The sequence below is a fragment of the Bolinopsis microptera genome, chromosome 3 (genome assembly GCF_026151205.1).
Source record: "Bolinopsis microptera isolate Bmic1 chromosome 3, MBARI_Bmic_1.0, whole genome shotgun sequence".
Lineage (NCBI taxonomy): Eukaryota > Metazoa > Ctenophora > Tentaculata > Lobata > Bolinopsidae > Bolinopsis > Bolinopsis microptera.
In genome coordinates, this window is record NC_087074.1 from 8,996,538 (window position 1) to 9,284,895 (window position 288,358).

The 288,358-nt window shown below is 38.8% G+C and overlaps 16 protein-coding genes and 3 non-coding genes across 82 annotated transcripts; 14 read left to right on the forward strand and 5 right to left on the reverse strand.

The window, feature by feature from the left end:
• The first annotated feature begins 3,714 nt into the window (after positions 1-3,714).
• On the forward strand, positions 3,715-7,190 carry LOC134812268 (protein HIRA-like). Its single transcript, XM_063819599.1, has 2 exons — positions 3,715-3,783; positions 4,070-7,190. Exon 2 carries the CDS (start codon positions 4,101-4,103, stop codon positions 6,744-6,746), a length of 2,646 nt encoding a protein of 881 aa, XP_063675669.1. The 5' UTR covers positions 3,715-3,783; positions 4,070-4,100; the 3' UTR covers positions 6,747-7,190.
• A 233-nt stretch (positions 7,191-7,423) lies between these two features.
• LOC134812271 (RING finger protein unkempt-like) lies at positions 7,424-28,146 on the forward strand. 10 transcript variants are annotated; one of them, XM_063819602.1, is made up of 14 exons: positions 7,424-7,501; positions 9,379-9,588; positions 9,767-9,953; positions 18,669-18,780; positions 23,148-23,283; positions 23,559-23,676; positions 23,827-23,985; positions 24,131-24,421; positions 24,557-24,610; positions 25,072-25,204; positions 25,374-25,591; positions 25,771-25,923; positions 26,296-26,391; positions 26,594-28,146. In XM_063819602.1, exons 1-14 carry the CDS (start codon positions 7,446-7,448, stop codon positions 26,666-26,668), a joined length of 1,998 nt encoding a protein of 665 aa, XP_063675672.1. In that variant the 5' UTR covers positions 7,424-7,445; the 3' UTR covers positions 26,669-28,146. The 10 variants fall into 10 exon arrangements, with proteins under 10 accessions (XP_063675672.1, XP_063675674.1, XP_063675673.1 ...); XM_063819604.1 differs by having other exon boundaries at positions 7,436-7,501; positions 25,464-25,591; XM_063819603.1 differs by lacking the exon at positions 24,557-24,610 and having other exon boundaries at positions 7,436-7,501.
• A 7,598-nt stretch (positions 28,147-35,744) lies between these two features.
• LOC134812262 (adenylate kinase 9-like) lies at positions 35,745-93,727 on the forward strand. The gene is given in 30 exon segments (XM_063819545.1): positions 35,745-35,766; positions 42,578-42,688; positions 42,818-42,881; positions 43,144-43,293; positions 43,463-43,764; positions 43,934-44,269; positions 44,421-44,664; positions 48,412-48,603; positions 53,377-53,591; positions 53,756-54,082; positions 54,239-54,349; positions 54,547-54,807; positions 55,012-55,206; positions 73,339-73,473; positions 73,619-73,745; positions 73,989-74,167; positions 74,312-74,412; positions 74,743-74,771; positions 74,774-74,961; positions 75,076-75,259; positions 75,412-75,545; positions 75,695-75,913; positions 76,052-76,265; positions 77,367-77,568; positions 91,505-91,651; positions 91,784-92,001; positions 92,254-92,614; positions 92,761-92,949; positions 93,069-93,196; positions 93,364-93,727. Coding segments are annotated over 29 exon segments (5,448 nt in total). The 5' UTR covers positions 35,745-35,766; positions 42,578-42,595; the 3' UTR covers positions 93,567-93,727.
• On the reverse strand, positions 37,424-39,051 carry LOC134813158 (uncharacterized). The gene is made up of 2 exons (XM_063820845.1): positions 37,613-39,051; positions 37,424-37,481 (listed from the first exon to the last, which is right to left on the reverse strand). The coding sequence occupies exons 1-2, from the start codon at positions 39,049-39,051 to the stop codon at positions 37,424-37,426; spliced, it is 1,497 nt and encodes a 498-aa protein (XP_063676915.1).
• Positions 93,728-94,450: 723 nt separating the features above from the next.
• On the reverse strand, positions 94,451-101,621 carry LOC134812273 (lysophospholipid acyltransferase 5-like). Its single transcript, XM_063819613.1, has 14 exons — positions 101,498-101,621; positions 101,315-101,373; positions 101,174-101,222; positions 100,879-100,985; positions 100,416-100,512; positions 99,799-99,836; positions 98,199-98,380; positions 97,833-97,941; positions 96,090-96,176; positions 95,741-95,898; positions 95,485-95,629; positions 95,136-95,291; positions 94,834-94,931; positions 94,451-94,571 (listed from the first exon to the last, which is right to left on the reverse strand). The coding sequence occupies exons 1-14, from the start codon at positions 101,616-101,618 to the stop codon at positions 94,451-94,453; spliced, it is 1,527 nt and encodes a 508-aa protein (XP_063675683.1). The 5' UTR covers positions 101,619-101,621.
• On the forward strand, positions 100,578-109,471 carry LOC134812280 (small ribosomal subunit protein uS13-like). 2 transcript variants are annotated; one of them, XM_063819624.1, is made up of 2 exons: positions 100,578-100,617; positions 108,977-109,471. In XM_063819624.1, exon 2 carries the CDS (start codon positions 108,981-108,983, stop codon positions 109,437-109,439), a length of 459 nt encoding a protein of 152 aa, XP_063675694.1. In that variant the 5' UTR covers positions 100,578-100,617; positions 108,977-108,980; the 3' UTR covers positions 109,440-109,471. The 2 variants fall into 2 exon arrangements, with proteins under 2 accessions (XP_063675694.1, XP_063675693.1); XM_063819623.1 differs by lacking the exon at positions 100,578-100,617 and adding an exon at positions 106,640-106,648 and having other exon boundaries at positions 108,971-109,471.
• A 1,892-nt stretch (positions 109,472-111,363) lies between these two features.
• LOC134812263 (CAP-Gly domain-containing linker protein 1-like) lies at positions 111,364-125,626 on the forward strand. Of its 46 annotated transcripts, none has more exons than XM_063819547.1 (19): positions 111,364-114,136; positions 114,382-114,638; positions 114,753-114,982; positions 115,125-115,347; positions 115,498-115,620; positions 115,792-116,577; positions 116,990-117,070; positions 117,219-117,311; positions 117,470-118,537; positions 118,759-119,223; positions 119,947-120,075; positions 120,437-120,580; positions 121,191-121,280; positions 121,860-121,996; positions 122,158-122,417; positions 122,568-122,609; positions 123,565-123,642; positions 124,611-124,658; positions 124,977-125,626. In XM_063819547.1, the coding sequence occupies exons 1-19, from the start codon at positions 113,911-113,913 to the stop codon at positions 125,021-125,023; spliced, it is 4,527 nt and encodes a 1,508-aa protein (XP_063675617.1). In that variant the 5' UTR covers positions 111,364-113,910; the 3' UTR covers positions 125,024-125,626. The 46 variants fall into 46 exon arrangements, with proteins under 46 accessions (XP_063675617.1, XP_063675620.1, XP_063675635.1 ...); XM_063819546.1 differs by having other exon boundaries at positions 113,899-114,136; positions 114,741-114,982; XM_063819550.1 differs by lacking the exon at positions 124,611-124,658.
• A 16,922-nt stretch (positions 125,627-142,548) lies between these two features.
• Positions 142,549-175,043, forward strand: LOC134812261 (myosin heavy chain, striated muscle-like). 8 transcript variants are annotated; one of them, XM_063819537.1, is made up of 33 exons: positions 142,549-142,648; positions 154,020-154,183; positions 154,925-155,068; positions 156,697-156,788; positions 157,121-157,254; positions 157,728-157,950; positions 158,542-158,654; positions 158,908-159,042; positions 160,217-160,326; positions 160,625-160,744; positions 160,937-161,086; positions 161,217-161,387; positions 161,685-161,814; positions 161,939-162,057; positions 162,433-162,608; positions 163,093-163,242; positions 163,429-163,549; positions 163,666-163,910; positions 166,499-166,856; positions 166,988-167,195; positions 167,328-167,442; positions 167,555-167,711; positions 167,940-168,050; positions 168,674-168,840; positions 168,983-169,171; positions 169,350-170,670; positions 170,878-171,102; positions 171,227-171,358; positions 171,494-171,634; positions 171,750-171,896; positions 172,015-172,053; positions 172,921-172,973; positions 174,325-175,043. In XM_063819537.1, coding segments are annotated over exons 1-33 (5,901 nt in total). In that variant the 5' UTR covers positions 142,549-142,608; the 3' UTR covers positions 174,326-175,043. The 8 variants fall into 8 exon arrangements, with proteins under 8 accessions (XP_063675607.1, XP_063675610.1, XP_063675609.1 ...); XM_063819540.1 differs by lacking the exons at positions 157,728-157,950; positions 172,015-172,053 and adding an exon at positions 157,476-157,668; XM_063819539.1 differs by lacking the exon at positions 172,015-172,053.
• A 10,450-nt stretch (positions 175,044-185,493) lies between these two features.
• Positions 185,494-186,174, forward strand: LOC134812658 (uncharacterized). The gene has a single exon (XM_063820153.1). It carries the CDS (start codon positions 185,494-185,496, stop codon positions 186,172-186,174), a length of 681 nt encoding a protein of 226 aa, XP_063676223.1.
• Positions 186,175-187,426: 1,252 nt separating this feature from the next.
• Positions 187,427-188,263, forward strand: LOC134812656 (deubiquitinase OTUD6B-like). The gene has a single exon (XM_063820152.1). It carries the CDS (start codon positions 187,427-187,429, stop codon positions 188,261-188,263), a length of 837 nt encoding a protein of 278 aa, XP_063676222.1.
• A 6,663-nt stretch (positions 188,264-194,926) lies between these two features.
• LOC134812590 (N-acetylglucosamine-6-phosphate deacetylase-like) lies at positions 194,927-196,291 on the forward strand. Its single transcript, XM_063820077.1, has one exon. The coding sequence runs from the start codon at positions 194,927-194,929 to the stop codon at positions 196,136-196,138; it is 1,212 nt and encodes a 403-aa protein (XP_063676147.1). The 3' UTR covers positions 196,139-196,291.
• Positions 196,292-209,473: 13,182 nt separating this feature from the next.
• Positions 209,474-228,320, reverse strand: LOC134812267 (TBC1 domain family member 31-like). Its single transcript, XM_063819598.1, is given in 24 exon segments — positions 209,474-210,755; positions 211,263-211,371; positions 211,758-211,952; positions 212,100-212,229; positions 212,523-212,638; positions 212,763-212,886; positions 213,069-213,221; positions 213,378-213,487; positions 213,622-213,744; positions 215,875-215,957; positions 216,126-216,222; positions 216,567-216,700; positions 216,825-216,958; positions 217,179-217,297; positions 217,511-217,609; positions 217,768-217,920; positions 218,082-218,243; positions 219,272-219,401; positions 219,576-219,754; positions 227,150-227,196; positions 227,199-227,327; positions 227,475-227,584; positions 227,826-227,966; positions 228,152-228,320. Coding segments are annotated over 24 exon segments (3,051 nt in total). The 5' UTR covers positions 228,229-228,320; the 3' UTR covers positions 209,474-210,558.
• Positions 222,122-227,028, forward strand: LOC134812275 (uncharacterized). Of its 2 annotated transcripts, XM_063819616.1 has the most exons (8): positions 222,122-222,298; positions 222,565-222,752; positions 222,951-223,081; positions 223,247-223,353; positions 223,502-223,642; positions 225,887-225,998; positions 226,122-226,274; positions 226,472-227,028. In XM_063819616.1, the coding sequence occupies exons 1-8, from the start codon at positions 222,131-222,133 to the stop codon at positions 226,603-226,605; spliced, it is 1,134 nt and encodes a 377-aa protein (XP_063675686.1). In that variant the 5' UTR covers positions 222,122-222,130; the 3' UTR covers positions 226,606-227,028. The 2 variants fall into 2 exon arrangements, with proteins under 2 accessions (XP_063675686.1, XP_063675687.1); XM_063819617.1 differs by lacking the exon at positions 223,502-223,642 and having other exon boundaries at positions 226,472-226,634.
• A 7,951-nt stretch (positions 228,321-236,271) lies between the features above and the next one.
• LOC134812266 (polyamine-transporting ATPase 13A3-like) lies at positions 236,272-260,706 on the forward strand. The gene is made up of 20 exons (XM_063819597.1): positions 236,272-236,322; positions 239,431-239,522; positions 244,459-244,558; positions 244,683-244,879; positions 245,130-245,270; positions 245,404-245,513; positions 245,651-245,810; positions 246,916-246,978; positions 247,144-247,247; positions 247,706-247,808; positions 247,977-248,201; positions 248,349-248,502; positions 248,939-249,128; positions 249,326-249,510; positions 252,536-252,622; positions 252,732-252,899; positions 257,772-257,923; positions 258,044-258,207; positions 258,337-258,470; positions 258,645-260,706. The coding sequence occupies exons 1-20, from the start codon at positions 236,283-236,285 to the stop codon at positions 259,523-259,525; spliced, it is 3,450 nt and encodes a 1,149-aa protein (XP_063675667.1). The 5' UTR covers positions 236,272-236,282; the 3' UTR covers positions 259,526-260,706.
• On the forward strand, positions 246,114-246,187 carry Trnam-cau (transfer RNA methionine (anticodon CAU)). Its single transcript has one exon. It is a non-coding gene; the product is annotated as a tRNA-Met (tRNA).
• On the forward strand, positions 246,605-246,678 carry Trnam-cau (transfer RNA methionine (anticodon CAU)). Its single transcript has one exon. It is a non-coding gene; the product is annotated as a tRNA-Met (tRNA).
• On the forward strand, positions 248,610-248,681 carry Trnad-guc (transfer RNA aspartic acid (anticodon GUC)). The gene has a single exon. It is a non-coding gene; the product is annotated as a tRNA-Asp (tRNA).
• A 159-nt stretch (positions 260,707-260,865) lies between the features above and the next one.
• LOC134812270 (uncharacterized) lies at positions 260,866-267,034 on the reverse strand. Its single transcript, XM_063819601.1, has 14 exons — positions 266,918-267,034; positions 266,598-266,745; positions 266,262-266,424; positions 265,977-266,124; positions 265,600-265,860; positions 265,247-265,432; positions 264,812-264,965; positions 264,327-264,513; positions 264,027-264,159; positions 263,685-263,827; positions 263,174-263,351; positions 262,859-263,001; positions 261,749-261,861; positions 260,866-261,590 (listed from the first exon to the last, which is right to left on the reverse strand). Exons 1-14 carry the CDS (start codon positions 266,970-266,972, stop codon positions 261,470-261,472), a joined length of 2,133 nt encoding a protein of 710 aa, XP_063675671.1. The 5' UTR covers positions 266,973-267,034; the 3' UTR covers positions 260,866-261,469.
• A 9,898-nt stretch (positions 267,035-276,932) lies between these two features.
• LOC134812278 (semaphorin-5B-like) lies at positions 276,933-286,813 on the reverse strand. The gene is made up of 4 exons (XM_063819620.1): positions 286,658-286,813; positions 286,316-286,492; positions 280,397-280,489; positions 276,933-277,187 (listed from the first exon to the last, which is right to left on the reverse strand). The coding sequence occupies exons 1-4, from the start codon at positions 286,806-286,808 to the stop codon at positions 277,021-277,023; spliced, it is 588 nt and encodes a 195-aa protein (XP_063675690.1). The 5' UTR covers positions 286,809-286,813; the 3' UTR covers positions 276,933-277,020.
• Positions 286,814-288,358: the final 1,545 nt, after the last annotated feature.

Sequence of the window (288,358 nt, forward strand, 5' to 3'; positions counted from 1 at the left end):
ATGGCCCACAGTACGGGACATTATGAGCTCCAAGACTATAATAATCCCAAGTTAAACGTATCGACTCACCATTGTCAGCCATCTAAAATTTGTATGTTAAACTCTAAATATAACATATAATTAAGTTTTTAATTGGCTGACTTTTAATTCGAATAAGCGATGGATGACGACAGAAACATAGTGAGAGAGGATTGTTATGTGGAAGGACACAAACATATTTATAAGACACTTCTTTGCCACCAGCCACATATGGATGAAACCAAAGATAATTGTTATGTTTCCCTTTATTACTGACGAAACTCGATCAATTCTTACTAAAACTTCATTAGAAACATTTTTAAAAAGCAATCATTTGCCATATACTTTTAGAAATCATATCTTTCTTAAATCCTTCTAATTTAATTTAAAAGCCTAAAACTGTTACAAAGTTCTTGACCAGTGATCAACCGGGATCCCGGCCCCGGCCCCGGATACGGCCGGGATTTGTGTTTTTTCCCCGGCCCCGGCAAAACAATTTTCAAAATCCCGGCCAGAGGCCCCCAATCCCGGCCCGGCTTTTTGTCAATTTTTGCCGGGATTTTGCCGGGATTTCTCGTATTTTCTGCCTCAATTTAAACCAATAGATTATCAGAATTTATCTTGATTTTTAGACTTAAATTAAACACAAAATTTTCGGTAACATGAGATCGAGTGAAAAATATAAATACGCGGACTTGAAATCATTCCAGTTTGATATTCAGAAAATTTCAACTTTGAATTTACAAAGAATGTAAAATATTAATGTTGATTAAAAAAGTTAGAGGTTGATTAAAAAGTTCGAGTAAAGTCATGTGTTCGTGTACCGTTTTCTTTCATATAACTAGTACAAACGTCAAACAATTTAGTTCAGGAGCAAAAAACAGTAGAGAGTGAGGCCAACTCGATGCAGATGATGATGATAGTCATCAGATCACAGATGACTACTCGTTTCCGGTGTCAGCTTCAGTGTCCGAAATATCTATGTCCGGCTACAAGAAAGCCTTTCTGAGTTACATTTAACTATTAAAAAGAAATAATCGTTCCTCATCCTTTAAAAATTGTGTAGCTGCCTTCTAGGTTGACCTTGAAGCTAGCTCACATTGATACGAGTTTCCGGAAACTTTCAAAAATTTTCAAAATTAGATTAAAAAATCCCGGCCCCGGCCCCGGCATATTTAAGCCAATCCCTGCCCCAGCCCCGGCCTTGGCATAATTTCAAAATCCCGGTTAATCCCGGCCCTGGCTGATTCAACTTGGTCCCGGCCCCGGCTAAATTTCGTCCCCGGTCGATCCCTGTTCTTGACGTCCGGAGGGAGTTTGTTCCAATATGAAATAACTGGCTCTGGGAGAAAAAACTTCTGGATATTCTTGATTTTAGTTAAACTTCTACTACATCTGTTGCTTGAAACAAGATTAGGACCGGACCTGCTAATTCTAAATTAGTATGTGTGCAAAGGTCTATACAGTTGTTCAAAATCTGTACAAGAATTGACTGCAATTTGGCACCACAAAACTTAACAATTACGCATCACATGAATGTGTTTCACAACATGATGTGGATTACAAATGATGCATTCAGTGATTAATTGACGACGTCAATGCAAAGCAGAGCAACGATCTGGTTGAAGCAGTTTGTGCAGCGTGTCGAACCGGCTAAGTCCCCCATATCCAGTGATTGAGCTGTTGGTGGTATCGATTAATATTTATATGTTTTCAGATGTTGACTTCATGTTGTTTCTTTAATTCTTTTGTTGTATTCCTGTATATTATTAACAGTAGCATCCTTACAGTCTTATGCCTATTGGCTATATGGCTCCTACTAATCGTAAGAAGACAACCCTGAGACCCTTCCAGTGTAATCTCTGCGACTATGCAACATCCATAAGCAGCAGCTTGAAAAAGCACAAACGTACTCACACCGGAGAAAGACCTTTTCCTTGTGAAATATGCAATTTTTCTGGAGTAACAAAGAGCTCTTTAGTAAGGCACATACGCACACACACCAAGGAAAAACCATTTAAATGTAAACTGTGTGACTATTCAGGTGCTCAAAGCAGTTCCTTGAAACTTCATCAACGTACTCACACTGGAGAGAAACCTTACTCTTGTGACAAATGTGATTATTCTGCGTCAACTAGCAGTTCTATAGATAAACACAAGCTTATCCACACGGGGGAAAGACCCTATATTTGTGATATGTGTGATTATTCAGCAGTCCAGAGCAGTGCGTTGACAGTTCACAAACGTACACACACAGGAGAGAAACCTTTTCATTGTGACATATGCAACCATTCCACTGCAACTAGCAGTGGATTAGCAGTTCACAAACGTACTCATGCCAAGGAACGTCCTTATCAGTGTGATGAATGTGATTTTAAGACAAAGACACAAAATAGCCTGAAAAAACATAAAAATTCTCATAGCAGAGCTCGACCATATGAGTGCAATCAGTGTGAACACCGTTCAAAGGATAAGATTCAATTGAAAATCCACATGCTGTTTCATAGCGGTGATAGGCCCTGGGTTTGTGATAAATGTGATTATGGATCAAAAACTAAACGTCAGCTGACTCTTCATTATCGTACTCATACTGGTGAAAAACCTTTTGTTTGTGATATGTGTGACTACAGAGCTGCTCTAAATGAAAACCTGGCAAGGCACATTGAAATACATCATTCTGATCGCCAAAGGCTGTTCAAATGTAATGACTGTGATTACAGTGCCTTTTCAAAACCAACATTATTAACCCATATTCAATATATTCACTCAAATGAACGACCATTTGAATGTGACAAATGTGAATATAAAGCAAAAACGAAAACAAGTTTAGCAAATCACAAACGAACTCACACTGGATTACTCCCCCACCAATGTCCTACTTGTGATCACCGTTTTGCAACTAGACAAACTCTAAAGATCCACTTGGAGACACATTCTGACGAAAGACCATTCACATGTGAATACTGTGACTATAGCTCACGCCTGAAGAGAGATCTAAAATCACACATTAAAAGAGTGCACACTCACCCAGGTCCACGTCCATACAAATGTACTTTATGTGATTTCCGAGCAGCAAAAAATGCCTACTTGCAATACCATATGGTAAAGCACTCTGACGAAAGACCCTTCAAATGTGATTTCTGTAACCATCGAACACGTCGAAAAGTCAATCTTAATGTTCATATTAGAGTTAAGCATACTCATGCAGGATTACGTCCCTTTCAGTGCTCAAAATGTGATTTCCAGGCAGCAAGAAAGGGCCACCTCACACAGCATTTACTTACCCATTCTGAGGAAAAACCATTTGCTTGTGATCTTTGTGACTTCCGAACACGCTGGAAAAGTGAAGTACCATTACATCGTAAAAGGATTCATGCAGAATAGAATTCTATGAATTATAAGACCAAAGTACTAATAAACAGACTCTTAAACCTTATTATTGTTGACTAATTATTGTTGACTACCATAGTGCCATAAAGAATAATTTTAAACATTTCCTAATTTTATTTATTTCTTAGTATGCTCATAACATGTGTGTAATATTACAATCAGTAAAATGCAAGGGAAGCTTTGAGTTGTTATTTCTACATTATGTATTTGAGTCTTCATAATAATATTTATAGACATATCGCAATCTTTTATATAGGGGTTCATATTATGTATATCAATTATTTAATATGTAACTTAGTTTATTCCTTTTAGTGTCATATCTGATGTTGAAAAGAATGGGCAAAATTTTGTATACCTGTACCGTACCAGTATTAGGTAAGATGCCATTATCGTCTAATGACCAGGGACACTATATTATGACCATATTATATTAAGTTGAAAAGATTGTTATGTTTTCACTACTGTAGTGTAATATCTGATGTTGATCATTGAAATTTATTCCCATTTGTTTTGTATACTCTTGGATATATTACAAATTCAACAATATTTTCAGAATTAGCATGGTACCGAACTAATGTAATATCTGATGTTGATCATTGAAACTTATTCCCATTTGTTTTGTATACTCTTGGATATATTACAAATTCAACAATATTTTCAGAATGGTACCGAACATAAAATATCAGAGGTGAATGAGGATAGTTAAACCCTCGTGGGTTCGATCAAAAGAGCCGCTCTTTTCGTGTGATGTTCACCCTGATGGTAAAAAATTTGCTACAGGAGGACAAGGAGAGGGCAATGGTCGCATCACCATCTGGCATGTAGCACCTGTAGCTCGACAGAAAGCTGAGAAGTCTGCCTTCAAGAAGAGTATTGCCACACTTGAGCACCACCAAGGATGTGTCAACTGTGTTAGGTGGTCCAGCAGTGGTCAATTTCTAGGAAGTGCTAGTGATGATAAAGTAGTGATGATTTGGGGGGCTGTGAGGTATGAGGGTTCTGAGTCAGAATCTTATAAGTGTCTTCATATCTTGCGTGGACATGACGGTGATGTGCTGGACTTGGCTTGGTCTCCTGATGATTCCTACTTAGCATCCTCAAGTATTGATAACAGTGTTATCGTGTGGAATTGTCGGAATTTTCCTGAAAAGCTGACTACATTAAAAGGTCACGATGGTATGGTGAAAGGTGTAGTTTGGGATCCTATCGGCAGATATCTGGCCACTCAGTCAACGGATAGAACTTTGCGAGTTTGGCGTCTGTCTGACTGGCAGGAGGAAGCTAAGATAAGCGACCCATTTTCAAAATGTGGAGGAACTACAACCGTTCTCAGGATCGGTTGGTCGCCTGATGGTCAGTACATCGTGTCCTCTCACGCAATGAACAACGAGGGCCCTGTCGCAAAGATTATTGAAAGAGAGGATTGGAAAGCTAGGATGGACTTTGTTGGCCACCGTCGTGCAATAGAGAGTGTCAGATTCAACCCTCATCTATTCTACTACAACAAAAGACCAGTATCATGTGTAGCTATTGCTGGTAGAGACAGCAGCATATCTGTCTGGTTAACTGCTCTGAAACGGCCCCTGTTTGTTCTGCATGATGTCTTCACCAGCTCAGTGCTGGACATGTCCTGGACTCCTGATGGATACGGACTTTTTATCTGTTCTCTTGATGGGAGTTTAGCTTATATTGAGCTGAGCAGTGCTGAAATTGGTAAGACTTTGTCCCCTCAGCAGACAGCAAGCTTGAGAAGTAGTTTGTACGGTTCATTTAAACCGGAGAAACTCACTATCATAGAAAATCCTGATCTTCTTGAGGATGAAGAAGACCAAAATGGTGATGAGGAATCTTTGAGCAGCGATTCAGAGGAACCAATGGATGTAGACACAACAGATGAGCTCAGTACAGAAGCTAGTTCCAAGTCAAGGGAGGGTAGTCTGCAGCCGGAACCTCGTCACCAACATAACGGTTTCTCCACTTCAAACAACGGGGGATTCGCAAATGCCTTCTCTAATTCAAATGGTAATGGTAAAAACGATAAAATTCTCAGCTCTGTCCCCGACAAACTGTCCTTACGTTTTGAAAAGCCCTCATCCTCCTCAGTTTCCTCCAAACCTTCCTCCTCAGTATCCTCACCTGTATCCTCTAATGTATTTAATAAGCAAGTAGAGACCACTACTAAAGACGGCAGAAGGAGAATCATGCCCATTACACTGAAAGAAGTTCCTGTAGCGTCTCAGAAGCCTACTCAAGCAACCAAACGGGTGCTGTTAACCCCAGTATCTAACTCTAAAGCTTCTGAAGTGCTTCCCTTAGAGACTAAAAGTAGTGCTATTAGTCTCGGTGACATTCCAGTTAAATTGTCAAACCGTTTACAACCAGTTAGGAAAACTCCTGTTTTAAAAACACAACAGAAATTAGAATCTAAAGACAAACTTTTTGCCTTGATTTCTGGTTGCAGAGTAGAGGTTGATAACATTCAGAACATGGTGAGTTTCACTCTGGGACCCAAGTCTTGGAAGACAGTTATATACAGCAAGGCTACATCACTCTCTGCGGGAGATAGTTACCTGGTGTTGGGATGTCAAGATGGCACACTTCATGTTTATAACAAACAGGGGGTTTTAGCATTTCCTGTTCTCAATGTGGGGTGCTCTATTGTAAAGTCTGCTGTTAATGGGAATTATGTTGTGGTGATCACTAGTGCTCCTGCTTTGGCAATTTGGAACGTTGCTGAGAAGAAGAACGTTCTCAAAGATGAATCTCTTGCGTCATTCATGACTGAAAACCAGTCCATCTGCAGCCTGGAGATCACAAAAGAAGGAAATGTAACAATTGGACTGAGCAACAAAACCAGCTACTGTTACAGTTACAGTCTATCAGCATGGATGTTGATCGGCCACCACCAACTAGACTCGACCTGGTACAAAGAACTCCAAACCAACAAACAACAAACCACACCCTCTCAAATCCTGTGCCCCATCCTCCAGACCCACGTCTCCACCCCCGACACCAGCTCCACCAACAGAGACAAGCTCCACCTCAACACTGTCCTCATGTTAGAGCAACAGATCCTGGTAGCGGAGAACCTGAGTTCTTTCTCCGAGTGCAGGCTGTGGTTATCCTCCCTGGTCCGGTATCTGACCATGCAGCAAGAGGAGGACAGGCTACACTCACTTCTCCAGCGCCTCATTTCCTCACCTCTACCCACTCTCTTCAACGAGGACAAACTGAGTGTCCTGAAAGAGCTGTTGAAGATAGTTGCTACTAATGTTAATTGTCAGAGAGTTTATTCCGATTTTAAGCAACAAGTTGAGTGGGCTGAAACTAAGAGGTGACAGGATTGTACTGTAGAATTCTTTAGAATTCTTTAGGTTAAATCATTTTTATGGTTTTTGGCACTGAAATCAGTTTTTGTTTTCGAAACGGAAATTTTTGTCAATCTTGTCCAGAAGGTTAAGTTATTTTGTAATTACAGGATTGTACTGTAGAATTCTTTAGGTTAAATCATTTTAATGGTTTTTAGCACTGGAAATCAGCTTTGGTTTCGGAACGGAAATTTGTGTCATTCTTGTCCAGAAGGTTTAGTTATTTTGTAATTTGTTAACTCTTTGAATTTAAGTAGGGCTACTGATTTGTTTCTTATAAAATAGGACAATGTCTCGCTTTTGAAGTTTTAACTGGTTTATTTATTCATAATAATTTAAATATACGCAACAGGACTGCATTAGCAATGTTATTTTTTATTGTATTTGTAACATGAAATAAAGAACATTTCTTCACTCCTATGGTTTTATTGCTGTTTTAATTGGCGCTTTGTATTAAAATTGGCACAAGATCAGCTAAGGCGCTTTAATTTTATAAAATGAACTGGCTATTGAACCTATTGCTTATTTCTCTTGCTTGTGCCAGTTGCTATCCACATGGGCGGTATTCACTGTACTCTATACAAACACATTATTTCATCTAGTTCTGTTGTCTTTGTGTTTTCTTAGGTGAAATAATTGTAACCTTTTATTAGGAAGAACGATAGAGAAATGATGGCAAAATCAGCAGAACTCTGGAGCAACCAGGAGACTCAGTTCCACAAGAGGTTTGTACGTTTTTTATTGAGTTATTCTTACGATAAAAGCTCAAAATAACAATAGAACTACACTAAAAAGTAAAAACTCGAAATTTAGAGCCAGTTTTTAGCGGCCGTGGTACAGCACTAATTAGTGAACAGTTTAATGTATACTGTGTTAACTACACTTTTTTACTTTTTTTGTTAACTGCCCTCAACCGACTGTGAACTTATGTTACATGATGTAATACATCCATCATGAAATCATGTATACATCAATGAGCAATATGTATTCTTTAATGCAAATGTTCTAAGAGTAAGTCATTGACTAGCCATCGACTACTAATCTCTTTATGGTTTTTAGGATTACTTCTCACTTTAGTCCTTACTGCTAAGTCTGCTTCAAAATTATTTCTATTTGCAATCGAGAACCGCTTTGAATATGATAATTTTCTTTGCTTCAAACTAATATGAGGGAAATTCAATGGATATCTACTGTCAGTCGTGTGGCCTAAAATATCTTACTGTCCGACGTTCCATCTCTTATCCCCTGACCATAAAAAGATAAAACTAACCCTAACTCAAACCCTGAGCCAAGCCTATATCCTTGCAAAACCCCAACACACTAACACTTTCCAATTAAAGTCTTGCTAAAGAACATCTGGTCTTCAGATCTCTTACACGTATTGTTGGGTCTTATCAGGTGACCTGATAAAACCAAACGATACGTGTAAGAGATCTGGTTCAGGTCATTTAAGAGCTTAATAAACATTTAATCCTCCGACATTTTATGTGACGATGTTTTGCCACCAATAATACCTGACCCGATCCTTACTCTATTCCCAGTTTTGACCATAACCGTAACTCTAACCCTTACTCAATCCCTTAACCCTAATTCTATCCCACAGCCCTCAGCCCAACCCAAAAACTTAGTTTTTATACAGCAGAGGTGAAATACCGAGAAATAATGTTAGCTCCTTTGAAACACAGTAATTTGAGTAGCAGTTCATGATCCTGTCTATTTCCTTTAAACTAGACGGTGCATCACGCGGTTTGGTACGTGATCTACTAAGTGCCGTGCGTCTAGTTAGGGGCTATATAGAATTCAGAAGTCACGCACTCCAAGGCTTATAATAGATCTATTTTGGGAAGCTAAGTTTAATATTCTACTGCAGTCGGCTTGCCGCCAATTCAGGATTTCCGGGCTAATATATTATACAATAGAACACATTTGATAAGTATTATCTCTCTATAAAAATGGAGCACTTTTGAATGTGGTGAAGAATAAAATCAAAATTTGAATATAATGGTTAATTTTGGATCAATATGTTAGCGATGAAGAACCATCTCGGAGGTCTCAGAATATAATATCTGCGTCTTTAGGAAAAGGTTTTCCACCATGGCACCCATTGTCTTCACAATTTGTGACGGAAAAAACTGGTGAGTAAGAAAACTTACAAATGAAAATCGTTATCAGCGCATGTACTCAAATATTTGTTTTACACACTATTGTAGGTAATTAGGACTTCAGTGCCTGAATTGGCAGTTATCAGAACTTATGATATGCGCGGAGGTGACAAGATTATTTATAAGGTCAGATTACGTGCCTTTCTGTACCGGAACAATTCGGTTGTATTTTGCGTTTGCCTGCCAAAATTTTCAATAGCTCGAATCCCGTGACTTGTTCTTTTGGCGCCATTTAAAAACTCGTGCGCGCGGCTTTTGTTGTGCCTTAAATGCTTGAATTGTGTGCTTTTCTCGGGAGCCTTAGATGAAAAGTTTCCACTGGTAACATTTACATCGCCAGAAATCGCGCGCAATGCGCGTTAAAGTTCCCCTTTTTACTCGTCAAAAATAATGTATTTATTCTAGAAAGATCTAAGACAATGACATGTCAAAATATTCAGGTATTTGGAACATTTTAGAGTGGAACAGTGCTCTATGTTCCTTCAACACAAGTGTTCACACCATCGCCCATTTACCTGCTTTTACTGGCATTTCAAGAACCAACGTCGCCGGCGGCCCGCTCTTGATAGCGATGGAGAATTCACGTACAGTCCATTTACATACTGTACAGAGTATGACGAAACAACTGGGGTCTGTCCAAATGAGGATAAGTAAGTTCGACTTTCGAGGGAACTGTATTTGCTGATACCATTAGGCACTCACCGTTAATTGTGTAGCGCAATTCCCTGCCACAGGACACAGCTAGCTATTTTGCTGATTCTATTTGACTGTTTTGTCCGGCATCCTCCTGGGAATCCATACTATATTTGACACATTTTAACCTACCAGGTGCTTATTGTTACACAAGAATGCTGGGGACACCGAAAGGAAATACCATTTGAGGCATTACAAGACAGTCATATGCCCGAACGAGACAGACAATTCGGGTCACTGTTTGAAGAATGGTGCCCATTGCCCTTTCTCCCATACCAAATCTGATGTCAGACAGCCCATCTACGGGAGAGAAGAAGTAAAGGTCAGCTATTTACTCCTCACATTGTCAGCATTCTGTTTTGTACATTCGCTCTAGGTTAGCTGATGTCACGTGATACTCGCGTGACCTGCGCGCGCGACATTATGCGATTTGCTGCATTATGGTTTGAGTGTTGGAGTTGGTTTGTAGTTCGTGTGTACATCTACCTTTGTAGTTCCCTCGCGTCAACCTTGGAGATGTACCAGAGTATGGGCTCTTCCGGAAACATGATACTATACATTATGCTTACACATTCATCTATGTTTAACGCAGACAAATTTACTCAACAGTGAGCCAATTATTCCATATTTGGGGATAGGCTTATTATCTGCACTGTGTGCACTGTGAAACTAACATCGTGTGTAATTAACTTGTGTCTCCGTCGCTGCATAGCTCGGTATACATGTTTGATTAACTTCCGCTTTTTCCTCGATTTGTTATGCAGTGTTTTCCGGTCGATTATTAGCCTCCAGTTTTACTGGATGTGCTGTACAGTACTATTTAAGAATACTCTGCGTGTTCTCTTTCACTACAGCAGTTTGGCAAGCAATGCATTAGCCACAGGAGCCATTCGACTGGTTTAACGTTGTTGTAAATGTTGTTCTGTTTGCTCATCCGCATGGATGGTTATTTCCTGGCTTCCAAAACGGGAAGCACTAAGCAGTGAACAAATAGATCACTCCTGGATGACATTCCTTGGTTTGTTATGATTTAATTCGTTAATTGACCCGTACGTGCGTCAACTTGTCAACTTACTGTTGAGTGTGCTATTTGCTTTTGTCGAGCTTCTCCAGAAGATTTAGCTTAGCGGTCACTTGCATACAAAAATAATTGGAAACTAGACTTCCCAATCAGAACAATTACTACCGGTTCGGGTTTACGCATTTAACATTTCCATCAATCGTTGACAATGACACGATTTTTCAATATGTGTCATATGTTCGGTATGCTGAGTTTCTAAACTGTCATATTGTTGTTATTGTGACATAGTAAATTAGTGATTTAACCCTTCCAACTTGTCAATAAAAGGTCTCTTCATGACCTCATCAATGGCCGATGCCAGCACCTAGTCCTTCTATCAACTAATAACACACAAGACCCATTTTGCCATTTACGTCAGACCTAGATCCAATATGTGCAATATTCGGCTATATCCGTCAGCTCCGGGACTCTTAGCGGCTCTTATATTAGCAACTGTAGTTTTTAGACTTGCCGTGACAAGTTACTTACACTGAATGTAAACCTACCTGTCAGCTATACGCTTAGCAGTTGTAGCTTAAAATATATACATATAAGCTGCTGTAGTCAAGGAATATTATCGGATCATGTTACCGAGGAGGCCGTCTGTTTTCATGCTCAACACCTAACAACGCTCTCTCTCCCTCCTTCTAGATCTATAAAGCGGTACTGGCTGACTGGCTCATTTACTGGAACATTTTTGTAGTTTCCTGCTCCTTTTCTCAATTATAAGAATACAAACTAATGCGAGATCTTTAGTAACGGAACTTGAGGAACGATAATTGTTGAATGTTCATCAGTTCGGAGCTCCATTTAACAGAAGCCTTATTAGCAATGTGGGTTGTGTGTATCGTTGTCGCGTAATTTATGTGTTTTGTCGCATTCTAAAGCGTTTCTTTTGTCATTCGGACGAATTTCGACAAGGTAAACTGCATGCTGCAATCTGCTTTGATTACTGCCGTTCTTGTGGCGGCCTCTGTACCCTGATTTGACTCTTTTACTAATCACTAAGTAGCCCATATCCAAAAACCCGCATTCTCGCATTCTAAGAATGTAGGAAATTTTTAAAAGTAGGAAATTTTTGACAAAAAGTAGGAAATTCGAGAGCCAACTCTGAGAATTTTCGATAATATTTCAGTAGGAATTTAAGTGAAAGAGCAGACTAAAAGTTGCTGGACCGTTATTTAAATGTCCTCAGTCAGGGATCCACTGATCCAGTCTATCAAATTTCGTTTCACAGACCAAAGTTTGTTGCTATTAGCTACAAAATCTGTGCATCAAGTAACCACTAACCAGATGCTAATTATTGGGGCATTTTCGCGTACACGACATAAATAGTTGTCATTATTACTTTATTAACATTTTACTATCTACTTATCTAGTCTATGAAACGGGCTTGAAAGCAGAAAGTGATAGTAGTAGATGAGAAAACATTTTTGCCAAAATTATAAACTCTTTTTTTTTTTTTTTTTTTTTTTTATTTTTTTCTTTTTTGTTTTTTATTTTTTTTCTTTTTTTTTTATTTTTTTTATTTTTTTATTTTTTTCTTTTTTGTTTTTTTATTATAAATTTATAAATTATAAACTCTTGATACTTCATGCTGTCTCCTATTTCGTGCTTTAGTTAAGCCAAGTGTTTAGGGATTCTAGAATCCAGACAATTTATCCCAATAAAAATTGAAATCAGAAAATAGTATGCTAAAATCGTTCTCCATTGTCAGATTCGTTCCAGGAGGCCAAATCTAGTTTAAATTTCCAAAATTTTCGGGGGCTTCGCCCCCAAAAGTAACCTAGGATTATCTATTAAAAAGCATTCCGGGCCAGGCACGTAGACAGGGGGGGGAGGGGGGGCTAGGGGGGCGGCAGCCCCCCCGGAAAAAATCGAACCCCAGAAAAAAGATAAGCCCCCTAGTCCCCATGGTCGCCTGGTAACTGGGCTGTGTTTATGACTGCAGTCAGTCAAAGATTTGAACTGTGGATTAGTAAATATCTGTCATTAAATCCTAGCAAACATTCTAGAAGACTTCTATAAATAGTCAATAGTGTCCCCTAGACCGTAGGAAATGTAAAAATCTTAAGACGATGAGGCCTGAGTAAGTCGTAAATTCTGATTGGAGAATGCAGATTGCTGTTGTGAAGTTACCAAATTTACGTGAGTACTTGATTCTTTTCAATCCCAGTTTATTGCTGTCCTACAAATTTCTTTAATGCCAAATGTCGTCTAAAACACCCTGTTTCGCAAAAATTTTCCGGGGGGGCTGCGCCCCCCTAGCCCCCGCCAAGGGGCTCCGCCCCTGGACCCCGCTGGGGCCTGCGCCCCCAGACCCCTGCCACAGCTATTCACTATAAATAGTCAATAGTGTCCCCTAGACCGTAGGAAATGTAAAAATCTTAAGACGATGAGGCCTGAGTAAGTCGTAAATTCTGATTGGAGAATGCAGATTGCTGTTGTGAAGTTACCAAATTTACGTGAGTACTTGATTCTTTTCAATCCCAGTTTATTGCTGTCCTACAAATTTCTTTAATGCCAAATGTCGTCTAAAACACCCTGTTTCGCAAAAATTTTCCGGGGGGGCTGCGCCCCCCTAGCCCCCGCCAAGGGGCTCCGCCCCTGGACCCCGCTGGGGCCTGCGCCCCCAGACCCCTGCCACAGCTTGCTCGCTTCGCTCGCTGCGCAGCTGGATTGGACGCGTCGGCTCGCTTCGCTCGCCAACAGCCCCCCCAAAGAAAAATCCTGGCTACGTCCCTGTTCCGGGCTCTAAAAAAGTAAAATTGAGAATCTGGAATCCGCCATGAAAAATCTTTGAACCGCGCGAATACAAAGACTTTTTATGTGAGCGAAGCGAGTGGGCCACAGAAAACGAAAAAATTGAGAATGTAGGAAATTAAAATTTTTTTGGATATGGGCTAAGTAGTAGTGAATGGTGCTTCTTAATTCTTAAAATACCATTAGTAAGTAGTACAATTTGTGGCAGTCTTAATTGGGCTTGGGGACTGATAATAAGAGTTCTTAGGCACGATGGCATGTAATCCAATCACCTTCAGTCAGGAACCATTACGGTAATTAAAAGGGAGGATTCTTAATCAAAATGTCTTATCTTCATGAGAGTTTGCTGCCAAGTATCGATTGCAATCCGTGGTGTTTGGAAAGGTTACACCTTGGTCACCACCACTGCAGAATATTGATCTTTGAGTGTACGTGTCACGATCTGGTTAAATTGTTATTATAATGAAACTTTCATTTGAAACCAGAATTTGTCTGCTGAGAAGTGGCGTGATTCCGCAGGATCAGCTGTGCCCGCTGAAGGATTTAGATTTGTACATTGTTATAATTTCTTATTAATGCTTCGCCAAACACTCCGTTGTTGCCGCTTCCATTTCCTTCATCTACCTGTCAATCCGGAGTCAGGAAATTCCTTAGTTTCCTTTTGTTTCCTTCAAGGAGGCGTTCCTTCAGAAACTTTTGATTTAAGTTAGCATGACTTAATCTGGTATTGTTTAGAGATAGTTAGTCAGGATAGTTTATTGAATGTTGGTGTAGCCGACCTGGTCTGACTGGTGCCTTTTTTGTATGCCTATGATTTGGCATTTTGACAAACTAATAACATAGGGCAACTTAAGATTATGAACTCATCAAATTTGTTCCGTGGCGGCAGTAATTTTGTATTGTCTGTCTTGAGGTTTGTTTTGGAAGAGAAGAATTAATTCAATAGTGATTTTTGTTTCCGGTACTAAGCCATTTCCGGGCGGATGGTGATGCGTGATTGATGGTGATCTGCGGTGGCTGGCTGGTCAATGCACCATCTTCAGAACAAGGGACCCGCCCTCACCACACTCAACTTACTATGTACAACTAAAGTATTTAATGGACCTTGTATCTGATTTGATATATAGAATAAAGCTCGCACTCACCGCTCACGCACTGCTGTAGTCATAAATAATGTATAGAATGTAGATACATTTGGACACATGTGTGCTAAGAAGTTGGTGTAGCGAGTGGCTGGTACTGTTAGTTTCAGCACAAAAACACCATAGCTTATGATCTGAAGTGGTTCTTTACAACGATTAGTTTTTCCGTGGACTACCTCCATCATATGGTCACTTAAACTGATATTCAATCTCCTAATGTGGTCGGCTTTTCATCATAGTAACGTGCTAAGAAAAATCATGAAACTGATGTCAATCGTTGTTGCACCATTCTTTGAAGATTGTGCCATTCATAGAGAAAGGGTTCCTCGTGATTTGTCCAGTGCTGTTTTGGGAAAAAATCATTGAATTCTGAGGAACTCTTTCAAGTGGTCGGCTTTTCATTGTGATTTTATAGTACCTTTTAAATTGTTATTTCTTTTGTTAACCGTTTTTGTACCATTCTTTGAAGATTGTGTCATTCATGAAATTTAGCAAACTTTTCCTCGTGATCTGTTTAATATTGTGTTGAGGGAGGAAACATCTAATTAGAGGAAAAACGCTTTTTAGTTTAAGTGGGCGACTTTTCGTCATTGTAATTTTTGAACGCACCATTTTATTTGTAATTTCTATTATTAATCTTCTTAATGTTCTTGTAAAATGACGCGTTATTTTTCAGATTCTTTGGAAAGCTTTTCTTGTGATCGGTTATTTGTCGGGTGAACATTCAATTATTTAAAACTCAGATTTAATTACATAAAAAGTAATTAATCATATAACTTTGTCTCCTAGTTCAAATTTGCATCCCCTTGACACATTGAATTGGACATCCCTTATTGTTACCCTTTGCTTAAAATTGACCAAAAATCAGCCGATATATTTGTGATTTGACAACATGACAAATTGTAAATCTAAATCGACATATTCTTCATACTGTTTCAAGTTTGAATAAGTGAAAACCTTTTTGATAAGTGACTTTTATTTATAACCATTACTGTTTTCTGCAACTTGTAAAATGTTGTTCCCTGCCCAATTGCTTTGTTGGCTACGAACCCTGGGGTGGGCCCCTGGCCCCCCTCCCCCTGGGGTATTGTGACACACTTGAATATTTCTTATGAATATCTGGATTCAAGAACCGGTATCACTGAGCACTGTTGGTTAAACATGCACACTCAAACCGATTTAACTGCGAGTTGAAAGTCTAGGAAGACAATTCGAAGGTCCTCTTGAGCCACAACTTTCCAGCGGATTCTCCTACATAATATAATTGCAGATCAAGTAGTACCCCGGTATTTCATAGTCCTTGGAATAAAATTAAATTTTAAATGCAAAAATATAAATATACGGCGCATCTAAAGAATCATAACTATGACAGCACTGCACACTCTTGCAGAGTGACAAAAAACTGAGGTTTCGGAAAAATTTAATTTGGACATGTAGCCTGATAATAGTGAGCAAGGTGAATTTAAAATCCAACAATTACATAATATGGATTCTGCTGAAAGTGGCACTTCATCCGTTTCCGGTCCCATAGCCACAAAGTCTGCTAAAAGTGCTAAAAGTGCCACGTATTAACCTTCCCCCGACAATAGTCTGGCCTGTGGGAAAGTACACGTTTCCACAGAAAATGATGACATCTCTAATTCATGTGCTGATTTTCTTGTTAGCCCTGGCCTGACGTAATGCCTTAATTTTGCCAAAGCAACATCCTTGTTGCCATGGCAACGATTGCTACTTGATGTTCTCTTCATTCACTTAATTGGTCCAATTATCTCGCTTTTAAATTGAAGATAGGATGCAGAGAGACAATACTTGCTCTACCGAACACGTACACGTTTTTGAGTTTAAAACTTTTAAACTATTACATTCACGATATTGATTTATGTACATTTGAATTAGTCGCAGCTACACTTACATGGCTGCTATATGTATATCGGATTGCACCAGGTAATTAACATTTCGTTTTACGTTTCTTACAACATGACGATACACACGGAAATAAATTTTAATCAATTTACCGTTAATCGAATCAAAGTTTTAAGTTTCTCATTAACTGGACCCTCATTATTTCATATCAAAATTTAACGGCCAGGCTCTTCGACATAACATATTTACAGCCTTTTTAAGTCGATCATTGTTACTTTAGGTAGCTACTAGCTATCCATTGTGCCGGGACCGGGTCGTGAGCCAAATTCTGCGGATATTTTTAGTTTTCTTTGTGTTGCCAACGTGGCCATCTGTCCTTGCATTATCCAAATCATCATCACGTGATACTTAAAAATAGAAATTACGTTGTTATATTTTGATTTTGTGGTCCCCTGCGACTCCGTTAAATTTGCTGACATCACGGCCTGTTAAACGTGGCAACCTAGTTGGGAAACGGACAACCTTAACATGTTACAAAGTTTTTAACATTTTCCATGTAGATTCGGGTTTAGTTAGGCAATATTTTTACCGATATGAGTTATTCGCGGTATGTGACGCTGACTCCTGAAAAGTTTTCCTATTTCTTTGTCAGCAAAAAGTATAATAAATTTATGTAATTTCTTGCTTGAAATTTAATGATAGTTTCTGCACATCCCTATCAGATTATCAGCACATTGTACACTCTTATTAAATGATCAATCATCTGTCAATCATCTCTACTACACTTTACTACAACTCACATAATGATCTACCATCATCTGTAGGTCACACTTTATATAAAACTCCAATAATTTGTATATTGCACGTTACATTACAACACAATGATTAACCTGGCAATCATTGTGATAACAGCTGGATGCCATGTTTTGAGAAGAGAGGCCGCTAAACCACCGGGCAAACACCCAGACAACAGTGCGGGTGTACACACACACACACAAGTCCCCAGTCTCTCTCTCTCTCTCCCCTACTACAAACGCCTCGTACACTCGCGAGGATCTCTTAAGAAGGTGTTATCACGTACCATCATCAAGTGTGAAATATGAACAGCAAGTGGTATGTCAGCTGGCTGGATGTCCTGGAACAGAGAGAATGGTTGTTCTGATGAAACCCTTTTTTCAGCAGTTTCAAGTACGTAGGTATTTTGGGGAGATGTAATTGAGTTATGACTTATGTGCGCCATAATAAAATGATGAAATAATGAAATTGTTCAATTTTGTAATATTCAACATTTTATTTGTTGTGTCATAATCGATATTCATGTATATAGGCTGGTAAATGCTAGTGAATATTTAGCTCTCAGCATTATTCTTCTTATTATGTGCATCTTAAATTATGCGATTGTAATATTCCTGTGAGGAGAAGTCAGGAAATAGTATTATATTCACAACTTAGAAAAATGCATATTTTCTCAGTAATTTGACTCCCAAGTCCCATCTTACATCTAAGATTACTTTCTGCAGATTTAAAAAATGGCTCGGAAATGAGAGTGAAAGGGGCCGTTCCTAAATCAGTTTACCGAATTCCGTTTGTATTTTACCGAAAAATACAAATAAAAGGGAATTTAAAACAATCATTTTGGGGAGATTGTTATCATTCGCCATTAATATCTGTAATTCTCAATTGTCGTATTTTAATCATTCAGTCTATTGAATGATTAGTCTATTAGGTGGGACATATATGAAATATTTTAGTTTTGTCATTTTTTCCATTGACCTCCACCCACCAACTTTGCGTTAAAAACTTACTAAATTGTTGGTGGTGTTTTAGACAAGAGCATGGGAGATGCAATCTCAGAAAACTAATTTGATATGTCGAGATAGCAGTTATTGTTAACCTTAGGCTCTCGCTCTGAGTAGGCCACTCCCTAGCTTGTTTACCATTGCTATCTCGAAATTAAGTTAATCCAATTACACCCACTTCGCAGATTTTGTCTCAAATAATTAAATTGGGTTAATAGTTTGTGCCAGACAACTTTCAGCACAATTCGATCAGAAATTTATGTTAAGTATCGTTTAAAAATTTCAACGCGGTAAAATTAAAAGATAAATGCTTCCTCTCAGCCCCGCAAGATGCCCCCGCAACCCTTAATCAAGAATTAAATATTAACTCCAACCCGAAAACTTGGCGCTTACAATTATTACAATTTCAGAACATAGAGGAGGGAAACACGATAGGCAAGGAGGAGATATACAACACTCTGGTGAACAGTCAGGGGGCCATGGAGGCCCAGAAGAAGATGCAGGAGGACATTCGGTGGGCAGGTACGTGTCTCCCTTATCTCTTGTGGCACTTTTACTGCTACTTTTATGTGTTTTATCATCACTTAGAACCGCATTAATCGACACCTCCTGTTTGCCGATTCATCGACAATTTCCGGCCTTACTTAATTTTTGTCATCACATTCAATATAGAGGTATAGGTCTTCAATTGTTCGTTTTTAAAACTGTTGTATTATATATAATTGTAAGTTAAATTCTTTGCTTTCCGCTCTTGCTCAACGTGCTATTAGCAACTTGATTCTGCCTAGTAACAGAAATCAGGTGCCAAGTTCCGGGAAATTTTTTGTCCAGTTCGATCACAACCTCGATCATCGCCTAAGATTACAGGTCATTTCCAAAAATTGGTTTTGGAAACGGAAATGGAACAAAAACGGAACCACAAAATCACGGGAATATATACGTGGCGCTATATTATATGAAAACAAAGTGAAAGCCGGCCTTAACTCACAATATACACGTCTCACGTCTGATAATTGAAAACGAAGATAACGATTTGAGAGAGAGAGAGAGAGAGAGAGAGAGAGAGAGTGAGAGAGAGAGAGAGTGCGTGACCTACTTTATATCACTGCTAACACAAATATAAAACAGAGCCACGTACTTTTCAACCCTTATCTCTCGTCTTGTCTTTCTTTTCCTGATTCAACTCTGACAATTACACGTTCACTTGTACACAATACACATGTCAGGATTCTGTTATCGACACTATAAGTGCCCATTGATTCTGGCACTGGTGATTACTTCTACCCGACACCCGTATCCGGCCCGGAAGCGTGAGGCCAGAGCAAAGAGTGCTGTCCGCCAGGGAGGGGAGAAAGAGAGGGGCTGGCTGGCTGCTAACTGCACGACGTAGTTGCTAGTGTGGTGTGATATATGAGGTCTCCGCTTGTCATTTGATACGAGATGATAAGACAGTCTCACTAGGCGATATATTTCTGATAAAGCAGTCTTTATGTGACCCCTGCTGTTGTTTTCTCTCTTTAACTGCAGTGGAAGCCACAAGCAACCCCCTTTCCGTAGAACTTGTTGCTATTGTCGATTAGTTTTTGAAGCGTTATTTAAACCCGTACAGTTTAGTTACATTGTTACTCTTTGTTTTTTGATAGCTCGTCCTCGTTAACCCAATATATGGTGCTCGATTTCCTAGAAAGGTTAACTTTCGATTGAATAATATAATATTAAGTTACTCGTTGTTTTGGCAGCTGCTAAAGAAATGGTCCCCACATTCCGTCATTCCTCGATACCTCTCGAAACGTCTCGCTTTCCAGCTCTCGCTTTCTGCTTTTTAGTCACGAGCACTTTCTAGAATTATTGCCCAGCAACCACACTTGAGCTGCTGCCCGGCCGACACTCGAGAACAGTGTTCCCCAGAACTTTGTTACGACACATATTTTCACCGGCTGATTTCATTAGTCACTACCGTAGTGGGTTTGAGTGACTCCCCACTGTAGTCCTCCGTCAAGAACGCTCGGTATTTATTCCGTGTAAGGATAACTCACTAAAGCATAAGCGATGACGAAATTAACTGCTTGTAAAACCTTGCCAAAAACAGGCACCACAACAGGAGCAGTCAAACGCAATATGGCATAGCAGCACACGCACCGTGCTACTAATACTATATAGGGTGTGGTGGCTGACCAGTATACTGCTCTGTTGACGTCATCTTGGAGTTGATGACGTGTTGAGATTGAGACACACTCTAATTCCCCGGTGAGAGAGTTGATGACCTAGGTCCTTATTAGGCGTACACCTCGTGTCCAGGACTCCCTTCTCCTGCTATTTAGATCATCGGCTGCACAGTTCCTGATACACTTTGCTGGCGTGTCCTTGATTCTCTTTCTTCTCGTGTTGTGTGCTACTGCTCCTGTTTTCTACGTTGTCGTCGTTTGGAGTTGGTGTTGCGCATTGTTACATGTACTCGACTACATGTAGTGTTACCTTGATGCTCCGCTGCAGATTTGTATTGTGTATAGTGAGACTATTAATTACCGATGCTAGCTGTAGTAGTAGTATTAGTAGTATATAATATGTAAAATGATTTGTAGTAAGCAACATTATCTACAAGGAGATGGATAGCGAGGGGAGTAACAGCCCACCTGGTTCGTTGTCCGGCCAACAACAACAGACCACGCCCCTAACAAGCTCTACACCTGCTCCCGTCTACACACAGTACACAACACAGAACACAACACAGAACTCACAGTACCCCCCACAGAACAACTCACAGAACTACACACCACAGAACAACAACTCACAACAACAACAACAGCCCTCTGTGTACTCCTCCAACTACTACAGCACGGTAGCTCCCTACTACACCAGCCCCCGGCTCTCCCCGGTCTCCAGCAGGAAGACGTCCCTGGAGTCCGCTCCACCAGTCCTCTGTCAGACCCCCACCATCGTCCTGTCCTCGGTGGGGTGTAGAGAGGAAACCACCACTCCCCCCAACAAACAGGCACAACCTGGAACTGGAGCTGGCAGTGTGTGGAAAGGTAATTTGAGATAGAACTTGTGTGTGCTCGCTCCTCGCCCCGTCAAGCAGCTGTTTTCTTGATTGATTAGCCGCTGTTTGATGATATATGAGTGGGAGGTTATCTCTGAGGCAGTAAACCGTTTGCAATTTGTAACTGTCGGCTTTTATTTTAACTGGGAACTTGAACCGAGAACTTAAAGGGAAACTTTAAACCGGGAACTGCACGTACCGGTATTCAATTACTTCTCTCGGCTTTTTAATTCGTTCGTTCAGGTGTTGATTCGCTTTATGTTTATGTTTGCCACATACTTTTCATCTCAACTCTTCGTGCGGGTCCTGACTTAGACCGCCCAGCTCTCGACCTAGACCACTCGGTACCGACAGGTTCATCAATCACCAAGACCAATCTCCGAGACGACTCTTCAATCCGAGCCCGCTATTTTCCGTCGTCTAACTAGCTCTTACAGAGCACATTAATTGTTACGACTCAGCAGACTAAAACTGTTAAAATTAGTACATCGCACGAGATGTTGTCATTACCATTTTGGAGTGGTCTAAGTCTGGACGGCCGTAGCTAGCCCAGACAGTCAATGATCGCAGACAAAACCATGACCTAAGGTGGTCACAGACAAAACATGACCTCAGGAAGATGGAGGATGTTGCAGGTTGCTGGTCATATAGCCCTGTTATTTTGGTTCCGGGATTGTAACCAACCCCCGGTAATAGCCCCTGGCAGGTCCCTGTGTTATCCACACCGTTCATTAACTTGCCCTACATTTCTCTGAGTAGGGTGACATTATGATCTCTGAACAAGGATTAACACACGACACAATCGGTGTTATTCATATCCAGCACTTACCTGGTAGACGTCATATGTTAACTTAGTTAAGGTAATGATTAGGTTACATCCTACACAAACACGTACTCTCTCTCTCTCTCCCTCCCTCTCTCTCTCTCTCTCTCCGAACCCTCATTTACCCTCACTCTTTCCAACTTCTGTTCTCCACAATATGTTGGATTACATGTTGTCACCTAGCGTAGCAGCAAACATTGCATCACCGTGCCATTTCAGCCAATCGACAAGTTACATCACGCCCCTACACACATAAGATCAGAGCTATTTATACGCTGTTGCTGGACGGGCGCTGTTGCTGCTAGGCTGAACATGCTCGTGCAGCGAGGTAGCGGTACTAGTACTTCCTCAGTTTCAGCTGCCGTCCGGCACACTCTCAAAGCTGTGTGTGACTGTAGTGTTACACATTCAGGTAGAGGGGAGAGGGACCAGAGCGGTACTAGCACTTCCCGGCCTTCAGCTGGCCGGCCCACTCTAAATAGACTCATCTGCTTACTGTTGTAGTGTGTGTGCAGGCCCGGGCATGCTCCACTGTTAAAATAGATCTCCAGTTTGACATGCAAGCGGGTATATACATCTCGTGTGTGTGTGTGGTAAATTTTCGAATGTATAATGGGTGAACAGTAGCGAGGTACACAGGCTCAGCACTTGCCTACTGTCTACACAAACCCCCATTATCGTGTCAGTAGTATCCAAACTGTACGTGATTCTCCTGTTTTCTTCTCCTACCCACACAAGAGCGTACTAATAAAATAATTATCCCTGGTTCATTGTGTGTACATAATGCGGTGTAAGGAAACATTACATTATATAAGTAGAGTAATGTTGTTAAGTTACGGAAAACCACTTAATCATGCACAGCATATTGGTTACCGGAAATTTCTAGGCTTGCGTAATGAAAACATGCACATGTGACTCAACTAATTTTATTGTTTTATTTAAAGTTAGCTCTGTGTCTCATCCTATCAACTCGTGAGTATAACAAATATTTCATAGTAGTACACTCCTAATGACTATGTTTTTCAGATTCAATGTTCGTGTTGGTGGCATACAAAACAGAGCCGTGTAAGCGGGCTGCCCGTCTGTGTCGCCAGGGATACGCTTGTCCTAACTACCACAATAACAAGGACAGAAGGAGGTCCCCCAAGATCTGGAAATATAGGTAGCCACCTCCCCAACTCTGGTTACAATTCCCGCCGTTATTCTATTGTTGCAACAATCTGCACATGTTACGTAACTTCGTCAACCCACCCTCACGAGATCTTTGAATTACGTACATATCCCGTGGTCTGGACACTGGGGATTATTACAGCACACGCCCCGTTTTACAGGACTATCCCCATTAACATAGTAGTATTGTCAGTTTTCAATGTTACACAATATAACACGGTTTAACTCTAGAATAACGCAACTGTGTAACAAGGTAATGATTAACAGGTCGACACCCTGTCCCTTGGTCAAGTCAAATGACGAGTGGGGAGATCCCTCAGTTTGTGAACACCAGGACAGTTGTGGTTACTGTCACACTCGTACCGAGCAGCAGTTTCACCCTGAGGTATTACATCGCTACAAATATGAAATATTTGTGTTAAAATCGTTTAAATGTACGCACTCAAAATACTATTTGACACCGGAAAGTCTGCTGTTATTTAAAAACAAAATAGTATTTTGATACAGGTAAATTTAACCAAACGCCCTTTCTCAGATCTACAAGAGCACCAGATGTAAGGACATGCAGCAGTACTTGTTCTGTCCTCGTGGTCCTTTCTGCGCGTTCGCGCACGATGACGACGAGGCCCAGATCGTGTACGATATTTCAGATACTCAATACCCCGATACCACATCTCCCCCAACCTCAGTCAGCGTGAGTTATATTTCACAGTGCCAGACGGCCAGTGACTGTTCTAATTCTTATCGTTCTTTCTTAAAAATAAGTAGAATTCCTGTTTATAATTCCTGTTTATAATACTTGTTGTGAAATCTAGTACGATAACATAACTTCATGGCAGGGAATAATAGGAGACAAGCGGAGCAGGTCCTACACGCACACCGGTCTTGCGCTGGAGGCGCGCGCACGCTCCGGCAGTAACGACAGCAGAATACGATCCCTCTCCCTGATAGACTCCCTCCAGAACATGTCTGTATCAGGCCAGCACCCTGTTCCTGTACACAATGCTGCAGCACACGCTGTGGCTCACCCCAGTCCTGCCCTGCCTGATAGCAGAATGAGGTCTCAGAGCCAGGGATCCGGAGAGAATTCCAATGGTAACCTCCTTCCAGACCCCAGAGAGTCCTCTCCTGTAAGTATACTTGTTATTTAAATGATTTCAAATGGAATATTATTTATCACTCAAAGCAGAACCCACCAAAGATACCGTCTTTGTTAAGCTCACAACGAAATCATTCAATTTTCTCACCACCTTTTCACTTTCCAGTCGAAAACCACAATTATCTCACCGGAAACATTACAACAGGCTCTTAAAACAAAGGTTACAATAATGTCATAGATATTTACATCTTTTAACTTAAAGTTATTTAAAACTATTTCTTCAGTTAGAACTTCTCAAGTAATCTTGGCCATACAGCAGTCTCAATTTTTAACAATATTTTGCTATGCAATTGCTTTACAAATCAGATAATCACATGAAACAATCTCCTCATCACCATTACGATTCCTTCCCTTACCGATCAGCTTTAGCTACAGTGCATATTCATAAGCATCATTATCATAAGTCATAACTTTGTTGGCAAGTTTTAATTTATTCTATTAATAAACTCTCATCAGGATTAGCTTATAAGATATTAATATAATTCAAAGTGCTACTCTGGGCCAATATCCTTCTCGCTTATAATTTTGGCAAGTTAAGTCACTATTTATACCTTATAAAACTGACATTATGATTTCATTGAATTTGATTTTTGTGATTATGGTAATCCTTCTATCATTCAGCGAGTGGCGGCACAAGTGTTGACTGAAGCGACCAAGGCAGTAACATTGGCTGCTGTCCAGCATCAACAACTAGCTGGCTTCGACTCTGAACACAACAATTTCTACGGAAATACCTCTCTACCGAGTGAGATCAGTGAGTCATACACCCTGATTTAATATTACTATTAATATTCATACCCTGACCTAATAATACTATTTTAGTCAAATACCCTGACCTAATTCCCCAATCCCCATGAACTTAAACTAACTCATAAGACGTGTTGCAAATTACCAAACGAAGCTAACAGCTGATTCCCTGTCAGGCGGAGTGAACGGACATTTCCCCGGTCATATCTCCGCCGGGCCCCAACACCCTGAGTACAACGCCTCTCACGCTAACTTCCCCGCTTCAGCAGAGCCACACAACACTGCTGAGTACAGCATGATGCTCAACGGTCTCATCAACTCCTCCTCAGTTACTGATCAGAGGAGGATGAAGGCTGAACAAGCCGTCCTTATCCAGCAGCACCAGCAACAAGAGGTGAGAATTTGTCAGGGACGTTGTGGTGATCTAATTTTGAACCTGAATGGGTTGATAATTTTGGTATCTGCCTTGCTATCCCATGTTTCAGTGACTGTGTGATGAATGAGAAATAGTGTAGTATTTTAGACAGGATGATCCAATTTATTAATTGGATTATAACCATCCCCTTGTTTCAGCAACAAAGAGTCCTTGTGAACGAGTCACTGGAGACATTAAAAGCAATAAACAAGCTCACAACATCCCTGGTATTCAACGCTTCCAAGTTGCCACTTAACGTACTTGTCCACATTAGACAGCAATACACTCGCACCTTGGAGGAGATCAACTCTGTTAGTATTTAATTAATTACTTGTGTACTTAATTACTAATTAGTTGTGAGGTGAATTACTTTGTTTCATATCCTTCTGCTTTAACACGCTGTGAGTGTGGGTAGCGTAACGTTTGACTTACTTTGTATGATTTCTATTTTACCATGTATTGATTCAGTACAATACATCGATACAGCGCCTACTTGGCTATGAATAATTCGAAGTTAGCCCACTTCAAATTGGTAAAATAAAGTCAAGAAGCATAGATAGTATGACATAATGGAGGGGGCCTCTTGAAACAGGAGAGTTAGTAATTACATAAACCCTGCAATATCCTGAATATATGCACAATGTTTCCCTGAACCCTGAGTGACGTAATGATACTCTCTGCAGATGTTGGCGGTACGGAAACAGATGGCCTGTATAGTGTGTGTAGACAGGCCTAGAGACGCCCTGATCCATCCCTGCTCACACTACGTCTCCTGCCAGGTACAGACCCTTTAATTACACTTTTATTGTGTATTTTACTTTCTTATCTTTATCTTACTCTTATCTCTTTATCTCTCTTTTCTAACTGCTTTGTTAACTAGTAGATTATCTCCCCCTAATTGTACACAATCAAAGGAATGATGATAAACTAAAATTCACTTATACACAAATTTTAGTAACACATTAATTCCCCTGTTCCCAGGAGTGTTTAAAGACTCACAAGTATTGTCCAGCTTGTAACGAACTGATCCAGCGAATTTACAATGTTTGTATCTAGCACGGCCCAGTTCCCCTTGATCTCTCAGATCCTCTGATCAAGTTTCGGTGTTCGGACGTGTGACGTCATCGCAACTCGTGACGTCATCTCGCACTCAAAACGTGTCGTCATACAGCTCAACGCGTGAATATAGCACAAGAAAAGTCGTTTTATGAAACAAACTTTATATTACTGTTAAATGTTTGGAAAATTCAAGAGTGACGATTTTAAAAGAGATCGTATCGATGAAAACTGTGAGATTAAAACTTTCGAGTTTTTGGATTATTTATTGTTTTTCTATCGCAGAAAAGTTTTGATAGCTTCTTTATGCGCGGAGATATTTTTTGTATATTTAATTTTGGTAGATTTTTAGCTTTAAAGTTTAAACATTAAGAACTGTTAATAATAAGGAGCTATGTCAGTGACCAGGATTGTGCTTGCAGCTTCTAGCTAGTAGCTTTATGTGTTGTTATACTGTTGAGGGATCTATGTTACTCGTAGCAAACAAATTTAACTCCCCGCCCGTTATTATTGATATCTGGATATAGTTAGGCATATTGTACACTTAGAGATCCAGGTATAAAATTAATACATCTTGTAGTTGTTATTATTTGGATAACGAGTTCCAGTCGGCCCTGGCGGTTGTGAAATCGAGATGAATTATGATAAATTAGATTTAGTCGTATTACTGCAACTGATTTAGTATTATTTTAGATCACTCAATATACCCGTTTAAACTTTTGAGTAGGTCATTTTGATTCTCGTTATCAACTTATTGACGTTTATTGTTTAAGATCATGTTTTTACCTATATGTGTTCCTTTTAGTTTTGTAAGCGTATAAATAATAATGCGGCATGATTCCTGATAAGGTTTTTTTGTGGAAGAAAATAAAAGATAACGACTAAAAGTGATTTGAGGGTTATAAGATTACTGCTGTTACGTGTTAGTAAGACCAATAACTCTTTGGAGAGAGAGTTAGTTGATGTGTGTTCCTTCAATAAACCAAATCTATGTAACTGAAGAAGTCTGGTTCTGTTGATGATTCAGAGAACTGATTTACTGCGCTTTTCTGAAATTAGCATCAGATACCCTGATCTTAAAGCAAGAGTTCTTTCAACTACAGCCGATATTTTGCCAAGTACTGATGTACGTTGTACGTGTGGACTGAGCCACTTACCGCCTGGAAACTCGCTGTACCTCACCGAATATTCTACTTTAATCATCTACAACTTTACAAACTACTGATATATACAGGGAATATTGCCTTCTGCTATTTTCTTTATATTGCATATTGTGATTATATTCGGAGTAGCCTGAAAATTCATACTTCATGGACTTACAGTACATACTTTATGAGATGTATCTATCACAGAGACAGTGATTAAAAATATTGATATTGCTATCTCTTTTCATCTTGAATAGGGTGAATGTGTCGCTTTTTATTGGAAATTATGTTGATCATACTTTAACTTAAGTTGTTTAGAAAAGTAGTATCAAAGTCTCGAGTTTGACTTGTTCGATAGAAAAAATTGATGTTAAACTTTTTATTTCCAGATACACTGTAAGTGTTATGTGCACATCACTATCAGGCGCAAGTTTGAATTAATGGAGTGCGTTAAACGTGCTATTATGCGCGGCATATCTAACTAGCTTTGCCCGAAACTCACCAACAACCAATACAACTCCGCGGCCAATTGCATGCTGGCGCTTGGTCTTAATCGAATCCGAAATCAGACTTAGGGGTCGTTCACATATTATGTAATCAGCCGAGGGGGTGGGGGTTTTCAAATACTTACGGTTGATTACGGGGGGGGGTTTGGTCGTTGATTACGTAATCAAAATTTTAATTTTTTACCGATTTTCGAAATACCAATTGGACAATTTTCGTTAATTATTAATACTTTAATTTGTATAAACCATTTGAGATATTACAAAAATCTTCTCAAGTCTCAGACAGCAATGAATAATGTGTATTTCTTGTATCTCTACATCAAAATTTAACTCAAAAATGGGGGGGTCAAACCTTGATTACGTAATATAGGAGGGGGGTTGGGTCTTGATTACGGGGGGGGGGGGGGGGGGTCAAACCTTGATTACGTAATACTAATATATATATATATTTCATGGCTGGACTTCTACACAATAAAAGAAAGCGGTTTCTACACAATAAAAGAAAGCGGTATATATATATATATATATCAGATTTATTATATGTATATATATATATATATCAGATTTTCCCACTGCTTTTAGTTTGTATTTATTCTCAATTGTATATGATTCGTATTTGTTGTAGTTACTTTAATGATATAATTTCTCAGAATTGATGTAAATAAACGATGCAAAGACTTTCGAAGATCTAATCACAACCGCTTTCTTTTATTGTGTAGAAGTCCAGCCATGAAATATATATATATATATACAATATATATAGGGGGGTTTTGACATACGTTGCATGCCAATTTTCGGTCTTGATTACGGTTGATTACGCGGAGGGGGGGGGGGGTAAAAATTCTCAAAAAAATGATTACGTAATATGTGAACGACCCCTTATCACTTATCCTCTCTGATCATTTCGACCATCTTACTATATATAAAGCGAGACGATAGTTTTCCGTGCCATTTTATTTTACTGACACCACGGCATCAACTTTTACGCGAATTTCCGCAAAAACCGTAAAAGATATACAACTGAAACTTTTTTGACTGGGTCAAATGTTTTAAATTTAATGGCCTCCAAATCAGCATGAAAAAATAAAAAATTGGCCAAGGAATAGTGATTTTAGAGCCCAAAATTTGGACCCCTAGCTAAGTCATAAGTGGTGCCAAAAACGCGAATTAAATAGGTAATAATTATTTTAGTCTCTTGAGTCTTGACACCGTTTAGGGTTATATTATACGGGTTCCTGCTAGTAGTAGCATAATTTGACCATTGTTAATGGTCTGGCCCGGCGCGCGCTACTTCGTAGCACGTGCCAACATTTCGAGAAGAAAGCGGCGCGCGCTACTGTACTGCGAAGAAATTTAGACGAGTAACATCCGTCAACAAAAATGCATCATCCGACAAAGTAATGACGGATGTTACTCGTCTAAATTTCTTCGAAGTAGCGCGCGCCGCTTTCTTCTCAAAATGTTATGGCCCGATGGCACGTGCTACGAAGTAGCGCGCGCCGGGCCAAATTGCAAATCATTAACAATCAACAATGGTCAACATTTTTGGCGATCGGCGGCCGGCGCGTACGAAATTGACCATTGCAATTGACTTCATACATGTTACGTATCACAAATATCAGCGCGAAAAGTGGCATGCAACGTTGAACGTATGTCAACAATTGACGCACGTTACAAACCCTCTTCCCGCGCGGCAGCCGGCCGCAAAACCCTCTTTCCGGCCGGCCGGAGTGCACGAGAGAAGTAAACAACGTGAAGAAAATACTATACTAAGCTATACTTTGTCATACGTTGTATGACCCGCCGCGCACAAAGTGCGCGGCTCCCCCTGTATCGTCAGAACGATAGTGAAACACCCACATAGTGAAACGACCGTGGGGGTCGCAACGTGATACAAGCTATACTAATTCAGAAAGCTGAAAACGGTGTCATGTTATTGTATGTTCAAGATTTAATATACCCTACCAAGACGGGCCCCGAGTTAGACTCGTCGACACTCGACGCCCGGTCTAATCACTAATATTTGGAACAAATATTTCACAAGTATCATTTGTCAGTCATCATAATTGCTATCATGTCATGGAGCCTGAACGAATTTTTTACAATGACCATTCCACATTCGCGAAATCTATTAAAGGTAATTAAATTTATACCATTCTCGAGACTTAGGCGCGTGTCAAGTTGTTCCTTATTAACTGTTAACTGTTAACAGGTGATACTCGTTAAATATTTGTTCCAAGACCGTCGACGAGTCCAACTCGGCGCACGTCTTGGTAAGTTATAAACTTACAAATTGTTCCTTGGTAATGGATTAATTGACGATGTTGGATGTCAATTCATCGCAGCTCGGCCGCGCGGCACAGTAGCGTATCTCGCCGATCTAGCTGCGAGAAGCCTCATTGAGTCCGCAGCGTTAACGGTTGACCGTTGTTAATGATCTGGCCCAGCGTGCGCTACTTCGAAGAAATTTAGACGAGTAACATCCGTCTTGTATCACGTTGCGACCCCCACGGTCGTTTCACTATGTGGGTGTCAAGTAATTTGCGAGCCGCACGAGAAATCTCAGGTGCAACTGTACGAGAAGAACTCGCGTGCGCGAAGCGATAATCTCAGTGCTAAATAGTTACTGCGTGCACTGTAAAGTCACATTTAGAAAGTTCCAGACTATTTGATGTTGTGTGTTAACTTTTTTGATGATGTGATCGCTATGTTGACAAAAAGCTTTTGTTTCTGGGCTCTGGCTTTTTAAATTTTTGACTTGCAGCACTTTCTTAATCAATTGTTCTTACTTGCTTACATGGGGACCCTGGGGTTTACTGTATAAATACTTAAGTCTTAATATTGAGACTATTAAATCAGTTAAAGCCATAATTTTAGTCACAATATTTACAGAATGGAGAATAATACATAAGATTTAACAGAACTAAAATTCATCTGTATAATAAACTAACAGTAACAATATTACATACGTCAGTGCTTCAAAGAACTATGTTTTTGAAGAAGTTTCAAAGTTAATATTTGGGTCCATATCGGGTAAAACTATTAAAGGGCATGATAACAGGAAAATAGACTGATATCATACTGTTTCCGGTCCAGTAGCCAAATCTCTAGACGGGTACTCTGTTACTTGTCGTTTGTGATAACATAAAGAGGTGGTATATGGTAGATATTTATATAGCATACTCTACAATCTAGATCTTTAAAACGAAGTAAGAGTTGTCACGCCTATATTAGTCGTTTATCTCTCCGTTAAATCTACAATTCTAACATCATTGGGTAGCATGAGACAAGCGGAAAAAAGACATACGAATAGATTTCAAGCTCATAAAGGATTGTTGTTGGAGACCAGAGATTTTAAACTAAAGTTTGATAGTCGATGTTCTTCTGTAGAATTTGAGTCCAGGTAGAGCACTTTCGTTCGACAAAGTCCAACCTTAGGGTTTGTCGAACTACAGTTGTACGTGTCGAACTTGAGTATGTGTACCGAATTTACCGTGGTAAAAAACATCTTCACATCGTTCTGACGATACAGGGGGAGCCGCGCACTTCGTGCGCGGCGGGTCATACAACGTATGACAACATCCGTCAACGTTAACGGGTGATACTCGTAAAATATCTGTTCCATATATTGGACCGTCGACGAGTCCAACTCGGCGCGCGTCCTGGTAGGTTGTAAACCTACAACCGCGGCGCGGCACAGTAACGCATCGAACTATAATTTAATGGACTGTACTGATCCTGCGCGCGCTAATATTTCGAGAAGAAATTATTAGAAAGTGATGCGCGCTACATTAAAAAATTACACGAGTATCATTTGTTTGTAATATAAGTTATTCCGCATTTCATCTACGAGTTTATTTTGAAAGGTTTGGTCCAGATTATCAGGCTCACCAATCATGAATTGTGAATCTTTATACGAGGTGCTCTTAACGAGCTTAAATGTTCACATAGCTATGCCATATGCGTATACGCGTACTGCGTGATGCGCTTGTTTCACAAGTAGAATATATCCTTCGCCGGTCGCGCGCTACTGCAAGCGAGAGGGCTCTGGTTAGAGCAAGCTTACTTGCTTTCATGTGATCAGGTAGGGAACCGAGCAAGAGACAAAAAATTTAGGTAATGGTTCAATAAGTGCGCGCCAATTTCTTGTTTCTTTTCGAAATATGGCCCGAGGCAAGTTTGCTACAACGTTGCGCGCGCTGGCCGGGCCAGTCCATAAAATAAATAAGTTCAGTTTTTACTTGTTCATAGTTTGTAGTTGATGGACTGACCCTGGACTCTGTGCGCGCTACTTCGTAAAAAAGATTTTACTTAATGAAGGATTTATTCCTTGTACTGTCCCTTTTGTAAACACTTTTGCAACCTTTAGCGGAGGATTTTAATTTTGTGCTATAGTATCCAATTTTATTGGTCTTTGGTTCGCATCTTTTAAATTTCTTGCTACACGTTATATAAGGCCGGCAGCGCGCGCTTCGCGCGCCATCAAAAGGGGTTACAGCTTGACCATTGTTAATGATCTGGCTTGGTGCGCGCTACTTTGTAGCACGTACCATCATAAAATTTTGAGAAGAAAGCGGCGCGCGCTACTTCGAAGAATTTTAGACGAGTAGCATCCGTCAAGGTTACAGCGTGTGTCGACAAATTTCAATGCGCAATTAAAATGAAAATAATTGTCATACGTTGTATGATCCGCCGCGCACGAAGTGCGCGGCTCTCGGCCCCTGTATCGTCAGGACGATATAGTGAAACGACCGTGGGGGTCGCAACATGATACAAGAAAATAATGCGCACAAAGCAAAAAAATAAAAGTTCATTGGTTAAGGTCGATGGTGCGCGTCAGTCAAAGTAAAAACTAGTTACAGTTAAAATATTAAAACTTGATGACAGCTGGCGGTATTTTGTGTGGTACGCCATCGTATACATCATATCCGTGTGCATTTGTTTCAGTTATATCTTCCAGTTTGACGGATGATTATTAGATAAAAGTTATAAACAACAAACAAGGATTCTTAAAATACAACAAATTTCAGCTTAAATATATGAGGAAGGGGAGCCTTCGAAATCTTGCCAGACACTATACGACCCATCATCTCATCGTAAATGGTAAAGATGAAAGAGCATGATGCAGATGGAGGGTTGCACACGAAGTTGTACAGTTTAAATCTGTATCATTGAAATCTAGACTGCATGGAAAACATCCAATATTATAATCAATAATCTTATCTCTCTATTATCACCACAGACAACAACAACACTACACTAGATGAAAGATCATTCAAGCTTCCCGATTATTGCACCGTTTATCAAACAGAACTCACTGCCATCATCGAAGCTTGCAAATATCTATCAACTTATACAAACACACACATCATCATATGGTCAGACAGTCTCTCCTCTATTCAAGCCATATCCTCACCTTCAACGAGGAGTAGGACTACTAGAGACTGTTACGACACCCTCAATACACTCGGATCCACTAACACCTTAGAGATCAGATGGATAGCTGCACACATCGGATTGTGGGGTAATGAAAAAGCAGACGAGCTGGCCAAAAATGGTACAACCAGTGAATCCACTTTGAATTGCCCAATTCCACAATCTTACATCAAACGCCTGATCAACGACAAAGTCACAAAACTTAATCAAGAATCATGGATTACTAATGGTCCCAGACACACTAAACTGACACTTGGACATAAAAACATCAACATCATCAAAAATCTCAACACTACACTCAGTAACAACAGACAAAATTATAGAACTGCAGTGCACCTCATCACGGGACATTGTGGCCTCAACAAACACCTACACACCATTCGCAAATCAGACACAAGTGCTTGTCCTAAATGCGGCGACGAAGAGGAGACTGTCTCACACTTTCTCGGACAGTGCCCGGCTATTGCCCAAATAAGAGGTCAATATTTCCGGGACTACTACCTCTCTGTCAATGACATATTCGACAACCAACACATCTCCACCATTGTCAACTTTACAAACCACACTAAACGCTTAGTGGTGCCAGAGGAGTTGGACCAGACTGGTGTAACATAGCGACTACTTTAACGCCGTCTTATTTCGCCTCTCTCTTCCACACTCAACCACCACTTAAGCGTTTATCTATGACACACCCCACAACACTTACCATCATCCTTGATTACACATCTTGATTCCACTGGCATCCTCCCACAGGACTGCCATACCCCAGAGGTAGGCAAAGCATTCATATGCTATCCTCTCGTGGGCCAACCAGGCCCAGCCTCTCTAAAAAAAAAAAAAAAAAAAAAAAAAAAAAATCTTATCTCTGGAAATATGGTATTCGAGAGGAACGGATGAACGGCTCTCAGATTAATCTGAGGAGCGAGGACCAAGATTGATATCTATGAAGCATGTATCATGTCATGATTTACAACTGTAATAGCTGGAATGCTCTCCTGTCTCCTTTTCAGATTGCTGTTGAGTCCCGTAACTTAATGAAGCGGTGTATATAATAATACATCTATCAATGAAATCTATTAAAATTAGCAGGTGTACGGTAGCGAGTGCGGTTGTTACGACACTGGCATTGGCTAGTCAACATTAGAGTAACGACCCGAAATAGTGTGAGCTTTAGAGCCCACTGCAGTTTCATACAAGACTTATTTGATAATAATTATAATAATTTAAACTTTTATATTATAGTTTAAAAGGGGCTTGAGAATACCGAACAGCACCCAGCTCTATAGACTTAATATAAGTCTTGGCATGGTAGTCTTGTGTGCGTTCGTTAAATCGTAGGAAGACAGACATCAGGCCTTAGAAAGGGCCGTAAAAAGATCATGCATTCTGTAGGGGCATCCTTTAGTACAAATTTCCACAATCTCTAATTTAGAGATTGTGGAAGTTTTTCCTAGCAAAAAATTCGAAATTACCTTCAAATAAGGAGGCGGTATTTTGTTGCCATGGGGGTGTCATGTAGGGGGTCTTCATCAAAATTATCTCGAAATTGACTTTATAGTTGTTTCTGATAGAGGGGTGTGATATCTACCAGCTGCTTTTGGTCCCATAAAAAATATCAGCACTTATGTGTATTAATCGTAATGCGCAAGCAATTTTGAATCGCAAGTTCTGAAAATCGACTCTAAAAATCTATCTTCTCCTACATGTTTTGAGCAATCACCCTCAAACTTTCAGGATATGTTCTAAGCACCATTTAGAAGAGATCGCTCAGAAAAGATTTTGAGATCCAAGATTTTCAAAATTTCCCGAAAGGGAGTTTAAAATGATCATTTTTAATTGAGGTTATACAGGTAAAGGCACTGAATAAATAATCATAGTGCTGACATATGATTGGCCTTGGTTAAGAGCTAGTCAAACCATGAAGTAACGCACAGTGGGTCTGAGAAGAAGTTCTTAAATTGTGTCTCAGTTTTAAACTAATTACAACACTACAAATCTATTACATTTATTGAGTTCAGGGATGGAAGAAAAGAATGTACCCGAGAGGGCGCCGACGCTAAAGAAGAAACGAGAAGTAAAGATAAGCCCCTCAAAAGCTAAGTCAACAGCTGAGGATGTTTCTGCGCCTGCTGCAGAAGAAAAATACTGCCCATGTGAAATCTTTATGGCTGATGAGTTATCTGTGGAATGTGAAGCCTGTAAGTTGTTCTGGCATTCAAGTTGTGTTGGCCTGTCTGGGTTGACAGATGATATGTTAGGGCATCTGACTAACTGGAAGTGTCCCATTTGCTTTGTGGCACCCCACACAGTTAAGGACACTGATGACCAGAGAGCTGTCAGGGCTATTGTCAAAGAAGAGCTCCAGAAGTTCACACCAGCTTTGGCGAACTCCTTAAAAACAGTTCTAAACAACAGCACGGACAAAAGTGTGAAAAAAGCTGTTAGTCTCTATTCAGATATTACAGCTAAGTCTCAACAAACTGTTCTGAAAAATCTAAGAAGTTCAGAAACAACCAAAGAAGTTGTCCAGCAGGTACAACGTAACATTGATGCAGATAGGGTGGAGAGAGAAAGAAAGAAGAAAAATGTCTGCATCCTGAAGGTACCGGAAAGCACCAATAACAGTGTCAAAGATCGTGAAAAAGAAGACATCGACTTTTGCATCAACTCACTTGAGATGGAAAAGGGAGACATTGTGTCCTGCTTTAGAGCTGGCAGAGTCAATAAAGACATACCAGAGTACTGCAGGCCCCTTATTGTCAAACTCTATGACGTAGAAGACGTAAAGTACTACACGAATGGAGGGAGAGGAATCCGGTCAAAGAGTGGTCATTGGATAAATGAAGATTTGTGCAGAGCTGACCGTAAGGCAAATTTTCAAGCACGGGAGGAAGCAGAGAAGAGGAAAAAGCAGAAGAACGCAGAGAAGAGTCAGAAGATCGAAGAGAAGGAAGCTACAGTTGCAAAGGAATAAGCATATTGTATACTAATGCTAGTGGATTCTTTAACAAAATAGATGAAGTAAAATGTTTATTGATGCTAAACAAGAACATTGATATTATATGTGTCACAGAGACACATTTTGATAATGATATTTTAGATGCTGAAGTTCAAATTGACGGTTACACAATTTTTAGAAAAGACCGTGACTTTAAAATTGAATCTTCTAAAAAGGATATTAGTTCTGGAGGAGGGTCCATCATTTATGTTATTAAATCAAAGTTCTAAACAAGGGATAGTTAAAAAACAACGCCCGAGTCTAATCTTTCCCTAAAACAAAAACTAAAAATTAAAAACTTCATTGCAATTTCCGCCAATATCTCTTGTCATAACTCAAATTACGGAGATAATGCAGGTCAAAGATATTATTCAAATAAAGATTTCTTTTACATAAATCATGCACAATCAGCGAGAAAAGATTGCTTTGGGGTCTTCCTCTTCTCCCTGGTAAGTCCAGTGTATTGATGGCAAAAATGAGGGAAGAAAACGCTGGTCCGTCAATAGGACCCTGCAAAACATGTCCTAACATTCTCCACCGACTACAGGCCACTTTTTCTGACAATGGTTCAGCATTGCAGCGTTTATACAAGTTTTTGTTGGAGATGACTCCTGGGTACTTTATATTCAAAATAGTGCGAAGATGTCTGCGGTGAACAACATCTAGTTTTTCAAGGAATATTTTGGGGACGGCCCAACAGGATGAGTTGTACATAAGAACCGATACGACTAAAGCATTATACAGTATTAGACGTTTGTTTAGGGGCAGTTTATCACTCCAGGCCTTCTTGTAATTGTTAAAGGCAGCATATCCCAGGTTTATGCGACGCTGAATATCAGCTTTGCTACACAAGACGGACCCTAGAGTGATACTTTTCCTCCATGCTTCATTCCCCGACACTAATTTTCCATCACTGTCGACTTCACCCGTACTAGCTAAATAAACATGAGTGAAGTCCGTTTTGTCTTCATTGACAAAGAGGTTCCATTTCTCGAGTATAGCTGTTGCCTGGGGCAAAATAGCTCTCAAGTTGTCTTCCTCTTCATCATTGAAGTCAACATCATCAGCATATTCAGTGTCAAGTGGAAGGCCAGCAATAGTAATCGGGGGGATCGGCCTATCTAAACTGATTGTTATAGTCCATCTAAGTTCATTCAAAGCACCAGCCAAGACAAGGGTGAACAGACAGCCGGATAGACAGTCACCTTGGAAAGCTCCAAGGAGACTTAAAAACTCAGCTGAAAGAACTCCATTTACCTTCACCCGTAACTTTGTGTTGGACAACAACAACCGGACAATCCTCAGCTCATCGTCAGTACAGCCACACAGTTTCAGGAGTTCAAGAATCGTAGTGCGTTTGATCGTGTCAAACGCACTAGACATATCAATGCCCATGCGATGATACTCCCATTTCTTCCTTTGGACAACTGACAGTAGAACTCGCTGACACCAAACAATATCAGCACAAGAACGAGCGCGTTTATATGCACACTGCCATGGACCAGTGAAGGCGTTCACTTTTTCTTCTATCCTTTTAAGAGTAGCCATAGACAGAATTTTTCTGGCTGCATTGGACAAGGTGAGTGGACGTAAATTCTTCAGAGGACCAATAGGTTTTTTTGGCTTCTGTAAGGGTGTTATAGTAGCCTCTCCAATGGAAATGGGGAAAGTATGTGTCTCGAAACAACTGTTGATGATTCCAGCATAATGTTCATGGACTGTACTATTAGAGTACTTAATTAGCTCGTTGGGTATTCCATCAGGACCATTTGCCCTCCCATTTTTCAAGCTAGAGGTGGCTGCATGTATTTCAACTCCAGTAAAAGGGACATTGAGAGCACGTGGTAGACCCTCAAAAGGCTCGAGAGGTTGCTCATTGCGAGTCAGCTGTTTTTCGAGATAGTCTCTAACAACAGAAGCTTTCATGTCGTCAGATGCAATCAAACAGCCATTTTCATCATGAACACCAATCGAGTTATTAGGTGGTTTACTTTTCTGAAGATGTCTTACTGCTTCAAACATTTTCCTTGAATCGTTTGTGTTAGTAATATCACTATAGGTCTGATCAGCTTGAGCAGACCTCACTTCAACTAATCTTTTCTGGATACTATTAGTGAGGTGGTTGATGGATGACCTCAATGTAGTTCGATCAAGAGATTGATTATTGTTAAGTAGCTGTCGGAGATCGTGACGCTTTTCAACAAGCTCTTTGAGAGTGTCATCACTGCTGTGATGTTTCAAGCGAGCTTTAGGTTTTGGGCCGATGAAAACATTGGCAGCATCACGAATATGAGACATAAGATTTTGAAGGTCGGCATTTGGATCGTTGCTGGTCGCAAAATTTGAGAACTTGCCTTCAAGGGCCAAGTGATATTTATGTTGCATATCTTTGTTGCTTACAAGTTCTGATATATTATAAGAAGGAACACGACGTTGTTTAGGTTTGAAACAAAGATGAATGTTGCTGAAATTGATGCGAGCAATGACAAGTCTATGATCTGAAAATGTTTTAGTACCAGCATAAGTTCTTGATTGAGTCAAAAGACACTTAGATCTATTTCGGCATAGTATGTAATCTATTTGAGAGTATACAGGCAGTGTCTTCTTACTGTACCGACCAGCCGACCAATCCTTCCGCCAACCAGTAAATGATGTAACACGTCTGCTAGGTTGTATAAAACTAGTGTTAAGAATTATATTAATTCATCATTAGTAAAAGAAAGTTGTAATGCACTTGATTCTTTAGCTGTATTAATAGATACTGCAAGTGGTAAACTTTGTATTGGATGTATTTATAGATCACCATCTTTAAATTCTGGCCAAAATTTAAAATTAATTTCTTTTCTTAAAAATATTTGTAATGTTAATAATGATTTTGAAACACTCCTGGTAGGAGACTTTAATTTACCAGATGTCTCTTGGGAGACTGGTTGTGTAAATGGAGGTTTGGTCAGCACTAATAAGTCATTCTTGAATCAAGAAATCTATATTGATATGTTTAACGAAGCAGGGTTGTCCTGGTATTTTAATACTGAAATAACTAGGCGGCGGGTTGTAAAGGATAGACTCCAAGAGAGTCTGCTGGATCAAGTACTTTCCACCAATGATGCGCTTATTAATAAATGCACAGTGCTGTCCCCGATTGGCAAAAGTGATCATGTCAGTGTGGTAGTCGATCTAAGTGTTTCTGTAGATTCAATTAAATGTAAAGAGAAGATTCTGAAACCATCATGGGGTAAAATAACTAATGATGATATTTTAAAGTTTAGTATTGAAAATATTAACTGGGATTTTAGTTGCTCTAATGATGTTCAGCTTATGTGGGATGAGTTACATGGCAAACTTACGACTGTTGCTGGGATAGTACCGACTAATTCGGTCTATAAAAACAACAGACCTGTGAAGCTGCCATGGGACACATCCTCATTGAAGCGCATGAGAAAGAACAAAGATAAAGCATGGACTGCATTTGATATTGAACCTTCTAGTGTTAATCTTAGTCATGCAAGTAGTAAACAGCTCATCTATGAGAATGAGGAAGTGAAAGCAAAGATAAGATATGAGAAGAAGATAACTTCCAATTTAAAGATCAATTGTAAATCATTCTATTCTTATTTGAGAAATAAGAGAAAGGTTAAAGCTTCGGTACCAAGTTTAGATAAGGAAGACGGTACAAGGACAACTAGTGCAGGGGAGTCTGCAGAGGTACTTGCAAGTGCCTTTAGTTCTGTGTTTGTTAATGAGCCACTCGGCCCATTACCTAGAAGTTATAGTAAGAATACTAATAGTATATCTGATATTGTTATTACCTTTGATAATGTTAAAAAGGAACTATTAAAGCTTAATATTTTTAAAAGCACCGGCCCAGATGGGCATCATCCAAAGATGCTTAAGTCCCTAGCTGGAGATGCTAGTTTTGTAACAGCTCTTACTAAATTATTTAGTGCCTGTAGTGATACTGGAAATCTTCCGGAGGTATGGAAGTCGGCATCTGTAGTTGCACTTTTTAAAAAGGGCTCTAAGTCTGACCCTCTTAACTATAGACCAGTTTCTCTTACTTGTATTCTTTGTAAAGTTTATGAACAGTTTGTTAGATCCCATGTGTTAGAATTTTTAGAAGACCGTATTTCAAAGGACCAGCATGGGTTTGTTAAAGGAAAATCTTGTTTGTCAAATCTTTTGGAGACTTTCGACACTATACTTAATTTAATAGATGAAGGTGCTCCTGTGGACTTATTTTATTTTGATTTTAGTAAAGCTTTCGATTCTGTTCCCCATTATCGCTTGATTAACAAGCTAGAGAGTCTAGGGATAACTGGTAAAGTTTTAGATGTAATTACAGATTTTATCTCAAATAGAACTATGAGAGTGTGTGTAGAAGGTGAAACTTCAGAGTGGAAGATTGTATGGTCAGGAGTTCCCCAGGGATCAGTCCTTGGACCATTACTATTTGTGTTATTTATTAATGATTTACCAGATAACATTAAAAGTAAAGTTAAAATATTTGCTGATGATCTTAAGCTTATAGCTAATGCCTCCGAGCATGAAACTATAGCTAATGATCTGAACGAACTAGAGATGTGGGAGAGTAAATGGCTTTTAAAGTTTAATCCTACTAAGTGTTCAGTAATGCATTTAGATGTTAACGATAACCCAAGATCAAGTTATTCTCTTAATGGAGTTACATTGGCAGAATCTGTACAGGAAAAAGACTTGGGAGTTATAACCCATAACTCTCTGCTTTGGAATGAACAGATTAAGGCTTCAATATCTAAAGCCAACAGAATGATATGTTGGATTGTTAGAAATCTGATTATCAGGGAAAAATCTGTGATGATATCCATTTACAAAGCTTTAATAAGACCCCATTTAGAGTATTGTGTTCAATTGTGGAGTCCAGTTGCGGCTCATGGAAGTTGGGGGATCATCTTGGAGCTGGAGAGCGTCCAGAGGCGGTTTACCCGTCTGATTGACGAGGTGGGTACTCTTCCATACAGTCGTCGACTGGAAATCCTCAATTTAACAACGCTGGCAGAGCGGCGAATACGTGGGGACCTCATTGAATCTTTTAAAATGATAAGTGGTTTGGCCAATTACGGAGCTGATTTGTTCAGTATGAGCAGATCTGGTTTTAATGTGGTATCAAACAGTAGATGCAGTAAAAGTAGCGGTAAAATGAAGAAAGTCCACAGTTCTTTTCTTCCGGAGAGGGTGAGACCTTATTGGAACAAACTCCCCTCATTTTTGGTATGTTTCGGACAAAGTATTAGGAAAAATTGAGGGATTAAATTATGCTACTAATAAAGAGAAGCACTATGAATATCTTGTGTGTAATCCTCATGTTGCTAAGAAACGCTTTATTAACTTATATAGTAGTGGAAAGTATGTAAATTAGATTAATTTTATCTTGGTTGTTTAGGCCAATAGATTTAAGATATTTTTAAAACTTTAGTAGATATATTTTTGATGATGTGTGATGATGTTTGTGTCATTATATTTTGATTTGATTTGATTTTATCAGTGCCACTTGCAAGAGACAATCTAATAAGATACTAACTGGAAGGAATGTATTGACTTAAATTTCTTCTCAGGGCAATTGCTTCTTAATTCTCTGCTCGCAAACAATCATGTTACAGATTAAATTTAAAGCTATCCATGAATCACCAACACCAGCTTACAAAGTATTAAAATTTATACCCAAAGCTGTTTCTTTAGGTTATATTTCAATATCTGTGCTTTGATGATAAATTGACTCTCTTTGTTCTAGTTAGAGTAAGATCACACGACTGTAGGTTTATTAGAAATCATAATGTCTGACCACAATAGGCATGTGGGAGTAAAGATGTCTACTCCACATAGAAGTTTTGATGAGGACAAGGCTGAGTTCCAAAAACTTCATGAGACACCAACATGTTTTGTGATTATTGGAAAGCCGGTAATGAACCATACTTTGTAGATACCGTACACCTTTTACTTTTATTTGAATTGGAATGATACATGATTGATTCCACTGTTCGACTGTTAATTGAATTATGCGTTATTTTGTTTAAAATATCCATTGCAGGGATCAGGGAAATCAACATTGGCCAGAAATCTTGCTCATAACTGGAAATGTAAACTGGTTACACGTAAGTTTTTACTTAAACATTTCTCATATTGTATCAATTCAATATTCATTCTGATTTAATCTTACTTTTCTTCATAACAATCAAAACCCAATTTACCAGAATTCTTGGGAGAACAATAGTTTTCCTGCTAAATCAAAATACAAAACACTGGTAAATCTTGCTTTGGTTTACTCAGTAAATGAGAACCATAACTTACATTGAAAGAAGTATTCTATGAAATCTCAGATAATTAATACAGATTTAAAAATGTGAACTGTTTCAGCCGAGTCAGCTATAGAATGGGTTATCAAACAGGAGTCAGATTTAGGGAGTGAAGTGTCAGATAGATTAAATCATGGACAGGCTATCCAAGAATCACTTGCACTGAAGATTGTCAGCCAAAGAATAGCTGCTCTTGATATCAAGCATCATGGTAATTTTAATCTCATTTATATCTACTTTTATTAACACGATCTCATCGTGTAGTTTTACTGTTCTGGTTTGGTTGGGATTGCCAATTATAGATACAAACCTCTGTTACTATGTTAAAATCCTGTTACTTCTATTCCTGGGAAATTCCATTTAATCTTGTATATCTACAGGTTATGTTTTGGATGGATTGCCCACTCTGGACTCCGAGTTTATGTCGACGGAGGAGCAAGTATCTGTAATAAAAAACTTCGAACTAACTCCAGAGTTTATTGTCAACATAAAGATAAGTGATACAGATTTGATCGAACGAAGATCGAAGCAGTTGCTTTACCCTGAAAACAATGAACTTTACTCTCCCGATCTCATCCAACCTGCTGCAGCTGTTGATGAAGATGAGGGAGAAGAAGAAGAGGAGGAAGAAGAAGAGGAAGAAATGGATGATGATCAAGATCCTGATGCTATTCCTGAGCAGGTATTTTCCTCCCTGATATTACATGTAAACTGTAAAGTTGAGTATCAAGTACTCATATCATGTGTAAAAAGCGAGCTTGCATGCGATATTGTAGATGGTCAATGGTCAATGGTCATCATTCAGTCGTTTTCTAAAATTGACTCAACACATTACACAACTAAATTATCAGGTTAACGATCTGATAGATCCGCCAGCACCTGCTGGAGCCCTGGACTTGATGATAAGACGGCCCCAGGATGAACCAGAGATGGTACAGAAGGAAATAGAAACTTACTTCAACAACGTTCTACCTAGTCTTGAAGATTTGATCATCTCTCATGATCGTCAGAAAGTTATTGAGCTGAACGGCCTGTTGAACAGGAAGGACCTCCTGGATACTCTGATGAACAAATTGGCAACTTACTGTGCCTATTGTGCCATTCAACCAATTCCTCTGTTCCCTGAAGATGAGGAACAGGATCCTGATCTGGAAGCAGATGATCTCCTGAAAATGCTTGTCAAACGGGTACATGCTTAACACAATATCTCTCTCGAGCGGCTAGATTCTCTTTCTGTTGTATCGTTAGATATCAACTTGCCCCTGAAAATACCGCACTTTTTTTTAAACAAGCATACACCTTAATCATTAATCATGTTATATTTATATATCATAATAGGACACAGTGGGAGCCAGGTTCCCTTGGAGAAAGTCACGCTGGGAAGCAAGTGATCCGGTAGCGTTACAACAAGGTTCAATCCAACAAGGAAAGTTCCAATTTTCTGTGGCCTACCTGGGTAAGATATACTGCATGTCAAGCGAGGAAAACATAAAGAAGTTCATGGAGAACCCCCGACCATATCTACTGCCTCCACAACCCCGAGTTCCAGGAAAGATATGTATCATCGGGCCTCCTTCCTCTGGTATGTGCATTTTCATTTTAAAATTACTAGTTTCGGTCTCGATTCTTGTAATACCATGGCATGATTGCAGGCTGTCCATACCCTTCTATGTACTTCCTAATTTTCAGCAATTCTTCCTACTTTTTGACAATTTCTCCTATTCTCCTACTTTTTAACTATTTTTTATTCTTTTCTCCCACTTTTTAAACCAAATTTCAGAGTTTTTTAATGCTGTAATTTAATGATTTTTCTGAATAGTCAAATTTAATATTTAGAGATCTGGCTCCAAAACTCACAAAAACATATTTAGATGTCAGTTTTTGCTTCAAATTCAAGTTTATTCGATTTTGGGCAGCCTCTAGAACCCAACAAGTTGTATTTTGTTTATAATGAGTGAGTTGTCAGCCAAAGAATCTACTGACAAGAGAAAATAATAGACTGCAAAAGCTACTGGTATTCTGGTCCATTGAAGTTTAATTTTAAGCTTTGTGAAGTACAGGGGGGGGGGGGGGGGGGGGGGGGGGGGGGGGGGGGGGGGGGGGGGGGTCTGGCCATGATTTGTAAAACTTGTATTTGTCATTTGATTCGTTTTTTGTTAAGACCATTTTTATTAAAACACATATTATAATAATATATACTTACTTATATATATACTCATAAGAATAAAATCAAACTATAAAATCAAATCCATAGCGAAATGTAAATATCGGCTCTCCCAAACTCTAAATCTAACAGTCTAAACCTAAAAATGATATCAGAAGTAAGTTTTCACTAATATAATAATTACATATTGTACGAGTATTTAAATACTTCTTACATATTGTACGAGTATTTAAATACTTCTTACATATTGTACGAGTATTTAAATACTTCTTACATATTGTAAGAGTATAATATCTTTGACGATCCCGAATACTGTCCGGAGACTCCGGACTCCAGTTCTTGCTTCGAACAGTTCTTTAAGTTTTAATCTGAGCGTCTTCTCCGGAAGAGCTTAGTTCGGAAGATGTTTCTCTTGTCTGTCTTGATGAGACACTCCTACCGTACCTAATTAATTAATCAATTGATTAATTTGTTAATAACTTATTATAATATGATGATATACTAGGTACCTTACTATCTTACTATTATATAATATAATTTATTCAATTATATATTCAAGATAATATATGATATTTGAGCAGTAGTTTTTACCAATTTTATATTTAATAATCTCCTTACCTGGATGGGGTTCTTCTCCTGCCACTGTTAGCAAAAGCTTCAGATAATCCGTTATCAGTGTAGAGTAGAATCACTGACATCATCAATAGTATAACTACCAGGCATCCTGATTTATTCATCCTGAACTATATAGAGGGATTGATAGTATTAGGGGATAATGAGGCTTACTTGTATTATGGCTTACATAAGGCCCATATGCAGCCAGGCATACGGCCATGTCATACACTCTACACAAATAGCAAAATATTGCCAACAATTTGCTCACGCACAAATTGGGTTACAATTTGAATGCCTCATAGTAACGGTGTTGGAACTGAATGTTTTATCTGCAAAACAAAATCCACATGAAGTAGCGTCGCAACCGGCTTACGATCAAACTTACAGAGTTATTATTGTTGATTGTATTGCAAATTTAATGTGTAATGTTTAGTAGCCCGAGCATCACGGGCTCTCGATAGACAAAGTGGGACAAGGCAAATGATTGAAAATAATGGACGTATCGACACTCATTGGCCTTTTACTTAGATAACACTAAAACTTTTGCAACCCTACACTCAGCCTTACGAGATAGTGAAATGATGCGAACAAGCAGCACGTGTATTGAGATATTGTCTCACTATTGTCATGATCTCAATTCTTCTATCTCCTGAGGGGAATTGCGGTACCTAGACAATGAGACACGATAGAGTTCCACCTATTTGATGTGGAACAGTTATGGTTAAGCTTATTGTATCTACTGGATTAATCCTGGTAACAATGAACTGTGTAACTTGACTATAATTATTGTAAGCGCTGTGAGCGAACAAAATGTCTGCTAAGAGTTAATAAACTGAGATGGACCATGTTAGCCGTTAGGTCATGTGTTACGATCAGATGAATGTACCCCTTCTCTCATTGTTAAAATGTGCCTTGACTGGTGAGTTTAAGAGTGGAAAAGGTCAACATCGGAGTAATTTATTTAACTTATTAGTATCTTACCTTAATTCTAGAGATTGAAGCTTAAGAAATGTCGAAGAATTCTTTTAACTTTTTAAATGTTGAATATCAGAAAAAAAAGCTGAAAAAGAGGGCCCAAAAGAGAACTTAGCGAAAAAAACTGAGCGGTCCAAAGAAAACAAAAATCCCCTACTAAATTTCCACCGTTCCTACTTTTTCTTACCTTTTATTTGTCAAATTTCTACTCTCATACTTTTTATTGCCTCCTACTTACTGGACAGTGGACAATCTGCATGAAATATTGCCAACATATGGCTAACAAACGGCCAACATAAATAGTATTAGCTAGTTTATATAATTAACTATCCGGACACTTGTGGGAATACCTATTTGCAAACATTAGTATCTCTATTATTCTAATCAGAAGTGTCTTTCTGGTTTTTTTATATGAACGCCCGTTCACGTACAAATTGGGTTACATTTTGAATGTCGCATAGTCACGGTGTTGGAACTGAATGTTTCATCTGCAAAACAAAATAATAAATAATAAACTGACCAATTGATGAAAGGAATAACAGTATGAGGGGGGGGGGGGGGTCCACATGAAGTAGCGTCGCAACCGGCTTACGATCAAACTTACAGAGTTATTATTGTTGATTGTATTGCAAATTTAATGTGTAGTGTTTAGAAGCCCGAGCATCACGGCTCTCGACAGACAAAGTGGAACAAGGCAAATGATTGGTGAAAACAAAATGAAAATAATGGACGTATCGACACTCATTGGCCTTTTACTTATATAACACTAAAATTTTGCAAACCTACACTCAGCCTTACGAGATGAAATGAAAGAGTGAAATGATGCGAACAAGCAGCACGTGTATTGAGATATTGTCTCACTATTGTTATGGTCTCAATTCTTCTATCTGCTGAGGGGAATTGCGGTACCTAGACAATGAGTTCCAACTATTTGATGCGGAACAATTATCGTTAAGCTTATTGTATCTACTTTCTAAAAAATCTCAACACTTATTTAACTTCGGACATTCCAACGGCCTCATTGTTACGCAAGTGTAACCCCCCAGTTCCATAGCGGATATTATTAGACGGAGGTCCATTTCTACGGTGATGATTCTCCGGCTCCGTCTACTGTATTAGACGGAGATGAAGCTCTCCGGGAATTTCTCGGAGATTGTAGCAGTTTGTGGCAGTTTCTTTGCACTTTGCTACATCTGTGAGAATCAACAAAATTACCGTAGATGGTCTCCGGATAAGGTTATGGAACTGCAAACCGGAGAAATATCCGAAGAAATATTAGTTGACGATCTTCGTCTAATAATTTGGCATAATATCCGCTATGGAACTGGGGGATAACCAGCCCCTACTAAATTTCCACCGTTCCTACTTTTTCTTACCTTTTATTTGTCAAATTCCTACTTACTGGACACCCTGCATCATTGCTAAGATTTTTGATACGAACTGGTAAATTCTTTATATTGTCAGAAGTTACTAATTACTAATTACTAATTACTAATTACCAATTACTAATTACTAATTACTAATTACTAATTACTAATTACTAATTACTAATTACTAATGATCAGCTTATTCCAGGTAAGAGCTCTCTTTCTAAGATGTTGTGCGAACAGTACAGCGCAGCTCTGCTGGACATGAACGTGCTGGCAGCAGATGTGAGAGAGACAGAGCAACAAAAGCATGTGGATCAAGTTAAAGACGATGCCAAAGTGACATTCCTAAACCAGATTAGAGAACAGATACAGAGTGCTGCTCAACTCGTTATTGAAAGTAAGTCTGAAATTGAGCTTACAATTAGTTACTTTCAGTTGCTATCGTCACAAGTATAACTACCCTGGGGGGGGGGGGTGTCAACCTCATTTTACCTCACGCAGTAATCGACCGGGATTCCCGGCGCCGTGAAATCCCGGCACCGGGGGAGCTATTTCTTCCCGGCCCCGGCCCCGGCCGATTTTCAATTTTTGCCGGGAATTTGGCCGGGAATTTTTGATCGAAATCGGCCTAAAACTTTCATATAAATCTTAAAATGGATTTTCAATTTTGAATGGATGATGTCCAGAGTGCCAACTTTCAAGAGCAGTCCTTTGTTTTTGTAACCTCTGATAGTTTTTGTCCTGAAAAGTTCTAACTTGGCCGTGGATTTATTAAATTCACGGCCCCGGCCCCGGCCAAATTCCAGAACGGCCAATTCCCGGCCCCGGCAAAATTTGGACATTCCCGGCCAAATCCTACCCCCGGTCGTTTACTGACCTCACGAGGCCAGCCAAAAAAGGCAAAATTGGGATGAGGTAAAATGAGGTAAAATGAGGTAAAATGAGGTAAATAAATCTAGTTTTCTAAGCCTTTTTTTAGAGACAAAAAAGGTTTATTCGAAGTCATTATACTATAATTCGAGGCTGTGCATAGTCTCCCATGATATTTAATGGTTTATTAGGGGTGATGTGGTCCCTGGGAAGGGGCATTCCCAGTTTAACCTACTTACTCTCCAAACTTGGGGTAAATAAAACTTCGCATTATAATTATTATTTATGAAAAGAAAATTGGACATTTCAATTTCCATGATCCATTAGGATATTGTAAATAGCACTTGCTAAGTTTTGTAAAGGAATTAGCAATAACTTTAGTGTCACTTTGGCATTGCCAATTTATGGGGATATTTCCGCATTGCATGACATGGACCATTTAAATAATATCTTAATTTGATATTGTGATTATCGAGTCACTCTGAAACAAATTGTGTCTAACTAGACCAAATGAAAACAACAGTTGTGCATGGAACTGAATTGGATATCTACATGAATTTAGTCGAAATTGCATAGTGAAAGGTAATTTTATAATAAATTACTCATATATAAACTCATACTTCATACAATTCTAAGTTCTTATGTACATGTTCAATGTTCATGATTCGCTGTAGAATAAAGGGCGGTTCAGAAAACCACATTTCGTTTAAATAATTAGATATCACCTCTAATTAGTTGCTCTATAGGGTCGGGAACAACCAAAAAAAAATGTTTGTCTCTACGGTTTCGTATAATACTGACTTGGGCCACGCCCATATTTTTCACTAATTTTTAACAGGTAAAATTCTATAAATCGTCAATTTAGTCACGAAGGAGTATGGAAGGAGTTCTAAATGTGTGCTCCTCTAATATAAACAGTAGGAAATAGTTAACTTTAGTCGAGGTTTCAGGTCTCTACAATGTCGGGAAGTTCCTGCAGGAATTTGCGCATTGCGCTTGAAGCGCAAGATTCACAGCGCCAAAAGCGAAGGTGGTAGAGACATGAGACCTTGACTAAAGTTAACCATTTCATACCATTGCTATTAGAGTATGCCACTTTCAGAGTCCTGAACACACTCCTACAGCTCTTAATCGTCAATTACATGTATATGAATTTTACCTGTTAAAATATATCATCTTTAACTGATATCAATTTAGTTTAACACTGTTAATTTTTGTTTTTAACATAATACTTCACACTTATTAGACTTAGAGGACTTCGACGCGCCGCGCAAACTAGCATTCTTGTTTCGAGCTGGTTGCTTCGAGATGGTTGCAAAGCCAAAAGCAACGATCTGGAAGGTTTGACATCATCAATTCAAAATGTTTTAGTGCCATGTCATGGTATTGGGTATTTTCCTTATATAATTTTTTCTACCTCTCTCGCTTGCAGTAGCGCGCGAACGCGCGTCACGCAGTACGCTTAGACTCATGGCTATTATACTAGGTGAACCATATATTACATTTTATAGAAAATAATAATTTGATTATGCTACGACCAAAAATTATTGTGACACGGAACCACATATTGTTATTATTTTACATTCACAAAAATATTTGTTTCAAATCGTCGACGAGCCCAACTCGGCGTGTGTTTTGGTAAATTATAACCTACAACAAGTTAAATTACACCGTAGTATTATATGAAAATCGAGCGCTGAAGCAAATATTACTTGGCCGCGACGATTTGAAACAAATATAATCTACTGACAACAATGACATTGCATTTCAACATAGCTGACATTACTGAACCAACGTCAACAATCTTAAGAGTATAATGCTGGACACGAAGGGAAACACAGGTTTGAAATCTTCGTAAAACTACATCATTAGAGCCTGTAAAAACATTTAACTTTAAGATAAGCAGGAAGACTGGGGCAGGAATTTGAGCCAAATTGACGATCAACATGAATGCATTGCTACAACAATGACATTGCATTTCAACATAGCTGACATTGCTGTACCAACGTGCTCCTACTAAATCGCTCATCTAAATTTTAAGAAAATTATTGTGAAAAGGCCCTGAAGGTATAAAAGTAATCTTTTTCGGTGTATTTTTGGAGGCTGATTCCGAATCACCCCCATATGACGTAGGCCTAGGCGGTCAAATTAATGCTTCCCTGGAGAGTTATGGGCAACAAAACTGTTTTGGTCACGTACATGACAGGCTAGTAAAACAAGAATTTGATTGTTTAGGGCCTAACATGCAAATTATTTGTTTGATTAGGCAACAACATGGTCTCGCACTTGCTATTATTGTACCCTGAAATCCGAAATATCAGATTACGATTATGACTATCAGATAACGATTAATCTTCATTGTATCAATCATACTATGTTTCCAGAACCTTTCTTTAACGGTTTCTTTATTCTGAGAATTAAGATCGCGAAAATAGTGTTGACAAATATTGTCGTGACCCCAATATTTCTAAGAATGAAGACACCAAATGGTTATGAGTTTTACATGAACATGACAAAACAAATGAAAAGGAAGCCCTCCTGCAAACTTCTTTGTTGAATTTCTTTGTTCAGGTGAGAAGTTGCGCAAAAGAGCAAAATAATAAAAACTTAAGATGTTCGTGTGTCGAACTTGGTACAGAGTAGCAGGATATTGATTTACCTGAAGATTACACCCGCCGCGCCCCTTCTTTTATGTTTACAAACATATAAAAAGTAGGGACGGTGACAACACTATAGCCTGCACAAAAGAGATCATTGACGACTATTGTTATTAAAAGTAGCACATCTTATCGAGCTCACGTTATATAAAATCTCTGACAGTTAAACTCAGCATCACTACGAAATGACCATGTTGAGTTCCGCACTCCTCTTCATCTCTAGCCAGCTACCCACACTGGTCTAAACAATTCAAATGGAGTTCGGCTGGCACTTTGCCGGGGTACAGCTGTATCTCCGTGTCAGAACCAGGACCACAAGACTGGAACGAAAACAAGTTGTGTCAGCTATGTTGGAATGCAGTATTGTAACAATAGTTAATAGCTAATATAATATACGTTGCCCCCTTCCTGGGGCAGGAATTTGAGCCAAATTGACGATCAACAATACATTGTTACAACAATAACATTGCATTTCAGCATAGCTGACATTGCTGAACCAACGTCAATAATCTTAAGAGTGACCGGTGACGGTAAGTGACCCGATAAGCCCCACTTCTTGTCAAATTATTTTTTGGATTACGACCCAATCATGAAGTAAAAAGTATAAGCTGCAGTTTAACGGCAAAATAAAGCTAATTTTAGTTCATAAACGTCATACTCATAGGTGTGGAGGATCAATACGGCTACTTTTAATTCTTTAAACTTAAAGTTTTAAGTTCAAAGTTTGAACTTGATACATGTTCAATGTTAACTTTAAGTATCACAAATATCGCGCGCGAAAAGTGGTATGCAACGTATATGTCAAGTTTGAACCAAAATACCCTTTTCTGCGTCAGCTGCATGCCATTACATGCTCAAAAACGCTACTGACGTATTCTCCATAAAAAGCACTTAATAGCGTAAGAGGTGATTTTAAACGATTCCCCGTCCAACTCGGCGTGCGTCTTGGTACATGTTAGGTTATAAACCTACAATGCATAATCAAAAAAGCTATAAACATATATTTTATAAGTATCAAATAAGATGTGCTTTTGTCAAAAATATAATTTACTACATGTAAAATTCATATACATGTAATTGACGATTAAGAGATATGGGAGTGTGTTCAGGACTCTGAAAGTGGCATACTCTTATAGCAATGGTATGAAATGGTTAACTTTAGTCAAGGTCTCATGTCTCTACGACCTTCGCTTTTGGCACTGTGAATCTTGCGCTTCAAGCGCAATGCGCAAATTCCTGCAGGAACTTCCCGACATTGTAGAGACCTGAGACCTCGACTAAAGTTAACCATTTCTTCACATTTAGAACTCCTTCCATACTCCTTCGTGACTAAATTGACGATTTAGAGAATTTTACCTGTTAAAATTTTTGCCGAGATTTACCTCATTTTACCTCACGAGGCCAGCCAAAAAAGGCAACATTGGGATGAGGTAAAATGAGGTAAAATGAGGTAAAATGAGGTTGACCCCCCCCCCCCACCCTGTAATTGAAATATGAACACTTTTATAAAATGTATCTGTAGCATTTTCCACACTGTTAGGTTCCAGTGCTCACAATATTGGGGTAACACCAACATGCTATCACGTGGTTTCCATTATTAATAACGTGTATCTGTACACGAAACTACCGTCTCTCTTGTTTAGGCCGTACACGACGAGCAATGCTAGCAGCTGAAATGGCCGAGGATGGAGAGTTGGAAGGAGGAGCTGCTCCTACCGTCGAGGAGGGAGTAGAATCAGAGGAGTCCAACTTACAGGAGAAGATTATCCAGGAGAAGGAGGAACTGGAGCGAGAGAATGATATGATCAAGAAGTTCGGCTTCACTTTCGATGAGGAGGGTCAGATTATTCTTCCCGAGGTGAGTGCTCTCGTGGAACAAATTAAGTTGTTACAGAAATCTGATGTTTTCAATTCTTCGATTTGCGTTGAAGTCTTCACATTCATATCTAGTATTAAGAATAGGGACGGTATGTATTCTTGATTAATCTCTACTAGATCACTGTTTAATATTACCCTTTCCAGATCTCAGAAGAACACCCGCTGGTACGAGAACAAGTAGAACGTGTCACAGTTGAAGCTCGTAACCACGAAGTGGAGATATCACCTGAGATGTACTGCTCGGTGCTTGAAGAAGCTATTCGGGCGGTTATCACCGGACATCAAACTAAAGGGGATCCTGAGTACGGCGGCTGGATCCTGGACAACTTCCCTCTTACTCGAGACCAGTGGACCATGATGACTGAGAGAGCTGATAAGCTGCTTACTCCTGATTCGTTTATTATCCTGAACGATCCTGACCCTGAGAATGGGGAACTGCTGAAGAGATGGGCCGCTATTCAGAGACCCCCGGTTAGAATGTTACCGGCTTCTATACAAAGTTCATTCTTAAGAAAACAAATTACCGTACATTTCCACAGCTATGTAACAATAAAAAAAAACAAACTTTCGTATCGATTTTAAGTCTGGTAACTGGTAAGACCTTGACCTTAAGATTTAATTTTTCAGATATCGCTCACAGCAGCACAGATAAAAGCAGTGGAGAAAAAGAAGGCTAAACCAGCTGGTGAGAAAACCGGAGACGGACTTGCTCCTTTGGATGAGTCAGAAGAACAAGAGGTATTAAGATTTAAATTTTTCGGATAATTATTATTATTAGTTAATAGTTATGGTATTTGTCAGGTTTGTATCAAGGATATAGATCTAACGAATACGGGGATGCGAGTTAAACACTTTGTTAGGTATTAATTTTATATTTGAAGTTTGAACACTGAAACTTGAAATCACCCTGATGCCTAATTCTTGACTCATTTCAGAATGCCCAAGACAAAGTTCCGGCCTCAGTTGAACAACGCGTACTGAACCGCAAGGCATTTGACCGCGAGAAACCACAGCTGGAGGCAATAATAAAACAAAGTGACGTGGAGCTGTTAACTATTGAGTGTAATGTGGCCCTTGAAGCTATGAGGTCGAATGCTGTGGGCAAACTGGACTCCGTATTCAGATACAAATCAGTTGATTACTTCTCGTATGAGGAAGAGGAGCAGGAAGAGGAGGAGGAGGAAGAGGAAGAGGAGGTTAGAAATTATCACCAATTATACTTAGATTAACAAGACACGTTTAACTTCCACGTAGCCGTTACGCTTAAAACGCACTGAAATTTTCCAAAGATTTTATTTTTAATCGTTTATTAACGATAATCAACATAAGATAGTATAGTCAGAAATAAAACACACATATTTTTCATCACTAAAAAACTTTTTTTAAAACAAATTGCGCAGGTTGACAAGAGGAATCTGGGAGAGACGAGACATTACTGCCCCGTTACCCTGCTCGAGAAGAATGTCCTCTGGCCGGGAGATCACGAGATTGGAGCCAGGTTCCGGGAGAAGATTTACCTGTTCAGCAGTCCGGAATGTAAGATTAAATTCCTGGAGAGTCCGGAAAAGTACGCTCCTAGTGGTGCTCCTCTTGTGGTAAGACTTACAATTTTCAAGCACTTTTAGATCAAATATATTTGGGATAAGGTCAATATTTTTTGATAAGTTCGAGAGAAATTACTTATGAAATTTCCAGCAGTGACCTGAGTTCAAATCTGTAAGTGGCGGCCGCGTTTCGAAACAAATATATATAATAATGTATATGGATATTGGATAACCTTCCAATATTTAAATGCATTGCCATTAACTATTAAAAAACCTTTAATACGGATCTTCCTGGATAGATATCTTGGTTAAGTGAAACTTCTTCAAACTTTTGGCTCGTTATATTTTGAAGTTTAAATTGCTCTGCGCCGCCATTTGTCGTTTCGATGAATAATACTCACCTAACTCTCCACAAGTTGGAGTTGTATCACTAGAAAAGGTGGTGCCCTCAGTACAGGTGATAGTGTTGCTGCCTCTCCGTAGGAACCCCTCTTCACATGACACTGTCAGCACTGTTCCTGCTTCTACAGGAAATGTTGCTTCTGTTTTCAGCTGACTCCAGGCTGGTTTCAGACCCATACATAGATCTGTGGGATGTGTTGTGTTTAGTTTATTAATATTGAAATGGGAATAATAGTGTAACATCTTCAACGTGAACTTGGCCTCAAACATATATTCGTAAAAATGAGGTCACCTCGATTTCTTATACAGTTATACACTATAAATGACATATTATGATTAGATGCCAATCACTTGTTACTGTAGCAGATAATTGGGATGAATTACCAAGTTCATATCTGTAGTGTGTGGAGACTTTATCGTATTTACTAGATGATGAGGCGTGAAATCTCAATCCTGTCATCTTGTTCCTCATTGCACACTTGTTATCTTCATATATCCACGTGACCTCCAGAACATCATCAAACCAGACTTGCAACTGAGTGGTAGTCTTCAGGAAGGTCAGAACACCAGCTCGCTTGAGGAATCCTTCTGTTCCTTTTAGAGTGTAGCCACCATTGCATTTGGAAGCCCCTATGGTATTCGTATCGAATGTGAACCAGCCTACTCCTCCCATCGTCCATCTGATGTCGTTACCATTAGTTATCTTCTTATCAGTCTGCATCTGGAACTTCTTACTCTCCACTATTTCATTTACAAATGTGCTTTTGTCCCCGGGAACTGGGAACCACTCACTGTACTGGGTACCTAAGATGTAAATGAGTAAATACCATCGGTTTCTATGAATAGTTCATATTATATTTCTACAATATAAGCTATTATATAAAATAATTTAATGAAAATAACAATTATTTAAATGGCATTGATTCTATCAAAAAGCAAGTAAAGTTCAAATAATTCTGCTTTCTTTGCCGCAAAATTATCAGCCAAGTGTTCATTAGAAAAATAACGTATTATTCGGTTTCTCAAGTTAAGGGGGCAGGGGGGGGTCTTCATGGAAATTTTCTCAAAATCGACTTTTTAGTTGTTTCTGATAGATGGGAGTGATATCTATCAGATGCTTTTAATCCGATAGAAAAATATTGCTCCTATCAGAAATTATCGCCTGTAGAAGGTCAGCGCTTGTGTGTAATTGTATTGCGCGAGCGATTTTTGATGGCGTGCCCTGAAAATCGAGTCTAAAAATCTATCTCCTCCTACATTATTTGAGCAATCACCCTCAAACTTTCAGGATATGTTTTAGGGATCATTTAGAAGAGATTGTCCGGGCAAAATTTTGAGATAGGCCTTTAAACATTTTTTATTCGATTTTGAAAATCTTGGACCTGGTTTTTTGACGATTTTTCGAGGTCCAAAATTTTAAAAATCGAATAAAAAATGTTTAAAGGCCTATCTCAAAATTTTGCCCGGACAATCTCTTCTAAATGATCCCTAGAACATATCCTGAAAGTTTGAGGGTGATTGCTCAAATAATGTAGGAGGAGATAGATTTTTAGACTCGATTTTCAGGGCACGCCATCAAAAATCGCTCGTGCAATACAATTACACACAAGCGCTGACCTTTTACCGGCGATAATTTCGGCTAGGAACAATATTTTTCTATCGGATTAAAAGCATCTGATAGATATCACTCCCCTCTATCAGAAACAACTAAAAAGTCGATTTTGAGAAAATTTCCATGAAGACCCCGGCCCCCCCTGCCCCCTTAATTAATACATACCTTCTACACTGGGCGAGAGTCCGATAAGAACTGTAGCTATCAGTAGACTGACTAGTATTGTACTCATATCTCACTATAATAGATTATAAAATATAATTATATAATCGACTTGAATCCCACAGTTTCAATTGTATTCAACGTCTAAAAAGGAAAATAAATCAGATTTCAAATATAATAGAATAAGAGGGGATTGGGGAGGAGCTTCTAGAAGGTGTGACATAATGAGATTAAATGGATTAAGAACTTGACTTGTGAACTATTTAATGATTTTAATCTTAGCAGGGTAGCCAGCTATTAAAATCTTTATCGCGCTCTTAGTTCTTATTCAAATCTTAATTTAATGTGGTTTCTCAGGATCTTAAAGAAGTAAATTTGATGCACCCAAATGCAAAGTATAAACTCTCTTTAAAATTTTGACGCAAACGAATAAATAATGTAAACAACAACACTGTACTGAGAGGACACGAAAGAAAGCTCAAGCGCCTCAACTGATACAAAGATTAGCAACCTGCTAGTTATAAGAGCGCCCACTTAACCGTGAGAAAGGGTGGAGTACGGGGACGTCATAACTCAACAGCAAAATATTATCTAATTAAAACAGCAACTATTGGACAGAATTATCTAATTATTGTAAGCTTCAGGCAACACATGTTTATTGACGTGGGTAATGGTAAACTTTTCCCTGGGCTCATGAGCCATTATCAGGGTGAGGCGTAAAGTAGGGGCTCCTGTTGCTCTGTTGACGTTAATTATATTGCTAGTTTTAGAAGGCAGGTGGTTATAATACTATAATAACAAATAAATTATGTCTGTCGTGCCAGCACATGCTGATCTTATGATGGGAGCTATAAACCTAACTGTGCACTATATACAGATTATAAGAGCGCTCACGTGGCCACTCGAGAACACGTGCGCTGTTGCTAATCATGGCCCGTGTCATCCATAAGAATTTATAATTAAAATATGATATTATTAAGGATGCTGTAAAACGCCAACAGGAACCCCTACTATGAGTTACAACGAATAGAATATGTCTTTCGCACTAGCACATGATACTGATCTCATGGTGCAGTGGGAGCTAATAACCTAACTATCCTAAAAAATTATCTGGTCGAGGCCTACCGACAGTTGCGCTCATTTCCCACACACTAACAGGTCCATTAACGGGTTCCTAAAATTTGCCATGTAATAATATCAAAACCGTTATATCGGCCATGTAACCCGAAAAATGTGTTGCTGTTAAAAGATAAGCAGCGTTATCACTCACAAATCAACCCAGTTATAATAACAAAATTAGACGGCCGGAGTATAGATGGCCGGACCATGACCATAATGAATTACACTCACGACAGTTACAGAGTGGGTTAAGCTAATTGGGTCATAATTAGGATAAAGAGAGGTAGACAAATTATCTGTTGATAAGGAATCTAAAACAGTCCGTATGACAATAAGTAAGATCTGGATTAATGAGGTAGTACAGGTCGGAGGAGCGTTACCCAGAGTCAAATCACAAACAGTCAAGGAGGTGGTCCGCAGATTGCGTGATGACCGCGAAGATGCCCACTTCTAATCCTCTCAATAGGTTCAATAGATAGGTAGGTTAATAATGAGCTGTAACAATGGATTAGCTGTAACAATTATATTGATTATTATAATAATTATTGTATTAACCTATAGAATTACCCTCATCTAGGAGGTTTTACAATAAGGTTGGCAGGATAGCTGGGGCTATAGTTGAGCTGGTGATTAGCCAAATTGAAGTAGAGTATTCAATATTATAATTTTATAACTTTACATTATAAGAATTAAGATCCCAAAACATTGTGTACCTAAAGAACGACAAATTAAGTCTATAAATTTAGTCAAACTTTTGACTAAAATTGTTGTAAACCAAATTTCATGAGACTAATTTTAAAGGAAACCAAAATTTCAGTAGAGCATATATGACATGAATATCGAATATTATTAAGCCTACATTGTTTATAGGGCTTTATAATTAATATAATGACATCACCGTTCCTACTGCACAAAACTGTACCAAAGTCCTATTGAGCTATTGCACTTAAAGGGTTAGAGCTCCTCTTGGACATGACATTTTTAATCGATCCATCCCAATGCATGCTCTGTTGAAACGGCTGAAGGATCATATCGACATAAACTACGTCGTAAATAAATAATTAATGTGCAAGAGTGTTCTTAAAATTAAAATTTAAAAAAATCATTAAAATTTAACTTCGTCACATCTTTATCGAAAGAGAAACAAGTGCGAATATATTAATTTAACTCCCAATTTCCCAAATTCCCATGAACATGTTCCATAATGATATGATATGATGATATGAATTAGTAACCGAATAACAACAGTTCAGTGTCATAATAAAATGAAGTTCAACTTAGCCGTCACGTATCCGCAGAGGAGTTCTGTTGAGGTGTAGCACTAGCGGGACTTTACAGCTGGCCTTCAGTTGATCCTTCTTAGTGACTTCCTTCTTCGGGAAACGCATGTTGTTTGCTCTCACCAGGAACCTCGCTGTCTCTCTTATGAAGCTAGCATCTCTGAATAGCCTCTCCACGTTAGCGAAAGACAGGTTTTGGCTTTTTGGGGAAATTAGGCGATTAGGTTTGGCCTCTATACGGCCACTATACGGCCTCTATATATGGTCGGGGGGGGGGGGGGGGGGGGGGGGGGGTACCAATGGCATAATGGAGAATTGGCCAATAAAAATTTCCATTTATGCCATAAAACGTATGCCATTTATGCCATTTTTGATATAATACATTTCTATTTTCTTTATTTGTCATATGAATCTTTAACGATCATTCCAAGCGTTATAAAGCATGAAACATGTCTCTTATTCAAGTACTAATAATAATTTGCGAATTTAAAGTCAAATATGAAGACCTAAATTCATGGCATAAATGGAGAATTGGCCAATACAAATTTCCATTTATGCCATAAAACGTATGCCATTTATGCCATTTTATGCCATTGGTACCCCCCCCCCCCCCCATATGGTCTTTATACGGCCTCTATACGGCCACTATATGGCCCCTACACGGCCACTATACGGCCTTTATACGGCCTCTATATAGCCTCTATACGACCTTTATACGGCCTAACCCTAACCCTAACCCTAACCCTAACCCTAGCCCTAACCGTATTAAGGCCGTATAGAGGCCGTTTGGAGGCCATAGATTAGATGTTTTGTGTGGCCGTTTAGAGGCCGTATGAAGGCCATGTTATATATCTTTTAAGTGGCCGTATAGTAGCCGTATAAAAGCCGTATGGAGGCCGTATAGAAGCCGTATAAAGGCCGTATAGAGGCCGTATAAAGGCCGTGTAGGGGCCATATAGTGGCCGTATAGAGGCCGTATAGTGGCCGTATAGTTGCCGTATAGTGGCCGAATAGAGGCCAAACCTTATCGCCCAATTTCCCGTTTTCGGGAACTGGGAACCACATGCTTTACTGGATTCCTGAAAATATCAAAAAAGTTAAAAAAATTAAAAATGGTACCTAAGATGCAGATAAGGAAAGACCTTCTAAATTGAATTTAGAAGAACTGAAAACTCACGTTACTCTTCACAAATTAAGTTCTAGTTGTTTTATCTTCTCCAGGAACAGCTAAGTGATTAGTGATCACTTCAAAGAGCACCTGATAAAGACAATTTTGTATATGAAATAGTATACTTGACATTAAATTGTTGTATTCAAATATAACTTGGTGAATTAAGAGTTAGAGTTAGAAAGGGGGGGGGGGGGGGGGCAATGGCATAAATGGAGAAAATGGAGAATTACTCATAGGTTTTTCCATTTTCTCCATAGAAATAGTCTCCATTTTATGCCATTTTATGCCATTTTATGCCATTGAAAACCTGAAAAATTTAGAATTTCGAGAAAAATTATTTAAAAAAAAGATATTTTCGGCCAATAATGAACAGGGTATCATGAAACATGGATAAAAGTGGTTTTCAGAAAACCTTTTCAGAAAAATGTTGACTTAGAAAATTTTCGGCCCGAGTCATTCTCGATACGTACCTCTCGTATCGAGAGCTCCCGATTCCGAGCTCGTGTTGCAAAGGGGAGGCCTGCCTTCCGAGATCGCATTACCAGGGGGAAGCCTCGAGTCCAAAATTGTGTACCGAGGGGTAATTTTCTAAGTCAAAATTTTTCAAAGTTTTTAATAAGTCAAAATTTGTCAAAGTTTTTCTAAAAACCACTTTTTTCCACGTTTCATGCTAGCCTCTTCATTATTAGACGAAAATATTTTTTTGGTTTTTCGGTTTATCGAAGTCTGCACCTACCCGGCCCCTCGCTACACAAATTTGGACTCGAGGCTTCCCCCTGGTAATTCGATCTCGGAAGGCAGGCCTCCCCTTTGCAGTGCGAGCTTGTTTCGACATTCGAGGATGTAGGTCTCACTTCTCAGTGCCTATTACTCTCCCCTATTACTCACTCCTGCTGTAGCCTGTAGAAATAACTTTACACTAGGCTTGAGTAATTATGAGTTTGCCTGAAGTGTGCCTCTACTAACCTAGTATAAGCATCTAGTAGCCTACTATGAGCTTTCATAAGCTTGTTACGCCCCTAGTAAGCGTAAATAAACATGTTAGGATGTCCAATTTAGGTGTTAAATGGTGTTAAAGATGAAATTTCGAAGACAAAATTCATGGCATAAAATGGAGAAAATGGAGAATTACTCATGGGTTTTTCCATTTTCTCCATAGAAAAAGTCTCCATTTTATGCCATTTTATGCCATTTTATGCCATTTTATGCCATTGGCCCCCCCCCCCCCCCCCCCCCCCCCGTTAGAAATTCATCAGAACAGATACAATAACTTTACAGGTAAATACTTATATTTATTTTCTCTCTTTTCGACCAAAAGTCGAAGAATATCTGTTATCTGCTGTCATCAATACAACTTGATAAAGAAGCGCTCACTGCAGAGTCTTGTTAAGTTGCTGTGGTTGAAGTATATCCCTCTAGATCAGGGACAAAAGGAAATCGCGGCATGTACGGAATCGCGATTTTTCCCATTATTTGCGACAAATTTTATGTATAGTTTAATGTATAATCTGTTAAGGGGGGGGGGGGGGGGGGGGGGGGGTTCACCCTGATTTTTTTGTGAAACTTGGTTTCGAGATAGCAGTTGACCAACAAACTAGGACCAGTGACCGAACTTTTGAGGGGGTCCCGGACCCCAACCGCCAAACAGTGCCCGCGGGGCAGCCACGCCCATATTTGGTCCAAATTAGGCCCAATTTAGCCAAATACCCTGAACATGCCCAAAATCCAAATTTTAGGTGCTCTACTTGTAGCTAGTGGTCCCCTGAACTCGTATATGAATTTCCATCAAGATTGGACAGAAATGACTGAGTTATGAGCAAAAAACCATATGACCATATTTGGGCATACGCACCAAATTCTGAATTTCGCATTGCGAATTTTGGAATTTGGCCGCCAAATTTTTTTAAAGGCCTAACTCAAAATTCTGTCCCAAAACTTAAGGTCGAAATGCGATTCTACGTTGATTCTGAAAATGTCATGCAAAAATATTGAAACCCTATTGAGTTCTATTGTTTTGAGCGAAATCAGTTTTGCAAATATCGCAAACTGAGATATGGGCAATTTTGTTCATTTTTTGCGATTATTTGAACACAGAATCCACAGTTAGGTAGATACTGAGCTGATAATCATAGACTCATAGAGAATGTGTAGTATAGGCTTACCTTCCATATAAAGTTGGTTTTATTCAAAAATATTGATATTTGACCAATATATGGGCCAAAATCGATCAAATTTGGTGCGTATGCCCAAATATGGTCATATGGTTTTTTGCTCATAACTCAGTCATTTTTTGTCCAATCTTGATGAAATTCATATACGAGTTCAGGGGACCACTAGCTACAAGTAGAGCACCTAAAATCTGGATTTTGGGCATGTTCAGGGTATTTGGCTAAATTGGGCCTAATTTGGACCAAATATGGGCGTGGCTGCCCCGCGGGCACTGTTTGGCGGTTGGGGTCCGGGACCCCCTCAAAAGTTTGGTCACTGGTCCTAGTTTGTTGTTCAACTGCTATCTCGAAACCAAGTTTCACAAAAAAATCAGGGTGAACCCCCCCCCCCCCCCCCCCCCCCCCCCCCCCCCCCCCCCCCCCCCCCCCCCCCCCCCCCCCCCCCCCCCCCCCCCCCCCCCCCTTAATAATCGCGGTATCGCGATTTTTGGCCAAAATAATCACGAAATCCTGTTGTCCCTGCTCTAGATTTATTGTTATTGTGTGGTTGGTGTTAGAACTAATATTTTAATAAAAGCTGTTAAAACTTACACCCTCGTCAGTAACACCTGTCCGGTATTTTAACTAGATCTGTTAAATTTAGGGTACATCAGGTTATTAAACGGTTAATGAATAATTATGCGGTGTGAATCTATATGTTATTTCATAAATCAATCTACCTAACATCAATATATTGGCCCCACCAATGTATTGATGAAATTATTTATTATTAACAATTTATTGTCATAAATTGTTAATAATAGATAAACTCAAATACAACATAAGAATAATCAATATAAGTACTGACAAACTGATAACATTGCGTCATCTTACCGTATCTCTTGCACTGAGGCTGGGAGGACCATGTCCCGTTATCTTGGCACGTCACATTCTTTTCTCCTACAACTACAAACCCCGTTACGCATTGTATCTTGAGACTTGTCCCTACTTGTTGATCGTCTTGTTGCAGTAAAGAGTTAGTAACGTTCAGTGGCTTGCAAATGTTTCCTGATAAAATTTTCGTGAGATGACCTGTACAATTTTAAAATACATTTTAACATGATTGCAGCCATAACCGAAATTGTTGCCAAAACAGAAATTTTACAATTTTGCAATTATGTTATCCTAGAGTTAGAATAACAAATTTTATACTTTACAGGTCTCTGCAGTGAGTCGTGAAATGGCATCTATATTAAATTTGCAAGACGTTTTTAGACACTGACAAATAATAAGTTACCTAATTCATATTTGTAGTGTGTGCAGACTTTATCGATCTTAATTGGTGATCGAAATCTCAATCCTGTCATCTTGTTCCTCATTGCACACATGCTACCGTCACTGTGATCCTCATATACCCACGTGACCTCCATAACATCATCAAACCAGACTTGCAACTGAGTAGTTGTCTTCAGGAAGGTCAGAACACCAGCTCGTTGGAGGAATCCTTCTGTTCCTTTCAGAGTGTAAGCACATTTATAGGCCCCTATAGATCCTGTTGTAAATAAAAAACCAGCTTATTCCTCCCATCGTCCATCTGATATCGTTAGATCCATCTATCTTCCTATCAATCTGCATCTGGAACTTCTTACCCTCAACTAGTTCGTATACATATGTGCTTTTGTCCTCGGGAACTGGGAACCACATGCTGTACTGGGTACCTAAGATGTAGATGAGTAAATACCATCGGTTTCTATAACTAGTACATATTATATTTCTACAATATAATAAGCTATTACATAAAATAATTTAATGAAAATAACAATTATTTAAATGGCATTGATTCTATCAAAAAGCAAATAAAGTTCAAATAATTCTGCTTTCTTTGCCGCAAAATTATCAGCCAAGTGTTCATTAGAAAAATAACATATTATGAACTGTTTCTCAAGTTAATACATACCTTCTACACTGGGCGGGAGTCCGATAAGAACTGTAGCTATCAGTAGACTGACTAGTATTGTACTCATATCTCACTATAATAGAGTATAAAATATAATTATATAATCGACTTGAATCCCACAGTTTCAGTGGTATTCAACGTCTAAAAAGGAAAATAAACCAGATTTTGAATAATAGAATAAGAGGGGATTGGGAAGGAGCTTCTAGAAGGTGTGACATAATGAGATTAAATCGAGCAAGAACTTGACTTGTGAACTATTTAATGATTTCAATCTTAGCAGGGTCGCCAGCTATTAAAATCTTTATCGCGCTCTTAGTTCTTATTCAAATCTTCGTTAAATTTAATGTGGTTTCTCAGGATCTTAAAGAAGTAAATTTGATGCAGCCAAAGTATAAACTCTCTTTAAAATTTTGACGCAAACGAATAAACAATGTAAACAACAACACCGAGAGGACACGAAAGAAAGCTGAAGCGCCTCAACTGATACAAAGATTAGCAACCTGCTAGTTAAGAGCGCCTACCTAACCGTGAGAAAGGGTGGAGTACGGGACGTCATAACTCAACAGCAAAATATTATCTAATTAAAACAGCTCATGAGCCATTATCAGGGCGAGGCGTAAAGTAGGGGTTCCTGTTAAGTTGACGTTAATTATATTGCTAGTTTTAGAAGGCCAAGGGAGATGGTTATAAAAACGAATAGATTATGTCTTTAGCACTAGCACATGATACTGATCTCATGGTGGGAGCTAATAACCTAACTATCCTAACAAATGATCTGGTCGAGGCCTACCGACAGTTGCGCTCATTTCCCGCACATTAACAGGCCATTAATGGGTTTCCAATCAGTGACGTGATCTGATTCGTCACACTGCCAAACTGCCTACTTATATAGCAAATATGTTATGAGAGGAGAGAGAGCGAGAGAACGTGAGACAATTTAGTATCACATTTGGGTCACAAAATGATCAATTAAACCGCTTACCAGACTTACCCACGACCGATTAAAAAACCTTAATCATTTGGCTTCGTCAGAGTTTTGTCGGCACTATACCGAAAAAACCAGTACCATATCTCTTACCGTTTTCTTGATTTAACCATTCGTAAATTACAAACAGACGCACAGACATATTTATTGAGATTATTAGTATAGATAACATTAACACAGAATAATATTCTACCAGTATAATTTTTATTTGCTTTAAGTATTTGCTTTAAGTCTATATCTCTATATGTCTATATATATTATATTTCAAGATTGACTGGGCTCAACTGTCGTATCTGATCAAGCAGTTTTGATTCGTCATCTTCCCATGGTAGCTTGACCTAGATTGGGCGCAACTGTCCGGCAGCCGAAAATCTCGGATTTAATTAGTTACAAATTTAAATGGCTTTTCATAACAGTCTAGTTTGAACATACCTTCATCACTGACTGAGAATCCGATCACTACTACTGACATTATTAGGGTAACATCATGTATTTTTCTCATCCTTTTCTGCAGATTATTTTGTTAAGTTCGATGTATCGTTCCAAAATTGATTTATAGCATTGTTTCATACCACCCTTCACGTAATGCATCGTCAAATCATTCTAATACTCTTAATCTTTTAACCATTAGATAAGTTATGTCCATTGACCATTCGAAAGTATAAATAAATGTTTGATCTCGACGTTGGAAGGCTCTGAATTCTGATCGGCAGGGCCTACTAAATGTTCGCGCCTTATACTACTTTTGTCCATGTCTTTGGAATAAAAGAAATTTTTGGGCCGATTTTGAGCAATCTTGTAGTCCAAAAATAGGAGGCTGATCCCAGGAAAAGTTGTTTTTTTAGAGGTTTAATCAATTTTAAAGCTCTTCTATGAACTGTAAACGAAGGACAGCTATCTTAGGAACTCAAATCTTTTTGAATTATGAAAAAATATTGATCAGAACAAAAGTTGTGCCCATTTATATGACCAAAATTTTCTGAAACACCAAAATTGTTCCTGTTATTTTCAAAAATTTCGTTTAAAATCACGATTTTTTGGATTTTTATCAATTTTAACTATAATAATTGTGATATTTTGATTTTTCATCCATATGCATCTGGTCTAGGATGCAAAAAATGCCACAAACATGGAGAATAACTAAAATATGTCAATTTAATAGCAAAATTGAGCTCATAAATTATCTAAAAATGCAGCAAATTTTACCCAATTTTTGAGTTTCTTAATTTTGTAAACAGAGTTCCCCCAAAAGTGCCCAAAGTGATTCTTATTGCATCTGATAGGGAATTGTCTAAGCTTTCTGATGATACCATGCATTATACCGAACTATTGCAAACCAACAACGATTTCTGTCGTTAAATACCCCAAAAATTGCCTAAAATACACGCCATAAAAAAGGCGCGGTCAAAAATCAGGTGAAAATGTTAAAGTCACACAGTTTTTTTTAGATGGCTGAGTATTCTTAAGTACTATACTATATTTCAATTATTAAAAACTGCCTTGATCAGGCATTTTAGCCCAAAATAATAAATATTAGGCAATTTTTGGCTAAAAAAGGCAAAATTTCTTGACAGTGAAAAATGCTATTTTTTCACGCGACGCCATTTTGGCATCTTGCAAAGTTTTTAATTACGGTTTCTTGCATGAAATCGGGCTAGCGTTTTACAATAAGGAAAGCTTATTTTAAAGAAATTTAAGAAAGTCGATTTTAGGCCTATGCTAGCATGGTAGCCCACTGTGATCTATCATAATATTATTATGAACACAGCTGTCGTAGCACATGCTGAACTTAGTTGAGCTAATAAACCAACTATCTCACATGGTCTTGCCGAGTGATGTGCCGTTATAGTTACAAGGCCACTTTAAAAATTAGATGCAATCCTACAAGGGCCTAGTAAGAATCGGTAATCGAGTTTGAATGGTGTTATCGGCCCCGCTCCGAAGTTCAATTTGCTGTTATCAATATTTACAATTGAAACAGTCGCATTTAGTGGACAAACGAGTCATTGTAAAATATAGAAGCAATAAAATCATCGGTGCCAAATAAAAATATTCAAAATTCAATAAAGTATCTATTACTCCCTCATCCCTCATCACTCATTAAATATATAAAGTCTCTGATTATAATTTATGGACAGAATCTTCAAAATAATAAGATCGATAAATTATTATATTATTATTAAGTAAAACCAGTTCTTAATGTTTATAATTGTGCCTATCCAAATTTGATTAAGTCTCTGTGATAATATGATATTTAAAGTTTGTTCACTGCTTTGGTCTTTAGGTATTAGGTAAGAGAAAAGGGGAGGAGAGTTCTTCAAAGAGATCCATGAAGTTGATATCATGATCCATTTTAAGAGTGATCGTTTGGTCGGGGAATTAAGATAACAATTGAAGCAATCAGAATTAGTGAGCAAACTGTCGTTTCGTGACATAGATAGTAGATACCGACACGTATAATTTGGCAGTGACAAATTAGCACCGATCATTGGGATAGTTTTATCTATATCATGAATCGAGTTGTTTGCTTACTAATCTCAATTGTTTCAATCATTTTATGGTCCTGCTTCACTGCTTGTCAGTTAGGCACTTTCTGGGAATTTAAATCAATAACTTGTTAGTAATTATCAAAAACTTCGCCATGTACAATTTAAAGGCATTTACACAACAGATGCTTCACATATCAGGTACTATCTCGAAGAGTCTTCCACGCTGACAAAGTTTGCTAAACGGTTAAAAAGATCTTCAATTTACTTTTCAATAGTCTTGTTTTATAGATATCTATGTTAAGTGAAACTTAAAGTTTGAATAGCCCAGCCCTGATAAGCTCCTGCGAACTTATATTTTTCATGCTCTAGCCATCACATCAGCGCTCAGCTTCATATTGGTTGATATTTTAATTTAATATAGTATTAATTTAGCTTTTAAAGATCTGAAACTCACCTAACTTTACACATGTTGGAGTTGTGACACTGGAGAAGGTTGTACCCTCAGTACAAGTGATAGTGTTGCTGCCTCTCAGTAGGAACCCCTCTTCACATGACACTGTCAGCACTGTTCCTGCTTCTACCGGGAATGTTGCTTCTGTTGTGAGCTGACTCCAGGCTGGATCCAAACCAGTACATTGTTCCTTATCTGGAGAGTTAAAACGAATAGTTTATATTTACATGAGAACTTATTGAACGTCATCAACGTGAATATGGTTTCAAAACAAATATTCCCAAATCATCACTTTTTATTGTAAAGGATAATTGGGATGAATTACCAAGTTCATATTTGTAGTGTGTGGAGACTTTATCGATCTTATTTGATGCCTTAAATCTCAATCCTGTCATCTTGTTCTTCATTGCACACGTGGCACTTTCACTGTTATCCTCATATACCCACGTGACCTCCAGAACATCATCAAACCAGACTTGCAACTGAGTGGTAGTCTTCAGGAAGGTCAGAACACCAGCTCGTTGAAGGAATCCCTCTGTTCCTGTTAGAGTGTAAGCAACACATTTAGCAGCCCCAATAGTTGCTGTTGTAAATGTGAACCAGCCTACTCCTCTCATATACCATCTGATATCGTTAGATCCATCTATCTTCTTATCAGTCTGTATCTGGAACCTCTTACCCTCAACTATTTCATTTACAAATGTGCTCTTATCCTCAGGAACTGGGATCCACTCACTGTACTGGGTTTCTAAAAAGTAATGATGTGAAAAAAATATGTAGAATGAATAAAAACATTCGAGACAACATGTTTACTTTATACCATCGTGAGTTGTTATTAACTGATCATCTATGAACTATTTGGTCACAGAAAATAGCCAATTTGCTCACAGAAAATGTCCAATTTTGAGATTTTAAGTTTGATAAACATTAAACATACCTTCAGTACTTGCCATTGAGAGTATGATTATCAGTAGAGTGACTTGTATTCTAATCATTCTTATAAACTGCAGAGTAGCTTATTACGTATTCAATAATTGTAACAGGCCAGAATGACGGTTATTATAATGTTCTCAGCTGCTTTATTTGAAACTTAACAAGAATTATTATTCTTGTAAGAGGTATTAGTGACTAGTTAGCCGATATAGAATGTTTGGATTATACGAAGCTCATTTATTAGACAATTACACACACTTATTCGATAATAACATCTGACCGCAACGTTGCAACAAAACTCATCTTAGAAACGAAGGTGAAGGATAGAAACATTATATGGGAGGCACTCCAAATGATACAATCAGATTCACTATACTGATCATGATTATAAGAGCGCTCACGTGAACACGCGAGAATACGTGCGCTGTTGGTAAGTAAATCACAGGGTGTCATCTGTGACAGATTATATAATTAAAGTATGACACAAAGTATACTGTACGAAGCTTCTGAGTTCTGATGGCGATCACTAACAAAATATAAAACACACACCAGTCCTACTATCACATACTGAACTAGAGCTAGAACGTTGAAGCTAATAACCAAGAACCATCCCAAACCTGGTCGAGTGACGTTGCATGGTAATTACAATGCCCCTCTAAAAAGAGGAAATTAAATATGATCCTACTTCTGTGGTGAAGAAACTATTGTTAATTAAGTTTGACTGGTGGCCCTGCCACTCTACCACTTTGCCGCTGAAGAGCAGTTTGCTCTTATCTATCTATTTATGAAGCCAGTACGTGGGGAATGAGAAAACTAATAAACTTAAGTTTTAAAGTTTTGCCACGTGCTAATTATAACATTAGCTCCTGCGGCCCTGTTCAGACGTCAAGTTGATTAAGTTGAGCTTGTAATAAGATGGTAAATAAAGAATTAATGTCCTTACTGTTAGTCTTCAGACGTTGTCTAGCGCTGATGTCTAATTTCTGACTAACTTTATTGCACCTGCCTTATCAATTATATTAACTATATCAAACTCAGCTGTTCTCGAAATGAAACGGAGTAAGATCATGAAAAAAAAACTGAGAATTTATTTATTAAAACATATAATTAAAGTTGTCTTATGAAATAAATCAATAAAGTAAAATAAAATTACCAAGCCTCCCCAAATAAAGAATCCTCTTTAAATAAATGTCGTGTATATTTTTTCGAATACATACATCATACATGTATTTTCAGGGCTTATACTGCTTATTTACTGCTTATTTAAAAATGTAATCTCAATCATCTCAATCATCTTAAGTTTCACGTGCAACTGTCTATTTCCTATGGTATACTGAGCTGGGTGCTGTCTATAGCAATCCACTACAGCTCTTGCTGCTCGTGGGTCTGTATAGTTCACAAAAGCATAGTTTGAACGTCCACGACCTCGACCCTTTCTGAATGACACATTTCTTATTTGTCCGATGGGGCTGGCAAAAAGATGTGTGATCTCTCCGCTGTTAGCAAATTGAGGAAGATTTCCTACAAATATTGTGTCAGGCATGTTTGCTAGCTCACTGGAACTAGGTTCCTGGCCATCTTCTTTTTGCCAATTACTTGGACCGGGAAGTGACTTATCTTCTTCAAGTGTCCAGTCCAAATGTCCTGAACTCACTGGCAGATCGTCGTGCAGCGGATCTGTTTCCTGGTATTTCCCTGACTCTTCAGATTCAAGAACAGCCTTTTGAGCAGCTTCGTGCAAGATTATTGTTTTCATAAAGTCTTCATCTAGCAGGGTTGAAATAATCATTTTGTAATTTCAGCAAGATTTTATAATTCTCGGCTGAAAGATCGTCTGCTCCTGATAAGGTGTTGATAAATCCGGAAAATTCTTTCTCGTCCAGAAAAATTGAGTTAAAACGGAAAAAAACATGGTTTTCCAGGACAAATTTTATATTACAAGATGAAAGTGATATCCACTTTTTAAAACATCTTTTGAATTGTTTGGGGCACTGCTCTAACATCATCACCCAATCGTCTCCAGTCAGAGTTTCTATACCTGAGTCGACTTCTATCCCTGAATCTATAACATTAGTGGATTGCCCAATAATAGAAAGTACTGTTTGTTTCAGCCCATCCAACTCCTCAGTGTCAAGACAATTTGATAGCTTGAGCCAATGCAAAACTTCTGTTATATCAATAAGAACATCATATTCTTCATGGTCCTCTTTCAACCACTGCAACGCCTTCTCTGTTAATTCCTTGATCTTATACCAACTTGCAAACTTGAATATAACATCAATGTTGGCGGATGAAAACACTAAAGTCGCTCCATGAAGGAACATGAGACACTCAACGAGAACCCTCTCACTGTTCTCAACATCTAGAAACTCATCGAGCATTAAAACACCACCATCTTCTCTGATTTTTCTTTCGAGTACTTCGCTCTGTTGGCATAGCAAGACCCCGGAACAGAAGATACGTTCGGTTCCAAAACATGCTGTCACTTTGTAGGGAAATGTAGGATCGTTGAAGAATCTGCTGTAATCTTTGTTCGCCATGTCTTCGTAACACTTAACTAAAGAAAAGATTTTCATTAAAAAATAAGTCTATCGTAAAGATTTTAGAATATTTTATAAGAGTTTAAACTCGAAATCGGGTCTTATTGACTAGGTGAAAAATAGCAAACAAACTTCGTGCAAATAGCATGTCAAGTAAAAGTGCCAGCACACCTCTTTGTGAGGTGGAGTGAGGTGGAGTGGGCGATTTACGGGTCAAGTTACAAACTGTAACTGCAGGTCAAGTTACAACTGTTAAATGGGACCACTTACTGCATGACAATGTAACATTCATTTGGTAAACGTCATTTGGTAACGTAAAATTAACTTACAAATACAAAATTTGTTCAGTAAATGCACGAAAGACGAAACTGATGTGTGGAACATTTTTTCCAACTCCTTTAAATTTTGAAAACATCGAATCAGAAGTGGAAGGGGCTGGAGTTTTACAATACAATTTCTGAATTAGATTGTACAGTTGTTGTTGACAACTTGTTGATGTTGATTCGGGCAGTTGTGTGACCAGGTTCACAACAATATAATAATACCATAATAATATAAAAAGTATAGTAAATCAAATCCTAAGAAATACACTTTAAAAAAATTCTTATTGGTAAACAATACTCGTACTAGACGAATCCTAGTACGTTTATAAACGGGCAGAAATTGTCGCCGAATAGCACACAAAACGTAAACATGATAAACTCGCAGTGTGAACAGATTAGGCCTCTAGTACATTATACATATTTCAACAAGTTTCTAAAATATTCAAATTAGTAATCGATGATAGGTCATTCAAAATCCCATAATGTGAATAATTTGATACTGTCAGACTTTCCCGCTGATATTAAAAATGAAATCGCTAAATCGGGCTTGACTCTTTCATTGTATGAAAATATAAAATAGCTAACAACAATCTAACCAGCTTATGTTTTCAGCCACCACCAATACGCCTCTGCATTCTTGGACCTAAATCATGTGGCAAAACTGAACAAGGACGATCTCTAGCTCGAAAGCTAGGACTCTTCCATATTTCATTCCACAAATTCTTGGAGGAGATGATCATTCCAAAGGTATGTTCCAGAAATTAAGGATATTACGATGTAGATATTGTTACAATTATAATACTTTTGGTATCAACTAGGTTATACCTCTAAAGTCAAGTGAAGATGAGAGCTATTATTTATCAACTGGTAATACTCCCTGGTCCTTATTCAGGTCAAGGTGAGAGCGTGGGAAAGTGATCATGAGGAAGAGCCCCCTGCATCACCTGATGAGGGTGATGACGATGATGAAGACGACGAGGAGACTAAAGAAAGGAAACTTGCGCTCGAGATTGCCAAAAGTGAGTTTAAACATTTTTCTGTCGAACATCCTGCTCAATATCTATGCCATCAGTTGACCTAACCGTTTGCATTTCAACTAGTCTTTCTATAAGGTGTGTGTCTAAATTTTAAGGAAGTTAAAATAATCGCTTGACTATCAGACTACAAAACAAACATGTTACAAATTTTGCCCTATTTCGGTATACACCTTCAACAAACATTCTCCAATGTAACGAGTAGCAAACTTTCTACCCACATTTCAGACACTAAAGCAGTGGATCTAGATGACAGTGTGCTCCAAACACCCTCTGGTAAAGATTACCTTGTGGCTGAGTTCACTGAAAACACAGTCGCTCAGTTTGAGAAGGCTCTCCAAGTTAGACGTGCTCTGATTGCTAAGAGAACCGGGAAAGAGGCGGACGCAGAAGAGGCCTTGAGCGAGGTAAGATAAATTTATATAATTTTATGGATTCTTGGTTACGCTCATGACTCCAACAAAATATTCATTAATCTTTTCGATTTGAATGATTGAATAATGACTTCAAGTTCGCTATCACTAGTGTCATAACAAGTTTAATTGTCTAAGCTGGAGGAAGCGGTACATAGCAGTTTAGTTGAGGGAGAAGCGTTACCTCCTGAGATTCTTGACCAGATCGTTGTATCGTGGTGGACTGAAAACCCCTTCAAGTAAGTTCAACATTTGTTCAACATAACAAGGTAACAACCATTCAAAATTATTTCGAATCTTATCATATCCATGTCGTGGCATTTGTAATCGCTGTTTTTACTCATTTTGAGCTCTCTTATCTCTGATCGTAAATTGAGATAATGCAGCGTATGAGTTATAGTGCTGTTGAGTATAATTTTGTTAAAGAGATCAGTCTGTATTGGGTTTTCAACAAAGACCCAAGTTTGTACGATTTAAATGACACTGTATAATGCTACAAATTATTTTCTTAATCTAAAAATATATCCAATTACGTCGATATAAACTTTACAACAAACTTCCCCTTTCAGAGAAACTGGATTTATTCTAGAAGGATTCCCCCGACCCCTCAAGAAGCAACCTTTATGACAGACACAGGATTGTTCCCTGATGCTTGTATCATACTGGAGGTGGAAGATGAGCAAGCTGGTGACAGACAACTTCCGGGTAAACTGCAGAAGTGGAAGAATAAGATGGCTAAGAAACTGGCTAGAAGACAAAGGCATATGGAGAGAAGGAGGATAAAGAAGGTGGGTCAATCACCGGTTGAAATGATTAATTTGTTGAATACTCTATGTTTTTATTAATTTTAGAAAGCTAAGATATATTAATTGAGACTTTCTAACATGCTTCCCATCGTCAAGGAAAAAGAAAGAAAGAAGAAGATCCAAGAGAAATTTGGGGAGCTAAAAGCGGAACGTGAGGTGAGACTTGAAGAAAGGAGAAAAGAGAAGGAGGAAGCTGCTAAATTTGGCGAAGTGCCAGAAAGTGACGGTGAAGAAAGTGAAGAAGAACCGGAGATTGGGCTTAAAGACGTCGTTCTGTCAGGTAGTTTACTTTTTCACGCTTAAATGATAAAATTTTGGTCGGAAATTCTATTTCGGGCTAGTTGGATCGTAAGAGGGCACAATTCCACCGCCATATTTTATTAACTTCTAGTTTATTTTAAACTTCGCTAATTGAATACCATAACCATGTAGACGAGGAAGATGAAGACGATGAGGACGATATGGGAGAGGAAGATGACGAGACTGAAGAGGAAGCAGTTGATAGGATCAGGGGAGAAATATCTGACAGATACGATACCGACATGCAAGTTATATCTCAACTACAGGTTCGTCGCAAAGCTATTTTTTTGTTCTTTTCATAATCTTCTGTCGACTTATGATTCTTGGAGTTTCCCTCTACAAACAAACTATGCTTTCTGCAAAATTTGTATGAGAAATAGGATAAGGTCTTAACTCCTGATTATTTATTTTTCAGAACACACTGGAGGATTTGAATATTCCACGTATGTTGATAGACGCATCTCGTAAACCCAAAGTTGTGTTTTACTCCCTCTGTCAACAACTCCGGTCTATAACTGATTTCAGAGAGAGCCTCTTCTCGCAATGTTTAGCTGTCAGGGCTAGGCAAGCTAACGAAATGCTCGCTAGAGGGTATAAACAGAGTAGCAGATTTGGCAGATGGGATCCTGTAGAGGTAACTGTTTCTTTCTCTGAATTAACCACATTTATGTAATGATTCTGTGATATTGATAATTGTATTTTAACATTTAAGGCAACGCTAAATAATCTGGAAGAGGTGACTGAGATTTAAATACCTTACTCCTTATTTCAGTTGGAATCGGGCTGTGCGATACAGCCCTATCAAGCTCCTGGAAGACTGACCTATCCCGTGGTGTTCAGAGCTCACACTTACTTTATGTCCAGTCTTGAAAACCGACAGAAGTTCATGGACAATCCGCTACACTATTTGAAACTGGACTCACCACCTCCCGTAGTTCCGGTCAAATTAGCACTGGTCGGACCTCCAAAATCTGGAAAAACGATGTGTAAGTTTGTTTTCTCTTTCTTTGGTATTACTAATAAATTTCGATTGATTATTTTGACATTGCAGGTCTAACTTCTCTAGGAAGAATGCACCTTTATGTTTATACTTACAGGGTGAGTTGAAAATAGTGTGTGGAAAGTAAATGGCTCTAATTTTTTTGACAAATGAAATTTCCACTTAATTTTTGCATATTTAGGTAATGAAAATATATACTTTTTATAATAATACAATTAAAATACTTAATAATTAATAATTTGCTCAACCCATCGTCCTTTATTAGTTAGGACATATTGATAACGTGTAAGACAATTGTCTATAGCCGACTTGACTGTATTATGGGGGCAGGGGGGTCTTCATGGAAATTGTCTCAAAGTCGACTTTTTAGTTAGTTGTTTCTGATAGAGGGGAGTAATATCTGTCAGATGCTTTTGATGCCGTGGAAAAATATCGTTCCTAGCCGAAATTATTGCCGGTCAAAGGTCAGCGCGTGTGTGGTAATTGTATTGCGCGAGCGATTTTTGATCGCGTGCCCTGAAAATCGAGTCTAAAAATCTATTTTCTCCTACATTTTTTGAGCAATCACCCTGAAACTTTCAGTATATGTTTTAAGGATCATTTAAAAGAGATGAGCCAGACAGAATTTTGAGATAGGCCTTTTAAAAAAATTTATTCGATTTTGAAAATCTTGGACCTCGTTTTTTGATGATTTTTTGAGGTCGACGATTTTCAAAATCGAATAAAATTTTTTAAAAGGCCTTTCTCAAAATTTTGTCTGGCTCATCTCTTTTAAATGATCCCTAGAACATATCCTGAAAGTTTCAGGGTGATTGCTTTAAAAATGTAGGAGAATATAGATTTTTAGACTCGATTTTCAGGGCACACAATTTGAGAACCCCATTAGGACGAATTTAAGATTTTTTGGAAAACTGCCAAAAATCAACCAAATTATGAGTTAGAATCAAATGAGAGGCAAGAATGAAATATGTAAAGTTTATAAACTGATAGCAATTCACCTTTCAAAATTTGCTCCTTCATAAAAAAAATTATCGATTTTTACTTTCCACACACTATTTTCAACTCACCCTGTAAATTGTAATTTCAGTGGCAAGAAGACTGGAAAGAGATCATGGTATCGTGTGTTTATCAGCGGGTGAAGCCGTAAGGCAGTTCGTGACAGAATTCCCCACCAGTAGTCTCACAAGAGAAATGGAGACACATCTAAAGGCTGGCGTTACTTTACCAGATGCTCTCGTCGTGCAGGCTTTGGAGTCGATTATGTTGAGCCAGCGATGTCAAACCAGAGGGTAACTTCAGTTTTCACATTGCATCCCGATTAATTTGATATATTTTGCGAGTTGGACTTTCTGTTCCATTTGTTCCGCGGAACAATATTTGACGAAAGTCGATTATCTTGAGATCCTACTGATAAATTTTCTTTAAACTTTCCACATAGTTGTATGGCTATGAGACGGATATTCTGTGCGATTTTGTGCGAATTTCTATGTGCCAAACCTGATATATGACTTCAAACACAAGAAAATATCTCAAAATGGCGGTTTGTAGCGGAACGCAGGCACATATTTCGAGATCCTACTGATAAATTTTCTTTAAACTTTCCAGATAGTTGTATGGCTGTGAGACGGATATTCTGTGCGATTTTGGGCGAATTTCTATGTGCCAAACCTGAGATATGACTTCAAACACAAGAAAATATCTCAAATTGGCGCGTTCTAGCGGAACGCAGGCACATATTTCGAGATCCTACTGATAAATATTCTTTAAACTTTCCAGATAGTTGTATAGCTATGAGACAGATATTCTGTGCGACTTTTGGTGAATTTCTATGTGCCAAACCTGAGATATGACTTCAAACACAAGAAAATATCTCAAAATGGGGGTTTCTAGCGGAACGCAGGCACATATTTCGAGATCCTACTGATAAATGTTTTTAAAACTTTCCAGATAGTTGTATCGCTGTGAGACGGATATTCTGTGCGATTTTGGGCGAATTTCTATGTGCCAAACCTGAGATATGACTTCAAACACAAGAAAATATCTCAAATTGGCGCGTTCTAGCGGAACGCAGGCACATATTTCGAAATCCTACTGATAAATTTTCTTTAAACTTTCCAGATAGTTGTATGGCTATGAGACGGATATTCTGTGCGATTTTGGGCGAATTTCTATGTGCCAAACCTGAGATATGACTTCAAACACAAGAAAATATCTCAAATTGGCGCGTTCTAGCGGAACGCAGGCACATATTTCGAGATCCTACTGATAAATTTTCTTTAAACTTTCCAGATAGTTGTATGGCTATGAGACGGATATTCTGTGCGATTTTGGGCGAATTTCTATGTGCCAAACCTGAGATATGACTTCAAACACAAGAAAATATCTCAAATTGGCGCGTTCTAGCGGAACGCAGGCACATATTTCGAGATCCTACTGATAAATATTCTTTAAATTTTCCAGATAGTTGTATGGCTATGAGACAGATAATCTGAGCAAGTTTGGGCGAATTTCTATGTGCCAAACTTGAGATATGACTTCAAACTCATGAAAACATCTCAAATTGGCGGTTTCGGAAAGATATTTGACGAAAGTCGATTATTTTGAGATCCTACTGATAAATTTTCTTTAAACTTTCCAGATAGTTGTATGGCTATGAGACGGATATTCTGTGCGATTTTGGGCGAATTTCTATGAGCCAAACCTGAGATATGACTTCAAACACAAGAAAATATCTCAAAATGGCGGTTTCTAGCGGAACGCAGGCACATATTTCGAGATCCTACTGATAAATTTTCTTTAAACTTTCCAGATAGTTGTATGGCTGTGAGACGGATATTCTGTGCGATTTTGGGCGAATTTCTATGTGCCAAACCTGAGATATGACTTCAAACACAAGAAAATATCTCAAATTGGCGCGTTCTAGCGGAACGCAGGCACATATTTCGAGATCCTACTGATAAATTTTCTTTAAATTTTCCAGATAGTTGTATGGCTATGAGACAGATAATCTGAGCAAGTTTGGGCGAATTTCTATGTGCCAAACTTGAGATATGACTTCAAACTCATGAAAACATCTCAAATTGGCGGTTTCGGAACGATATTTGACGAAAGTCGATTATTTTGAGATCCTACTGATAAATTTTCTTTAAACTTTCCAGATAGTTGTATGGCTATGAGACGGATATTCTGTGCGATTTTGGGCGAATTTCTATGTGCCAAACCTGAGATATGACTTCAAACACAAGAAAATATCTCAAAATGGCGGTTTCTAGCGGAACGCAGGCACATATTTCGAGATCCTACTGATAAATTTTCTTTAAACTTTCCAGATAGTTGTATGGCTGTAAGACGGATATTCTGTGCGATTTTGGGCGAATTTCTATGTGCCAAACCTGAGATATGACTTCAAACTCATGAAAACATCTCAAATTGGCGGTTTCGGAACGATATTTGACGAAAGTCGATTATTTTGAGATCCTACTGATAAATTTTCTTTAAACTTTCCAGATAGTTGTATAGCTATGAGACGGATATTCTGTGCGACTTTTGGTGAATTTCTATGTGCCAAACCTGAGATATGACTTCAAACACAAGAAAATATCTCAAAATGGGGGTTTCTAGCGGAACGCAGGCACATATTTCGAGATCCTACTGATAAATGTTTTTAAAACTTTCCAGATAGTTGTATCGCTGTGAGACGGATATTCTGTGCGATTTTGGGCGAATTTCTATGTGCCAAACCTGAGATATGACTTCAAACACAAGAAAATATCTCAAATTGGCGCGTTCTAGCGGAACGCAGGCACATATTTCGAAATCCTACTGATAAATTTTCTTTAAACTTTCCAGATAGTTGTATGGCTATGAGACGGATAATCTGTGTGATTTTGGGCGAATTTCTATGTGCCAAACCTGAGATATGACTTCAAACACAAGAAAATATCTCAAATTGGCGCGTTCTAGCGGAACGCAGGCACATATTTCGAGATCCTACTGATAAATATTCTTTAAATTTTCCAGATAGTTGTATGGCTATGAGACAGATAATCTGAGCAAGTTTGGGCGAATTTTTATGTGCCAAACTTGAGATATGACTTTAAACTCATGAAAACATCTCAAATTGGCGGTTTCGGAACGATATTTGACGAAAGTCAATTATTTTGAGATCCTACTGATAAATTTTCTTTAAACTTTCCAGATAGTTGTATGGCTATGAGACGGATATTCTGTGCGATTTTTGGCGAATTTCTATGAGCCAAACCTGAGATATGACTTCAAACACAAGAAAATATCTCAAAATGGCGGTTTCTAGCGGAACGCAGGCACATATTTCGAGATCCTACTGATAAATATTCTTTAAATTTTCCAGATAGTTGTATGGCTATGAGACAGATAATCTGAGCAAGTTTGGGCGAATTTCTATGTGCCAAACCTGAGATATGACTTCAAACACAAGAAAATATCTCAAATTGGCGCGTTCTAGCAGAATAGCAGAACGCAGGCACATATTTCGAAATCCTACTGATAAATTTTCTTTAAACTTTCCAGATAGTTGTATGGCTATGAGACAGATAATCTGAGCAAGTTTGGGCGAATTTCTATGTGCCAAACTTGAGATATGACTTCAAACTCATGAAAACATCTCAAATTGGCGGTTTCGGAACGATATTTGACAAAAGTCGATTATTTTGAGATCCTACTGATAAATTTTCTTTAAACTTTCCAGATAGTTGTATGGCTATGTGATGGATAATCTGAGCAAGTTTGGGCGAATTTCTATGTACAAAACTTGAGATATGACTTCAAACACAAGAAAATATCTCAAAATGGCGGTTTCTAGCGGAACGCAGGCACATATTTCGAGATCCTACTGATAAATTTTCTTTAAACTTTCCAGATAGTTGTATAGCTATGAGACGAATATTCTGTGTGATTTTGGGCGAATTTCTATTTGCCAAACCTGAGATATGACTTCAAACACAAGAAAATATCTCAAAATGGCGGTTTCTAGCGGAACGCAGGCACATATTTCGAGATCCTACTGATAAATTTTCTTTAAACTTTCCAGATAGTTGTATGGCTGTGAGACGGATATTCTGTGCGATTTTGGGCGAATTTCTATGTGCCAAACCTGAGATATGACTTCAAACACAAGAAAATATCTCAAAATGGGGGTTTCTAGCGGAACGCAGGCACATATTTCGAGATCCTACTGATAAATGTTTTTAAAACTTTCCAGATAGTTGTATCGCTGTGAGACGGATATTCTGTGCGATTTTGGGCGAATTTCTATGTGCCAAACCTGAGATATGACTTCAAACACAAGAAAATATCTCAAATTGGCGCGTTCTAGCGGAACGCAGGCACATATTTCGAAATCCTACTGATAAATTTTCTTTAAACTTTCCAGATAGTTGTATGGCTATGAGACGGATAATCTGTGTGATTTTGGGCGAATTTCTATGTGCCAAACCTGAGATATGACTTCAAACACAAGAAAATATCTCAAATTGGCGCGTTCTAGCGGAACGCAGGCACATATTTCGAGATCCTACTGATAAATATTCTTTAAATTTTCCAGATAGTTGTATGGCTATGAGACAGATAATCTGAGCAAGTTTGGGCGAATTTTTATGTGCCAAACTTGAGATATGACTTTAAACTCATGAAAACATCTCAAATTGGCGGTTTCGGAACGATATTTGACGAAAGTCAATTATTTTGAGATCCTACTGATAAATTTTCTTTAAACTTTCCAGATAGTTGTATGGCTATGAGACGGATATTCTGTGCGATTTTTGGCGAATTTCTATGAGCCAAACCTGAGATATGACTTCAAACACAAGAAAATATCTCAAAATGGCGGTTTCTAGCGGAACGCAGGCACATATTTCGAGATCCTACTGATAAATATTCTTTAAATTTTCCAGATAGTTGTATGGCTATGAGACAGATAATCTGAGCAAGTTTGGGCGAATTTCTATGTGCCAAACCTGAGATATGACTTCAAACACAAGAAAATATCTCAAATTGGCGCGTTCTAGCAGAATAGCAGAACGCAGGCACATATTTCGAAATCCTACTGATAAATTTTCTTTAAACTTTCCAGATAGTTGTATGGCTATGAGACAGATAATCTGAGCAAGTTTGGGCGAATTTCTATGTGCCAAACTTGAGATATGACTTCAAACTCATGAAAACATCTCAAATTGGCGGTTTCGGAACGATATTTGACAAAAGTCGATTATTTTGAGATCCTACTGATAAATTTTCTTTAAACTTTCCAGATAGTTGTATGGCTATGTGATGGATAATCTGAGCAAGTTTGGGCGAATTTCTATGTACAAAACTTGAGATATGACTTCAAACACAAGAAAATATCTCAAAATGGCGGTTTCTAGCGGAACGCAGGCACATATTTCGAGATCCTACTGATAAATTTTCTTTAAACTTTCCAGATAGTTGTATAGCTATGAGACGAATATTCTGTGTGATTTTGGGCGAATTTCTATTTGCCAAACCTGAGATATGACTTCAAACACAAGAAAATATCTCAAAATGGCGGTTTCTAGCGGAACGCAGGCACATATTTCGAGATCCTACTGATAAATTTTCTTTAAACTTTCCAGATAGTTGTATGGCTGTGAGACGGATATTCTGTGCGATTTTGGGCGAATTTCTATGTGTCAAACCTGAGATATGACTTCAAACACAAGAAAATATCTCAAATTGGCGCGTTCTAGCAGAACGCAGGCACATATTTCGAAATCCTACTGATAAATTTTCTTTAAACTTTCCAGATAGTTGTATGGCTATGAGACAGATAATCTGAGCAAGTTTGGGCGAATTTCTATGTGCCAAACTTGAGATATGACTTCAAACTCATGAAAACATCTCAAATTGGCGGTTTCGGAACGATATTTGACAAAAGTCGATTATTTTGAGATCCTACTGATAAATTTTCTTTAAACTTTCCAGATAGTTGTATGGCTATGTGATGGATAATCTGAGCAAGTTTGGGCGAATTTCTATGATTCACATTTTACACATTTGTTTGGTTGTATTTTTAAGTGCTCCCTTATCAGTTATTTGTTGCTAAATCGCGATAAGCGAACGCGTGCTATTGTACATTTATTGTACATTGCTTGTATAAAACTCAAATAGTGTGTGTAACTGACATTTAAAGGTTCAATATGCAAGACAAGGAAAACCTGAAATCAGTAAGCGATGATGCTAAGAAACGTGTACTTGGAAGCCTACTTAACAAAGCTGATGCCCCCAGCAAGAAGGTTCTCAGTGTGTATAGTTTCAGTGCAAGTTATAAGACCAATCTGAAAGATATGAAATCACTCACCGCAGTTCAACTAGAACCCTGTGCAATATTTCTAGGTTTTAATGTCAGAGATGGTGTGAAGAAACTGTACACGAATAAACAGACTCTATGTGATAGAATGATTCTCAAGATCGAGTCCTTGTTCGACATAGAATGCGAGGACTGTAACGATGTGTACTGTAATGAACTGGGAAAAGAACCGCTCTTAAGATGCCGGCTATGCTTACAGGGCTCCCACGATTGTGAAGCCATGGCCGAAAAAGCCAAGACCTTCAACGACCTCATTCAGAAAGGACTGCTTCCTTTAGGAGGATCTTGGCTCTGCTACGAATGTTCAAAAAAGAACGAAACACGCTCACTTCAACCTCCCCATAAACCTACCAAGAAAAGGAACACAGATAGTATAACAGATCTATCCACTATTAAAGAGGTTGAATCTGAGGCAGAGGGCGAGGGAAACGACGATGAAGATGAAGATGAGGATGAGGATGAAGACAGGGAAAGCCCTAGAAGAGGTAGACATAATGATACCGAAAATAACCCCCAGATTTGCCGGGAATACACTATGAGGAAGTGTCCCCACGGCCTCACTGGCAAACGTCTCATTGGTGGTAAGAAATGCTCATACCAGCACCCCATCAGGTGCCGCTTTTACTCCAATTTCGGAGACGACAAACGCAGAGGATGCAGGAATGGGAAGAAATGCACTTTTTTCCACCCTAAACTGTGCCGTAATTCAGTTGCGAATCACGTATGTTTAAACAGCGACTGTGGCTTCCATCATCTTAAAGGAACGGCCAGAAAGACTGTTGGAAACGTGAATCTCACTGACAGAAATCGCCTGCCTCAGCAGCAGCAGCCCAAAGATACGAGAAGAATAGAATTCAACACGAACAGAAGTTCCTGGCCGCCTCCTGGTGGTTATGATGTGGACAGAATGGGTAGTCTAAACTCCCTCAACACCCCCTACCCACCCACTGTTGAATATCAGAAACCCCTCAGGCAACGTAAAGACAGTACATCTGAGAGGGATAGTGCTTTTTTAGAGAAGCTCATGGAAAACATGAAAAACGGAATTATAACCCAGATGAACTCCAAAATGGAGGAACTTCGAGGGCAAATTCCAGCCCTTGTCCAAGAGACACAACGGAGCCAGCTGGACCCGAGATCACGCCAAACATCCTCTCAGCAAATCTCGACACAGTTCCCACCACCAGCACAGTTCTCAGCCCAAGTGCCACTCCCAAACCAGCCAATGCGGATGCCGATGCCACTAAACTTCATTCCCAACTATCAAGGATCTTGCTACTGAATGCTCGGTCCATCTCCCCAGCCGCAACCAGCACTGTAAAATGGAAGATTCCATTCATCCAAGACCACATACTTGACGACCTAGGAAGACCCCCGGTCCCTATTCTCGCTATCACTGAATCATGGTTGAAGCCATATATCAGTGATGCTCAAATAGCTATAGATGGGTACAACAGTCTTAGAGCAGACCGTCATAGTCGAAAAGGTGGTGGTTGTGTGCTTTACGTTGAAAACTCGCTGCTAGTATCAGATACTGTAAATTTTAGTGACAAACACTGCAGTATGCTGCATTGTTTCATAGACTCTATGAACGCCCTTGTCTCCGTGATATACCGCCCACCAGATGCTCCTCCCGGATCCTTCAAAGCAGTCCTGGACCAGGTGCAGGAGAAACTAAATAACTTGACATCGAACGATAGATCACCTGACATCTACATTATGGGGGATTTCAACCTCCCAAATATAGATTGGGACTCTTGCCAAGCTTTACCTGGTCAACCGCTTTGTGACCAGCAAGCTTGTTCCGAACTAATTGATTTCATGGAGAGAAATTTCTTGACACAAATGATCTGTAAGCCCACGAGAAATAACAACACCATCGATCTCGTCCTCACAAATAAACCACAGGACACAGTTGAGACAAATATCTCCGAATGCCAACTATCTGACCACAGGCTAGTCGAGCTCGTTCTCGGACATAACCCGCTCTGCCCAAAAGAACATACTCCTATATCTTTCGACAGAAACTCTTTTCGGGCGACTGATTTTCATAGAGCAGATTTTGAAGCAATGAACGATCGTTTAGAAGCTGTTAACTGGATCTCTTTGAGAGAACTCTGTTATGAAGATGAAGATGGAAGTGCCTTTCTGGAGCTGATACGCCTAACTGTCCTCCAGATAACCCTCCTAAACTCGCCTTCTAAAGACCCTACTGGATCTGGCCCTTCCCGCCCCCGTAGAAGTCGCCAAGTCCGTGAAAAATACACAATGAAGAGGAAAAGAAGAAAACTCAATGCCCAAATAAGTGCACTTACTCAAAACAACCCAACTTCGAGAAAAATCGAAAAGCTGAAAACCAAAGTGAATCTTCTGACCTTCGAAATAAGTGAACTTGTGATCAAGCAACTTAACGAAAAAGAAGTTAAAGCTGTAAGTACAATAAAGACGAACCCAAGATTCTTTTATTCTTACGCTAAACGATTTGCAAAGGTAAAATCATCCGTCGCCCCAATTAGAGATAAAAACGGAACTCTGAAAATGGACCCAGCGGAAAAAGCAGAAATTCTCCAGACTCAATATGTCACAGTCTTCAGCAACCCAAATTCTGCAAATGTTGAAGAATGCCTCGCCGGATTAGATCCTCATCCAAAAGAAGATCTCAACACATTCACCTTCACAGCAGACGACATATCAGATGCCATAAAGGAACTGGACCCGTATGCCTCCACCCCTGATGGTGACATCCCGGCCAAGATCCTAACTAAATGTCGAAGGACAATCGCTGAACCAATTTATCTACTCTGGAAACGCTCATTTGATAACGGAGTCATACCATCTGGCATGAAGACACAGTACATCACGCCTGTGTTCAAGAAAGGAGACCGAACATCTGCCGCTAACTATCGCCCTGTCTCGATAACCTCTCACATTATTAAGATATTTGAGAGAGTGGTCAGAAATCATCTTGTGGAACATATGGAGTCAAACAGCTTTCTCTCACCCCATCAGCATGGATTCCGCAAGAAAAGAAGCTGCTTAACTCAACTAATAGACCACGTAGATAACATCCTGAAAACTCTCAACGACGGCAACGAGGTTGATGTTATATACCTTGATTATGCCAAAGCGTTCGATAAGGTAGATCATCAAATATTACTTGCAAAGGCAAAACGCTATGGAATAAAAGGAAAGACTCTGCAATGGCTGACTGAATTCCTGAAGGATCGCCTGCAAACTGTGGTCGTGGAAGGAACAAAATCATCCTTTCAGCTAGTAATCAGTGGGGTACCCCAAGGAACAGTATTGGGACCCATTCTTTTCATTCTATACATTGACGACCAACTTGATACATTGGTTACCGCTCTGGGAAAGGTGTTTGCTGACGACACCAAGCTCATTGGAAAAATCATGGACTTAGCTACCAAAAGCCTACTTCAAGACGACCTCCTAAATGTAATCGCTTGGGCCCTGAAGAACAACATGCAACTAAATGAGGCCAAATTCGAAATATTGAATTACAGCTTGAACAATTCATTACTGTTAAGAGAATTGCCCTTCACCAGTCAATATTCCTGTTACAATTTAACAAATGGAAGAACTATTGACCCAGCCAAAACTGTGAGGGACCTAGGGGTTCTCCTGTCAAATGACTGCTCCTGGTCTTCTCACATACAGCAGATGGCTAAAACAGCAAGGACGATGACGTCATGGGTCCTTAGTGTATTCAGAGATAGGTCACGCTTCCTCATGCTCACACTCTACAAAACCATGGTGAGAAGCAAACTCGAATACTGCTGCCCGGTGTGGAACCCTGACAAGATCAGCGATATAGAAGCTATTGAAAGCATCCAACGACACTACACTCGTCGAATCAGTGGCTGCCAGAACCTTGATTACTGGGAACGCCTGCAGAACCTGAATCTTCTCTCATTACAGAGACGCAGAGAACGATACATCATAATCCATACATGGAAGATGATGAATGGATTAGCTCCGAACGACATCAACATGCAGTTCAAGGAAAGCTCACGACACGGTGTAAAGGCCACTGTGCCTGCATTTAACAAAAAGGCACAATGCTCAATCTCGACCCATTATGAAAACTCTTTTGGAGTAAAAGCAGCCAAACTATGGAACCTGCTCCCCAAGGAAGTTAACACAATCCAAGTCTTGGAAACTTTCAAATCCTCCCTTGCTAAATTCCTGAAAGGCTTCCCGGACACCCCGCCCACAAAAGGGTATACCGCCATCACAAATAATTCTCTTCTGGAATGGACTCTACAAAAAGATCTAAGCCAGGAGTGATTGGAGGACGTACTTGATACTGTTGTCCAGAAGCGATCCCTGCCGAACCTACCTAAAGTAACCTAAAGTAAGTAACAAAACTTGAGATATGACTTCAAACACAAGAAAATATCTCAAAATGGCGGTTTCTAGCGGAACGCAGGCACATATTTCGAGATCCTACTGATAAATTTTCTTTAAACTTTCCAGATAGTTGTATAGCTATGAGACGAATATTCTGTGTGATTTTGGGCGAATTTCTATTTGCCAAACCTGAGATATGACTTCAAACACAAGAAAATATCTCAAAATGGCGGTTTCTAGCGGAACGCAGGCACATATTTCGAGATCCTACAGATAAATTTTCTTTACATTTTCCAGATAGTTGTATGGCTATGAGACAGATAATCTGAGCAAGTTTGGGCGAATTTCTATGTGCCAAACTTGAGATATGACTTCAAACTCATGAAAACATCTCAAATTGGCGGTTTCGGAACGATATTTGACAAAAGTCGATTATTTTGAGATCCTACTGATAAATTTTCTTTAAACTTTCCAGATAGTTGTATGGCTATGTGATGGATAATCTGAGCAAGTTTGGGTGAATTTCTATGTACAAAACTTGAGATATGACTTCAAACACAAGAAAATATCTCAAAATGGCGGTTTCTAGCGGAACGCAGGCACATAATTCGAGATCCTACTGATAAATTTTCTTTAAACTTTCCAGATAGTTGTATAGCTATGAGACGAATATTCTGTGTGATTTTGGGCGAATTTCTATTTGCCAAACCTGAGATATGACTTCAAACACAAGAAAATATCTCAAATTAGCGCGTTTTAGTGGAACGCAGACACATATTTCGAGATCCTATGCTGATACATTTTCTTTAAACTTTCCAGATATTTGTATGGCTATAACAGTCCTCCATTCCTCTTCATCCTTCTCCTCCTCAGTCCTCCTCCTCCTTCTCCTCCTCAGTCTTCCTCTTCCTTCTCCTCCTCAGTCCTACTCCTCCTCCTCCTCCTCCTCCTCATTCTCCTCTTCAGTCCTCCTCATCCTCCTCTTCCTCTTGATTATCTGTCTAATAGCCCTCCTCTTCAGTCCTCCTCCTCCTCCTCTTCCTCCTCCTTCTCAGTCCTCCTCCTCAGTCTTCCTCCTCCTCAGTCATCATCCTCCTCCTCCTCCTCGGTCCTCCTCCTCCTCGTCAGTCCTTCTTCTCCTCCTCATCAGTCTTCCTCCTTCTCTTTCTCCTCCTCCTCAGTCCTCCTCAGTCCTCCTTCTCCTCCTCCTCCTCTTCCTTCTCCTCCTCCTGTGTCCTCATCCTCCCCCTCCTTCTGAGTCTTCCTCCTGAGTCCTCCTGAGTCCTCCTCCATCTGAGTCCTCCTGATTCCTCCTCCTCCTGAGTCCACACCCTCCTGAGTCCTATTCCTCCTCCACCTCCTCCACTTCCTCGTCCTCTTCAGTCCTCCTCCTCCTTCTGAGTCTACCTTCTCCTACACTTCCTCCTCCTCCTCAGTCTTCCTCAGTCCTCCTCCTCCTCCTCCTCAGTCCTCCTCCTCCTCAGTCATCATCCTCCTCCTCCTCAGTACGCCTCCTCCTCATCAGTCATTATCCTCCTCCTCCTCATCCTCCTCCTCCTCCTCCTCCTCTTTCTCCTCCACCTCAGTCCTCAGTCCTCCTCCTCTTCCTCCTTCTCCTCCTCAGTCCTCCTCCTCCTCCTTCCCCTCCTCATCAGTACTCCTCCTAAGTCTTTCTCCTCATCCTCTGTCCTATTCCTCCTCCTCCTCCTCCTCCTCCTCCTCCTCCTCCACCTCAGTCCTCAGTCCTCAGTCCTCTTCCTCCTTCTCCTCCTCAGTCCTCCATCTCCTTCTCCTCCTCATCAGTACTCCTCCTAAGTCTTTCTCCTCATCCTCTGTCCTATTCCTCATCAGTCCTCCTCCTCCTCAGTCCTCCTCCTCAGTCCTCTTCCTCCTCATTCTCCTCTTCAGTCCTCCTCATCCTCATGCTCCTCTTCCTCTTGATTATCTGTCTCATAGCCATACAACTATCTGGAAAGGGGGATCATGTGTATTTTCAAAGTCTTCCTCCTCCTCAGTCATCATCCTCCTCCTCCTCAGTCCTCCTCCTCCTCGTCAATCCTTCTCCTCCTCCTCATCAGTCCTCCTCCTCCTCCTTCTCTTCTTCCTCCTCGTCAGTCCTCCTCAGTCTTCCTTCTCCTCCTCCTCCTCTTCCTCCTCCTCCTCCTCAGTCCTCCTCCTCATCGTCAGTCCTTCTCCTCCTCATCAGTCCTCCTCGTCAGTCCTCCTCCTCCTCCTCCTCCTCCTCCTCAGTCCTCCTCATTCTCCTCGTCCTCCTCCTCTTCTTCAGTCCTCCTCTTCCTCCTCCTTCCCCTCCTCAGTCCTCCTCTTCCAGTTCTCCTCCTTCTCTCTCCCCTCCTTCTCATCAATCCTCCTCCTCAGTCCTCCTCAGTCCTACTCCTCTTCCTCCTCCCTCCTCAGTCCTCCTCAGTCCTCCTCCTCAGTCTTCCTCATCCTCATCCTCCTCTTCCTCCTCAGTCCTCCTACTCCTGAGTCCCCCTGAGTCCTCCTCCTCTTCATCCTCATCCTCCTCCTCCTCCTGTGTTCTCATCCTCTTCCTCCTTCTGAGTCCTCCTCCTGATCCTCCTGAGTCCTCCCGAGTCCATCTCCTCCACATCCTCCACTTCCTCGTCCTCTTCAGTCCTCCTCCTCCTCCTTCTGAGTCCACCTCCTCCTACACCTCCTCCTCCTCCTCAGTCTTCCTCCTCCTCCTCCTCCTCCTATAGCCATGTAACTATCTGGAAAGTTTTAAAAAATTCTATCATTTAAATCTCCAAATATATGCCTTTGTTCCGCTAAAAACCGCCAATTCGGAGATATTTTCTTGTGTTTGAAGTCATATCTCAAGTTCGGCACATAGAAATTCGCCCAAAATCACACAGATTATCCTTCTCATAGCCATACAACTATCTGGAAAGTTTAAAGAAAATGTATCAGTAGGATCTCGAAATATGTGCCTGCATTCCGCTAGAAACCGCTAATTTGGAGATATTTTCTTGTGTTTGAAGTCATATCTCAGGTTTGGCACATATAAGGTTGCCCAAAATCGCACAGATCATTCGTCTTATAGTCATACAACTATCTGGAAAGTTTAAAGAAAATTTATCAGTAGGATCTCGAAATATGTGCCTGCATTCCGCTAGAAACCGCTAATTTGGAGATATTTTCTTGTGTTTGAAGTCATATCTCAAGTTTAACATATAAAAATTCTCCCAAACTCTCACACATTATCCGTCATATAGCCATGTAACTATCTGGAAAGTTTAAAGAAAATCTATTTGTCAGATCTGGAGAAAATCAAAAATATATTCTAAGTTATTCACTAAAACACTCGATTTTCGAACTTTTTATTTGGAACAGATTTGTCGAAAGTCCTTCTGTATTTTGCGCGCAGCATTGAGTTTTTTGTAGCGCGCTCTGCAAAGGGCTTGACCAAAGTCTACTGTTTCAACATTTCGAAAAGTGTGTTGCCATGGTTACAATGTGTTGTTTTCCAGGTATGTCCTGGATGGATACCCCAATACGATTGAGCAGGTGAAACTGATGACTGAGCTTTGTATCATTCCAGTTCAAATCATCGAGCTCACTTTATCTGCTAAAGAGGTTCATTGGCGAGGTACTGCTGACCGCCACAGTCCAGAAAGGTAGATACTAAAAACTAGATTCTATGAATTTTAAGTCAACGTCTCTCTCATCGATAAATCATCAATTTTGGAACACCAAAATTTATTTCAATCAAGATTGTCTTAAATTTTTAATTCTAAAATTTATCGCAGAACCCTCCCCTTACACGACTCAGCGCCAATCCTAGACGTGAGGCTAAGCAGCTACAAACGAAACATAGATGTGGTTCGATCTCATTATCAGAAAGAACACAGAAACTGGTATATTCTTGAAGGAAATAGGTCGAAATGGTGGCTAAATGACAGATGTGCTCAGCTCATGAACGAGCAGTTGACAACAGCTCAACATTACCTGGAGAAGCGAACCGTTGGTGAGTCCGTATTTCTGCTGATTACCACCTATCAGTGCATTTTAATTTACTTAATCATCATTAAAGAAATTTTAAAAACTAGTAAAAGATGTAGAGATCAATTATTACACACATATTCCGGATATCTCCAAAGGAAAGAGATCTTTTCTAGGATTTCAGTAACAGATTATGGTACATAGTCCCAGGCTTACGACTGGAATTGCAGGGTTAATCTCTAAAATAATCTCTCTTTAATATTTGTGAACTTAACAGGTGAAGCAGCATCAATATTTGGACTATGCGTGTCTCCAGACGAATGTAAAAACAGACTGGGAGAATTCTCTCACTACTGTCCCGTGAGCCTTGCCACTAAACACGAGCTTGTGGACTGCAGCTATGAAACGACCATGAAATACACGGCAGAGTACAGGGCCCGATATTACAAACTGACCGGACAGAAAGAGTTGGATATGTTTTTGGCCGAGGCCCACAACTACGTGTCACCCACAGCACCTCACATGCTGCCTGATTCTCTGCCCAGATACGTTACTAAAGCCGAAGTCAAACAGATGTTCCCCAAAGAGCTGGCGTTCAGGGGATACTGTCCTGTTACATATGTGCTCGGTAACAAACGGTAAGTGCCAAACACATTTAATAATCTTTTCTATCATATTTCAAGTACAAGAAATTAATCTCAACTTTATTTTTTCTCCTCATAAAGCGGTTATTCTCGTCTTGGCTCTCAGTGAACCGCAAGGAAACTGATACATTTTTCTGCAGATATGAAGCCCTGACGCCAGGCAGCAGAGATCACGTCGTCCTGTACGACGACGAATTGTTCAGCATGCTGGACGATCAGACGATGGAAATGTTCCTCCGACAACCTTGGGACTACAACCGAACTCCTTTGCCTGCCAAACTTCCTCCGGCTAGAGTAGCTCAAGATGTCACTTCCCTCCCCATGCTCGGGTAAATTATTTGGAATCATATGGGCAGACAACATTAAATTCTTGTTATGATCTGTTTGTATCGTCTACCCTCATCAAGGGACAAGATTGACAGTTATGTAAATAATCTGTAAATTTTAGGTACATGGAGCAAACAGTAGCTAAAGCAATCATTGCTTCGATGACATCCTGCTCAGACTTCAAACCCAAGTACCCATACGTCAACGCCCACAAATCAGCTTTACTCTATGTTGGATATCACCTGAAAGGTCAGTTAACCGTTTATAATTTAAGGCCCTTTAAAAAATCATGCCATTTTGTGAAGTGCCGAATCGGCACTGTGCCGATGGCGATTGTGCACAGATTTAATAATACAACTCATCTCTGGATCATCTCCTTCAATTTTATAATACAACTGACAGCTTACCTCCCACAGCACACAACCCAAAGGCTACAGAGTACTCTCGTGAGAAGTACCGCAAGAAGCTAGAAAAGTTCAAAGAGCACTGCGACCTCATCAAGTATCTAGGCAACAACATGAACCGGAAGTACAGACCTGAACCTGAACGTCCGATTGACTTCAACTACAAAATGGGTGAATTCCTGGCTCTTAAAAGTTACCCTCTTCCGATCAACTGAGGGTGGATGTTGATGGAGAATGGTGTGAATAAATTTGTATATTTATGAGAGCGAATGTAGATGATTAGAACAGTGCAGTTTTGTGTTTATAGCAACGGACAGTAGCAACTTAAGCGTTTTTTCATGAAATTTCTTTGTAAGGCAAGTGTGGATGATGAGACGATTTTTTATTTTTGCTCATCTATTAATAATGTTTTCACCACGTTGTACATAGTATCGTGTATAGATGACTTTAAAAAGAAAGTGTTTTACTTTTAACTTCACTCAGATTATATCTGCTCGGATTTGATCTAATTTGTAGTCACATCTATCACGTCTCTTCCAAGCTATTGACGAAGAAGATACACATTATGTAGAATATGTTAATATGTGGCAATCACATTATCAACTAATATAAATATCGGTAATCTTTCTCCGCTCTTATGAGTGGGTCGATCATATAGTTTGATAGTTGGTGACGAAGTGAGAGTATCCACTCGACAACTAATTGTTTTGAAACACTGAGTGGAGACTCTCACTTCGTCACCAACTATCAAACTATAATATAAATTCTAACAAATCTTAAAAACGATCACCCAAAAATTTTAACAAAAAGTAAGAATCTAAAATATCAATAAAATATCGACAGCTCAAATTACGAAAATTGTGTATCAAACTGAAATGTATTAACTTTTGTAAGGTGTACAAATCAATGAAACCAATAATTGTCTAACTTGGTCACCAAATGAAACTTTGTAATGTACTCAAACTATCTGGCAAGTATTATGAAACTAGTTGGCGATTAAAATGTTTTGGAGAGACTTAGCCTTTCTGGGGAAACGTAAATGATTTACATATAACGTATTAAGTGTAAACCCCAGATTCCAGAATAAATCAATTCAGAACTACATAGCTTTCATTTTATTCGCGAGTGTAGGAACGTCACTGTTTATCAGTTTATCATGTTTTTGCTTCTTTGTGACGTCATCATCACCCTTCTCCTCTACTTTCTCTTTTTTTTGATATCTGCGATGTTCAGATTCATGTCTGATCAAAATAAGCCGGTAAAATACATTCTCTTATCTATTAGTTACCAACACGTATGTGGTCATTAACTCGCTAATAAAATAATGTAGTTCCATGATATTCTTATCGGTATCATTATCACTTTGGTACGAGTACAACATTTCATAAAAAGTTACATTTAAAGTTAACATTCAATTGGTTGTCAGCAGATTTCTAAAATATAAATATCTGTTAAATGTGTATTTTGATAACCTATCTTTACCTGAGCGGTGGAGGAAGCTTTTGCTCGAAGTAAAAGGAAAAGAGTGTTAACCAAACAGCTAAAATAAGATGCAGTCCCCAGTATAATCCGTTATACACCTGGATAAGTTCAATGTCAAAATCTCAAGTAAATTATTTATCCGAATGGTTATCAACTTTATTCAAAAAATTCGGTTTTAATAACTTACTATTTGGGAGTAAAAGCCTTCGTAAAGCCGGCCAGGTTCAGCTCTGAATTTTGATCTGGTCCGGTTTATTTAAAAACCCAATCAGTATTTAATGTACGATATGGTATCTACTCACATGGGAAGTGTCTTGCCACGTTAACAGGATGAACGGTTGAATACCGTACCCCAGTGTAAGAAACCTTGCAAACCTTGCAGCCGTTAAGGTAACTGTCTGGGTTACAGGACTCCAACTTTCAAACCTTCCAAAGTAGTGGAGTATCACTCTTGCTAGCTTAGAGGGATGTATGGTGTAAGTCATGTGACTGCTTCATTTCAAATTGACAAACTTGTTATTTATGGATTCTAAATTAACAGGAAGAAGCTCTTTAACAAGCTGTTCAATTTTTCCAGAGCTAGAGGTCATAATAGTAGGAATGTAATATTAAATATGTACACCGGCAAGCCTATAAATAAAGTATAATTACCTTCTTTTCTGCATCAATCACAGGTATTTCAAATAGGAATGTGAGCCAGTACCCAGGTAAAACACCATGCCACAAGATAATAAAAATGTAAGTGTACAGCATACTTCTCCACTTGCCCCACTCTCTTGTCCTCTTAAACAGGTACCTGCAGTAGGAAAGAGTCTAGCTGAGGGTTGCTGCAATTTTAGGTTATAAAACTAAAAGTATATGAGGTTTTTGTAAAGTGTAGGTTGGTTTCCAGTATTACAAGAACTACCTGATGAACCAGTATTTGGTGGTTAGATTGAAGCTGTCAATGAACCCCTTGTTACTGTGCCCCAGAAAGAGCCCCCTAATATCAACCCCCCGTAGAGCGCCCCACTTGTCGGGGAGGGAGGCGTCGTACGATATTCCCAACAACATGCAGCCCCCTTCCTGTGAATTTAGTCAGAATCTGTATAGACAATAGAGATGGTCTCCGGGCCTATAACCAAAATCATTAAAGGGAACATCTTAATTAAGATGTACAAAAGTGGAATTGGCTACAACACTTAATTGATGGTAGTACGTCTGATCATGTTTGGTGATTCATCTGATGACCGAGCAACGTCTAATTCTAAACCTACCATAACAGTCCAACAGCCGATGTACTTTATCAACGCTAACTGCCCGTAACAAGATATGTACAACAGTCTGTATAACAAGTTGTGGTCCTGAAATTTGCAAGTATTAACGATTCTGACAACCATGTCGATAAATTAATGGAATTAGACTATCGTGTCTGTTAATATTATTATTAGCATAAGTTAAACGGTCCCTGGATCTTTCACCTATTACTTCGTCAACTTTTTGGCCATATGCCATTAGATCACGTGTTCTGGATAATCTATAATGAATAAGTCGAGTTGCTCCGGTGTAGTTCAAACATTGATGGTTATTTTTACTTTTATCCTGTATATCCAATATACATCCATTGACGACCTGATACTCAACCAGGGATTATGTCCCAATACCAGGAGCTGCACTACGGTATTCCTCGTCAGAGTTACGCACAGTGGAAGAAACTGGTTTATTGCACTCATTATCTGGTAATTTTCCTGTGGAGTAGCTGCTATTTTCTGTAAATTATTTTGCCATTTAAAGTATCAGCTTTTTATGGGCTATATGTTGCTTCGGGGTATTGTTCAACATTCTACCTTCCAGAAGATGACTCATTGATTTGTCCGATATTTTATATTAAACGGATGCAGTGTTGCGTGAATTGAATGATTTAACCTGATCATGATATTGGTAAAGCTCAATTTCGATTGAATTATTTTCTAAATCACCACATGTTTTAGGATTTCGTTATGGATTAGAGCTTCTACGTAAAATTGACCCAAGGCAAAGAGCTGCAACGTAGTGCGCTCCGGGTCAGTCCATGATTGATGCAGGAGGATTACTTCAACCAAGCTTTGCAACTCAGACATGACCGGAACTTTACCCTATATGACCTATCTCATTCTATACTCGGAGAAGAAAATGTTAAGTCACCAGGGGATGCTAATTCGGAAACCACCTTATTAAAGTGGTTTCTCTATAATTGGATCACCGCACTGAAATTCTTCTTGTCATGTTCATAGTAATTCACAACAGCATAATAGTTGGATTTTACTATTTACATGGAACTGGCATCACTCAACGGCTTTTTTTGTGGATTGGAATAGCCGATATATTCGCTGCCATCGGAAAGATCGTGTTTTCTATTTCCGTGACTTTGTTTTACAGTGGAATCACCAATCAGTTGCCCTGTCAAAGAGGAATAATTATTTTCCTTCTTTTCTTTCCTGTAGCGTTAGCTTGAATGTCATTGTGACGATGATAAAGACCATCAATATCGCGAGTATAGCCCGAAGAGGGATTTCAGTTCAGATTAGTAATACTGCAGTTTTCGTTGTATCCTTTGCTACTTTTCTTATTTTGTTAACTCTTAACACTTCTGATTTGATTTGTTTCTGGACTAATCTTGTCCCTAAACACAGGGAGAACGATTATGCTTTAAGTTTAGAAAGCATTCTAATTTATTCATCTCTAGTGGGCGAGCATATAATATTTGAAATAATTGTTCATATCGCGTGGAGATATGATTATTCCAATTTCGATAAACCTACCATCAGGACAATATTGTTTGATGTCTCTGTTTTGGAGGGCATTATTCACTTTGCAATACCTTCTCTAATTTCATTCATAAGTATGGTTATACAAGCACACTCCATCAAAACATCTCTCCGGTATGATTCCAATTCAAACCAACCTTCAGCATCTCACATCAACATGACCATCTTCTTGCAATTAAACACTGATTAAACATTACTTCTCCGGTTACTCACGTGAAAAGTAGGACTAACGACAACTTCTCTGCTGAACAAACTCCCCCCAAAGAGATATGCTGCCAGAAATATGCTACCCGCAAACATCCTACTGAAGGCAGCATCTACACTGAAATATTGGAATAAAGGTATTATTAATCTTGTATTTTGATCAAATTTAAATTACATGTCAACTGGTTTGCTATCGGTCGAGAAACTTTGCCGTCGAAATGTTGTCGAAAGTGAATTCGCATTTTCAATTGCACACACAATATATAGGGCCGGGAGGAAATGGAAATGCTCATTGATTTGGTTACAACTTACAATTATTACTTATTAAATTAATAAATGATTGCAGAACTCTGCACCACTAACTAACTAACTAACCTACTAGGTCTACCATTCTCATCCGTTTCAAACTTCATCCTCCCTTCACAGAAAGCCCTAAACCTCGTAAATGACATTTGTGGCCCTGTCAGACCTCCAGTATAAGTAAAACAAAACGATAGCATTTCCAGCAGTCCGAAATCTTTTATGGCGTGCTTTTTCTGATCCTCCGTCAATTCCTCCTGAGCGATAATTTGCATCACTAATTTACATTACAATGCTTATTATCAACTTTATGTGCGAGTGAAAGTTTATATATATATTTATTAGGCACAAAACTCTTGGTAAAAATTAAGCCGATCAGAGGACAGCGCACGGTTGTGGGCTGTCACTGTCCTGTAACTGTTGGTAACCCACATTTGCAATAATGAATAGCTCAACAGCGATGTAATCCAACTTAATCATTAACAATTTCCGTATTACAGTTCAAACGTATTTACTTTTTTTTTTCGCAAATATGAAATATTTTCAGTTTCTTCAGGAAATATTAAAACAGAAGACTACACAATACAAACATCCAAACATGATTGTTAAATGATGTAGCAGCAAGTTAAAGTTATGTTCACTGCATTGTACGTACTTGAGTTATAATAAACAAGTGAATTTGAAGCGAGCTTCTTCTTATGGATAGGGAATCCTCAATCCTGGCCGGTAGTGAACGGATTTGAGCCGCGCAAAACATTAACGTGGATATGTTAGATGTCTGTTGTGACATCAAATTATAATTCGCGCGTTCCGTATTTCATACTCAGAAGACCCTTCAGTGGAACCTTTGAGCTGTGAACCTTAATCGATCCGAATAAATTAAAAAGTAAACCCATATAAGTATATATAATAGGATATGACAAACAAGGATTGGTCTTACATTACTGATACAAATAAGGGTCGACCGATAAGCGGATACAGGGATAAGTAGCGAGTGAGTGATATTTCATTTGTACATGTTTGTAAAGGCTATTCTTACAGTTAAATGTTATATGTTAGGTAACACACGTATCATAGATAGTCAGAGTTCCTGTTACTGTATAACATACATATTATGTAGTTTTCATTAAATGGGAAACTTGTCCGCGTTATAAAAGTCCCTTGGCAAGGTTATCTTATCCAACAAGGTTTGAAATTTTAACACGTGTTTCTATCTTGTATAGACACGTGACTGCAATCAACCAACGAGTTTAAAGTAAACTCAATTGAAAGCAATGGAGTCACTGAAGGTGGTCACTGGTCGTTATGCGATTCTTCCGCTATAATCTTTCTCTTTTTTTTTCAAGCAGAATACTATTATTTATAATTTTGTCGGAAATGTTTTTGACAGGGACTAAATAGACCAAGTTCCCAGATAACAGATAAGTTGGATGAATCTGCTTGACTTAATTCACGACATGTGACAGGACAAAAGTTGTATGTAACATAGTGCAAACATGACAGCCAAATGTGTACATTCAAATATCTGTTAACATGACACTTATCACATGAAGAGTTTGGCACGAGCAGCTGTTTGAACACAACTGAACAACCCATACAATGAGCTCGACTATTACATGCTCTTAAGGTACGCTAACAATATGAAACATTCAGTAAAGCCAGCGGGGCAACTTACTGGATCAGTGTTTCCGTCTTTGTAGTCGAATATTAGACCTGAAATTATAATTATCGTTAAATACTTGACTTTGAGATGAGCCAAGCGAATTGATGTGATATTGAGTGGGATTAATTGGATGATCAGGTGATTATTCATCAGCCACATGGACAAGTTGCTTTCAAGCTTTACATTTTTTCTAAGCTTGATTCCTGATTGAATGGAACAGGTTATTACAATGAAATGAAAATATCTGATATTAATTTCATTATAAACAGTTTCGTTCGTTCAGAAATCAAGCCACGAAGAATGCTAAAACTTGAAATTACATATTGATCAAACTTAATACACTTGTGAAACAATCCAGTGAGTATTTCCTGTTAGCAGAGCGACCGATTTCAATTTATACAAGCTCTGTAACACATACCAGGAGTGCTAATGGATTTCTGATGACAAGTTTGAGATTATTGACGTGATTTGTCTGAGATAATCGGCATGTTCACCAATCCATATTATGGATTTATGTCGACAACAATGTGTACAAAATATGCTGAGCATGTCTTATTATCTGCAATATTGAACTCATTTTAGACCAAATCATTTGTCTTGGTCAAACGGCTAGAAGAAGGTAAACATACCGATAAGTTTCATGGTATGAATGCTGTGAGGCATAGTCCACATTACGTCGTATACCTCAGCTGATGTGGTTGTTATGTACCCTATTACCAGGTAAATCTGAAAAGGTATGTTTTAAAAGAAATTAAACTATAAGTTAACTATCTAGTTCATATCTCTTTAATACTTTCAACACTACTATATAACAAATAATTTGAGTGCTATGTAACCAGGCGGCAAATTTGAAATGGGTTATGATGGGGTCCGTAGTCCCCACACATAGTATCATGTCCTTGTTTTACTGACTACTTCAATGAAGAACGTACATACATGAGCTAATACTGCATTGGTATCTTGATGAAAATGCCACGTTTCCTAACAAGATGTTTCCTTCCAAACAATATTGGCACTTATCTTATCAAATGTATTGAAGCTCATTAAATATAATCGTATCTAGATATACATCTAACTTTATAATCTACATACCATAGTAAGAGCAGCAGTAAGGATAACTGAAGTTTTGGACGGACCAAATACTAACTTGATGACCCATACTATCAGTACATTAATAAAACAATGTACAATTCCCATCCCTGGAAATGTACTATATTAGTGAATTATAAGCTCCAAACTGTCTATATATGATAATACCTGTAAAAACACCGTGGGATCTGAAGCCAATTTTAAATTCTAGCTTCAATAAAAATCAAATTACGAACTCATTTTCATCTCATTTTTATATAGATAATATGAACATAAATTCGAAGAGGGCTAAACATACCAAGAACATAATAGATGACAGCCACGCCACTGACGAGAAAGTAAAGCAGCTGAAATTTAAAGTAAGTAAAAAATAAATTATTTAACGTTTGGAACTTTGACACAAATTTGTTATAAAATGCAAACTTCTTTGACTAAAAACCTGGTAAATCTTAGCTTTCCCGTGTACCAGTTCGCGGTGAATGTAGGAGAGTGGATACACTGAAATTAAGGTTGATATAAACCATAAAATATTCAATTATATTCATCTCGTCACTTAAAATTTCACTAAATAAATAATTTCATATAACCCCGTAATAGCAGAAGTGACTGAGAGAGCACCTACCGATAAAAAGAGAGATAACAAGTCTGCAGATGCCCGGTGTTACAGCTGGGAAGTACACTGGAACTATGAGGGCAGGATCGTAGGTGTTCATACTGGTGATAGTCCCAGCCACACTCCACATAGTGCTAAAGAGGGGGAAACGGTGTGAAATAATAGGGCCAAAATTATTTGGATAATCTTAAATCCTATTTGTTTAACTGTCAACCTAAGATATGAAAACTTTCCTTTGATACTGACATTTTCGCTTTGAACAAATTGGTCACAAGAACCGAATAATTTAATAGAAGTTATAAATTATTCGGTGCTTTACATCTTACACAGGATCGTGAAATTAAAGCAACATGCAAAATATCGCGTGAATGTGATTCGCGTACAGTTCGTGTTAGCCTTGTATAATTTAGTCAATAATCATTGCAGTGCGAATAATATATATATTTATACAGACTACGAAGCTGTGCTTTGGTGCAAAATAATTAACAGTAATATCTGATTCCGCAAAACTATTCATAACAGAAGCCTAACTCAAGAACTTAATGCAAATTAAGATTTAAGTTTCCAGAAATTTAAGAAACTTATAATAATAATAATTGACAAATGAAAGACGTGAGTCGCCAAATTAACTTCATGGAAACTGAAAAAAGGGAATTCAAAGCACACGTCATACAACAAACTAACAAACTAAACGTACAAACAAACTAAACGTACAAAACGCCTTTTATGGAAGAGTGTATACAATATTTCCTAGACACGTGTAAATAGGGCTTAATACAACATATATATTATAGAACTGTTACTACCTAATATACGATAGTCTCCAGCATGACTCAAGTATTGCAAATACCAAGTTGCACTTATAATGCACCCATTTAAAAAAACATTAAACACGGCGCTTATTTGTGCTTATACTTTGCCCATCCCATATTCCAGATTGCATTAGGAGTGTAAGCGTTATACGAGTGCACTGACTGCTGTAGAATGCAGATACTAGTAACAGCATTGAGAACCATAATGGACTCCAGTTAGGCAAAATCTGGGAGCAATTTTTTGATCAAAAAGTGGACCTCCAGTGAAGTGTAGGAACTGTGGTGTTCACTCCCTGGGAAATGATACCGTACCATTAGAAATGAAAGCACATGTTTTACATTCAGAGCTTACCTCAGTGATCTATCAAGAATCAAGATAGAATTAGAGTTGATGCGTAATCTTTATCAATAAACTGTCCATTCTTTATTTGTTCCACTTACTTGTACTTATTTGTTCCAAGGATTATAGAGAAAAGACAATTTTTGAGAAAAGACAATTTTATTATTTATCACCAATTTATTACACAATCAATTAATAAATATACATCCGAATAAATAATATCCAACTAAATATTGGCGCTAGATGGTAACATCATACATACTACAGAGGAGGGGGGGCAAAAGTCAGTACCCATACGTTGGCCTTAATAGCTCAGTCAGTCAGTCACTGAGTGCCCAATTGAAATTTTTCTTTCTGGTATGACTTACTACCACCACTGGTTCGAGGAATTCGTGTTCATGTTTTTTCAAATGAAGGTTCATTTTCGCATTTATTTGATAGTTTGGATAGTCAGATCGAGCCAACTTTTATTGAATTTTGTTCGGCCATTCGAATTACGTTTGTTTTGAAAAATGAGAGTTGTAGCTTTTCAGATGACCGAGATACGAAGCATAACGAATTTATTCATTACGTGTGATCAGGTGATTGGCTAACCTAATCAAGTGATAAGGTGACCCCGTTAAACACCCCGTTAAACATTATGGGAATCGTTAAGGCTGTCCGATTAAGGTGTTGCATCACGGTGTCACATAATCACCCAGTCAATTTTGTTAACGAGATACACAAAATGCTTGATGACTTCATTTCTAATCCGTTTTGCCACATTTTTTCAGACCAGATGCAACATTTAATAATCTACTGTCTCTGAAAAAATTAGGCGCTCAGCATGTTCAAAGAAAAAAATCCAATAGTAATACTAAATAGGCAATCTTGAGGCTCCTGGCTCTAGTCTATAACTGCCAAATTACTTAATTATATACCAGCTGTAATTTGGGGAGCTGTAAATGGGGAGAGAGAAAGAGAGAGTGTGTGGGAGAGGGAAAAAAGGTGAGATACTTTAGTACCACATTTGGGGTACAAAATCATCAATTAAACCACTTACCACCGGCTGATTTAAAAAAACTTTGCTTCTTCAGAGTTTTGTCGAAACTATACCAAAAAAACTAGTCCCATAACTCTAACTGTTTTCTTAATTAAGCCACTCGGATATTACACACGGTGAAATCAGAGTGACTGGTGGAGGATGGTGTAAAGAATGACATGAGTCAAAATGATACGTTTAAGTGCCAGCTGGGTTTGGAAAAGCAAAAAGAGACGAGACAGCAAAAGAGCTAGCACTCTAAGTCACCCCGGTCTGATCCAGCTCTTCCGGCACAATTAAAGCGTTTGGTGCGGTTTGCGAAATTGGGGCTATTAAAGATATGGGCTATTAAACTCATTCAATGACAGAAATCTCTGTGCAGAAAAGTGTACATGCAACACAACATGACACTTGTCTGTTACTAGAGTAGTGGTCGTTGAAGAGCTAAAATATCTGAACAAAACAGGAATCTGTATACTCTCTTAAAGTAATAAGCATGATCTAGAATCTCACTAATATATATATAATATATATAATATAATGAGCTTACTCATTGTATTGCGTAGCCTAGAAAACTTAAACATTGAATGTGTTGTGAATTCATTTGACTCCATTTGTGGTAGGAGGAAAATTAGATTGTGATCATCATCACTGGAAAGTATCTGATGAGGCCGTGATAAGTAAAATTGAAGGAGATAATTATTTAGAGAATAAAATAATACATGTTATACATGGTTTCAGGTTTCAATCCTATTTATGATTTATCAAACAACATGTTCATACGTTTATTGGTTTCGGGACCTAAAATTTTGATTATAATAAAATTAGCTGTACAAAATTATAATTTAAATTATCAAAATATTTTTATGGATATTTTTAAGTTTAATGATTTAAGTCTATTTGTAGTGCAATGCACTTTCACATAGCCATGTGTCTACGCGTACTGCGTGACGCGCTACTGCAAGCGAGATCAGGGCTTTGGTTAGAGCAATATCAATGCACTACTGGGCTGCGCCGCGCATCAAATAATGTTCTCGCAACCGTGGTTAACCACCTCGGTAGATTTGCAAAATGCACCACTCATAGGCCTTGCCGAGCTGCGAAGGATTGATATCGTGAATGAAGTATTTTTAATAATAGTATTTCTTGCTAGCAAAAATACATGCGCTGGATCAATGATGTCATCGACAATTTTCATAAAAATATTTTACATTTTCATTTTAACTGTTAATTGACGATGTCAATTCTTTGCAGCTTGGCAAGGCCCATACCAGCTAGTAGCGCATTTCGCTACAAATTTTCAAAAATTGTTTAATCAATTAATTTTCTTATACTTGATCGAATACAAAATCAACAATTTAGATTTTAGAAGTAATAACAATCAAAATATTAATTGATGAGTTGTTGTATCGCGATGCGTTACTGGGTCGCGCCGCGCATCCAATATAATTGCTTTTCGCAACTAATCTTCGTTAGATCGGCAAATTGCGCCTATACTCGGGCTGGCCGAGCTGCGAAAAATTGACACCGTCAATTAAATGAGTTGTTTCGATAACTGTCAGTACCAAACATCGTTTAAAAAATTACAGCAGTTGCCTTTTCACTTTTGATTAGAAGTGTAGCTAGCTGTATAAGTGCTTACCCACATACCTAGCTTGTCAGTTTATCGCTTTGTTCCCTTTGTTCCCCCCACTGTGCAAGAAGCTCGAAAAGAACGCCGTGCATAGGGAATCGAGCGCCTGGTAATATAATTCGAAACGTGTGTCAATTGAATCACAGTTTTTATACTATATCTATTTTATGAATTTCGTGTTCTTCCTAGCAGCCAACGTTTCAATTACATTTTGTTTTACATACTCAGTTAGACTCGACCGAAGGATAGACTTGACAGAATGATTTCGCAATTTTGTGACTGGAAATTAATTTTGGAGTTGCAAAAGATGTGTCAAAAGATGTGTTATCTTGCAAGTTCACTCCTCAATGCACATTACAATGTATTTTAAGATCGGGACACCTGTTGTAAGCCCCTCAAGGCGACCACAGAACCAAACCAAATATTGGACTGTTGATTTCAGGGCCCTCCTCACACATACCCAATCATGGGTTTCCACAGAGTCGACTGCAGTAGCTTGTTTAAACCTAAGTGAGTCTTCAGCCGGGATTGATAGTAGATCCTATTGATAGCTCACGATTGCAAAGTATCGAAATCACCTCACCAGACCCAAGTTTTCATACTGAAAGCGCTTGGTTGTCTCAGAGGATGCACTAAAGAGTTTAACTCAATCGACTCAATCGAATGATATGGATTGAGCATTAAATAAGTAGGGGCCTGCGAAAAGATAGATTGAGAATCTTTTCGGACACCATTTAGTGGCTCACTGTTCACCCTAATACTCGTGATGTACAAGCCCTTCCAAGATATACGACTGAGATTTACGATTCACGGTTAACTTACTTTAATATCATTGGACAGACATAAGCAATTTCATTTGTCTGATCATAGAAAACGAGATTTATTATAGCATTATATCGGGCACAAAGAAGCATTACTAGCAATTGTGCCCTTTACCCTCCTACATAATTTGAACATTTTTGTGGCTAAGTCATTGAACAACATCTGAATTAATATGTATTTAGTATTAAAAGATTCAGTAAATTATCTTTTCATGTACGCTGTACACTGTAGTTAGTAAATGCAAACCAAACTTTTTCGACCAGCGGCGCGCCGAACCAGTGTTGCACTAGGTAAAAATTGTGTATATTTTGTACATTTTTGAGTGCAAATTAATTTATTAATTTATCACAAAGTATTTTATTATAGTAAAATCACTTATGTGAAATGGTTATTTTGACTGTAAATATTTGAACTAAATATGAATTGATTGTGGGGGGTATAAAATAAAATTTGTTTTACTACTTTGTTTTACTTAAATATTTTGCTAATTATGCTACTTAAAGTACAAGTATGAACGAACAAACACATTGAGGTGTAGTAACGTGATATTGAACTATGTTTACTTGACAAGAAACATCTTTGATTCAGATATTGTCGTAATAGCAGGGGAATAGTTTTTCGATATGATCTCTTTAGTTCACAGAAAAGCATTTATGAAGTGTTTAGAACTTACATTTTGAAGTAGTTTCTTTCAGTAATCATTGAGAACCAGTGTCCTGTTGTAATTGCATTTCCACCTTAGTTTCATTTTGTAAAGCCAAGAAACTGGTGTAGTCAAATATTTTTGTATGCTTTAGCATCACTTGACTATTTAAAAAAAATTGTTTGTTCAGGCCATGACCTTATAGTCAGCCAATTGGCCATTGCTATATTATGTGTATATTGTTTGAATATTCTTTTCTTATTTCCGTTACCTCTGTATTGTGCTCTGCCAATTGCAACACTTGAATTACTTTATTGTAATATTTTTGTATGAACATTTTTAATAGTATTTTGAAGTGTAGTATTGTTTAGATCTTAAATTTTATACGAAACTATTAATGTTTTTAATAGAAATTAAAGTTTTTGATCTCTACTATTTATTGTTAATGAAATACTTAGTGTAGCCAGTTATTTTAATAATCATCATGTGTCTGATCATTGGAATCTTGAATCGTTTCTGATCACATCTTCTACGCAGCATACTTTGTTGAGATTCTAAGTGCCTCAAATCAAATTGATTTGATTTGATTTGAAAGCTTAAGATTTGACAGTGAGAATTTGTTGTGATCTCTTGAGTAGAGATGAAAACTTTGGCATTTGAGTAAAAGTGTTATGTCACCAGGGATAATAGTGTACGCACTACGCATGCTCATGTCCAGAACTTGCCATTCCTTTGCCACCCCTAGCCTAGCAGAAAAGCTCTAATTTTGCCACACCACTCCCGATGTTTCCGACATAAGATGCTATTGGCTGTGGTTTATGCCAATAGTATTCAATATTCTGTTATAACTTTTAACATATGCTTACAGTTCTTAATAAGGATCCTGTGCAACAAATATGACTATTAATCCATACTTTGTGAAATTCATCGTGAAACTAACATATTTCAAAACAGTTAAACTACACACAGATGACAATTCCGATTAACCATGAATGGACTTGATGCGTATTACAGAACCAATGTTACGTTCAAGATGTAAAAGTAAAGTAAAGTAAAGTAAAAATTATGACATAACATCATCACTAATGTCTACAAAGTATCATCGCACTACACTAAAATAACTATTTCTCCATCAAATTTCAAAGTAATAATTTATCAAATATTAATCATGAATAAAAACAACATTACAAAATTTAATTTATTCATACTTCCCAGTGGAGTAAAGATTTATAAAACGTTTCTTTGCTACATAAGGATGAAACCACAGATAATCATTGTGTTTTTCCTGTTATTGTAACTTAATCAATGATTGTGATGTTGTTGTATCTTAATTACTGACAATTTCAGTGTCAACTTAAATGTAAAATATATTGATGCTAATTGTTAAATTTGGTGTTAGTACGATTAAACTTATGTTAATTTGATGTTATTAACTATGTTTCCAAATAAAAAAGATGTTAAAGTTTCGGTTTATGATATTGAGGTTTAGTTTTTGGAACTTATTATCATCTTTGAAGAAAGGTAAATAGGAGGCACATGTGATCAGAATTTAGAATAGATTGTATCGCCATTTCCACAATTAAATGTAAGAATTAATCAGTGAAACATTTCCACTGTTTGCCTTATACATCTCATTACAAGTTTGCTGCCAAAATTGCATCACTCTAACTGAACTGTATGTAAAATCCGGATTGGAGTATTATTTATGAGTCGCATTGTTGTAATGTATTCTGTGTAAAATTATCTTTATCCCGGTTGTTGCGACAAGTAAAAATGCTCTTATTAGGGAAAGGAGATTACTCGACGTTTCAATGTAACTACATCGTATTCATGATCTCAATAAATGTATTTAATTGTAGTTGTGAAAATAGTTCAAAAACTTTTTTAAAAAACTATTTTCACAACTACAATTAAATACATTTATTGAGATCATGAATACGATGTAGTTACATTGAAACGTCGAGTAATCTCCTTTCCCTAATAAGAGCATTTTTACTTGTCGCAACAACCGGGATAAAGATAATTTTACACAGAATACATCTAACTGAACTGACGAACATAAATTTTAGGACTCAAGACCGATCTTGTGTTGGGCCAGCAGCACACACAATCTAACAAATTACGAAGGGAAAATTATTTCTGGATCTCATTATTTTGACAGGCAATGTCTTTCGAACTTACGCATTTCCGATCTAATAAAAATTATTACAGGTGTAGTAAAATGTCTATTTTAATAGCTCCAGATTTCCAGCACATTCTTCGTGTTCTGAACACCAACATCGATGGAAAGGAAAAGATAATGTATGCCCTGACTTCCATCAAGGGAGTAGGACGACGATACAGTAACATTGTGTTGAAGAAGGCAGATATCGACCAGACCAAACGTGCTGGTGAAATCACAGAGCCCGAACTGGAGAGGATAATGGAGATCATGCAGAATCCCCGTGACTACAAAATCCCAGATTATTTCCTTAACAGAAAGAAGGACATCAAGGACGGTAAATTCTCACAGGTCCTCAGTAACCAGCTCGACAACAAACTTCGAGAGGATTTAGAGAGACTGAAGAAAATCCGATCCCACAGAGGTCTGCGACATTATTGGGGACTCCGAGTCAGAGGGCAACATACCAAGACTACTGGACGAAAGGGAAGAACTGTTGGTGTAGCCAAGAAGAAGTAAATCTTTTTAGTGTATTTTTATTTATCTGAAAACCTGTGTTTTATTCTAAGTAGGTAACATTTCGCTCTTTATTTAAACACTATAGCTAATACTATAACATCAAACTTAAATTTAAAACTGGAATTTACTGTAGAGTAGTGCTCACAGAGGATTCTCCAAAATAAGCAATAGAACTGCTTGACTTGCAATTTGCAAATTATCACACTTTATTTGGCATTCTAACTAGCGTCAGTTTCATTGGTATTGCACATAATATTCACGTGAATATTCGCTACCCGCATAATTAGTCTGGTGAAATCACTCCTCCAGATCGGTAATCACTTTAGTTACACCAGAAATCACAGCCGATCTGAGTGACACGGAGTGTTACATTATCATTCTCCCACTGAGGAGAAACCTTTCTCGATTACAGTACGTTATCTAACAGTATTACTCACGGTTAGAGGTCTTATACACGTTAGATAGGTTTACTTGTTGGTATGTGTCGCTAACACGATTTGTCACGTATTAAAGTAGATTTGTCACGTATTAAAGTAGATTTCTGTAGATTAAAGTAGATTACTGCCACTGTTAACTCCACATTTTCTGCTGCCTTCCCAGCAAGTGTGATTTTGTTTGTATGGCCACTTGGGACACATTCTATCGACTAGGAGTTACTTAGCTGGCTAAATAACTCTAGGTATCTAATCTAATAGACCTGCTCGACCTGCAGTTCCAAACCGTATCACTGGGACTAGTTGCTGTTAGTTAATGGGGGAATATTGCCAGTTTTACCTTCAGTTCGGAGTGTAGAATTTCAATTGGTCATGGTGGAGGAAATCGTTAAGGTAATACACCCTGTCCCGGCGTTGACGTGGCAACTAATCACCTCTAAAATACGTGAGCTTCTCTTCTCCCCGCCTTTTGTTTCCTCTCCCATGTGTAACTGTTTTTATTGTTTAACTTCGTGACTCTTACAAGTTACATGCAAATAATTTATCGCGCTGTTCGACTATTTCAAGCCTTCGCACTATGTCTTGTTTATTTCGGGTTATACATTCCATGATACGTTGGTCGATACGTTTAATCTAATTCTGTTTCCTTTCAATTTCGCAATCATTCTCATTCTCACCCGATCATGGGTGGTTCTAATCAGCTAATAGGCGCTTGTTTTAATCACCCAATTGGCTGCTCAGTGATCACTTACATTCTAGAATAAGCTGATTATCTGGTCGTAACTAGCTCAACGTGTTATTAATTAAACATCGCTGCTGCTCATGTGCTGTGTATTTATTTATATACCAGTCGTGGCGCTACATGACGCTTGTGGCATGTTTACTAATTAGCAATCAGCAGTTAGGCTAATTAGACAAATCGCCTGGCTCTGCTCACTTTTCCTCGAAATAGCACCGTTGCAGCTGATTTTTTCCATGTTTTTTCCATGTTTCTGCGCAGTCGTTCTGGGCCACAATCGTTCTGGCTCGAGTTTAATGGTGATTTTGCTAGATGTCGCTAACACTAGAAACTTCTAAAACCGTTATCGAATGCTTCGAATCTTTTTATCCATCTTTCAACAAGTGTCATGCGCTTTAAGATATCTGATTTATTAACATGTGATAATTTCTGTCCTATTATTTCTACTTTAAATAATTGTATGTTGCTGTTTCGTTCCTTATTTTACATATTATTTACCGTATCGTGAACCGTACCGGGGCAAATCAATTTAACGTGCCCATAATTAATAAATTCCGGCATAACCACGGCCCGGCTGACGTAACACAAACATCACAGATGATCATACGCACGGATACAGATAACAGATTAGCATCTGCACGATACCTGTGATTACTGTTAGTTAACTAAAATGCTAGTACTTTATCTCCAATTAAGGTATTGAGCTCTTTTAACCCATAGTCGTCGTAGGACTTGATTCGTTTACATATTGGAATGTCGTGAAGACTGAAGCCTCATAATAAGGAGAGATTATATGTAGATTTACGGACTACTTAAAAGGATAATAACATATATATTACATATATAGGTGGTCTGTGTGCAGTGTAGGAGTGAGTTATATCGTTCCCCGTCAAATTGCCCCGGCTTTGTGTTTGTGAAGCCTATAATTTGGTGGTCTCTGATAAATGTCGTTGTGCTCTGACCTTAGTGTGTATCGTGTTGCAATAACGGCCTGCGCAGTTATACACGTTGCGATGATGTTATTTCTCTTGTTGTATGTTTAAACTGTTGTTCTGCTCGTTCTTTGATCAGACTCTTGTTTTAATTTCGAATTTAGATAATATGTACATGCTTTATTTATTTATTTTGGTCGATTAGACTGTAAAGAGACAATAGCATTTGATCACTATGATGTAATGCACATAAAACTCCACTATAATTTGTACCACTAACCTACGCGAGTTCTAGAAAAACATAAAATGTAATAATAGTGAAGTATGAGGAGCTAAGTGGTAATAAATATAACCCCGAAGTAAGTCCGCCACAGATAACGGCTTTATATAATAAAGTCTAGTAAAACATGTGAAGTTGATTAACAATTCCCACGTGACGTCCCTAGATAGCGAATTTCTCGTCTCTCTCTCTCTCTCCTTGAAGAGAGCTCCGTCCGTGTGATATAATGTGCATGTCAGAAGTGAGGACTTCACGGCTGAGGGAGACGTTAATATAGCACGTATATTACAACACGTTGTACAGTAGTCGTAGTGAGCGACACAAGCTTTTAGACTCTGTCAGTTGTATGTTGGACCGTGGTGAAGTTATGTGTTTGTTACGTTGTATTTCAAGTGTGTAGATCTACTTCCTGCGATATCTTAACTCAACAAGTCAACCTCTCTCTCTCTTCTTCCGCCTAAAGGTATGTACATAGTTTTGTCTCTACTTACGACCTGTCGTAAGTTCATTAGCGACCAGCTATAAGTTGTTTAGTTATTAGTAGCAACCTGCTATCTCTTTCTCTGATCACCCTGATATCGTATCTAAAATATGCCGCTCAACAAAGTAAACCGTACAATCACCAGACGCAATAGAAACAGATTAATTGCAAACTTGCCCGGGTCCGTTGAGATGCCGCGCACCGAAACTAAGTAATTAGCCTCGCTAATAATACACATGAGTGTAGGTTACAGCAATTTGGTTAATGAAATATGTCGCATGTGATATCTCCACATTTTAGCCCTGTTTGGTTATGACAATTTTAAATGGTGAGCCTGTGAGAGGTTATAAATATAAGCGTGAATCATGGAATAACGATAGTAAGGCGGGGTATTGTACAAGGCAGTACTTTATGTAAGCTTCATGTTCACTTCCTGACGACTGCTCCCTGCTCAGCAGCCGTTTTTACGAACGTAACAGATCGGAAATGATTTTAACATTCATGTGACATCATGTCGTGTAGTTTTATTTTAGTCGCAGAACTAACCTGTAAATCAATTATACCATTTCTCATAACACTTATCAAATCGATGATTAGATTATTGTTTTTACATTGATAGGCGTTTATTACGTCTGAAAATAAAATGTGTGCCGATGTTAGTTGAGCGTCTTGGTACTGTAATAGTTATGCGTATCTATAATATGCATTCCTTAGTTCTTAACACGATATGGACGTTCACACTTTATTTTAGAACCTTGTCAGCTTTTAGGTCTGATAAACTTTGACCGTGTATTTATACATTGTTTTGTGGGTGCTATGTTGTTGTGGGGTCAGAATACGTTTTGGTAAATCTGTGAATTTCGACCGTGATGATCGATTTAAAGTACGTGATTTTCACTCAAGAGTTCATTTTTCACACGTAATAATTGTGACAGAATCTGGTTAATTAGCGCCGTGTGGTACGGTATGTATAGTATGTCTTCACTGCATTCCTTCTACAGTTGTGCTTTTAACAAGTGTGCTTCTTCAACTAGAGTGCTGTCTGTTCTCTCTTGTACTGTTCTTGCTTGATAATTAAACTTGTTTTATATTGTACGACAAATCGTTTTGTAACCAAACTTCGTTGTTTCTCGTAAGTCGGCGAATCTTTTATAAGATAAAGAAGCCATTGTCGGCATCACAGATTAAAGTGAACACGGCTCTATGAAGAAAACAAGGCTTGAAAGAAGGAGCTAGAATGTCCTATGTTCTTTGTAGTGGCTTTGTTAGTGATTTTGTTTTGGATTGTGACGAACCGTTTTATCACTCAACTCTTTCGGTGCTTACTTTGGGGCTAAGCTTCTAGATTGGGTGTAAACTCTAGACGCTATTTTAGATAACTTGGATTTATGTGAACACTACTCTAATAAAAACCAGGCTTTTTAGACATAAAATCAACAAATTAAACCAGCAAAAGTAACCATACTGCATGATCAATATCCTAATTTAAATTAGAATCCGGAAGAATATCCAAATGAATTAAATGACAGTGTATTGAAACTAAAAAATGAACTGCAATCATTGTAGCTTCACCTCAAACTTCACACCAGAAATAGATGTAGCAAAATGTCTACAGGGCTGAAAGCCCCGTCCGCCAGGGGTCTGGCCAGACCTGCTCCCGTCAAGAAAAGTGGACTCGCCAGGCCGACCACTGGCCTAACCAAGACTCCGTCTGCTAACAAGGTGTCAGGTAAATTGGCAGGGAGTCGGGAGTCTATAACTAGCGGTCCAATCAGATCAGCTTCACGAAGTGCTCTCAAATCTTCTGCTTCCAGTCAGTCTATTAATTCTGGTAAGTTTCTGTAAGTGAGAACGTGTCAAATTAGACTTCTGAAAAGAAATATTCTAAACTAGCAAAGAAGTGCCAGTTTGTGGTTGAAAGGACATGGTGTCAAAGGGTCTACATAAGATAATAATGGAACGCGCGAATGAAATCCATACACTATTAACCCGCTCCTGTAGGCATCGTATCGCTATCGTTCGCGCGCACATACCGTCTTAATGCAGCTCCGTAGAATTCACTGACCTGATTTTCAGGATTATCGAGGTCCGGCAGCAGTGCATCAGTTAATGATATGAATCCTCTGAAAGTAGGAACCAGGGTAAAAACGAAGGACACTAAATTAGAGGGTACTGTGAGGTTCTGCGGAGAGCCACAGTTTGCGAGTGGAATCTGGGTGGGGGTAGAGTTAGATACGGAGAATGGGAAGAACGATGGTGAGGTCAAGGGAGTACGATACTTCCAATGCGAACCGCAGCATGGTCTATTCTGTAAACCTGATAAACTCAACAGGGTTAGTTTATTGATTTTACACTGTTACATATAATACACGTACGCCAAATTTGGTAGACTTCTCACTTCATCCAAATTCTATCCGCTTACTGATCATTCACAGAAATATCGCCAGATTAAGGAGCCAGCCATGAGGCCTATCCGGACCCCATCTAACGTTAATGTCTCAAAAGTTAACTACGAAGCCAAGTTCGGTCTCAGAATTGGAGGGAGATGCATTGTGAACGAAACTAAGGAGGGCACGCTGTTATTTGTGGGTCTCACTCAATTTGCTAAAGGAGTGTGGGCCGGTGTGGCGTTGGACACAGACGATGGAAAGAATGACGGGTCTGTCAAAGGCGAAAGGTTGGTAAACCCTAAAAAAGGTTCTCACTAAAATTTTGTCTCTGTAGAAATAAAACAATATCCAAAAGTCATCGCATCGTACATAATAGATTACCTCAAAGAATTCCTTTTACAGCATACAATATCACATACTAAACTTCAGGTACTTTACATGCGATCCAGGCTTTGGCTTGTTTTCCCAAGCTGCCAAGATTAAAATGATAGATAGTCCCCTTTCTTCCACTACTTCTCTCTCATCATTCGATACTCCTCGTAAAGCCTCCGTTAACAATAACGGCGAGGAAGTCATGAAACCTGACTTCATCAACCGTACTCCAGCTTCCACTCCTGGTATCAAATCCTCCCTGTCGGGTCTCTTGAGCAAGGTATGTTGCACTGGAATTTTCCTATCTTCAATTTGCTGCCATATTTTTGCTGATTCCTGGTGATTGCATCTCTTTGTTTTATCTCGGGATTGAGATTTCTATAGCATTATGTGTCTGTGTTTTTTGGGTTTAGTTTATTTCTAATCACAGAGCCGAGATGAGAATAATAAGAACCGAGATATCGAATCGATGCAGAAAAACATCGGCGACCTTCAACAAAGATTGAGTGAAGTTACAAGCCCGACCACGAAAAATGGTCCAGCCATTCCCTCAGTAAGTTTAAAGTTGATGACGGTGAAGAGTGAAATGTCTGAGATATAATAGGTTCGAGCTGAATAGTGGACAGAGAAAGTGAGTGGTGAGGTGTGTGATGTGAGAAAAAAAAAGAAGAGAAGAGAAGCTTGTAATGACTTTTAGAAAAATTCCCTGTTAACGCCTGTGTAGCTATTACGTAGGGAGAGCTCTAATGAAGCGACAGAGGACCAGAGATGTCCCTCCTCCTCCAGCTCAGACCTGGATCAAACTCTGACGGACGACTTGACCAGATCTGACGACTCCCAAGGTAGCAGAGTCCTCCTCAACATGGATACTCCAGACTTGTTCGAGGACCCACTATCTTTATCTGAGTACTGCAGATCACCGTCTCCTGCTCCCAGCACAACTTCCTCCGTCAGAAGCTACCGAAGGAAGTTATCCCAGAATACCCCTAGCATGATACCGGACTTTAATAATCGCAGAGAAGATCAGACGATCTCCGAGGTGATATCAAGTAAATTCAAAAAGAAGACTCCGAAAATAAAGGTGACGAAATCAAAAGCATCACCGGATACCCGGTTTATCAGACAGAACATCCAGAAGTGGAACATAGATATCAGAACACGGAGGGACTCAGAAGGATCCTCCCCCTCCTCCAACAACCCCTGTCCTCAACACTCTCCCTCTCCACAAACCAGGACTCGCAACATTCCTGTTCGAGTAAGAAGCTACTCCTCGAGTAGACAGGAGCCTGAAGATCCAGTTTTCAGGGATACCAAGACTGGTAGTTTGAACAGGGGCCTTTCCGTGGGAGATCTCCAGAAACTAGACCAGATCTCTCATCTATTCGATGCTTTCAAATGCCCTATAGATGTTGCAGCTGGACGAAGATCTGATGTTTTAAAACGCATCAAGGACAAAAGTTTAGAATCTGTGCCGTTGTGTCGGCTTATGGACGGGGTAGATCAAGAAGAGGTTTAGGATTCGTGTAAATGTTTCCTAATTCTGTAGTCTTATCCAGTGATGCACCTTGTGCCCTCTTGTACTTACAGTCACGACGTACACCTTCAATGTAACTTTCGAACTTCCTTCTTTGTATTACGTGAAATTTTCTTGAAAATCAGATAGCTTATTGAAACGTGTACTTTATGTTGTCCCTTTATCAACTTTAACAAAAATGTGAGCCCGTATTGTGCGAAATCTATGTTGGTTTCATGTTGTAGAATTTATATGCTGATTAGTGTTGATTGTAGCACTTCTTTAACTTTATCTATCAAGTTCTTAGATTTGTTGGATTTTTTTCTTCAAAATCTCAATTTACGTCCACTACTCCACTGATTAATAAAGTACAATTGCCGGTACGAGCTAACCTACCACTAATTTTCAGACTCCCTCAACCAGACTTAACAGCACTAGCAGCAACCATAGTCCCGACCAATACGAACAGCTCAAGCAACTCCATGAAGAGGTTTACCCTCAATTCTCCTGAGTTTAGATTTATTTACAATCAACTACGATGAGTACAGATTTATTAATGAATTTTTAAAAACTCAAGTTTTTGGATATATTGCATTATCGAAACAGTTTTCAACGCTTTTTAAATTTGTACATATCAGAGCGAGAAAGCTAGAAACGATCTGGCCGAGAAAGTTAAAGCCTCAGAAAACGAAAAGTTGACATTCGAAGCTAGACTTGCTGAAGTGGCTGAGGTATGTATTTTGTGTCGGCTGACATATCTTATATGAAAGGGACTGATAATCTGCTTTAATTTCTATATAGCAATAAGTATTATTCATAGTATTATGAATTTTCAATTATTTGCATTTATACGACCCTTGTGAATGTGGATTTAACTTTATCTCTTCAGGCCGCAGATAAGGAGAAGTCCGGTCTCAACTTCAAACTAGAACAGCAGAACAAGGAGATAGTCGTATTAAAGTCAAACAACTCTTCTCAAATATCCAAACTACAGGACGAAATTAACAACCTGGAGACGGAACTCGCCATTTCACTCGATAAGATCGGGGACTACGAGAGCTCTGCCTTACAAAACGATAACTCTGGTGAAATTGCCATGAACCAGGAACAAATAGCCGAACTTCAGGCTGAACTCAAAAAGATAAATCACGCTATAGATCAGGATCAAAGCAAGATTGCTCATCTAGAGTCAGAACTTTCAGATGCACTTTTGTTATCAGAAACTCTACAAAGCGATATAAATCAGATGACAGCATCTCAAGACGGTGCTGCAGGACAATTTTCAACTGCTCAAAGCAGAATCAAAGAGTTGGAGGCTCAGCTTGCTGATGCTACTAGTTCACTCTCAGACTATAAATCGAATAGTGATAGTTGTACCGCAGATTTCGTAGCTGAACGTGAAATTAACAAGGAACTCAGCGAAGAGTTAGAATCGTTCAAACAGCAATCATCGGACCTTGATAACGAGATTTTTTCAATGCGAAGTGCGCACGAGTCTTACGTTCAGTCCAGCGACAATAAACTTTCAAAATTGGAGGATCAGCTTCAAGAAGAAGGGCAGACACTTGCAAAGCTGCGGTCTGAGTTGTCAGAACTATCCAGCTCCTCCTCCTCAGACAAGATCCATCTCGAGCAGAAACTCCAAGACTCCCTGAACAGTATCTCCAGACTTCAGGAGCAAGCTGCACGTGATGCTGCGCGCATCTCCGACCTCGACAACATGTTGTCCTCCGCAGAGAGCGACGGTAGCTCCGAGCTGATCGTCGCGCACAAAAAGATATCGGAACTGGAGAATGTTTTGAAGGAGCGCAAGACTGCCAGTGACGTGGAGCTGAGGGAGGTTAATGATACCGTCACGGAGCTGAGAGTAGAGCTGAGCAGAGAGAAGCAGTTGGCTAGCGAGCAGTTAGAGATTGGCAACAAGAAATGTAAAGATCTCCAAGTCTCTTACGATCAGGTTAGAGTGCCTTATTAGCTCGCCGGATTCATCGTGGTACGTCCTATTACAGCTTATAACTACCTTTTGTGTCTCTATAATGCATGTGATTATCATTGTCTACTAAATAATCCCAACCAGGCATTTATGAGATATGTTTTGAATTTTGAGTTTTAAATAGAGTTATCATTCTGACCGCGACCGGTATATTTACTGGAGTATTCACATTTATACATTTTCAGATACAAATGGAGAGGTCCATGGAACAGATCCAGACCGAGAAAGAGATAGGAGAACTACAACTGCAACTAGCTGAAACAGACAAGCTGCGTTCAGACAACTCTAGACTCAACAACAACATCAACACTCTCCAAACTCAACTATCAACGCTCCAGACAAAATGTGACAACCTCCAAGACTCCAACAAGGGAATATCTCGTCTTCAAGACCAAATGGAGTCGGAGCGAACGGAACACGCCAACTTGGTTGCCAGCCTGGAAAACAACATAGACGAACTAGAAACCAGACTAGCAATTGCTAACAACGACAAAGCAGCTCAGAGTGAGATGAGCGCTAAGAACGAAGCTGTGATGCAGGCCCAGATCACATCGTTAGAGAGGGAGACCGAGCGACTGAGGGAGCAGTTGGTCGAGCAGGAGGTCAAGGCCGAGGAGAGGATCACCAAGTTAGAGGCTCAGTTAGGAGAGGTTAGGAAATGCATGTTATCACGTGGTGTTATCACGTGGTGTAGCCATGTCACGTGGTCTCACCATGTTTTCTGTATGTGTTCCGTGTTACTTTTTTAAAGCTTTCGTTTTTGAGCCCCCTAGCCGCATAGAATCCCAGCATACTCGTCAGTTCTCACAGCATAAAAATGTTATCAAATCTAGGGTTGATTTTGATTTCCGTTTTAGATTGACTCTGTTCTGTGCAAATGGGAACCGAAAATTTTTGATTCGGATGCAGAGTCCTAGAATAATGACTGCATCTAATCAAGAAGTTTTCTTGTGTTTGGAAAGGTAGAACATGTCTTGGCGTCCGGATAAATTTGCATGTGATGACGGTAATATGGAACTATTCAACAAAATGATTCGATCCAGCCGTAATTTCCGTGGGCTGAATGCATGTTGTAATAGTGGTGATTTCAAGCATTTTGTTTGGAGTTTGTGTCATGTTGTGGTATTCTATGATCAGATCCACATTCTAGAGATTTTATCACTTTGCGATTAGAACGGGCCGCCTTAGCTTAGGCCTCAAAAACAAGAAATACGTGTTACTGAGTGAACCGGAAAATATCAAATGAAAAGCTAAGTTTACAAATACCATAAGTTCGAGAAAGACAATTCATTATTAGGTAAAGAGTACTGCATTACATTACCACAACATTTCGCTGTTCTTCATTTAACGAAGTTTAAAAGATAAACCGTCAGATCGCCACGATTTCAACCGAGAAAACGGCAGAGATTGCAGAATTACGGGAAGAATTAGATGGTTGCAAAGATCAACTCAACGACTCTGAACTCCAGCTCAGAGACCTAGCTGAGGAATACGATTCCAAGGTTCGGCAGTTGAGCAATTTTCTGAAAATACCGTCTGTAAACAAGAATATCTTCCTCCAAAGTGTGTTTTTGTGAATTTGTCTGCCTGTCCGACGGTAATTGATTAAAAAACACCATAAAACGTGCGAAATGTGAGCCTCTTTAGTTTTATCCACATGTAATGTTCTCATTGAACCAGAATCTTTCACGCTAGACAATTATTTATAATTTGTTTACTAGGAATTTACCTTGGATCATCCATTCATTCAACCCCTTATTATCATAATATTTAGTTGTGTAAATATCACACATTGTGTTACCCATACTCACAGTCACAGCGTATCACACACTGTTATCATACAACATTGTATATCACGTTCAGAGAGTTGAGCTAGAAGGAAGCCAAGCTACTGTGACCGAACTAGAGAGTCACATGAAACATTTGACCGACGAAAAGAGAGTGTTGTCAAGTGAGCTGCTGACAATTACTAAAGAACTGGGCGAACTGAAAATAAAAACCAATAGGGTGGGTTTTGCTACTCTGCTATTTTTCCTATGCTGTGAGTCGTTTTGTGGGCTGTCTGTTTCACAATTCGTATCATTTCCTGCATCATTTCACTCAAATCTTGCACCCATTTTTCCCAGTGCTAATGCTATGTGTTCTCTTTAAGTGTGCTGCTACAGCTTTATTTTATGTGCAGATTTCTTCTTTTCTTTATCACATTTAATCTCTTACTAAAACACATGAATGTTTCTTGTTGATTTGTCTTTCGCCTTTCACGAGATTTGTGGTTTTTCTAAATGTTAGGGCGCGTCATAGCCAATCGCCTAATTTTTCGCATTTTCTGATATTCAAAATACATTGTGCACACAGAATCTCCGAAATGTCAACGGCGAAAGATGATTACACCCTTATATTTCCTTTGTGTTTTACTTAAATCACACGATGTTCTCCAAGACTGTAAAAGTTATGATCTTCCTACAGCACTTTTATTTTGGTATTCTTCCCAGCTGCTATTCGTCTTATATCTCGATTACTTCTCTTCTTTTTTTCTTCAAAGAAAAACTGTCAATTCCTAACTAGCCTTAATTATAATAAATTTTAATTAGAGTAATTGTAATTGCAATATTTTCAGCAATCAGACGAGGAAATAGAAAACTTGCACAAACAAATCAACAATCTGACGGAAGAAAATGATATGCTGAAACTTGATTTTCAAGAAAAGGTACTTAACTATTATGTTGGATTATTTAGATTTTTAAATCTTGAATTTATAATTATGTAGATATTAGATATACCAGTTTTCACACTTCTAAAAATCACACAGACTAGTCAGAGAGACTCATTTTACGTAAGCAAAATTATAAATTTTCAACGGAAATCGATTTTACTGAATATTTTCATGATCAAATTTGGAAAGAATAACACGATTGGAATCATTTTTTATAAAATTTGAACTTTATCAATTCCTTGTTCCTTTATTTCCGTCTGAAAGCGCCCTGAAATATAGCGTGTTACTGATGATATTAATAATTAATTAATTAATCAGATAATGACAGATGATAACCATATTATAGACATTGACAGACAAACACGACTGGTAATTTACTCAGTGTGAACTGTGAAACTGAAGCATATTTAGTTATAGCTGAATATTATCTTAGACAACCAGATGAACAAATACCTCACACCTTCAATTACACGTTCACTTAGTCTTTACACTGTTTGACTGTTATACACTATAGATAGGAAAAGCCTCCTTGTATCAGCAAAATTCGATGTAAGTTGACAAAGTTTTCTGCAGAACGCCGAGTTTGACGACTTGACGATGGAAGTGACCAATTTAAGGGAAATCAGCGAAACTGCCTTCACTGAGATCAAGAAGAACGAATTACAGTTCACTACGTCCGTCAAGAAACTCAAGACCACCGAAATACAGCTGTAAGTAATTTCTAATTCCGTATTTTAAATTGAAAACAAATTCTAGATGCAGATGGTTGAATCTGTCTTAAAGCACAAAAGGCGAAAATATTTTTTTCATTTTAAACTTTAAGTTTGAACCCCTCACTCCTCCACATCTCTGAACCCTCCTTCTCTTACAGTGACGAAGCACTGGGTAGAATGAGAGATCTACAATGCAAGATAAACGACCTAGAAGAGGAGGTGGTGCGAGAACGTTCCAGAACCCACGAGTTAGAACAGCGCCTCAACTCTCCCCCCGTTATGAGCTTCGAGAACATAGACAATCTGAGTAACATCTCCAGTTCTCCTCCTATCACAGCACCTGGCTTTATTCCTAATAGGGTGTTCTGTGATAACTGTGATGTGTTTGATGAGCATGACACTGAGAACTGCCCTGTTGGTGAGTTAGTCTGTTTGTTTTTTGTTTGTGGGTTTGTTCATTGGTTTCAGGTTATTTATTGTAAATTGGCCAAAAATTCAGTGTTTTTAACTTAGAAAACTTGGTCACATGATCTGGTGAGTTTAAAGAAGTGAATTTACAAAACTTTAGAGTTTGATGATTACTCGTTGGAGGTTGAAGATGAGGTTGATAGTAAGTTGAGCATGTGTTAGTGACACGTGACAGTGGTCACGCGACAGATTTCAGTAGATTCATTTAAACCTCCTAACTTGTAGTTTTGATTTCTTATGATAACCGCTGATCTGTTCTTTAACTTATGTTGCTGTATTAAAACTGCTACTGTATTACACACTTTTACACTTAAAAGTAAGTAACAATGTGAAAGTTGCTTTCATCTGGACCTGGAAGTTTAGTTTTGTTAATCTCAGTAACGGTCGCACGCTCTTTGTGGCAGTGCTACTCCTTGTTTGACTTTTAGTTGCTATCGCTAAACTTGAACTACCATTTATTGTATAATGTATACATTATACAATAAATATACATATATTTTATAATGTATGTATTGTATATAATATATATATTAAAAATATATGTAGGTATGTTGCCTCTTTTTCAAGGCTCCGCTCGTGAGACCCCGAATTCTAAGTAGTGAGTACGTCACGCTGAAATAACAACCAACGTTTTATTATTCTTATTATTAAGTTCAAGGTAGATCATTAAGTTCAAGGTAGATTTCCGTTAATCCATCCCGGAGTCACTCTTTACCTCTCTGCAAGTTCAAGTATCAAAAATACAACAGCTGTGAGCTGTTGCACTCTAACACTCTGCAGTCATTGTTCTTTTTGTTGGATGTCAATCCCAGTAGTCGTCTGTACATTGTAATCTATAAATAGCCCACTCCAGAAACTACTCCTTGTGGTCGTAGTGGTAAGAACCTGGACACACAAAGTATTTATTCAACCGAGAATGTTGGCCTACCCAAGCGCATTCCCTCGCTCTACTTAATTTATCTTTTGCACACGATTCACAAGATTTTGAACTATTGCACCATTCTATCTATTAACCCCGCATCTTATCTTAGTGATCTAGTAATTAACCATCTATCTATATATATATATTATCTGTATATAACTCTGACCTCTCTCAGGAGGAGTAAGTCCGGGTGGTATCAGACACGGCGGTCTCAGAGGACTGTCAGGACGACCTTACTGTACTGTCTGTGAAAGTAAGTGTTTACATTAGTTTATTAACTGGTTGTAACTTACGTTTAGTTCTCTGCTTTTATTAGTTATTAGCGACTGAGTTGGGACATGGGCCCATGAAATAGTGCCACTTATTGATCCGAAAATACAGATATGAAGTGATCAAACGGAAGTTATTTATTTCTTGAGTTAGAGTTTTGAACGGCTGCGAAGCTTCCATCAGTTGATCAGCTGAAGGTGTATTTAAGGGGTTATAACACTTAGATAAGATAACTCACCCGCTACCGGATATCCGGAAATTGTAAGCCCGGACTTAAGCTTATTACGCAGTTTTGTTCGTTATTAGTACTGTTTGGAAACGAAAATTATCTAACCTCAATAAATATCCAATTTATATAATATTGTGATAAAGTATTGTAAATTTACATTGTGAATTATCTCACTATTAGAAGTTCTCGACAATACCCATCTTGTAGGTATGAATGGAATGTATACAATTATAATTCGCACCTCTTGTCCAAACATGTTTATCTTTCCAAATATCGTTTTAAAAAAATTACTATGGAATTTATTCCATATTGTTCATAAATTTGTAAGCGACTGGGAGTTGAAACAGCTATTAAGGTCTTATCTTTTTCTGTGATCGACCGAATCCTCGGCCTCTATTTGGCCGAGGAAGGACTTTAAAAAAGTTTTGGGTAGTTCGCGATTTTGCTTAAATGATGTTAATTGAAACTATTCTTACAAAGAATTTGTTAGGTTCTACGCCTATTGTATATCATTTATTATCGAAGGTTCCTCTGGAAAAAATGCACTCCTCGGCTAGTTGTTTTCAATCACTGAACTTTTTACTATACAGGGTTTACACTTAATGAGTTCCGCCTCAAATTGGAGGGGCAAAGTCCATCCATTTATTGAAATTAGTTAATGGACTGGGGAAATTAAGGCTAAAATGTAGCGTATAAAAAGGAACTAAACAGTATCCATCTAGCGGAGGCAGATGATGATTGCGATCATCCACAATGTGATGTCTGTTTAAGTGAGTAGAGTGACTCGGTATCTCAGTTTTATTTTTATCTTGTGTGGCACTATTATTATTCACTTCTGGTCATATCAAAACGACACAATAGACTTGAGATTTTGAGATTTTGGTGGTGTGGAGTTTACAACGGAGCCAGTTTCGATGAGTGGAGTTTACAGCACATCTAGAGTGAAGCATTATCGTGAATCATGTTCATTATATCGACCAGTTATCAGCACTTACAGTGCACACTTAATTAACCCACATTAATTGCACCCTTACAATCGGACACAGCCCTTCTCAGCCCTCATGATCTCTAATTTAATACTGTTTCAGTGTTCGGACACACAGCTGCAGAGTGTGAAGATGACATGACCTTCTGAAGAAACCCCCACCAACGTGTATATAATAAGTTGAGGGTCAGACTGCGGGTTATAATAACGGTTGAAATGATTTTACGTTTCGATTTATTGTGAATATTAACGGGTTTAACGATCGGTATTATAAACGCCACTCAACCTAATAAGGGTAATAAAGACTGGGGCTCGTTGTTGTAAGATACTGTGTTTGTTTTAAACGCATGCCTATTTACCCCACTAACTGGACAGTGGACACTGTCGTTGGAGATAAACTTGGCAAGTTTTGGGAGTCACTTTGTGAAAGAGGGCATCACTTTAGTGAAAAAATGTAAACTAGTGAACTTGAAAATTTATAGAATTGAAGAATGATGACAAGCTTCCCCTCAGATTTTTATAATGCATTAAAATTATTTTAAACTTTGTTTTGAGTGTTATGAACCTTCACCTGTGGTTGAGATAGGTTACTAGGGCGATTCTGGTTTCAGAATTTACTTTTTGTATAAAGCGTGTAATCAAATTAATTGATCGTAAAAGTTGGTAAATGTAAAAAGAGAATGGATGTAATATTTGATATGATTTTTGTAAATATCCTAGAAATTTTAGGTTAATTTCACCTTTAAGTTTAAATCTAGTATTTAATCGTGTCTTATAAAATAAAAAATATACAAATTTATGGAAAAATATTTTGTATTTGGGCCGGGTATAAGAGGTCGTTCACACTACATAATCATGCACTTTTTAGCCCATTTTTTGACACCCCCCCCCCCCCCCCCCTATCCGTAATCAGTTTTACATGGCTATTGTGTTGAAATTACACTAGCGTAATCATTCAGAAACCCCTCCCTCCCCCCAGTGATTACGTAAGGGGCCATTACTTAGGACGTCCGCCAAAATCGCAGATTTTCAGACCCCCCTCCCCCTGTCTGGGTGTGTCCGAATTTTCAAAACCACCCCCTCCCCCGGACGTCCGAATTTCCAGCTACTTTTAAGAGAACAAATAAAACCAACTCAAATTCATTGTTAATAAAATTCAAAGAGTAGAAATAAAATTCAAAAAGTTGAAATAAATGGGACTTTTTCGTTAATTCTCCCCCTGTCCGGATTTGTCCGAAATTCCAAAACCGGCCCCTCCCTATTTGCCGGACGTCATAAGTAGATGGCCCCTAATATGTGAACAACCCCTGATTGTATATGGGGAGCATCTGCGTAAGCTGGCTGGGTAACAGTTACCCACTTGCTAGTCTGTAGTCTATTGCTCGCTATTCTCACGAGAAGCTCTGAAAGAACGCGCCGCGCATTGTGATTGGCGTGCTAAGTAAGGCCAGAGGTAACGGTAACACTACCCCAGGCCCAAGTAGGCAGCATTACTTGAAGTTGACGCAGTCCTGATCCTGACAGCCTTAGTCACAGGTCTTCTGACACATCTATGATCTATAAAATGTTCTCTAGATGGCCAGCTGAAAGACAATTCAAATTTCAACACCCTACTCTTTGCTCTTACTTGCTACGCCTAAATACTAAAAAGTACACGTTGCTTACCTGGGGACCTCAGGCTATCATGTTCATAAACATAATAGAACAGATATTAGGCGGAATGACAGGCTGAGTTGTATCACGTGGTGACCCCCACTGTCGCTTCACCCCTGTCGAGTTTCGACGATACAGGGGGAGCCGCGCACTCAGCACTCGTGCGCGGCGGGTCATAGTCATACAACGTATGACAAAGGCTGATCGGCGCAGCCCACAGCCCAGTAAACTAAACCGGCAAGTGTGCGCCAAAATGAAAATGACGTACCGACACGGACATCTGATTCGATCTTATAACCCAATCCTTACACCTTGTTAACCGAAGCTTATGCTAGGACCCTATAAACTACTATACTTATATTACTAATACCTGGCATGCTTGATTCACGATATCAATCCTTCGCAACTCGACGTGGCCCAGCGGTACTGGTGCATCTCGCCGAACTACCGCCCAGTGGCAGACGGCAGTATGCAGTAGTGGGATGATGATTAATCTCTCTACTGTCTACACTCGACTGTCACGTGACTTTTTCAACCCGTTCTCTAGCTGGCCCTAAGGCTAAACGTCAAACGACTATTTAATTCGAATCCCTAACCCTCTTATCTGATCATATATATGATATAACCCTAACCCTAACTTGACGGATGTTACTCGTCTAAATTTCTTCGAAGTAGCGCGCGCCGCTTTCTTCTCGAAAGGTGCAAGTGCTTCCAGCTTCGAAGTAGCGCGCGTCGGGCTAGACTAGTCCATTAACAATGGACAAACCCTAACTCAATCATGATTTTACATACGTTGCATGCCACTTTTCACTGATGTTTGTGATACGTAACATGCATTGATGATTGAATCATGATCAAGTCGTCATCTCCTCAGTATGTTTGGTAAAGCCTAATGGACCTCATTAATACACGCTAACGCCTTACTCTTGATCATATTGAGTGACGAGATCACTGATTGAGTCGAGAGATCACTCACACTGACTGAGTGCTCGGATCACGTATCCAATGGATTTTGAAATGGTCATAACTCAGCCAAATTTTGAACAATGAACTTGAAACTATGGGAAGGGTTTTAAATTATCAAGCCAAATGTGTGCAAAAAAATGTTGATTTCTTAGCTTAAAGTTAAAGTTAAAGCGTTCTCATTTTATGAAGACAATAGTGAAAAAGAAAGAGTGTCACGCCACGCCCACTGTAATTTAATTGAGCGTGGCTTACGAAACTTTCAGGAAATCTAAGTTTGACCCATATCTATAATCTCTGCTTTGAAATTTTGGTGCAATTTGGAGACGAATTACGTGAGTTATTAAAAGGTTGCATGTGCAATGTGGGTAGTCACTTTTGGGCCACCCTGTACTACTAGTACTACTATTATAGTAATAGAATAGAACGGTGCAGCCCCTCAGGGCACGAGTAAACGAACATCGCGCCCATTACTACAAACTCATTTCGGACAATACGTTTGTCCCTGAAGAAAATGACGACGGATTCAACTTGGGTAAACACCTTGTAAAAGTTCATAATATGAAACAACGTGACAATTTCAACCAGGCTTATAAAGTGTCAATTCTCAGTAATAGTAGCCCAAGAACTCTAGAAGTGGATGAACACCGTTATATTCAGAAACTAAGAACTATACGTCCATTGGGGCTCAATGCCATGGACCCGTTTGGGATTCCATTATTGGATTTATCTTAAAAGTTTTTCTATTGCATTTGCATTGGGGCACAAGAGTTATGTTTTTTATATTCATATCGTTTTTAGTTGTGTCATTTCATTTCCAATGTTACACTTTGTAGGAACTGATATTAACCGAGTTTCTGATTCAGGATGTTACTGAAGATAGTAATAAAAATGTTTTAACACCTCAGTACTGTGTATTACTACAGCTCAACCTGCTCAGTCTGATTAATTGGGAATTTAAACTCTTGGTTAGTAATAGTATAGGGTTCCAGCACACAAATCCCCGTACGCGGCGCTCTTTTCAAGCTTCATCATCATGAACAGGAAACAATTGAGATACTCGATCGAGTTCGCAGCTTGAATTCAGAATTGCTAGTACGTCTATTGCTCGCTTCTAGCTTCTCTCACTATGCACTACACCCTTTGATTTTGAACAATGAACATCCTCGATTTACTATTATTGAATTTGAATCTCAAAAATGGTGAGCTGGAGGCCAGTTTTACAAGTTCTAATCCGACGTATCAGAGCTACTTCAACTGAGTTGCTAGTGCATACTCATAGTGCGTTACTGGGCCGCGCTCAGCCTGTCATTCCACCAAATCTTTATGTTTATGAACATAATAGCCTGGGGTCCCCAGGTAAATAGTGCGTTGTGACCAATTTAAGGTTAAGACTGGATCGCTGGAGGAGTCTTTTTAAGGCCTACGAAATATTTTCCGCCGTAAGACGCCGTAAAAGTTTAAGACATTTCCTAAAAGTGAAGATATCTGAACTCCTTTCCTTAATAAGGCTGTCCATGCAAGGAAGCCGAAATCTCCATCAAAGACCTGTGGCCCTTCAACGGCAGAGACCATATCCATTATCCAAGACAAAGACCCAATCCAAGGCAAGATCCTCCAGAAGTACAAAGTGGTGATGATATCCTAACTCCGTCTGCAGAACTACAAGGATCGCACTTATATTACACGAGGTTGAGATACAACAAAACTTCCCAGATATTGTGGATACGCCTGTTTAATGAGACAGTTTCTTAGTATTTTATACATGAAAATGAAACTGCATTACTGATTACATAAATTATGTATCATAGTATTAGTGTTCCATTAATTGTACTGTTTTTTCAATGTGGTCTTTGATTTTTGAATCTTTACGGTGTCTCTATCTTATGATTTACAATTGTGTTTTAACTTTTTTAAATTGAAAATGTTTCAGTATTACCAACATTTCATTTTTTCATAATTGTTCTTATATTAAGTTTTTGATAACTAATTGTTTTGTATCGATAAATGTGAATGTGTTTGCTTTTATCCTAGAATGGTGATTAGATCAAGTTAAATTAATCTTGTGCGATAATGTTGACGAAAAATTTGATTTACTTTCAGTTTCATTGAAAATTAATTTGAAATCTTTCTAAAGTGAAAAAATGTGCCTTTTATTTTTTAAATTGGTCAAAAAGTGATTACGTAATATGTGAACGACCTTTTATGTGGTCGCTACAGCTGGGCGGCGGGCGCGAGATACACACTCTCGTTCATTTCTGTGGTATGTTTCGTGAATTTTATAGTCTTTTTGTATTGTTGTTAATGTTAATGTCTACAAAAAACTCTTCAATTAGTATATTTATATAAACTCTATGTATCAGAAATGTTCATAATCATCAGAAACATCACAACAATGCGACTCATAAATAATGTTTCTATCGGAGATAGGCTCCAGCCAGTAAGGATTCCTGAGAATGCTACTTTACATGGGACCGTCATTTGAGACCAGGATTTTGACTTTTGATTTTTTTACTTCATAGTCATACTTGCAATTATAAATTACATGATCATAAAATCCCATAACACCTTTGGCATAATTAAATGATTTATGAATGATCCAATTTATGATGCTCATCGAATTATCTTAAACATAAAATGGACGACATGACTTGGTACACATTTTTTCTAGGAAAAGAATAATTCATTTTCCTGCATTTACTGTTTAATTTGTCTTTATTCGTTATCGAAAATGACGGGGCTAATACTGCAAATTGTGCTCGTAGGTTTGTTCTCGAATGTTCTCTGTGCCCAGTCTGACTCGGCTCCAGAACCAGCAAGTAGTCTGAACAGTGAGGTGTCGGACCTGAAAGAGCAAATGAGAGAAGATTCCCTCAACATAAAAGAAGAGATGTACTCCCATTTCGCGGATATCCAATCAAGTCTTCTCTTGCTACATCTGATCGACCTTATCAAGGAGGTAAAAGAAATGCAGGGGCTTGCTCGGGTGCAAGGTGAGGAAATAAAAGAAATGGAGTCGACCATGGCGGAGAAATTTGATGGTATGGAGTCGAAGCTGTTTGAAGAATTAAAAAAATTGGAAACGAAGCAAGAATTGAGAAGTGAAAAGACTGAGTCAAAGCTGGTTAATGCTATTGAGGAAATGAAGTCAATGATAGTTGAAGATATTAAAGATGCGGAGTCAAATCTAATTGGAAGCATGGAAGAAGTGGGGTCAAAGGTTTCAAAGGTTGATAACAAGATAGAAGTTACGAGATCTGAAGTAAGGTTAATTTCCCAACAAAAACTGACCTGGCAAAACAGCACCTATGGCGAAAAACTCTTCTCAGAGTATGCTGTGGACGGTGTTTATACCGCTAGTGGAGATATTTGGGGTCTAAATCCAATCCAACACATGGGGGGAAATGCGAGGAACTTCATGCTCATCGTCGATCTTGGTGGTTTCTTCAAAATTCATACAGTCAAAGTTTGGAACCGAGTTGATTGCTGCCAGAGCCAAAGTTTGGGCGTTTTAGTTTACGCGGATGATGAGCTTCTTGGAGGGATCAACGAAGAAAAGCTTATTTTCAACTTCAAAGCAAACGACGGGGTTTACGCTCGGAAGATATACCTGAAACAGTCCATACCCAACTGGATGAATCTCAGAGAAGTTCAAGTCTTTGGGACAGGTCCGTACGACGAAGATGAAATAGAAAACTAACGTGTCGTGAGGAACTGCCGATTTGATTTTGAGCTTAATATAACTATTCGTACGAATTTTTCGGTTAAAGTTAAACATTTGATTTAATATATTAGTTGACAAAATTGTATATTATTCGAGTTAACACAAAAGAGCGAGCGTGCTAAATCACTCTACAGTCGATCTTCGAGATTATTCTAAAAGGGCCCCCGACAGTTGAAACCAGCTTGAATCGATGTATTTTCGGCCGCTGATTCCGAATCACCCCCCATGACATAGGGTTAAAATGCTCCCCTGCCGAGATATTTGCGAAAAACTGTCTTGATCACGTGATATGACCGTATAAGGAAGTTGGTCGAATTTCTCGTTAGGGTTAGGGTTTCAGCATATGCTTTTGTTAGGGATTGGGTTAGGGTTAAGGTTGGCATCAGATTAGAGGGCTATGATTTCGAATAGTCATTCAGGGCCACCAAGAGAACGTGTTTAAAAAGTCACGTGGCAGTCGAGTGTAGAGTGATTAATCATCATCCATAAAAGAGTTGTATATTGTTAGTGCCGTTTTTTACTTTAAGCTCGATAAAAATCGATTGATGTAAAATTGACAAATGTCGCAAAGTTTTCAGGTTTGCCTAAACCAGTTAAATTAATCTACTACATAATACTAAGTCAAAGCGGCGCTAACCATTTCAGTCTTCAGGAAAATAGAAAAAAAAGCATTGCGACTTCATCAATTCTTATTATGACGTATAACTATAAGTTCAGACTGGAAGTGAATTGTCAATTGTGAAGACTAAAATATTAAGTAATATCAGCTCATGTAGAATAATAATGATAACGTTGTTCGCAGTGAGGAAATTCGAACTTAACAGTCTGTCTGTCTTTGTAGCGCTTTTAATCATTAATCTCGGGTGGACTGGTCAAATATTAAAGTTATTTGAGTTAGTAGCATAATGTACATAATTTTATATAATATATTGGGGAGCAGGACTATTGAGCGGTGGACTGTAGGTCGGTGAAGGTCGGAAGTAGGACTGTAGAGCGGTGTCAAATCGCCAGGCTAGGACTCTAGAGCGGCCGCCCTTATAGATCTCACAACATGAGGACTTTAGAGCGGTACGATCCTAAAATGAGGACTGTAGAGCGGTGGACTGTTGAGCGGTTGACTGTAGGCCGGTGAAGGTCGGAAGTGGGACTGTAGAGCGGCCCTCCCTTATAGATCCCATAACATGAGGACTCTAGAGCGGTACCCTCCTATAACATGAGGACTCTAGAGCGGTACCCTCCTATAACATGAGGACTCTATAGCGGTTGAAAATTTGAAGATTGAACACTCAACGAAGCTAAGTTATACATTGTAACTCGTGATTGATTATGGTCATGACATTCTAGGATGATAACTTTATTAAAGAGCCATGGAGTTAATGAAAATTTTCATTATAAATATTTCATTACTAATATTATAGTGTATCTTTATTTAAGATTATTGGTCGGTCTCAACGTCTTCCAAAAAATTTGAATATTGAATAAAATTATGTTTTTAAAACTCGTAATCAATAACACATGTGATATTAGGATGATAAAATCGATAAAACTTATTAATATTACAAACAATTACGAAAAATCAATACTATAGTTAACAAATATCAAAATAACATTTCACTCCTCAGCTAATAATTTTCACAAGCAGTCAACCAAATACTGATCAAGCTACAACCTTTGTCCTGTCAATAACAATAAAAATAACAAGATTAGGAACGAATCTTTGTAGTGTCTCACGAGATAGACGGTACTACCCAACTACCACCGTCAGATATGTCACGTCTTTATTTAAAATAACACATTACGGATTATAAAAAGAAGAAGATGAACAGAATGTAAATTTATGAGGTAAGGTCAAGGAGCAGCACGAACACAATTAATGAAAAAATGTCACTGTCAGTAGTTACAGTTTTTCATTATTCAATAAGTTCACAATGAATTGTTCCATATCTATTAGCCAAGTCAGGTATAATTACTTTAGGTTAGCCAACTCAGGAATCAGATTCGTGACTGAATAATGATTCATTCGTGACTGAATAATGAGTAGAGCTGTGCAGGAAAAATCCAATTAAGATAAGAAAACAACGATTTAGCCTCCGGATGAAGAAATTTAAAACTCGATTTTCCTGCATTTAATGTTTAATCTGTTTTTATTCGTTATCGATAATGATGGGGCTAATACTCCAGATTGTGCTGCTAGGTTTGCTCTCGAATGTTCTATGTGCCCACTCTGACTCCGCTCCAGAACCAGCAAGTAGTGTGAGAAGTGAGTTGGTGGCCCTGAAAGAAAGAATGAGAGAAGATTCCCTTAACATAAGAAAAGAGATGTACTCCCTCTTTGGGGACAGCCATTCTAGTGTTCTACTGCTACAGGTGATCGAGCTTATCAAGGAGGTAAAAGGGATGCAGGGGCTCTTGCAGGCACAAGGTGAGAAAATTGAGGATATGGAGTCAAAGTTGGCGGAGAAAATGGCAGAGATGGGGAAAGGAATGGAATCGATGGTTACGAAGGTTGACAGAAAAATCGAAGTTATGAGATCAGAGGTAAGACTTATTTCACAACAAAAACTGACCTGGCAAAACAGCACCTATGATGACAAACTCTTCTCAGAGTACACTGTTGACGGCGTTTACTCACTAAGTGGAGATTTGTGGGGTCTAAATCCAATCCAACATTCTGGAAGAGGACACAATCAAAGAAACTTTATGCTGATTATTGATCTGGGTGGGCTCTTCAAAATTCATACAGTCAAACTTTGGAACAGAATTGACTGCTGCCAGGAAAACGGTCTTGGTGTTTTCATTTACGCGGACGAGGAGCTTCTCGGAGGCATCGCTGAATCAAAGCCTCTCTACAACTTCCAAGCAAACGACCACGTCTACGCACGAAAGATCTACGTGAAGCAGTCCCTTGCCATAAACATGAACTTCAGAGAAGTCCAGGTATTTGGCAGCGGTCCGTTTGACGAAAGCGAGTTTTAAAAACTTACAATTAACGATATGGAGTGCCACATTTCAAAAACGACTTTGAATATATGAACTGATTTTTAATGCTTTTTCATGACATATCCAGTCCAGTATGTAACGGTGCCTGATGGAAAAAAATATTTTTCCAATCATCCAAAATATCCAGTTAAATGTGATCAATTTTTATATACGTATACTATTTTCGGGTCAAGGTGAAGACTTAAAGAAATAAACAGTGATTACTTATTTATATTTTATCCCGTTTTTAATTTTTAACATTATGCTCGCCATGGATCATCCATGATGGTTGTAGGTTTACAACCTACCAGGACGCGCGCCGAGTTGGACTCGTCGACGGTCCTAATAATTGGAACAAATATTTTTTCGAGTATCACCCGTTAACCATGATGGATGAGGAAATGAGTGAGTGGGTTCAAAGCAATCTGTTCTGAAATCTGAAATACTTTGAGTTTGTAGTGGCATATTTTTAATATCACTCATTCGCAACCATTCCTGTCTTTAAATAAACAACCTGAAAAGTTCCTAGTATTCGCCCTAGCCCCTAGTATAACTATAACTATATACTTATAGTCTCGTTGCAAAACTTCTTAATGGTCCAATTTTTCCTACAATAAATTATCAATCGAAATTGCGCAATCCTTTTCCAAATGGTCGGAACACTGGGTGAAGTAACGTCAACAAACACATTGAGGAACGTTTAATATACTCCTCAAACTCGGGCCGTTCACATATTACGTGATATGTGAACGGCCCCTTGTTAAGTTTTAGTTACTTGTTATTTAAAATTAAGGTGACGGTAACTCTCACTTGTTGCTACCCACGCAGCTTCGTTTGATAAACTTTTCTTTCTGTGGCACTTGCAGCAACTCGCAACTTTAAAGTTCTTCCACACTTGTATAGTTGCTTATATGCTAGTTAACTGTGGTATCCAATAACTTCTAACTATTTGACGTTGAATTAATATTAATAAGTGAAAGTACCCAACCCATCTATAAAATACCATATTAGGCAAGTGAACCCTATTTACTTTCAACGTAAGTTGCAGTACATCCGGTACATCCCACCGTTGGAATTTTCTGTCCTTTGGAGAGACTAACCCCGGCTCCGAAAATTTATTCAAATGCACTGATTTAAAAAGTTTAAAATTTATCCGAACGATTCACTTCGATACTTTTAGTTTTCTGTCTCTGTTCGTTTGAGGTACATGATTAATACTTTACTGTTTTATTACTATTATTATTATTTTTATCCGTCGTATCACTATCATCGCACAATTTTAGGAATTCAAATACGAACCAAGTTCTAGAAATAAAATAAACGTCCTATAGCTGAAGCTCTATCTTTGCAATAATAATGGTAATTTTTGGTCTCCAATAGTTCTACAGACATAGCTGTACAGACAAGTGCGAAATAGAAAACTTGATAGTGCGGCTACTCGACAATTGTGCAAGGTATAAAACATTGCTGTAACTTTTTAATTAGTCTCTAAATTATGTTTCCTTTTGCACTGCAGCTGATCCTTGCCATTTTAATTAGCCACGAGAAGCACACCAACAACCACTCCATTCCACCTACCTTCATAATTTTCTCTTTCCACTCTCGGTTACGTTAGTTACTCCACGCTGGTTAAACCTTAACAACTTAATCAACTCCTGTTCAATCAAATCCTACGTTTAGACCCGGAATCGCCCGACAGGTCCGTTTTCACATGTTATGACCGGGGCTACTACTACTAGAGCGACACTAATTACTCATTCTAGTGGAAGTGCTGCTGCAGTATTGTGCATTCCTCGGGCATAATTTCTAGATTGGAAATTCGATATTCTAATTTCTATCTAATTCTGTTTACTTCTTTATTTTCACATTCTATTTTGTCTCTTTCATGTTTGGAGCGTTCCTGTTCTGTGTTCTAATTTTGTTTAGTTCAACTAAATCTAAACGAATCAATGATAAACTTTGTATTTTATCATTTATGTTATAGTTGCTGAGAAAATATGCTGTGAGGGAAAAGATTTAAAATTAACCAGTGATTTCCGGCTAAACATTAGATCATTCTGCATTTTTGATGGTGCCATTAAATCTTGTTTTACCTAGAATTACTTATATTCGCTCTGAATAACGACATCTCTAAGATACAATTTGCAGGGTTTATCCTTAACATTTACCATATTTGTCATCATTTATTCTTCAGTTATTAGTTACATATCGACTATCGTTAAAGGCCAAGCCCAATATGTGCCTAAACGTCAACGGTCAAGCTCTTAGGCTTAGCAGATATCTCTCTTGTTTCTCTTATATTTATTTATTTTTATTTGTCAGTACTCGTGATGTTAAATTTTTTAATATCGGTCACCTCTTTTTCTGAAAAGTTTAAACGAATTTCACACCTCGCGTGGCGCCTTATTAAATTTTTTTGTTTTCAAATTTGGATGGTTTAATTCTATTATCTTTCATGCTGTTAGTGTTAACTTTATTCTTTCGTGCATTCTATTTAATTTATATTTCGCACTACTTCTTCTAACTTTATGAGTGAGCGCCATGATGATGATGATAAATTAATATAAACGCGAACGGATTAAACGATTAAACGGATTAAACGATTAAATTCAAAAGTCAAATTACAATGGTATTGGTAATGCAGACTGACCCAATATAAAAAGTAAGTTTACCCAAAAGTCAAAAAGTATATGGACACGTTCATTTGAGTTTGAGGATATTGGTAAATATAAGTGACCCTATTAAAAGGCACAGTGTAGTTGACTTTATCACACTATGAAATTACACAAACCCTTGATGGTTAGGATAATCGTCTCATCCTCTAGGCTAACTTTGTCACATAACGATATCTTAATCAGGTGATAAGATATCGCTTACCTTATCGGACCTTATTTGGACGGACATTACTTGAACGCTGGAGGCCCTAGCGTTCATCTTAATGTCCGTTCAAATAAAGTCCGTTCAATTAATGTCCGTCCAAGTTAAAGTCCGTTGAAATTTTTTCAAAAATTGTTCCATTTCGAACTTTTTGTCCAGAATATGACTATGAGAACTTTATTGTGTGCCGTAAGTTAACGACGGAAAGGTTCTCAACAACATAGTTCATGAGCTAGTCCCCGCCAACATGACAAACTTGTTCCAGCCTCTGGATATTACGGTAAATCGTGTTGCCAAGGACATTGTCCGACGTTGTTATAGTTCATATTACTGAGGGGAGGTAATGAAACAGTGCGAGGAAAGCTCCACGTGATGTTAAGGTTAACCTAAAGTTGTCTAAGATAAAACCACTTCACGCCGAATGGCTTGTAAAAGTTAACACTGAAATGCAGGACCGGGATAGTTTAATAAAAAAGGTTTCCATAAAGCTAGAAATCACTGATGCTTGTTTAAGCATGGACTATTTCATGCACGAAAACCCATTTGATGAAGATGATATGTGATATTAGACACTGATCATGTACACATATTTTAACATTTTTACTGCTTAATGACTGCTTTTCTTACTTCCTGTATAAAAATGGATTTAAAAATCATTTGCTGAAATTAAAAAAATTCGGATTTTTGATGGTTTTGAATGCCTTCGAGCGTTCATATTAATGTCCGTTCATAATTATGTCCGTTCATGTAATGTCCGTCCAAATAAGGTCCGATAAGGTATATACGGCCGGCACGGAAATGGTTACATTGTCACACTATAAACATGTGACAGAGTAAATATGGACCCCTTGCTGCCGTTTTTGACCAAAATTTTGAGTGTCCAGTTGATTGGATGGGCACATATGACCATTACCTACATATTTGACGACTTTTTTCGTTAGATGGTGCACTCAGATTTACTGTGTCACACATTTAAGAAAATATGTGAAGAATGTTTAGGGAACCCTGATAAGCAATGCTGAGTAGTGTAGGTTTATTTGATGGCCTGAAAGTGCTGAGAATTGTTATTATATCATATAGTCGTAAGGAATTAAAACACAGAAGGCACAAACAAGTTTACTTTGTCACATAATCTTGATGATATCTGAACATGTGTGAAATTGAACAAATAATGATATACCAGCTTAAACCCTTTGTATTACGTACTATGGATCAAACAACACTGCTAATACCATGCACCAGTCACATAAATCATTATCGGGTGGTAATATGTTAACAGTGTCACAATTAAACTACCGCAACATGGTCAAAAATAGGGTAATTTCGTCACAAAAAAATTATTATAACTCTGTCAGCTCCTTGCTGGCAAAATAACTAGTTTATCGAAATTTTTTTGATGATAAAGTTACATAGTATTCTAATAGAGGTATAGTTCTTCAAAATAGGGGCAAGACATGTTTACTTTGTCACATCAGTTATTATAAGAGTTAGGTAATCGTCATCAGATTAACCGGTCTTTTTCGTAGTATGGATCGATTAATATAGGCAATAAAGCATCCTAATTCCTATGCCAATTTTTACACACTATCTTGATATTGTTGGGGCAGGAAAAGTTAATTTTGTCACATTTTTAGTGACTTAGACAAATTTAACCTAAAATTGCTAAACTTGAGCTCTGATGTTCTGGACAATATTCTACCAATCGTGTCTGAAAGAGTATTGAATTCTTATAGAGTTATAGATCTTCAAAATAGGGGCAAGACATGTTCACTTTGTCACATCAGTTATTATTACAGTTAGGTAATCGTCATCACATTAACATATATTTTTTTTAGTTCGGATTGATTTAGGTAATAAGGCAGCATATGCTAATTTTTACACACTATCTTGAAATTTTTGGGCAGGAAAAGTTAATTTTGTCACATTTTTAGTGACTTTGACAAATTTAACCTAAAATTGTTAAACTTGAGCTCTGATGTTCTGGACTATATTCTACCAATTTTTTCTGAAAGAATGTTGAATTCTAATAAAGTTATAGAATATATAGATCTTCAAAATAGGGGCAAGACATGTTTACTTTGTCACATAAGTTATTATAATCTAGTTATTATAAGAGACTATTTCATTCTATAATCATTGTTTTTAATGTGACAATGTAAACATCAACTGATCTTAACTTGCATCAACTACATTGTCATCATAAAAAGTTTTCCCGCCATTCAAACCAAAATCAGATATAAATAGTTCGCCCAAAATTTAAAATTCCATATATTGTGACAGAATTAACCTCATTTCCCAAGAACCAAGTGCCTGTATTAGCTAACTATTCAAAACAAAATATTTTAGGGCTATGATTGGTAGATCAACCATCAAATAATGAGTTAAAAGGGTTTTGAGGACACATCACAGTAGAATAGAGGTATGGTATTCTGAGTGTGACAAAGTTACCTAAATATTGCCTTGTAACCGTTCAATCCGTGCCCTTTAACCAATGTTGTATCATAATTGTTAGATTGACCTAATCTACTATGTTTCAGGCCAAGGAATGGTAATTAGACAACTGCAGTTAATTAAGTCACACAAAATGTGACATTTGATACATTTTAGTGCCTAACAACAATAGATTTTCTTTCTGAGCAGTGCATATGGGAGTATGGGTTATGTGGCTAATGTTCAGAACTTCTGAACGTGCTAGGTTAATAGATGTCAAAATTAAGCCACTATCGTCAAAAACGCTATTATTTTTATTTACCAATATCCTCAAACTCAAATGAACGTGTCCATATATACAAGAGAATGAGAATAAAATTGCAACCACTATAATAAACAACGAAATAATCCCCGCAAATCTCCAGAATGAGATTTAATTTTCTAATAATTTGAATGAACTCTTATAATTATAAAAGTGTTCCGATTCTTACATTAGGCAATATTGTTTTTGTTAGGAATTTGTTTAGAGGATGCTTATTTAGGGAATCTTCGTTCATGAGCTTTGGTAAGACTAAGGAACCTTCCTAGGTCTCCGATGGTTGTATATAATTATATATATATATTATATAATTTTTAGTAAATGAACCCAGTGACGTTGTTATTCTCATCACTATGGGGAAGAGTGTATTACCAATAATTTAATTATCATGTTATTTATTTCCCTACAATCTGTGAAGAATTGGTATTTGTCGCAACTGACAGTGGGGGAAGTGTTATCTTTATGATACCCATTAATACTGACGGAGATCTGTGTTTTGCTATCACCGGTGGAATATATGCTGGTGACAGTGTTACTTGATGACCTACAATTTTGGTGACCACACTCTCATCTCACATTACCTCCATGACATTGTGCCGTGAAAATAATATTTTAACAGGAAACCTTTTTTAACGAAATATACCGAAAAATAGCACTGGATCACTAAAGAGACGGAACTGTAAGAATTCAATTTCAATTTAACTTTGAATCTAAATAGTTGCCGACTCCGCTGGTCTGAAGATCTTCATGTTATGAAAATAAAGTCAAAAACTCGCAACCATTGGTATGGGTGACAATAACTTGTAGGTTTATAACCTACCAAGACGCGCGCCGAGTTGGACTCGTCGACGGTCTTTGAAATTGAATAGTCGAAACAAATATTTTACGAGCATCACCCGTTAAACAATAACTCAATGTTAAATGTAATGGACGACCATTGAATTTTGTATCCAATGAACAATGTTACCGGTGTTCATTGGGTTCAAATGAACAAAAGCTGTTCATTCAATTCTCACATTGGAATATTTAATAGTTCTTGTTCATCGGATATGGCTGTCCATTGGTAACCGAAGACCTCAGGTTTCCCTGTTACAAACTATTGCAGAACAATAGAAGATAAGGCGGAGAGAAAGTCTGACGTCACTAGGTAATATAGTGGACGTATTGCAATGTTTGCTTGGACATTGAATTTTCATTGGGAACGGCCTACCGACAGTTGCGCCCGTTTCCCACACCTTAACAGGCCATTAACAGGTTCCCAATCAGTTTTTTCTGATCAAACAGTTTTTAATTGGTTTTGATTCGTCATCTTCCCATGGTAGCTTAATCTAGATTGGGTGCAACCGTCCAGCAGCCTTGAAAACAAATAACAATGAACACTATCGCTAAATTAAAATGATAATTAATAGTAACAAATTCATTACTGGTACCCTAAATGCATACTCCTCAATCTAATAATGTCCATATTTGGTATTAACGCCAGTAATAAATTGTCGAAGTTTTAATGCAACAACTTATTTGACGTCAATAAGTGTTGCGTAGAAAGAGAACGTTGTACAAACCTCCTCTATGTCCTCTCACCTACTCTCTGAACAGGCATGTACTAAATTTAAAATTTACTCAACGTTTTCACCAGATTCTTGGGACAGCCCGGAAGCTAAAAAAGCAACCACGTGTAACTGTATATTTATTAGAGTGTCAATACCATTACTCATTAAAACACCTTGTTACAGTTGCATGGTAGTGGTTGGGTCGCTTTGTCCATTGTTAACACAAGTGTAGACCAACATATTGAATATATTCTTTTTCATCTGTTGCTGATGTCAGACACCTAGAGTGTTTCGCGAACATCATGGCTCATATTACAAGGCGTTAGCAATTCGTTCTAATAATACTTATACATGAGCTGCCTGACAAGAGAGCACTTATACAGCCTCCCTGCTGCTACCAATATCTACCAGTAAAACCCATGTGTCAAGTCACGTGGGCAGGTCACGCGCTAAATTGTCACATGCTGAGGTGAAACAGTTGCCCGGATCAGGACTCTATAAGCAGTTCAGCACAGGACAAATTACCAAGGTGAAAAGCAAGGAAAAAGGGGTGAGCAGATGGAGCTAGGACTGGAACCGGAGACCAGCCGGAAGAGGAGGAGAAGTAACATGTGACGGCCTGGCATTTAATATAGCGGCCTCAACTACAAGCTGTCAACCCTTTCTCAGTGTGTCCACTAGATTTTACGCTGGGCAAACCGGCAGTTCTCATACGTTTTGTATCGTTTCAACTACCAATTGTTTTCAACCGGTACCCAGTAGTGTACGGCTAGTTAGCGATGGCATCTAATTCAATGTTCCGGGCTTGTTCAGAAGAGAAATAAATGCATATTTCCGTTAATGAGCAGGATAAGCTATAACACAAAAATCCGAGTGTAGTCGTCCGAGCTTTTAACTCCTCAACTCTTTCCCTTGTGCAGCTGTTCGGCATTGCATATACGTCCTGCATTTCTAACGAGTTTGTGCTTGGGTTTCTGGGGGCTTCACCAACTCTTTACCCTTCCATAATTCGATATTTTATTATATGCATCCCGAACCCTCGATGCTATAGAGTTACGGTTGCTACGAAATTTGTGCATCACTAACAGTAACACATATCAAGCTCTCATTTTTCTCAACTTTCTGAATAGTACGTCACGTTTTAGTTGCATTGTTTAAAATAAAATTTTAGTACGTAGTTTTAAATATTTCTGTTGAAAACAGTGTTGCATTGGAGCTGTGATATCACCCTGAGGAGAAGATGCCGAGAGACGCTCTAAACCGTGATATGGAGGAGGGAGGTAAGTTAACTCCCATTCTTTTACCATAACAATATATTACAATATATTCAATCTAGTAAGACAATTTACCATGGGTTCTCTTTCTCTATGGTGTCTAGGCTGTAAATTCTTTCCTTAAACTTCCATCAATACTTTAGCATATCCGGGAAACTTTCGTGGATTAAAATTCATTTCATGGGAAGAAGTATGTAGTTGTTGACTCCAATCAGCAGAAGTGACAACAGCTTTAGCTGACTTTAAGTACTAAACAAAGGGTGATTACACACTGTATCCAAACTCTAGCAATCACTTCAAGTGCAGAGCTTTCTAGCTTACCATTTTTTTTCTCCAGCTCTAAGCCTTCTCGCTTGACAATGATAATTACAAGAAGCCTAGTTTAGCGAACATGCTCTGTCTAGATTATATTCAAGAACATGAGAAAAAAAAGAGGATACACTTTTGGTAAACTTCCCATACACCCCATTCTTAGTGAGTAATAAATCTAACTAGCATTAGTTACAATCACTAACTCTGTATAACTCACTAAATTGGATCATATGGTTGCTGTAACTTTTTAAGTTATTTCTGAAAATTTCTCTGACGATTGCCACCAACATGCAGTACAAAGCCTACAGCTTGCTGGTTTCATGACGCATAATTAAATCCGCTCAGACCGAACAGAACGGGACGTGATGATTGGCAGAATTATCGCTCACCCTCGAATTTTACCTGTAATTATGTGTCACAAGACTGCTGTCCTGCTGCTCTTTCTTGCCGAGTTTTTCCTTTTGTACTTGAGCTCTCGGATGTCAGTAGCGGAGAGTCTTTGTCCAATCTGGGATGGTTGTTAGCGGAACTTAGGTAGCGGTCGCCGGTCACGTGTCGTGTTTCAGTGGTATAGCAGCTACAGTCACTGTAGCTGCACTAGTGGTTAAACTTTATTTACCCTTCATTTATGAAGTTAATTGTTGGTGACTGATGGTGTTTTTATATGACTGATGGCGGTGTTATACCATACTCAGGAGTCAAGAGTTAAGTTTAGTTAAGAGTTAAGAGTTAGTTTAGAACATTATGATATTTACATAATAATACTTAACCTTTATCAGCTCTGACTTTATCCTCCTCACCATAACCCGTTATGTTATAAACTTAGCCCATTATGTAGTCTTCATATTGTTATATTTGTCATTCACACCTTCGCCCAAGATACAGATTTAAAATGTCAGTTCTATAATTATCAGCGTAAAGGCGTTGTCAATAATTCTAAACAAACACTCAGAAAAACAGAAAACCACTTTTGTCATGTTGCACGTGTTGTTACTTACTACACGTTAGTCAACCGTTTCTTGTTCATAATGCACGTGTGGGGAGGATGAAGGTTGTCAGGCTTTTGTAATTAGTTATAGAGCTGTAGTAGTCACCACCTTTCTATACTATTTATCACTTATATGCTCAAGTTTTCAAGTTCAGCTTTAATCCCGGTGGAAGTCTGTCTAAACCGTTGTCGTTACATCCAGAGCCGAAATAGGGTTGGTGTTGTAAAATTTTAAAGCCACAAATTTGGATCCTTAGGGCGGAAATCTGAAACCACAAGGTATTAGCAAAATGAAACAAAGTTGACAGACATTTGGTGGTATTTAAACATTACGTTGGTATTTATTACCAACAAAAGTTTAATATTCGTTGTAAATTTATAGGCGTCGTGCGAGCATGTAATAATTATATTGTTAACTAGCCTGAAATCTGAATATGCTGAGTGGTAAAAATATTCTTCAGTATAGTTAACAGTGTCTGCTCAATATTCAGTTACTCAAAAATTGGCGCAATTATTATTACAGCCCCCAAATAATGTGAATATCACTAATAATTCATACTATGTAGAGGACGTGGTTTTGTTTTAACAACTCTGAAATTTGACACCCCTTTTAACGACCACCTGAAAACTACTGAAAACAACAATTGACAGTGCTGCTGCCCACATCTAGCTCTAGCCGCCGTTATGTCCAGTCTATCATAACGTGTTTTTATTATTAAAGGACACTTTTCCATGTGCTAGCTACTGAACATTACTCAGCTGTTGAACGGGTGTTTTGTAAAGTTTACTTGAGTATTATTTCGGGTCGAGTAATATTGTAAGAAGCTGCTTATAGTTGGTAGTGTTTCTAATCACGGATGAAATCGTGAATTTAGACTTTTGGAAGTTTTCGTCAGTCAGAACTTAAAATATTTATAGAATTGTGGCAAATTGAAATCGTCGTTTACTTAAAACCTACCATTTCATCACTGTCATAAATCCCAGCAAATTTGTTGCCAAAATTGGAGTTGGAATTCAGTTTTTCGAAACTTGTCAACGCTGCACAGTCTACCTGTCGGACAACATTGCTGTTTAACGTTGGTTAACTTGGGTCTGTGCTCAAGTAGTATTAATACAGTTAATTATACACACTGATACATACTGTTCCGTGGAGCTGACTTCTTAGCTAAATTCTAGCTTCACCCCACTCCAACCTCCCTCTTGTAATATTAACACACACAAATTGACCCACAAATTTTATTTGACCCACAATTTCTCAAACGTCCTCAGTAATGTGGTGTAATGAAGTTTGGTATTTAGGCCAGAGCAGCTGGCTCCTTCATTAAACATCTCATCAGTTTTAGTAGCACTCACTTCACTGCACCATGTGGTATACTGAAGAATGTTTTATGCGCTTTTACTCTTGGAACGTTTACAGTATCTTGTTACCGGCTAATTTTACTCTCCCTGGACTTTAAGAAATTACCGGGTTTTATGTGATTATGTGAATGCATGACTCACATATATTGAGATCCAAACTCTCCAATTTCTACCTGGGGAATAAGGTGGTGAGCTGCCGGTAACTTCACAAAATGCAAAGTCTTACAACCTGCCTTCTTGTCTAACACTTGTTGACAATGCCACGGCCAATGAAAAGTAGTTAAGCATGCACACGGGTATAACTCCATCAAGGTGTTATTTGGTGTTATTTGGTCACCAAATAGAGAGTGAGACTCTGTAGAGTGTTGGGTCCACCCTGTTATGTCCTGAGTGATGATTTGACTAGAGGAAACTTACTGCCTGCATCAACAGGATGTGTTCCTCGATTGGGTTGTTAATTTTCACCATGAAACTTGTTTTTTGTGCTCAAAGGTGATGATATTTACCTAAAACGGTTCACACTCACAGAAGTCTATATGCTTGATTGGTTGCACCAATGAACCTCGATCGGATCAAGGCTGTCACGTGTCAAAACATATCGCTTCCTCCAAAACAGTTACTATAAATACTTTTAATAACGATCTGCAACATTTTGTCGGAAAACATTCTTGGATTGTAGCAGATCATTGCTAGACATTTCGTATAAATTTGCATGTTTTGCAGCAAACGACAAATGATTAGTTGTAACCAAATAGAATGCAGTGCAATAATTTTGAACGTTCTCGGCCGATCAGTTTACCCACACCACGAGTGTAACCAATCATGATCGACTAAATCAGTAACGCACCAATGAGGAGCAAGTTGAAGTAACGCGCTGCTGGCGCGTGTACCTCTACACTTACTTCCACATAAACATACCCATAAAACATGATCTACTCTCCCCGGCACTCCACATTCATTTCCCTTTATCAATGAAACAATGTTTACTCTGTGTGTGTGTGTAACTCCTTCATTAGTTTATATTATTACAGTCCGTTGATCGGTTGATCTCTGTTGTCTTTATTTCATTTACCTTGTTACGCTGACTTCCGTACTGTCCTGTACGCGTTGGTTGTTTATTACACTGACTTCCGTGTTACACTCATTTCCGTGTCCTAGCGTCGATCGTTTGTTCATTACTTCCGTCCTGGTATCATCATTGAACTTCATTAAATGTTGTTGCACCTACAAAGGGCATGTATTCTGTTAGTACGCACTGAATAGTAAATAGCACAATAAAACACTATCTATGAAGAACCATACTACATTAAATTTACTTATTGTACATTGAATTTACTTAACAATACCTTTACGGCCGACCAATAATCACACAATATCGTGAATATTGAATGTGCTATTACCCACACTCTGACACTCTGTTCATTCCTCTGTGAGATACAATAATTATCTCTGCTGCTTTAAGTCCAACAATCGAATAACGATGTAATGTGTCTCATCAGATAGAAGCATTCTCTTTGTATCATTTTTGTGATGTTTCCTAATTCCTTTTATCTGGAACTCTCTCCCGATACACTCGATCCGTTCCGTTGTCATTCCTTTACACTGAGAAGCCAAGTTTCTATTGAAATTGTTTTGAAGGCTTTTCAGTTCTCAACACAAATTGTTTCAGCGTAGCCAGGTTTCTGTAAAACTTATCTTCGCGGCTTTTCATTCTTTTGCACAATTGTAACAGTTCGTAGCCAAGCTTCTGTGCAAATTATCAACAAGACTTTTCTATGGAATCTTTTGTAGAGCTTACAGTTCATTGATAAAGTGCGACTGTTGTCTAAACCCCTCTGATATATTAATGTAGGCGGTGATAAACTATAAACAAAGACTTGAAGGAGTACTTTTTGTCGTTACAAATTACACTGTCTCGAGTTTTCGGAGAGTCTCTCTCTCTCTCTCTCTTGTCAGAGAGGCTCACTTACTCTGAAACATTTCTCTCGGGGTTTTAGGGCTGGTTAGTTTGTTACGTTTCAAAAGTAACTTTTTCTGCATTGTAACTTTCCCGGCTTGTAACTGGCGCAGTTGGCACCATGTTGCGTGAAATAGTTGCTGCTGCAGTCAATGTTACTTGATATGCTGCGTAATTTCATTAAATCACTACAATCTCCCCCTGTCAACCAGAGCGATCCCTCTCCTCCCATTGGTGGAGGTAGATCATGTGACAGGAGTGTAGCCCTCTGATTGGCCGATCCAAACAAGATAACAGTTGGGATTCACTACCATGTATCCACAAAGAGTAATGTAAGGTGGTGTACGTGGCTTTATAGCCTATAATAGCCTGTACATTTTATCTAAAAGATGGACCTCTTATCATATGTTAGATAGTAAGTTTATCAGGTGGCATCTCACAAGTACTGTTACATACTGTTACCATTTTATAACGACATTTTACCCTAATATAATTACATCATTTGTGTAAATCATTGCTCAATTTCAGATTAAATCTGTCCTTCCTTTCCGGGAGGAATCCTTTTGCTTCCTATTCCTAGATAGTCACAAATTCTTCTTTAATTGCCAAGAATGCCACAATATTTCCCTCTCAGGACACAATATATATCACTCCCTCGTATATCAGTAATCAGATATATATCTCTACCTCTAATTTTATTATGTGCTACCCGATGTTGACATAGCGTGAAAATTATTGATACCCGGTTGTTTTGGTGAGTGCTCTCTTCCAATATCGTTCACACACTCACGTCTGTCGTCAATTCATTGGGGCTTGTCATTGTGCAACTTTGTGTAATAGTTTCCTAAGTTTGTGTAATAGTTTCCTAGCACTATGTGTCGTTCGCCGGGTAGCCGGAGCCTCTATAGTCTATAGAGTACAGTCTATAGTCTGTAGTCTCGTATATATATTGGTTGTTAGAAGCAACGCTGCCTCGTGGCTCGTATCTCCCTTTTCTCATGGTAACGGCTGTATGTGACTTATTCCTTGCTAATATTACGCACTATCAGGGATCTTTATGTAGGAGTAGTCAGTTGATCTGTGTTTGAGCAGGGAATATTCTCACTTCCTTCACATTACATCTAAACAACCTCAATATTGCCTTTATAATATTGCCATTTGTACTCCTATATATTGTAGTTTTGACTCACCAACACATAACATGATCTGAACAACTAATTAGGTTAACTAAGGACATGAACCTGTGCAACAGTAAACATTGTATTAAATTCACTAATATTATTAGTCAAACAGTTCAAAGCACACAATAACACAGCGTATAACACCATGTCTCATGATGACCATGTTACTACTCTACAGTTTATATTGGAGGTGTAACAGTTGCCCGCCAAGTAAGGTATGCTAGCTTCCATGTGCTGCAACTTTAGTCCACGTAGCCAGCCATCACCCGACACTACATCTACAAATTAACCGTATTTACTTTGGTTATCCGTTCTAACAATGGGACAATGAACGCTGCTGCACTGGCAAATTATCCCTTCTCCCCCTCTCCTCCTCTCTCCCTCTCTCTCCTCCTCTCTCCCCCTCTGCTTTATGATTAACTCTTGTTCGTTTGGTCGGTGGTATAACTACAATTAGGTCCCATACAAATACCCCTTCTCAAATATCCTTGTTAACTAATATGAGGGTATATGTTTTATATTGGTAGGAGTGTATACATATTGTATTACCCCCCCCCAATGTACAATAGGTCTGTAGTGGTGACTAGTCAGTGCTGTGCTGTGGGGGCTCCTTTTGTACCGTTTAGAGTTTTATAGTGCACTATCACCATCTCTACTAAATGTTTTAATTCTTTCATGGTTTCCGTGTTACTTTCCTGATTATTCAACATTTTTAACAATTGTACTAGTTTTACCTCTGTCATGGTTTCCGTGCTATTGCCCTGATTATTTATTAATATTTCACTTTGCAGTCATTACATTGGTTAGTTTCCGTGTTCCCTCATTATTCATTATTCAACACATTATCTAAGTATCCGCCCTACTTTTATCATCATTTCGAGTACACTGATCTCATCACGTACAAACATTTAAAATACTTGATGAACATTACATATTTAGGTTTCTCCGGATAATTAAATCACCATATTCTATAACCTGTAACCTGTAAATATGCCGTATTTGATAAAGGGTTTACCACTTGAAAGGTTCTGGAAACCTGATAGCCGTGAGTTTCCAGAGTAACGCGTTAAGGGCAGGCGGTGGGATGATGTCAGATGATGTCAGCACACATAGCGGAAATAATATTCAGCCGTTCGGACTGGGAAAGCAACTCGATTTGCTGCCTTCATTCGATCTAGATCTACACATTACTCCTGCTGTCTCTCTGTGTTGTGGCAGTGTAAAGTTTAGCAGTGTTGTTATCTTGTTTCACGCGTGTTAGCGCCTTGTTACCCTAACTTTACACCCTGTGTTACAGGCTTGTTGTTTCAGGTTGTAACTGCAAGTTTTAACATTGTAACCTAATTTCGTAATGAAGTGAGACCCATACTTGTAGCCTAACAGCTGTTATGGTTTTACACGGCTGTTTTAACATAGTATTATCTGGGTGACTGATGGTGATGATGTTAAAGTTGTAACCTAATTTGTTAATATGGTTTCCCATAAATCCGGGACACAGACAGTTCATAACACGCAATTCGAGGGGGGGGGGGGGGTCGAGGAATGCTTGTGTTAAAACTGCCACCTTGCTTGTTACACTGACCTGATAAGTCTCCTAATCGATGTGGTCCATTGTTTTAACCTTCTTTGTGATAACAAGAAAAAAAACCTTGCAAAGCCGCATTCGGTCTGTTGTGCACTAGGCATGTCAGGTACTTAACAGCAACTACTCGGTTCTTTTTAAATTTACATAATTGTAGCCGAATAGAATGCAGTTCAATATTGTTACCATGGCTTCTTCCTGTCTGGAACCATTTCAATTTTCAAGGTAACTAACAGAATTCCTCCATGTTAACTTGCTGGGCAAGTATTTAAGTAGTTTTGATAAGCATTAAATACACTTCGCTCTCCCAAAGTAATGTGTGTATTGAGTGGTCTCTATCTAATTAGTGCAAGTACACAAATGTATATCCAGCTGTACACATTAATGCTTTTAACAGAGCTAATTTCAACTAAAATGACTAAGGAAACACCCCAGCTGTGTTCTAGAACATACTTCCAGGCTTTCTGCCACACTCCCTTGTAGGTTACAATTCCGTGATAATCTGGCAAATACCGAAATATTTGAGATGTTTATAAGAAACATTAGATGAGCACCGTGAATTGCAACCAGGCGCACGTTTATAACACATTTTCAAGACATTATTATGCTAAGTTACCGCAGGAACCTACCCACTGCTAGCTTAGCTTCTAATTTTCTGCTAATTTCCTCCAATTAGCCGAACTGAATTTGCTACGTGTTAACTTAGCAATCTTCCTCGTAAAAATACCGTACAGGGCAGCTTCTCTCTTGGTTAAACGTAACATAACGATACATTCAGATCCTCTTAGACTCAGTTCATGACACCCTGGTCAACCAATAGTACTGCAACCAGCGCCGCGCAACTCTTTTGCTGCATCTCTGCAAGATAGGGGGTCGGGTACGAGCTTAATTAAGCTGTTAGCAGTATTCAGTCCGGAGTGTATCAAGTAATCTCAGGGTAACTTACACAGAGCGCCCAGCTTCATTTGCTTCATCGTCTCAAATGTGATCATATTTTAATCTCACCTACGCAATAAAATGTTACATAACCGGCCACTATGGTTCCTCAAAGTATGCATATTGATTCCTTCATGATTCTTAAAATAATGTGAATTCCATTAGTTGATATTCGTCATTACGTCAATAAGACGTGATAATTCCATCCTAAATATCCGAACTTCGTTACAATCCCCTACCAGTCTCTAACGGCCGACATAAAGCAAATTACTCGGGACTCCTAATTTCTGTCGTGTTGGATCGTGGATAGCTACTTCCTTAATTCGAGGTCACATTTCTATTTCCTCTCTCTCTCTTTCCTCTGTGTTTGTCATGGATCTAATTTGAGCGTGTCCCCTGTTGAGTGTAGAATGTTGCGTGTTGCCCGTAATTACATCCAGTAATATACGTGAGTGTGTCCGGGCAGAGCTGCACCGTGTTGGTTGGAATTCGAGTTATTTATTTATTGAGGTATTTGTATGGCTCTCTCCGCTCTAAATGCTCGGATTGTCTCCCATTGACACTGATTCTTCCAGAGCATCCCTCACTCCTACACCCACACTCGGCCTCGTACGTTAGTTCGTCTGTGTGTCAGCTACTGTGTCAGTTACTTCGTAGCACTACTGTAGCACATTGCACTCACTTAGTATCACGACTGTAGCACATTGCACTCAACACAAATTATCACCAGCTCCCCCACGTACATAGAGACTGAGTTTCCTCCAAGTTTCCTCCTACGCCGAGAAGCAGAGAGTTTCCTCTCCTATTCCTTTCCTCCTTTTCACCTATTCCGGGTTCCCCTCTAGCTCTACTATCCAGCAGGCTATGTGGCTACTGTGTGGTTACTATGTAGCTACTATTAGGTTACTATGAGGTTACTATGTGGTTACTATGTAGCTACTATTAGGTTACTATGTGGCTACTATGTGACTACTATTAGGTTACTATGTGGATACTATGTGGCTACTATGTGGCTACTATGTGGATACTATGTGGTTACTTTGTGGCTACTATGTGGCTACTATGTGGATACTATGTGGCTACTATGTGGCTACTATGTGGATACTATGTGGCTACTATGTGGCTACTATGTGGCTACTATGTGGCTACTATTAGGTTACTATTAGGTTACTATTAGGTTACTATTAGGTTACTATTAGGTTACTATTAGGTTACTATTAGGTTACTATGTGGCTACTATGTGACTACTATTAGGTTACTACGTGGCTACTATGTGGATACTATGTGGCTACTATGTGGCTACTATGTGGTTACTTTGTGGCTACTATGTGGCTACTATGTAGCTACTATGTGGCTACTATGTGGCTACTATGTGGCTACTATGAGGTTACTATGACGTTACTTAGACGTTACTATGAGGTTACTTTGACGTTACTATGAGGTTACTATGAGGTTACTATGAGGCTACTATGTGGTTACTTTGTGGCTACTTTGTGGCTACTATGTGGTTACTTTGTGGCTACTATGTGGATACTTTGTGGCTACTATGTGGCTACTATGTGGCTCCTGTCCGATGTGTCAATAATGTACTAGTCATTGTTGTCCGGCTTGCTACATTAATGAATATCACTTTACAAGGCAACAATTCTATTATACGTTTAGCTAATTGTAGAGACTAATAAATGAGATGTAGTTATCATGGGGCCTGGTTACAGAAAAAATAAAGCGAACCTGTTGGTCCACATCGCGGTTTCACATTAGTTAGGATAGAATAAAACGGCCGGAATAGAAAAAGTTTCTAAGTAGTTCACTATTCTGTCCCCCGTGTGTTTGTAACTTGTTATAACTGTAACTGTGACTTCTTTTATTTAGGAATTACAGTCTGACCCAGCTGTCTGTAGCTTTGTTAACAATTAACTTAACGAAAACATATATTACACTGCTTACTGCTTCTTTACTCCTCTTTTTATATTTTTGCGCTTATCCTACTACACCAGTTATTTTTTAAAAGTCTTATTTTCTTGACCCAAATTTAATCAGACGCCCAAGATAATATTAAAAAGATTTACAGTAAATTCCAGTTTGTTTTGCTCAGCTCTATTTTACAGAGCTGCGGACCCAGCTGCACACTTGCTACTCACAACATGTTAAAACCACACGATAAATTCGGTCGCAAACAACCGTGTTTAACATTCCAACACAATTTTGCACCTTTTACGAACCTTCTGACTTCTCGCTAGGGAAAAGAAACGCCGCCAGTGTTAAAAACTACCTGCATTTTCCCCGGTACTTAGTAGAATAAAACGTACGTTGCTTGGTGACCGTGGTATTTATCTTCACTGTTAGTTACCCTGACTTCACCGTTTGAAAGTAATTCCTATGCTGAGTAGCGCTGTGAGTAGAAGAGAGAGAGAGAAACAGTGACCACATGTTTTTGTATGTTTTTGATATTTGATCTCCGCACTTGCGCACCTCTCGTATTTCTTGTTGTTTGTACTGAGCTCTCTCCACAGCCTTTATTACAGCCGGGGGGCAGCTGGGGCAGCGGTTAACATCGCTGTGTGAACTTAATATTATGTTTAGCTCTCAATATTATATGTTCTTTTTTAAGTTTTATCTATACATTACTTCTTTCTGTTTAAACTTACCGACACCACGTAGATTAGTGTTTATAATTTACGATGATGGCTCGTTTTTAAATTCAAATTTTTGGTTTTTATGTCTCACGTTGGGTAATTACTACAGAGTCTTGTGGGAAGGATCTTCTGCCCTTCTTTACATATTTGTTTACATTCTTTTGTGTGGTTAACTTTGTTTATAACGGGTTATTGTAACCCGTTACCCTGGTTATAATCAAATTGCGATGTAGCCATCAACATGCTACAATGTGGTCTTACATTCGTCTCTAATCTAAAAATGACTTAATCCAGTCGGTTTATTATTATAACTATTAAAGCCCCTTGCTGGGATCATGGACTGAATGACATATTCTCCACTAGATCATTTCTATTGTTCCTCGTGTTTATTTCATGATCAAAATAATCAAATAAAACTTCTCCCAGTGGAAAGGATGGAGTTCCTCCGCGCGGAACAACAGCAGGCAGCGGAGCAGTTCAGCGACAAGAAACAAGTCTGGATCAATGACAAGGATCATGGCTTCGCCAAGGCTTCCATCATTAAGGACGATGGGGAAAATGTTCTCGTTCAAAATACCGTAACAATGCAGGTGAGATCAATTTTTGATTCGGGTTTTCTCAGTATGAATTTATAAGAAAGAAAGATACAAAGTCTCCTGCCGTTATTGAGACGTCTTTAAATTCCGGTACTGATTCAACACTTCACACGAGTGCTCGATGCAATATTGCAATAAAATCTAAATTCCCATTAATCGCCAACAATCTGCACTAAGTTATTATATAAAACAAACACCGTCAATAGAAGACGTAGAAGCAACACAACATTAATAATTATCAATTAGCTAGTTGAGTGACCTGCATCTGGTCGTTAGCAGTATCCAGCGTTGCTGGTGAGGGGTGTGGTGTACGTCAGACGCCTTTACCAATTGTTACGAACATATCCTCAATCCTTTATCTAATTATCACACTAATTTATCTGGCTTGCTTTCCGCGACTCCGCATATTTTAGAGCTCTGATATAGGCACTGAGTGTTGAGATACATAATGTTTTTTAGAAGCGTTGTGTTGGACAAATCAAGCGATAAATAACTGGATATGATCTGAGCTTAATAGGCTGTTTATTGTTTCAACATGAAAATAAAACTGTCTAGACCTTCAATTAGAATTTCCGTATTCCTTTCCGAACTAATCAATTCTGGATACTTCTACGGAACTTTCGAGATTCGATTGCTCCGGAGTCCTGGACTTTACACAAAACTGAATTCCATACCTTCAAAACATTAGCTTCGTCTCCACACGAGGAACAGCCAATAAATGTGTGTTTGTTTCAGGAAATAACAGTAAAGAAGGAGGATATCCAGCAGATAAACCCCCCTAAGTTCGAGAAACTGGAGGATATGGCTAACCTGACATACCTGAACGAGGCTAGTGTCCTTCACAACCTCCGACAGAGATACTTCTCATCCATGATCTACGTAAGTGAACTTGGAACAGGTCATCATAATAACCTGATATTTAACTATTCCATTAGTTGTATATATAATATTACATTAAGAATAAATTGTTTTAAGTCTGTTGATGACTATAAACTTTGACATTGATACCGATCATGCTTAAGCATTTTGATCTCACTCGTGATATAATTGCAGCTGTAATAATATATATTGTAATGTCTAGTGTGACCAATGTCAAACACCTACTACAGTGTTGAGTGTTTGTATCAAGTGCTTTAACTGTGATTAAGGAGTCTGAACATTTGTTAGTTAACAGCTTTTAGACAAGCCTGCTCTAAATTCTAAATCATTGTTGTAAATACAGTACATTTTTTTCCATCTCTAACTCCCAGTATTTCAACCCACGGATTACGGGAAAGTGTAAAATTTTGCCGACATATCTTGCAGAGAAAAATGCTGCATCAGGGATGTGATATATAATATACCGTGTTAAGTTAGATTTTAATATTTACGGAGGTGGGCGTGTCCTCTACAGTAAAATACCGGTGAGCCCGTACGACAGGGAAAAGCGCGCAGGGCTCGCCGCTCAAGATACCGAAGTGCACTAATGACTCAGAATAGTCTAACTGACCCCAGAATAGCACACCTTCCCCGAAAGTATAACCTCTTATGAAATCGAAACCTACAATTTGTAAAACATGGCGCACGTCAAAAGTTCCCTATTTTGTGGGCTACACCCGTTTAATGTAATGTCGAGTGTGTTCGGTTTAACGTAATTAGATCCGCAAACTCTCTCTGAGTTTTACACCCGCACACTTGTACAATGACGTATTGTTGGAGAAAACTTGTGTGTTCAGTGTCAGAATATAAGGGTGTGGAGTCTTGTTTCCGTTTAAACTTGTCATCGTGGAGTCACATATAAGGATTACGTTATTATGGCTGACGGAAGCTCAAAAATTACAAAGTTGTTGCCACCGAACGTCGAACTTTGAACCAATAATTGGACCCTGTTTTATCCTTCCCATAGACTCCAGGTCTCTGTGTAGAATGAATCCTGGACTCAGAGACTGACCGCCGTATTTGATTATACCGACCATATGGTGTCTGGTATGATGTGGTGGCGAGAAGTTTTAAGATGCTTAATTCCGGTGAAAGATGACACTGTACTTTGTAGAATTATCTGGGAATGAATGGATTGTGCCTTGTGCTGATTTAGCACATTCCATTGTGTGATTTCATGTTTTCCACTTACATATAACTAACAGGCCCATAAAAGGTAAACTAAGATTTAACGCTAATTATATAATGACCAGTCTTCACCCCCCCCCCCCCCAAATATATATCTTCAAAATGTTTGAAACCTACAAAACCCCCGAAGTGGTAACTTTGAAAGGGTGTCTGACGTAGATTGGATCAACTCTGTATGTAAACAGGATCTCAGGGGATGTTCCAGTCGTTAAAATGTCTGTGCTACACTCTACTCCACCCGTAGAATTGTTAAATATCAACGCATAACTTAATAGGAGGCTTCCGTTGTTATATCGTGATAGGATCTCTATTGTCCTGAGTGTTGCCACTCGTCAAGGATAAATAGCCGATGATGTTTAACGGCATCTCTGGGATTTTATTAACCCCTCTTATTTCTTCAGACCTACTCTGGCATCTTCTGTGTGGCTGTCAACCCTTACGCTAGACTGCCCATATACACTAAAGAAGTGATCAACTCTTACCGTGGAAAGAGGTACCGCCACACTTTCATCTTAACTTCTAATGCTTCGACCCTCCTCGGGAACTGCTGACCTGCTTAATTTTAAAATCAGTTAAACATTAAGTAATATGTCTGGAATGTGATTTAACTTCATGACACAGCCTACTTGTTATTTTGAGACTCCTACTAAAATGCAGTCACTGAAAAGTAAGGCTGACAAAATTTGACGTTGTAATTGAAGAATACAGAAGCGTCTCATAATATAATTTTCTCTGCACCTGACAGGAAGTAGCATTGTTGCGCAACTGCAGCCAAAATAATTTTGTGCACAATTCCATAATTACTAAACCAACATCCTAAATCAGGCGTACGGAGATGCCCCCTCATATCTACACCGTTGCTGACGAATCTTACCAAACCATGATCCAACAGAGGGAGAATCAGTCTATCCTTATTACCGGAGAATCCGGTGCTGGAAAAACAGAAAATACCAAAAAAGGTATCATTCAATATTTTCTGTTTGACACGAAGTATAGTTAATGAGAAAGTTTGTTCATGCATTATCCCAGATAAACTCTTGATAATGTAATGTTATGTTTTTTGATAAAATGATATTTTTAAGGTAACAATTTCATTTTTTAATATAAAAAACGCATGAAATGTAAAAAAGGAGTAAAATAATGGCTGTGTAAACATCACTTGACCCTCTGCCTTGCCCAGTTATCCAATACTTTGCCTCAATTTGCGGGGTTGAGAGTAAAAGTACCGATGGTAGCAATCTGGATGAACAGCTTGTCCGATGTAATCCTGTCCTTGAGGCTTTCGGAAACGCCAAGACTATCAAGAACGACAACTCTTCCAGATTCGGAAAATTCATCCGTATTCATTTCGGAACCCAGGGCAAAATCCATAGGTAAATTAATGATTTATTATGCATGCAGTTTAGTTTTGTACTTAACACTACATCTTCAGTTGTATCCTACTTCGCATCAGTCTGTGGAGTGGGTGATCAGGTTGGCCAAAGCAACAGTGACCCTGAGTCCCCGGAAGGAAAAACCACACTTGACCAGGCCCTTGTCCGATGTAATCCTGTCCTTGAGGCGTTCGGAAACGCCAAAACCCTGAAAAACGACAACTCCTCGCGATTTGGAAAGTTTATAAGGATACATTTTGGTGGTACCGGGAAGATTCATAGGTAACACGAGTTGCTGATCGCTGAAGTGCGATAGTGTGTCATCCCGTTTTGTGAAGCTGTCTTTCCTAATGAACTCTATAGCTAAAGTTTGATTTTACTGCTGTTTGAATTCTTCAATCAATGACTGAGTGAAGAACGCGGTATTTTGACAGAGTGATTTTGTTTCGCGAGAGGGAAAAAGGTCAATTCAAAGGAACCGGCTTACTTTGAAATGAATACATTTTTTGCTTTTTGTGTGCGAGGTTTGCAGTGTGAAGTTGTGTGAAGTTCAGAAGTTGTGTGAATTGTGTGAAGCCGAACCAGCTACATATACCGCTATTCTTAAATTCTTGCTAAAGATAATCGCTAACAGGAATCGCTAAAGGGAATCGCTAAAGGGAATCGCTAAAGGGAATCGCTGATTATTGCGTTGCTGTTACTCGATTCTAATACTTATCATTAAACCAACTCTCTTATCATTAAATCAATCATTAAATTCCTTTAAATGTGGTTCAAACTAGTGATGTGATGAACTATTTTCAATTATGAACTGGACTTGTTTCCATTTAAAAAGACTCTTAAAAACTATCTTACCCAATAATTTCCACCCAGTGCTGACATAGAGAGGTATCTTCTGGAGAAGGCAAGAGTAACTTATCAGAACCCTGATGAGAGATCTTTCCATATCTTCTATCAGATGCTCAAGGGAATGAACGCTGACGAGCGTGAGTATTCGGAGAATCTTGGTGTTTCTTTATAAATCATAAACCGCCCGACTTGTTTTTCCTGTCTAATATAGGAATTTGATGGTGATATAAGCGGGATATAGATGGGAATGTAATCAATGTTTTTTAATTATTTTAAAACCTACCAATCTTCCTAACCCATGGATCATATCTTAGTTAACATGGATAATATCTTAGTCAACACTATTCAACACACTTGTCTAATAAGACATGAACAGATCTTGTTTTACAGTAAAGGACTGCCTGTTGACCAACAGTCCCAACAATTACGCGGTGCTCAGTAACGGAGATGTCATCGTTGACAGTCTGGCAGATCCAGATCTCTTCCTGGAGACCCAACAGTGCATGGGTGTCCTCAACTTCTCCAGTTAGTACTTCTTCACCCCAAATTCTTTCTTTAAATTTTTTCCATTTCACCCTTTTGTAAAAAGGCAATAGTGAAAGGTTACGAATGGAGGTTTTTGCAGAAAAACGTGGATTTTGGAGATTGCGGTAGGTGGGTCAAATATATGTCGTGTTCCTTGCTTACTTCCGTTCGTTACCAAGCAACGAAAAAGTTGCGCGCGTGCGAGAATTGCTTGCGGAGATGTGATGTATAGATAGCCTGTGATCTATGAATGCGCGGCGCGACTGTGTTTTAATGTATATGATGCATGTAATTTGTATAATATTACTATTAGGTAATACACCCAATTTGTACGTGGCACGTGTAGTGTATTGATGTGTATACTCGAGTATAGTTTACCTTTGCTGATAATTTCTTGAATTACAGATACAAGTTAAGTTCTACGGCAATTGAACTGAATTTCAAGTGTTTCCCGTATTTGATGCATAATTTATCAATATTATTATCATGAAGATTGAAGTGAGCTGATCGGAGCTTATACTTAAATTTATAGTAAATGTGGAATGGAAATCTAGCGTCCGCCAAAACGAAACAACGGGCGCAATTCTTGTTAAATTCTTAAATTCAACTTTAACTGTGAACGTTGTACAATGTACGTTTTAGACGGTTTTTCACTTAGGTATTCGTAGCAACTACCAAATTTCCGACCTGGCTTCGTCCAATTACACCAATTATCTTTGCCCGAAGTTGACTATTAGTACTATAAGTACTAATTGTAAATAGTCAATCAATACTAGCCTTTGACACGAACCTGATTACCATTGTTCTTGTTAGTTATCCTAACGGAATGCTATATAATATTGCTATACGTTAGTCGGCATTCGTCACAATGAAAATGTCATATTCGTATCATAACTTTTGATACGTTAACTCTGACCAATTCTTATATTTGACACATTATAAAGTATACAGTTAAAACGTGGTACGAAACTGAGTTTTTTATGAACGGAATAACAGATACCTCATTACCAAATTATGTTATAATTATTTCACGATCTATCACACTATATGCTAACTGTTACCCATCACTAACGGTTACCCCTCACTTATCGTTACCCCTCACTAATCGTTACCCCTCACTAATCGTTGCCCCTCACTAATCGTTACCCCTCACTAACCGCTACCAAACTTTCAGAGGAACTACAGAGGAAGATATTCAGGTTCGCTGCTGGAGTACTACATCTTGGTAACACCCAGCTGAAGTCCAACAAGAGAGATGAGGGTTGTACCATTGATGACGCTCAGGTACGATTTGGGAGAGAGTTGATTTTTAGGTGTTTTTAGGGTTTAAAATTTATTCGGTATTATCATTAACTTAATGACTGATGATTTGGTTCTTTATAAAGATTAAAATAGATGGTCGATGTGACTTTTAGTGTGTTCGGTATTATTGTAAAGTTAATGGCTGATGACTTTGATTTGATATCATGTCCTAAGTCTTCAATTGGTGTGCATTCCATACACCGCAAAAGGTTTTCTGCCCGCTAATATAGTAATATAGTAATATATTAGCAGTATTGAATATTTACTAAATACTTCACAGTGGATCGACAAAGCTTGCCACATGTTTGGTGTAAACGCTGTCGAGATGACCAAAGCTCTGATCAAACCTAGGATCAAAGTAGGAAACGAGTACGTCCACAAGGGTCAGAACGCAGAACAGGTTAGTCGGTCGTGGTCACCAGCTTCAATACCGTCTCTTAATAGTAAGCTTAGTCAGTCGTGGTCACCAGCTTCAATACCGTCTCTTAATAGTAAGCTTTAAGTCCCAACTTCTACAATGCCAAATAGTGGACAAAATAGGTTGGTATGAGATGGCTCTAATTTCTAGATTACGACAGTTACCCTACTTCAGGTAAAATACAGTATCAATGCCCTTTGTAAGAGTGTGTTCGAGAAGCTGTTTAAACTTGTTCTGGACATGTGTAACGAGACACTCGAGACCAAACTCAGGAAGAACTTCTTCATTGGTGTTCTTGATATTGCTGGATTCGAAATCTTCGAGGTAAGTTGGTTTCTCTAACCTGTATGAATAAATAAACAGTGATATCCCCAGTTTCCTGTTCTCCTCGTTGTATCGTTTTCATGATTTTGTTTCTAATGTGATCACGTGGTTAAACACAGTTCTTTCTCAGTTCAACTCGTTCGAGCAGCTGTGTATTAACCTTACAAACGAGAAGATCCAGCAGTTCTTCAATCACCACATGTTCACATTAGAGCAGGAAGAATACAGGAAGGAAGGTATCAAGTGGGACTTCATCGACTTCGGGCTGGATCTGGAGCCAACGATTGAGCTCATTGAGAAGGTTTGTCCAAACTTAATTTGTACAAACAAACTTTTAATTTGTACAATAACTTAATTTTGTAAAGTGTGACTCCTACCGTCTCTTGGGTTACTCAGTTTCTGGCAGTTTGGTGCCTGCCAAATATCGAAACTTATCGGGCAGAGCTTTGGCATGTAAGTGTCAAATTGGAACTTGAGAATATTTAATTGAGGATAATAATAATAATATGTTAAGGAAACCACATTACGGGTATTATGCTCGCGAGTTAGTTACAATAAATGTAAAGTGTTGAAATGTTGTAAATACCCTTTATCTCAGAATATGGGAGTGTTTGCGGTCATGGACGAGGAATGTATCATGCCAAAAGCTTCCGACCAGACCTTCCTCTCAAAACTTACCCTCTGTCACAACAACAAACATCCTAAATTCCTTAAACCATCCGCTAAGAGTGAGTTATCTAAATTTTCAGTTAAAATTGTCAAAAACAGATCTGTGAGAGCATGTTAAAATCCTTCCTTAGGATTTTATCGTTTTTATTACGATTCCTGTTAAGTTAACCATGGCTTTTTCAGGCTCGATGGGTATAAACCCAGTGCACTTCCAAGTAATCCATTACGCCGGAGTTGTTGGCTATAACGTCGACGGTTGGTTAGACAAGAACAAGGATCCTCTGAACGAAAATGTTGTCGAGGTTTGTGTACAATTTTTCTCAAGAATTGTGAGCGTTGAATATTCAAATTATAACCTGAATATCCTACGCTTCCCAAAATGTCTGGTTTCAAATTGAGTAGTCTGGTTTTGGATGTAAAATAAATTTAGACACGAAAACCTGCAACCGGTTCTGAGGATACTCAGGATCTTTTCGTTCCGGGTGTGGAGTCCAGTGTCTACTAAAATGTCTACGAAAATGTCTTCGAACTGTAGCCTGCTCTGCTATTTGTGCTGTTGAAAGAGATAATATTCCCTCTTTGAACAGCACACATAATAAAATAACGATGATAAAACGAAAATATCCATGAGAATTGTTCCAACTTTTACAATTATTTTACACAATTATCCATCACAGCTGTTCGTTAAGAGTAAGGACCCCGTATTCAGCAAGCTCTTCGAAGCTCCAGAGGTAGCTCACACTGGCCGAGGACGTAAGAAGGGAGGATCCTTCCAGACGGTGGCCATGATCCACAAACAGGCTGTGGAGCACCTCCTCAACACCCTCCAACAGACCACACCTCACTTCATCAGGTTACTTTATTTCCTTGTAAGGTCAACAACACAGCCTGCAGCAACATTTTGTCACATTCTGGGGAGTTTTTGTAGCTGTTTTTTTGGTGTCTCGATGTCTTTCCAAATTGCTGAGATATTATCCCCTGCACACGTTGCTGTCTGATGATGCATCATCCCAGCAGCAGCAGACGTACTAAAACAAGTTATCTAGCAAATATTTCTGGAGAATTGTTGACCAAAAAGGAGTCCCGACATATGATCTATCATAAAAATTTATTAAACTCAGTCAAACAGACGAAGCCAAACCAAAGTTTAAAATTCTGCCAAAGCTCAACCAATCAGATAAAAACTGAATCCTAACTAAATTTTGACGCGTGCCTGTCTCAAAATGTTCGTCGAAAACTGATAGTGATAGCTAGACGCGATGCTTTTAGAGTTTTACAAATATGTAGCACTTGCTAGTGGCGATAAAATCAGTTAAACTTTAACTATAAATCTCCAGGTGTATCCTGCCCAACATGAAAAAGAAGAGCGGTATTATTGAGGCTAAACTTGTTCTCGAACAGCTCAGGTGCAATGGTGTACTTGAAGGTATCCGTATTGTCAGAAAGGGATTCCCTAACCGTCTCCTTTATCAAGAGTTCGTCCAAAGGTTGGTACATTTAATCTAATATAGCAAATCTCTCGCCTTCCACCAATATACATTATACATGATACACACATTACATAGTACATACATACAAAAAATTAATGTTACTTTTGCTTTTGTTACTTTTGTTATGTTGTGTGTTCACATTTTCACAACATTAGGTGGAGTTTATAATGATCTTATTTTCAGGTATACAATTCTTGCCCCCAAGGCTATACCAGCTGGCTTTGTTGATGGAATGAAGGCCACTGAGAAACTTGTTGAGGCCCTGAATCTAGAGGAGAATGAATTCCGAATGGGTTACAGCAAGGTAATTATCACTTTCAATTTATACACAAATTTGCTCGCGCAAAACAGCGATATACACAAATCGAAATCACACGATGAAATTTTAAATAGCTTGGATTGTAAACTTTCATTATTCAGATCTTCCTTCGAGCCGGTGTGATCGGATCTCTAGAAGATAAGCGTGATGAGAGAGTAAAGGAGGTTCTGATCGGATTCCAGACCCTTGCAAGAGGCTGGCTGGCCAGGAAGAGGTTCAGGAAGCTTCTAGACCTGAGAGTAGGAGTGCTCGTTGCTCAGAGGAACACAAGACAGTACTTCATTCTGAGGAAATGGCAGTGGTGGAGACTGTTCACCAAGGTCAAACCACTCCTCTCCGTCACCAGGTGTGTAGAGAAAATATTACTTACTTGTACTTGAAAAGGTCTCCTCCTAGTCGTTGGAGTGGCCTGCACCACATAGTAACTCCTTTCTCCGATGTATTAGGCCTCTCCAATGTACCCTGTTTGTTGCTTGTTGTTCTGCATCTTCTATCGTGATGTTATCGACACCTGTGAAGATTGCTGCATCCTCCCGGACACATGACAGCCAATTTTTCCGAGGTCTACCTCTTGATCTTTTACCATGCTTTGGGATCCAGTGCAGAAGATAGTTGGGTATTCTTTCTTCTGGCATCCTCACCACATGGCCAAACCATCGGAGCCTAGCTGCTCGTACGAAAGTATCAACAGGGGCGATGTTGGCCCGCTTACGTACGTCAGCATTAGATACGTGATAAAACCATTTGATTTTCAGGATTCTTCTCAGACATCTGTGATGGAACACCTCAAATCTTTTCATCTGCGTCTGTGTGGTATTCCATACCTCACTTCCATAAAGCAGTATAGTGAGGACAGCCGCTTTGTAGATCCTGATTTTAGTCGGTGTCTTGATGTTGCGACTGTACCATATACTGCTAAGCTGATAGAATGCCCCAGAGGCCTTCTGAATTCGAGCTGATAGTTCTTTGTCGATTGTTCCATCCGCACTGATGATAGCACCCAAGTAAGTGAAGCTGCTGACCTGCTGTATTGGGAGACCTTCCACATTGATGTCCATAGTGTCGTCTTTAGAAAACGGCCTCTGCGATGCACTTTTACTGACAGCCATGCTCTGTGTTTTGCCAGCATTAATCTTCAGACCCGCATAGGCACTGTATTTGCAGAGAAGGTCAGTGGTTTCCTGCAGCCCCTCTTTTGAGTTATCTAACATGGCCATGTCATCAGCGTAATCAGTGTCCAAGAGATGTTTCTCTTCTACCCCGGGGGCTGGCAGCTGTAATAGAGCCCCCTTACTAATGACGGTTCTTCAATAAATCTTTTGTCTTCTGAGATTGGTGCCTGTCCTTCTTTTTTCGAGGTCTTTGCCCAAGGATTTCCATGGAGACTTGTTGGACAGTTGTCTTGAAGTTGTCCCACATTGATTCCAGGTCAACCTCAGGTTCCAAACAGTCAAATTTGTTTCTCAGAACAATATTGTATTCGGAAACAAGTGAATGATCACGCAGATGCTCAATAGCAGGAATCTCAAGCTTACGATCCTGCTTCTTTTTCACTGACATAAGCTTCATTCTCAGTCGTGCTCTTACCAAATAGTGATCAGACCCAATGTCAGCCCCCCTACAAACTTTTACATTTAGCAAAGAGCCTCCAAACTTCTTACTGATACAGATATGGTCTATTTGGTTTACAGTACGACCATTAGGTGATCTCCACGTACCTTTATGTATATCCTTTTGCTGAAACATAGTGCCACCGATGGTAAGTTGGTGGGCAATGCAAAAGTCCAACAATCGGGTACCATTGTCATTTGATGAGCTGTGAAGCGAGTGTCCACCAATGACACCTGACATAGAACTGCAGTCCGATGTGACCTTAGCATTAAGATCACCGAGCAGTAATTTTAAATCATGTCGGGGTAGCTCATCGAATGCACTTGACAACTGCTGGTAGAATTCATCCTTATCATTATCTGAAGCCCCCTCAGTTGGCGCATATGCCACAACAACAGAGATGTTCAGGTGTTGACTATGCAGCCTTGCACTCAACAAACGGTCAGATATTGGTAGATAGGAAATTAATGAATTTTTAATCCTCTTTGAAAGGGTAAGACCGACACCTCGCCTTCTTATACCGTCCGTCCTCCCTGAATAAACAAGTAAGGAGCCATTATCCAGTAGCTCTGATCCAGTACCAGGCATATGGGTCTCAGTTATACCCAGCAAGTCCAACTTATACTCAGAGATATTCTGTGATAGCTGGAACAACTGACTTGAACTACTTGTCAGAGATAATACATTCCATGTCCCAAATGTAAGACCTGTTTTAGAATAATTCGCTGGCTGTTTCTTATTAGAGTCGGAGTCCACATGGGTGATCTGTGGAGAAATAAATCTGCTACAATGACGTGTTCTCCCAACACTCATCTGGCCACGGGGGTCCCTTAGGCTTTGCCCCGCCACCTTCATACTGGTATCATCCGTCCTTGCAGAGGGAGCCACACACCGTTTCTTGTTGTTACTTTGTGATGTTTCTGCAGCAAAATTTTTAGAGAGGAGAAGTTGCCAGCATCTCGCACCCGGTTTTTTATCGACCTTTGCCTGTCTAGATCCATAGTGTTTAGTTGCATGTCATCTGTTTATACTGGAGTCACCCAGGACAGATTACAATGCTTAATAGTAGCACCTCGAAAAGGATGTGATTCTTCATCACGCACTATGGTCATTGGAATAGGAGAGGTGATTGGTTACACGATCACTATTCCCTGAGATTAAAAATAATCTCTTGCCACCAAGAGAAAATATTAGGATAGAATAATATTTAGGATAGAATATTAGGATAGAATAATATTTTACAGTGGTCATGTCTGCTTTTTCAGAAGCTGTTTTGTTTTTAGGATCGGATTTAATTGTAGTTCATACATAAATTCTCCGTAGGCAAGAGGAAGAGTTCAAAGAGAAAGAAAAAGAGATCGAAAGAGCGAGAATACAAGCGGAAGAGTTCAAGGTTCATACTGATGATCTCCAGGCGAGACTGGACGCCGCCCTGACTGAGAACGGGAAAGTGAAGGACACCCTCACTAAAGAACAACAAGCTGCTATTGAAGCCGAAGAGCAGTGTACCAAACTTGAATCTATGAAATCCAAATTAGAAGATGAAGTGTCGGGCTTGATGGATCAGATAGATGAAGAGCAAGATAACAACTTCAAGATAAGCGCCCAGAAGAGAGCTCTGGAGGCTGAACTCTCGGATGTGAAATCTAACATAGAAATTTTAGAATCGAGTATCAAGACGGTTAGTGTGTGAATATTATTTTCTGTCCTTCTGGTTTTAATATCAGAAGTCAATTCTCCAAACTGCACTGATCTTACCTCATTATATTTCCCACTTTTATGAACAAAATTATTGAACCAGTGCTTTTCCAGAAAGACGCAGATCTGCATAGGAAGGACGAGGCTTTAACTGCTAAAGAGGGGGAATGTGCGAAGAAAGACGAAGAGATGAGAAGATTGGCTGATAAACAGAAGAGTCTGGAAGCTGCCATAACCGATCTTGAAGTGAGCCTTGCGTCCGCTTCCGAGAAAGCAGCCAGTTTGGATAGAGCCAAGAAGAAGGCAGATACTGAAGTCAAACGTAGGTGTTATTATACTTGGCATTGTTTGCTATTTGAAGCACTTTACCGTTAAATGTTCACGATAGATTGAACTGACCTAATTCCCTATGGAATTTCACTATTTCTCATGTCGTTACTTTTGTACTACTCAGGTTTGACCGAGGAGCTGGATAACGAAAGGCTCAACAAAGCTACTTTGGACAAGAACCTGAGGACCAAAGAAACCGAACTCAAAGACACAGTCGCCAAGCTTGAGGATATTTCCAAGTAATGACCATTCTTGTGGCAAATTCTCCTTGTAACATCCCTATAGTTAGCATTTCGTACAAATTCTTATGTTTAATTTAAAATTTGTGATAATAACACGATATTATCTCAGCGCCAAAGCACTTTGCGAGGCAGAGCTGAAGAAGCGCGAAGCTGAGTTGGCTCAATCGAACCAGCTGCTGGAAGAGGAACAAGAGGCCGGTCAGAAGAAAGATAGAAATGCTAAAGATCTGAACAACAAGATCCACGATCTTGAGGAAGAACTTGAGGTAGGATAACAGTTTTTAGGTTCATGCGAATGCAGTGATTTAGATTACAGTGTTTGTACATTTCACCTAGCGGATGAAAATACATGTTGGGTTATTGTTGGCGTAGTGTATCGCAATTTTAAACATAACTATACAGTATACAGTATACAGTATACACCTCGATGTTTAAATTTTATGTCTGTGTACCAAACTGGTACTGACAAGTCCTTCATAAACGCTTTATTTCAGGGCGAAAAAGCCGCCAAAGCCCGAGTAGAAAGACAGTGTAAAGAGCTGGATCGTGAATTACAGGATCTTAATGAGAGGTTGGAAGAAGCTGGAGGTGCTACTGCTGCTCAGGTTAATCCAGTTAAATCTTACTGTTCTGGTTTTACATATGGGCTATCATGATAGTTTAAAGTTTTTACCTAAATTCAGATAGTTTATGTTATCGAAATCAGGCATATAGCGATAAAATGAAAGCGTTTGCAATTGAAATCCGTGAATGACCCATCCATAAGTGACCATCCCGGCCCGTCAGCTGATGTTACTATAGTGTACAAATTTGAAGGAGTGTTACCAGGCAAACCACTCGGCTGTACAGACTCCTGCACAGAGACTATTATTAAGTTTGTAATGAGTTTACCTCTGTCAAACATCATTACATCAGCTATGGCAGGTTCCTGATTGATCTCGAATCTCGGGACACTGACATAAGTTGTTGAAAGTTAACCCGACATTTTCGTTTCGTTATCTTGTATCGTTCTAATGTAGCCTTTCTAGTATTTACACACAACCATGTCGGTGTTAGATTTATCCTATTCCTACAAAGTAATATGAATAACTGGTATTAATTGTCGTCTTTCCCTGGACTGATTCACTTAGTCTTTATTTACTCTTCATGATTTCTCTTGAATTACATGATCGATTTCGTTCATTAATAACTCGATTGATAGATTAATTGACGCTCCAACTTTCTTTAGATCGACGTGAACCGACGAAGGGAGGAGGAGATACAGAATTTGAAGAATGAACTCGAGAACTCCGAAAGGGAACATGGTGAGGCAGTTGATGGTCTCAAGAAGAAGCTTAATGAGACTCAACTTATGTTGGAAGAATCACAGGAGCTCGCCAAGAAGACTAAATTGAAGTGGGTATTCGTTTAAAATACTTTCTAGATTTACCATTCCACTAGATGATACTATTCTAGTGTCGAGTATAATACCTTCTCACAGAATGATTTGAATTAATCCCTTGAAAATAACTTTATTTCTCACGTATCATATCTCCAGGAACGACAAAGACCGAGCCGCTGCTAAGGGTGAGTTTGATGCTCTAAGCGAAGCCCACGACAACCTCCAAAAACAGAAATCAGCGCTGGAGAAAACAGCCAGAACGTTGGACGAACAGTTGGGAGACTCTAATAGTCGTTGTGCTACCATGGAAACAAATCTGAGGGACCTAGCTGATAAATACAACAAGTAAGATATTTTCTAAAGTTACAGTCGATGTTTAGAGGTTTTTCTATTAATAATATAGTAATATACTCGAGTAAATAATGTATATATATATATTTGAATTTTTAATTTAGCGCCATCAATGGTTGATATGAATAGGATGAGGCTTTTTAATTTATTGTCACTAAAACGAAATTTTCAGATTGGTTAAGGAGAACAACGAATTGTGTGCTCGTATCGAGGATATGGAAGTTAAAGAAGTTAACTTGAACCGAAGCAAAAAGGGCCTGCAAAACCAGATCGATGAGCTTAACAGCCAGATCGAAGTCGTTACTTCTGAGAAGAACGGTCTCGCAAATCAGCTGAAACAGGCTGCCTCCGAGATTGACAATCTACAGGAAGAGCTGGAGATGTCTATCAGCGAACGGGAGGACAAGGAGAGAATGCTTGGCCTCGCACAAAACGAGCTGATTGCTGTTAAGGGTGTTTGTGAAAGCGAACATGTACCCAGGATCGAAGAACTTGAAACTGAGAACAGGAAACTCCAGCTGAAGATTGCAGAATTGGAGGATACTGTTGATGAAGTTCAAACGAAGGCCAACCAAGCTGACAAGACGAGACAGCGTCTCACACTAGAGTTGGAGGATACAACTATTGAGCTTGATCGTGTGAAGAACGATCTGGGATCTATGGAGAAGAAACAGAGGAAGGTGGATCAACTGGTGAGCGAATGGAAGGCAAAATACGACCAGGAGACGACAAAGAACGAGGGTCTTGTCAGAGAGATCCAGAAGATCAACACTGATTCTATGAACATGAAGAACTCCAACACAGAGCTTCAAGATGAACTTGATAATGTGAAGCGACAAATGAAGTCACTCCAGGGTGAAAATGCTGATCTTATTGAACAGCTGGAGGGAGGCGGCAAAGCCACTCACGAGATTGAGAAACTGAGGAGAAAGTTGGAGGCAGAGAATGAAGAGCTAAGGAACCAGCTAGAGGAAGCTGAAACTCTTCTGACAATGGAGGAGAACAAGACCTCTAAGCTAACTCTAGAGCTTAGCCAGCTGAAAATGGAAATGGAGAAGAGGCTCGGAGAGAAGGACGAGGAGACCGACAAGGACAGAAAGAATCTGCTGAGACAGATCGACTCTCTGCATCAATCTATCGAGGATGAAACCAAGATTAAGAACGACCTGATGAAAGCCAGGAAGATGGCTGATACTGAGGTCGCTGGACTCCACGATGACCTTGACAATGCCGAGAAAACAATAGGAACTCTAAACAGTAACCTAGGCAAGCAGCAGAAGGCAATCAACGAGCTCCAAACAGCGCTCGAGGACTCTAACAAGAATGGAGAGAACCTCAAAACAGCGCTTATTAAGAGTGACAAGAAGGCCTCTACTCTTGCTAACGAGAAGAGCGATCTCGAAGCGGCAGTTGAGAGAGTCGAGAGACTCCTTAAGAGCATGGAGAACGAGAAAGCAGAGCTCACCGGTCAAGTCGCCAACCTCGAAACTCAGGTTTGTTTTATACAGAGAGTCCAGTGGTTAAAATACTAAATCATATAATTTTGCGATCTGGTGTAATTTTGTTGTTTTATGTTCACAATAACACTCTCACTACATTTCACTTTAGATAACTCTATGTTATATACGGTTTTTACGGTGTAACCGCTTTATATTGATTACATATTTTTGGCAATAATAATAACGATGTACACCCTGCAGCGTAATTCTGTGGAGAGCTCTCGTAAGAAGCTGGATGCAGAATGCCACCAGTTGCGTGACTCAATCGAGGATCTTGAGGAGGAAAAGAGGACTGCTGATACGATGACTCAACGAGCTAACGAGGCCCTTCACCGCACTCAGAGCGAACTAGCTGTAGAACAGGAAGCTAAGAGCAACCAAGAGAGAGCTTGCCAGACTCTTACCAGGAGAATTGTCGAACTTGAGGTAAAGATATATGAGGGCCGAGGGGTTGTCAGGTGTAGTTAATGTTATATATTATTACATTTGAAGATTTGTCACACTTAAGCTTTTGTCTGTGGTACATATTTGCATAATCAGTTCCTTTCAGAGCCAACTCGAGGACTTGGAACAGCAAGCAAGAAACGCTGGCAAGTCCAAGATAGCCGCCCTGCAGAACAAGGTCCGACAGTCTGAAGCTGATCTCGACAACGAGTCTAAGAGGCGCATGGACGCGGAGAAGGTAAGCTTTAAAAAACATCAAAACATCATTAGAAAACTAGATATACATTCATTCTCAATCGAGTTGTTTCTTTAAACATCAACTCAATATTCTACCATGCATAGTTTCGAGATTGTAAGTTATTCTCTCTATCAGGCTGTTAAGAAACTGGAGCGAGTGATCAAGGAGAACGCGTTCAACGCAGAGGAAGATCATAAGACGATCCAAAGACAGCAAGCAACTCTCGACATGAACAACACCAAAATCAAGACACTCAAGCGAAACATGGATGACTCTGTAAGGCTCACAATATAAGCAAAAATTCCGAAATTTCAAATTCTCAGTTTTCCTAGTTTTTTTCCATGTGTATGAGCTGAAACTGTTAACTGATAGACTCTTCTTTCCTCTTCAGGAGACTCAAGTGTCTCAGCTGCAATCCAAGCTGAGGAAGGCTCAAGCTGAGTTAGCAGAGGCCGAGGAGCGGGCGGATCTGGCTGAGAGCTCTCTAAGCAGAGCTGCTGGCAGGAACAGAGCGGCTGCTGGTCGAGTAGCTAGGACGGTAAGTAAAGAACTTGGTTAACAGCTACCGAAGTTAACTTCGGTATCCGCGCTGCTGATCAGTTTTAAGCGCTTTTACTGTCATCTACCTTGGCTAGATTTTTAATTATTTTATCCAGGAGCTCTTTGATTTGGTTAGCCCGACCAAACCTGGATCTGTAAGTGGACTGCTTACTGTGAATTTGAAGCACGTATCCCACGAGCATTTTGCAGCATACACAATTAATGAGGCCCAAATAATGAATGCTTTTATGTTCATATTCATAAAAAAGTACAACAATCAATTTACCGAGAGCATAAGCTTGAACGTTTTTGCATTACTATAACAGCTATGATTGAATCACTTTGGAGGTTTTCAGCATAAAAAAGGCAACATGCAAAGCAACGAAGCATTTTATGTTGTTGAAATTGTAAGAATCAAATGTCTCTATGTTCTCTGTACATTCATAGGCTGTTTTGCTTATCTTTCAAAAGTTTTTTTACCCGGTACTGCAAGCCAAATTGTCTCTGCTAGAGTGGATCCCGTATTTTCTCGAGCCTGCTCGAGCGGATCCCGATTGTTTTTCTAGCACACCGAGCGTACCCACTTTTGAAAGGTAATCAGAGTATTTTTATCATCTTCAGAATTCCCCACTAAGTATGGCCTGTCTTATAGTATATATATATAGTATATAGCGCTGAACATTCCCAATATTTAGGTCCCTGGTGTACGCCACCATTTGTGCAAATTTGTTTTATATATATATTAGGCAATTCCCGTAGTTAATTTGTCGAAGTGAATCTTTTGAGTGGTTTCTCGGTCGTTTAAGTTGAGCCAATATGCACCTGTTGTTTGTTGTTGCACTGCTAGTGCTATTATATGCTCTTTAGTCTTCAAGCTTTACCACAAACGGCACCTTTGCCTTTTTTCAGCCATCATTTCACGCGACAAATCACACATCACATAATGGCACATTTGTCACAAGACATCGTCATAGCAACGTGACATGACATTTGTCACGTGTTACATTTGTCACGTGTTACAGGAGTACGTTCCAAGAAACTCTCGAAATAAGCAGGAAGATGAAGAAGAGGAATAGTAAGTGTGCTGCATGTGTGTGTGTGTGTGTTTCACTAGTTACCATGGTCTTTCAGCATGTGTTATCATGGTAACTGCATGTTTTTTTGTGTGGTAACTGCATGTTTTTTGTGGTCACTGCATGTTTTTTGTGGTAACTACATGGTTTATGTTTATGGTCATTGCATGTTTTTTGTGTCTACGTTCACGGCATCTTTTCTGAGTTTTCAACTCAAGATATTTTATTATTAAGGGACACATTTTACATGGTTTGCTGGGCTGCAATCCAACAAAATTAGGTTAAATACTTGTAGTGGGAGCTTTCTAGTTGTTAATCGCTAAAAGTAAAATATTAGTTTGGTTCGAGTTCAATAGAATATCTAACACAGGTGCCTTGTCAAATAAGTTGATTTAACACAGAGTTCAAGATTTTGACATAAGATTCTCTGACTACTCGTGTTTTCAGTTATAAATTTTCGAAGCACTTTTGTGATTAACTCTTCATTCATAAAAAAAGATATTACGTCTTGAAAATTAAGCTTTTAAACTTATTGTTGTGCATGTCTGTTCAGAAGTGGCAATACCACCTCGCACTAACCTCCCTCCTCCCAGAATACCACCCCACACTAACCTCCCTCCTCCCAGAATACCACCTCGCACTAACCTCCCTCCTCCCAGAATAACACCTCACACTAACCTCCCTCCTCCCAGAATACCACCTCACACTAACCTCCCTCCTCCCAGAATACCACCTCACACTAACTTCCCTCCTCCCAGAATACCACCTCACACTAACATCCCTCCTCCCAGAATACCACCTCGCACTAACCTCCCTCCTCCCAGAATACCAGCCCACACTAACCTCCCTCCTCCCAGAATAACACCTCACACTAACCTCCCTCCTCCCAGAATACTACCTCACACTAACCTCCCTCCACCCTGCCACCCAGAATACCACCTCACACTAACCTCCCTACTCCTAGAATACCACTTCACACTAACATCCCTCCTCCCAGAATACCACTTCACACTAACCTCCCTCCTCCCAGAATACCACCTCACACTAACCTCCCTCCCAGAATACCACCTCACACTAACTTCCCTTCTCCCAGAATACCACCTCACACTAACCTCCCTCCACCCAGAATACCACCTCACACTAACCTCCCTCCTCCCAGAATACCACCTCACACTAACCTCCCTCCTCCCAGAATACCACCTCACGCTAACCTCCCTCCTCCCAGAATACCACCTCACACTAACCTCCCTCCTCCCAGAATACCAACTCACACTAACCTCCCTCCTCCCAGAATACCACCTCACACTACCTCCCTCCTCCCCCAATACCACCTCACACTAACCTTCTTCACAGAACAGCAGCAGTGGTGGGTCGTACAGTGGGAAACTCCAGAGAATGGGCAGCACCAGCTCTACCTCGGGCACTCCTCCCCTAACTCGCACCAGCTCTAACTCGAGCACTAAAGGATAAACTACTGCATGAGGAGCTCTGAATCCTACTTATATATCTACTTTATCACTCGCTACATGCTCCACGAATACCATTGATTTGGACGTATGCTTTTCTCGGAAAAAGTGTATTTTTTATAGTTTATTACTAACTATTGCTTTGTTGAAAAAGATTCAATTAAATATGTAGCTACAATTTTGAAGAGAAATGTTATGAATATGAATTGCTATGATGTACTTTGTTATTTTCTGATATGCCAGTAATGCCGAATGCTTATGTATCAATAAAATTTTAAATATTAAAATATGGAATGGAGGTTCACTTCTTTTCATGTCACTCTAATTAGCGTTTTGAATTTAAACCAGTTTTGTTAAGTTGTAAATCGTCGAATATGGAATTTCTTAAATCTTTTGTTTAAAGTGAGGTATGGACTTTTATGCGACCAACTATTTTAAGAGAATAAGTTTGGCTTTGTTTCAAGACAATGACTACATGTTAATTTCTACACCTTTTTAATTTCAAGCATCGTGGGATTTAGGCCCAAGATCCATTAATTATGGACTTTTATATACATGTTGATTTTGGAATTTATAATTTTATTAAATTCACTCTTATTTAGAAAATTTGAAAGAATTTTTTAATTGAAAATCAGTCCTATTGTCCGATCAAATTTCCATTGTTATAATACATAGTATCAAATATAGAATAGTGACCAAAGCCTATAACATATAAAAAAGGGTTCGCGTCTGGAAAAGTAGTCATAGTCTATCTAATAAGCGTCATAATTTGGCACAATATTTTGTCTCCGATTTTGATAAATTTGGTTACAAAAGTTGCCTCTAAGTATGAATAATACAAATTCACCGTGCAGAACGATAGCGTCGAGCTGTATGTTATGTGGGCATCCTGTGTATTGCAAGTGAGTAAAAAGGACGAAAAGTTGATAATTTTCCCCTTAAAATACCTAACTTCTAAAAGTAAAATATCAAATATTTAATTGTAATAAACTTGGCCAGATAAGACGCAACTTAACTTGTAGTATCAATGTTAATCATAATATTTGAAGGACCAAATAAAATTAAAAACTCACACAACACAAGTGTTCAGGTTCAACAATTTTAAAGATGATGTCCCTTTAAATCTTAAAATATTAGTATCAAAAGTTTCGTCTCGCTGAGCTGATTATTAACGGGTGATACTTTGACACGCTGTAACCCCTTTTGATCGCGCGCGCGGCCGGCTGGCGTGAGGCCAGGTATACAACGTGTAGCAAGTGATACTCCTAAAATATGGACCGTCGACGAATCCAACTCGGCGCGCGTCCTGGTAGGTAAGTAGGTTATAAACCTACAAAGCTGATTATTGATTGACGATGTCAACCCATCGAGATCGTTGCTCTGCGAATGGCGAAGCAGAGCAACGACGAACGAAGCAAGAATGCTAGTTTGCGCGGCGCATCGAAGCGGCGAAGTCCTCCAAAGCTGATTATACGACTTTATATTAATTAACAATTATTTAAAAATAATTGAAACTGTGGACGTTGTATAGGCTAAAATAAAAACTACGAGAATTGCAAAATGTGTGTAAAAAAAGCGCGCGCGGCGACCAAGCGCCGCGAAGCATTTTTAGCAAAAATTGCTGCACGGTGGAATTAGTTTATTTACAAAATTTTACTCACAAAATTGTATTCTCAAAATTTTACTCACAAAATTGTATTCTCAAAATTTAATTCACAAAATTTATCAAAATCGGAGAAAACGTTTGTGCCAACTCATGAACTCATGTGTCATGGCGCTTATTAATATTACAATTGGACTATCAGCTAGTTAGTGTTACACTTGTAGCGCGATGCACTACTGGGTCGCGCGCGCATCAAATAATGCTTCTCGCAACCTTCGGTAGATCGGCGAGATGCACCACTGTGCCTCACCGAGCTGCAAAGGATTGACATCGTGAATCAAGTGTTACACTATCAGCTAGTTAAGTGTACATTTCACCTATACTATGTACTAGCCATGAGTTTATGCGTACTGCGTGACTGGTGACGTTGTTGGAGGACTTCGCCGCTTCGACGCGCCGCGCGAACTAGCATTCTTGCTTCGCATCGTCGTCGATCGTTGCTCTGCTTCGCCAGACCATTAACAATCACAATGGTCAACGCGTATACACATGGCTATGTGAACTGGTGAAGCACATGTTTCGGCGGTCGCGCACTACTGTAAGCGGGAAGGCTCTGTGCAGTTGCGCGCGTGTCTTTACTGCGCAATGCACGCCGCGCGCAACTGCTACAAACTGCTAATAAAGCTGCTACAAACTGCCACTAACTGCCACTAACTGCCATGCCACAAACTGCTACTAACTGCTGCAAACGGCGTGCGAATGCGTGGGCGCGATTGCAGCAGTTAGTAGCAATTTGTGGCATGGCAGTTACTGGCAGTTTGTAGCAGTTAGTAGCAGTTTGTAGCAGTTTGTGGCAGTTTCTTTGCACTTTGCGTGTCATGTGAGGTGAGTTAACGGACGCGGAAGAAACCAACAATCAATAATGTTTGCCTCATGTATTGGAACCGTCAAACTTGAAGAATTGAAAACAGCAAAGCAGCTAATTGGAGCGCGCGCGCGCGCGTCCGTAGGTTTAGTTTGAGGTTGTGACCGTACATGCATAATACAACTTACAACTTAGGGCCTTAATAAGTTGATATTTTACGAGAATCACCCGTTAAAACTATCCAACTTCATCAATAGACGCGCGGTGCCAACTCTTTCGTATATATCATATATATCGTAGCTCTGCAACGACATACACCGCGCCGCAGCAATTGGCAATGCAACTTGCTTCGGAAGCAAGCATGGCATCAAGCTTGTAGTGCGATGCGTTACGCGCCACACACTCAATTATACAACAACAACAACAATGGCGAACCTAGTAAGCTAGGATCGAGTTGTCATACGTTGTATGACCCGCCGCGCACGAGTGCGCGGCTCCCCTGTATCGTAGAAACTCTACAGTGGTAGTGAAGCGACTGTGGGGGTCATCACGTGATACAAGGATCGAGGGGCCGATCTCCTTTTCTTTTGCGGTGCGGCCACGGTCCTTTTGTAGGTTTACAACATACCAGGACGCGCGCCGAGTTGGACTCGTCGACGGTCCAATATATGGAACAGATATTTTACGAGTATCACCCGTTAACGGTCCTTTCGGTACAGATTTCCTTGCAGCATAGTCGGGACTTGACCATTGTTAATGATCTGGCCCGGCGCGCGCTACTTCGTAGCCCGTGCTTTTGAGAAGAAAGCGGCACGCGCTACTTCGAAGAAATTTAGACGAGTATCATCCGTCAAAGTCGGGACGCAACCCCAGGCATATGCACTCAATTATCAATTATGCTTCTCGCTAGATCGTCGAAATGCGCTACCGTGCCTTGCCGAGCTGCGATGAATTGACATCGTCAATTAATATATATTAATATATATAACATCAGGCATGATGTTCTAAATCATAAATACGTGTTAGGGATCGATAAACCAGTATCAATTATAGCCTTGCGCGCGTTCGAAAGATTTGTCAGATCAGATCAGCTAGATTGCAGCCAGATCTCTAATTGCTTTATGGTTAAAATTGATTAGCTAGTCTGAAGTCAGGGTTTGAACTATTTGTCAGAGTTCTTTTATTTTTTATAAAAGGGTCGGGTAATACTTTCACCTAGCCACTAGTCTAGTCTACGCGTACTGCGTGACGCGCTTGTTTCAAGCGACAGGGTTGTAACGCGATGCACTACAAGCTGGGCCGGCAGCGCCGAGCATCAAATAATTCTTCTCGCAACCACAAATTGACTTCGGTAGATCGGCGAAATGCACCAGGCCACTGGGCCTCACCGAGCTGCGAAGGATTGACATCGTGAATCAAGCGAGAGGGCTCTGGATAGAGCAAGGTAATATTTGTAAAATCATTTGTTTGTATTTGTAAATAAATATTATTGACTGATCGAGTGCATACAGTCCGACAGCTGCAACATCAAGATGGGCTTCATCCTGTGTGTTGGTCTTCCATGAGAATGAGCTTGGTTGGACTGGCAGGAGTGCTAGTTCTATCCTTACGTCTTTACACTTTCAACTTTGCTTCTCGGAGGAAGAAAGCAGCAGTGTATCTTATGGCATTGTGGCGCATGGAAAAGTATCCACCTAGTTTGTGGCTCTTGAACCAGTAACTGTTTGTATACACGTTGATAGTATAACTTATTGATTCACGTTGTGAATTATTTTTCACAGAAAAGAGGTACACAACATGTAAATTTTTTTTTTTATTTTTTTTTTTAAGTAACTTTCAAACTACAAGTTTCCATCATATAGTCTTTATCAAAAAGCGTTGTCAGCTTTTGGATTGCTACACGTTGTATACCTCTTATCTTAGAAAGGACAGTCCTGCTTCGCGTGCGAAAAGGGGTTTGCAACGTGTATCAACTTTTGGAACAAGTTGCAATTTTTTATTATTTATGATGAATTGTCGATTTGTTTTAGTACTTGTTTTCTTCAATTCATTATGACGACAATTTCACAGACTAAGCTGTGGAAAATACAGGAATGTAATATAGTTAAACCTTAGCCAAGAAAAAATTGTGAACATTTAAATTTATGTTTATCATATTATTTTTAATAACATTTAAATCTAATTGTATACGATATTCAAACTTCGACATCATCAAATTAACAAACTATCTTTAGCCAGGAATCAAGAAATATCATCAGGTGATGCTAAAAAGACTTATTCCATCGTTAATAAGTTGCTCAATAAAGAAAAAGTTAGTACTACTACACCTTCTTGCTCTTCAAATCTTGAGAGTGCTAACAACTTTGCACAGTTCTTTAAATCAAAGGTCGACAACATATACAACAACATTTATTTAGAACAACAATCCCAAGATTCTCCTAACTCAGATGAATTTGTTCCTCTTTCTAATAGCCCAAAGATAGTACAATTCCGTCATGTGTCTGATGAAGAACTAGTAAGCATCATAAAGAATATGTCTAACAAATTCTGTGATCTTGACCCCATACCTACAAAGATTCTCATCAAGTGTCTCCCAGAACTCCTTCCTCTGATCTCATTTATAGTCAATGAATCATTAGTTAAAGGTGAGTTTCCTATAAAACTTAAGGAGGCTCTCATTCGTCCAAGTTTGAAGAAACGTGGCCTTGACGGTGAATCTCTATCTAACTATAGGCCTATTAGCAATCTCTCATTCTTGTCAAAAATCATTGAGAAGTGTGTATCTATACAGCTCACCAGTTATCTTGAGGATAACAACCCCAGTGGCAAATAGTCAGGCGTCCAGGAATTTAACACCTAGTCAAAATTTGTTGATAACCGGTAAAAAAAGATTCTTGTGGAAAAAATATTCACATTAATTTAAAATTAAATCAAAATTGGTCGCTCTCAGGGCTAACGCGATGTTACATCATTTTATCGACTCGAAGTTCGAATCGAGCGCATTCCTAGATTCCATGACTATTTCTTACCTATAAGATTGCTTGACTATTTTTTGCGCATTCAGACACCAAAAAACGCGCAGAAAACGCGAGCTATCCATTCCTCCTTCCTCAACATCCCGGAATATGAAAAAAATAGTCATGTAAAATAGTCATTTGAAATAGTCATGCAAAATTTCAGCTCTGATACGCTAAAATATCAAGTTAATCTTAAACAATCGACAATCTAATATGAATCCTCCCAATCCTCCCAGCCATATTAACTGGTGAACGGTGTAAATATAGAGCGGTATTTTAAAATGTAGCATTCAAAATTTTATGGATTCAAGTTGGCTCCTTTAGTCTAGATTCATTTAGAAAATTCTCGAAGTTCGAGTAATACAGTATTCTCAGGGTTTGGCGCTTAAGGAAGCTTCACATCCGAGACCGATTTCCACGAATCAATTTAATATTGTAGCTACAAGTCAACAACAGTGCAAGTGGGAAAGAAGTGAATCTAGCCATTGCTACTATATCAGGGGAACTCGTGTGTTCTAGGCTTAAGCAAGCTTCACATCCTAGATCATCTAGAGTACAGTGCAGACAACCCCCTCCATTATACATCCCTATCCCGCTTTAAGTCCGAAGTTTATCATTGTTTATTGTCCAATATTGTATCTAACCTGGCAGAAGCAAGCTTCAGATCCTAAGTCAGGCCATAAATATCGACACAAGGTCGATGCCACTTTCAGAGTAGCGAATCGTTCATCATGCTGATGAGAGTCTAATCTTTGAACCTCGATCCACCGATTATGTATGAAGAATAGTAAGGAGATTTCTGTGGGCTAGGCTCTATACTTCTTTTAAAAAATATTTCCTTGCGTTTCAAATAAATTAAAGAATTCTCAGAAATTTTTTATTTAATTTCAAAATTTGCAATTGCATATTCATCCGGTAATTATTCTAATGGATACGCTAAGCATTTCAAACTAATCTTGACCTGGGAGAAGAGCTGACCAGTGACAAGTCGGCCGCAAAGCGGCCGAAAAATATATAGCCTTTTTTTCTTCCCAAAATGGATTCCTAGTCATATTTAAAATTTATTCCACTGGGATAACAACTTGCTTTCTAAAGTTCAGTCCGGCTATAGGAAGTTTCATAGCTGTGAAACTGCAACAACCAGAATCCATAACGACATCTTGATAACTATTGACAAGAAAACTAAAGTTGTTCTTTTACTTCTAGATTTGAGTGCTGCCTTTGATACTGTCAATCACCCAAGATTAATCAAGAAGCTAAGATCTGCTTATGGCATTACAGGCATTGCTCTTACATGGATCAGGTCCTACTTGGCTAACCGTTCATTTTGTGTCAAAGTCAAGGATTCGTCTTCCTCAGCAACTGTTCTTGAGATAGGTGTGCCACAAGGTTCAATCCTTGGCCCCCTGCTATTCATATTGTACACCAAAGATCTTGAGAACATTGCAAGTATGCATGGGTGCTGTATTCATTTGTATGCTGATGACACCCAGCTGTATTTCACTCTTGATTCTGATGACCCATCACAGCTAGAGCACAATATGGAACACTGTATGTCTGATATCAAGAAATGGATGACAAACAATTTCCTTCAACTGAATTCTTCTAAGACTGAAGTCATCGTTATATCCTCTAAATTTGACTCAACAAATATTCCAGCCTCTCTACAGATTGTTAAGGATCAAGAGCCACATGTTGTTAGTGGAACTGTGAAGAGTCTTGGGCTGTATTTGGACAGTTATCTTTCAATGAGTGATCAGATTACGTCAGTGGTTCAAGCATGTAATATTCAGATCAGAAATTTGTGGTTTATTGCATCAAAACTGTCTTTTAACCTTAAGATTCAGCTTGTTCATGCTCTAGTACTCTCTAGAATTGATTATTGCAATAGCGTATATTTTGGACTGAGCTCTTATGATTTAAGTCGTTTACAGAAGGTGCAAAATTCTGCTGTAAGATTTATTTTCGGGAGAGGAAGAAAGGCACACACTACTCCACTACTTAAGAAAGTTCATTTTCTACCAGTTAGATTTAGAATAGATTTTAAGATTGCCCTACTTGCCTACAAGTGTTTAAATAATATAGCTCCTCCTTACTTAAAAGAGTTGATATTTCCTAGGCAGCAAAGTTTTAAAAATGTACGTCTTGATAATGATTATTTTTACCTTAGTTTTCCGCCCTCTCCTAACTATGTAAACACAGAGAAAGCTTTTAGTCACTGTGCAGTTACAGTATTTAATTCCTTGCCATACGACATAAGATCAGCTGAGTCAGTTACATCTTTCAAGACCAAACTTAAAACATACTTCTTTTCTCTAGCATTTGATTGATTTTGCATTTACATAGGTAAAATGAACTTGTCATGTCTAATTTTCAATTAAACTAAGCTCAGTTAATGTAAGAGCCGCTTTAGAAAGCACTGGAGTTTATCTCCAGGATTAAATTATATCGAGTTATATGATTCAGCTATAAGGCGGTTTATAAATGTTGTATTTATTTATTATTATTATTATGTTACTTAAAGTGAGTGTCCCGATGGATTTTGGAAGGCACCTGATAGGATCCCCGACTCACAGCAACCTAAAACTAAACACAAGTGAAGGAGGTGAGGTACGAGCCAGTTCAGTGATCCTATCCTTCAACAGCCCCGTCATTGATCACATGACAACCATCCTTCACATGACCAGTGTGGACATGTTGGAGTTCAGTAAAGCTGCTGTTCAGCTGCTTGTTGATGCTGCTTACTCTGGAACTGCAGAGGGGATAACCAAGGAACTCTTCAGGGATATCAATAAGATAGCAAATGTGTTTGAATTGTCTTGGTTAGCTGAAAAGTGTGCTGAATATTTCACTGAAGTAGCTGACTCGGTTAAAACACCGTCTTATACAGAACTGCTTTATTTATTTGAAGAGGCAGGTTTTGTTTATGAGAAGCTGAAGATAAAAGATTATCTAAATCTTACCATCAAAAAGATTGAAATAATGAAGTGGAAAAAGGAGTTTATAGACAGGTATCTTGAGAATGCAGACAAGTTATCTACACAGAAACTAGACATGGTGATAGAGCTAGCTGGTTCTGAAGTTAACTGTGTTGTACAAACTCTAACTAATCAGTTATCAGAACAGTTAAAAGTTCAGGGTTCAAGTCTTTCTGTTTCTTGTCAGTATTTTCTGGAAAATTCTAATTTGTTTCTCTGTAAAAAGTCTGATGAAGTTTTGTTTGACCACTTATTTGATATTCTTGGGGAGCTTCCAGACGAAAGAATAAGATGGACTTTTGAGCTTCATCGCAAAAGTTGTAAAAATAGAACTGAGTTGGCTCATAGTTCTGATGAATTAAGAGGATCCAGCTCAACAACAGTATCTAGATGTAACATTATACCGAACTTGTACCATGATATGGATATGAACATGTCATTTAATCTGTTGCTTGACTGGCTGTCTGTGTCTGAGGATGTTACCAGTTTGATGATGGCTATAGAAGCTGTGTACACATGGAACAGATACCGGTACTATTATTGTAGAAAGATCAATAAGAAGAGTTGCAATGTTGACTTTTCTGCTTTGTCTGCTAGACTAACAGACCTAGTAGAAAGGCGAGGCTGGTCTCTTTTACCGTCCTACTTCACGTATTATGAGTATGATTTAGGTCTAAAGAATAACGAAGGTGAACAGGGGAGGTATAGTTTAAAACAATTCTGTACAGCTAATAAACAGGATACCTCATACGTTACCGTAATTCCCTGTATTAAATGGTGTACAAACCCACTGAGTTCAATACACTGTAGAGACTCCAAGATGATCTTCCACTTCCAACACCCGTCAGTAACATCTTGTAGTTTAACTGGTAAATGTGGGTTTATTCTAAAAACAGTCCCCAGTGAAGCCGCATTGTGGACCTTGAGACTGTGTACTGATAAAGAAGATTACCTGGGTGAAACTGTGCACTTTCATGATGAGATAAGAGCAGAGAAAATGCATGTTTTTATTAGTGACATTAATAACGAACTATTGCCAATAACGTGGTTAGGTTGCCTTCATGTTAAAGATGCTCATAAAGATATATACGTCTGGGAGAGAAACTATCTTAAAATTGATTTTGAATCAAACAACTTTCAAGTTATGTATAATAGTAAATTTGATTGATTTTGCATTTACATAGGTAAAATGAACTTGTCATGTCTAATTTTCAATTAAACTAAGCTCAGTTAATGTAAGAGCCGCTTTAGAAAGCACTGGAGTTTATCTCCAGGATTAAATTATATCGAGTTATATGATTTAGCTATAAGGCGGTTTATAAATGTTGTATTTATTATATTTCAACGGCTTAGTGGCTCAGTTGGTTAATCCGGGCCTGGTATTGCTTGAGGTACCAGGTTCGATTCCCGACTCTGCCACTAGCCGTGGGGTGAGCGTCGTCGACGCTCAGCTAAGGATCCTGAGTGGTCTATGCAGCCCCCCGGTCCACTCAGCCAAATACTCGAGAAATCGGGTGTGAGGGTTAAATGAGGAGCTGCCCATTGCAGCAAAGTCTCGGGCGAAGAAAGTATGGTACACACTACCTTAACCGTCACTGGCCTAATGTATAATTGAATCCTTCGGCTTCCTGTAATTGGCTGGTTACACACTTGTGTAACAATGTGGCTGTTGGAATGTCCGAAGTAAAATAAGAGTTGAGATTATAAGTGATAGTTAATGCTTGTGATCTCATTGTTGGTTTGTAGACAAGACAAGTTTTGTTCTAGAAAACTAGAAGTGTACTTGTTTACCAAGTTGAGGTTCCTCCAGTAACAAAGAGGACTGTAATTATCAGCTGCAGAATTAATATTCTGTTCCTGATCTCATGATAACTTATTTTTCCAACCTTCTTGTTATGTTAATGTTTGTAAGCTCTACCAGCTGTACACCACTACATTACACCTTATAATCTAGAATATTGATATGAGTCTTTATCTGATTGAGTAGACTTCATGTTAGCATGGGAGCAAATGTTAAAAAATTGTAACATTACTTTTGGAATTGGATTGATTTTTGTACCTACAAAATTTATACTTGATTACAGTTGATTACGGAGGGGGGTAAAAATTGCTAAAATATTGATTACGTAATGTGTGAAGGACCCCTGGCCCTTACTAACATTTTTGATGATCTTATGTACCATCATGTTTTGATTCGATTTGATAGATGTGGTCAACAAACTTTCATATTCTTCATGGTAGAAGGGACACCAAGCTTTGCTTGTATAGTGTAGAGCAGTAATAATCCACTCATATGAATATTTTCATGAAGTCTTTCTTCCTTTGATCACTTATACTATGTTTCATTCTGTTTTTTGTACCACCCACATGCCACTTTTAAGTTATAGTTAGGAAATTGCCCAGTACAGGAATACCCCAAATTAAGTGCGTGATTTTTAATCAATTGTAACCTCAGTTGGGATGGATATTTTGATGCGATTGAAACTGGCTATCAAAGTATTACTATTAGCTGTATCTAATATGATACTCCCTGTGACCACACGCTCTAAAGTGTAATATAAATTTAATGTGATATTTGTTCAGGAAGGTAAAGATGAGTGAGTACGAAGGACCACCCAGTGTCAGTTTGTCTGCCCCTTCCTTGGCTGACCTCCAGTCTGTACCCACACCTGGACCTTCCTACTATGGTCTCAACTCTCCCGCAGCTTTCACTCCCTCCACACCTATGGACCACGGTATAGAACCCACCATTCAGAACATTGTCTCTACAGTCAACTTGGGCTGTAGACTTGATCTCAAGCAGATTGCGCTGCATGCAAGGAATGCTGAGTACAATCCAAAACGATTTGCAGCAGTGATAATGAGGATAAGAGAGCCGCGGACCACTGCGTTATTGTTCAATAGTGGCAAGATGGTCTGTACAGGGGCCAAGAGTGAAGACGAATCCAGACTTGCTGCCCGAAAATATGCGAGGGTTGTTCAGAAATTAGGTTTCCCTGCCAAATTCACCGAGTTTAAAATTCAGAATATGGTAGGCAGTTGTGATGTTAAATTTCCAATTAGACTTGAAGGGCTATATGCACAACATGGACAGTTTTCTCATTATGAGCCTGAGTTATTTCCTGGGCTTATTTACAGAATGTTGAGACCAAAGATTGTTCTCCTGATATTCGTGTCGGGAAAAGTTGTACTAACGGGAGCAAAAGACAGACAAGATATAAATGCTGCATTTGAATGTATTTATCCCATCTTGAAGAATTTCCGGAAAAAATAATCTCATCAGAGAAGTTTACCTGGATTTTCTGATGATCTGTACAAAACATTTTTTTGTTTACAATATCATGTAAAGCTCAGATAACAAACAAGAAAGGGATAAATCTGAAGCAATCACATTTTCAAATGGATAAATTTTAATTGAACTGAGGGTGATTAAATCATATAAAATAAATAGTTCTTTTATTTATTTACGAGACAAACGTATTTCCTGTTTCAGCTTAATCATTCCCCTGTAATTTAATCTAGGTTCTTCCATTCGATGAAAATGGTTTAATTGTTGTTTTTGAGTACCAGTCCAAAATTAGCACAAGTGCTCCTAGTAGCTACAACTTATATTGCACAATGCATGTATTGTGTATGGTTAACAGTTTTATTTGATTTCTATTGATCTGCAGACGATAGATCAAAGTTTTAAAGTTTTTGCTGACCAATAGAAATTATTGTTATATTGCAGTAAAGATTTTTAATGCTGAGTAATGGTTATTCTGCATTGCTCTTTATGGAAAAATTGACATTTGAACTTCGTATCTACGCATTTTGGGGATTCTTATATTTTGTTTGTGTTGATATGAAGATTGAAGAATGATGGATCGATAGTTAACAATAGATATTCAAATATTCTGGATTAATGAGCTTCAGTTCCTGTGGCATACAATGCCAAGTCCATAAAGGCATCTGTCCAGTAGTTGTGTATAAACTGAAGATGTGCAACAATGTTGTTTCCTCTTGTCCTTGATACATATTTTGCATAATTTTAGTTCATCCATCATCATTCTCCTAACATTAACATAACATTAACATAATGTAGCTATGATAGCTATTTTATAAAATGAGGTCTGATTGGTTTGCTAGCGGATGTTCTAAGCATTAGTCCTTATATATAGTCTGTCTTCTTAATTCGACTATTAGAACCCATTAGTCCTCATGTAAGTAGACACCAATAAGTTTTTTATAGTAGACGAATTCTATAATATGATCCCCAAAGTGCAAATTGGAAGTTTGAAGTTATATCCATTAAAAGCGTATTCAATTATGTCAATTTGTTTTATTTTTATTTATTAGTCTGATGTTTCCCAAAATTGACTTTAAAAAGTAAATAGATGATTTTGAAATTTGAATGTACAACTTAAGACGCAGTGAACATATCATACTGAATGAGTAAGTTTAAACCAAAGCTTTGGAAATAATGTAACTGCTACACCTACGATCCAGTAGTCAGTAAATGATAAGTAATATTCCAGGTGTATTAAATGAATGAGGGGGGACTAAAGGACAGACATCGGAGAGAGTTAAAAGAGCTACAAGCAAAGATCCAAGCTGTTAAAAAGTCAGTTCCAAAAGGAGACAAGAAAGCAAAGAAAAAATCAGTCGAAGAAATCGCGTTACTGCAGAAAGAGCTATCTGATAGACATGAGCGGGAGCTGAAAGAACTTGAATCTTTGTCAAATGAAGTTGAACATATAAATTTAGAAGAAGGCCACAAAGCTGGTGTTGTGGGAGAACAACACGATGAGTCTGTAAAGAAGATGAGTAAATCAGAGAAAAGAAGAGAAGCTAAAGCTGCAGCAACCCAAAAGAAACTAGAGCAGATCTCTGAACTGAGCTCTGAAGTAACCAAGCGCTCCACCGAACACCTCAAGATCACAGAGCACCTCAAATCTTATAATTTATCAGTGTACGAGATAGCAGCAGACGGTAACTGTATGTTCTACGCGCTACAGCACCAGCTACAAGACCGGGGGTTACCACAAAGTGTGAACGATCTACGCGAGACTGCTGCCAACTACATGACCCAACACCAGGACGACTTTTTACCCTACTTAGTGCACCCTAAAACGGGAGACATGTTGAGTTTGGAGGAGTTTGCTACTTACTGTCGGGAGATTAAAACTGATGGGGTGTGGGGTGGGATGCACGAGGCTCACGCTATCAGCTCATCACTTAAAGTACCCATCAAAATACTTCAGGCGGATGTACCTCCTATTGTTTTTGGTGAGGGGTACGTGCAGGAGCCAGTTATCCTGCTTTATTATAAACATAAGTACGGTTTGGGAGAACATTATGATTCGATAACGCCGTGCAGGTAGCACAACTCACTCATTTCTATTATAGATTGGCATGTCCTGTTTTGTTTTCAGCTTTATAGTTATGCTTTCGCTTTTCAATTATAGTCATATTTTTGGTGGAGAATTTGTATATGGGTCATAGATGTGAATATTGGGAAAAAAACGAGCTAAGCACTGATTCTACTATTACCATTTTGCTTTGTATTTGAATAGGTTTTAGGATATTTGAATAAGGTGGTTAGATATCTTAGTTTAATTATACTCTGAGGAACTCTTTAATGTTAACTCTTTAATGCAGTTAAAGTTGATTGAAACCACAATAGAAATACAATTTCATCGTTTTATTTTACTGTGCTCGTCAACGAAATTAGTCGAATTATGGTCAGGAAGCATCGAGTAAGTTCAACCAAAAAATATAGAAACTGGAAAGTTGGGGGGGGGGGGGGGGGGGGGGGTCCAACCCGATGTCCGATATGAGGGTTGATGAGGCCAAAATCGGAATCGGAAAAATCGGAAAAATCGGAAAATTGAGAAATTTACTGAATCAATCTCTAAAAGCTCTCAGAAGTGATATAATTTAACCAGAACCCCTACATATGCTATGTATGCTATATGAAAACGAACCAATTGGACATTCCAATAGTATGTTTTATGTGTATTTCCACTGCAGGGGCGCTAGTATGCTCACTACTAGTTGGAGTTATCATGCAATGTACTCCCAGACCCGAGTGCTTTGGTCTCTTGTGAGATCGATTGTTTCTGCTCATTGATTCTATCCATGTTACTTGTTATTATCATGTATTAGTACAACACTAGGTACCGGGTTATATTTTTTGGTCCAGTCTTAAAACATACCATAATATCACTAGTACACTGCACCTTAAATGTATAGTCAAGTACATTTGTATCGTAACACATGCTTGGCTGGGGGATCATGTTTTGTGTCCGTTCGGTATATTTTCAAAACGGACAAAAAGTAGGGCGGACAAAAACAGACAGAACATTTAGATGTCCTCCTCCTCCCTAGTCTTCCTCCTCCTTCTTATCAGTCCTCCTCCTCCTCCTAAGTCTTCCTCCTCCTCCTGAGACTTTCTCCTCCTCAGTCCTCTTCAGTCCTCTTCCTGACTCCTCGTCCTCCTCCTTCTCCTTAGATCTCCTCACCCTCCTCACCCTCCTCCTCAGTTCCCTTCTCCTCCTCCTCCTCCTCCTCATCCTCCTCCTCCTCCTCACTTCTCCTCCTCATCCTCCTCCTCCTCAGTCCTCCTCTTAGTCGTCCTCCTCCTCCTGAGTCCTCCTCCTCATCCTCCTCCACCTCCTGAGTCCTCCTCCTGAGTCCCCCTCCTCAACCTCCTCCTCAGTCATCCTCCTCTTCCTCCTCAGTCCTCCCCAGTCCTCCTCCTCCTCCTTCTCCTCCTCATCAGTCCTCATCCTCTGTCCTCCTCATAATCGTCCTTATCCTCGTCCTTATCCTCCTCCTCAGTCCTCTCCCAGTCCTCCTCCTCATCCTCCTTCTCCTTCTCCTTCTCCTCTTTCTTTTCCTCCTAATCGGTCCTCCTCGTCCTTAGTCCTCGTCCTTTTCTCGTCCTCCTCAGTCTTCCTCCTCAGTCCTCCTCAGTCCTCCTCCTTATCATCCTCCTCATCATCCTCCTCATCATCCTCCTCCTCAACAGTCCTCCTCCTCCTCCTCAGTCTCCTCATCCTCCTCCCCAGTCCTCCTCAGTCCTCCACCTCCTTCTCCTACTCCTAAGTCCTCCTTCATCAGTCCTCATCCTCAGTCCTCCACTAGTTGTCCTCGTCCTTAGTCCTCCTCCTTTTCCTCCTCCTGAGTCCTCCTGAGTCCTCCTCCTCCTCCTCCTCCTCATCAGTCCTCCTCCTCCTCTTCAGTCCTCCTCCTGAGTCCACCTCCTCATCCTCATCCACCTCCTGAGTCCTTCTGAGTCATCCTCCTCTTCCTCCTCCTCCTCCTCCTCAATATCCTCCTTATCCTACTCCTTCTCAGTCCTCCTCCTTCTCCTCATTCTCCTCCTTATCCTCCTCCTCCTCAGTCCTCCTCCTTCTCCTCCTCCTTCTCCTTTTCCTTCTCCTCCTAATCAGTCCTCTTCCTTAGCCCTCGTTATCATCCTCCTAGTCCTCGTCCTTAGTCCTCGTCCTCATCCTCCTCAGTCCTCCTCCTCCTTATCATCCTCCTCATCATCCTCCTCATCATCCTCCTCCTCAACAGTCCTCCTCCTCCTCCTCAGTCTCCTCATCCTCCTCCCCAGTCCTCCTCAGTCCTCCACCTCCTTCTCCTACTCCTAAGTCCTCCTTCATCAGTCCTCATCCTCAGTCCTCCACTAGTTGTCCTCGTCCTTAGTCCTCCTCCTTTTCCTCCTCCTGAGTCCTCCTGAGTCCTCCTCCTCCTCCTCCTCCTCATCAGTCCTCCTCCTCCTCTTCAGTCCTCCTCCTGAGTCCACCTCCTCATCCTCATCCACCTCCTGAGTCCTTCTGAGTCATCCTCCTCTTCCTCCTCCTCCTCCTCCTCAATATCCTCCTTATCCTACTCCTTCTCAGTCCTCCTCCTTCTCCTCATTCTCCTCCTTATCCTCCTCCTCCTCAGTCCTCCTCCTTCTCCTCCTCCTTCTCCTTTTCCTTCTCCTCCTAATCAGTCCTCTTCCTTAGCCCTCGTTATCATCCTCCTAGTCCTCGTCCTTAGTCCTCGTCCTCATCCTCCTCAGTCCTCCTCCTCCTTCTCCTCCTCCTTCTCCTCGTCCTCATCCTCGTCCTCCTCATTCTCGTCCTCCTTCTCCTCCTCTTTTTTCTCCTCCTAATCAGTCCTCCTCAGTCTTCCTCCTCAGTCCTCCTCAGTCCTCCTCCTCGTCATCCTCCTCCTCAACAGTCCTCCTCCTCAACAGTCCTCCCCCTCCTCCTCAGTCTCCTCCTCTTCAGTCCTCCTTAGTTCTCCTCCTCCTCCTTATCCTACTCCTAAGTCCTCCTCCTACTCCTCCTCATCAGTCCTCATCATCAGTCCTCCACTAGTTGTCCTCGTCCTCGTCCTTAGTCCTCCTCCTCCTCTTCCTCCTCCTGAGTCCTCCTCCTCTGCAGTCCTCCTCCTCCTCTGCAGTCCTCCTCCTGAGTCCACCTCCTCATCCTCCTCCACCTCCTGAGTCCTCCTCCTGAGTCCTCCTCCTCCTCCTCAATCTCCTCCTTATCCTCCTCCTCAGTCCTCCTCCTCCTCCTCATTCTCCTCCTTATCTACCTCCTCCTCAGTCCTTCTCCTCCCTCTCCTCCTCCTTCTCCTTTTCCTTTTCCTAATCAGTCCTCTTCCTTCTAGCCCTCGATATCATCCTCCTAGTCCTCGTCCTTAGTCCTCGTCCTCATCCTCCTCAGTCTTCCTCCTTAGTCCTCCCCCTCCTCAGTCCTGCTCCTCAGTCCTCCTCCTCCTCCTCATCCTCCTCAGTCCTCTTCCTCAGTCCTCATCCTCTTCCTCCTCAGTCCTCCTCCTCCTTAGCCCCCGTCCTCCTCCTACTCGTCAGTCCTCCTTCTCCTCCTTCTCATCCTCAGTCCTCCTCATCATCCTCCTCAGTCCTCCCCCAGTCCTCCTCCTCCTCAGTCCTCCCTAAGTCCTCCTCTTCCTCAGTCCTCCCCCAGTTCTCTTTCTCCTTCTCCTCCTGCTCAGTCCTCCTGCTCAGTCCTCCTCCTCCTCCTCCTTCTTATCAGTCCTCCTCCTCAGTCCTCCTCCTCAACAGTCCTCCTCCTCCTCCTCAGTCTCCTCATCCTCCTCCCCAGTCCTCCTCAGTCCTCCACCTCCTTCTCCTACTCCTAAGTCCTCCTTCATCAGTCCTCATCCTCAGTCCTCCACTAGTTGTCCTCGTCCTTAGTCCTCCTCCTTTTCCTCCTCCTGAGTCCTCCTGAGTCCTCCTCCTCCTCCTCCTCCTCATCAGTCCTCCTCCTCCTCTTCAGTCCTCCTCCTGAGTCCACCTCCTCATCCTCATCCACCTCCTGAGTCCTTCTGAGTCATCCTCCTCTTCCTCCTCCTCCTCCTCCTCAATATCCTCCTTATCCTACTCCTTCTCAGTCCTCCTCCTTCTCCTCATTCTCCTCCTTATCCTCCTCCTCCTCAGTCCTCCTCCTTCTCCTCCTCCTTCTCCTTTTCCTTCTCCTCCTAATCAGTCCTCTTCCTTAGCCCTCGTTATCATCCTCCTAGTCCTCGTCCTTAGTCCTCGTCTTCATCCTCCTCAGTCCTCCTCCTCCTTCTCCTCCTCCTTCTCCTCGTCCTCATCCTCGTCCTCCTCATTCTCGTCCTCCTTCTCCTCCTCTTTTTTCTCCTCCTAATCAGTCCTCCTCAGTCTTCCTCCTCAGTCCTCCTCAGTCCTCCTCCTCGTCATCCTCCTCCTCAACAGTCCTCCTCCTCAACAGTCCTCCCCCTCCTCCTCAGTCTCCTCCTCTTCAGTCCTCCTTAGTTCTCCTCCTCCTCCTTATCCTACTCCTAAGTCCTCCTCCTACTCCTCCTCATCAGTCCTCATCATCAGTCCTCCACTAGTTGTCCTCGTCCTCGTCCTTAGTCCTCCTCCTCCTCTTCCTCCTCCTGAGTCCTCCTCCTCTGCAGTCCTCCTCCTCCTCTGCAGTCCTCCTCCTGAGTCCACCTCCTCATCCTCCTCCACCTCCTGAGTCCTCCTCCTGAGTCCTCCTCCTCCTCCTCAATCTCCTCCTTATCCTCCTCCTCAGTCCTCCTCCTCCTCCTCATTCTCCTCCTTATCTACCTCCTCCTCAGTCCTTCTCCTCCCTCTCCTCCTCCTTCTCCTTTTCCTTTTCCTAATCAGTCCTCTTCCTTCTAGCCCTCGATATCATCCTCCTAGTCCTCGTCCTTAGTCCTCGTCCTCATCCTCCTCAGTCTTCCTCCTTAGTCCTCCCCCTCCTCAGTCCTGCTCCTCAGTCCTCCTCCTCCTCCTCATCCTCCTCAGTCCTCTTCCTCAGTCCTCATCCTCTTCCTCCTCAGTCCTCCTCCTCCTTAGCCCCCGTCCTCCTCCTACTCGTCAGTCCTCCTTCTCCTCCTTCTCATCCTCAGTCCTCCTCATCATCCTCCTCAGTCCTCCCCCAGTCCTCCTCCTCCTCAGTCCTCCCTAAGTCCTCCTCTTCCTCAGTCCTCCCCCAGTTCTCTTTCTCCTTCTCCTCCTGCTCAGTCCTCCTGCTCAGTCCTCCTCCTCCTCCTCCTTCTTATCAGTCCTCCTCCTCAGTCCTCCTCCTCGATCTCGCACTCGTCCTCCTGGAGTCCTCCTCCTCCTCATCAGTCCTCCTACTCCTCTTCAGTCCTCCCCCTGAGTCCTCCTCCTCAATCCTCATCCTCCTCCACCTCCTGAGTCGTCCTCCTGAGTCATCCACCTCCTCCTCCTCCTCATTCTTATCCTTATCCTCCTCCACCTCAGTCCTCCTCATCCTCATTCTCCTCCTTATCCTCCTCCTCCTCATCCTCCTCCTCCTCCTTCTCCTCTTCCTTCTCCTCCTAATCAGTCTTCCTCCTCAGTCGTCCTCCTCCTTTTCCTTAGCCCTTGTCCTCATCCTCCTAGTCCTTAGTCCTCCTCCTCATCCTCCTCAGTCTTCCTCCTCATCATCCTCAGTCTTCCTCCTCAGTCCTCCTCTTCCTCCTCATCAGTCTTCTCCTCTTCATCCGCCTCCTTAGTTCTCCTCCTCCTCCTCAGTCCTACTCCTCAGTCCTCCTCATTCTCCTCCTTCTCCCTTTCCTTCTCCTAATCAGTCCTCTTCCTTAGCCCTCGTTATCATCCTCCTAGTCCTCGTCCTTAGTCCTCGTCCTCATCCTCCTCAGTCTTCCTCCTCAGTCCTCCTCCTCCTTCTCCTCCTCATCAGTCCTCCTCCTCCTCAGCCTCCTCCTCCTCAGTCCTCCTCTTCTTCAGTCCTCCTCCTCCTCCTCATCAGTTTACACAATGTATTGTTACTAAAATGTTTTTAAACGCATTTGAGTCTGTAACATATTGACATGTTACTGTTACTGACTCAAAATGTGCTCGAGAATTTTTTTTGATAAATAAAGATTTTGATAAATAAAGTGATTTTCATCCCTTTTAATGTTATTAAAAATTGTGTAGACTATTCTTTGTATCTAACTGAGGATTAGAAGTTTGAGAAAGGACCATGGTCATTAACCGTGCTACCCATTTCTGCAGATAGCCTGTTACAAATTGTGGAGACAATTTAAATCAAAAGTTACTAAAGCGTTCGCTATTTGTTACGATTGTTATTACCAACTGTACCTCTTTCAATTCTGGACCGGGGTGGATGTTTCTGTCGAACAAGAGTTGATACGACAGTGTGTTATTTTTCGGACGAAACGATTCTTGTTTGGAACAAGAAACAATTTTGGGGTTCTGGGACCACCACCAATCGATTTCTTGTCATATTTAAGTACAGAAATAGCTACTTATATCGCCTAGAAAGCTCAGAGGGAAAATTTAAATTTTCCCGATTTTTCCGATATGAGGGTTGATGAGGCCAAAATCGGAATCGGAATGATCGGAAACGTCGGGTTGGACCCCCCCCCAAAGTTCTAGAAATATTTCACTGCACAAATTTATGCTACAGATGGCTTTGAAATAAAATTTGCACAAATCACCTCATCCTATAGGATCAGATGTAATAAAACCCTTTGTTACAAGTAGCTCATTATATAAAACATGATTCCCCCCGTGCAGTATGTCCATGGTTACGCGCTACACAAATTGCCGTGTTCTCCGAGATGACTCCCTCCTTGACGACGACCTGTGGGTAGCTGATGGGCACATCATTAACCCTAAAAACTATTTCTGGAACTCCAGGAAGATCCCTGACAGGACTTTCGACTGCCAGGGTAAGATCATAGTACCAGGGTTCATTGAATCTCAGATTAATGGTGGGTTTGGTGTGGATTTCTCGTCTAACGTAGACTCTTTAAAGGAGGGTTTAGCGTCGTTCAGGAAGGAGATAACACAGTTCGGTATCACAGGATTCTGTCCAACTATGATCACGTCTCCATGTGAAGTCTACAAAAAAGCACTGCCACTGCTGAGGAAACAGCGAGGTAACCTGGTACAAGGTGCTGCGGTGCTGGGGGCCCACGTGGAGGGTCCTTTTATTAACAAAGACAAAAACGGGGCTCACCCAACTGAGTTCATTCAGTCACAATGTCTGTCCTCAAAAGATGAGATTATCGACTTCTTCGGGTCTATAAACAATATTACCATCATGACAATAGCACCTGAGCTTCCTAAGGCCCTGGAAATGATAGAGTGTCTTGTAAAGAACAATGTGATATGCTCTATAGGCCACTCCACTGCAAATATAGATGAAGCAGAGGGTGGTGTAAACACTGGTGCTACTTTCATTACTCATCTGTTCAACGCAATGCAGCCCTTCCACCACAGGGACCCCGGCATTGTGGGCATATTATCTAGTGTAAAGTTAAACAGGAAGTGTTATTACGGGATTATAGCTGATGGTCTGCACACTCACCCTGCTGCACTGAGAATAGCACACAGAACTAATGCACCGTGCGCTGTGCTGGTCACTGATGCCATGGCTGCTATGGGGTTAGGCGATGGGTCACATTGTATTGGCTCTCAGTCTGTGACTGTGACGGGAAAGAAAGCTGTGATATCGGGGACTGAGACACTGGCAGGAAGTGTGGCCACTATGAACTCTTGTGTTGAAAACTTTATGAGGAACTCTGGTTGTACTTTGGTTGAGGCGGTTAATTGTGCTACAAAACACCCGGCACAGTTGCTGAAATGTGTGGATTTGTACGGAACACTGGACTTTGGGACGGTCGCTGATTTTGTTATTATTGATACTGATGTTAACGTTTTAGCTACTTTTATTGGAGGTGATTGCGTTTACAAGTCTGACAATATTGTTGGGTTTTTTGATTGAAATGTTTATTTTGAAAATACTATTTTTTGAAAAAAGAAATATATATATTTCTTTTTTAAGTTTTTTATTCTTAGATATTGATTGTTTATACATTTTTTGACATTCAGAAATATGTAGATTAGTGATATTTTATAAGATTGGGCCCTTACTTAACATTAATGGGTATCAATTCGAAACGTTGTCAAAATTGTTGGCGCAGAAACTGTCGCACAGCGATTAAAGGGTCTTCTCTAAATTGAGATGTAAGGCGCGTTCCTATTTAAGTAAACTGACCATCTCCATTATTGCGCAGCTAGCTAATTTAAGCAGCTATACTAGCTAGCTAGCTAAGCTGTATATATAATACTAATTTAATCATATATCGAATTGAAATTAAATTAAATTAAATTATTGCTTGATATGATCTAAGCATATGCTAACTAGCTGAGCTGACACTCTTCCTTTACATGATGCAGTGTCAAGTGTATAATAGTGTAGTATGTCGTATAATATGAACATATGCAATGGAGCGTTACTAGGGGCTAGGGCCCTCTGATATACTAAATTGATTACCTCCGCTGCACGTGCTCAGGTAGCCGTTCGAATTTGTTTTCCGACCCGATAAGAAATGTAAATATTACTTATTCCATCGGCTCCTAATACTGATCTGGAGTTGACAAGATAAAGAAAGGAGCAGTACCGGCATCTGGCTACCGTATACGTTACTGCTGCATGCTGCCTTGAAAATAGCGTCTCGTTTTGGACAGCCGACAGCTGTATATGATTATGAATAGCAAACGTTGCGTTTAAATAGATAGTAACTGAAATTTCTCTAACAATGTTATATTTGTCGTGCTATGTGTGTAAGATACTGCACTCACAGCCATCAGCCAGCTGGCATTTGATAAATCGCTGATTAAAGTTAAGTTGAATATCTTTAAGGCTTAAGCTAAGAAGTTCTTGCATCACCAGATTCTGTTATCGTATCACGCTGACGAACGTCATAATTCTTATCTCTATCTATGAGCTACCGTTGCCTGCAACTTCAGATTTCCTAGAAACTGTCCTCCTATGTCGTTAAGAAATCAAATTATGACGATGTCGATCGGAAATAAGCTGGTGGGAAGAAAACATTGTTATCTAATTTAGATAAGCGTGACCGACAGCCGACTTTCGATTCAGAAAATCCGGTTAACTTTCGTGATAAAGGGGTTGAACAATAAAAAGAGACATGTCACTCAAGGGTGCGAATCAATTTAACGTGTACATAAAATATCACAAAATTTAAAAGCAAGTATCTCGCTAACGCAGAAATTAATTGCTCGAGATCTTCCAGTCCCATGTGCTAACAATCGCAATAATAACCAATTCAAATAAAGGTTTGCAAAGTATTGAGCTCTATCCAGTTCGCTTTGGAATCTACTCACATATCATATCACAATTGCTAAATAAGAAGGATCCTTCAACGTTGAACGTGTTAAATCGAACAATCTTTGCGTAAAAATGTATGTGGTAATATGTGAGTGATTTTCAATCTGTCATAGTAAAATAATTTAACCTATCAGAGCACCAAAATAAAGCAATATAATTAAAATTTAAAATGAGCCAATCTAATATTTCAATCTAGTACATAATATCAAATCTTTCATGCAGTTAAACCTATACTATAATAATACAAATAAGGCTTTATCGATCATACCGATCGTTTTTCAAATTCACCTTCTCCACTGCATCTTCTTCGCTTTGGATATTTATTGCATAATCATCTAAACTCACTCACACACTCCACAAGGATACAATATCACAAATAACATCGACATACCCGATCAAATCAGTGACCGGGGACTAGTTTTTATCACGTGTTAAGAACTAAATCGCAGCACTTAACTGTGATGATACCGTTATGCCGTTTGATCCCAACGATAACCCGATAAGTGCTGTTCGCGAAGTGTTTGTTTGTGTAACACATATATTTTGTGTCATCACGGTCATCGTGATCGTAGTACTCACACTCAATTAATTTCAACTGTGGTGAGATTTCTGCAACTTCAGATGTCTCAGCCTTTTTGTTTTTCTTATTCTTATTTTTGTCTTTCTTAGTCTTACTTTTTCTCGCCCTGTCCGTTCTCCTCCGAGGAGTTTCTGCTTCTGAAATCACTCACCATGAGATGAAGGAAAACAACAAATTTCAATTACATACATATTCAACATCAACTTTGAAACTGATGCGTTAGTATGAGCACAGTACGATAGCTGAAAATTATTTCCATAAAATTACCACTTTTTACCTGGAGAAGAATCGTCAGACTCTAAGTCGGAAGCACTCGTAGGCTCGATGCTGGAACTAGTCGGAAACGATGCTAATGTACTGGATTGTTCAATGAAATCTGTTGCTTCAGGGATGCTCGGCGGGGCTCCTTCAGATGTATACTGTTTTTTCTCTGGAGAGGGTTTCTGAATAACATAGTCGGCTACTGCATCATTTTCTGTTGCATCGGGGGGATAGGATGTCGAGCAAGGGGCGTTGTTAACCCCAATGAAAATGTGGTATATCACCGCAGATATGATGACAATTAGGATCGCCAAAGAGTTGACCATGGTTAGGAGAAGTGCTTTCCTACAGGTGGGGCAGCATTGTGGATGAGTTCTTGGGAGATCACTCGAGTCACTTCTCGTGTAGCCTTGGTGCGACATCTATTCTGAGTTTGCGATTCTTTCCTACGATGAACGAACGGTTTAACGAATCAGATATTTACTAAATTGAAAGTTGTTCTATAATTATTGACATTAAAAATGATCTTAAAAATGATAATATTAATAAAGCAAATAACCAACGCTGAATTTTTATCATGAACTCATATGTATGAATCATGTCCTTACAGTTACGCTACAAAAAGTCGAATCAAGAAATGGTTGAGTGACCACTGCACCATAGTCCTACTCCAAATCATGACTAGTTGGTGGATTCATTAAGTCGTTTACAACGTAACGTAATATGCAAAAGTGAAAACTGATACGACTTTTAAATATCATGCATCATGGCCACGAAGAGTTAAAATCGCAATTGGATTTAAAATGTTATTAAACAATAAAACTACAAAATATTTACGATCGGGAGGTTCTGTTGGCAACCAGGAGGTTGGCATCAGGAGGTTGGCAACCGGGAGGTTGGCACCAGGAGGTTGACAACCGGGAGGTTGGCACCAGGAGGTTGGCACCAGGAGGTTGACAACCGGGAGGTTGACAACCAGGAGGTTGGCACCAGGAGGTTGACAACCAGGAGGTTGACAACCAGGAGGTTCAAATGGTGATTGATCTATTTTAGCTTAGAACATTTGCCGCCCTTACAGCTTTTTGCCGCCACGTGAAAGCATGTTGTACCTCCAAATATTTTGTTCACGTCGAGCGCGAGCGAACGTTCAAGTGGACGGGATAATCAGAAATCGAAAATTTAAAGAAACAGATCTAAAATTTGGGAAAATTCCTCCCCCTTAGATTCAAATGAAATTAATAAAGTGTAGTTCCTAATTCTACTATGAAACACGAAACTTTCAATTTCGCGACCTAATCAAACTTCAAAGAGGTAGGTTCACAAATACTGTCTGAGTCCGTTCTTAAGTTCTTAGGAAGTTCAATCAATACTCTGTAGTGAACACAGAATAACACGTTAGTTAAAAACAGGGACAAGTATTTTCTATCCTTACAGTTACACTGGGCCACCAACATGTTGTGATTTGCTGTCTGCTCACAGGTGATATCACTTATTTGGGATTAGTGATAAGAAAGATGATCTTTGTTGAGACCTGAATTGAGCTGTTTTAATTTTTGTTCTATCTTAAGAGATCAACAAAACCTTGGGGGCACGTGTCCCCTCCCCCCCCCCGGAATAATGTCCTGTAAATTCACAAGACAGCAAAGAATCGATAACCACAAAATAGCTGCACCAAGGGAAATGCAAAACTCTTCCTGTGCGCAAAGACACCACGGAGGCAACGTATATCTTATACCAGCAAGTCACAGCTCCTTTTATACCCAACTGGTGATGCAGAAAATAAGATAAAAGATGACGTCCTGGCAAGACCCCATAGAGAGATGCAGTAGTCAGGTCAGCTTAATCATATCTGAGAGGAGAGAATATTATCATGCTTGAAGATTCCGAATTTTTGAAAGGTGTCGACTTGTACAGTGCAAGATGCAGTAAGTAATTGTTTTATCAAATTGAAATGATAATTTCTGTAAGACTACAAGGTGTTTATCTTAACGTCCGCCGGCTTAGATTTAATTAAAATTCCTCACAGCGATGCAATGACATCATATGTAAGAGTTTAGATTCATGATAGATTCACGGTCTGTTTGAACTGTGGATGAAATAAGGTAGTGATAAATGTCGTGTACTGGGAAATGCCAAGTGGAGCGTGCCAAACAAAACCAAAACTGGACACGTGCCGACCTGGAATGATAAAGGCAGGGAAATGATATTTTATATAGGGCAAGGACAGGTTGACTAAAAAATCAGGCCTGTCAGAAAATTCGTAACTGTTTCTACACATGGAGTTGCTGTTAATTGTACAGAGAAACATTCAAAAACGTAGCTAGGAAGTATGATGGATTTTAAAGGGCGTAATTAAGTGGAACTTTTATTTCTCAACTGGGAAAGGTTAAAACAAGTATTTTAACAAGATCTGTCTTTGTAATAATCGTTATATTATATCTAAATCTAATATGAATTTTGTAATCTTTCATTTAACAAAGTTAGGCCCAGCTTGACCACACTTGGGTAGAACTAGAAGCGTTCATGCAGAAATTTTAATCCATTTACAGAATGAGTCAATCAACATAACAACAAGAAGCGTACTAATAATAACCAAAAAATATTCCAACACAATATTCATTATGTATTAGCAATTTAATTATCTTCTCAGTATGGATCACCGATCAGCTCACGAATTCAAAAGCAAAAGTGGCCCATGGCCGGTTTTGGTATTATTAGTATTACTTCTTTTAAAATGTTGGCTTATCAAAAACTCGATTCAAGTTGAATTTTAAAAGTTACCGTGTAGTAACAAATTTTCTTTTGCACTAAAACAGAGCGATAAGAAATTTATCCACAAATATGAACCGGGGTGAATTAATTGTCAACGCCAAGTGTTGGTTTGTGCCCAAAGATAAGTTATAATATCCAAAATCACGTCATGTCATATTTAGGGGTCGTTCACATAATCATATTGTGTTATCACTGAGGGCGAGGAAAGGGGTTCCTAAATAATTACGCTAGTGTAATTTTAACACAATAGCTATGTGTCAAACTGATTACGGAGGGTGGGGAAGGGGGTTATAAATTTGCCAAAAAGTGAGTACGTAATATGTGAACGACCCCTTACAAGAACATGAGGGAAGCTCCTGAAAATTCCTTAGTTGCTCTAATTTTGATATGTTATTTGCATATAAATAAAAATTTATAAAGATAGCGGCACTGAAGAAACTATTTTGGCTGCAGTGCCAGTGGCAGTACCAGTGGCTTCATAGAAATAAATAATAGTGCCTTTAAAATTAAAGGCCTTACAAAAAACATACCGCCGATGACACTAAACATAAGAAAGGTGGCACTCAGACTTTGGTATCCGGCTATTGGGACCGGGGTCGTTCTTAAGTCGTTAATCGTATTACAAATGTTTATAGTTCATGCCTTAATCAAATTTTAAACTTAATGAATGGATTTTCGATTTAATTTTTGATGATACAGATTTTTAAAAGAATCTACTAAAACTTGTTCTTGATTGTATGCTATCACTATCAGTTGTATCGACTTTATAATTTTCACTTCGAGATGGCAGGGCCTACTCTCATGCTGTCTATATGTGACGATTAACTCTGAAAAACCAGGGGACAACTGGGTAAATGCGAATATCTAATCTAATAACTATATAATTTTCGTATCGGCGATAATCGTTATTTAACGGTGCACAGAAGTGATGATAACATGAAATCATAAATACCGATGAAATCGCCACGCCCGCCACGGTCGTTACAGGATAATTGGTGGGTTTTGTTGGACGATCATAATATAGTTATAACATTGGTCCACACCAATTTGCAATTAAAGCAAAAGATGACACATCTTTGATTTTAAACAAAGATTTGGTTTGGTTTGGTTTGGTTTCAAGAGCTTATACTTGCCACGTATGTCCAGGTTCATTATAATAATGCAGGACTTCTAGGCAATGAGCTTGGTTGTGGGACACACTCAACTAGGGAAGTTGAGAGGCCTCAATCAAGTCTCATTAAAGAGATATCAACAGAGTGTGAACCACTGCCAGACTTACCTTTGATTAGAGTTTGCCAGGCTCTATAAGTGTGGCAGACAGTGTCTTCTTTGTCCTATCCTTTGTCCGTGATGCTGGTAACAAACTCTTGTTGCAGGTGATGGTGACATAAACTCATTTGCATGATTGGGTCTAGAGATGGGTCGATTGTGAAGTGTGCTATAAATAAGTAGTTGTGATAAATAGTACTGCTCAGTACCGTAATTATAAAACCATTATCTGAGAACTTGTCTCAACATAGAAGATCTAAATGACATGAGGTCTAAACTGGGTCGATTAAAAGTGAGCTACAGATTAGCGGCTGGGAAAAACAAAGAGATGGAGATTAGTGATTAATACAGGTAATCAGTACAGGTGCTGAGTGAACGTATGACGGACCGTAAAATCGGAAGATTAACTGTTAATGACTAAAACACCCTAGAATTAAGTGCCACAACCATGAGGTTATAAAGTAAAGAGGGTCTATATAGACTACCAGAAGATAATAAGTGGGCTGAAGCTAATAACTGGTTAACTTGTCGCAATAGAGAATGAAACATATCACAACAAAGAGGGACAAATTGTCGAGAAAAATTAAAGTATCCGGTAAATATCACTACGCTGGGTAACTCGTGATGTAGCCACGTGTTAAGAATTCCTCGTGTAGGAGGAGGTAGAATAAATAAAGTAGTGCAGGTAATTATCACGATGCTGGGTAAACGGACAGTGAAAACAAGGCCAGGAGAGAAGGGTTACTAATGGCTTAAACACTAAATGCAGACTAATGAGAGTGAAGTGCTAGGCACAGAGTAAGGGGAAATTAAACTACTGAAGATAATAAGTGGGCTGAAGATATAAACTTGAAACATGTCGCAATGGAGATTGAAACATATCACTAAAAGAGTGTGCACAATATGAGATCCGAATATATTGAAGAATGGGGAAAACAGTAATAGTGGGATAATTATAGTGGTAAAGAGTTTACTAGAGAGTGGTCCACAAGGAGGTTACGTGGGAGAGGTTGAGGTGCATGCTGTGATGGGTGGTCAAGAGCTGTCCAGCCAAGTTTATATGGCCTAAAATAAACACACAAAGCCTACAATAGTTCAGAAACCGAGTAAGGAGGTGCGGCTACTGATGAGAAGCCTCCTTAAAGTTTATTTGGGTTAGAAACGACATCTGGGTCCCTACCCTCGCACAAGATTATTCTCAATTTTCTTGTTGTGTTCCACAACTATACTTCTGTATACTTCAGTGATTGGGCTGATGACTCCAGTGAAAGGGCTGGTGACTCTAGTGAAAGTGCTGGTGACGATGAGAAAGACCATAAACCAGGGATTCCTTCGGGAGCATGTAAGATTATATCCAAAGTTTGTTCGCCAATGGGGTGTGTCTGGGTGTCAAAGATCTTCAAGGTGGGTGCTACTTGTGATGAACTCTAGAAGGATGGGGTGGTAATACTCGGTCTGGCCGTCTGGAAGCCCATAGAATTCCAGTTCAGAAACCGAGTAAGGAGGTGCGGCTACTGATGAGAAGCCTCCTTAAAGTTTATTTGGGTTAGAAACGACATCTGGGTCCCTACCCTCGCACAAGATTATTCTCAATTTTCTTGTTGTGTTCCACAACTATACTTCTGTATACTTCAGTGATTGGGCTGATGACTCCAGTGAAAGGGCTGGTGACTCTAGTGAAAGTGCTGGTGACGATGAGAAAGACCATAAACCAGGGATTCCTTCGGGAGCATGTAAGATTATATCCAAAGTTTGTTCGCCAATGGGGTGTGTCTGGGTGTCAAAGATCTTCAAGGTGGGTGCTACTTGTGATGAACTCTAGAAGGATGGGGTGGTAATACTCGGTCTGGCCGTCTGGAAGCCCATAGAATTCCAGTTCAGAAACCGAGTAAGGAGGTGCGGCTACTGATGAGAAGCCTCCTTAAAGTTTATTTGGGTTAGAAACGACATCTGGGTCCCTACCCTCGCACAAGATTATTCTCAATTTTCTTGTTGTGTTCCACAACTAAGGAGCCGCCACACTGCACTTGGCCAGGCAAGTGAACGAGGAGAGATCAGTGCAGTACGGCAACATCAAAAGAACGTTTTGAATTACAGTACAATGGTAGGCAGGGCTAGGTAGCAGCACTTTAATCACTGAGAAGAAGTCCGAAAGAAGGCCTAATTTAACATTGTTTTTAAAGTGCACCGTAGTTGTGCTGTTATTCGATTGAATGTTTACACTGTGCAAAATGAAGTCATCTTCCAGTGCCTAGCTGTAAAAAAAATGCTACGTGCGCGGGAGTGTGTGAACAAAAATACGGCACTAACTAGCGAGCATGAGCAAGGGAAACAGGACTCTACACTAGTGTTTGTGACACTAAGGGGAGCGCACGCGAGGGTAAAGAGGGCTAAAATTTAAGCAAGCAAATGCGCGAGCAATAAGACTCTGCCGACTTAAGTTGTAAAATAAGTGACCAAAACAGAATCTAAATTAGAAGTATATCCATATGTTAAAACTTAAAGGAGTAGCAGGTTACCAGCTGATGAGAAGGGTGCTGATGAAAATGTAAGATGACAGATAAAAGAAAGGTGATGGCATGAGTAAAGTCATAATGAAACGTCAGCGCAGAGAAATAGTAGATGAATTTATAAAGTAAAAGCTAAAAACTTAGAAGAGGATCATGGTTAATAATTAGTTAAAGAGTGGCAGGTTACCAGCTTTAGAGAAAATGCTTTAGTTGAAATGCTATTGAAGATGAAAGATTGCAAATAAAAGAACGTTGAAGACGTAAGTAAAGTCATAATAGATCGTTACGTAAGTAGTAAAGTCATATTAAAACTTACGTAAGTAAAGACATATTAAAACTTAAGCGCAAAAGGAATAGCAGATGGGTTTATTAATGAAGTGATACGCCAAACCCTGATCTGACAACGTGATGTTTCCGTTACGTTGGTGTAATCGAAGTTGCGTCGGTATAATCGGAGTTGAAGTAGGGCTGAGCTGCCTTGAGTGTGCTGCTTGCTGAAGGACATTTGCGAAATATCGGGCCCTTTTACTAGTATAGCGGGCTGCGCAGGCCTGCTGTAGAGAAAGAGGCCGCTGGTGGATATATATAAGAACTAATAATAAGAAGCTTTGACAAAACTATAAAGCATTAGAGAAGAAATAACGAATAAGGGGTCGTTCACATATTACGTTATCAGCCGAGGGGGGAGGGGGGATTTCTAAATGATTACGCTATAGTATTGTAATTTTGACACAATAGCTATGTGTAAAACTGATTACGACCCCTGAATGAAACAGAAGATACTTGCCGCAACAGCCGCAAGTCTTAAAAACATATCAATATCATCGGATTTACCCCGGCATCAACATAATATCACAAATTTGAACCCTCTCATTAGCATGCAATTGCTCTTCACGATTCCTAGCTCGACTCAATATATTTGTGTTTACTAAGATTATTTAGTACACAGTTTGTTCGAGTCAGCCTTTATGACTGAGAAGTTGACTTTATCCTTTAATCATGACCCACAAACAACATACCACAACACGAACATTTTAAGAAATTAACCATATTTCCAATTTTGGCAAGGTAGTGTTGAAAATTAAAATAACTGAGCACATGGGTTTCACCCTTTTTATGGTTAGATGTTGAAGTTACCTCGCCTTTAAGGTGTGAGTCTTATTAAGGTTGAGAAGAGTTTTAAAAGATATTACAAATTTCTCCGAAAACGAAGAGCTCACGTACGATTATTTTCAAAATTCAATTCAACTTTGGGGATTGCGGCTGTTTACTGTCAGTATTTCTATTCGAAAATAAAACTTTAATCTATACCCAAACCTAAACTGTTCGCAACCCTATCTTTATCTAAAGATAGGAGGAGTACAGTTAAGGTTGCAAATAATTAAATTTATATTATTTATAGTTGAAACCAAGTTTAACCTTCGGCAGAAACATCACAACTATGCGGCTAATAAAGTATGTTCCAATCGGGATATTACACTTTGGACTTTGGTATTGGTAAGGATCGTTTATACATTGATGAAAGTTCATTAAATGGGAACTGGAAGAACTACATTTCATCAAAGATAACTTTTTTTTCCACGAAAAATTATTAAAATTTCCAATACATAATGCTCGCCCAATATAGCATCAAACTTTCAGTTCCTCTAAAATGTTATCTCGCTGAATTAAAGATTGGACCAGACCATGTCTAAATCAAATTATAGAGCAGTAAGTGTGGTTACAGTGCACGTTGCCGATGCGAGATAAAAGATGGAACCATTTAATTAACTCTCATAGTTGAATCTTGAAATAACGGCACTTAATACTTTTTTAGCTGAACCATAATCATCCAGCCACAAATCTGACACTATACCTCTACTTCTAGCTGTTGTGATACTACAGCTATTTAATAATCTAAATATTTGTATCTATAAAAATATTTGATCATCCATTCGCCATCCAAGCTCAAACATATGAAGTGTCTAACGGAAACATGCTGTACCCCACTCAAACGGTGAAAGATCTAGGAGTGACAGTTTCCGCTGATTTGTCCTGGACCCCACACATCAACAGGATAGCGTTAGCTGAACGTGCAGGAAAAGTTGCTTCTTGGGTGCTAAGTGCGTTCAAAACGAGAGACAAAGCCACCATGATGACTCTGTACAAGTCTCTCGTTAGAAGCCATCTGGAGTATTGCTGTCCTCTGTGGAATTGCTCTAAGAAAAAGGACATCCAACAGCTAGAAGGGATTCAGCGTACGTTTACAGCGAAAATAGATGGCACCCAGCACCTCAACTATTACTAATGGCAGAGATTAAAGGCCCTAGATCTGATGTCATTGCAAAGAAGAAGAGAACGGTATTTAATCATCAACATGTGGAAAGTTCTGCATTGCAAGTGCCCTAATGATATTGGTATCCAGTTCTCGGTGACTCTCACACATGGTCAAAAAGCAGTTGTGCCCAGTATAGCTAAGTCCAGCAGTCAACGTAATCAAGCACTACATGACAACTCATTTGCAGTCACTGGACCTCGATTATGGAATGTAATCCCAACACATATGCACACCATCGAGGATCCTATGCAATTCAAAGCAGCTTTAACGAACTTTGTGAAGTCATTTCCGGACGAGCCTCCAGCTCCAGGATACAGCCGTCGGAATGGAAACTCCTTGCGGGATTGGAGTGGTGATAAAACAGTTTCTACACTGTCCGGGGGGTCGACTTTTTCGATGGCCCGATAGAGGATTCTATGAAGCCCTACAAAGTAACAAAGTAAGTATAGTTGCAATATTAGATCCTTTTTGGCGAGGGATTAGAAAAGTTGGAAAAAAGGGAGAAAACTTGCCACATAGGTCCAGGATCGAGATTAAAGTATACAGGGTGAAGACGATTTACACAAGTACGATTTACACGACTAAACATGGGTAATAATAGTCGTGATGGTCAGTTATAAGTACCCTTGCGCAGTTATGAGATAAGACTAACTGTCGGTTAAGATTAATTGTTATAAAGTTGAGGGTCGAAGGAGCAGGACCAGTACTTCCTACTGTGATTCTTAGTCCACCATCGCCCATCGGGCAGTAAGCGCCTATGTCCTGTATTTTAGTGTACTTTATTTGAAAATTGAATCAAAGTGCGTAATTCTGTCAAATTCGAGTGCAAGTATCATTTTTATGATACTTGCTGATCACAAGGAAAACCGTACACAAATGACAAATATATACCTTTCTGGTAAGTGCCAGAATATAGGACTCAGTCATCAGGAACAGGTTCAAAAACACAAAATACGCACATTAGGAAGAAAAGAATCTGGTGCTATCAGCAATAAATCAGTAATCTAATTAGCGGATGATACTGTTAATCGTAATATAATTATTAAGTACGAAACAATAGTAATGCTTCGAATCACACATCATCACATTATGGGGGGCAGAGTATCAATTTCTCAGATAATACCGCAGGCAAAAGATCTGGAAGAATCCCGGGTGGGGGCCGTGATGATAAGGTATGTGTTCCGGAGCAGTTCCACTAAAATATGAGGAGGTTTTGTGGTCTTACAGTTATATTGGAGGTAAGCTGGAGTTGTATTTCAATTCAATAAAAGATGAAAGAACAGGGCTTATATTTTGACACTGTTTATAAAAAAGAATTAGATATGCAAACTGGACAGTAGCAACAAGAACAAGAGACAAGCCTGGCCTGAATTTGTGGACCCCCTGAAATAGGGAGCACTGCTGAGTTAAGCAGTATTCTCCGGGGTTAACGTTGTTGGTTGTTGGTATTATAGAACATTATGATCGAAATAGATAGGGTTGATTATCAATATTGTATCGAAACAAAATAGAAATCATCACAAAGGTTCCTTAATATGATCATGTACCAGTGACGTGATATTTGGCAATTAACATGCAATTAACTAATCGATCGATTAATAATTAGATCTGCAACAGGATACATATGAGTAACGGCACGATGATGTATCGAGAGGGCAGTATATTTTACGTGGAAGACAAAAAGGGAGGGCTGCAAAGAGAAAAAAATCTCGCAGCAACATTAGCATATCAACAATTAGGCCTGACGGGCTTCCCAGTAGTAATTAATAAAATCAATACGACCTTGCTTGCTAGGACTTAATAATACAACTTTTTACACCTCCCCAGAACTACTTGCTCCTCTTCCTAATCGTTTAGGGTGTTAAGAGTTTTCTTGCAATAAGCTGTAACATTTCTTGTCCACTTCACCGGAAGTAATGGAGGCTAGGTCCGTTAGTATTGGGTCCCATTTCGGGTTCTTATCTGCTGTCTCGTACATTCAAGTTCACAGGTTACTATGCCATACGATCGTGGGACATTATATCGCTGACATTAACAATAATCAAGTGACAAGTTGGTGCGTGATTGCCCTGTGTGACCCTCCCAGTAGACCATCACGTGACTCAGTTGTAGATAATCACGTGACTTATTTGTAGCTAATCTCGGTCACGACCAGTTAATTTCAGTCACGACAGTGTGACTTTTGCTTGACAGTGGGACTAAAACAATTACGTTCTGCTGACTGTAGAACAATTAAAAGTCGACATCATTACAGACGTTACAGTTAAATCTGCTGATTTGTGTCAAACCGAAAACGTTTACTAAGAAAGCGAAATAAATCTCATGGTATATGTTGCTGGAAATAAGAAATCTCTTTCAAATCCCCCTAAAAATTCAAACTGATACAACGTGCAGATGGTTGCTATTTTCAGCAAAAACAAAATTCACATAAACAGAACATAAAGGAACGAATATAAATACCGCAGAAATAATATATTCTTTACATCGAACACAGCTTTCCATACTTTGGTATGACCGGCCTAGCAAAATTAATGGGAAGCACATTCTTATTTCTTTGTGGTTTCATACATGCGTGGCGCGATATTAGAATATCTATTATATCCCAAAATCGAACGTCAAGTTCTGGTAAGTTAATGCATTTTTCCAATCGTCACTAACTGTTACCGGCCTGTCTGCAGTTATTATTCCCATACCTAGTGCAAATCTTGTATTACAACACCTACATCATAATTGTGCTACCTACTTTTTCCTCGCATTGATATGACATACTTGCATAGCACACCCTAGCAGGTTGAAAAATAATGCTGATGTCACAATATCGTGCACACAGGAAGTTGAGGTTATGACTAAAGAACCAATGTTTACTTATGAAATTCAAAAACTTTCAAAAGCAACGAGTAGAAATTAAAAGTTATGAGACATAACGTAGACTAAAAATGCGTCACCACTCATTAGTCATCATCAAGTGTCAAGGAGACATATGAAGCACGGCTTAAAACATAATATTAACAACGCTTACAAGTCATTGTAAGATATGATGACATTAAGATATAACCTTCTATTACAGTTTACTCGACATGTTTATTAGCCAAAGATATACCAACGGAAATAATAAAATCTCATTAGATTTTCAACAGAGGGCGCATACTTCCCGCGCTTATTTGCAATATAATTCGGCCATGGCGTGAAATATCGCAGATATGCAGCTGTTTTATCTGAAGATGAAGTCATTGGGTTTCACCAACCGATTACGCCTGAGTAATCTTAAATAGTTGTTAACAACTAGTCTTGCAATGCCCCATCATCCCACACTAGAGTTTACTGATCGAGTAGCCGAAGAGAGAGTGCTCTGTTCGGAGCGATTGTCCTCCGTTATCTTGTGTCTGAGGTCTCTGACATGCCTCAACACGTCAGCTTGTCGCCGGTCCAAACTCTCTCGTCTCTTGTTCAGCACCACTGTGTTACCCTGTTCAGCATTCTCCTTATCATCACTTGCACCTGTAATCAAATACACCTGTTATACAATTAGAGGAAGGGTTTTTATCGATATAATTAATAAAATTACTTAATGTTAGAATGAGTTCGTAAATGAGATTACGAAATCCCAATGAGAAAGCTAATACTTAATTACATTAACATTACTAGTACTTATTCACGTTGTAACAACATAAAGCTATTGTACAGTTGGAAAGTTCTCATTATTACATTCTGCAGCAACTATTTTTTCATTCCTCCATTATTTTCTCATTTTAAGCTTTTAAATATTTTGTAATCCAATTACAACACACGGTAAAATAAGAAAAAGTCTCAAAAATTCCAGATTTAATGAGATTATCAACATTTTCAAACAATGACAATTTGCCAAAGTAAGAATTTTGCAGGTTCGGAAGATAAAGGTAACAAATTCATTTTAAGCTATTTTAAACTTAAGTATTAAGTAATTAAGTGCAGACATTAGACAGAGCCGATAAAGCGGAGTCTCGCCGGTCAGATGAGTGGTTATACCTCGGAGTTGCTGGATTTCACCGTAGAGTCCTTCGACCCTCTTCTCGGTTGACAAGGTCTCCAAGCGTTGCTGCTCAATGGCTGCCCGCTGATACTGCATTTCCGCGTGCTATTATGAAGTCATTGGTTAAGTATAATCAGGAAACACCGAAAATTCAAAAGCGAAAGTGTTTACTGTAACATCGAGTTCTAAAATGGAAGTCTTGCCGCATGTCGATTCTAGCTAGCTGAGACGTACGTACGTGCCTTACATTAATGCAAAGACGCGCACACGTGGCGCGCGAACAACACTAACTGCAAAAGAAAGGCCTTGTGATAATAAAAGCTGTTAGCGCGCTACCGAACTAAACATATTTTAATGTGACAGCCCCAACGAAAAACCGCCAAACTTGAATGGGCTGTATTTTGTTATTCATTTTCATATTTTTATTTCGTAACTACGACAGACGTTAAATTTTTGAACTAATCTTCGAAATGAGACTGAATGATTCTCACCATATCCCTTGTAACATCCTTCAGAGCTGTTTCCAATTTTTCTTTCTCCGTTTGATCTCTAGCTTCTTTTTGTCGCACATTATTAAGCGCTATTTCAGTGTAAATAGCGTTAATATGTCGGGCTCTCTCTTCGTCTCGACCATGCTTCAAAGACATGGTTTTCACTGCACTCCTCGCCAAATCGTGTTGGGCTCCCTATAGGGATATGTGTTAGTGAAATTTGGGACATAAATTCAAAACAATTTGTGTCACTATTTTTCATTGAAAATGAATAAATTCAGTAAAATATTTCCAACAACCGCTATCTCAAATCCAAGATAAAGGGCAAAATAAGAGACTAACCTGGACTCTGATAGTGGCCCTATCCTCAATGATATCGCCATCTAGATCATGTTTTCTTCTGAGTAATTCACTTCTTTCTCTTTGATTAGCTGATAAAGCCTCTTCCTTCTTGTTTGTAACGTAAAGTTCTCTGAGGTCAATAGTAGCCAACATACTGACAAAACTACCTACCAATCCGTGATCTTAGAGCTTAAAACCACAATTTAACAACAATATTTATTGTTCTTTGGAAAGTTAATATCATCGGCAAAGATCCCAAGAAGTTATTTGAATAATTAATATTTCTCAACTGATTTACTTTACAGCTCACTATGTAATCAGGGCGACAAGCTTGAAACTGGCTGGAGGGGGTTCATAGTCCCCCCGCATAGCAAACCTGTGTTTTATTTGTTAATGTTCTATAAGAAATCGTACAAGTTTTACCTGGCAAGTTCCTGTTGCAGAAATCCCTTCTGAGTTTCCATTTCTAGTTCTTTCAAAGCTACTTCTTCCAGTGCTCCTTTCGTTTCCAAATCTCTTAACAAAGCTTTCTTCTTGATCTAAAGTTCAATTATTTGAGCACGTAAAATAGCACACAAAAGGATGACACGCAACTAGCACATAACTTCACGGGTCATCTAGATTCTAGAGGATAATATTTTTAGAGGTAAGATTGAAACAAACCTCCTCTTCCAGTAAAACAAGTTTTTCCTTGTGATCATTCTCTGCAGTTTCTATAAAGTTCTTGCGGGCAGAGTCCAATACCTGAACCTCCCTAAGTCGCAGTTCCCTCTTCATTGCCTGCAACCTGAACAGAAAGGTCACTTGACTAGAAGTATTGGACTCCTATTATAATGCACATGAAACATCTCACCAGCGATCCATCATAACATCTTGTGTAAGTTGTCAGAAGTCTCATTCGATATATAATATACTATTAATGAAACTCAAATGCACAGAATGCAAAACAAATAATGGTATAAATTGTACCTGATACGTTGTTCGGTAAGTTTGTTCTCCTCAGCTAGCAGTATCTTACGCCTCTGTTGTTCAGCCTCAGACAATAACTGTTGTTCCCTCCTCCACACTTCCTCCTGTTGCTGCAGGTGGGCTGTGTGCGACTTCAGCTCCTCCGCTAACTGCCTGAATAGTTGTTGTCTTATTAGAATAATTAGTCCTAGACGAACGAAAATACAACAAATAACAAGACAAGCACAATAATTAACACTTAGTTAACAAACTAACAGCAAGCTGTTTATATAGAATGTTCTACAAAAACAGGATGCTGCTGTGTTCTACCTCTGTTTGATGTATTCTAATTCATCATTGTGAATCCTCTCTCGTTCCTTTAGCTGATAATCCACTACTTTCTCAGGATAGTTGTTAAATATAGGGTAATCTCCTGCTACCTGCGACGTGATAGAACTGGTTAACATTCTCTTTGGATGCGTAGAAAATAAAGAATTTCTACATTTATTAACATAATATTATGTAGTATGTAGTATGAATATTTTATTATGTAAACGAAATACAATCTACATACCAGTGGGGTGATAGGTTTTATGAAGGAGCGAGGGTGTATCTCAGAAGGGCATGTTTCCCACAGAGTGTAAGCGTTTGAAACCAGCCGGGATATCAGGATTCTGTTCCGGTTGTGAAAGTAAAACTGAAATTGGGAGGAAATTATGGAACTGTCACTGTGAAGTTTCAACACTTATTACGCCTTAACTAACAGCAATAGCAGCAAATCTGGGGAAACTTTGAAATACACCAATTTGAAGCATTTAACCACCCCTTAAAAATCAAAGATTATGAATTTTAGTAATCTGATTATTTACATAGGTCCAAAAATGTCATAGCTTCATGATAGTGCAACGAAAAAAATCTCAGAACATTTTGGTGCTGAGTTAGGTGGTTAAGTAGTCGAAAAATGACTGATTTGTTAGTGGACATTTTTTATACCTCTAACACCCAAACCCTTACTACAGTGAAGATATAAGTGTTACAGTTAATATTGATGGTCATTATTGAACAAAAACGGTTCATTGACACATAGTTGAAGAAAGAAATTAAAAAGGTTAATAAATGTGGTCTGTGGAGTGGTTTATTTGTTTATGTTATAGTGTACGCGTGCGCGCGCGCTAGCGCGTACTTAACCATCTGTAGGCCAACATATTTAGTTTATGCTTAATTTCTTTATATATTATGTCACCACTAGAGTGCCCAATACTTTTAGTGAAGGTTTGATGTAGAACAGTTAACCACCAACTGTGGTATATCAAAAAAACCATGTTTGTACGCGTGCGCGCGCTAGCGCGTACTTAACCACCTGGAATGGCACAGCATTGAGTTATCACCATAATTCCAAAAGCAGAAGACACCATTCAGGTGCCCAAAACTTTTGGCTATGGTCCCAATACCATAAAACCTTAGATGTGGCCTCAATGTGGTTAAAACATGTTTATTTTGGACTTTCGGTCAACAGAAGCCATCACAAATTAACCATTATTCAGCAACCTCTGACCTTTTGGTGCCTTATTTTGTTTTGATATTTGATTATGAGAGATAGCTGGAGGATAATAAGTGATTTTAAAGATAATGCAACAAAATGTGTGGCCGTATGGCGGTTAAAACGACCAAAAACACTGATTTTGGTCAATTTTAGACCTTTATTAACCATGATGGACGCAACATAGGACTCAGCAATGTTTCTGGTCATATAAATGAGCAGGTAGTTATATCTAGATAATGTAGCATGGCCAGCTATAGCTTTACAAAGCTAATATGTGCTCTAAAAATGGTTAATTAGTGCAAATATAGGGTATTTTCGAGACATTTTAACCACCTTAGCTGCACATTGATCGGAATGCATGAACTTGGGGTCAATTATGCATTTGCAAACAAATATACACTCATTTGGATAGCAAACCATTATCTGAAGTTCATATTGTGGTTAATTTTCACTTTAATAGATGCCTTGTTCAACAGCCTAGCAAGTAATATAGCCCTTTTAACCACTTTTATGACAACATTTCTTGATAAATTTTATCAAGACCCTTCAAATGTCCTTTGTTGACCATAAAATGTTGACTAAAATCATTAATAATGTTTTGATTGGTGGTAAACAATAAATTTTGACATTTTAACCATCTTTTTAGCACTTTTTACGAATATTAACCACCTCAAATCAACCATACTATTAAATTGCACATTTGTGATAAAAAATTATCATCCATGCACAAATGAACAACCAACACTATACATCTATAATCAGAGCAATATTTATAGCTCACCGTTCATCTTCAATTTAACCACCATTAGGACCACAAAATGCCCCCAATGAGGTTTGAAAACTTTTGTGATAGTTGCACCATGATATGATCTCAATATAATGACTATTCAGTTCATAATATCATATCTCAAAATGGTGGTTAACCCTAAAACTGGTATTTTAACCACCATAGTGGCCACATAGATGACCCATTAACCACAATTATTCAACATGACCGTACTGCAGTGTTTTGTGCACCAGAAAAACATCACTCCAACATTGAGATTAACCACAATGAGCTGCAACATAATGTTGAAGTCAACATACTCAAATTGTGTGAAAAAAGTCAATGTCCACCAAGTTTCCCCAGATTTGCTGCTATTGCTGCTAATTATTTGTTCTTTACATATTTTATAATCGTATTCAAATGCGAACAACCTACACTTTGTACACAAACAAGTCAAACATATTATAGTTTTGTTACCTATAACTTTGGAAGCATACAATATAGTAATATGATTTTACCTCAAAGTCCTTGATTTCAGTGCAATTTAACAGGACTTGTCTGCTACAGTTCAAATACACGACAACCAGACAGAGCAAGTAACCTGATAATATCATTTATTAGCTACACTATATTCGTAATAGTCACTTTAATATTTCAATGGTTCCTACTAAATGAACTAGAATTGCTCTGAGTAGGTGTGTCCTGATGGATTACAAACTATATGTAATCCAAATATCTTTCATTATTTGTTACAAATGCAATGATTTACCAGGAGGGTTAGACACAATGTGATCCATAAGTACCATCCACTCCTGAGCAGAGAGAACTTCTGAGAATACAGTGTACAACAGTGGCCAGCAGTAAACCTGAGATATAGAGCAGTAAATTAGGGGTAGATAACTAAAGAGTATAATTATTATCTGCTAATATTACTGATAGTTGATACTGTTACCTTGGCCTTAGATGTTATTGATACTGATCTATAATACATATTAGATCTATAAGTTCTATGTAACCGACTCTTAGCCGCCATATGAATTAACGTTGACTATTAACCGACGGTTGGGGGACAAATTACCTGCTAACAGCTGGTAGACAATGCACCTGATCACTAGATAATAGATACTTATATGGAACTAGGCGACAAATAAAATATATTATATCTGTATAACCACTTAATTACTTCAGTAATTAATAACTTGCAGCGTACCTTGGCAGACACGTCGCATTGAGTAAGATGTTGAAGCAGTTTGGTGTCGTAGTGATTCAGCAAGTTCTCAACACAGGTTAGAATGTTTACAGGGGGGTGAGGGAAGTAGTCGTACCATCCTTGACACCATGATACTGGGGAAATAAAGAGAAAATGATATAGTGTATTTGTTGTGGAGTCGAATAGTCATACAACATAACTATAAAATTATAATGATAACTATAAAATTATAATGATTACAAACTCGCTGATACTCACAAACGAAAGTAGCGATGACTTCAAAAGCTACGAGGTGGTTGTTTTGGAACATCTTGACGAAGGGGAAAGCTAACATTGGAAGGAAGTCGGAGATACTGAAGATACTGGACCAGTGTCCCATACAGGATAATACCCTGATGTGGGCAGGGGTTAATTAACTATTGTTTTAAAGTTTTGTAAGCAACGCAATATCTACTAACTTAGTTTATAAAACTCAAGTATATAACAAAAATAGAGGTTTTCTAACACTGAATTTACGTGTAAACTTGGTATTAAACAATTAAAGGGGTATCATGGCGAGGAAAAAATAAAATCAGTTTTTTAACAGGTTTTAACGAGCAACATATCACTAACTTTTGAAGGACTCTGAGAAGTTTGGCAGATTTGACAGGGCAAACTTGCTGTAAGTTTTTGAATGCTGGATGAGTTCCTTTGTCCAGTAGCACTCCGTACGCCTCTGTGTTTTCTGGAATCTAGAAGAATTAATTCTCAGCGAGTAAGTACTGTATAACCGAACCGTCAAAGCAAGTCCGACTAACAAAATGATCAAAAGCATAATATCTAATGATCTAAATTCATCGATCTCGTAGAATGACAAATTGTAATTAGTTATAACTATAAATAGAAACCATGTAGTCCACTATATACATATTTTGTTCGTTTAGAAGTAATTGCACTTATTTAACCTTGAGAAGGAGTCGCCAGATGAAATGACGATATTTCTCAGGATATTCTCCGTATCCTTTCAGTATCTTCTTCAGCTTCTTTTTGTCTAGCTTCGATATCTACAGATGAATTTATTGTAAACTATATAATGTAAACTGTAAAACGAACACCGAAAATTTTGCTGTGGCCCTGTTACTAACCACCGTTTATATCTTCCATTCCCCATCTTAAAAAGAAATTTAACTAGGAAAACCAAACACGGTAACATATTTCTAACCAAGTTAATATCGCTGTCCTGAAAACATCGTCTCCTCGGAGTGGCTTTCTCGCCGACTGTCAACTTAACTTCTTTAGCAGGAACACTGACTGCTCTTACTAGAGGTGCTGGAGCTACGTTCAGACTCTTTGTCAGGGCTTTAACACTCAGTAACTGAAACAGAAACTTACTTACAGAATACGCTTGGGTGGTTGAAACTGGAAAGGTACACCAAAAACACGAAATGTACCAGGAATCGAGGAATATTCTGAAATTGTGGACAGAATTGGATATTGTAAACGGAGAAGAACACTGAATATATCAATGTAAAATACCTGACAAGAACCAGAATCCAGTATAACAGCAAGATGTTTAGCATTAGGACTAATAGACACGTGGTTTATAACAGTATCAGGTCCTCCAACTGTGAACACTATCTTGTAGGTGTTGAGACTGATAAACCGGAGGATACCGTCTTGGGAGAGAGCTCCGAACACCTGGTGTTACAGAGGTGTTACAGTGGTGTTACAGTGGTGTTACAGTGGTGTTACAGTGGTGTTACAGAGGTGTTACAGAGGTGTTACAGAGGAGTTACAGTGGTGTTACAGAGGTGTTACAGAGGAGTTACAGTGGTGTTACAGAGGTGTTACAGAGGTGTTACAGAGGTGTTACAGAGGAGTTACAGAGGTGTTACAGAGGTGTTACAGAGGTGTTACAGAGGTGTTACAGAGGTGTTACAGTGGTGTTACAGAAGTGTTACAGTGGTGTTACAGTGGTGTTACAGAGGTGTTACAGTGGTGTTACAGAGGAGTTACAGTGGTGTTACAGAGGTGTTACAGAGGTGTTACAGAGGAGTTACAGTGGTGTTACAGAAGTGTTACAGAAGTGTTACAGTGGTGTTACAGAGGTGTTACAGTGGTGTTACACTGTTACAGTGGTGTTACAGAGGTGTTACAGAGGTGTTACAGAGGAGTTACAGTGGTGTTACAGAGGTGTTACAGAGGTGTTACAGAGGAGTTACAGTGGTGTTACAGAGGTGTTACAGAGGTGTTACAGAGGTGTTACAGTGGTGTTACAGAGGAGTTACAGTGGTGTTACAGAGGTGTTACAGAGGTGTTACAGAGGAGTTACAGTGGTGTTACAGAAGTGTCACAGAGGTGTTACAGAGGTGTTACAGAGGTGTTACAGAGGTGTTACAGAGGAGTTACAGTGGTGTTACAGAGGTGTTACAGAGGTGTTACAGAAGTGTTACAGTGGTGTTACAGAGGTGTTACAGTGTTATTACAGTGGTGTTACAGAGGTGTTACAGTGGTGTTACAGTGGTATTACAGTGGTGTTACATTGTGCGTTACAGTGGTGTTACAGAGGTATTACAGTGGTGTTACAGTGTTATGACAGTGGTGTTACAGAGGTGTTACAGTGGTGTTACAGTGGTATTACAGTGGTGTTACAGATAAGAAACTGTTGTTACAGAGGCTCATTAAAATGGATTTTCAAAACCATATTTTCATCATGTGGTACATACCGTGTTGTTATGCTGATCGAATATTTGTTCAACAGCAATAAGCTGCTTCACAGACTTGACTCGCTCGGGAAGTTCAACTATGTGGTGCAACTTCTGGTCTTGTAACCTCCACACGTGCAAGTAGCGTGACCTGATAAGATAAACCTAGTTACACACATGTGAAGATAACAGAATATTATAACACACGTGGGCAGATACCGGCGTGATATTACACACAGGCAGATAAGAGATTCATTATGATTATAATGTTGTGATTAATTTTGGTCGTTAAAAAACGCTTGAAACCGTCCGGATCAAAACGAACCTTCCACCAGCAATAAGGAACTCTCCACTAGCGGTAGTAGAGAAACAGTTGAAGGCTGGTTGTTCCCCGGGCTGTTTGTGTAAAGTGTAGAGGTGCTCCAAAGATTCACAGTCCCAGGCAAATATACTGTCGTCACGGAAACAGGTCAGTAGGATGTTACTCTTCGGAACAAACAACAGCTGTAGTATAAACTGTTATTTATTTGACTTTAAGTTAAAACTGTTAATTTATCAAATTTTTGATTAAATATCAACCAACGATTCAGGTTGGAAACGAATACTCTGTACCTTGACTCTAGAAGCACTCTAGTTTCAATAGTTAAGACCATGCTAAATCTATTTAAATTCAGATTCTAAAGAGCCTGCAGACTTTTATGTTGATAATTCGAATTGTACATTACAAGCAATTTCACGAGTACGTGTTCACAAGCATGCGTTTCTCTGTTCTTCTTCAGTCTACACTCTACACTTTTACTCAAAAGTTACGTTTTGTTATTTGTGCAGAGTTTGTTACATGTAATTGTGTCATCTTGTACATGAATTTTAGTAAGATTTATGTTGTAATATGGCTGGTGTTCATTTGACCTTGCCTCCAGTATGGCACGTCTTCGAGTCTGTAATATTATATTCATGCTTCTCAGCTGAATATAATATTACAGTTTATTAAGGACCGTAAACAAAAAAGGGCATTCTATCTAGCGCTGGTTAGAAGCCTTTTCGAAAATTGCAGTGTTGTCTGGAGACCAACAAGTGTAGTTCTTAATAACAAAGTTGAAAACATCCAGCGCAGAGCAGTTAAGTGGATCCTTGGCGAACAGGATCATCACTATAATGACATAGAATATTTGGCTCGGTTAAGAGAGCTAGACATGTTGCCGATGGAGCTAAAGTTTGAATACACAGACCTACTATTATTTCACCAGATATACAATGGCCAATCTGTACTGAAGCTCCCATCCTATTTAACCCCGATAACAACCAGTGAACAGGGTAGATTGCGTTCAAATATAAGGCAACCCTCGAGATATAATGAAGCTGATACATCTCAAATGCCTGATATCAACCAGAGGCGACAGAACAGACACGACAACTTCTCCCTGAAATGTACTGTGGAAGCAAAGGCACACCCCTTTAAGAGAAGCTTCTTCTTCAGAACACACAGTGTCTGGAATGATCTACCGACTGACCTTAAAGAGATAGGTGATGCCGGAACTTTCAAGGCGAACCTGGCAAAACACTTCTGGGACAAAATGACAGACCCCGACTAAGTCCAGGAATGCAAATGATATTTATAGGTGGCCCCCGCCACTGATAGATCGATCACGATGCTGAATATAACAAGTATAATAGAACTATATCTATTAAATCACATTTACTTTCTGTCGCCAGGATGTGGCCCTTGCGTGGTCCACAGTGAATATACGAAATTGGATTACGCGAAATTAAATCAGAATGTAGCAATGCTTTTCAGCGCTGTGTTACGAATGCCGCGCATTATGCATTGTTGCGCCACATCTTCGGTCGAATCGTGGTGGCATTGTCTATCATTATATTATTTATTTTGACAATTCTAAATTTGTGTGTTTTAGATTAATTTTGTGTGTTTAGATGGAGGTGGTGTTAGTGAGTCTGGGGGTAGAAATATTACCTGTAATACGTATATCCCCAGAACTTGTACCACTTACCCATGCTTTTAGTATTTCTACAATAAGGTCTACGACTTTTACACAGCATAATACCCCATGATGTCGTTTATTTTAAATTCTCTTTGCTGTATTGTATAATATGTACTATTTGTAAAAGTTTCAAATCAAATCAAATCAGCGGAATTATTAATCGGCGGAACCTTCCAAATTGAGGATTATTGAAGAAACGGTTCCAAAAGACTTGTTTTTCTTCTATAATCATAATTTGACAAAGATTATGTAACAGATACTAAGGTAGTTATATCCCGAATACCTTCTGCGATCATTGAACTTCCTATAGAGTCATATAATTAAGGCTTGTGTATTCCTAGAAAATAGAACTTCCTATTTAGGCATATTTTACAATAACAGCTCCCGTTCTGATAACGTTGTTTGCTTTTATCTTTTTATCTAATTGTAGTTTTCTCGACTTTGTATACAGGTAACCAGGTTTTATGTACCGTCTGTCGTCTATATATTGTTTACATGAACTGTAGGATTTTATGGACAGATATCAAATATTATGTGATCTATCTGTCTATATTGATGGTATGTGACTGCTACTGCGGCACACGGACCATGAAATGGTAACGATGTTAAATTTATGACGTTTTGCAGGCATAACTTGATCTAGATCGTGGACTTTGTTTTGGAGTTGTTGTACGGACAAATTTAGTTAAGTTTGGTTCCAGCATTATTTGGTCAAAAAATTTCATTTTTGCTTTTTCTGCTTGAACAATAATGATTTTAAACTTCATGTAACTGTACGCTCGTAAGTCGTGGAGATAAGAGGGAGATAGAGATAAATGGGTTTCCAAATTAGTATTTGTCCCTAACTTGCACAATCTATGTAATCTAACTCCAGTAGATAATGTTAGTCTTAGTACTGCAATTACTGGTGACCACTGTAAAGAGTGACATGGTATGTGACAGTGACGGTGTTAAATGTGTTAAAGACCCGGCTAATTGTGACTCCTCCGCTCCTACTGACTGTAATTATCTTCTCAAGTACAAGGCTGCCTCAGCAGACACCACTAAGGTATGTAAAACATGTTGACATCAAATACACCTTCAAATGTTTTGAATAACTCAAACTCCCACTATACTAGCTTTATCCGAGTCTAATTATACAGTAAAACCACGAATTACCGAAAAACCCGATTCACTGCGGCCATTTCCTTCCCCCAAATGAGGTGTCAACGTACAGTACAATCAAAACCCCGATTTACTGCAGCTGTCTCCTTCCCCCAAAACTCTGCGGTACATCAGGGTTTTACTGTAAACTGAATTTGAGTTTATCTTCAGATAGAGATATCAGGGAAACCCAGTAAGTTCAGCCTGACATCCTATCTAGAGAACATGTGGCTGGTATTTGGGTTTTCTCCCAGCAGTAGCGGAATGTCAGGTATAAATCTGTATGCTTGCCAGCTAGTCGGTGGCACTCAGTACGATGTCAGGAAGTTAAAAACTAATGGTTATAGTGGTGTAGACAAGTAAGTGATATTTCATTTCATTATTTAATTTCCAACAATTCATCAAGTATAGTTTTTATCTTCGTTATTTTTTTCCGTGGTACTCACAACATTGAAAAGGTTTTATTTTGAAAGATTGATTTTTATTTGTTCTAAATTGAGCTGTTCATGAACACACATCACCATTGCAAATATCCTTGGCAAAAATAACAATCCCAGCGCTGGATCGGCAATCGTTGCTAAAGGGGGAAGTGTGAGTGGAAGTAATCAGGACGACCTAATGTCATGTTCATACGAGATACTCAACTCAGAACTTCCTACTAGCAATCAATATCTCGTTAAAGCTATGGGTGATTACTTTTACCATTTTTCAAAATACAGCTCAAAGCTGGCTTTTTCGTTATCATATTGCAGAGTATGTCAAGGCATATTCAAATTGAAAATTGCTGAAAAATACAAGAAGTATTAGGAAAGTCCGATAAAATGCGTATCATTTGGTAAACCTGCCTGATCAGGTCCGATGGCTGGTGAAAACTCCATGTCAAAGCACAGAATGACCCCAAAGAGAGGAACCCTGATGAAACTTCAGCAAGAGTTCATACCTCCCGTAGAATGTCCCGTGGTAAGATTTATTTTTAAATCATAAAATTATGAATTAGTATTTAATGAATATGTATTGGATATAATGAATAGCATAAGCTATATTTCTGATGAAATCGAATCAATGAAATCTTCAAAGAGCTGGTTTCTATTTATCACGATATTTTCAGGGAGAAAAGGAAGTTAACAATGTTTGCCAGAAATGTCCAGCGGGAGACTATCAAGACCTGACAGGGCAAACTTCTTGCAAAACTTGTGACAGTGGTCATATCTCTGCTGAAGGATCTTCAAAGTGCACTGCCTGCAGCGTGGTAAATACCATAGTTCGAATTACCGTTTAAGAATGTCACAGTTACAGTAGAAGCTCAATTTGATGGTCTCTCTCTCTCTCTGTTTTGGTCAACGGTTTCTGGCCTCCTAGTGAAGAGGGAGGCCTTCTCGCCGTGCCCACAGAGTGTGACTCCTGCTAGCCACACTCCAGGACTCCCTAGAAGTATATACAAAAACATAGAATAATAGATATCAACGCAACAGACCTCTGGAGTCTCGAAGCTGTTACTACCTTGCTCAGGGCAAACCCACTTCAGATGTTCTTCTTTGGCGGGCAGGCGAGGGACTTCCGAGCATGGTCCACACCTGAATATGTGTCACTATCTGGGATAGTCCTGTGTGGGTCTAGTGTATGATTGTTTATGAACCTTGGTGTATGTCCTAGATGCTTATCCAAATAGATCGTCTCTGTCAAACCTTGTTGACTGTTCCACGAATTTGATAATGTGGTCGAGTTTACTATTGATGAGTTCCTCAATTGTTAGGATGGGTTTACCAAATATCCTCATTCTAGTTGTCATCAGCTGGATGCATTCACATAGGAAGTGTTGTGATGTTTCTGCTTCCTGGGCAGTGTGAGAACTCACAGTCTTGTGTTTCGAAATTGGAGTTGTTTGCTACCGTCTGGAAGTATGCTAGTGGGCTGTGTCCTGATAGTAGCCATGTTAGCCATCTGATGTGAGTACCTGTGATGTTAATTTTCTTGTACCTGTTTTTGTTGAGGAAAAATGTTAGTGGGGTTTTTCCTTTATCACTGAGTGCCACCTGTTTATACTTCTTGATATGGAGATTGAAGAGGTAATCTTTTATTTGGGTGTTGATTATAGTTCTTTACCGTATACTCCTTCATGTCCTGGAACAAAGTTCTACTCGATGCGAAAACCTAGCGAGTTGAGTTGGTCTGAGATGTTCAGAACGAACCTGGAGTTAAAATTGGTGCTGTTAAGGGCTTTAAATGCAGCCTGGGAATCTGAGAGGAATTTATGATTGATTGAGATCCTAAGTTATCATTAGTCCAGAAACTTGCCATGTATAACGCAAATAGCGGGTACGATTTCCTCAATGAACCTGAAGAAGGAATATCTGTCCTGAATTGATACCATGTAACGTCGAGCTTAAAAATGAATCAAAAGTTCGAGTAAATCGTTAAACGTTGTATGTCCTATTTGCATCCCCTAAGCATTGCATTGATGTTTATTCCTGGTCCGGTTAGCTTTGCGTCTCAGAAATAAAGAGGTCCACTATGCTTAAAGAGCTAAGCTGTCCACCAGGGTACTGTAGATCTAAGGGTTCCCCGTGTAATGGGGCAGGCTGTGATAAAGCATCTCTGCAGGATGTCCGAGATGAACTGATTCGAGTGTTGAGAACTTCCGCTGTAGAAACTGAATAGAACCAGTAAGGATGTCAGTCAAACTCTGCGGCTACTAGATGATTGTAGAGCGTCCAGTCACACTTCAATAAAGAGTGTGGCAAAGCTAACCCGGTCCCCTGAAAAGTGGTTATTGGAGGAAGAAGTTCCAGGAATTCTCGTTATCAGTGTGTTCTCGTAGTCAGAGTTGAAATCCCTAATTTTGTCTTATCACGAGCCTGTGTCTAGCGTGTGTCAGCCCTTACGCATTAGCTGTCTTAACTGAAAAGACCTGAAAAGTGGTTACTGGAGGGAGGAAGTGCCAAGACTACTCATTATCAGTGTGTCCTTGTAGTCAGGATGAGCGAATTGGAATCCCTAGCTCTGTGGTGGGTGACTTCGATGGGACCTGAAAGCTGAAAGAGAATTTCCTGGCGATTTAATAGCTCTTAGAGCTAGGTATCTGTGTCTAACGTATCGTCATTTGTGTGTGTACTATCTTGTAACCTGATATCTGAAAGAGAAATTTCCTGGTGCTTGGTAGCTGTTATTGTTGACTTCCTGGTTCCCATGGGAACTTTGAGTTGGCAAGTCCCAACCTTAGTACTCAACAAGAGAGCACACCACCCGTTAGTGCCAACCAGGCCACACCACGTGGAGGTTCGGAGAGGATTTCGTGACCCACAAATTTGATGGTATTCAAATAATGGTTTAATTTTAAAATACTTTTCAAATTTTACAGATTACATATACAGCAATGAACTTTTTTTTAAATGAATAAACGTACTGATAATGTAACATCTGTAAAATTTGATGGTGCATCATCAGTTCGTTGAATCTCCGAAGGACTCATTTTTATTAATCATAATATCTTCAGGGAGAAAAGGAAGTTAACAATGATTGCCAGAAATGTCCAGCGGGAGACTATCAAGACCTGACAGGGCAAACTTCTTGCAAAACTTGTGAAGAGAACCAATTCTCAGCAGAAGGTGGCTATCTATTTAAATTTTATGTATTTTAAATGGTTATATGTTATACTTTTTCAATTCAAGAATACAACATACTTTATGTGTGCCGGTATACGCTTACAATCTATAATATTCTACTGTCAGCTGGGCAGACGCAGTGTGAGAAGTGTCCAGATAACACATTTTCTGAAGAAAAGGCTGATCAGTGCGTGGATTGTCCAACAGAAACTGAAACTAGTATCAGGGACAGTATGGAAAACAGGAACTTCGGGGAACTCCTTATTCAAAAATGCATAGGTATTTACCTTTTATAATATTTATACTTTTAATTTGGTTCCTGCTATTTGAAATAAGTTGATTTTCCTCTGAAAATCTTCTTCCTGTAAATACAGTCGCCAGAGTTATATTCTAGATCAGCAATTTTACAGGAAACCGATTTCAAGCCACTCCTTTAATACACTTCTTTTGTACTATCATATTTATCTCTTGCGCAGACGATAACGAAGAAAGTAATGAAGGAGAAGGGGAGAAGAAGACGGACATGATTGTCGAGACTGTTACAATAGAAGTGCATCTAGAGATATTGCGACCTGGTTATTTATATTATCACTCTTTCCAGTTTGGATGAATTAAATAATGACACCTATTATAAGATGATTATTCATTTTTAGATAATAACTGATTATTAGTTATTACTACCGCCTATAATTAATTTCCGTCAAAGCAACTAGTACGGCCGATGAATGGTTGCATCATGAGGGAAATTGAAGTTGTTCGTTTCATTTCGGATTGGAACCGTTATTGTTGAAACTTCAAACTGTGCAATGACACCAAAGGTTGCCACTTTCCATGTAAAAAACTGTACTGAATGACCATCACGTGACCCGGTGTATAAGTGCAGCAGTTATTGCTGACGTTATGTCATGATAAACTGTATTCTAGTATTTTAGTATTATCGTTCATGTGTGACCTTCAATGATCTATTTGACATATTATCATCTATACGAGTGATTCAATGCTATTTACAGATTTCAAATATAATTTGAATTTAAAGATTTTGATTTTTGTGTTTTGTAGTGTAGGAAGCATAATATCACAAAAAGAACACAAACTATAGAATATAAGAAAGTGTTAATCTGTGACCATTAGTGACCAGATTTCCTCAAACGTACCTCCTTGAGACCAGCGACACTGGCTCCCGACAGCATTCGTTTTCTGTGAAAGTTTGGAGGTCCCACAAAGCTCCTGTTTCTGATGAGCAAGTGAGAATGTATCTGCCACCCTCGTGGTGTTTTAGGGAAGTAACAACAGTTTTCTGGAGACTCAAATCTCCAACAACCTCGTGTGAACCTGATTTAATAAATTAAAATAAAAACATTTGTTGTATGATTAAAAAAGTAGAGACACATTCATAGATATCCATTCGACCAATATTTTTCATTGCTAACACTAATGTGTTAGTTTCAGCAAATTTTCGGCACCAAAGTTGTAACTCACCAGAGTCAATCACTTTAACAGAGCAGTCAGCATAGGCAACAACAACGAAGTTCAGAGTTGGAAAGTCTATAGCAGTACAGTACTTTGTTCCTTTATGTAGCAACGTGTACCTGTTCAAAATGTTCTGATAACAATATGATGTTATGTTTGATATAATGTGTGTGTAACTTCTCATGCTCAGTATTAGAAATATTTGCTGGAAATCATATAACCTAAACAATAACTATGACAGTTATATTATATCAGATTGAATAATTTAGAATGACACTAAAACGAATTGGCACTTCTCAAAAAACAACAATGTCTCATAAATAAATTGAGCAAGCAATGATACTTAATTATTAAATTAACCTGTTTTTGTGAAGATCCAGAATGTACAAGTGACCAAGTTGGTCTGCGATCACAATCTGCTCACCACAAGGACTGAAGGAGCACTTCACAAATTTGCCCTGTCTGTCACTGACTGCCATGTTACAAACTTCGATAAAACAACTGAAAATTTGCTATTCTTACATCAAATCTCAACCAATGGAAATTGTAAATTATTGGATCAATTGGATAACCCTTGACAGGCTAAACCCATTGCATTATAACCTAGCAATTGCATATGCATATGCAACCTCTTAGTTTTGTATTGAGATAGGATTATAAATACTGGTAATTACTCAAATACTTACCCATGCTTATCTGGATTTGGTTTTCGTGTCCAAAGGTTACCAGAAATCTTCCCTTTGCCAACTTTTACTTTTTGCATTATTTTTTCTGTCAAGTTTTTATAGTTTATTTGGGGTAGCTGGTGTTATTATCATTTTCTAGCAAAAAAGAAGTTATCACAAAAACAGTTTAATTAGTATCTTGAGAGAGTGATAAGTACTGAAAAATATAATAAATGTTTTCGCAAACTCATTGAAGAGGGAAGAGATCTCAAATTGTACAATTATAAATTGTACAATTATAAATTGTACAATTATAAATTGTACAGTCAATTAAACAAAATCAAACAAAAATTTCGATTAATTATTTGCCATTTATTTATATCAAAACGATTCCATTTGCATTTAGATTGCCATGATTTAGATTGTCACTTTTAAACTAATGTAGGTTGATGAGGCAGAGGGTGCAGGTGTGCGTGCTATGATTTTTAAATGTTTTAAAGAGAGGCTAGACCTAGATGGTCCATGAGAGGATAGCATGAGGATACTCTGCCTGCCTCTATCTCTGGGGCATGGTAACCCTGAAAGCAGGATATTTTTTTCTGATGTGATTGAGTGTAGTGTTAAGATTTTGGATGATGGTAACGTGCTTGGTCCCAGTGTCATTTAAGGCGCAGTTTATATCTATACATAATATATAATATATATATAACTCTAAAACTCTGGTCACAAGAGCAACTGCCTAAACGTGCAGAAGTGAAAACGAATACATGAAATACTAGCAATTAAGCAATCCTTTAAATTTGCAATAAATAAATTCGTTCAATGTCATAAAATTCTTAAAACCACATATACGTGACCAGTAAATAATTTAATTGGTCTATAGACTACTGTATAAAATTCTCAATATAAACTTTTTTAACAATAATTAATTAATTAAAAACACACAACAACCTTTGGTGTGTAAGAATGATTAAACAACCTCTTTTTGACACAAAATATCTTTCATAATATTATGGTATATGCTATAATATTAAAACTGTTTAGTTGAGTTCAGGTAACAGAATTTAACTGTAATAGCACCTCTGTTGTGTTATCCATAGTTGAGATATAGCCATATTTTCGTCCGTTCTAACATTGAACCCGGCTCATGAAATATATGCTTCGTCCGGTCTAACATTGAACCCGGCTCACTAATCATAGGGGTGGTGTAGTATAAGAAAACAACAATTTCAAGAAAGAAATTGGAATATGATAAACTTTTGACAGTTTTACCTTTATTCGAAGGAATTCTTCTGCATCCTTTGTTATTTCAAGTGCCAAATCAAAGGACTCGCGAAGTCTGCTCTATGATATCAACATTGAATTCCCACCATAGCCGTGGTTTACGATGTTGTGGAAAGGGTGTCTTTCAAGAAGCTCACTCATTTTTTTCCTTTTATTTGCTTGTACATCAGGACAGTCGATAAGCAGGTGAAGTGAATTTTGCGCACCTCGCCTTCACAGAAAGCAGACTTCTTAATTTTGTGTATCTATTCAGGATAAATGTTCAATACATGCATCGTGAGCCGGTTCACTCTTCAATAAAACTGTAAACAGGTGATACTCGTAATATATCTGTTCCACTCGGCGCGCGTCCTGGTCAGTGGCGTAACGTTGCCTGTTGGCGCCCCCCTGCCGAAAAAAGCGCCCCCCTGTTGGCGCCCCCTCCCCTTTTGGTGCCCCTCCCTAAAATTGAACAAATTAGGTGATTTTAAAGAATACTCCGGTAAAATCTCTAAAAAGTGTGTATCTAGAGCAAAACTCGCAGTTTTGCTAGTACTTTAGTTAAGTTTTCGAAATTGTCCCACATTCAAACGACGATTTGGCGCCCCCCTAAGACGGCGCCCCTCTGCACAGCGGGGTCAGCAGGGCCTCTCGTTACGCCACTGGTCCTGGTAGGTTGTAAACCTACAATAAAACTGTAGTCCCTACCAAATTTACTGCCACAGGAAGATCAATCCATGAAATTCTCTCTATCAATGTACAATACACAGCCTATTTCCCACTCATGTATATACAGCCTACAGGGTGGGCCAAAAGTCAGTGGACATACGTTGGCCTTAATAGTTCAGTCACTGAGTGCCCAATTGAAATAATTTTTTCTGGTATGACTTACTACCACCACTGGTTCGGGGACTTTGTCAAATCGAAAAATATTGCAGTTAATTTTTTTCAAATGAAGGTTAATTTTTTTCAAATGAAGGTTCATTTTCGCTTTCATTTGATAGTTTGGATAGTCGGATTGAGCTAAATTTTTGTTGAATTGTGTTTGGCCATTCGAATTACGTTTGTCCTAAAAAAAATTAGAACTTTAGCTTTTCAGATGACAGAGATATGAAGCAGAACGAGTTTAATCATTACATGTGATCAGGTGATTGGTTTACCTAATCATTGTAGCGCGATGCACTACTGGGTCGCGCGCGCATCAAATAATGCTTCTCGCAACCACGGTAGATCGGCGAGATGCACCACTGTGCCTCACCGAGCTGCGAAGGATTGACATCGTGAATCAAACCTAATCACAAATCACGTGATTAGTTGACCCCGTTAACCACATCATTAAACATTATGGGAGTTGTTAAGGGTGCCCAATTAAGTTGACCATCGTTATTGGTTTGGTCCGGCGCGCGCTACTTCGTAGAAAGCGGCGCGAGAAGAAAGCGGCGCGCGCTACTTCGAAGAAATTTAGACGAGTTACGTCTTAATTGACGATGTCAATTCATGGCAGCTCGGCGCGGCACAGTAGCGCATCTCGCCGATCTAGCCAGCACAGTAACGCATCGCGCTACAAAGTAACGTACGTCAAACAATTATGGGGTCGTGTCACGGTGTCACATATTGGATGTACTTTAAGTAAAAATATCGTGCGCGCCTAAATTTAAAATTTTGAACGAGTTTTACTATAATTTGAGTTTTTGATACATGACGATAATAATGATTTGATTTGAAACTTTTACAAATAGTACATTATACAATACAGCAAAGAGAATTAAAAATATACGACATTATTATCATGAGGCATTTGTAGGGTAAAAGTTGTAGTCCATATTGTATAAATACTAAAAGCATGGTTAAGTGGTACAAGTTCTGGGGGTATACGTATTACAAGTAATAGTTCTACTCCCAGACTCACTAACACCACCTCCATCTAAACACACAAAATGTATCTAAAACACGCAAATTTAGAATTATCAAAATAAATACATAATGTATCCATGACCTGACTCATAATGCGCCAAAAATTGCGCGCGTATCATCACACAGCAATTAAAAGCAGGATTACAGTCGGATATAAAGTTCGCGTAATCCAGTTAAGTATATTAACTGTGGACTGCACCAGGGTCAAATCATGGTGACAGAACGTAAATGTTATTTAATATTATTTAATAGATTTCTTTTTATATTATAGTTGTTATATTCAGTATCGTGACCGATCTATCAGTGGCGGGGGCCCACATATAAATATCATTTGCACTCATTAACTTAGTCAGGGTCTGTCAATTTGTCCCAAAAGTGTTTTGCCAGGTTTGCCTTAAAAGTTCCGGCATCACTTATCTCTTTAAGGTCAGTTGGTAGATCATTCCAGACACTGTGTGTTCTGAAGAAGAAGCTTCTCTTAAAGGAGTGAGCTTTTGCTTCCACAGTACACTTCAGGGAAAGGTGGTCGTGTCTGTTCTGTCGCCTCTGGTTGATATCAGGCATTTGAGATGTATCAACTTCATTATATCTCGAGGGTTGCCTTATGTTTGAACGCAACCTACCCTGTTCACTGGTTGTTATCGGGGTTAAATAAGGTGGGAGCTTCAGAACAGATTGACCATTGTATATCTGATGGAATAATAGTAAGTCTGTGTATTCAAACTTCAGCTCCATTGGCAACATGTCTAGCTCTCTTAATCGAGCCAAGTATTCTAAGTCATTATAGTGATGATCCTGTTCGCCAAGGATCCACTTAACTGCTCTGCGCTGAATGTTTTCAACTTTGTTATTCAAGACAACTCTTGTTGGTCTCCAGACAACACTGCAATTTTCGAAAAGGCTCCTAACCAGCGCTAGATAGAATGCCCGTTTTTGTTTACGGTCGTTAATAAACCGTAGAGTTCTTTTCATTAGACCTAGACGAGAACTAGCTTTCGTACAAAGGTTGACTATGTTCTCCTCCCACTTAAGGTCAGTTCTAACAAAGACCCCAAGGTCTTTTTCACTCTGAACGAAGTCTAGTGCCGTTCCATCTAGGGTGTAGACAAAGAGCTGAAAGGGGAAAAAACTCAAAATTCCTTTTTCGCTCAATTTGCTTGATATAGAGAGTACCTTACATTTATTGGGATGAAACTTCATTTTGTTTCTTACTGCCCAGCAATGCAGGGCATCTATATCTGCTTGTAGGATCTCATGGTCCCTCCAGCCCACAATTTTACGCCATATTTTGGTGTCATCAGCGTACAGGGCAATTTTTGTACCTTCACTTACGCATTTTGACATGTCATTAATAAAGAGTACAAAGTATAATAAAAATAATATTTCTAAATACTTTTTAGGCAATTTGGTAGCAAGAAAAGTTATTTGATGCGCGGCGTGACCTATAAGTGCAGTGCTATTATTACGCGCCGGGGTGTAATAGTTTATACATTATAGCAAATTTCTAATGGACTAAATTATTGGTAATTGATATATTCACAGGAGGACGATAGTGCAAAGAAACTGCTGCTAACTGCTGCTCACTGTACTGCTCACTGCAGCAGCAGTCGACGGTCCTGATATATGGAACAAATATTTTACGAGTATCACTCGTTAAGCGCCGAGTTGGACTCGTCGACGGTCCTGGAACAAATATTTAACGAGTATCACCCGTTAATCTTTGCACTATAGTCCTTTTGTGTATTGGTTAAAACAAAATTAAGACCAGATAGCTGTTCAGTGTTCATTTTGAACAAACCCGATCCATATTCAGTCAAACCACTAGTTACTTTAAAAGTTCACATAGCCATACTGTATACGCGTACTGCGTACTGCGGTCGCGCGCTACTGCAAGCGAGAGGGCTCTGGTTAGTGGTTAGAGCAACTTTAAAAGCTTCAATAAGGTCCCCACGTATTCGCCAGTCTACGATATCCAGAAACTCTACGATACAGTTCCACTTTAGTGAAACGACAATAACAAACGTTTCACAGGGCCTGGCATGCATTTACCTGGGGACCTCAGGCTACTATTTAATTGACGATTTCAATTCATGGCAGCTCAGCGCGGCACAGTAGTTAACGGGTGATACTCGTAAAATATCTGTTCCATATATATATTCTATATATATACCGTCGACGAGTCCAACTCGGCGCGCGTCCTGGTAGGTTGTAAACCTACAACACAGTAGCGCATCTCGCCGATCTCGCTGTGAGAAGCCTCATTGAGTGCGCGGCGCGGCACAGTTACGCATCGCACTACAAGCTATTATGTTCATAAATAGAGATTCGGCGGAATGACAGGCTGAGCGCGGCCCAGTAAGGCATGCATATGTGTGCTGTAAGCTAAGAGAACACAAAGTGCAAACAATTTCATATTGTGTAACCACCCTTGCCACTGCGCTTTTTATTAAATCAATTAATTGACGATGTCAATTCATCTCAGCTCTGCGCGGCACCGTAGCGCATTTCGCCGATCTAGTGAGAAGCCTCATTGAGTGCGCGGCGCGGCACATTTACGCATCGCGCTACAATTAAATCAATAAATCTTTTTTGGGACCAAATATATAAATAAGAATGCAAATAAGCAATGACCTTGGTAGCTCCATCACCTCAGTACGATTTTAAATGAGTTATAAGTATTTTCCGAGTCCCTTGTGGTCTGGTTTTGGTATTTTGTTTTGGAGTTTGCCGATTGGTGATTTTTTATTTTGATTTTGAAAGTTGATAGCATATTAGTAAATTACTGTAATTCCGCCGAATCTCTATTTGGCGGAATAATGTTTATGAACAGGTAAAGTAGCAACCTGATCAACACTCCTAAACCCTAAAAGGTCATGGAGTGCTTGTTGGATTGGGGTCTAAACTGCTTTTTGTTGTGATGTGAATTTGTTATATATTATTTTAAAGGGTTTTTATTTTTACCTCAGTTTTTAAAATTTGTACCATTTTTAAAGAATTTTTATATAGGGTCATTGCTATATTATGTTATATAGCAAAATTGTTGCCAGGCTCACATTTTAAAAGGTTAATAACAGTTTTAAAGTGCTGTGAATATATTCTAGCATAATAGGATACAAAGATACAAAAGTGATAATTACTTTATTGAAGACTAAAATTGTTGTAAACCAAATTTATTGAGACTAAATTTTTCGGCGACTAATTTAAAAGCAGACCAACATTTCAGTAGAGCATATATGACATGAATAATATTTAGCTTACATCACAGTGCTGGCAAGCATGACCGTTGCCCTTATACCTCCTTATACCTCCTATGTATAATTATACCCCTTTATTGTTTTTGCATGCATTAAGACTCATCGAAAGTCGTTCAGCAGGATTATTTTAAGTTCAAAATTAATTAATTAATTAAAATTGAAATTTAAAAACACCACTATTAAGCGTACACTTTTACTCAGCAGTGTCACTACAACTAGTTTACAAAAATACTTTTAAAACTATATATCAAAAGCAAAATAAAGTTCTATGTATAAATTCGTTCATAAAACTTCCAAAAAGCTAATATAATTTGATAAGTCAAAGAGAGGGTTAAAATTATTAATAAAACATTTTTGCTACCTCAGTGTCAGATAAAGTAAACAAATAAGTCTTCAGTGCGGACTTAAACGCCTCAACAGAATAACATTGTTTAACTGAGTCTGGTAGTGCATTAAAAACTCGTGGACCAACCACACTAAAACTACGATCACCAAAACCCTTGGTTGAACGATAAGGGACTATGAGCCTAACAGTGTGTCCATGGTGAGCATACTTAAACATATCTTGAAGGTACAGTGGCGCTATTCCATTAATAGCCTTAAAAGATAGGAGACATATTTTAAAAATCACTCTTTTAGGTATATTAAGCCAGTGCAATTTATCAAGATCGTCGCCTAGGTGATCAAATTTATATTTTCCAGTTACTGCTTTTGCACAGGCATTTTGAATAAGCTGTAGTTGATGTATGAGGTACTTGGAGATGCCGTAAAACATGGCGTTACAAAACATTCTAATTCAATGTCAAAGTTGAGAGGAATAAAAATAGTTGTGTGGAGGTTTTTAAGAAATTTGCGCAAAATATGCGCCAGCACTTATACGAAATTCGGTAAAAAACTCAAAATCGCCATATTCAGGTGCCCTAAAAACCATGTTAAAAGGAGCTTAGTGCTTATTGAGTAGCCTCCGAATTGAGTAGCCTCCGAATTCCGAAAAGTTTTAGAATTAAAGAAATAAGCCACTACTGACATGAAAGGTAAATTCTGAACATTTTTTACCGGTTAAGTGTCTCATATACCCCATTAGGGTCTTGTATGCACTTGTATCATATTGAGATGATACAGCTTGATATCTTACTATATATAAAGCGAGACGATATATATGTGTTTATCCATGCCATTTTACTGACACCACGGCATCAACTTTAACGCGACTTTCTGCAAAAGCCGTAAAAGATATACAACTGAAACTTTTTCTACGGTGTCAAATACTTTAATGGCCTCCAAATCTGTATGAAAAAAAATAAAAAATCGGCCAAAAAATAGGAATTTTAGAGCCCAAAATTTGGAACCCCAAGTGGTGTCAAAAACGCGAATTAAATAGGTAATAATTATTTTAGTCTCTTGAGTCTTGACACCATTTTAGGGTTATACGGGTTCCTGCTAGTGAACTTAAATTACCACCAAATGTTGTTTTAGATAAGCTGTGATGAATCACGCTTCTTGCACATAACGAGGTAATCGAATAAGTAGTTCGGGGGGGGGGGGGGGGGGGGGGGGTGAGACTATTGTAATAAACAGGGGCATTGAGTAAATTCCCCTGAACTAAAGGTTACAATGGTAGGCAAATTGCTGTTACAATTTAATAATGTTGGGGAATAGATATCTGTGTTTACCTTTACAATTAATTAACGACACATACTCCCCAGTAGTGTAATGGTAACATGGCAGGAAATGGAGCAGCCACCTACACCTTACTTTCAAGTAAGTATTCTGCTTTTTATTTCTATTAGAAGTAATTATTGATATGATTTAGTTGCGCCCTGTAATTTATTTTTTTATTTTCATTCGATGATTCTTCCATGACAATTTCCGATCTTTTTCTTATGAGACAAGTTGATAACAATGTGATGATAAAGGGAAGGCGAGGTTACTGAGTTCAACGTCTGAGCGTCCGGAAATCAGATTGTTTGTTCTATGTAAACAATCTTATCACAAATTTTCTTCTAAGAGTAATCACGCACTATAATAATTTAATAATTATAATAAAATGAATATACTATAGTGAATATAATAATATTTAAAACACTAATAATCTATACTGTATTTTAAACTTGACGAAATCCCCCCAGCAATGGGGGCATTAAAAAAGCACTGAAAATCGACCAAAAACCGACCCTCTGACTCGAACAATTTCAGCTCGCAAATGGAGTTGAAACCTCGCGATTTTTAGCAGGGTTGTAAAAAAAGGATAGGAATAGGAGATAGAATTCGTAGAATTTTTATTAAGGCTTTCGATTTTCTATAATTAACGTCGGAACTGAGGTAAAATAAACGTTAGAATAATGGCGTAATTTAATCAAAGGTTACGTCTGCGTCGTTGCTTAGCAACATCAAGAGATTGCACGTGCGCGAGCAAGAACAGATTAGCAATGCGCGTTGCCATGCTTTATACTGATACTTGATATGTCATAACTAGCTCACATTATCATCATCGTAGTTACATTTTAAATGTTTCTAAAGTTCACGTTTATCATTTATGGAAAGATCTAATTATCATCTGTCGTGGGGTGAGCGTCGTTGACGTTCAGCTAAGGATCATGAGTGGTCTATGCAGCCCCCGGTCTACTCAGCCGAATACTCGAGAAATGGGGTGTGAGGGTTAAATGAGGAGCTGCACATTGCAGCAAAGTCTCGGGCGAAGAAAGTATGGTACACACTACCTTAACCGTCACTGGCTAAAAACAAATCCTTCGGCTTCCTGTAATTGGCTGGTTGCACTTGTGTAACAATGTGGCTGTTGGAATACTCCGAAGTAAAATAAGTGTCTTAATAAAAAAACCTAAAAATATAAACCAGAAACTGAAGTGAACAGTAGTACGACCTTCATGTTGCTGGACTAGTGATATTGACTATAACACTGTAAGAATAGTCAGCTAATCCTAATTTGGTAGCACTGTAATCAAATCACTGTGGCCCAGCTTACTGTATTCACATGTAAGACTAGGGCTAACATACACTGCTGTATCAGAGTACCGGTATTAAGACTCATTCAGGACCTACTGCCCCGTATGTCACGTCATCGGCTTTGTTCAGATCCTGCAATTCATCAACCTACATGTCAGCCTACATAATATAGTAATCATATTTCATCTCTCCAGATATTTTATGAATAGTTCATCGGATAGTATGTTATTTTTATCGGACAGTACGTTATCTTTCATTTTACTCGGTTCTTTCTTCGTGACGACTATTTACGAGCAGTCGCTAGTGCTTGATATACTTGTCAATTCACAGGATATATGTTGCATGAATACGTTAGAAGTAGCAATGTAATATTGAAGTTTGATTTGTGCTCAGTTGGTTGTGAGTTTTAAGAGATCTTACCGAGTTGACTTTTTGCTGCATTTCAATGTTGTATTTCGAAAAATGGTTTAGATTTATTAAAACTATAGCATAGTTTCAGTTCTGATAAGATTGTAGTGACGGAGAAATTATTATCTAACTTTTTATTCCTTATTTATTTCGTCGTATCATTTCGTTCAGCAGACTAGCTGCAATTGGAATTAACTAACTTTCAACAATCTACTCGGATTAGATCCTGCAATTATGTCATTTTAATTTTCTCATTCTAATTATGTGCATAAATTATGAACTGATATAGAAATGCATAACCTTGATATTTCCATACTAAGTCTCGCTTTACTTGTATAACTTAATTTTAATGTCGAAGCGTGTAATAAATAATAATATTAAATGCTACAATTAGCATCCTATATCTCAGGCAGGTATATTTCATTACTCCAGAGAATAGATTAACTTTATCGGAAATCGGAATGCTGTACGTTATCTTTCATTTTACTCGGTTCTTTCTTCGTGACGACTATTTACGAGCCTTCGCTAGTGCTTGATATACTTGTCAATTCACAGGATATATGTTGCATGAATACGTTAGAAGAAGCAATGTAATATTGAAGTTTGAGTTGTGCTCAGTTGGTTGTGTCCAGTGCAATATTTGTGTAGAGATTATATGACTTTTTGCTGCATTTCAATATTTTTGATAAAATGCGATAGTTCTAATAAATCTAATTTTGTAAATAAAGTGTATTTCTGTGATAGTTAAAATCGGCAGCCACAATAAAATGTCTTTTTGTCTTCCGTTCTAATTTCGCTCTGTCATTTCTTATCATACCCAAACAAGTATTTCACATTCCGAGGATATTTCACAAAAAATGGCTGATATGTGATTACATGAACAAACTACTGGGTTGAATTATTGGACGATCGTTTATTAGCTGCATATTATATGTTTAAAGTAAATTAATTCCAATTGCAGCTAGTCTGCTGAACGAAATGATACGACGAAATAAATAAGGAATAAAAAGTTAGATAATACTATCCCCGTCACTACAATCTTATCAGAACTGAAACATTTAAAATAAATACATATCAGGCAAAAATCAATATTTGTTAAAATGTTTCAATGGAAAATCTAAAATTTTATCAGAGTGCAGGTATTAAGACTCATTTATCGGCAATCTTAGTTTTGAGTTAGGGCTTAGGTTGACAAATAAAATTGCAACGTAGGTACAGGAACGGCCGCACTTCAAGTCAATGTGATAGGTTACTAGGTTAATCTACTCATCCGAAAGATAGAGCCAACCGTACCAGATAGTTTGGATTTAGAAATCTGGCCCAAATATGTTTTTATTCAAACTCAATAGTCTGTCCTTCATTTTGGTAAACAAATAGTAGAAAGTATCATAATTTCGTAATTACTGTTTAGTTGCCTTGAAACATGTCAATTAATTTCTCTACCTCTGGGGTAATGTCAGATGATAGCTTAATATTATACTAAATAACAAATCTCAGGTCCCAGTCCGACTGGATCAGATGACAGAGAGAGCTGCGAACTTAAGTTACCCATGTTCTCCGTCCATCTCATCAGATCAGATGATAATTTGGTGAGTAATTTAATTATAAAGGACTAATAGGAAGATCTCATTAGAGCGTGAATTTAACTAGGGTAAATGCAGAAATTTCAAAATTTGTCTTAAAATTACTTGTATTGTTAAAGGTTACCGTAAAATTGAGTTAAATTGAATGAAACACGATGATCGTAGAGAAGTGTGCATTTTTTCTTTTAAATTAGATCTCGTTTTAGGGAATAACAATGATAGAAACAATGCTTGGAATTTAGAATGGTATGTTGTAGCGGAGGTGGAGCTTTCTCGGTTACATTTAATTACTGTCATGTGTAGGAATTTATCGTATAAATAAGATCATTGCTGGATTGCAATCTAACAGTAACTTCAGAGCTTTAGAAAACAGCAAACATTTGGAAGAACAATTTTTACCTGGTATTCTTAATTTGACAGCAGGTTTTAATATTTGTTCGATGCAACCCCTTCCATAACTTGTTACATACGAAATTATTGTGGACCACTGTTTGAAGTATTTTTAAAGAGTATGCACTATGCAGTACATCTTGATTGTATAAACACTCAAGATGTACTGCAGTACCTGTACATCATGAAATTTCAGCTGTGTTCAAAGGTAGACAATCACACACTGTTACACTGTTACACTGCTGTAGCTGTGTGTACAAATAGCTTCACTATCCACTTACACAGAAATGAGCTCATAGAAATATGAACTGGGCTAAGATGCAATAATAACAGGTGAAGTTGTTCTGTAAAGATTTGATTTACGATCAGAATTTACGACCTTAAATTGAATTGTAATTCGATTTTTGAAAACCTTACAAGTCAGCAACCCCTGTGCCCTTTTATAACAGCTTAATTTCTTCAAAATTGATCTGACCATCAGTGTCAAAAATTTCTTTTCTGCTCGTACGTACATGATAAATTTAATGCGAATGGAAATGAACATATTATCTTAAAATGAAATGAAATAATGTGCTTGTTTACCGCCCATATGGTTAGCAACTGACACGAGTGTCAGGTACTAACCATTTCAGAGCGGTTCTAAAGGGTGAGGTGAAACATTCAGCAACAAACAACTGAATCATCTCAAAAACAAATCTATTCAGAAAATATCGCTTTAATTATATCATATAGTAATCTTAGGAAGTTTTCAAACACATACGTGAAAAATAAAATATTAACATATATCCCACGAAATTCACGGGTTTTTTTCCGTTTGGAATAAACTAATTACAACACTACAAATCTATTACATTTATTGAGAATTATGTAATGTAACGTGATTGAAATATTTTAAACGGGCATATCCTGTCCAAACCCAGGATGCACTACATGAAGAATTCGTTGTACCTTTGTTTGAAAAGCATTAGTACTTGCCCATGTAGATATAGAATTTCTCATTAATTAAGAATACCGTTCCGATTGCTGAAATGGGAGGAATATACAAATGTATTTTGAATTTATCATAAAATATTATTGCATTCAATCGAAATGATATTTATGTGGTTATTACATCATACATGTACTGATTACGTTTAAGCTTATAATCATTGCACTGAATTGCCAAGTTCCTGTGGTGTGGTCTGTGAATCAAGTTTTAAAACATTAACATAAGATAAGATTGTAATTAATTATTATAACAATACAGATAATATGACACCGAAGAGCAAATCACTTTTAGGTTTAACTTTATGATTGTAATTATAATAACACCACCATTGCTTTTAACACTTTTGTCTACACAATTACATATATTATATTGTATACACAATAATATATATTATCTTTATTATCTATCTTTAAAGATCATTTACTTATATAAAGTAATATTGTGTTTATTACAAGGATGTCACCGAGTTAAATATCATGTCAATTTCGGGTGGATAAATTTGACCAAAATTGATCAAATTCGGTCAAATATGAACAGCAACCAATTTAACACGTACACCCGTTCACCAAGTGTAACACGACTCTACTAAGCGAGTGGGTCTCATTGGGAAGAAACTTTAAACAAGTAATTAGCGGACTGATAAGAGAGGTGATGAATTATTCAGGAAATTTGTTAAAATGCCAACGATCGTGTCGAGAGTATTTTTGACGTACATCGATGATTTTATCGTTTATAGGGAAAATTTAAAATTTATAAGAAGAACAAATTTAGTTTAATCCCTATATACTCCCTGCTTGCTGAAATACCATCGGTTTAGTAAGGGCATTACAAAAATGATCTGTGAATAAATAGATGGAATCGCAAAATTAAGATGATACAACAATTAAGTGGCACAAATTATGAATCGACTTCGACTTGACTTCGACTTAAGGCAGCTTCAATGTCCAAGCAGATATAACCATTCTCCAAATTGTTGCAAAAAAACAGCAATTTTTAATTTTATTCAAATAATTAAAATATCTCGATTTGCGATCGATGACCTGATGACCTGATGACCTGATGACCTGATCAATGTCAAACCAACATTCACCATAATTTATCATATTTAATTGGCAAAGATAAGGAATGACTAATGAGTCAAGTTATAAACCTATGCAAGTCTGCACTCAAATTACTTGATTTACTTGTAGTAATTCCTTTTAAACATGTTGTACCACCTTCACAGTGAATTTGGGTGGTCTCACTTTGACTTTCCTCATATCCTCAACGACAGGATTCTATTTTGTAGCAATTGTTAATAGCACGAGATGTCATTTGTAGAAAATTAAAAAGACAATTCTTGTTGTTGAACACATAAAGGAAGATTCTTCCCGGAAGAGTCAAGACTTTTGAGATCCATGTTCAATGTTCACAGAAAAATCTCTTAGAATATAAGAATAAATAAATTTTCAAAATTGTCCAATCTTAAATCTCCTCAACTGAAATCAGATTGTATGACCTGTTAAATAAGTTCATCTGATGAAGATCTTTTCTAAACCTCACAATTCCTCCCGACGATATCTGCCGGTATGTTATTGTTTATAATTCTCTCCGGGAATTAATATATCCCGAAAAGTCGTGAACACTGGTAACTGATAATTTCCCGCAAGGGTTGCCACAGTATTATCAGGACAGACTGTACGGCATAACTGCTTTATTTTTTATAAAAGCGTTACATTATGCCCAGGGCACCTCAATTTTCCTTTATTGTTTTACAAGTTTTAAAACTTTAGCATTGGTATTAATTTGAAAGTATTACTATGGTTTATACACATACACATAATCTTTTACTTATTAAAGTGCTCGACTTTAAGCTGGTTGTCTCATCTCTCACTTTTCCTTGCAATGAGAAACTTTTTTATGGTCACGTGATCTACGTTGTTTGAGGTTTTATGATCACGTGAAAATGAGATTATGTACTATGTGACGGCTATGTGGAACAGAAAATGAAAGTTATGTTGTTGGTGTTGAATGGGGTTCACTTAAACATGTTGACTGTAATTGAGGTAACAAAATGTTCGTTCCGGTTGAAGACCAGGAATCATGAACCAGTGTCGGCTTGCATGTTTTCAGGTTCGTGGTGTTTTATAGCGATATTATACTTATATAGTTATATAGGTGTACAAAGTGTAAAGTGTATAGTTTGAAGACGAGCTGGCCCGGAGGATAATGTCAGGATTTAATTGATCATCAAAATATAATCACTCTTTCTAGTATAGCGGTAGGGGCATAAGTTTTCCAGGGGTGGTCAAAAAAATTTAGCGATAAATTTGAATTCTATCTTAAGCACTGTTCTGTAATCATCACTGTTCCGATTACTTACACTACTACGACGTCGGTTAAAATAATTTCTGGGTTTCTGGTACCTATTTCTAGTCATGAGACGGTCTACAAATTAAAATATTGAATGAATGTTCTCTTTCCTGATGTCCTGACGAGACATTAAACACTCTTCCACCCAGAACCGGAAAAAATGATAAAGCACACTATAACGTAGAGTAAACTTTTTTACATGTACGTCACTCTTTATTGTTAATGCACAATGAATATGGGGAAAGTGTTCTTCTACGGGTGTACTTATTAACAATGAGTACACCCGCATAATGAGAATTAGCTGGAGACTTTAGACTCCAAATAGTTGGTTGCTGGTTACATTATGATTAATACTAAGTTACCACTTACCATTAACCAACTTATCCATTTTTAGAATATAAACGTGAAATTAGTTTAAAATTATGTAATTATACTTATGGCATTTGCTCATTATATCCAGGACCCTAAAGGCGTAAAGATAAGAAACTCCAATCATCATACATCAGTACATCAGGTTGTTTCGTAAAATTAATATCCCTGTATAATATTTCATGACCTTTTTTCGTTTCGTGACGTGAAATTTCAGATCATCTGAGTGAGACTCTGCAAAATGACGTAATTATCTCAGCCTGAAAGACGTCAGGAAGTTCAGCACCTTGGTTTAGAGAGATGTTTACAAACATGCAGTTAAATAAACATGCGAAACGTTACACACAGTACACACATATTCACTCAGTCATAAAGACTACCCTGAGAAGCTGGCCGTATAAACTGGAGTACCATATCGCTTATATAATTTTTAGGTCGGACCTCAAAATTTAAAGCTTAGTTCAGGGATCTGGACTCAGACTTCTCACTTCTTACGTTATTTCTCCGAGTCTTAAACTTACCATTTAATTGATAACTATCAATAACCACACCCCAGAGGCAGGCAAAGAATTTATATGTTAACTGCTATCCTCTCGTGGGTCACCATGGTTTTTAAAAATGGGGTCTTGCAATACATGTAATTTCAAATTATATCACCTTCTAGGAACGCGCGAAAAGTTCTTGATAACATGAAAAGCATGAAAGCGTAATTAAAGCGCGGTTTCCGCGCGCATTTTATACACACGGTGTACTGCATGTAAATGTGACATAATTGATCTACATTATTGTATGGTTGTTAGATTAAGCTTATGCTGTCAACAAGTTTTAAAGAAAGTGCTTCAGGTCTCGACTGGTGCTAAGCGGAGTCAACTGAAACTAATTATCTTCGTGGTGTCATGTATTCTGACTTTATCCCTCGCATTTATACTGTACTTCCTTCTCGGTAAGAGTTCGTATATCAAAAACTAAGCAGCTTGACTATACTGTTAGTACTAACCAATTGGCTACTGAATTATGCTTGCTGGAAATTCTAACGATCTTTGTGTCAATTCCAACATTTAACTCAGGATTCTGGAAACCGAGATGGAAGACACTGATGACACATTCTCTGTGCCCCTTGACAGAAGCAACAGTCATTTTAGTAGAAGAAAGAAAGAAGTCCCACCCAGTGAAAGTTATGAAAATAACGCTTCCGAAGGAGGATATTAGCAATTACATCGTCGGAAAGTTGAGCCAGTACGCAGATCATAATGATGTCATTTCGGTAAGTCAATTTACATTCTTTACAATCCGTACATGCCACATATTATCTAAAGCTTGCATATTACGTAAAACTGATATGTAAAATCAAAAATATGTACTTAATATCTCGAATCTGGATCTCATTATCCTCAATTAAATGTAGGAATTTAATGTACGAATTTACTGAACGGCATTATTGAAAAAGTACACTAAGCTAGTGCTCGAGAAAACATGCTACTAATAAGCATAATTATGCTAAATAATCGTCTCAGCTGATAGAGTACAAGCTGGACAGATACGTGTTCACTGGTTCAAGTTTAGAACGAGTAAACGGTTTGGGTGATGGTGAGACTTTCGGGACTCTTCAGGAAATGGTTGAAAGTGATCATCTGGCGTTGGATACTCTGTCACAGGTAAACCAACTTACTTATCACTGTACTGATAAAATTTGGGCTGCTTGTTGTGTGATGTTTGTGGGTAGTGGGTACGTTTGGTGATGTCTTTGGGCTCTCCGCGAGTGATGTAAAAATGTGATCTTATTCCCAGATATTTGGTAGAAATGTACTGGATGTGCCCCTGAAGCCGGTTATTCACTTCGTTTTAACAGAGGTCCTTACATTCTTCTACTTCTTCCAACTCTTCAGCTGTCTTGTTTGGTGAGAGATTTTGTAGATTTAAATTATTACTGACTTTTTACACTATTTCAAGCTCATGTGATAGGTCGCCAAATTCTACAATTTTACTACTGTGTTTTGTGTTCAAATTAGGATTAAATTAACAAATTCCAACCCAGGTATAACAACCAATACGAGGTGTACGCCACTGTGATAATAGTAATGTCAGTCCTTTCTGCTACCTCCACCACCTACATTACTCGGATAGCTATCGTTAAACTCCGGAAAGCTGTTCTGTTTGAATGTGAAATAGAAGTCAAACGGAGTGGAAAAATTCAGGTTATGACTGTGAATTTTATTAATGTACGGATATGGGCAAAAAGTTTAAAGTAAAAACATTTAGCTATAAGTTGATTCTCTTTATTTCAAACCATTCTTTGCAACCTGCGAGGTGTTAAAATATATAACCTGTCAGCTATAGACTGACAGTCTCACGATTAAGGTTTCTATGCACACAATTCGTCAAATTGTCAACACCCAAAATCTGTGCTCCAACGCTCTTAATGCAGAGTTGTTTCATATTACAGAACTGACTTTGCGATTGCTATCGAATTACACAAGTAAATTTATATTTGCGTCATAGCCTTCCTGGCTCAGTTGGTTAGAGCGTCAGTCTCATAATCTGAAGGTCGTGAGTTCGAGCCTCACGGAGGGCAGTATTTTTCATGTTGTGCGCAGTGAAACATTTTATTGTTGTGTCACGGATGTCGAGTAATTAATCTCTAATTATCTGATGATTAATCTTCAACACTTAAGAGTTGGAAATATAGTAGAATATCCTCGTTTTAGACATAAAACACCTCAATATCATGAATATGATAAAACACCTCAAACGTTTAATGAACGCTTTTTCGGCGTTCTCCACGTTTAGTTGAATGACTTAGGTTTGAGTACAGAGTGCAGGTCTCTCTCAATACTTGAGTAAAAACACTATTTCAATACAGTTCACAGTTGTTGTGACAACGTGGAAGTTGGCGTGTACGCTTACAGCAACACTTTAAGTTAATATTGTTGGTTGGAATTAGGTGCCAACGTAAAAAGTAACTCATTAAATTTGTGTAAGCTATGTTATAGCCTTCCTGGCTCAGTTGGTTAGAGCGTCAGTCTCATAATCTGAAGGTCGTGAGTTCGAGCCTCACGGAGGGCAGTATTTTGGATTTCGTGCACAACGAAGTTCATATCTTCCATGCCTAATGTTTCTACGGAAAGTGTAAGCGTATTGTACAAATTAAACGAGAAGTTAGATCAGTAAGCACGTTCACAAATGAAATATAATCAAGTGTAACCCATACACTCATAACAAGCACTCTTATAGTTTAAGATTGATATTACGGATGGAATTATTGTATGTTACCTAAACCCTATTGACACCGAGCATCTTCAGGTGATAAAATCAGGTGATCTGGTGCCGGGTGATATTGTTAAAGTACCTCTCACTCAAACCAAGGTGATTTATATTCAGCATTTACAGCAATCTAAGTCAATCGTTTATGGTCTCAGAAGGACCCCATCACTTTTTTCAGCGATTCAATTTTCATGACATAAAAGATTTATTTGTTGATTACTTTTGTTTTTTAGTTGAATCAAGCTAACACGTGATACTATAACATAGGTTGGGTTTGACGGGGTTCTGTTGAGTGGTAACGTAGTGGTAGATGAAGCTATGTTGACGGGTGAAAGTGTGCCTACTCTCAAAAACCCTCTTCCCTTTGAATGGTATGTGGCATATTCTTGCAGGAGAAGCATAACTTTAAAATTCGCATTCTCAACATTCTTGCCACGCCAAAACGTCAAAAATGTCCCTACTTTTCCCGAAATATATGTTGAAGGTGCGGAGAATGATTTAATTTGCTAACCATATTGTTGATGTTTCGATGTTTACAGGGTCTATCTTGAAATTTTTTGGGTTGCAAATTGTCTCACATGTCGCGTATTTTCGAGTATCGAGACCTTGAATGTATCCGAAACTTTCCAAACATTTTAAGAATGTTGATGTTTCCCAAAAGAGTGAGTTCATTTTAGAGAAGAAAGAAAGAGAGCAGTTGATTAATAATATATATTAATAATTCTTCCGATAATAGGTTTGCAACTCTCTAATCATATCTTGAATGGACCGAATATTCGTCTCAATTTCAACTTCCTGCCAGAAATTAAATTTGAGTTTCTCTTTCCAGGTTAGAAGAGAAATACCACGCAGACAAAAATGAAGTTAACACCTTGTTTTCTGGAACCACTATTTTACAAACCAGACCCCCTCCTTCTGGACAAGACGATGCTGTGAGTTTAATTAATTAATTAGCTTGTTGTCTTGTTAATATCAATCGGCAACACTTGCTCAACTAACTTTTAATAACGGATCAGTTTCCCCAAAACTGAAGAAATAAATCAAGTACAAAAGTTAACTGTTTATTAACAACCTTAATAATAACGATATGTCCTTTACAGGTGTACTGTTTGGTTACGAGAACAGGATTCCGTTCTAAAAAGGGGGAGACAGTCAAGTTCATGTTACATCCGGACAGAACACAAAAGTTCAAGTTCTACTCTGAAGCTTGGACCTACATCAAGATTATGGCCTTTATAGGTCTAGGCGGCATGATATACCATATATACGACAGTATCAAGAACGATTATTCGGTCAATGATGCCGTACTTGGATCTCTAGATTTGGTGTGTTTCATTAATTTGCAATAAACTTGCCACAAATAGGACAAAAATTTAGCTAAGATCGAATTAAAAATAAAAAATAAAATTATCTTATTTCAATTTAAACACCAACAGGACACACGAACTTATAATCATTTTAACGTCATGCAGATAACGATAATCATAGCCCCATCCCTCCCTCTGGCTCTCAGTATTGCAGTTTTCTACGCTATCAGACGTCTGAAACAGGGCAAAATCAACGTTTCCCTGCCTAATTCCATCAACATCGCTGGAAAAGTTAAGATGACGGTGTTCGATAAAACAGGTTAATTTTTTTATAGATGCGCCACAATATTATATTAATTAAAGGACTGATATACTGATCAAATATTGATTGAGTGGATAAATAAAATATTTTCTATTACTTTTCATTCCGTGTTAGTATAGTGGTGAGTATACCCGCCTGTCACGCGGGTGACCAGGGTTCGATTCCCTGACATGGAGCTTCTTTTATGTAGCTTTGATAATTTGGTATCGGGTTACAAGTTCGTTAGTTCGAGCTCCGCTAGTGACATTTTTAAAGAGTGATCTACGAACTTTCTAAGTTTTTCCTTGTCATCACGGCCTCACGGGGTCGACTTAGCTGTTTGATCGTGAACACGTGATTGAGGGAACATGCCGAAGCGGTTTTTTTTGTAAACTTTATAATATCTATTTATGATTTACACCTTTGTTAACTTAAGTTATCCCATATATCTCAGGAACACTAACAGAAGAAGGTTTAACATTGCAATGTGTTTTGTCGGCAACAGACGGGCACATCTCGGAGGAGCTAACAATAAACGTGCCTCAACAGATGAGGCTCGCTTTGGCTTCGTGCCATACTTTGTCTATAATAGACAACAAGATTTGTGGCGATCCTATCGACATAATAGGACAACAAACTAGTGGGTCAGTATTCGCATGTTTATATTTCGAACTATCAGCTCCCTGCCAGAGCTGGTTAAAATTGTGCGATATCCGTCGAAATGAGCACACCGCATTTATTTTAGCTGTCATTAAAAATTGTTGATATTTATTGTTTATACATTTGACGCTTTTATGATTTATATTACAGCAAACGTTAACAAGCTAAATTATCGCTTCAGGTTTGAGTTCAGAGACCATGGATTTGAAGCTAATATCTTCAAAAATAAAGTGTCAGCAAGTAGTCTGGATCCTAAAACAGGCTCACGGTTAGGCCTAATCAAGACAGTACCGTTCGAATCACACCTCAAAAGAATGTCTGTGGTATGCGAAGTATCTAACGGTTCCGTGGTGGTCTTCTGTAAAGGTGAGTACAGTTCAGAGAGCTTTATTTTGAACTTTTGAAAGTTACACTTTGTTCCTCTATGCTATATAATTATACACTTTTAAAGTTTTCAATTTTACGTCAACAATCAACATGCACAGTTTCAAATGTGAACCAGAATGAAATATATTGCAAATCAAAATATTCTCGGAGATTAAGGAAGTAAATTATAATAGCATTAGAAAATCTAGAGAAGTTTCGTAATAGATTTAGCACAGTCTCTCTATCTCCTACTCATGAATCACAGAGCCAATATCAGAGGAATCGCCGGTAGAGAAGGAAACGTCAACTTCTGATGAATCCGAAATGAGCATCACGTCACCCTCGGCCCCGTCCTCTTTGTCTCATACTCCCATTCAGAGATACGGTAGTGAAGGAGGAAGTAGCTGGAGACGTTAGCCTCCTAAGTTGGAAATTGGAGCCCCCCATAGATATCAGGGCAGCTGGAGACAGCGTGGCTGGCAATATTCCAAGTAACTCTCACTGTTGGACCCTCTGTTTTATTGAAGAGGCTAACACTTTTAGTGAAGGTCTGATTGCCACAACCAGGAACATCAACAACGAAATCTTCGTCTCCTGACGAAAGATCTTGACAACACCAACACGTCCCACAACCTGGCTTTTCTCCATTGTTTCTTTTTATATATAGACCACCAGGCAATCTATTACACATGCCAGCATCGTCAGCGTTGTTGTCACTTTTCCATTTCCTGTCTTCATCATTCCAATGGTGACAAACCCAGTCTTCCTTTTCTCGATAAGAAGCGATATGAACACCACTGGTGACAGTCTGAAACAGGTTAGTACTTCCGATGTAAGTTCCATTCTGCAGAAAGAACTGCAAGTTACCTTGCAGGATCATCCCTTCGTATGCAGGCTCACTTCCCCATCTCATGTTTATGCTGGGCTGGAAGTTGTCTCCCATCTTGTAGGCTAGTTCTGAGCGGTGCCAGTGGACATCTTCAGAGGGAGTGTCAGTGAAAATGGTTTCGAACCAGCCTTCCCCGCAGGGTTGAAGGTTGCAGGTTTGGAATTCCTCGTTATCCCCCACACAGTTAGCTCCCCCATTAGTAGGGGCCGGGTTAGAGCAACTCCTGGTTCTGTTCTGAGCTCCTGTATTACACTGAGCTGCGCACTCAAACCATTCCCCATACTCACTCCGACACTCCAGCCTCCATCCACCGGACACTCTTCTGTGTTGCATTCCTGGGTCTCAGTGCTGTCTCCTTCACAGTCTGCTCCTCCTTCCTTTGGAGCGGGGTTGGTGCAAGTTCTGGATCTCGTTTTGATTCCTCCTCCGCAAACAGCTGAGCACTCAGACCAGTCTCCAAATTCACTCCATCCTCCTTCTACAGGGGTAGGAAATCCTATTGTGTGGCATGTTTGGCTCTCAGTGCTGTTTCCTTCACAGTCCGCTCCTCCTTTCCCTGGAGAAGGGTTGGTGCAAGTTCTCATTCTTACCTGGATTCCTCCTCCGCAACCAACCAAGCACTCCGACCATTCTCCAAACTGACTCCAGTCTCCGTTTGTTGCAGAGCAGGAGTAGCCACACTTCTTCAGAACTCCCTCCAGTTTACTGCACCTCTTTTTCATCTTCTTCTTCAACTTGCCGTCTCCTGATTCACAGCCCAGAGAGGACTGGAAACCTCTCTTCAAACATTTCGCACGGTACTGCTTTATCTTCTTGTTGAGACTTTTCTTTTTCAAAGGACATTCCTTTGAAGCAGCAAATACTAAAAGAGTAAGAAGGACGGCTAAGGTGGAGAAATGTTTCATGGTTCTGCCAACGATCGAATAAATTGAAATGACTCAATCGTCACTTTACTACCATGTTTATTGTAGATAATTTCTAAGTGGGTGTGGTAAACAATAAATTTGTTTATGACAGAGATAATTTGTTTATAATTGAGCCAGAGATATCCAACATGGCATCTAATCTAAAATATCCTATTAATTTGGTTAATTTCAATTTCACAGGAAAAATGGCTCTTACTATCGCGTTCCTGAACTGTAAATTATCCAATAAACCGACTTTCTACGGTCAAATAATTTGATCTTAGCGTTAACTTCGCCACTGACCAATAACTGTTCTAAACATCAGTTTAATAATGCTCTCCGCACAACTAACAGTAAATTGTGTCCCCACAATGATAACTCAGTCTCCACTCTCCACTCGTCATAACGTTTACATTAACCAATTACCACGGGTTCCACCACAGTTTTGACAGGCTAAGTAAGATGAGGCCGCGGATGGATGAGTGGTAGGAAATTTAGGGGGGGGGGGGGGGGGGGCCGGGGGGTTCACCCTGATTTTTTTTGTGAAACTTGGTTTCGAGATAGCAGTTGATCAACAAACTAGGACCGATGACCGAACTTTTGAGGGGTCCCGGACCCCAACCGCCAAACGGTGCCCGCGGGGCAGCCACGCCCATATTTGGTCCAAATTAGGCCCAATTTAGCCAAATACCCTGAACTTGCCCAAAATCCAGATTTTAGGTGCTCTACTTGTAGCTAGTAGTCCCCTGAACTCGTATATGAATTTTTATCAAGATTGGACAAAAAATGACTGAGTTATGAGCCAAAAACCATATGACCATATTTGGGCATACGCACCAAATTTGATCGATTTTGGCCTATAAATTGGTTAAATATCAATATTTTTGAATGAAACCAACTTTATATGGAAGGTAAGCCTATACTACACATTCTCTATGATTATCAGCTCAGTATCTACCTAACTGTGGATTCTGTGTTCAAATAATAGCAAAAATGAACAAAATCGCCTATATCTCAGTTCGCGATATTTGCAAAACTGATTTCGCTCAAAACAATAGAACTCAATAGGGTTTCAATATTTTTACATGAAATTTTCAGAATCAACGTAGAATCGCATTTCGACCTTAAGTTTTGGGACAGAATTTTGAGTTAGGCCTTTAAAAAAATTTGGCGGCCAAATTCCAAATTTTGCAATGCGAAATTAACGCTCTGATAACGCTCCTTTCAACAGGTGCTCCTGAGCAGATAGTACTACACTGTGATCAGAGCACAATCCCGCAAGAATTCTCCTCTAAACTGGACCACTTCTCTTCTCAAGGTAAACTGTAGATATAAGATCATTTGTTTTATGAATAATGTTACGAAAAATCTTATTAAGTATAACTATAAGTCGGTTATGTAGGTTTATAACTCAAGTTTATCACTAGGGTATCGGATACTAGCGTTTGCCAGTAAGACCCTCCCTGAGGAGTGCAATGTAAGCTCCATTCCTCGTGATGAGCTGGAATCTGGACTCACATTCCTAGGATTCCTGGTGCTGGCTAACAGACTGAAACCAGAGACTCGGGTAGTGATGGATGAGCTCAAACGTGCAGGTATTGGAATTTCTGTCTTTTGTATGAATCTGGGATGAATGCTCGGTATAGGCAGTTGAGATATTGCTATGTTTTAGGACTGATCTACTATTTATCTAGGCCTTGTATCTTGTTGTTGTATTACAGACACCGTCTATGATCACTAATTAATATGAAGTGGTCAATAATACATTTTCAATTTAAAAATCTCTACCAATGATTTTTACAAATTCAAGAAAATTATTGGAGCAAGGCCTTTTTACTGAAATGTTCTTCGAAAAGGAAAACTCATATCCAATTCTTTTAGAAAGAAACAGACCAAACTAAATAAATTTTAAAACTCGAGGCACTCTAAAATGATCCATGATTTAACATTATTGATTAATAGAAATAGTACAATAATAAGTTTAAACACGTAGTACTAGTAATAACACAAGATGAATTAGCATCGCTGATCCTTTTGTTAATCAGCATTCAGCGGTGTTCTTTTCATTAAATGAACTGTTAATTTAGAGTAGATCATCTCAAAAGAAAATATACCGCTTTACCAGTTCATTTTGCCCACAGTTCTTACTTCTTTTTTGCCTGTTCATCAGAAATACGAGATCGAGTTTCTTAAAGTCAGCTCTTTATCACTCACAAACAAGTCTTCGTCGCTCCTCTTCCTCAGAATTTGCCAGAACTTCAGTTTAGGTAAACAATCTCACAAGGGTAGCTGATATCTTCATCATCCTTGTTTTGAGGAACTCCCTAGAGCTGCTGAGAGTCAGCGTATAGATGTAGAAGTTGGACATCAAATTCAGGGACCCAGTCGCATACCCAATCCTAAAGAAGGAAACATGCCAGAAATGGGACATCTCCGTTGGGGCATCCTTCACAAAGTAGCTAACTACAGCGCAGATAGCTCCCGGTAGATTAGCGACAGTGAAGACAGCTACAGTAAGCACTAGTCATCACCCCCCTCCACTGGAGTCCTCCTGGTCCTCTAGCAGTGATCTTCTTAGCTGTGATGATAATCATGACATTGCTCACCATCACAACCACCAAACTAATGAGCACTACTAATCCCATTAAGATATAGGTGATCTTTAAGAACCAGCTGTCTTGAGATGAAGATCTGTTAAACTGACAGTTATAGGTCAGGTAGCTGAAGTAGATATCATCCATGTTTGTCAGGACAGGCAGCGCTGCTAATAGTAATACGAAACTGCAAACGAAGAGGACGAGTGATGAAATATGAGCGATCTTTGTGGAGAGGTTGACAGCTCTATACGGATATTTCAGGATCAGAAATTTGGCGAGGGACAGCGCAACAATTAGGAAAAGGAACGTGCGTCCAATACTGCAGGTAACACAATAGTCTACACGACAGAAGAGTTCACCGAACACCCATCTGTTCAGAGCTAGTGAGACTACTTCCGGCAAGACAGTGAAAATCACCATGAAGATATCAGCAAGAGCAATGTACTGAATAAATACAACCATGACTTTATGAAGATTAATCGCATTGTATCTCAAGGATCCTATCAATATTAGAGCATCACCTATAAGAGATGACGTGGCTATGGTAGAGGTGTATGCAGTTAGAAGCTGTCTTTCTGTAGGGTTGTGGATACCATACAGGCTATAGTTATCATACTTCATTCTAGCTCTGGACTTGTAGAGGAAGCACTATTGGGTTAACAAAGTGTAAAAGTAAAAGATTGAATTAACCTCAGTAAATCGCCTTACCCATGCCTATACTGAAAACTCGGAATAATTGAACAAATACGTATGATGAGTAGAACTAATAACCATGGATCTAAGAAACACGACTTGTCCATCTTCTTACACACTACATACTTTGGAACATTTGGAGGGGGTGACATCGCCATTTTCAACATTTGTAAATTTTTGGAATGGACACGGCGAAAAATGTCAATTTTTCAGGTATTTTTGCCATTTCTGCATTGAAAATATAGCCTCATCATTGTGGCCTCCAACCCACCTGACACTAATTATAATTTGTAATTTGTAAAGTTCGTAGATTCCTCTACAGGGTCATCGAATAGTTCGACCGCCCTTGTTTTACAGTACACTACATTGTAGATGTTCTGAAGGAGTATCCTAAGATTCTTGATCTTTTGGCACAGGCACCCCTCCTCATTTAACCCTCAATCAAGTTTCCTATCAATCGGCTGAGTCGACCGAGGAGATCGCATAGATCCAATGAATCCTTAGCTACTCCCTAGACTGGGTGATACTGGGATTCGAACCCTTAACCTTCTGTACAGAAGGCGGAAGCTCTAACCACTAGGCCACCCAGCCCCCTATATTTCGTTGGACATTTAAAAATAAAGCAAAAAACTATTTGAAATATTCTGAATTCTTTCTCGTTGTGTAGTACCTTGATATTTATATAATTTGAGTTTAAAATTATGTCAGACATGTACATATGTATTGAATATACTATCCTTGAATAATCCCGAGAAAGATTATATAAAATGTTAAATAATTAATGATTCTTCGATTGATGAATTTATAACTGAAGGTTCAGAACTGACTTCAGATCTGACTGTTTAGAACTGACTCGTGAGGGAGGTCCAGTGTCCACCAGCTGCTCTGTTAGCCGTTAGGCACCTGCTTTGAATTACGGTCCAAAGATAGTTAGTGCGTTGGTAGGGTGTACTCACTGGGCAGATAATTCATCGTGAGTTTAACTATTTTGAAACCCGTTATAGTTACGATCCGTGACGCTTTGTTAAGAACTACCATCTTTAGGAATTTAAACCACAGATAAAGTTGAATCCAATTTTCGGATATTTTAAGAGCCTGATACTTTAATCCAGCGTGAACAAAGTGACAGTGGAATAATCCAACTGCAATTTATAATAAATGGTGAACACCTGTACTTGGAAAGATAATCAAATATTATCATCGTAACCAGAATCAATTTCCGATACCGGTGTATGGGTCTAAAATAAGATCCACCTGTCGAGCAATGTTTTCAATGAGTTCTTAACTGTAATGTCTCTTTATTGCTTTTCAATTCTATCTCTGTGGTGTTGCTGAAAATGGTAATTTTATTTAAGCAATATCTTTAAAATTTGTACATTTTCCATTTTTTTACCTTATTCGCAATTGTTTTAAAAAAATTTTTAAATCAAATATGCAACCTACTAAAACCAATGGGGCCCTCCCCGGGGTCATTACTCTCGCATTTGCGAGAGTCGTCCCAAAGGTTTGAAAGTAGGTCAAGATTTGTTCACACCAAGCTCTAGCATCGCTATTTGTTTACCATTCACAATTGTTTTAAGATGACACATCGGCATTAACCACAATACTGATTATTCTTAAAATACAACATTATCCCGCTATATCTTTTCATGTTTACTTCTCTTAGTTGCAGCATCAAGTATCATAGAAAATGAGTTCATTACCATTACCAAAGGAATTCTCAATCTTCAGTGGAGTTATTGCCATGACCGGGACTGTAACAAATGCTCTTTCTCTGTCCTATTTTGTCACCAAAGTCGAAAAAACCTTGAGCAACCGAATATTCATAATGCTAAATGTGTCTGACCTTCTTGTTTCACTGCTTGATTTCGCCATCGCTACCTTGGGGCATTATGGAAAATATGAAGGGCCATCCTTCAGAGTTGAACTTGCCGTGATGGTCGTGTCACTTGAAAGCACAGCTTTTGCTACATGTCTTCTGAGCGTTACAAGAACCATCTCTCTGTGCTTCCCTTTTTATCAAATCCACAAGAAAGCTGTCGGAATTGCGGCACTTATATTCCTTCTCCATGAAATTTTGAGGTTCATTCTTAAGATCTACATTTACTTTATTTATGTTTCGGCACTGGATTTCTGCGAAGTCTTTGGCAATGGTCTAATGGTAGTTTTAATATCAATTGTGATCCTTGTGAGCCTTGTTTCTTCCATTTTTACAGCCAGGAAGCTTTCGAAAAATCGATACCAACTCGTCCTAGCTGCACATAATGGTAACAACCACGGTCCCCGAACCAACACCAACCAGAAAGCTACCGTCACTATCCTCATCATCTCAACTCTCTTCTGTTTCTTAAACACCATCTTCTGTATCGCCTTATATTTTGGTAACTTCGGATATCAAGTGCCGCGTACACTGCTTCCATTATACGGTGTTTCCTTGTGGCTCGCTCCAGCCATCAACTCAGCCATCAACCCGATCATCTACTTCATCAGGAAAGAAGACATGAGAAAGTACATAAAGAATTTTATTCCCAAGTTTTTTAAAATCTGTATAGGAGGACATGATTCAAATTAGACAAATCAACTGATTATTAAAGTATTAAGAAATAGAGAAAAGGAAAAGCGGACATATAAAGACTTATGCGGACACTCAGATAAGGAATATTGATCAATGGAAATCTGTTACACTTTATGATTTTATTTTGAACACACTTATGTTATAAGTTAGTCATTATAAATTAGATTTTGCTGACTGAAATTATTCATTCTAGTTTTAATGTTTCTGTGTAGTCTTTACCATTGTAACATAGCACTCATTGAGGGGACCTGATTGAGGGAACCTGTTTGAGGGGACCTGTTTGAGGGAACCTGCTTGAGCGGACCTGTTTGAGGGGACCTGTTTGAGGGACCGGTTTGAGGGGACCTGTTTGAGGGGACCTGTTTATAAAACAACATAATATTTAAGTTTATAAAACAACAACGATGATATTCGTCCACATTTTTCGTGCTCAAATATATACATGTATTGTGCCCAATGTGTTGGTGGCTGGTGCCCATACCTTGCGGAATGCGGACGTAAGGTACTAAGGTACACAATTATACGACGTATTTACATAATTATAATAACGGCTTCATTGCTGATATTTTAAATCTGTAAGTACTAAATTGAACTTTGTACAGGTTTAAGGACGGTAATGTGCACTGGAGACGCTCTACTTACAGCGGTGTGCGTGGCACGGGACTGCTCCATGATTCCTGATAACGGTACCCTCTACCTGTTGACTGCTGAACTGGGAGACAATGGCAAACTGGCCGTCAAATACACTGAGCAGGTAGGAAGATAAAATCGGACCAAAACTTTCCAATCAAACGCAAATATATAAGAAGGATCCATATTATATATACGCCCGATATTCCTGAAAGTGATCCTCTTCACACGCTGATAATCTCAGGAACATACCCCGGATGGGTTTCATATGGAGGACCTGAAAAACCTGTACTCAGGACCCTTCAGGAAGGTTCATCTGGCCATGGACGGGGCTACATTTGATCTTATATCCAAGAATGACAAATCTTTAATGGACAAAGTCTGTGTCACTGGGACAGTTTTCGCAAGGTTTGTTTTGTTCATTACTTTATAACCAGCACTTTTTCTTCAGTGAGCATTTAGCATGAAAATATTCCTCTATCAAGCTGTTCCGCCAATTTGTTGTTATCTAAGATTGTTTTAAATTGTACTTCTCAGATTTAACCCGGAACAGAAGATGAATCTGATAGATGAGCTGCAGCAGAGGAGCTACTCCATCTGTATGTGCGGAGATGGTGCTAATGATTGTGAGGCTCTACGACATGCTAACGTCGGCATTGCTCTCTCAAAATGTCAGTACATCATATATTTTATATTCATTTTTTCTCGCTATTTTTCTGAAAATACCTCACTCGAAAAAAATAATAATTACTACACAGTTCATATTATGCATTCAGATTACCCTACAACCATTGTTTCTTCACATTTGTTCCGTACAACGTACATCAAAACCTCCTTTTTTTCAGGTGAGGCGTCGTTAGCAGCCCCCTTCACAAGCTCCGTCTTCAACATAACCTGTGTGCCAGTACTTTTAAAAGAGGGACAGGCAGCCCTGGAGAACGCTATGGCTGTGTTCCGTTTCACTGCCATGTACAGTATCATTCAATACGTCTCCGTGCTCCTTCTCATCCACTACGAATCTATCCTAGGAGATTACCAGTACCTTCTAGAGGACCTTGCTATAGTCCTGCTGTTCGATTTTGCTCTCGGCTACACCAAACCCTCCAAGATATTATCTAGAGTGCGTCCACGTGGTAGTCTCATGCACCCCTTCACCGTGTTTAGTTTTATCATGCAGACAACACTAGTTGTGGGGTTTATTGTCTTTTCCATGTGGCTGGTCCAGCAGCAGGCCTGGTACGATCCCTTCCATGTCATAAGAGTTGATTACTTGGCTGAGGGTGAGCTTTATGTACCTTACTTCGAGACAACTGTCAACTTCATCCACTCCTGCTTCCAGTACATTATTATAGCCCTAGTCTTCTCCATCGGGCACCCCCACAGACGGCCGCTGTACACCAACATCCCTATGTTAGTGAGCATTGTTCTGACGGCAGGGATACTGCTGCTGGTTCTCTTCATTTCAGCGGAGAAGATTCCTCTCCTTGAGATGGCTAATATTCCCGATATTAGCTACAAACTTTTAATGCTGGGTCTGGTGGTGATGAACCTGCTGCTCTCGCTTGGTGTGGAGTACTCCTACAGGGTTATAGAGCCTCTCCAGCGGTTCCTTAAATTGCTGAGGTTTAAGAAGGGACATAAGAACAAGTTCAAGTGTTTGATAGACGAGTTGGAGGCTGCGGACACTAAGTGGCCCTCCACTAACATAGTGGAGAATGGCATTTGAGTCAGATTGTTAAGTTTGACGGTGCGCGGGTACGGCCGTTGACAGGAGACATGATCATATGTTACATTAGTTTTTATGTGTTGCAACATTGTTACAGTATTTAACACAAATGAATTAATTTAGAAAGGACTGCAGAAAAAACACGGTAAGAAAGCGAGCGTGCTTAATCACTCTACAGTCGATCTTCGAGATTTTTCTAAAAGGGCCCCTGACAGTTGAAATCTACTTAGTTCGAACTTCGATGTATTTTCGAACGCTGATTCCGAATCACCCCATGACATATGTAGACATATATAATACTAATAGAGTTAAAATAATCCCCTAGCGAGATATCGGCTAAAAACTGTCTCGATCACGTAATATGACCATATAAGGAAGTTGGTCCTATTTCTCGTTAGGGTTAGGGTTTCAGCATATGATTCAGTTATGGATTGGGTAAGGACTTAGGGTTAGGACTTAGGGTTAGGGTTGAGATCAGATTAGAGGGTTAGGGTTTCGAATAGCCACCTATAGGGGACGTGTTCAAAAAGTCACGTGACAGTCGAGTGTAGAGTGATTAATCATCATCCATAAGAAAGTAATATTAAGGAGTGATCTTTGTAATCTTTACAATGTAAAAGTTATCATATTTTTTGTAATAAATATCTGATTATCTTATATTTTCTGATTATACAGGATGGCCCTCAGACCCATAATAAACACAATGTAAGCAACCATGTTGGATCAGTTTTGATGAGATAACATATTATTTTTATCGTGATTCTGGGGATTCGATTTTAAACAGAACTGATTTTTTATATACAGTTACACCATGCAGTACAGGGTAATAATTTATAAGGCATTCATTTTTGAGTTTATTTATTGCATTTAATTTTCATATTTTCCTAAATCCTTACTATTTTAAAATATTGCATATTTTATATTGCATGTTTAACCTGTTTTTCTACTAGTAGTTGTATAAACTTTTATTTAGCATTAATATTGCAAACCTATTTAGGTCTACCGACAAAACAATTCCTGATCAGATTCTGACATTTCCCGACAATATCTGCAGTATCTGTTGTCAGGGTGCAACGTGTGATTATGTAACATGCCTGGTTCTTTTCATGTCTCCTAATGTCACAAATGAAATGTACTGATGTCAATATGTGTACTTTTTTGTATGAAATTAATATGATTTCAATAATCTGTTGTTTCAGTTTGCGCATTCTTTGAATTTTATTATCTATGACAATTGCACTAGCCTACAGTTATGTAATGCTTCACGTAATTAAAAAGATTTGGCATTTGAAAGCCAGAACAGTTTATTTTATTCCTCTTGTCAAGTTCAAAAACATGGTCGGTTTGTGAAACTGAAATTAATGACAAGCATTTTAACAAATGTAATCATTGAAACAAATATGATCGTATTCGTAAATTCTGGAAAAATTGATTTCATAATTGACTGCACAATTTATAAATAAAGTGAACGAAATTAAATGTTAATATAAAATGTCTTCAGCCCGTGATATGTAGAGTTGACGAGAGAATGCAGTTGCCAAGGCCAAGGAGAATTGCTGTTGTCCCTATTTTCTTATATTAGGCTGAGCTCATTTCACAGACCTTTTTATTTCAGTTCCACTGACAAAGACCAGAACTGTTAATCAATGATCACATGTTCAAGAATATATTCTTGATTATTAAAACTTACAAATGCTACATTTGCTCTAAATCTTAGACCCTGACTCTTCCGTCCTAGACATTAAGACATAGCTATCCATCATGTTCTCCTTTCCATGCTGCTGCCATGATACTATGATAGTGAACTTGGCATTTTCTCTCACGTTCGAGCATTTCATCGCCACTGTTTTCTCAAATTTATGAAATAAAATGGTATAGATGGTCCACTGAGAATGGTTTCCGAGAAAAACAACTTACTAATATTAGACTGAGAGTGTGTTATTGTTAGAAGTGAAAGTTTCCAAACTCTTCAGCCATCTTCTTGATCATAAAGTATAATGCAACAAGTAGTAGTACCATGATTACTGCCACGTTTATCTTCGTTGTCTTCGGTATTCCCATCCACCTAGCGTAGAATTATATAGTTTAATCAATTCCTCAAAATTGTGTACTTAATTCGAGATATGGTTTTAACTTCTAAGTAAGAATTAAGATAGAGATATTGGGGGTCTGACTGCATTCGGACCGATTAGTACTTAGCCACGAAATTGAGACATTTCTTACTTGGCTGGAATGAAGATAATGAGTAATCCCATAGCAATGCCGAGTAAGCAGATCCCCGTCACTGATATCAGTATCTCAGCGTAGTGCTCCGGCCACTCCTTCCTTGTTATCATCTGATATATGTAGTTACATTAAGTACATTTTAAGTAACTTTTCATAATGTCGATGGTCGAGTCAACACGTTTAAGGACAGTGTCTGCTGCTGGCTGCAGAGCTCGTTAAATGTGTAAGAGACTCGCAGACAAGAACTAAAAGTCGAGATTGCTTGACAATGACAAGTGACATTGAGGAATATGATTTTAATTTTGATTAAATTTTGTCCGACATCCAAGCTGATTCCGGTTTCGGCCAAAAAAAGTCTTTAACTATCGGTTTTGTTGACACATGTTGTGTACCTCTTTCCCCGCGCGGTTTTGTGCTTGATCCAGCTCCAAAGCTACCAAATACCGGGTATGAATCAGGAAAACTACGTAACAAAAATGTCAACCGTCAAATATAATATTTATTTCCCACGAAATCCGGGAGCCATTCATGCATTTGTTAACTATTTCGTATACACGGTTAATAAGTTTACCTTTAACCTACTCCGTCGATTTTGAGAAAGTTTCTTGAACAAACTATCAAGATCCTGACATTTTCATTAACTTTAAAAGCGCCAAATTTTAATTGTTTTAACTACTTAGATTCTGACTGGACAAATACTGGACAAGAGAATATCCAGCACGTGCCGTGTAATTACTATTATAGGATCGTGTTCTCGTGTCATAATTGATTAGGGTCCGAAAAATAGGATACAAAATCGTTAACCTTCTCAGTTATAAAAACTTTGGCAAGCTTCAAGACATTTTTCGGAAACTTCCTAGACACCCTTCCAGACTCCTGGATACAATGCAGAAAACTCTAACTCGACAATCGACTGGTGCAGTCAGATCAAGGAGGTGGTCCGCAGATTGCGTGATGAACTTGAAGATGCCTACTTCTAAACTTATCAATAGGTTCAATAGGTTCAGTCAATGAAATTTATAAATATCCTCGAATTAAGGAGCCGAAGTTCAAGTATTACAACAAGAATTAACACTGGTGTAGAGAAAGTGAAAGTGAAATTATTACCGCAAGTACAGTGAAAGCTCCGGATGTTTGTCGACAATTACATCGTATAATCGGATCATCAGAGAATTTATCAAAGGTAGTTTCGCAAATTTGTGTGTTCCACACCCCCAGTAGTGATTTGTCCTTCAGTATTGTTTTCTGGTCTGCAGAGGGATGATTTGCATGTGAATATTAATTTTGTAAACAATTAAATTTGGGTCCGTTTACCTTAGTCTAATTGCTTCTTGATCACCGAATTAATTGTCTACTAAGGTTGAAAATCTTTAACATGTATAATGTATAATAGGACCTATAACTATTAATTAGGTATCTTACCAACAAGGCCGTCTGCGCTAATGGTTGACTTGTCCTTATCCCAAACTTCCCCTTTCTCTTCCAGATATCTATCACGTGTAGTGTTCGTCTCATACAGTGCACAAACATATTTTATTTGGTATGTCAGCCTGGACTCGTTCCATATCGCATTGAACATCCTGTCCTTACTTTTGTACGCCTGAAGAACACTTTCGGTAACTCCTATGACCGCTTATTAATGCTTTTCAAACAAAGTTACAACGAATTCTTCATGTAGTGCATCCTGGGTTTGGACAGGATATTTATGTGAAATATTTGTCATCAGCAATTTTTTTAATTTGTCAATCGGCAATTTGTATTTTCGATAATTTTGTTGATATAAGCGGGATATAAATGCTTCATTTCATAATGGTCGACTGGTGACTGAACACCATCATCAATCAGAATCATGTGAGAATTGATGCAATGATGGAGATTGCAGATATAGAAATGACGTAAACTGCACGCAGGTTAATCAATAAAGCTATCGCACCGTGTTGTCGTACAGCTCAAAGAAGAAGTTAGTGTCAGTATTGTTGGGGAGCCCCTGCACATTAAGATCCACAACCATGCTCGCTATTGTCTGTACATCATCCTGGGGCTGCTGTTTGCCAGTCTTGTAGTTCTGCAGGGTTTCTGAAACAAGATTCGTGATAAAAACTTGTTACTTTTAGTCAATGCAACAAGTTTGAACTTTGTTACATGAGTTGGATAAAATTTGGGATTTTGTGCATATTCAAAATTTGTTGATACTGCAGATGATATGATAAATAACATATCGAAAATAGTATTTTCGTTAACTAATTTTCCCCCCAAAAATGATATGGTCTGATACCGTTGAACTCATGAGCAGGAAGTATTTCAGTCTCATGAGGGAAGAAAGTGTCGCTGTTTAGGAAGATTAGTGATAAAGAAACGTTATCCCTTCTCGAACCGTCTACTAGTCTGTCCAGTTCGTTCCTCATAATCTGGTGAGTCATAGTTACTTGTAAGAAATAGTGAATGCATGATATCATGGTGATGATCCTTGATTTATCTCTACCTCTCCACTGCTCTATCTAATATTTTTTATATTATCAACTCATTTCTCAACCCCACAATTATGACTTACAAGTTTGCAAAGAATGATCCCTACCTTCAAGAAACTGAGACGGTCGTTTTCACAGCCGGTAATCATATCATGGAAGGTGTTTCTACAGAACTTGTGCATGTTGATCACCGCCAGCATGTCTTGAAGGTGGAATAGTCCGATGTTGTCTGACAAAATGAGAACTGTCTTGTTTTCTACCCGGGGGACAACCTCTCTTAATAGCTCCATCATCCTGAGATATTATTCTGTTACTGAGCCTCTGTTAGATCGCAATATAAACAGTTATCTCTGATGCAGGTATAGAGATTCTGTTAGATTGCAATAACGGTTATTTCAGTGGCATGAATCATGATGCAGGTTAAATTAATTAACTTCGTATTAGTGGCGCGTTAAAACATCAAAGATAATAGGTTTGTTTACTGAAAAATGCATACACACAGCATAAGTCATGATGAAGATCAGAACATTTACCCAGCACACATAAACGCAGTGATAACGATAATAGTCAGTTAAAATTTAAAAACACGTACCAGAAGCAGGAAGGGTCGTTATGACAAGAGTGAGATTTAGAGATGAAAGTGAGAGTGTCTAACACTGCTATCGCTGTTTCATAGGTCACGTGACCGTCCCCTCTCCTCGTTATTGTGTTGAGGATATCATAGCTCAACAGTAGATCCCCCTTCCCTGGGTTAATCGTGTTTTACTTTAACTCTATTTAGGGAAAATAATATATATACTTACAAAATCCATTTAGATAATGTGGATTGCATGTACTTGGAGTACTGTGAGTAGATATTCATAAAGGTCATTGTTCATGAAGACCAAAGCACATATGCTAGGCCCCATGCCCCGAACTAACTCATTGTTCAGTGTTCATTGCATGGACCCTAGCATAAATGTCCTTTTATAATCATGAAATTGTTATACACGCAATTCAGCTGTAAGATGTCTCCCAAGTCTCTTACCAATGTTTTGGCTTTCATCTGCATGCTGAAGTTCAACAAAGTCCTGACGGGTCTGATCTACATTAGAACTGGAGCTTGAGTCTAAGATTGTCTGTAATCTGGCTGTTAGCGAGGTTTTAACACAGTCAGTCGTGTCAACTTCTTCCCAAGTATTATTGGCAGAGCAAACTCTTCGTACTTTGAAACCTGGTAGGTAAGGAATGCCGTTATGTGTGGTATTTATTTTATTTATTAAACAAAGCGTTAGCGGAGCAAAACTAAAAAATTACAGCAATATTAATCAAGCACTGTTTATGTTAAAATCCAAAAATTTCAGAAAGTCCTGAATTTTAAACAAATCTATATCGACTGACTGTCATCATATTGGCAAGGAAGTTCCTGAGCTGTTGTAGATACTAAAGAAACAGGCCAGGTGAAGGAGCCGTAAGGAGTCAGAGTGACTGATTTAGGACAATAAAGGTAGGCAGAGCAGACTGTGCTACCACAGAAGTCCATCATCTTCTCGAAATCAGTGCAGATTTTTGTCATTCCAGTTCCATAGCTAGTTTCTTGTGTAGAACAGCTTAAACATTTCTCGTTTGCTATGTTTATGTGATACCCTTCTGAACACCTGCCTGTGGTAGATATAAAGTATCATTAGGGAGCGTAAATTCATCAGATTCATTATTGCAGGACAGTATACAAATTTTCTCTGAAGTACTTTAGTTGGTGATTAGCAGTTAGCATTTACCAGATATGTAAATCCTTTCACTGAGATCTGATATTGAGGTAAAATCCACGTTTATTTTCTCTGACATTTTTGTCTTGTCCCCCTCTGATATAGTTGAATCACTGAGATTCCAGGCTGCTGATGGGAATCCATCTATAAAAACTTTTAGCTGAAAGTGAACAAAATGTGTAAATTGAAAACATTGGAACTATTGCATGATTGCAATTTTGATAGAGGACTGACTTCTAAAACTGACAGAGAGCATTTTGAACATTATTGTTAATAATATAAACAAAGTCTACTAACGTGGTCTTCATGGAAAGCGATGGAACAGTCGTAAGAGTCATCACTATCGTCACCATTAGAAGGCATAGAATCGTACTCTATCAGTCCACCTATAGCTTGGGAAGCCTCAGAAACTAATCCAAAACTGAGCTTCTTAGTGCTTCTTTCCCAAAACAAATCAATTCTGAATAGATATAATTTCAACAAGAGTACTTGGAATAACGAAATTCCTATTTACAACCCGTTGAAAGTCTAATGGTTATGAATTAATAATGCAATAAGCATATAAAATCAAATATCACAATTGATAAAACAATTGTTTACGAAGATAATTAAATTCGAAAGCTAAAGTCTCACAAGTTTGAGTCAGTGATAGAGTCCTTGAAGTGAATGAGAGTTTTCCCCTGACTCTGCTCAGGCCGTAGGATAACTACAGAGTCGGAGAGGTTTACGTTTTTACACACTTTATTCAAACATTCTTTTACCACCAATTCAACACACAATCCTGAAAATCGAAAGATTTTTAAAAAACCTGCTAGATTTGCGCTGGACATAATTAAGGCTATTAAGAGCACATTCATAATTATCATCGTTCGATAGCAATTCTAAATTAATGTGGTATAAGATATGAATCACCAATTAAAAACTTACTGACAGGTTACGATTTCCAGCTATACCTGATTTTCCGATAGTGCTAAGAATGAAACAAAACCATAGCGGTGTATGATTCATGCTCCATCAGGGACTAATTCATTGACAGTGTCACATGTCACATTGGTTTTGGGTACCTTAAGGATAAAATAGCTGTATACGCCTAGAAATAGCTGTAAGAAAGTTGTGCCCTGTCTTATCCAATCTACATCAAGCTACCATCGGAAGATTACGAACGAAAACCAATAAAAAACTAATTTTGTTTACAATCGGTCACTTGTCAATAGTCAAGGCATGTACAGGTCATTCGGCGAATTTTCTTTGAAATAAAATGATGTATTTGTGTAACAATTTGAAAGTTTATTGATAGAAAAAAAATTCACAAAATCAAACAATAAAACCAAAGCTTTTAAACTGAAACGATTTCTAAAACATCAGTGGGTAAAACTGGAATAAAAAAGCTTATCCCCCATCAAACCACGACAATCTCACCCGTACCTTATAGTATAAGCAGTATCTCAGTATCTGCGTATACGTTATAAGCAGACAGGATTAATTAATACCTCACAATCTACTAATGGCGTAATGGTGTTGGTAGTATGCGCCTACATGCTGGTGTGTACTGCTCTCATACGTGTAGTAGTAGACCATATAGCGTACAGTCGCAATATAACGAGTCTAACTGATCTAACGTATACATCTCATGAATAAATCGCCACAATTGAGCTTTTAACGACTTGTTATCTACAATTTAGTGGCTCCTATAAAACTGTTATAAAGTATATGCCGCTCGTATAAAGCTGTCGCCCTGTGTAAAAACGCAAAGAATGAGCAAAGAAAAGCCAATCTAGATAACAAAAGGGTGGTTTAGGAGCGTGCTGTAGCTAAGAGGGGGAAGCTACCTGGGCTCTCTCTCTCTCTTGCTGAGCCCTTTGAAAGTGTACAATGTCTAGCTTTATAACTAGGGTTTGCAATACCCGTGTGTCTAATGTCGGGCGTTAGTATCGAATTTACTACTGTAGACACATGCATGTCGCACATAATAGGTAGAGCAACAGATACTGGACGAGAGCGGATAACAATAGGCACTTAGATACTTAATGAATAGGCACTTAGGCACTTACGAAACGCTTAACTGTAATATACGGACTTGGCTCCCAAAACTCGAGATAATTACGTACGCATAGCCAGCTGATCTGCTTGGCTTCAACAAGTTAACCTATTTCTACAGAAATGTCTAAGATGTGCACTGGACTGAATAGTGAATACTACTCCAGGGAATTTCTAAAGTAGAGACTCGATTGATTGGGGACTGGCCCATAGAACCAAAAAGTTCTTACTCAAAATATTACATAGTTATATTAGCTATTAAAATCCACATACTAAGATACTGTGCATTGAATACTTATACTCGCAATATTACAGCTCAGTGCTCCACAGTCTTTATTAGAAGCAAATCGAACCCTGAAACAGTAAATAGGAGAACAATTTGAACGAAACAATTATAAATACTTTCAATCCCTCTTGTACAATACAACTAGATTTCTAACTGGATCGGATCAATCGTTTAACAGATGAAGTAATAAACGATTCCAGTCGACCAACAAGTTAATGGTTAAGTGGCTGAACGATTCTTCTAAATTTCGATTATATTCTGACGTCAATTATTCATTGTGATCACCGCCCGATGCAGTCGATTGTACAGCTTTTAATTTCCTAATTGGAATAATTTCATTACCAGTTCGATTAAAGGCCATTGGGAAACTATAAAACCATACCAGTATGACTTGATCGAAGAATGATATTATCGTCCAGGAAATTGAATACTGCAAAAGAGGTGAAGCAATTTCTCAACCTATTTAGAGACTAGATCAAGCTACCACGGAAAGATGACGAATCAAAACCGATAAAAACTCAAAAACTGATTAATCAGAATTCTGATACGACAATTGCGCCCTGTAAATCACGAAATTCTGTTTCATGAGCTTCAGTTCACATAAACTTATATTATTAATTTACATTATTAACTTATATCGTAAAATTATTATATTGTTAAAGTCATATAGAGTTACAAATTATATTAGTATATTAATAGAAACCTTTACGTAGGCCCGTTACGATAACCAATGAAAGCATGAAGAGTAGTGAGAGCATGATTCATGAAGACTGATTATAAAACCATACTTGAAGCGCGTTACTATTAACGCGTGATCAAAAGTTCCCATTTTACAAATATGGAAGGTAAAATTATTTTCTGCTTATCAGAGAAAATATATGTGTAGGGATCTAGCACTGACCACATCTGATCTGGACTTGCTATTCAGAAATTACCACTGTGATCAACACGAAACTCGAAAGCTGTGGAGCTTAAAACATCACAAGCGTCACGGTGCATGTACTAAGCGACATCTTTGTACAACTACAACTACAAGTACATAGCTACCAGTGTTTACATACAAGAGACTGAGAAACAGAGCTTGAGAGAGAGAGAGAGGAGAGAGAGAGAGAGAGAGAGAGAGAGAGAGAGAGAGAGAGAGAGAGAGAGAGAGAGAGAGAGAGAGAGAGAGAGAGAGAGAGAGAGAGAGAGAGAGAGAGAGAGAGAGAGAGAGAGAGAGAGAGAGAGAGAGAGAGAGAGAGAGAGAGAGAGAGAGAGAGAGAGAGAGAGAGAGAGAGAGAGAGAGAGAGAGAGAGAGAGAGAGAGAGAGAGAGAGAGAGAGAGAGAGAGAGAGAGAGAGAGAGAGAGAGAGAGAGAGAGAGAGAGAGAGAGAGAGAGAGAGAGAGAGAGAGAGAGAGAGAGAGAGAGAGAGAGAGAGAGAGAGAGAGAGAGAGAGAGAGAGAGAGAGAGAGAGAGAGAGAGAGAGAGTTATGTCCTCGTAATCAGTGTCATCATGAATGATAAAGTGGAGCAAGCAAACATGTATTGTTTGGTCCCGGACAACTCGTTAGTCGCTGTCCGCTCCACGTGCTTCACTGAGATTACCTTATCATTACATTTACAGTCTATTGTTATACCCATGCTTGAACTCGTCATGGTTAGACTCATGGGTAGACCCATACATAAACTCAAGTGTTGGAAGTCCCAAGTCTAGGAGGTAAAATTTTGAAAACTTAGTTTGATACATTAAGATGAAAAATTCAATCCATTACATACGGTTTTTAAATTTTTACCATTTCTAAATCCGTTTATGTAGCTTCTTTAATGCTAGAATTTGATCTACATTGCCATTTGTCACCACTTATTTTTAGATTAAAAAGAAGTTCGATCTGCTCGTTTACGTTAGATACCTAGATAAAGCAAAGATGAGTCTGACAACTCGCTCGAAAGCATGTCGGAATTGAAGCAACAAGTTTTGTCGGAAAATTGTATGCAAATTTTGCACTATATAAATATTTCTCGTACGTAATATCGTTTATTTTCAGGGTTAGCAATTAAAACGACATATTTTAGTTTCATCGGTATATGCACTATACAGAGTGCATTAATGGACATTTAACAAGCTCAAATAAAAATCTCACAGTCAATTTTAATAAGACCTCAAAATTTCAATAAAGAATTAAGTATTCAGTGTTCTTCATGTGTTTGATAACATGGTAACAGCTACAAGTTGGTCGATTAATTACAACTTACTAGAAATCTAGCATATCCTTGTACATGCAAAGGAACGCTTCACCAGCACTTCATTTCTGAGCTTAAAGGCAACCCTTTCCTCCTGCGCAGGGGTTTGCCAGGACCCCAATACAGTCGTCATTAGTGGTACATTGGGCGTGCTCGACAACATTACCAGTGGCACTGATCTTACACCACGTCGAGCAGTCTGAGCAGAATCCTTCGTCCGGGTGAGGACACGTGGGCCCTGAGGTGGAATACAGTTAGATATTATACTTAATGTTATAAGGACACGAGGCCCCTGAGGGGGAATACAGTTAGATATTATACTTAATGTTATAAGGACACGAGGCCCCTGAGGGGGAATACTGCTAGATATTATACTTATAATTTCATGAGGACACGAGGCCCCTGAGAGGGAATACAGTAAGATATTATACTTAATGTTATAAGGACACGAGGCCCCTGAGGGGGAATACAGTTAGATATTATACTTAATGTTATGAGGAAACGAGGCCCCTGAGGGGGAATACAGTTAGATATTATACTTAATGTTATAAGGACACGAGGCCCCTGAGGGGAAATACAGTTAGATGTTATACGTAATGTTATGGGGACACGAAGCCCCTGAGGGGGAATGCTGCTAGATATTATATTTAATGTTATGAGGACACGTGGCCCCTGAGGGGGAATACTGCTAGATATTATACTTAATGTTATAAGGACACGAGGCCCCTGAGGGAAAATACAGTTAGATATTATACTTAATGTTATAAGGACACGTGGCCCCTAAGGGGGAATACTGTTAGATATTATACTTAATGTTATAAGGACACGAGGCCCCTGAGGGGGAATACAGTTAGATATTATACTTAATGTTATAAGGACACGAGGCCCCTGAGGGGAAATACAGTTAGATGTTATACGTAATGTTATGGGGACACGAAGCCCCTGAGGGGGAATACTGTTAGATATTATACTTAATGTTATGAGGACACGTGGCCCCTGAGGGGGAATACTGCTAGATATTATACTTAATGTTATAAGGACACGAGGCCCCTGAGGGGAAATATAGTTAAATATTATACTTAATGTTATAAGGACACGTGGCCCCTAAGGGGGAATACTGTTAGATATTATACTTAATGTTATGAGGACTCGAGGACCCTGAGGGGGAATACAGTTAGATATTATATTTAATGTTATGAGGACACAGGCCCCTGAGGGGGAATACTGCTAGATATTATACTTATAAAGTTATGAGAACACGAGGCCCCTGAGAGGGAATACAGTTAGATATTATACTTAATGTTATACGGACACGAGGCCCCTGAGGGGGAATACAGTTAGATATTATACTTAATGTTATAAGGACACGAGGCCCCTGAGGGGGAATACAGTTAGATATTATACTTAATGTTATAAGGACACGAGGCCCCTGAGGGGGAATACTGTTAAATATTATACGTAATGTTATAATGACACGAGGCCCCTGAGGGGGAATACTGTTAGATATTATACTTAATGTTATGAGGACACGAAGCCCCTGAGGGGGAATACTGCTAGATATTATATTTAATGTTATGAGGACACGTGGCCCCTGAGGGGGAATACTGCTAGATATTATACTTAATGTTATAAGGACACGAGGCCCCTGAGGGGGAATACAGTTAGATATTATACTTAATGTTATAAGGACACGTGGCCCCTGAGGGGGAATACTGCTAGATATTATACTTATAATTTCATGAGGACACGAGGCCCCTGAGAGGGAATACAGTTAGATATTATACTTTATGTTATAAGGACACGAGCCCCCTGAGGGGGAATACTGTTAGAAATTATACTTAATGTTATGAGGACACGAGGCCCCTGAGGGGGAATACTGTTAGATATTATACTTAATGTTATGAGGACACAAGGCCCCTGAGGGGGAATACAGTTAGATATTATACTTAATGTTATAAGGACACGAGGCCCCTGAGGGGGAATAGTGTTAGATATTATACTTAATGTTATGAGGACACGAGGATCTTGATGTTATGTTGTAATGATAATGTAGATTGAAGATGTTATGCCTAATGTTAAAATTAAATCTGCGCTACAGGAATAAAACAAATTTTCCTGAGCAACAATTTCACGACCTTGTAGTGTGATTTGGTAACTTATAACACCGAAAACAGTAAACTTATATACAGTAGTGAGATGCGTGACAGGTGAACTAGAAATATAATTTGTAGAGGGTACAAGAAATTGAAATTAAAATATCTCAAATTAAATATAATCAAACGACAAACTAACCGTTGCATCCTTTCCAGCATGATCCACCGTAACAAGACCATGAACAGCCAGTATTCTGTTCGCACTGGTAACCATTACCGGAACCGAACCAACAGATTGCTGGGGTACAGGTTTTGTTAAAGGTGTTAAACTATAATAGTGGCCATTCAAATTAATGTTTGTATAATTGGTGCACATCATGCGTATATTCAGTGCGAATATTTTGTGCATATTTAATTTTTAATAACAAATTTAAGAAATGCCACTTATAAGTTATAAAGTTCAGTTTATGGTTTAGTACCAGAACATTCAGCGCTGTTCATGCATTCCCTTGATTCCACTGCTTCACCACCACAATCTTCTCCACCATTAGCTGGAGGTGGGTTATTGCAGGTTTTGGACCGGGTCTGTGTCCCTTTACCACAACCTGCTGAGCAAGCACCCCAGTCGCTGTAGTCACTCCATCCTCCATCAACTGAAGCTGTGGTTTTAATTTAGTCAACAGAAAAATAATCACTCAACTCCCTAATCCTTAAACAATGTGCAGTACAATTATCAAGTTGAATCATAGTGCAAAATTAAAAACCTACGGGCGAAATTAAAAGCCTGCAAGAGAAATCAAGAACATTTGGTGCTCATATTATGGGTATACTCAGTGCAAATGTTATGTGTATATTTAGTACTGCACATTTGATGTGCTCGTCCATATTTAACAACAAGGTTAAGAAATGCTACTTATAGAGTTTAGTAATAGTTTATGGTTAAGTACCAAGGCATTCAGCAATCATGCATTCCCTTGATTCCACTGCTTCACCATCACAATCTTCTCCACCATTAGCTGGAGGTGGGTTATTGCAGGTTTTGGACCGGGTCTGTGTCCCTTTTCCACAACCTGCTGAGCAAGCACCCCAGTCGCTGTAGTCACTCCACCCTCCATCAACTGAAAGTAATATGGTTTTAATTTAGTCAACAGAAAAATAATCACTCAACTCCCCACTTCATACTCCCTAAATAATTCAGTTTAACTTTAATTATTAAAGTTGAATCATTATATAAAACTTAAAGCCTGTGGGAGAAATTAAAAACTTTATCATACCTCCTACGGCACATTTTTGTTCATCTTTTTACATTTTCCCGTATAATCTTCTGCACTTGCCAGACCAAGAGCGAGGATAACCAGAAGAGTCACTAACATTGTCGCTAGCTTTTTAATAAATCAGTGGATTAAACCTCCGCGATAATAGCAGAATGGTAAACCTTTTATTTTGGAATGGAATTTCGATTTTAAAGCTTAATATTTTGTTGACGCTATCTAGGGCAGATAGTGACATTGACAATGCTTAGATTTGTGTTACCATATCTGCATGATAAATGAAAACGTATATGACCGGATAAAAATTAAAAAGTATGATAAAATTGTTCAAAATCGAAATTCAAGTTCAAATTAAGCTTCAGAGATTAGAGAACGTAAAGAAAATATCATCAGCTCGGATGTCGCAGCTGTTTCATTTTCCTGTACAATTATATGCTTGTCGCGTCGCTTGTCATCAACAGCCGCTAACTGAAACAACCTCCTTCTCTCTGATCCAAATAGGCATCACTTAGTAATAGTGATCCTAATGATGCACTTAGCATCATTAGTTGAATTAATGTTCTTAGTGATGCAGTGACAGTTAACACACACAGTAGGTACAGTGTATTGATGCCGTTAAATTCGCACCAAACGTATTATTCGAATTAAATTCGCATACGAATTTTTCTTTAAGAATTGTCGCATGTAAAAAAATATACCAAATACGGGAACAGGAAATCACGTACCCGCATCAAAATGTTCACGATAGTTGGCTTTGTATGGTGGAATATTGCCAAAACATGTGCTTCCCGCAACAGGTGCGTCGTTACTACCACTGGTTAGTGACTAGCGTGGGTACTGACCAAGATCGCAAGGGGTTAAATTTAGCTCATACCCGAAGACGTTATGCAATGGAGTAAACTAACTTCTCTTATTAAACTTGAATCACTTAATTTCCTCCACAGTCTATTCTACTTGTCGCGAATTGTAAGTTTGAGATTTGAAGTATAAGTAATGTATAACGTCACAATTCAATTCACATATCCAACTAGATTAATATAGAATCGAGAATGCTGCGCGTTGATCCGCACATCCAAATTTTTACCGAATTTTCAGCGCATTTTTTGGCGAATTTAACAGCTCTAAAAATTAAAACTTGAAGTTGTAAATTGGCGAATTATTTGTGTACTTTTTGAGTTCTTAATACGCCGTACTTTTTGACGAAAATTTGGCAAATTTAACAGCCTGGCAGTGTACCTATCTTATAGTTATAGTCTAAATTTAAATTTTATCGACTGTTAACAAAACATTCTTTTCCTTAAAATTTGGTTTAGGAAGGTGACAAAGGAAAGTACTTCAAATTGAATACGGGATTAAGAATTGCAATTACATTTAAAATGTCTTAATGTTCCTCAATACGATATAATCTCCAATAAATTCAGAATTGCAATTACTAAACTACTGAGTACTGTACTAAAACCAAAAAGTGTAACCTGCCATCCAACAGGCCCGCCCTTAAGTATCCCCAGATAGTATAAACACTTTCCCACTCTCTCTAGCAATCTGTAAACAATTCCTTAACTATATCCTCCTTGTAACCAAAACAGAGGTGTTAAAATGAACTCTCTGATAATCAAAACAAAGATGTTAAAATGAACTCTGTGCTCCCCAAAACTCTCTGCTCTAAACAATTCATACACTATCCTCCTTGTAACCAAAACAAAAGTGTTAAAACGAACTCTCTGATTATCAAAACAGAGATGTTAAAATGAACTCTCTGCTCCCCAAAACTCTCTGCTCTAAACAATTCATACACTATCCTCCTTCTAATCAAAACAGAGGTGTTAAAATGAACCCTCTGATAATCAAAACAAAGATGTTAAAATGAACTATCTGCTCCCCAAAACTCCCTGCTCTAAACAATTCATACACTATCCTCCTTGTAACCAAAACAGAGATGTTAAAATAAAATAAACTCTCTGTTCCCCAAAACATAGGTGTTAAACTGAACTCTTTGCACTACCCTGCTGTACTAAATGTCGTACACAAATATATGCCCTTAAATACTACGCTAAAATAATGTGCTAAAAAGCTAAGATGAGAAGTACGAATGAGTCGGACTTTTCAATTTACTCGTATCGTACGTACTTTTCAATTCTACTGGGTAACTCGGTAATCTACCGATGCACATCTGGGGCACACCTCGGGCACACCTGGGGCACAAACTCGGGCACACCTCGGGCACACCTCGGGCCAAAGCACACCTCGGGCAGAACCACCTGGGGCACACCTCGGGCACACCTCGGGCACATCTCGGGCACATCTCGGGCAAAATTCGGGCATGGTAATTGATATAAATCAACTATATTATCTCCCCACTAAACTCTTGTCATGTTTATTAGATAAAAAGTCGTAATAACAATATTCTCATACTGTCAAAGCGGTAGAAATCCAAGTATTTTTATTACACGGTGCGCAAGGAATTTCGTTTTAAAAATGTGTAGACTGTAGGTAAGATAAGCCTAAGTGTGGCAGTGAGAAAAATAAATTGCAGTGGTTGACTGCATTAAATGCATTATCGCAGTTCATTTATTTAACTGCACTAACGTTTAGGATTCTTTCAGCTGTTATATTTTGCTAGTATTTTGTTTAAAAGTTGTAAAGGACAAAGTTCTTGTCCGTCCACGAAAAGTTCTTTACGTCAAGTTTTTGTTTGTCGAGTAAGTAACGTACAGTGTTGTCCTTAAGGTACGTTAAAGGGAAGGATTTTATTTATTTCGTTTATCGTGTTGTTGTATAATCGTGGTCCTACGTTAGAGATGCTAGGGTATTAATTCTTTTCATGCAAACAAGTGAAAACGAATCTTTTATGTCATGTATCCTGGGTTTGGACAGGATATGCCCGCTTAAAGAACTTCCATCGCGTTACATTACATAATTTTCTGAAACATATATTACATTTACAATAAATTATGCAATATCACAACATTACAATCAACAAAATAAATTTAATCGCAGAACCTCAAATATATTATATAGTATTCAGTGTTCTTCATGTGTTTGATAACATTGTAACAGCTACAAGTTGGTCGATTAATTACAACTTACTAGAAATCTAGCATATCCTTGTACATGCAAAGGAACCCTTCACCAGCACTTCATTTCTGAGCCTACCAATCGCAGCCTTTTTCTCCTACGCAGGGGTTTGCCAGGATCCCAATACAGTCGTCATCAGTGCTACATGTGGCCTTCTCGTCAACAGAACCACTGGCACTGAGCCAACACCACGTCGTGCAGTCTGAGCAGAATCCTTCGTCCGGGTGAGGACACGCGGCCCCTGAGGGGGAATACTGTTAGATATTATATCCACTGGCACTAGCGGGCTATATTTGCGCCAGTGGGACCGCACAGCCCGCTTGTTAAAAAGGCCTGATATTTCTCAGCCCGCTGATACAGCTCGCTGATATAGCCCACATGAAATTTTACTAGTAGCGATATAGCCCGGAGACCAAATATCAGTTTCACTTTATTTTGTGCCTGGTTACTCTAGTACTAGTAGCAGAGTGTAGTTGAGTGTGCACTTTGATTTCCACGATTTCTGACAACACAGGGTTGTTTGTTAGGTCATTCTAAACCAAAGTAGTTTAGGTACACAATTTGTTTCGCTAGAGACAACCCTACAGGGCAAATTTTCTAAGTTTTCGCTTTTCGGCTCCTGAAGGTCATAGAGACTGTTTTTTGGCTTAAAATTACCGCAATGGCCACAGTTATATACAACTTACAAATCAAATTTATACATCTAACCATCTCCTTTGTTGCTTACATCTCGTTAAAGTGAATTCTGCTACCTCCACTCTAGCTCCTTTTAGCAATCTCTGAATGCTACTTCCTGCTCTATCTAGCTTCCACCAACACCCATTAATTGTTGTTCAGCTATCACCAGCACTTTCAAATTCTAGCACTTAATCCAGCAACCTCAGACTACTTTCTGCTCTATCCAGCTAACACTAGAAAACGGTTTACGGTACCCACAAATTTTAGCTTCTTCTAGCTACTTCGGGCTACATCCATCCTCATTCAGTTGGTTGAGCTGAGCACTCTCAAATTCTATCTGTTTTTGCCTAATTCAGGCTACCTCCAGGCTAGCAGCTAGAAGTTGAGGGTGCTTGCGATATCTGGATATAGCATAACGTAGTCCGAGTTTTATGGATAGGGCTAGAATTTGCAGGTGCTAGCGGTAGCTTAACAACAATTAGTGGGTGTTGGCGGAAGCTAGATAGAGCAGGAAGTAGCATTCAGAATTTGCTAGAAATAGCAGGTTTCCTCTTCCTCAATGAGCTGGAAATTGTTGAATGCAGCCGAGGCAGCCGTAAAGAGCCAAAATAAATTGTTGCTGGTGGTGTTATAAAAGGCAAGAGGTAACTTTAAGTTAAGCGTGCTAGAAAGAGCAGAAGTTGAAGGGGCCAGGCGGCCTTGCAGTAGTAGCTAAATAGATGTAGCCGAATTCAGAGGTTGCTAGAAAGAGCTACAATTATAACGTGTTGGCATGGTAGCTGGGTAGAATGGGCATGGCATGGAGGTAGCAGAATTAAAGGTAGCTAGAAGTAGATTCTACTTCATGAGGTGGGATTGAAGTTGATTAGCCATAATAGTCAAACAGTACTGGAGAGAGCCCAACTTGTGGTAGCTATAACGAGATAGTTATATATGTTCATGAATAAATTTGGGGATTGAAGTAGTTTGAAGTAACCAGAGAGATGGTTAGATGTTAGGTATACATTTGGGGATAAGATAAGATAGCTGGAAGGAGCTTCTGAAACTGAATTGTGTTGCTCCATAATTCATAAATATTATCTGATTATTGTGTTCATGCTGAAAATTTTGCTGTGCTGCAAGTAAAGTGTATGTAAGAATTTTTTAGCCAGGCCCGGGATACCAAAATTAAGTACATGTTTGATGTTACTATTTTAGGATGCACGAATGTTAAAACTGTTTTTAATGAATATCTCCAAAACTAAGCACTATAAACCCTATGTTACTTTATAGCTTGTATGTAAATGTGGCCTTTCCAGTTAGTTTGAGCTAAAAGAGAGGCCCCTACAACGTTCAGAAGCCGAGATACAAAAGTCATATTATATTAGCGCCTGAGGGTAATTTAGAAACTTCCCCCCTAGGGTTGGAACTAATGATAGAAATTGCGTACCTTATCAATTCTGATCCATAATGACCTTACAAAGGACCTGGTTCATAGAAAAGTTGTAGACACCAAACTGCATACTCGATTTCAATTCACTTCTAGAGTACTTTTTTTCACTCGCCCAAGTGAAAATCAGTTTTCCTGGATTTTTTCCAAAAGTAAGCATTTTTGGCCTTTATGACCTTTAAAGTGTCAATATAAACATGTGCATTGCAGTCATTTTAAGCCAAACTTTGAGTCTCTAAGACCTTCACAGTTAGATATCATACTCAATGTTGTGAGGACACGAGGCCCCTGAGGGGAAATACAGTTAGATATTATACTTAATGTTATGAGGACACGAGGCCCCTGAAGTGGAATACAGTTAGATGTTATACGTAATGTTATGAGGACACGAGGCCCCTGAAGTGGAATACAGTTAGATGTTATACGTAATGTTATAAGGACACGAGGCCCCTGAGGGGAAATACAGTTAGATATTATACTTAATGTTATAAGGACACGTGGCCCCTAAGGGGGAATACTGTTAGATATTATACTTAATGTTATAAGGACACGAGGCCCCTGAGGGGGAATACTGTTAGATATTATACTTAATGTTATAAGGACACGAGGCCCCTGAGGGGGAATACTGTTAGATATTATACTTATTGTTATAAGGACACGAGGCCCCTGAGGGGGAATACTGTTAGATATTATACTTAATGTTATAAGGACACGAGGCCCCTGAAGTGGAATACAGTTAGATGTTATACGTAATGTTATGAGGACACGAGGCCCCTGAAGTGGAATACAGTTAGATGTTATACGTAATGTTATGAGGACACGAGGCCCCTGAGGGGGAATACTGTTAGATATTATACTTAATGTTATAAGGACACGAGGCCCCTGAGGGGGAATACAGTTAGATATTATACTTAATGTTATGAGGACACGAGGCCCCTGAGGGGGAATACTGTTAGATATTATACTTAATGTTATAAGGACACGAGGCCCCTGAGGGGGAATACAGTTAGATATTATACTTAATGTTATAAGGACACGAGGCCCCTGAAGTGGAATACAGTTAGATGTTATACGTAATGTTATGAGGACACAAGGCCCCTGAAGTGGAATACAGTTAGATGTTATACTTAATGTTATGAGGACACGAGGATCTTGATGTTATGTTGTAATGATAATGCAGATTGTTGCTGTTATGCCTAATGTTAATATTTGAGCTGCGCTACAGGAATAAAATAAAATTTCCTGAACAACAATTTCACGACCTTGTAGTGTGATTTGGTAACTTATAACACCGCAAAGAGATTGAAATTAAAATATCTCAAATTAAATATCATCAAACTAACCGTTGCATCCTCTCCAGCAATGTCCACCTCGACAAGACCATGAACAGGCAGTGCTCGTGTCGCACAGGTAGCTTTCACCCCACGCACAGATTCCTGGGGTACAAGTTTTGTTAAAGGTGTTTAACTATGGTGGCCATTCAAATTAATGTATTGTATATTTGGTGCACATCATGCGTATATTCAGTGCGAATATTTTGTGCATATTTAATTTTTAACAACAAATTTAAAAAATGCCACTTATAAGTTATAAAGTTTAGTTTATGGTTTAGTACCAGAGCATATATATTTCCACCCACCATAATTTGAATTGCTGAGTTACGCAAATTTCTAAATTTTAAATTTCTTTTATTTGATTGATTGATGGATTAATATTTTGAATAAATTTACTAACATGTCTTTATATCAGGATGATTGTAAAGGTACATTTTACCGACATTTGAAGTCAAGGCGTTGTTTTACTGATAGTTGTGGCTGACTAATAATTTATATATATATATTACCCTGTCTTTAATCTAATTTTTATCAGCAGATTTATAAATCTGCTGTTCATTTGTAGTTTTTACCTTGCTAGTTATGAGTAAATTTTTGCCTTCCATCAATTGAGTGCAGCTTTCAGTTTCAAAATTTTCAGTTTATTCTGATTTTTCGTTTTCAATATTGCAAATTTTTAATAAATCATGTTCAGATTATGGTGATAATAGATGTAAAGGTACTTCAACCGAATTAACAATCCAACCGTGTGTATGACGTGTCCCAGTAGCCAATCATAATATATATATATATATTTTGTAGCTGTACTCCTACACATTAAAAGTCGGTGTTGATTAGATCTTCGAAATAAGTCTTTGCATCATTTTATTAAACATCGTTATCTGAGATAAAATTGTTCTAAAAGCAACTGGAATATTCACAAATCTTTAAAATAACTTACAAACTAGGAAAGGAAAACAAGTCTTAGGAAGACGTACAAAACTATGTGACTTAAAACGGTACAAAACTAAAATATACTGAGTAATAAATAATAATCAAACGAAAAGAATGGCTGCGTACATTTTATCTAATCTATTAAAGATTAGTTTCTCGGAAAAAGCTAGATTTCTCTGAATCAAGCAGTAAAAATATATAAATAGTAATGAATATAACACGTCTCTGATAGCAATATTGTAAACTAAACACGGGTTAATAGGCTGAGATCATGTCAAATAAAATAAATAAACTAAACACTAAGCTCCAGCGGATTTAAAAAGGATGTGGTTACTATCGAGGGTGTTCATACCCCCATAACGCTCAAGGGTTTTCAATTGGGTCTGGTAGAACCCCTCTCTAGCTTCCATGGCCTTTTCCCTATCTGCTTGACTTATTTCAGGTTTAAATTCAAGAGCGTCCACTATAATAACAGAAAGGTGCGTACTAAGTGAAGAGTTATATAAGGCTACTGAACTAAAATCTAAATCATGATCAATATCTAAAAAGTGATTTACTAACTTACAACTTCTGATACCTTTCTTAATGTGGCTCTTATGATTAGAAAATCTCTTAGGGAGATTAGAAGTAGTATATCCTACATACGACTGTTTACAAGTTCTACACTCCATTAAATAAATAAGGTTATTACTCTGACAATTTATATATTTAGTAATAGGGAAAACTTGTTTAGAATGGTGACTACTAAATTTGGAACAAGGGGACAGGAAACTTTGCTTACAAACATAGCATTTTCCACAGGCATGGCACCCTGCGTTGTCAGCCTCCCGAACAGCCGGCAATATTGCAGCGTCTGGTTCAAGAAATTGACTAGCAGTGGCTTCTCCATCTCTATCACTGCTTACAGTTCCACTAGCACGATACTTATTGTGTACAAGCATGCCACCGATAGTTTGATTCTTTCGGTGACTTACAAATACACTGTCAGCACGTACTAGCTTCTTCAAGGCTGGATCGAGATTAAGAAGGTGCTTATACTTGTGAATAATGCTCCCCATGTTGGGAAGTGCTGGATTCTGATCCATCACCATGGGTATTAGACAAGTAGTCGTCTCATCCTTATTTTTAGGGGCATACAAGTTTTTCCTATTGGTAATATCACTAAATTTGTTGAAAGCATCGTCTACAATACTAGAATGGTAACCACGGGCTATATATACAACTGGTTTTCTTCTCTTATAGAAAAAGGGCTCTACTAGCTGTAGCTAGGAGCATGAAATAACGGTACAAAGCAAACTATGCAATTGTCAAACTATAAACATATATATTGTTTGTCAGCTGCACTACTGTCAGCAAAACAACGCGTTAACTTCAAATGTCGGTAAAATATACTTTTACAGTCATCCTGATATAAAGAGTAAGACATGTAAGTAAATTTATTTAAACTATCAATCATGCAATCAATCAAATAAATAGAAATTAAAAATTTAGAAATTTACGTAACTCAGCAATTCAAATTACTGGTGGGTGAAAATACCAAATGAGTGGTAGAGGTGAGAAAATAAAATATGCAGGAAAAAATCATCTTTCTTCTCTTATAATTATATATATATAAGTCACACCTGCCCAAGCTAGAGAGCCATGGCAGGGCCAGCAAGCAAGGCCCGGACCAAAACAAACTGAGCCGACTGGGTAAAGAAAATGGAAACAGTATTAACAATAATAAAATATAATAATAAAATATAATAATAAAAATAGTATTAAGGGGATGGTGTGTTGCTGTGACGGGCACGCATGGGAGTAACTATTACGACCAGAACGTCTGACGCTTCCAAGAAGCCTACAGTTCTTCTCTTCAGCTTTGTTTTGTTCGGTTTTTTCACGGTGGCATCTCTCCACTTCGCCACATGGAATGTTAGAGGCATTAGTCAGGAACACTCGCAGCATCTAGCTGCAAATGATTGCAACAGATACAACTTGGATGTTATAGCCCTCCAAGAAACTAAGGTGTCTAAACACTCAGACACTGTTATACCCGGCAACCACAGGCTTCTTTTGTTTAACCAGAAGTTGTCTTGGCATGGCGGACTCGGTTTTATTATCAACAGTAAATTTGTATCAAATGTTGTCTCGTACCATCAAATCAGTGACAGAGTAGCATACATGGACCTTTCTCTACCATCAAAGTGTCATGGGAAACCATCACTGAAAGCCCGTATTATAAACTGTTACAGTCCAACTAATGTCAAATCTATACAGAACCCACGCATTGCTGATGAGTTTTACTGTGAGCTCCAGGAAGCTATCAGAATTCCTGCCAGACATGAACTTTTCATCATGGGTGATTTTAATGCTAGGCTAGGGAAACGGACTAAATCAGATTTTGAAAGTGGTCTTCAAACTAACATGGGAAGACATGGTATTGGTCGGCGTAACGAAAATGGCGAAAGGTTGCTAGCTTTCATGATCACTAATGGACTCTATGCAGCCAACACTGCATTTTCACATGCGAGCAGACACACCAACACTTTTACAGGATGGATTAAAGACCGTAGATCCAAAAAGTCTGTACCCTGGTTTTCTCAAATTGATTATGTTTTATGTAGATCTAGAAGTACCCCTCTGCTTGTTGACGCTAGGTCTTACGCTGGTGCAAAACTTCAATCTGATCACAAAATTGTAAAAGCAACTTTTGACCTCAGTAAACGTTACAAACTTTACAGTACTGCCAAACACAAAGTCAAGCAGTATAACACCAACTCATTGGTTTGCAGCAAAGATGTTCAAAGTTCTTTTCAACAAAATGCTGCTCAGAAGATTGAAACTGATACATCTGCCCAGTCAGTCACTGAAAGTTTTAACAACCTTTTCGAGGCGGTTAAAATTGCTGCATCTGAAACAGTGGGTATGAAAAGAAACACAGCCAAACGTCACAGAACATCAGACCCACAAGTCGTCTCTATGTCAGAAAAGAGACACCAATTACTACAACATTTAAACGACAACAAAATGCGTGACAGAACTATCCTGCGTAAGGAAATCAACAGACTCAAGAATGACATTGCAAAGCGCCTTATTACACTTGAAACCGCTCATGCCGATCTTCTAGCTGAGACGATCAACTCCACTGATGATACCAGAAGAATGTTCGAAGCAACCAGAGCAATTTCAAGCACAAAGGACACTCCTCCTATTTCAATATTCCTACCAGAAACAGAAGAACTTGCTCTCAATGACGAAGATAAGGCAGACATAGTCAAGAACTGGTTCATGGAACATTACACAGGCCCAGAACCCCCACTAGAACCTTTTGTTGGAGCTGCTAAGCCATTAAATACGCCTATAACTGCACTTGAAGTTGAGACAGCAGCCAAGAAACTAAAGAACGGTAAAGCCGTTGGTCCTGACAACCTCCCTAACGAATTCCTTAAGTATGCACCTCCTTCTTTCTACATGAAGTTTGCATCACTTATCAATGAGTCCTTTGAAAAACAAGAGCACGTTCAATCGTTCACTGAGGGATATCTTACCCCCCCTACAGAAGCCTGGAAAACCAAAAGGACCAGTTAAGAGTCTGCGTCCCTTGTGCCTTCTCAATGGAACTAGGAAAATCCTTTCCATGATAACACTCCAGCGTATTCAACAACAGATAGCAGACTACACTGGGCCATGGCAGAATGCCTATAAATCAGGACACAGCTGCTCTAATATTGTCTGGACACAAAGGGTTCTTATTTCTGTTGTCAAGGAGAAACATTGGGAGTTTAGTAAAATGGGGATAGACATGTCATCAGCCTTCGACACAATACATCGGTTAACTATCCTCAGGCTACTCGAAGATGCAGGATGCTCAGAAGATGACATAAGACTAGTTAGATATCTGCTCGCTAACACCAAGCTCAGAATTAAGATCAAAAAGACGACATCGGGAGAGTTCGAAGTCACAATAGGAGCCTTTCAAGGTGACTGTTTGTCTGGCTCGCTGTTTACCATGTATCTAGCTGGAGCACTCTACCACCTTAGAGTTGTTGTTATACATCTACGCCCAAATCCCCCCATTTCTGAAAGCTCCCTTCCTTTAGAATGGGAATATGCTGATGATGTGGACTTTGCTGATGAAGATGAGGATTCGTTACACCAGCTCCTTCCAATTTGCAAGGAAATTCTCTCAGAATGGAATTTGTTTGTAAATGAATCTAAAACCGAGTTTGTAAAGTGTTATCTGGCTGGAAGTAGTGAGAAGGACGAAAAAGGAGAACCTCTAAGAAATAGAGAACCTTGGAGGAAGTGTGTGTCCCTAGGCTCTAAGCTATGTAGTAAAGAAGACATACAGCATCGTATAATCCTTGGAAATGTTGCATTCGAAAAATACAAGAAAGTTTGGATGCAAGGATCTAAGATTAATCTGAAGACCAAGATTAAGATATACGAAGCATACGTTACATCTGTTATGCTCTATAACTGCAATAGCTGGGCTACCCCTCAGAACCTATTTGACAAACTTGATGCATGTCATAGAAGACACCTGCGTCAAATATTGAAGATGACTTATCCCATTATTATCAGTAATAAAGCACTCTATGAACGCTGTGGTGTAACACCGTTGTCAGAGCGAGTGACATATGCTCGCTGGAAAATGCTTGGACATGTCCTTCGCAGTGACTGCTCATCACCAGCTCAGAGAGCCTTCAATTTGCTGTTAATGCGTTATTTACCATGAAAGGACGTGTTGGTCGACACCAAAGTAATCTTTTAAAGTTTATTATAAATGATTTGAATAAAAGAAACCTACCATTACGTGATATTAATGATCTTTATGATCTTAGGGCTACTGCCTCTAACAGAGTTTTGTGGAGAAAATTATTTACCTCATAATTAACCTTTATTTTTCAGAGAACTGTTATGTTTTTTTGGGCACTTATCAGTCTCTTAAGATGTTTCTTTACTATTTCGAGATTGTTTTAAAAGTTAGATAATAATTAAGGAAGGACAAACCGGTTGAACATGTTGCGCTGTCCATGCATTCCCTTGATTCCACTGCTTCACCACCACAATCTTTTCCACCATTAGCTGGAGGTGGGTTATTGCAGGTTTTGGACCGGGTCTGTGTCCCTTTTCCACAACCTGCTGAGCAAGCACCCCAGTCGCTGTAGTCACTCCACCCTCCATCAACTGAAAGTAATATGGTTTTAATTTAGTCAACAGAAAAATAATCACTCAACTCCCTACTTCATAATCATACTCCCTAAATAGTTCAGTTTAACTTCAATTATTAAAGTTGAATCATTATGTAAAAAAACTTAAAGCCTGTGGGAGAAATTAAAAACTTTATCATACTTGCTACGGCACATAAGGCTTCAAAAGATTTCTTCGCTTTTTCCAACTTTTTTGTTGTTTTCGTTATCTTTTTGTCCATCTTTTTACATTTTCCCGTATTTTCTGCACTTGCCAGACCAAGAGCGAGGATAACCAGAAGAGTCACTAACATTGTCGCCAGCTTTTTAATAAATCAGCGGATTAAACCTCCGATAATAGCAGAACGGTAAACCTTTTATTTTGGAATGGGATTTCGATTTTAAAGCTTAATATATTTTGACGCTATCTAGGGCAGATAATGACTTAGACAATGCTTAGATTTGTGCTGCCATATCTGCATGATAAATGAAAACGTATATGACCAGATAAAAATTAAAAACTATGATAAAACAGTTCAAAATCGAAATTCAAGTTCAAAATAAGCTTCAGAGATTAAAGAACGTAAAGAAGATATCATCAGCTCGGATGTCGCAGCTGTTTCTTTTTCCTGTTCTTATAATTTATATGCTTGTCGCTTGTCATCCTAACTGCACAAATGTTGAATTGGCTGGGACTTCATGGCAGTCGTTCTGCCAAACTTCATGTCAACAAATGGGCTCATTAGTCTCGTGCCAAAATAGGAAAAATAAACAATTTCTCATCAGAATTTACTAGTGAACGCAAATCCAAACAATGGGCCACCTCATGAAACAACCTTGAATTAATGTTCTTAGTGATGCTGTGACACACACAGTACAGTGTATATATCTTATAGTCTGAATTTAAATTTAATCAGCTGTTGATAAAAAGTTCTTTTCCTTACAATTTGATTCAGGAAGGTGACAAGGGAAAGTACTTCAAATTGAATACGGGATTAAGAATTGCAATTACAATGTCTCAATGTTCCTCGATATAATCTCCAATAAATTCAGAATTGCAATTAGTAAACTACCTACTGTACTAAAAACAAATAGTGTAACCTGTCATCCAACAGGCCCACTCTTAAGTATCCCCAGATAGTATAAACAATCTCCCACTCTCTCTAGCAATCTGTAAACAATTCCTAAACTATCCTCCTTGTAACCAAAACAGAGGTGTTAAAATGAACCCTCTGATAATCAAAACAGAGATGTTAAAATGAACTCTCTGCTCTAAACGGTTCCCGTACTGTAGTGCGACACGTACCCTAGTGCGACACGTACCCTAGTGTGAAACCTTCAAGATTTGACATTGCAATACAATGTTTTTAATGACAAGAGTGTAGTCATGTATGAGTAATGGGGTTAAATATAAAATCAAAATATCACAATATTCAATTCAAAATCATTGTTCCAACACACTTCAAATAGTCCATTCTGTCATAATCATCGTAGCAATCAATCACAGCGTTCAAGCGACGGTCGTAATCGGTTCACTTCTTCAGTCGGCGAGGATGTGGTTATCTGAGCATCTTCTGGTTGATCTTCCACTGGGTTAGATCCTGCTCCTTCTTCAGGACGTCGATAAATCGCCAGATAGTAGGGTTGGTGCAGCCCATCAAGGATCGAAAACCGTCGTGCCAACCCTCAGAATTGTTGGAACTTCTGGAAAGTCCGGCAATGACAGCATCCCGTTGATTCCAGATCCAGTGGGTGTAGAGGGGAGGGGAGGTTTGTGTTCCGACCCAGATACGTTCGTAGTAATCAGCAAAGGAATTCAGTTTCTTGAACCAGTAGTGCGTCCATGAATGAAGGTGATTGTAGA

Bases quoted from the DNA above. Each gene is read 5' to 3' on its own strand.
- LOC134813158 (XM_063820845.1), bottom strand. From the start codon at position 39,051: ATGTCTCATATTCGTGATGCTGCCAATGTTTTCATCGGCCCAAAACCT. The intron at 37,482-37,612 runs GTCCGTCTTGTG...ATAATGCTTTAG, and splicing joins AGGAAAAGTATCACTCTAGG to TCGTATCGGTTCTTATGTAC.
- LOC134812658 (XM_063820153.1), top strand. From the start codon at position 185,494: ATGAGTGAGTACGAAGGACCACCCAGTGTCAGTTTGTCTGCCCCTTCC.
- LOC134812266 (XM_063819597.1), top strand. From the start codon at position 236,283: ATGGCAGGAAATGGAGCAGCCACCTACACCTTACTTTCAA. The intron at 249,511-252,535 runs GTGAGTACAGTT...TCCTTTCAACAG, and splicing joins CGTGGTGGTCTTCTGTAAAG to GTGCTCCTGAGCAGATAGTA. The intron at 258,471-258,644 runs GTCAGTACATCA...CCTTTTTTTCAG, and splicing joins CGGCATTGCTCTCTCAAAAT to GTGAGGCGTCGTTAGCAGCC.
- LOC134812270 (XM_063819601.1), bottom strand. From the start codon at position 266,972: ATGAATCATACACCGCTATGGTTTTGTTTCATTCTTAGCACTATCGGA. The intron at 266,125-266,261 runs GTTAGTAGACTT...GTTCACTTTCAG, and splicing joins TCGCTTTCCATGAAGACCAC to CTAAAAGTTTTTATAGATGG. The intron at 263,828-264,026 runs GTATCAGACCAT...ATCTTGTTTCAG, and splicing joins TCCTGCTCATGAGTTCAACG to AAACCCTGCAGAACTACAAG.
- LOC134812263 (XM_063819546.1), top strand. From the start codon at position 113,911: ATGTCTACAGGGCTGAAAGCCCCGTCCGCCAGGGGTCTGGCCAGACCT. The intron at 117,312-117,469 runs GTATGTATTTTG...TTATCTCTTCAG, and splicing joins GACTTGCTGAAGTGGCTGAG to GCCGCAGATAAGGAGAAGTC. The intron at 123,643-124,610 runs GTAAGTGTTTAC...GTATCCATCTAG, and splicing joins TTACTGTACTGTCTGTGAAA to CGGAGGCAGATGATGATTGC.
- LOC134812590 (XM_063820077.1), top strand. From the start codon at position 194,927: ATGTCCATGGTTACGCGCTACACAAATTGCCGTGTTCTCCGAGATGAC.
- LOC134812656 (XM_063820152.1), top strand. From the start codon at position 187,427: ATGAATGAGGGGGGACTAAAGGACAGACATCGGAGAGAGTTAAAAGAG.
- LOC134812271 (XM_063819602.1), top strand. From the start codon at position 7,446: ATGATGGCAAAATCAGCAGAACTCTGGAGCAACCAGGAGACTCAGTTC. The intron at 9,954-18,668 runs GTCAGCTATTTA...TTACAATTTCAG, and splicing joins ACGGGAGAGAAGAAGTAAAG to AACATAGAGGAGGGAAACAC. The intron at 25,205-25,373 runs GTGAGTCATACA...ATTCCCTGTCAG, and splicing joins CTCTCTACCGAGTGAGATCA to GCGGAGTGAACGGACATTTC.
- LOC134812275 (XM_063819616.1), top strand. From the start codon at position 222,131: ATGTTAGTCTTAGTACTGCAATTACTGGTGACCACTGTAAAGAGTGAC. The intron at 222,753-222,950 runs GTAAGTGATATT...TAACAATCCCAG, and splicing joins GGTTATAGTGGTGTAGACAA to CGCTGGATCGGCAATCGTTG. The intron at 226,275-226,471 runs GTATTTACCTTT...TCTCTTGCGCAG, and splicing joins CCTTATTCAAAAATGCATAG to ACGATAACGAAGAAAGTAAT.
- LOC134812261 (XM_063819536.1), top strand. From the start codon at position 142,609: ATGCCGAGAGACGCTCTAAACCGTGATATGGAGGAGGGAG. The intron at 142,649-154,019 runs GTAAGTTAACTC...AACTTCTCCCAG, and splicing joins CCGTGATATGGAGGAGGGAG to TGGAAAGGATGGAGTTCCTC. The intron at 158,655-158,907 runs GTGAGTATTCGG...CTTGTTTTACAG, and splicing joins GGGAATGAACGCTGACGAGC to TAAAGGACTGCCTGTTGACC.
- LOC134812280 (XM_063819624.1), top strand. From the start codon at position 108,981: ATGTCTATTTTAATAGCTCCAGATTTCCAGCACATTCTTCGTGTTCTG.
- LOC134812278 (XM_063819620.1), bottom strand. From the start codon at position 286,808: ATGTTAGTGACTCTTCTGGTTATCCTCGCTCTTGGTCTGGCAAGTGCA. The intron at 286,493-286,657 runs GTATGATAAAGT...TATTACTTTCAG, and splicing joins AGCCTTATGTGCCGTAGCAA to TTGATGGAGGGTGGAGTGAC. The intron at 280,490-286,315 runs GTTTGTCCTTCC...CTTGTACCCCAG, and splicing joins CAGCGCAACATGTTCAACCG to GAATCTGTGCGTGGGGTGAA.
- LOC134812273 (XM_063819613.1), bottom strand. From the start codon at position 101,618: ATGTGGAGTGTGGCTGGGACTATCACCAGTATGAACACCTACGATCCT. The intron at 101,374-101,497 runs GTAGGTGCTCTC...CCTTAATTTCAG, and splicing joins TGTTATCTCTCTTTTTATCG to TGTATCCACTCTCCTACATT. The intron at 100,513-100,878 runs GTATGTAGATTA...ATACCTTTTCAG, and splicing joins TTACTGCTGCTCTTACTATG to ATTTACCTGGTAATAGGGTA.
- LOC134812268 (XM_063819599.1), top strand. From the start codon at position 4,101: ATGAGGATAGTTAAACCCTCGTGGGTTCGATCAAAAGAGCCGCTCTTT.